The following is a 227,298-nucleotide window of genomic DNA, read 5'->3' on the forward strand; positions in this document are numbered from 1 at the left end:
CACACATTAATACACGCACTCACACAAAATCCCAACCCCGCCCTCATATCCTCAGCCTTGTGGTGTCACATTCTGCAATGCAGAGCAAATCTATCAAGCATGGCCCCCGCCGGTGCAGAAACCAAAATGATTTGTAGAGGGAAGGATCAAAAGGAGGGTGAGAAATCTGCAGCAGCCATTGCTAGACTTACATCAGATTGTATTGTTTCGAAAAATGAACCGCTCGGGGTAAAGGTGAAAGTCGGTGATTGTGAAGTGTGAAAAGCAAACACATGCAGCCAAAAGAGATAAATGACTAAAACAGACCCATTCTAAAGGAAGAATAAAAGAGGGCAAGATGAAAACAGTAGTTTTTTTTTTTACATCAAATAATGTGCTGATGAAGGAAGGAAGGAAGTGAAGAAGGAAAGAAACAAGGGACAAAGGATGTTAATGTGGAAGGAAGGAATTAATGGATTGAAGGAGGAAAGAAGGGAGGATGGACAGGAGGGATGGAGGAAGCAAGGGGGTAGGAAGGAAGTGAAGAAGGAAAGAAACAAGGGACAAGGGATGTTAATGTGGAAGGAAGGAATGAATTGATTGAAGAATGAAAGAAGGAAGGATGGACAGGAGGGATGGAGGAAGCAAGGGGTGTAGGAAGGAAGTGAATAAGGAAAGAAACAAGGGACAAAGGATGTTAATGTGGAGGGAAACAGAGGGAAAGAAGGAACACGTGGAGTGGGGGGAAGGAAGGAATGAAGTAAGGCAGAAAGGGAGGGTGGATAGAAGGAAGGAGGAAAAGAAGGAACTAATGGATTGGGAGAGGAAGGAAGGAAAGAAGGAAGGATTGACAGAAAGAAGGGAGGGAGGAATAAGGGTAGTAGAAAAAGAAGGAACTGGTGGAGGGGAGGAGGAAGGGAAGAGGAGGAAGGAAGGGCGACATGAAGGAAGAAAAATAAAGGATGGTAGAAAAGAAGGAAGGGGGAGAAAGGAAGAAAGAAAAGCTGGAAGGGAGGACGTAAGCAAGAAATGAAAAAGGGGAGTAAAGGTAAGAAAGGACAGATGATAAGAGAGAAGGAAAGAGAGGGGTAGGAAAAAAGGAAGGAGGGAAGGTAAGTCATAAGAAAGGAATCAATTTGGTATGGAAAAAAGGAAAGAAGACAAAAAAGAAAGAAGAAAAAGCAAGGATAGGGGAGGAAGGAATAATGGAAGAAAAGCAGGAAGAAGGGAGGAAGAACAACAGGGAATAAGGAAAGAGGGAAAGAAAGAATGAACAAGGAAAGTTAAGTAGGAAGGAATAATGGAAGAAAAGAAACAATAAAGCAAGGGAGTGAGGGGGAGGAAGGAAGGAGGAAGAGAAGGAAGGCATGGAGTGAGGGGAAAGGAAGGAAGCAAAGAAGGTAGAATGTAAGAAGCAAGGAAGACAGGAAAGAAGAAAAGAAGAAAGATAAAAGGAAGAATGACTGAAAAGAAGGAAGGGAGAGAGGACGCAAGGGAGGCGGCGCAGTGGTTAGCGCTTGTGCACAGTTCATGTCATGGGAACCTGTCGTGGGTTCAAATCCAGCTCCAGACTTCCTGTGCGGAGTTTGTAGGTTCTCCCCGGTTTCTCCCACATTCCAAAAACATGCATTTCAGGTGAATTGGCAGGTCCAAATTGTCCCTAGGTGTGAATGAGCGAATGAGTTGTCTGTCCCTGTGTGCCCTGTGATTGTCTTTCAACCAGTTCAGGGTGTCCCCTGCCCACTGCCCAAAGATTGCTGGGATGGGCTCCAGCACTCCCGCGACCCTACTGAGGACAAGCGGGCAAATAATGGATGATTGAATAGACTCATTCAACCACAAAAAAAATAATTTTACTAAAAAAAATAAAAACGCTATTACCCATAACAGGTGGGTCTGCGGGCACCTCAGCTGTCCTTGGGGGGGTCACCCTGGGCACCACGTCGAAGACCCCTGATCCAAACCCTTCCATTAATGAATATCTTCTCAGGTGGCACAATGGCTTTTCGAATTTGTGCCAGCATATTGGACATTGAACTTGTGAATTCTACTTAGTGGAGTGTCTGCTCTCTAGTAAAACATCCGATGAATATTTGTTGAAATTTGATGCTAAATTGCTTTGTTGTTTGCTTGTTTGATTGCAAAAATAGTTAAATAACGATTACATAATTCAACCTAAGGCAAGATTAAGGAAATGTACAGTATATGAAAGTTTCTTTGTCAAATATATCTCGTTTTTTTCTAATGTTTGGAGTCTAGCACTAGCCAAACAGAAGACTCATATACTGTGAACCCTACCCCTGAATAAGCAACATTTGTTGTTGTTTTTCCACAATTATTATACAATTAATAACCCATTATATATTGAAATAAAATACAAACCCTTTTAAAAAACCCAAAAATTCATTAAATGTACTGTATTCTGTGATACTGTACCTGTAAACATTTTTTAAACCAATACCTACTCTCTTTGGAACTGTTTATGCATTTGGAATGCAGAACACAATGCACGATAGAAATCCGTGAAGCAGCGAGACAGTGAAAGGTGAACCGCGTTATAGCGAGGGATTACTGGACCTCTATCCTAAGGATCCTCCCGTAGAGTGCAGAACCGGTTGTGTAACTGGACATCCTTGTATCAACTACCTTTCTCTAAAGGTGATGAATGCAACAAAAACATGTAAAATAATACTTAAATGTATTTTGAATATGAGTAAAGTAATAAAACAAACAAATTAAAACTCGTTCAACGGCCACGTTGTAGTGTCTACAATGGCCACTGGGTGTAAGTGTTGCTCTTTTGAATAAAAGTCCGTGAAACAAATACTTCCGGTAGTCAACCAAAGAAGAAGAATGCACAAATGGCCACAATCGAAGAAAACGGACCTTCTCCTCATGTATGATACTTTACGCTTATGTTTACACTGTCATTGATTTAAGAAGGGTTGAATTTGGTGTATGAACCCTTTCCAATCATTTGTATAAGAACGAAATAATTGGCTCACCGATGATTTTTTTTTTTTAAAAAACGTAATTAATAACATACTAAACGCTTACATCAGGGGTGTTCAACTCATTTGAGCTCGGGGGCCAAATGGTGAAAAGAACATCACCACGAGGGCCGGACTTGTCAATTAGTGGCATAAAAAATTAATTATTGAGGTGTTTTTTTTCCTCACCCACAGTATGTATTTTCTTTTCTAAGATTATATCTTTTGTAGTGTTTCAACCGTGGCTTTATAAAACAAAAAACAATTGAATTAATTCCCTTTATAATCTATTTAACTCGGGGAAACAAATGCAGACGGAAAGTGACTAAATTAGCATACAAACACTAATTTGAATGATTGATATAATGATTTGAAGTCGCTCTGCTTTTTCTAACGAAATTATTACATGAATGTGGTAACTTCACTAATTATATAATCAAATGGAAAGGAGCTAAATCTTCTTTATACTTATGCAAAGACATCCAGGTGCCGTTTTTTAAATTTTGAATTTTTAATATTGTCTTAAACAGCATGTCAGGGGAAAAACACTGCGATGGGTTTTCTCAATGTTCTCTGTTTGATTAATCCAGCCATCCATTATCTGCACCGCTTATCCTCAGTAGGGTCGCAGGGGTGCTGGAGCCCATCCCAGCTATCTTCGGGCAGTGGGCAGGGGGTACCCTGAACTGGTTGCCAGCCAGTCGTAGATACTCACTCGTTCAATCCTGGGGACAATTTGGACCGGCCAATTAACCGGACATGCATGTTATTGAGATGTGGGAGGAAACTGGAGTGCTTGGGAGAAACCCATGCAAGCACTGGGAGAAAATGCAAACTCCACACATGAAAGTCCAATCTCATGACCTCAGAACTAACCACTGCGCTGCCGTGCTGCCCATTGATTAATCATAGTCAGCAAATACAGCTACAGTGGGTGGCACGGCAGCTGTATGGTGAGCGCGTCAGCGGCACAGTTTGAGGTCATGGGTTCAAATCCAGCTACAGAGTTTGCATGTTCTCCCTGTGCTTGCGTGGGTTTCCTCCCACATTTCAAAAACATCCATATTAGGTTAATTGGCCGGTCCTAATTGTCCCTAAGTGTGAATAAGCAAGTGAGTTGTCTGTCTCTGTGCCCCCTGCGACTGGCTGGCAACCAGTTCAGGGTGTACCCTGAACCACTGTGTGAAGACAACTGGGATGGACTCCAGCCCCCCTGCGACTCAATTGAGAAAGAGCAGTGCAGATAATAGATGGGTGGCTTGGTGAGTAGTGCCCAGTTTTGGAGACATCCAATGGACATGTTTAAAACTGCAGGTCATATCCGCAATTTTTTTTCTCTCGTGCTTCTCTCAGCATTGTTCGGCGGGCCACATAAAATGATGTGGCAGACCACATTTGTCCCGCAGACGATGAGTCGGACACATGTGGCTTGAATGAAATCACGAAAGGAAAATGCAACCAAAAACAATTTGACTTTTCGCATAACATCGCCAATAAAAACATTGAGTATGGTTTTCATTTTAAACAGTGTAATTAAAACCTAAACACAACCGAACTGTGCACAGCTGTGCCGTATCGGGTAAAGGAGATAAATAACCACATGAATGTCCCCAGGGACGTGACCCGTCATCGTCCCAGCCAAGGCAGAAACTGCAGGGCCTCTTAAACAAGAACATGAGGATCCGCATGACTGACGGTCGGACCTTGGTGGGCCTTTTTCTCTGCACTGACCGGGACTGTAACATCATTCTCGGATCCGCTCAAGAGTTTCTCAAATCCAAAGGTGAATTACCACGCAGCTATGTTTACAACAAAATTGCCTCACAACTTTCTAATTCCCATGTTTTCCTTTTTCATTTTCTAGACACTTTTTCCCAGGGGGAACCCAGAGTTCTAGGCCTGGCCATGATCCCCGGTCACCATGTCGTGTCCATCGAGGTGGAAGAAGAGATTCTGGACGATACACAAGCTTTTGGCATCAATCACTAAAAAGGGAATGGACCTAAAAAGATTGGACTTGTGCTTCTTTGTTGTTGTTTAACCCATGAACATCACAGTGGATGAATAATTGGTTGGATTTCTCAGGGTCTCAAAGTTTGGAAGAAAACAAGATGGAGCTTTATTTTCTCCTGTCTTCTTCCTGTAGCAAAGGGGTCCTGAACAGATACGGCTCTTTTCATGAGTACATGATTGTCATCGAGGAGATAAAATACAAACTTTCGAAATTTGTCTGAAATATTCAAATTCTGGTATATCCGAAACACTATGGTCATTGTGTGGTTTGGTCCAGAATATATAAGGGGGAGTCACAACTACAGGTTACAGTCAAAGTGTTACATCAACAGACCCTGTACATATTCATGGAATCCTAAATATGAAATCTCTTTAAACCATGTTCACTGTTGAAACGCTGATGAAAACCCATCGAACAAACTAACAGCCAAGCACCCAGAGCAATTTGATCAAGTGGGCAGATATCACCCCCCCCAAAGCCCACTCTCTGAAATACATGATTCTCGTTTGCAGTATTTCGTGAGATTTTCACAAACGAACTGCTTGCACCTTGTTTTGAAACCATTTATGACAAAAAATGACGCTATAAATGAGCCTCAATGACTGCACGGGAGTAACAATTTGAAGTGGTGTTTGGTTGATATGGGACACATGCTCCGGAATTATCATTTCATAGATTTTATCTTGAAACGTCACAAGGTGAAATAAAATGTGCTGAAGAATTTAGCTTTTCACTGGAGAGCGGGTTTAGCGTTTTTGTCGAACTTTGTCTTTATGACTCAAAAAGTTTGTCTCTTATATTGTACAGGGGTGTGATCTGAAACCCTACTGAAAGCCTTCTTAGTTAAGTTCCCCCCCAAAATATTTTTAAATATATGTTGCACACACATCAGCGAGGTTTCATTTAAATAGTTACAATCTGCATATGTTTGACACCAGAGAATGCAAAAAAAAACCAAACTTTATAAATAAGTTTTTTATAGGGTCAAAAGTGTTTGTAAGAATACAGTAGTTTTCCACATCTTACTGTACAGTCCAATTCATGAGACACTTATGCCTGGGTGATAGTTGCCATTTAAGAGCCTTTGTTCCGAAAGAAAAAAATGAAGAAAAGTGCCAATTCTTAAATGGGAACACTTTAACAAATTGCATTTGTTCTTCCATTTTGAACCTTTTAATGATCAGTCTTTGAACAAATAGGTACAAGAAAAAAACGATGGCACGTAAAACGAGAAAAACGTCAAAAGAAAGTGACCGTGGCAGTTTCTAAGTCCCTCAGACATTTTTATTGCTTTGAAGTCCTCAGTGAGCAATCGTCTACTGGAACTTGAAGTGGAAGCCGCCCCCTGACTCAAAAGGGTTGAAAGGGAAAGGCCAGGCGTGGCCATTTTGGCCGCCACCGCCCTGCTGCCGGTTCTCCGGATCCAACGGATCCTCGCCCGCGTCAAATTTCTGCCTCATTTCTGAAAATGAAGAAAATACTGCTTTTAAGAGTTTGTACTTATAGTTATACAGTGGAACCTCTACTTACAAATGTCTCTACAAAGTTTCAGATTACGGAGTAAAATACTGCCTCTTGTTCACAAAGGCGTTTTAAGATGCGAAGTCAAAAATACAGTACGAGCTCCTATTAGCTGTCCCAGATTCCCGACCGTAAACAAACGAGCTGGCAATCCCAGCATGCTCTTCGTGTCACCGTCAGAGGTCCGAGAAGGGGATTAGGAGGGGTTCCGGCAAGATGGCGGGGAGGGTGACGCAGCCATCATTCAAATCAGCCCAAATTAAAGACATTTTAGCAAAATTCAATAAAGTCTCAGAATTTGTGGAAAGGAATCACCTGGAAAAACTGTTAAGTCGGGCATCGCTAGGTTTGTCCTGCGCATTTCTGACAGATTGGCAAAAGCAGACGTCATTGCATCAGTTTTTCAAGAAACGACAGCCAAAAAACACTGCTGAAGACCAGTGAACACAGAGGCCCGTTAAAAAGTAAATGAATATTTTTATTATTTGCTTTATTCTTTGTTTTTTTTACATGATGTGCCTCTCGTTTAATGTTTATTCTGCAATAATCGTCTTCTAACATGTAAAAAGATCTATTTGTTTCATGTTCTGATGCTCTTTTATGATTTATTAAAAAAAATACACTGTACTTTTGCGTGGTCAGAAACAGATTGAGGCATTTACATTCAAATTGCGTCTCTACTTTCGAAGTTTTCAGCTTATGAAGTTACTCCCAGAACGAATTAAATTCGTAAGTAGAGGTACCACTGTATCTGAATCAGCTTCACAAAGAGTGATATTTTTTTAGCAATGTAAATGTTCTGACCCGGGTCGGTGAGGACCTCCTTGGCCGAGGCGATGTCGATGAACTTCTTCTCGGCTTCCTTCTTCTCGGATTCTGACTGGAAGTTGTCCGGGTGCCACTGCTGCGCTAACTTCCTGTAGGCCTTGATAATTTCCTGTTTGTTGGCCACCCTGAGAAGAGCAAAGGATAGATAATAAGCAAGACTTATTATAATGGCGAAAAATGTTTGTCAGACAGCCACTTCATTAAATTTACATTTTCACATGGTCCAAAGTAAATGTCTGTCGGAAGTTGCTGTGTATTGTGGGTAGACCTAAGACATGCTCTGCTCTGAAAGGCCCGACTGAAACCACATCACCGTTTTGATTGTTCTGTTTTTGTGGTCACACAATGTTGCCACGAAAGGAAATCGGTGAATATTTAAGAAGACAATTCATAATCTTTTTAGTCCAAATATCAATCTTATTGTGTTCACATTTTTAAGACTTTCGAAAATTGGATTTAAGACATTTTCATGCCAATTTAGGTCTTGTTTTTAGAATAATGAAACCAATGCCTTTTAAGACTTTAAGGATCAGCGGGAACCTTGTTCACAGGTGTACAACATGCAGGCCGGATCAGGCCCACCAATGCTTTTAATCTGGCCCGCGAGACAACGCTGATAGAAACGAGGGGAAAATGAGCTGCAGTTTTGAATATATCCACTTGATGTCGCCAAAGCCTGGCACCACTTGCAAAGAAACTGGAGCTGTATTTTTCTCTATCTCTTTTTTCTCGCCCTCCATCTCACATTACCTAGTGTATTTCTTTCTCTCTTTTTTTCTTTCTTTTCTCCCTCTACATTTCATGCTCACTCTCCTCATACTTTTTCTCTTATTATATTTCCTTCTTTGTCTCTGTTTCTTTCCCTCCTTATATTTTTCCATCTCTTTCTCTTCTTTTTCCTCCCCTTTTCAATCTATTGTGCTCGCTCTCTTTTTCTCTAGTGTTCTACCTTTTTCTATATTTTACTCTTTCTCTCTTACTGTCTCCCCTGTTCTTTTTTTCTCTCTTTCGCTTAAATCTACTAATCCGGCCCACAGAGATTTTCTTTCTAGCATGTGGCCCCAAGCTATAATTAGATAAGTTGACACCCCTATGATGGCAACAAAATACCATCTGATGTAAAAAAGTGGTGTCCAGAAACAGTTCCACCCCTTTTCAAAGTAAGTACATCAAGATAAAAGCAAGATTGTTATAAAAATGATAATTTGACATTATATAGGTTATTTGTAAAAAAAAAAAAAAAAAAAAAAAAAACCTTCATAGAGAGCAGTACTTAAGTCTGTAAATAGGGTTTGTTATTTGGTTTCAAAGTATAATAAGAGTATTTGATAAGTAAAAATAGGTTTCTACTTTAAGGATTTGGACCCGCTGGTCCTCTCTGAAATGCAATCCCCGAGAAAAACGAGGGATGAATGTAATTATGTTGGATCGATCGAATGGGAAGGTTGGTTTGTGCGCGCAGCGGCAATACCGGCTGACTCCGAGGATCTTGTAGTAGTCTCTCTTGCGGGAAATCTTGAGCAGTTTGTGTGCACGCTCCAGCCCTTCTCGGATTTCGTTGCTCTCGCCGTCGAACTCCAGCGCCTCCTGGTAGTCGTCCACGGCTGCGGTGGCGAGAAAGCAGAGTTCGCCATTCGTGTGTGTGTGTGTTTTGGGGGCCGGACAGCCGCTTTCAACTGACCTTTCTCGTATTCCTGGATGAGGATGAAGGCCTCGGCACGGTCACGCAGGATTTTGGCATTGCGGGGGTCCCTCTGGTGCGCCTCCGAGCACACGTCGATGGCTTCGATGGCGGACTTGAGCTGAAAACAAAGCGTTGCAGTAATCCCTTGCTGTATCGCGGTTGTCTTTTCATCATGTGTTGAGTTCTGTGTTCTGATTGGCTGAACAGTCACCCCGCACCCTTTCCTCCCTGTGCATCAATTATGTAGCGGTCTTAGTTGTACACGTACGTAAAATAGGGCGATGAACCATTCCCCCCCCAAGTTTCTCTAAACACCACGATCATGTTAACAAACCAGAGGGAGAGGAAGATGCTTTCTATCACCAACAAAGTGGGACTTCCTCAACCCAGAATATTGCTCTGGAGCCGAATGCAGTACTTTAGCGCTCCCTAGTGACTCCCTTGCGCAATGAATATTTGGTTTCTGTAGTCCACATTCTTTTCCAATGATTATAGATGGACACATTATGTGTTTCCTTCTTATAAATGCCTATATAAGGCTTTGACATTTTTTGCAGCTTCAGATACATTTTTGAGGGTTCGTTTTTATGGCCCAATATTGCGCTTTCAACACTTTGGGCCGTTGATTCCTGCCTAAAGAAAGTAAATGCAATTTTTCATAAGGTCCACATGATGGGGATAAAGTGTCATGTGAAGTACAAACGGAAGTGTCCTGAAATTATAAGATTATTTTTAAAATTATAACTTGACAGTAGTCAAGTCAAGTCACATTTATTTGTATAGCCCTTAATCACAATAAATCTCGAAGGACTGTAAACAATAAAAAAAAGAAAAAGAAAAAAAAGAAAGAGGAGAGATGAAGACATCGAGGGATAGAGAAAAAAATAATCACAGAAGAAAGAAGGAAAGACAAAGGAAGAGCAACAAATAGAGAGAGGAAAGCAAAAGAAAAAAAGAAAAAGAATTACAGATGTTGTTAAAAAAAGTTTATAATGGACAGTACTTTTATTTTTTAAATTCTTCACCCTGTAAACTGGCTTTATTCTTGTTTTTTAATTTCAATGTGTAATAGCGTTTAATTAATACAAAAACATAGAAATAAATGGTTTCTACTTCGCAAGTTTTGACTATCGCAAGACCTTTTTTGGAATGCAAGACCAGAAAAATATTTGACCATCAGATGGCACAGTACTGTCTAATGCGAACAAAAACCAGTAATCTGACCACAGCATGCAGCAAGATGCCAGACAAACATGGCGGTGACTAGTAGGTATGGATTCCGCTATGTAGAGGAAATACAAATTTCTCAACATATGTTATGTATCTTTGCCTACTGTTAAAAAAAATCTACCTGTGAATGAAGGTTTTTTTTCTATACCACCAGGACACACTAAATATTACACACTGTCCTTTTAAGAGTGTTGTGTTAGCCTTATTACAACTGTTGGTGACCAATGGAGGGATAGAGTACTTGAGCACAGCAAAGTTTATACCTCAATCAAACATGAATTGAATAAGAATAATCACATTAATCATTGAAATGACTACAGAGGACTATACTGTTTAATGTAACGTATTTTGTATGATCTATTTAATATATTAAAACAGTGTTTCTCAACTGGTGGGTCGCGACCCGCTTCAGACTTGTTTTCAGTGGGTCTACGAAAAAACTGAAAGGTGAAATACACTCCTTAGTAGATGGTAACGCACACACCGTTTCACATCACAGAAAAGAACCGGTAACGTTTGTTTATATATATGGCCAAACACCAATACAGTGGAAAATGGATTTTATGATATCGAAGCCATTATTTGCATTCCACTGCCTGTTTAGGAGGACAGTATCTCACCTTGAGGAGACAGAAGCAAATCCTTTCTTTGGCCAGGTTGGTGTAGAACAGCACTTGTGGCTCAGTCTTGATAACTCCTTCGTACTTCTCAATGGCGTCGCGGTACCTAGGAACCAGAGGATGGTCAGAGTCAAGCGGGCTCCAAAAGTCGAATACACAGCGCCTTCTTTCGTGTCCCACCTTCCCGCCTGGATGAGTTCCTCAGCAGAGTCTAACTGCTTGCTGATTTTCTTCACTTGCCTGTAGTGACCCAGGCAATCTTTGTCGTCCTGATCTAGTTTAAGGCACTCTCGAACTTGGCTGCATACAAGGTGAAAAGAGTGTGAGGGGGGAGGAAGACAGAGCAGAGAAAGGCTAAATCCAGATACTCCCCGTTACCCTGCATTTTACTTCTTACTCTAGCAATGTACGTTCATGGGGGGATAAAGACTGTCCCATTTCTCTGCAGAGTGTAGGTAGAAGTGTAAAGAACACTATCTTTCATGAAAATACGTCAAAAGTACCCAAACTTCTCCCTAGCCAAACTCCCTCTGCATTACTTTTTAGCTGAACAAGATGAACCAATTGAAATCTTTCAATGTGTTTATGTTCGGTTGTGTTATAAAACTTATATTTCTACAGAGGACACTGCATGAGAAGGAAAAATATTAAGTCAATAGTGAGATGGTGTTTTGGGGAAGAGGAGGAAGTATAAACTAAAGTGAAGCGCAGTTCTTGTCCAACGACAGACGATTTTTTGAAAGTTAAAGGCACACTTTGTAATATTTGACCACTTGACGCTGTATTGTGGAGTTCACGGGTTGGCAACCCAAAATGTTGAAAGAGCCATACGAGCCAAAAACCCCACATGTTTGGAGCTTCAAAAACTGCAAGCTTTATAAACGCTTTATAAGGAAAACAACACATTCTGTATATCTATAGAATGTATGCGTGTATTTTTATTGGAAAAAGGTAAGAATGTTTGAGTCATGTTTGTCGTAAACGAACAATAAAATTTTTCATTATCAACAATTGAAAAAAAACTCTTGGGAGCCACTAGGGAGCACCAAAGAACCACATGTAGCTCCACGGTTGCTTGTTGCTGACCCCCACTGTTGTAAAACCAAAAACAAGTGCAACAAATGACAAGTAAGAATACAAACTACCAAACCGCACCATTATTCTTCTCCTTTTTTTGCCCAGCCTTTTTGGGGATACCGCTAGCAGCAAGATGGCAGACGATCAAGTCTGTTCCCTCGAGATGACCCTCATATTATGTAAAAGTATTACAAATTTACACAAAAATGCAAGTTTAGGTGAGTTTTTTTTTACCACTAAGAGGCACTTAATAATACGCAATGTTTCTTCAAACGTTAAGTTTAATGTTGAAGAAAAAAAAAAAAAAAAGAATTGTTGCGTATGTCATGTCTCAAATAGCCTGTATCAAATGAATGACATGGTAAGAATGAAGTACATTTCCTATTCAGAGAAATAATTCCTTTGCCCTTGTAAGAAGTGAAAGGAGGTAGATAAATAAAACCAAGTAGGTAGGGAAAAAAGGAAGTAATGGGATTAAGCCAAAGTACGAAGGCCCTGACTCACTTAAGAGAATTGTGGTGCTCCCCCAGGCTGTAATGGAGAAGGCTGAGTTTCAGGAAAGCGGCGCGGTTGTCATTTCGGAGTCGGGAGGCGGGTCCCAAATCCTGGATGGCCTTTTGCCGTTCACCGGTGCGAAGGTAGCAGTCGGCACGAAGCTCTCGCATTTCGGGGTCCCACGGCGAGATCTAGTACAGTGTCATTCACAGTGTTCGTACGCCTTTTGCATGGGCAAATTCAAGCACTTTTCAGGGACTGCCGAGCCAATTTTCCAATTTCTGCAGTACCATTAAAAGGAGGAATTTTGCAGATTCACATATATATTTGAAATTTACATGTGCGATTTTTAATCTTGCATGTGCATTTAGACATATAACTGAGATTTTGAGTAGATTGTGATTATGTTTGTTTTCAAGACAAATCCACACCTTTAGGTGTTGGGTAAAATAACAGTAAAATATAGCGTACATTTTCAGTTGAATTAAGTTTTTTCCATTACAATTTACCACTAGCAAATTATTTTCGTTTTTTTTGCATGGCCGATAATAAATGTCCATAAATGATACGTAATACACATTCCATAGTGCTCAGTTTAGATTTAGTATGCACCACCCATAACAGGCTATTACACTTCATAGGACAATGCCATACAAGCCAATGCCAGCTTCCGTTAATCACGAGGGAATAAGAAAGGTAATGGCAAAGTGTAGCCACCAAAAAGCAATGTTGACATCATTTTTAAGCAGACTTGTTAAGAAACATGGCAACAATTATCCAAAATTACACTTATTTATCCTTGAAAACACTACATCAAAATTCAAGCATTTTTAAGAACTTCAAGCACCCGTGCGAAACCTACGCGTTTAAGCCATTGTTTATATTTTCCGTTTTCTAACTATCGTTCTTTAAAACGGTACTGCATGAATTATGATCGCACGATTTCAGGAAACCTTGGCAATCACGTTCCTGCAGACGTGCACAAAGCATCATCCCTCTCTGCCCTAACGATGATGAAAAGACTTAATCATCTTTTTGTAGAAAGAAAAAAATCTCTGTACATATTTATATATATTCACTTTTCTAACCATGAGACTTCACTACGCCTGGTCGCCATGTAGGCTGTCTGCACACTCTCAATCACTGGATACAGGAAGCAACACTATGAAGTTGGGCTTCCTCGGTGTGTGGACAAAGATCGGTTCAAAGCCCCGCATTTAATATTGATTTTCATACTGAACTCATTCCCAGAGGCTTGATAACTAGCAACAAGCAGCGGCAAACCCTTTTAACGTTTTAGCATTGAATGAGTTGAGGTTTACGAGCACATGCGCAAACCCTGCATTCAAACAAATCCAGGACTCCGGTTTTAAAGCACCTCAATGACTCGTTCCAGGGCCGAAATAGCGCCTCCGTAGTTGCCCCAATGGTACGCCGCCCGGGCGTCCTCCCGCTGCTGCTCCAGGTCGTCGAGTCTCGCCAACTGCTCCTGAGCGTCCTTGTGTTCCGGAGATGACGGTCTCTGTGGGATGCGAACCGAGTATGAGCTAGAAAACAGTAGTACAAGTCTGGAATAGGTCAGATGCTCACCACTGCTTGAAAGTCATCACGGGCTTCCTGCGCGTTGCCTTGTTTCAGAAGGATATTCCCCCTTTGCAACCGGGCCTTGAAAAAACAACATTGTCATGTAAATAAAAACAACAGATGTAAGATTGGTAAAGCTTTAGTAACACTTACAGCCAGGAAGTCAGGCTTCAGCTGAATAGCCCTGGTCAGATCAGGGAGGGCCGATCGGGACTTGCCCATGGCCAGGAACACCGCGGCGCGTTTGTAGTACGTCAGGTAGTTTTTGGAGTCCAGTTCTGAACAAACCATACCACAATTTAAAGTCACACATACTTTGTTTATGGAATACGGTGTTCCCTTGCCATACCACGGTTTGATGTCGCTGTTCTGTGTAGTGCAGGGTTTGGCAACCCAAAATGTCAAAAGAGCCATACTAGACAAAAAAGTCCTTGGGGCATTGCGTCTTTTTTTTCTATTACCGTATTTATTCGTGTATAAATCACAATGAAGTATAACGCGCACCCCTGATTTTTTTTATTAAAAATCAGTAAGAACTTTGTTTCACCTTTTCTCAGCTCACTCTAAAAATTGTCAGTGGCAAACGTTGTTGAATATGTGCAGCCATGATTGAAATTTTTAATTAAAAACGTAAACTATGAACACAGTACCAACATAAAATTGACAATGTATTCATTGAATGTCCTTCAAAGTCCGTTTAATCATCAGATACACCAATGAGTTGTTTCCCTTGTCGTGCTTTTATATCTCTCAGGACGACTCTCCATTTTCTCTATTTCCTAACATTTGTCTCTGGTACCGTGAACAGTGTGGTCATGATAATGTGATGATGTAATACCTTTTTGAATGCCAGCTGCATCACTAGTGGTTTAGTGATTAGGATTCAGTGCTCTCACCGCCGTAACCCAGGTCCAATTCCCATTGCATCCAATGTTTTGCAATTGTAGTCAGCGATATTTTTCGACTGATCCAATCATAGTACAAATACTGTAATTTACTACTGTAAAACCTTGTTTATAACGCGCACCCAAACTACACTAGATATGCATATGGACAGAACTGTTGCAGCCACTATATATGAAAAGTAGCATTTTTGCCATGGACACAGGCAATAACACAGAAATGTCACGAAGAAATCAACCAATACCCATGAGGCTTTTTTTAGCTAGTACGCCGGATGCAGTTGTTAAGTGTATTATTTGCCTCTGTACTAGGAGTCCCACAGTGCCTTGCAGCATTAAAAATATCCTAACTGAGGGAAACTACTATGCAGAAATTTACTTAATAAGGGTGACTGGAAAAGATTAACAGCGAAAATCAAGGGAATACTGCATTTCATTCACTACGCAAACTCGTGCCAAATTCCAAACTTCCCACTCAATTCAACCCACTAAAATATTCACTTTTCAGGTTTTTCCCCATGAATGAGTGAGTAAATGCTTACCCACAGCAGAGTGGTAATGTGACAAGGCTTCAGCCAGCTGACCAGCTGCCAAAAGTTTGCGGCCCATCTCCAAGTGATGCTCGATCTCGCCGCTAGTTCCCCCTAAAACCACTGGAACAAAACATGGTGGACTTTAACCACTTCAAACAGGGACTTGCATAGTGAGGGTTGTGTCTGGTGAGGCACAGTCAGATTTACAAATAAATTAACCTTCATCTTATTAATCATTTGATTGGCAGAGCAAAAAAAACAACACAGTTTAGCAAAAAACATAGTTTTTTTTTGTTAGTCTCAATTTATAAACAGTATTGAGACTATCGCCATTTCAGGGAACGTGTTCATGGAGCAGAATTTTGTTTCCAATTCGTTATTTAAAAACAAAAGTGTAACTACTCTTGTTACTACAAGGTGCTTTCCTGCGTTAATCCGTAATTATTAAATGCAGATTACGAATTACATTGTCCTCGGTTCCTGAACATTCCTACTTCAATCTGCAAACAAGGGCATATAATAATAATAATAATAATAATAATCTGGTCTGTGCAACCATTTAGGACTCTTTGTGATTAAGGGCTATACAAATAAACATGACATGACTTGACATATTCATATTTACTTACAAAGTACAACTAAATGCAGTTATGGTACCAGTGTCTTAAGCACCGAATAAGAGGTCTCTGAATTTCTACTTATGGAGATATTCCCCCTGACTGTACATATTTACATTCAAACTAAATTTACAACTTCATAATAAATTACTGAGATTAGTAGATCGGTTTAAATGTGTATAGTTGGTTGTGTGCCACCAGTAACAAAATGTAGGCACTAGGCAGCGTGTGGTGGATGGGGGCGCGGGTTATACAAGAGTAATACACCAATGGGAAATCAAAGGGGCAAAAGTGAGCAACTTTTACGGTAAAAGTGTGCTGATTTTTGGTCTTTTCATTTGTAAAATTATTTCTGCAATACACCGTGCCTGGAGTAAAAAAACAACTTCTTGGACAGTTACTAGTTATGGATAAGGAGTACCTTGAGTGGTTTGAAGCTAAGAGACAAAATAGATATGTAGTGTCTCTGCTAAGTGTTCATTTGCAAGATCTAAAGCACAGGTGTCCAACAGGCAGCCCACGGGCCAGATCAGGCCCACTAAGGGATTGAATACGGCCCGCGAGACAACACTCAGAGAAGCGCAAGAGAAAAAAAAGCTGCAGGTTGAAATATGTCAACTTTATGTTGCCAAAGCCAGGTGCCTCTCACAAAGACACCGTATTTGTATTTATTTCTCTCTCTCTCTCTTTCTTTTCCACCCCTTTTCTCCCACTCTGTCTCTGTGTCTTTTAACCTCTTTTGCTCTAACTTCCTTTTCTCTCTTTTCTCTTTCTCTTTTCATACCCTTTACACTCTTTTCGCCCCTGTCTTTCTATTTCTCTTTGGATTTATTTCTTCCTCTCCCTTTCTTTTCCCCCTCTCTCATGACTTTTTATCTTTTGTTTCTCACACTCTCTTTGTCCCACCCTCTCTCATTTGCCCTCCCTCTTTCACTTATTTCTTTATCCCTCTTTTTCTTTCTCTTTAATCTACTGGTCCGGCCCCTGACAGAATGTTTGTTCTATCGTGTGGCCCTCGAGTTAAAATGAGTTTGACACCCCCGATCTAAAGAATGCATAATCCAATAAATACGAATGATTCACTGCTTCAAATGGTTGGTGTACACCTTTTCTTCCACTTCTTTTAAATAACTTTTAGGAAGTTGTCTTTTTTGAGCATATATACGATAATTTGTAACTAACTACTTTTCTGTATCAGTAGGTCCGGCTCATCTCAAAAGAAACAGTAGGACGCTTTACAACTACAACAATGGCGATGACAACAACGGCAACCAGATGATGAGTGAGCTGTATCCCGGTATCAGGAAGCTTCTTCTGCAACTAGAATCCTTGAAAACAACTAATATCTGTTTCACGTGATGGAGCAAACACTTAACCCTAAGAAAGGCTCGGAGAGGGATGGGCGCCACCAGGCTGTACTTGCCCAAGACACACCACAGAAAGTAGTGCCTCTAAGACCCAGGTGGTTAAGGGATCCATCAACCGTAACTAATTACGGTTTTTCGGTAAAGCATTCAGCACTGCTTGTAAACAAATAAGACCATCAATAGATAGGTAATCTTCCATTATGAAAAAAACTCCATGCGACACTAAAAACAGCCTGGATGCTGGACTTGCTGTCAGCCTGCCAATACTATCTTTAACTACATTATTTGGGGATGATTTAAGCTTATTTTAAGAATCCCTGAACTCACCATCACCCTCTGGCATGAGGCAAGAGAACTTCATGCCTCACTCTGCATGTGCAGACGCTTAGCATTATCAAATTTCATGACATGTGAAAATTCTGCGATTTTGAAAAATACATTCCAAAAATTATGAAGTTGAATGAGAAAGAACTATATGAATATAACCTTTTCATATACTTTCAATTTGATATTTCAGTGATGACAGGTGAGGCTAAGCCTCACCTGCCTCCCCTGACAGCACGTCACTGGTTTGTAGTACCTTACCGTCCAGTTGTAGGTCCAGGATGACACAGAGCAGAGACAAGGAGCAAAAGACCCCGCTGTACCTCGTCAGGCGTCCAAAGTCCATAACCACGGTCTTTTTTAGCACACGAACCCTAAAGTGGAACTCATTTTAACGCCATATCGCAGTAAAACAGTCCTCACTGTCGGGCTATAGAAGCAGCCGAGTAGTGTATTTATGGTCCGCCTGTGCTGATGATCCGTGTGGAAAACAAAACTGTAAGAAGAAATAGCCCCCCACGAAATATGACACCATCACGTCCCGTTTATTTGTTTCTTTAATGACTGGAAATAACAATGAAGTCTATGTTTTTTTAAGTTAAACCAATAATGAGGTTATTCATATTGCAAGGAAAACATTATATTTTGAGTGTCATTTAGCGGCGAAAGGATGTAAGCTGACCCACAACGTGATTGGTCCACGTAGCAGCTCACCCGCTTCCAGATAAGGGAGGCGGCCAATTCTCTTGAATTAACGGTAGGAGTGACCGATACCGGAAATTTTGGTATCGATTCGCTAAACGCACGGTAAATAAAGTGTAATATCGATTGATATGGATCCAATACGATACTTTTTTACTAGTATGCAGGATTATTGAATAATTGACCCCCAATTAGTTACTTTAGAATTATGATAAACAGCACAGAGATCTTAAATCTATCTATCTATCTATCTATCTATCTATCTATCTAATAGAGCCTTATCCCCCTAGTGGGGGGTGGTTAGATTCAAGGACACACTCACATTCACCTTTCCCCTTCGCTCTTCCCAACCTGACTCCGAATATTAAGCCCACTGCACAACAAGGGTTGAGTCTCTGTGCTAGGCAACCCTTCATAAGCAGAGAGACCCGACAGCATACGCCGGTTTACCCCCTCCACATCATATGCGTCGATATCAGTCATTCGTATTTATCTTTCGCCATTGACATCTATATTAAGCACACACTCTTGCATCTATTAAATTAAGCGACTTAACATTCAGAGCACGTTTCACCCCGTCCATCCAACCATATTCAGGCGTTCCTCTCATTCTATTTCCCATCTCTTCTACAGTACATACTCTTTTAGTCAATAATAATAATAATTTCCTTTGTATTGTTATTCTGTGTAACAATGTACACAGAACGAAATGTCGATACACCTGACCCATTGTAGCGAGCCGATGCAGCCGCAGCCAACAGAGGGCGCCGCCATTTTACCAATGTTATAAGTCTTAGGTATGACTCGGCCGAGGCGCGAACCAGCGACCTCCCAGTCTCAAAGCGGGCGCCTTACCATCTAGGCTGCTGAGCTGGTAACAGCCTTCATTAGTTTTTTCCATACATCCAAACCATCTCAGAACACTTTCACCAGTTCTTCTTCTTACTTTCTCATTCTTTAACCCATCCAGTCATGTCACTCATCGCATACTACGCAAGCATTTCGAATAAACCAAAGAAGCAGCAATGTAACAAAAAGCTGATTGGCTGGCGCTAAGCTATGTGCAAGGAAACTCCTATGTAGGCCCTCAAGGTTTCTCCATTTGCCTCATGCTGAGGTTTTTGAGTTTTTCCTTGCCCTCATGTAAGTTTTAGATCAGGAGATGGTGTAATTATTGTCTGTAGTTTGCAATAATCTGTGGTCTGTGCAGCCCTTCGAGACTCCTTGTGATTAAGGGTGTCACAAATAAACATGACTTCACTGATTATAATCACGGATGACAGGTCATATTTTCTAAAAACAACACGCTTGATGGATTTGATACATTTGACTATGAAGGATTTGATACAATTGAATACAAGTTACATTTGTTGAGTTTAATGCTGTAGTTATTTACTGACTTTATTCAATGAGCAGTGAAAGTTCAGAGCACCCTATATATATATATATATATATATATATATATATGGTTAGGACATGTGCAGCACAGTTCATGTCTTGGAAACCTCCTGCGTGGGTTCAAATCTAGCTCCAGACTTCCTGTGCGGAGTTTGTATGTTCTCCCCGTGCTTGCGTGGGCTTCCTCCAGGCACTCCAGTTTCCTCCTAATTTCCAAAAACATGCATTTCAGGTGAATTGGCCGGTCCAAATTGTCCCTAGGTGTGAATGAGCGAGCGAGTTGTCTGTCCCCGTGTGCCCTGCGATTGGCTGGCAACCAGTTCAGGGTGTCCCCTGCCCACTGCCCGATGATTGCTGGGATGGGCTCCAGCACCCCCGCGACCCTACTGAGGATAAGCGGTGTAGCTAATGAGATGAGATGAGATATATATATAGAAATATAATAAGGCTGATAAGATAATCAGCACATCCAACAACGCAGAAAGGCCCTGATGACGGAGGACGGCAGGCATTGTTTTGAGAAACGCTCGGAGCTGTTTTGAGTTTTCCAGACATCGCTGGGAGGTGGTGGAGCTCACGTTGGGCTTCATTGGCACGCCCATGGGAGGAGCCGGCACACCATCTTGTAGAAAGACGTGGGCCGAGAGGAGAAGCGAGAGAACTTGAGAGAAAAGGCTTCACAGATACTCAAGCGACGCTAATTCGGCCATATTCGATGGAGTTCACTTAGGTAAATTGTGAAATTAAATCTACCCCCTGTGTGGAAAGGTCGGTTTCTTGTTCATCTTTTCCATCAAGAAACGAGCGCGCATTGTCGGGTGAATGTAGGTTGTGTTTGGTTAATGGAGTCAGATAACTAATTCGAACAATTTGGTAAACGGTACAATTTAATATTTCATTCCTAACACACTTAAACCTGCCAACATGAAGCCAAGGCCGTGAAAAAGAGTGGAAGAGAGGCATATGCGCGCCTAGGCTTTTAAATGCTGCTGATGTCATCGTTCCCCGGAGGCGTGTCTTGTGACCAGTTGGAGTTCCTGTTATGCTTATCAAAATAAAGTTCTCCAATTAAAAGAGGCGTAATAGGCGACATTTCATTCGGGCATACAACACAATAAATCTCTGGAATGAAACATGACACATATATGTAAATCATTCATCTTTTGATTATAGTTGAACATGTTGGGGGTTAAAATCTTTATTTACAGCTGGAGAGTCTGGTCACTTCCTGCGAATAAATACAATGTCTGTCCATTGGCTCTGCTGTGCGTGCTTTTGAGTGAATGAATTGTGGGTCTTTCGTTATGTTGGCAGTCAGTGCTTGGAAAAGTTTGGGGGAAAATGGATTTGTGGCAGTGTAGTTCCTCTGTATAAGTTAAACTCTGCCTTTTTGTATGTGGCCTTTATTACTGGTGGACCAGTGGTTAGAATTCTGTGCGCTCACAGCCACGATCCAGGTTCGATTCCTGTTGCAAACCTTGTGTCCCGCAAACAATTTTCAACTGATTATTCATTGCACAAATACAGTAAAACTTTGTGTATAATGCTCACCCAAACTATGAGTTATTTTTGGATAAAAAGTCAAATCAAGTTTATTTGTAAGCCCTTTATCACAAGAACTAACCACTAGGGTTGTAGGGGCACCGTTTCCTGTGGTGTGCCTTGGGCAAGTACAGCCTGGTGGCGCCCAAAAATGGAAATGTCGCACCCAAATGCATTGCAGGGACCTTTACCAGGTACCAGACAACACTTTGAGTAAACCGATAAATAAAAAAAAAAAAATATATATATATATATATATATATATATATATATATATATTATATATAATTGTTTCAGAAAACAAGACTGTATATTGTTTTCAAATATTTAAAATATACATGAAAAATTTGAATCAACCCTTAGAATAATCATTTGAAGAAGTTGGTACATAGAAAATTCATGGTTCGCGGCATAGCTAACGGTTCAAGTAACGAACTACTACAACAAAATAAAGTCGTAGGAAAAAAAAAAAGATGTACCAAATTACGACTCCATACGGAATACTTAGAGACTGTGTAATATCTAGTGCCTCCAAGTGGTACCAAAAAAAACCTTAAGGAAAAAAAAAACATAAAACATTTTTGAATAATTAAGAAAAAAATCAAATATCATGACAATTTTAATATTCATAGGTTTAAAATTTTGTTTTATGTTTCATAGGGAGAACATGCAAACTCCACACAGGAGGTTCTATCTCATGACCTCAGAACTGTTAACCACTGCTCCATGCTGCCTTATTACATATTATAAATTGTAAAATCTCTTAATTGATGGAAATACTAATTTGCGGTTTACTCATGGAATAAAATGACTCAAAACAAAGTTCAACATGTACTTTAATTGAGATCAATCGTAAAAAAAAACATGTACAAAAACACAAATCAACAATCGCTAAAAGACTCAATAATGACTAAATTACAATGGCATAATACATGTCAATATTTGATATAAATAACATTGCAGACAATTGAGTACAAAATGTGACAACAAAATAATGCATGCATACCACAGAAAAGAGCAATTATTTCACAATATAGAAAAACTCATTCCATTCAGACGTATGCATTTCGGCCATAAGTGCTTGCCGCCAGACTTCTGGTCCGCGCCGGTCCAGAATAAGCAGTACCCTTGCTTTGATGCGGAAAAGGGCTGCGGATAAAAATAACAAACGTATCAAAATAAAATTTAAAAAAAACTTGGGGTTTAAGGCAGGATGGCGGCACTTACTACTTTTCTTCCGTGGCCATCTTGCAGGAACACGTCAGGCACGCTCCCCCGGCGATGGCGAGCACCCCCGAGCACCACCCGATGTAAAGCCCCTCGCCGATTTCGTACCTGTTCAGAAGAAAAACAAAACCCTAAGTGGTGCGTTTGTGCTGGCGTTTTCCTGAAAAACCACATCATCCGTACCTGGTTCCGGGGTAGAACTTGTCGAAAAATTCTTGGGTGATGTTGAAAGCGTACCAGGACACTGCCACCATTGTGCAAAGACCTATACGTTTTCAAAACAAATGAACAGAACGCATTAGTTTCTATAGCACTTTATAGGCAAAGAGTTGTAACTCAAAGTGCTGTATAAAAGAATTCAATGTAAAATAAATAATAAAATACCCTTCCCCACTCAACAACCTAGAATTCCAAAGACACAGACACCCACAATAGATAAAATAGAATGAAAACAAATTAAAAAAAACTTAGAAGCTTTTTACAGACTTGTGGTCAAAAGTACATACACCTGTGAAGAACATAGTGTCATGGCTCTCTTGAGTTTCCAGTTATTTCTACAACTCTGATTTGTCTCTGCTTTACAGAGAGTAAGTAGGATAAAAGGAATGAGTGGAGAGGTGTTGTAAAAGGATAGTGGGATGTTTGGACGCATTCTAAGGGATGGGCAGGGCACCTGTATGATGCGGCATGGGTAAACCAGTGAAAGCTGTCGGGCCCTGCTGTTGAACAGAAGAGTGTGTTGTGTCACACTGACCCGAGTGACATGGCCGCTTTCTGGTGTCCCGTTTCATCTGGAGGGACGAAAGCATGACCAACTTGAGTGCCGAGGTGCCTAACTTATTTGGGTGTTGGGGCATTTGGGTGGCCATGGACCAAACATTTTTGTGTGTGTTTTTTTGCAATTTTTTCCCTTTTTATTTTCTGTTATTGTATGTGTTTGTCTTACTGTCGGTCACCCCTCTTGAGGGATATGACCAAGGTAGGTAGGTGGATAGATATAGAGATAGAGAGAGATAGAGAGAGATAGAGAGAGATAGAGGGAGATAGAGAGAGATAGAGAGAGATAGAGCGATAGATAGTTAGATAGAAATAGGATAATAAAGAAGGTGAATTACCTTCAATTTCTTCACGATAACCTAAAGTCTTCAGCCCAAAGATTGGGTCTTGGGGGCAGTTGGGTGTACCAACAGGACCATGACCCCAAACGCACATCAAAAGAGGTAATGGAATGGCTTAATTTAGGCTAGAATTAAGGTTTTAGAATGGCCTGACTTAAACCCCATTGAGAACTTGTGGACAATGCTGAAGAAACAAGTCCATGTCAGAAAGCCATCAAATTGAACTGAACTGCACCAATTCTGGGAAGAGGAGTGGTCAAAGATTCAACCAGAAGCTCGTGGATGGCTACCAAAAACGCCTAATTGAAGTGAAAATAGCCAGGGGACATGTTACCAAATATTAGCGCTGTTTTATGTATATTTTTGACCCAGCAGATGTGATCACTTTTTCTGTTAACCCTAATAAAGTCATAAAAAAAAACTCATTCATGTTTTTTGTGACAAAGAACTATCTGTTCCTATAACTCCATCAGAGAAAAATCAGAGGTGTAGAAATAACTAGAAACTCAAGAGAGCTATGATATTATGTTCTTCAACTTTTGACCACAATTGTACATATAATATCTATTATGTTTAGAGCTGCAAAAATTAAAAGCTACTGGATATATATGCACCGAATTTATTTATATCCATTGGAAAACGTTAAGAATGTTTGTGCCATGTTTGTCTTACTTGTCCAGTCACATTTTTTTCCCTAATCACAAAAAGGCTGCGCAATTGCAAAAAAAAACATATAATTTTCCATTATCAAACATTGTTAAGATGCGTTAGGGAGCACCAAAGAGCCGCATGCGGCTCCAGAGGCGCATGTTGCCGACCCCTGGTGTAAGGTCACAGGTGATTGGTTAACCCTCGTCACATGGCACCCTTATTCGGGTAGTGCTAGCCAAAAAAGTGCCAGTATTATCTATGGCTTTATTGCTAACGTTTCCTGAATATGTTAAACCAAAAAATACTAACTTTTTAAAATTTGCTTTTCAGAAGATCACCAAAAAACTATATTTTTCAGCTCTTGAACATTTAATAAAACTTAAAAGTTATATCCAAAGTTATATTTAGTAGAAGTTGACTATGAAGCATAGGATTAACAGACAGATGCTAAAAGGTCCTACATCAGGCTGATTGTTACTTAAAACTGCCAAGAGAAAAAGATAAAAATAATGACACATTTGAACAAATTCTAATGTATAAAAAAGGATGAAATTGTATATCATTCTTCGAAAATTCAACTAAATGACGCACTAGTTATTCGAAAACCTCCAAACATGTACCTCTTAGTAGATTCTCTTTACTTAAATTTCCAATCGAGTTTGCAGAAGTTCTGTATTAGCTTTCCAGTATTCAATTTCAACAAGACAATGTCAGCATTGTGCGAAAAGCAATTTTTCTTCGAATTAATCATTAAGGAGAAAAGGACAGCCGAGCAAGTCCAAAGTCTGAGAGGACGAATTGATTTTTATAAGTCATAAAAGCTCATCTTTATTATCTTTAAGGTGTTTTATAGCAGTTCAATTATGTCGTTTGATTTTTATTCTCGCTGCCTTTGAAGACGAGATAACAAATCGTGCCGTTTTTCCCATTTTAAGATTATATGTCCCGACTCCGAATGCATGTTCGTTTATCACCTTCAACACCGTACATACGTCGATGTAGTTCCAAGGAGAAGGTGCAGTTGACTCGTCTTCTACAATTACCTTGCACATAACAATTTAAAGACATATTATTGTGATTTAATAGCATGGATAAGGGCAAGGGTGCCGAAAATGCGGCTTGCGGGCCGGATCAGGCCCGCTAAGGGATTGAATCCGGCCCGCGAGAAGACGCTCAGGGAAGCGCACGAGAAAAACGAGCTGCAAAATGAAATTTGTCCATTTGATGTTGCCACAAAGACGCTGTAGTCGTTTTACTTTCTCTCTCTCCATCGCTCTCTCTATCTTCCTCCCTTTTTCTCTCACACTATCTCTCTTTCACTCTCTGTGTCTCTTTTTCTGTGTCTTTTTATCTTCTTTTGCTCTTTCTTTTCTGTCTTTCTCTCCTCTCTTGCGTTACCATTCTCTCTTTCTCTCCTCTTTTTTCTCCTTCTTTCTTTCTCTCTTTCAATTATTCTTTGGATTTCTCTCCTTCTTTCCTTTCCCCTCTCCCACTCTTTTTATCTCTTTTGTTTCTCACATTCTCTCTCTCACTGTTTATCCATTTCTTTCTTTTCTTGTCCCACACTCTCTTTTTCGTTCCCTTCCTTTCCCCTTCTCTTCTTTCTTTCTTTTTTCTTCCTCCTCAATCTACTAGTCCGGTCCCCGAGAGAATGTTCTATCAAGTGGCCCCCCGAGTTAAAATAAGTTTGACACCCCTGGATAAGGGCATCAAAAACTTGTGAAACCCATACAAACTATTTAGGCATTGTAGTGGAGGCTAAGGATATGGCCCCGCCCAAAAGGTAAAGTAACCACCACACGCTAACAGGAAATTGTATTTTTTTTTTTTTTTTTTTTTATTAAAAAAATAAGTTTGCAGCGAGATTAGGTATTAACTATCCGTGCATTTCTGTCTTTCGAGGCTAACAAAAACATAAATGTTAAAAAGGACCGTGTGTATTATTTGACCAATAGATGTCGCTGTAAGAAGTTGTGCAACCAAAACTGAGTGTTAAAAAGCACAAGGAAGAATACAAACTACGTAGACTTAAACAGGCTAAAACACACCATTTCATTTTTAAGTTTTTGAGTGACTGAAGCAGAAAGATGGTGGACAATTATCTCCTTTTAGGTGAGGCTCATGTTATGTAAAAGAAATGGTAATTTCTTGACCTATGAGTAATTTAAAAAAATGCACTTTTATATGATACTTCATGTATTTTTTGCTTATTTAAATCATGGGTCACCAACCCTTTTAAAGTTGAGAGATACTTTTTTGTTAATGATTAGCACGTAGCGTTACCGGTTTGAGATGCATTTCTGAAATAACGTGTTACTGCTATGTTGTTACCATGTTATAACTATGTTATTACTATGTTACCAGGTTGGACTTTTTAGAGGTTAAAAGAGGCTCAGTCAAATACTAAACATCATGCCATTCATTAATCAAATTTCCTAGAAAATCACACTAAATAATACACACAGTCCCCTTTAATACAGGGATCAGCAACCTACGGGTCTAGAGCCACAGGCAACTCCATAGCGCCACCCTAGTGGCTCCTCCAGTTGATTTTTTATAAATTCTTGAGAACGAAAAAACAAATGGGATGGAAATATGTATTTTAAATATGGTTTCTTTCGGAGGGCAAACAAAAAACAAAAATGAAAGGTGCTGTACAGAATTTGAAAATAATCTACTTGCTGACGCAATGTTCTGGCTGAAATTATCATTGCAGCCTCTGTCAAACTTCTTGTGTGGCATGTGCAAGTACGTGACTTTCTTAGATGCGCTAAAGTAACCACTTCTATTTTTCATCTTCTTTGGGGTTTGAGTAGGCATTTGGATTGTATTTGAAACAGCCATTTTCTTTCTTCCACCATTTTCATAATACACTAACCCAAAAACGCGAGCACGAGCGTTAAATACCACTGCACCCCTCTTTTCTGCTTCCCAATGTGTTGCGAGTACTGAACAGCTCTGATAAAAGTACAAAAAAGAAGATAGGCGCGGTGAAGAAAAAACTATAAAGGCTCTTTGAACTCATTTGGGAATTGTTAACAGAGACTTAATAGAGAAAATATTGAACTTTATAAGAACACTTTAAACGTAAATGTATTTCAATGGTGTAAAAATGTTTACAATGAATATTAAATGAGTAACTTTTTTTGATTAAGACAGGCCTTATATTATTTTAAATTTTGGCGGCTCCAGGCATGTTTTATTTGTTTTATGATTGCTATGGCTCTTTCAACATTTTGGGTTGCCGACTCCAGCTTTAATAGAAACAGTGTAGTTGGTGGTTTGCACTGTAAGGTAACTTCAGCAAATTCAATGCACTGCTGCTCTGTTTGGATTCTGACTTATACTTAACAGGCTTTTTATTCTAAAACTCATATTTTCATTTTTACGCTTACTTTTAAAAATCTAGTTCTTATTTGTATTTTGTATCTTATCTATTGCATGTTCGCATACGGGGTAAGAGAGGAAGTCATTGTCTGTGGTGCATATAGCCAGGGTTGGGTAGGGTTACTTTGACTGGATTACTTTCAATTACTTTTGGATTACTCCAATACCAAATACGCTAATAAAAGACAAAAGAAACTAAATGTGAATAAAATGACTCAATTTTGTGCAGGCTTGGGGAGTAACGGAACACATGGAACGGCAAAAATGATGTTGGCAAGCTGTTTGGATTTAATTTCATTTTGTTTCTGTCGCATTTTTTGTTAGTTTTGCCGGAGATCAAAGCCAGGAGAGAAAGCCTACCACGTGTTGTGAGTCATCATTTTATTCATATTTAGTTTCTTTAGTGGGTTGGGTTTCCTCCGGGCACTCCGGTTTCCTCCCACATTCCAAAGACATGCATTTCAGGTGAATTGGCCGGTCCAAATTGTCCCTAGGTGTGACTGAGCGAGTGAGTTGTCTGTCCCCGTGTGCCCTGCGATTGGCTGGCAACCAGTTCAGGGTGTCCCCTGCCCACTGATTGCTGGGATCGGCTCCAGCGCCCCCGTGACCTTACTGAGGATAAGCGGTGCAGCTGATGAGATGAGAGATGAGTTTCTTTTGTCTTTTATTAGCATATTTGGTATTGGAGTAATCCAAAAGTAATTGAAAGTAATCAAGTTAAAGTAACCCTACCCAACCCTGCATATAGCATATCTGACCATAAAATGATAAAGGGTATAGAACGTGAAGCAATAGATTTAAGGGCGGCAGTAGCTCAGGAGGTAGAGTGCTCGTCTTGGGATCAAGGGATCCCAGTTCGAATCCCGGCTCGTCCGCGTTACATGTCGAAGTGTCCTTGGGTAAGACACTGAACCCCTAACACCCCCAATAAGCTGGTTAGCGCCTTACATGGCTGCAAGGCCGCTATTGGGAAATGTGGAGCATATTGTAAAGCGCTTTGGGAAGTCATTGACTTAAAAAGCGCTATATATATATGCAGATTTCATTTCATTTCATTTCTCAGAGACAGGCTTAAATACCCGATCGAAAGGTAAAACCAGAGTATTTTCGTCTGTTTTGGCAACTTGGCCCTTGATTACCTTGAAGGATGAAAAGCACGCCAGCGGCACCAGCGATCCGACCCTTGAGCATGTAGTTTTCACCCGCGGCCTTGGAGCACTGCACACCGACCAGGGCCGCCAGCAGGCCGAAGGCGCCCAAAACCACCGACGTAATCATGAGCGCACGGGAAGCCTGGATGTAACCTGGAGGACCACAACATCATCAGCTTCAGATATTATACAGTATGTACTGTATGTACACTACCATTCAACTATTTGGGGTGACCATAACAATTTTGTAAGTCACACTTTAATTCATCAAATGAGTTGTGCAATGTCGGTGTTCTTTGCCTATATTATTCTCTTCCTTTAGTCCAGTTTCAGATCTGGCTTTTTCTTTGCCACTCTGCCTTGAAGGCCAGCATCTGTAAGTCTCCGCTTCATTGTAGATGTTGACAGTGTTCGGTGGGTACAATTTAACAAAGCTGCTAGTTGAGGACCTGTAAGGAGTCCATTTCTCAAACTTAAGATTCTAATGCAGTGGTTCTCAACTGGTCTGACTTGAAGAGCCACTATTCGGCCTTAATAACAAGCTACAACCCAAATCAAGGGAAAAATTCCACCTGTCCAAATTATTGGATGAAAGCATTGTGCACTTTGAGGCAGAGATAGCATATATTAAAGTTTTATTTTTATTTTTTTCAAAAAACAAAATGATCAGTAAAAGCTACACCACTTCAGGTATATGAAATGAAATGATCTGCATTTATATAGCCTTTTTCAAGTCAATGAAGACTTCCCAAAGCGCTTTACAATGTGCTTCACATTTACCAATAGCGCAAACCTGCTTATTGGGGGCATTAGGGGTTCAGTGTCTTACCCAAGGACACTTCGACATGTAACACGGATTAGCCGGCATTCGAACTGCGATCTCTTGATCCCAAGACGAGCGCTCCACCTCTTGAGCTACTACCGCCCAAAGGTACCTTACATATACTATAAGTGACCCCCCTAACACTGCCTTTAAATAGCCACATACTAAATTCAAAATATTAATTAAAACGTGTAGCTAAACAATAATGAAAAAATTACAGCTAGTAAAAAAATCTGGCAAAGGTACAAATATAAAAATATCAAACTATTTACTGTACCTTCTTGCAGAGCTTCAATGGCACTCACACAACATTTTCGTATTTTGCAATAATTTCCTTTTTCGAATCAATAGTCACTTTTTTCCCCTTTTACTTCCCCTTATCGTTAATTTTCTTGAAGAAAAAGGAAATAAAACCAACAAAATCGCAATAAAATGAGATGTTGTCTCTCTAAACCACAAACGAGACGGTACCTCCATCTCCTGTTAAGGAGCCTTATTGTGTTGTTTTTTTTCTTCTTAGCATTTTGTTTTGCCAAGAAAAAGGACTGCGACCCACTTTTAGGCCCCAACTCACTAGTTGAGAAAAACTGCTCTAATGTACTCGCCCTCTTGCTTGGCTGTGCCGATCATAGTGAAATCGCTGACGTTTCCCGACACCTGCTAACTTGAACTCTTATTGGCCAAACCAACAGCTTCATCATCTTTTATTTTTCTTACCTCAAGGCCAGCAGAACTGATTGTGAAGGCCTCCGGGTTGAAATATATAATATAATCAATATTACGTGATTGAGATAATTTTGAAGCCAGCAGAGAAGGCTTTGCAGGCCCTGACAGCCCACCCCTGATTGCTAATAAGTTTTGGGTAATTTTCATTGAATGAAATAGTGGTTTTCTTTTTTTAAAAAAAAGGACATTTCTAAGCAACCTCAAACTTTTGAATGGTAGTGTATTCAAATAAGAAAATTCACTAACCATTCAAAGCCAACAAGGAAGGAAATTCCCTGCAGTTGTGGACGCCAGTAGAGTCGGTGGCGCAGGACATCCAAAGGTTCTCGTAGATGGTGGACGTCGTGATAACATTGCCGTCCACAGTGGACGTCTTCCAGTAGCGGTTGGGTAGTGCCACCCCAACCATAATCCAGCCCACGAACCCCAGAAACAAAGCCACTACTTCCACAATTGGATCCATAATGTAATACTATAAACCCCCCTCCCACACCCTATAGATCCAACATCCACCAGAAGCAAAAGATGGGGTCAATCAAAGCATCAACGCCGAAAAGGCTCAAAGACAAAGTGAACACCGGCCGAATACGAGCGCACGGCAAAGACACGCGTTTATATCGCTTGTTGTTCCCGCCCACGTGGATGCACATGCAAAAAATGCACGCCTATCCGTTTCCATTCAACACCTCCCGAAAAGGAACAGGTGTTTATCGGCTCATGAAGGGTCCAATGGTCACGGGAGCAACAGCCCACACCGTGGCCTCAAAACCCAAGATTTATCATTTTAATCTGACACAATAATTCATATCCAGGTCCGAGACTTATCCAAATAGAACTTATTAAGGTCAATTTACAATTGACTGCACTTTTCACCATTTTTGTACTTGGCAATTATTTTCCTCTCCGACTCGGTTGTTGTCAGTTTTCCGCTTTTCCTTCCCCTTACCTTCTTGGGGCACATTATTATTGGCAGAAAAGGGTCTTTAGTTTTTCTACACAAATTTAGCGCGTAACATACTGTATTTGTCAATTGTGGAACAGCAGCCGAGTGGATAGCGCGTCTGTGGCACAGTTCTGAAGTCCAGCTAACAGCCTTCCTGTGCGGAGTTTGCATGTTCTCCTCGTATCTGCATGGGTTTCCTCCCACATTCCAAAAACATGCGTGGCAGGTTAATTGGCGACTCTGAATTGTCCCAAAGTATGAATGGTTGTCCGTCTCTGTGTTCCTTGCGACTGGCTGGCAACCAGAGTGTACCCTTCCCACTGCTCGAAGATAGCTGGGATGGGTTCCAGCGCCCCCGTGACCCAACTGGGGATAAGCGGTGCAGATAATGAATACTGTAGTAAGTTTAATTGAGCGATGTCAAAAACAATTTGATTAAATTATTCTATTCAAATACAAGACATAAATTGTGCACATGAAAATGTCTGTAGGTATATTTATTCATAAACGCATTTCAGGAAAATTCTGGCCCAGCTCCTTGACCAATTTTTTTGCTAACCCAATGCAGCCCGTGACTCAAAGTTTGCCCAACCCTGCGCTAGAAGTATAAATATCGTTCCTTTTTTTGTTAAACAAAACAAAAAAATAACACTTTTAAATTTGTCAATTTAGCATTCATAAGGTTTTCCAACACCAGTGATAGTGCTGTGGAGATTAGGCAATAAACTGCAAAAATGACCTCCACAAGGCAAGTGACATCCAGTTTGCCTCAACTACCCCCCACCCCCTTTTTGTTACTTTTTTAGTTTAAAACAAAGTGAGCATCTCAAAATCGTATGCAGCGTAATTTACTACAAATCAAGCAAAGGCATAAAGCAATAGATTTGGAATTGCTTAGACCAGGAGTCTCAAACTCAATTGAGCCGCTGAAGCTAGGGTCTGGGTGAGGTTGGGCCACACAAGGTTACCACAAAAACAGCGCTGATTGGGGAAAAAAAAATAAAAAAAAATTCTGATGATCTTAAAGGGACAGTGTTTTATATTTGTCACTAGATGTCACTTTAATGTGTGGTGCAACCAAGGGAGACTAAATATACGGAGACTGAAAGTGAGCAAAAAGCACCCTTTTTCTTCCAATTTTTTCCTAGCCTTTTACAAAGAAAGACAGAACGAAAGTAAAAAGATTTTTAATGAATAAAATAAAGGGAAGAAATAAGAAAAAGAGGAAAAAAAATAAAACAGGAAAACAAGAAAATAATTAACAAAAATCATTTTTTTTTTAGTCAGAATATTTTCTCTTCTGATTTTTTGTCCTTTTTCCCCTTTCTTATTTCTGTTCTTTTCTAAAGTAATAAGGTTCCTTTTTGCTCACTGAGTTTGTGTACTTTGTCCTATTTTGTTGGCACGTCTAGTGGGCAATTGATACACACTTTCCTTCCCTTTAACCTCCTCATAAAGGCAGAGGCCTCCAACCATCATCCTGGGGTCCGCAATTGGCTCCCGGGCCGTGATTTTAAGGCCCTTGGCTAAGCCCATAAATAGTTACAACCAGGCAGTAGACACTGGTCATGTGTTTTTAAAAGATCAACACGAATCCAATAAATAAATTCTCTGCCATTGTGTTATTCTAGTAGCAACTGCAGCAGGCTCTTTTAAAACAGGTTTTACAGTGCCCAGCAAAAATATTATCATCCTTATATACCTCCCAAAAAACTCATGTTACCACATTTCAGGCTTGGAAAATAAGCTAAAAATAAAAAATAAAAAATGAAAATATTTTCAAAGAAATCAAAATCTTATGATATTAATCATGAAGTTGAACCAAAATGTTTCAGCATTTTATATTTACAAGGAAAATACTGAAAAGTAGGTAATGCAAAAATATTGGCAACCATGTTCTCTCAGCTCAGCCAACTGTTTCCAGAAGACTTCTGAATGATCCAATGTCGACCTAAATGACTAACAATAACACAGTGTCATTAAGTCTCAGTTTAAATGCACCTTCTCTGTGATGGCTCTGAGGACTGTGAAAGGACTCACTGGAGAACAGATAGCATTATAAAGACCAACGAACACACCAGGAAGGTCTGGGATAAAGTTGAGAAAAAGTTCAAAGCAGGAATGGGATACAAAAGGATTTTGCAACATTTACACATCTCCTGGAGCACTGTTTTATTATAGGGAGAAAGCATAAAACCACTGCAAAGTGCAAACCTAGCAAAACCTAGCCATCCCTCTAAATTTTCGGCCCAAACAAGGAGAAAAATTAAAGAAGCAATCAAGAGGGAATGATCACATTGGATGACATGCAGGAATACACAGCTGAGGTGGGACAATCTGTGCATACTGCAACCATTAGTCGTACTGTGCATAAATCTGCCCTTTATGGAAAAGTGGCATGAATAAAGCCCTTTCTGAAAGAATACCGTGAAAAAGCCTGTTTGGCGTTTGCAAAAAAAAAAAAAAAACACATGGGAGACACAAATAACATGTGAAAATAAGTGCTCTGGTCAGAAGCGATCGAAATTAAACTTTTTGGGAAGAAAGCAAAGCACGTTTGGCATAAGAGTAACATTGCACATCACCCTGAAAACACCATCCAAACTGTCAAACATCAAAGTGGCAGTATAATGCTCTGGGGTTCCTTTACTTCACCAAAGACTGGGAAGATTGTTATAGTTAATGGGAAGCTGGATGAAGCCAAATACAGAGTGATTCTGGCAGTAAATCTTTTGGAGTCTGCAAGAGATCTGAGAATGTGGCGCAGGTTTACCTTCCAAAAGAACAATGACCCTAAACATAAATGTACAATAGAATAGGTTAAAACCAACAATATTAAGATGTAAGAATGGCAAAGCCAAAGTCCAGCCCTTAATTCTATAGAGCATTTGTGGAAATATCTGTAAAATGCTATGCACAAACGATCACCGTCAAACCTTAAGGAACTCGAGCTGTTTTGAAAAGAAGAATGGGCAAACATTTCTGTTTCAAGATGTGCAAAACTTATAAAGACATCCCCAAAAAGACTGGCTGTGACCGCAGAAAAAGCAGGCATTAACTCACATTTTTTTGCACCGCCTACGTTTCAATCTTTTATACGTTATCACAATATAAAACGATAAAGACATTGGGTTTCTTTTCACAATTGTGTCTCAGATGTTGTTGGTTCTTAGAAAATATTTTGAGTTTTTTTTTTATCGACAAGTTTGAAGCCTGAAATACGAAAATCTGTCAAAAAGTTCTTGGGGGGGTCAATACTTTTGCAAGGCACTGTACTTGATTTGCTGGCGGCAAATTGTGAGATTTGTTTGTGTTTGTATCAGAATTGTGTCACTTTGGTGAACTGTTCCTGCCCTTCCTCCCATTATCAGCCGACTAATTCATCGTGACACACAAACACAGAGGGCATATTGGGTAAGCGCAGAGCTTTGTGATTTCAACCCACTCCATCAATTTAAACAGCTTAGACTAATTTGAACTAAACATTTAGGGTCAATATTGCAAAACCCTGAGTATGACCCACACCAACCTCAAACAGCCAAAACAATCGAGATGAAAAAAATGATGTTGCTGATTTACTAAATGAACAACACACAAAATTATCAAATAGATCAAAGGTCCGAAAATCACTATTTTAAGTGAAAATTTATATGACAAAAAGATCATTTACAACAAAACAGTTGAGAAATTGTGCAATATGGTTTTCAAAATACTGTATTTTGCACACTATATAAGGCGCACCGTTAAAACTTTCATATATAAGGCGCATTGAATTAAAACCACAATAAGTGCTACCGTATTTATTACTCAATTTAATTTACTTAGTGTATATATCAGTGCAATGATTGATCAGTTGACAAATGTCACTGACCAAAACAGGTATGGAATGGGAGTCGAACCTGGGTCGCATCGAGTCATGTCATTTTTATTTGTATAGCTCTAAATCGGACTGTACAGAACGCAGACTATTATTACACCATCCCCTGATCTGAAACCTACATTAGGGAAAGGAAAAACTCAAACCTCCGCATGAGGAAAATGGAGAAACCTTGAGAAGGGACCTCACATGAGGCAACTGTAATAGTGAATGTATAGGTGCGGTTACCATTCATCTGTTTGTCAAAGAGAGAACAGTTGGTTCTTTCTGGAGGATGAATGAAATAAAACAAAAACAAAAACAAACAAAAAAGAAAAGGCAAATACTACATTGAGAGTCCCATAACCTTTTCCAAAGCTAAATAATGCGATAAGGAACAATAGTAGATGCCCCTGCTCAAGCTCTTCTACTTGATTAGGCAATCTACACGCTTGAGGGACAAAATATAATTTCATTGTGATTTTGTTGGTTTCATTTCTTTTTGTCTGCCTATAATAATGGATCCAAAACGGTTAGTGATAAGCAGAAAACAGTGACGATAACGATCGAGTCAAAGGAAAGAATTGGGAAATAAGAAAATGGTGTCCGAGTGTCTGTTATTGAAGCGCTGCTGCAAGGTAAATGATATAAAAATGTTATAATTTAAGCCTTTGACCTGTGAATCAATCTTATTTATTTAATTAAATTATTATTGGTGTACAAGTACATGCTTTGCTGTATTATCATTTTGAATATTTCTTATAACGTGGCTTTTTAATAGCAGTTTTAGAGAGTCGCCTAGATGCGATCTAGGCTTATGTGGGAGGATATACGGTACTTGAAGGCTATACAGTTTTGCAGTTAATTTTCATTTTTGAAAAAAAGAGGGTGGCTATATTCTACTATCTCTACAGAATCCTTTCATTGGCTACATTTAAGAAGTGTTTTTATTTTCTTGAATTGGGTCGCAACTTGTTATTAGGCTACTTTGGTGGATCCTGAAGTCACACCTGTTGAACCACTGATCTAGTGGTAAGTGTCAGTAGTCTTATCCCAGTGTTCGATTCCCGTTGCATACAATGTTTTGCAATTCAGGTCGGCGATGTGTTTCGATTGATTAATCATTGCACAAATACGGTACGTTACAGTTCAGATGCCCATGCACAGGGAATGATTTATCTTGCGGAAAAAAAATAATCAACACAGCAAATCACTCTTGTTTATCACTTGGGAGTTTCGGTGCTGCTGTCAGGTGAGTTAATGAATAACCCACCACGAGGCTGATAACGCGCACACGCACATGCGAATACGCGACGGCGTCGTAAAACAACATTGGCAAATTTGATTTTACCGTCGGGGTCAAGATCATTAGTGGGCAAGTAAATTAGGGCACGTCGCTTTTTTTTTTTTTTTTTACATTTCTTTCCTGTTGATGTCAACACTTGACCGTTAAGATCTCGATGTACTCAGCAGCAACTTCCTGCGGCCATTCCGATAAGGTTGGAATTGTTTGGTGAGATCAGGTGACTCAAGCCGACGTTTTTCAATCTCTCTTTATTTTATTGACGGTAAGGGAAAAATAAGCCGTTACAGAACATTCCCTTTCTAGTAGATTAGCATGAGAAAAAAACGCTGGATTAAAGTCAAAGCTGTGCGGCTTGATACATTGTTTCTGTTATGTACACAGGTGGGAGCTGGCGATGAATGGTCAAGGTCAATGCAAAAAAAAAAAAAAAAAAAAAAAAATGCAGGAATCAAAGCTGCAGTCCAGATCCGGAAAAAAACACCCATCTTGTTAAAATTTGGACCCTCTCTTGGAGACGGCCAGCCCGATGAGCCCGGCTAAACCAGCAACGCCAAGACCGATTCCCCCCACGATCGCCATACCGACCAAGCCATCTAGAAGAAAAGCACGGGTTCAGGGAGAAATTGCGCACACTTGTAAACACTCACTTTCTCTATCTCACACAGAGCTTGGCCTAATTAATAGGGCTGCAACAAACAATTATTTTCAAAGTCCACTAGTCACAGACTATTGAAACGATTACAGTAATCCCTCGTTTTTTGCGGAGGTTGCCTTTCAGAAACATCCTGCAAGAGTCAAAACCTGCTAAGCAGAAACCTTAATTTATTTATTACTCAAGAACAAAACTGATTAAAATTTACAAGCTCATGTATCTGTTTAACAAATATAAGTATCAAATGTGGGTTTTTTTAAATAAATAATTTGTGTCTGGTAACGTCACAAGATCCTCAGGAATGACCAAGATACTTCGCCAGGACACGGTCCAAGGGGCCAGGAGAGAAAGACTGAACAAGAACTGAGCCGACAACCTTAAGGAATGGACTGGTGCCAACTTTGCCAAGACCCAAGAACAGACCAGGGACCATCAACAGTGGAGAAGAAGTCCAGAGTTGCGTCTTCATTGGTGCCCCGACCACCCATGCGGTTAAGCGATCCACGAACCGTCAGAACATAACTGATTGAAAAACTGAATGGATTAAGAAAACTATCCACTTCACATGATACCTTGCCCCCAGCTTGTAGTTCTGTCCTACAAACACATATTTTTCCATTATCAAACTTTTTGAAAAAGCACAAAGGTGCCAATAGGGGGTGCAAAAGACCCGTATTGGTGCCACTAGGGAGTGTCAAAGACCCGCATGTCGCTCCAGAGCAAATTAAGTGGGTGGACAGGTCCAAGTTTGTTGGCAACAGGAAGCATCTTCCTCTTTTTAGCCAATCAGAACGCACAACACAATACAAAATTAAAATACACTAAGTAGCGAAAACGCGATAAGTAAACGGCAATAAGTCATTGGGATAATTGTTTTCATAAATTTAGCACATAGTTGATTTAATCATGTGGTAAATGATAAGCACTTAAAAAACGGGTACCATGAAAAATACATCTCGTATTGAACATACTGGAAAATTATACAAGAACTAGATCAAAATGCCCTATCTAAGACAAGTCAGGCACAGGGTTTAATCAGAATAAACATAAATCAATAAATAAACCTCTGTCTATTTTTAGGTAGGGGAAAATACATGCAAATCAAAAACATTTTTTACAAGAACAAGCTCATTAGCAGCAGTAGAACAGTAAAGAAATGTTCATTTTGTGAAGTACATTCAGGGGTCCAATGCAAAGTCTAACAGATAACAGTTTTAATAGCTGAAATGTGTTCTTCGTGTGCATGCATTTAATTTCTAGTACGTTTGTCAGGCAGTCTGGAATAATGCTCGAGCTCTTTTATAGCAAAAGACAGGCGTGTAAATTAACAATGCGGGTACATTAAAAGAGTATTGGCTTGAATCCAACCGGGCTGAGTCATACTCCTTTTCATTCAACTGTCCGACTCTTCTCTTTAAATGTTGGTGCATCACTGAGTTACTGCCATGATACGAAAAGTCTCACTGTAACCAGGCTAAAATGCTGCAGACCTTTAGAAGTTTTGGTATATGTATTGGATGATGATGCAATCACTTCTGTATGTTTCTGCTCAAGACAGATATGCAATTGCGCATGAATGATTCTTAGCAGAAATTCTATTAATATAGAGATGCTTCACTCTGTTGGAAAGAAGTGTCTGGCGACAATAATGGACAATGGACTTAATTGTCAACTATTTCTATGATTGATTTTGGTGTCAAATTGTTGCAGCCCTACTAATTAATAATCACTTTATTTTCAATAGTCATTAATTTACAAAGCTCAAATAAGCATTGCTTATATATACAAATCTCCTTTCAAACTCACATGCATTCTCACTCACACACATTGACTGAAAAACTCGCAACTCATACTGGCACATGCACTCAGACCTCTGTAAATCAATGGAACTGCTCAAAACTCACACTTAGTCTTAGCTCTCTCACACTCTTTTGCATACTCACATGCAAACACTCGCAACAAGCTTACCTTTTTTCAAAGCCTTGTCAATGAGCGCCCGCAGCTCCAGGGCCTGCTTGTTGCCGGGCTCGTTATTCAGAAGGATGCGGATGTGCTTTAGTGCTTCTTCATATTCCTGCCGGATGAATTCTGTTACAATTGGGTCCTTGACTAATTGTGTTCACTCCAAAATGTATTGCTTTGGTAATATTTAAATGTGTCATTGCATATATAGTCATTGTTGTATGAGTTTTTAGCTATACGCTTTTTATTATGTCAGTCGTTTATGTCGTGTTTACCTTAGTGGTCGTAGTTAATGCACCGTATGATTATCCATGGATTTCAATGTAGCAATTTATATACTTCTTGTTCTATTCCCTTAATGTCTCAATGCGTCCATGCATCTGTTCTCTTTACAGTTGGTGTTCTAATGTAACGTTTGAGGAGAAACCTAGAGTCTTTTGAAACCAAATCCAGAATTTAGTCTGGACAAAAGACAAACGGGAAGCTGGGATTTAGTAAATTTTCCACTGACTTTTGTTTCGTTTTCATCAAAAAATTGTTTTAAAAATCCGCAAAAAAACATCTCAGTGTCGATGGACGTTGCTAATTGCTAGATGTGTGTTAACCCCTATGATTTCGGTTTACGAATACAGACAAGTAATATATTTTCTCGACGCCATAGAATAAACTAACTTGTACTTCACATCTTTTTCGGCCAATTGCAGGCTTTGTTTTACCCCACTTTAGCCAATACGAGCCTGTTTATGCTAATAAGGACCAGGCTCCTTTACCGCCGAATAACTTTAGCCAATAGTGACCGATTCAAATGATGATTGGCACATTGGTTAGGATATGCTATGCCGCTAAATATATCCCAGTATGCACCGTGCACTACTTCTTCGAATCAGCGGCTGCTTGCTGTAGTTGCGAGACCTGTTGCGACTCAATATTGATCCATACATGACCACACAGTACAATAAAGCGCATGGTCAGCTTTTGAAAAAAATAAAGGCTTTTAGGGGTGCCTTATAGTGCATAGAATATGTCAAATGATTATCAGCTCTTTTGAAAGCGCACTTGTGAAACCATTACAGGATGTGTTCTATACTCACTGGCCCAGAATATTCTGTTTTATTTTACTTGTTTTGTTCCAATAGAAACCTCAACAAAACTGTTCAACTCCAGTACTTGTTTTGCCTGCCGCGTCCCACATCCCTGATGTTAAACAACGCATATGAAAAGCGTTATCCTCCTTCGATGTGCACGGTCCAAAATAACCTGCGTGAAATGTGGCTGACATTCTGACCTTCAGTCGGTAGTTGGCCACAGCAAGGTAGAAGTAAAAGTCCCGCGTGTCATCCTTTGAGGATTTTTGGACGAGTTCTTTTGGACAGGAAGAGCATTTGAAATGAATAAACGAATAAGAAAACAAACACAGCAGCCAAACGGATTTACAACACTCACCCTCCAACAAAGCGATTCCTTTCTTGATGTCGTCAGTGTATTTGCTCCTGATCAAACACCAAGCATATTCAAACTTGGTCTCCTTGGAAACAGCTCCCTTCGCCAGCTCAGTGTTGTATTTCTTCTCAAATTTCTACAACAAAACATTTTTTGCAAAGCTTAAAATAAAAACTTTTAAAATTAACTTTTAATGTATGACAGGGTACATAAGCTTTTTTCATTGCCAAATTGGAGCACTTTTTTAGGACTTTCAAAGCCAATTTTCTAATTTCTCCACTAGGATTAAAAAAATCAGGTGGAAATCATGTTTTTTGCAAATCCACAAATATATCTGCAATTTAAATATGCAATGTTACATGTTGCGTGTGCATTTATTTTTTATTGTCTGAGAAGTGCTCTACATATAAAATTTTTATAAAGACATGACTTTTAGATTTTGAGTAAATCACAAATATGTTTGTTTATTTGAACAATGGTGGGTTGGTGGGTGGGTTCCCTTAACCACTAAGGTCATAGGGGCACCATTTTCTATGGTGCGTGTTGGGCAAGTACAGTCTGGTGGCGCCCATCCCTCTCCAGGCCAACATATGTTTCCAAATCAGGGACCTTTCCCATGTTAGGCAAATGTGCTAACCACTAAACTACGGAAAAATACATGCGTTGATATCTTTGAGACAAATCTCCCTCTGTAATAGATGTTGGGTCATATGTAGCTTACATTTTCAGTTGCGGGAAGTTCTTCACATTACAATTTTCCGGTGGGAAACGTAACTTCCATTTTTTACATAGCCCATAAAAAATGCTCATCATAGATACGTGATCCTTGCAATAATACACACTTAAAAATGAACTGTTTAGGAGTAGCATGTAACAAACAACAAAATAACAGTAAAGCTAGTAATTTCCATGAACTAACTTTCATATGAGTGAAGCGAATTCACCCTCGTACAAAGAAGAGTTGGATCTCTTTATACCTTACAGCATGCTGTGCGTGGATTTGATCCACAACTAAGCCACTGTTATTTGCCATATTCTAGCAATTGTTCACATCGGTAGCCTCCTGGCAGCTCAAACTTTTCACCAGTCCTCTCGAGCGCGGCAGTAGGAGGCGATGACGCTTCAAATAACAACACCACACAAACTAATGCCAGCTACCGTTAATTACGAGAGAAGAAGGAATGCAATGGCAAAAGGAAACCACCATAGCAGGCATGTCCTTTTTAACCAGACTTTTTTTTAATTTTTCTTCATTTGAAGCGTGTTCTATTCATCACGACTATTTCACGCATTTACAAGCACTTCACCCAAAATTCAAGCTATTTTTATACCTTGAAAACGCTTTAAAATTCAAGCATTTTTCAAGGATTTCAAGCAACCTTACCATCCATGGTATGATGGGAAATACAATGACAGAAAATCATCAATTATAGTGCGTTTGGATATTAAAATAACAAACTCAATAAAAAATAAATAAGACAGATATAAATACAGACACTATTAAAGTTTGAATAGTTTGGAGTTTAGTTGAAAGACTTATGACGATGATGTCGCCCAAGTCAAGGAACATTAGCATTAGCTACTTATGTGACTGGACAAATTCTACACCGTTAATTTGAAATAATTCGCTTGTGGCATGGTGGAAGGGGGTTTACATGCACTCCTGTCAGTCGTACTATAAACTGTAGAACGACAAAAAGTTGGCCTAAAAGCGTACTTAGAACTTACTAGCAGGTCTTCGGGAGCCACAACATCGCTAAGGACAGCCTCCATGTTTGAGGAAATAGGAAGTCACGGTACCGCCTATTTTTAAAACGTCAATAGTGACGTCACGAGACAAGAAACAGATTAAAAATATAAATATATATATTTCTTATTTTTACCGTGTTCTAAAAACAATCTTATATTATAGAGTTATTAAATAGTATTTCAAAATATTTTAACCTACTTGATTTCAGAAAGGTTACTTAACCCTCGTGTGGTCCTGATTCCAAGGACCGTTTTTGTACATCTTTTAAGCAGCTTACATGAAAATGTAAATTAAAGATATTTTAATTTTGTTCTACTGTTAAGACCAATAGAAGACAGTTCACAACACATAAAGGTGAATAAAATATAATGCCGGGGATTTTCTACTGTGTTTTAACCACGCAGTAATGATTAATTTTGACCCGAGGAAAAGAGCGTTAAAATAACGTAATGAATATTTCATAAAACAGGACATTTCATAAACACATGTCCCTGTGGTAATACATTTAAAAGTATAAAGATATATCTGTAATATCCATCTATCATCTGCACCGCTTATCCTTAGTAGGGTCGCGAGGGTGCTGGAGCCCATCCCAGCTGTCTTCGGGCAGCGGGCAGGGGACACCTTGAACTGGTAGCCAGTCAGTCACAGTGCACAGAGAGACAGACAACTCACTTGCTCATTGACACTTAGGGACAATTCGGGACCAGCCAATTAACCTGACATGCATGTTTTTAGAATGTGGGAGAAAACCGGAGTGCCCGGAGGAAACCCACGCAAGCACGGGGAGAACATGCAAACTCTGTGCAGGAAGCATGGTAGCTTGATTTAAACCCATGACCTCAGAAATGCGCCACGGATGCGCTAAACTCTCAGCTACCGTACTACTAATTATCTACAATATATTACTCACATGTGTTTTTTTTCCTTATGACCAGCCTTTACTTATTTGAACTCAAAGCAAGCAAAAATCCAATTTCACAACATGACGTAGTTTGTAAATATTTTGGAAAATACATTTAGTTTTGCTATCACAGGAAATGCAGATTTCTACGAGAACAGGTACAATTTCTGTTTTCCTATCCTCTTCAGCACCTGTATAAAAGTCATGGCCTGCGAGCTAAATGTGGCCCGCTAGAGCTTAAACTCATCTCATTAGCTGCACCGCTTATCCTCAGTAGGGTCGCGGGGGTGCAGGAGCCCATCCCAGCAATCATCGGGGAGTGGGCAGGGGACACCCTGAACTGGTTGCCAGCCAATCGCAGGGCACACAGGGACAGACAACTCGCTCGCTCATTCACACCTAGGGACAATTTGGACCAGCCAATCCACCTGAAATGCATGTCTTTGGAATGTGGGAGGAAACCCACGCAAGCACGGGGAGAACATACAAACTCCGCACAGTAAGTCCGGTATTTGAACCCACACAGGAGGTTCCCAAGACCTTAGAACTGTGCCGCACACGCGCTAACCACTGTGCCGCCGTGCTGCCAGAGCTTAAACTGTCAAGAATAATTTGACCAAAAACACTTTTTCTCATGCCTGTCTACTACAACATAATAGTGACGGCTCAGCACCACAGTGTTTCCATATAAATTGATTTTGTAACGCTGATGTATTTATATTATATATAAGTGTAGCGACGTTTTTTTAATGCAAATGTCATGAGTGTGATGAGTTTTTTATAACAGTAAAGAGTAGTGGTTAACTTATTCAGTTTTTAATATTAAACACCAGCAAAGGAGATTTCATAGGATGCCAGTTCCTTATTTTGGCTATTATTGTATTATTACCGCACCCCTTAGCGCTGATCTGATTTTGTAACCTTGAAGATTTAATAAAAACAGAGGGCTCCCAGGGGAGGTTCCTAAAATGGGGATGGAAATTCCTTATCTGAAGGCTTCTCTCCCTCTCCTCCTTGCAAGTTCAAAATCTATTGATGTCTCCCCTCACTATTTAGGGTGTCTATTAAAGTTTAAACTTAAAAAGTAGTTCCATTTATTTTATATATCATTCAATTATTAACTTACATTTATAAGGTAGATTAGACCCTTTGAGGACAGCCATTACGCTGCTGTGGCCCTCTGTGATAACTCGTTCGACACCCCTGCCATACACCAATCCATTCAGCAAGAGAGCAGCTGGTATGCACATAAAAATAGTATTAAATCAACAAAACAAAGCCTTATTTTAACTCTAAATCAAGGAGCAAAAACATTATGCACATTACAAGAAAAAGCAATACTGTATAGTAGTGATGAATGTATTCGGAAAGAATGCAAAAAGATGCAGACTATCTTTGTTGTCATTCAATTCAGTAAAAGAAAAAAAAAAGCAAGTTAGTCTTTTTAAAGATGCCGTGTGTTGTTTCCTTAAAAAGTTGAAGTTAAATATTTTCTCTGTTAAGTATGTGTTAACAATACCCAACTGAGTACAAGGAGCCTGTATGGTTTATTATCCACTGTGCCCATCTGCTTCTATCTTACTTTTAGCAGAGCTGTTCGGGTCGAAACACATTAGGTTAAAGAGATGGAGGCTGGGGAGTGTGGGTGAGGGACGTCATGCTCGTCCTGCGTTTTTTTTTTTTTAATTGTTTTGAGTTAAGTCAAGTCAAGTCATATTTATTTGTATAGCCCTTAATCCCAAAGAGTCTCAGAGAGCACAAACCAGACTATTTTTACACCATCCCCTGATCTAAAACCTACATGAGGGCAAGGAAAAACTCAAAAACTCAAAAACCTCATCACGGGGAAAATGAAGAAACCCTGAGAAGGGACAGCACATGAGGTAATCCCCCTTCTAGGATGACAAGGCTGAAATGAATATTGAATTACAAATAATAAACAGATATTGTCAACATAAATATAGGTTATTCATATGCTATAGAATAGAAGTGTGTTTTAAGCCTGGATTTTAACATTTCCACTAAGGTTGCGGATCAAGTCTCAGGGGGAAGAGCATTCCAAATACCGGGTCCTGAATAGAAAACGCTCTCGAACCTGCGGATCTCTTCTTGGCTCATGGGATCACTAGTAGACCAGCATTTTCAGAGTGAAGGCTCTGGACCGGGACATAGGGGGAAATTAAGTCTTAAGTTTCCATCTGTCAGTGTACCATTAAAATAGTAAAAGAAAGAAAAGGCCTATTTCAAGAACAGTACAAACACCAACCCGAAACCTAAAAGATGGAAAAAAGAGTTTATTCAAGCTTTTATTTATTTATTCTATTAAGTATGTGGTAACAATGCCCAAGTGAGTTTAAAGAGCTCTGATGCTTTATTTTCCAAACTGCTATGTAGTGATGTAATGTTCGTCCGCTTAGGTTTTTTTGAATTTGCATTTGTCAGTGTAGCATGAAAACCGTGAATGTAAGAAAAGGGATGCCTCAAGAAGAGTCCATACGGCAAACAAAACCCCAATAAAGATGAAAATAAAGAAGTTTATTCAAGCACGTCTACAAAACGCATGCACTTACACGTGCATCATGAATGGGCTGACTGAGGCTGTAATTATGACACAAGACAGGCGATGGCGGAAGAAAGAAACAAAGTTCCAAATTCTGTACAGCTCCTTTTACAATAAAACTGAAAATACAGTCTATAAGGGAATAACTTAAAAAAAAGCTGTGTGCTAAAGGGGAAGGTGAAGGGAATAATGAGATTGCGCCCAACGGCGGACGGGTTTTCCCACCCGCCCAATGACGGGCAGTTTGTGGGCGTAGGCGCGAGGCTGAACGGCGGCCGGGGCCGGAGTGAGGGCGAAGGTGGTCTGGAAAGGTCGGCGGCCCCGGCAATTACGGCCCATTTGTCTCCCGCCGATGAGGAAGGAGAAGACCAAGGGCCCCGCCTGAGGCGAGGTGAAGCGAGATTTGGGGAAAACGTCACGAGATGGAGCCGCCTGCCGCTGACCCGGCCGTGACGAAGACGATCGCGAGCGCTGAACGGAGGAAGACGAGGAACGGGCCACAACCCTGCAGCGGACAAAGATAATGCAGGTTTTGATTGAAATCATATTTTCTTCCCCTCAAACGTAACATTTCTATTTTAATTGTCTTTGTCACTGATATGTCATAATTGGTATAACATTGAATGCAACGTTATTAGACATGGCGCTACTGGGTAGACATGTACGAAAGAAGAAAAAATAAGAAAAAAAATCAGTACATCGGTATATATAGGCAAACATATTTACGACGTTGTGCTTCGAGATTGGCCCAAATTATAAGAGTACAGTAATGCAATAAACATTTATTCCCCCCCCCAAAAAAAAAAATCAAAAATCGAAAGGTTTATATTTTCAGTTCGCGCTTGTTTAGGGTGGTGATGGCCCTGGGTTAGAAACAGTTTCTGATTCTGTTAGTTATTGTTTTAAGGGACCTGTAGCGCCTACCAACTAAAATATGGATCTTCTGTCTTTTTGTCATGATTACTGATGTCACTCAGCTGTGCTGGCTCATTTGGCGCCAACTGCTGTGGGTTCTGATTGTCTCCCTGTCAGTATTTGAACCTAGTCCTGTCTGTCCCCTGTTGTTATTCCGTCTGCGAACCTCAGTGAATACTAGGCAAGCCTTTTTCGACCCTGAATCCCACCTGTCCTGTTTTTTGCTCCCGTCTGTCTCCAGCTACGACCTGTCTTGCTCCTGACCACGCCTGTTCTCTGTCCTGGCTTACGATCTCTTTTGTCCCCCGACTACGTCTACTCTCCCGTTCTGGCTTGCGACGCACATCCGACCCCGACCACGCCTTGCTTTCCCAGTACCGGCTAACGACCCGTTTTTTCCGTCCCTGACACCGCCATCGCTCGCTATGGAAGATCCACTTCCGCATTTGGAGCGCAATCTGATTACGAGAGCGACTTGCTTCCCGCGTCCAGCGAACACTGGATTGTGGGAACAGCCCTTTCTTCTTTCCTTCAATAAAACTTCTGCGAAACGTAACACAAGTGGGTCCCGTTTCCGGTCTGGTCCTGACACTTTTGAAATACAACGATACGTTCAGTTTCATTTACAATTTAGGAAATTACAGACATTTTTATACATCTGAAAATTACAACATTGATAAAAGTGTGTTATGTCTAAATATGAATGTATGTGACCAAAACTAGATTTAAAAATTGCGTGATGCTAAAATGCAACATATAAATTACATTTTGAATTAAATCAAAAAAATTTCAAGAAGTTGGATCGATATATTATGCAATGGGTATAATTTTACATAAGTAGTAGTGTGGTAAATTATTTTAAACTTGAAAATTTTGAGAATTTGGAAAAATGACAAGGAAAATATGAAAATGTATTTCAAATTTTACACAAAGAGCAAAAATGTGTTTTTTGACTCATATTTTTTAATAAAACCAAATTATAAAATCTAAATAAAATATTACCAGTATTTAATTTGTTTTACAGAAATTACATTTTTCAGTTACTTTTCTTTTAGTTTGGATGACAATTTCCGTACTAAAACTTTCACACGAAATATATTTGTATTTGCTTTAATATAAATATTATAATTTTAATGTTCCTAGGTCATGATGACTCTAATATAAATTATTCAGTAAACCCCCTCACCCTCTAATAATAAATATAACACACCTCCCTCATTATAATTCCGTTTTTTTGTACCTTGAGGACCCAGTAACGGCGAGGCTCGGCGGCGGTGGGTCGGTCCGAGGACTACCATCGTGCCTTGGGCTGATATTGAGGTTAGCTGTGAGCTGGGGCATCTTCCGGGTGGTGTCGTGATTGGTTGCGGGCCCGGGGGGTTCTTTCCTGGATCCGCTAGACTGCGCCAGGTCGCTGCTGAATCCGGGCCCGGTGCTGAATCGCACGGCCAGGCTGTCCCCGAAGAAAGAGTAGAGCTCCGAGTACATGGCCGGGAGCGAGACTGGGGTCCAGTCCTCCCATGGGCAACCGGCACCGCTTGTTTGTAAGTGGCTGGCGATGCCCAGGGCGGCCTCGGAAAGAGGTTCAGGCGGTGGGCTGAGGCCGGGTGAGCTCACCCTGTATCCCAAAACGGCTGCCCCAGAGCCTGAGTCAGCACTGGGGCCTCCATCTGTCGCCTGCTGGGACAGGGCGAGTTCCTTCATCTTCAGCAAGCGCTCTACTGCCACCTAAAGGATAACAACAAAAAATGTAAAGAATCATTTCCTGCCTTGATGGATTGATGACGGATCGCTTGGACTAACCAAGATGGCACCGTAGACCTTGTGTCCATCCGCTTTCACTTGAGCGTTGGACACTGAGTAGTCGTCCAGCACTGCCTGGAGGTTGGCCCAGTAGGCAGGAAGATGCGGAAACAGAACTCTTTCCACGGCCTGCAGGAGAAGGTTCATGACTAAGAGACACCTGCTTCTTCGTTTTCAAACGTTCAACCTGTTACCCTAAATTCAGAACTACAGAGCGAAACTGGGTAAAAGCAGTATGCGCCAATTTAAGGAAGAACTCAACTGGTTCAACAAGCCGCACCAGATTTTAAGCAGTAAGCTTATAGCGCCAATGTGTAATATTTGACCACTAGATGGCACTGAGTTGTCTGGTAAGAGCAAAGGCCAGTGATACATGGCACAGCGTAGCAGCAGGATGGTAGACAAACATGACACCAATATAAGAGGGGGTTCAACGGTGTATAAGAAATTTCTTGACCTACAATTTTCTGGTTTCGGCATGTATCATGATATAATAATGTAGTAGTACCAACACTTGGTCTCCCCTCTATCACTTTGTCAAGTGCGCAAGGGATGGAAGAGCTTAAGATCAGTCACATGGCTCTGAATGTATACAGACTGTTGTGATTGTACGTGCGAAAGGAATAACATTAAAACGAAAAAGCCACATCATGCTGTAGGCCGCAGCGTTTTAAATGTAGAAAAAAGGTAACAGCTTGCAGTCTGGAATTTACAGTATTCAATAGCACTTTTTTTATATCCATTATTTTGTCATTCACACAAAATAATAAGTGTGAGTACACAAAATCCTCAATGCAAAACCAAAATCAAACACAATTTTTATAGGAATAGGAAAGAAAAGCCGACTGCACTATGACATACCTTCCATCCCAGAGCATGAAGCCCAACAACTGCGCCGTAATGGGAGCACAGTGGTCGGACAGGATCTGACAGAACTTTCTGAAGAGACAAGAGAATCTGGTGGTACAGCCCGCTCACCAGATCGCCGTGAATTCTGTAACCCAAATAGCAAATCAAGTTATTTTTATTAACATCAATTAAAATATTGTCTATGAGAACAGACCAAAATGTCCTGATCTTTGTAACCACACCACTATTTATGGATGCAAATAAAATCATATTCGTATTCACCCCCAAAATAACGATTTCATTTCAATCTCATGCAAAACTATAGCACAGTTCTGAAAAGAATGTGCAAAGTAGAAATCTTTTACTTTTCTACAATTATTTTACAATTAAATGGTCTCTTAGACATTGAAACCAAAGAACTAACCCTATTTGCAGTCTCAAGCATTTGTTTAACAAATAAAACTACTGTACTGAATATTTTTTTCCCAAATAACTTATAATTTTAATCATCAAGGTTAATTAGCGAGATAATTTGATGAAAGGAAAGAAAATGAAGTGTTTTATCCACCGGAAGACTGCAGTGCAGGCGTCTTTTTTCCAGAGAAGAATATAGTGTTAGGCGGTAGTTGTAGCTGTTTTCTTCTTGGCAAAAAGATCCTTATACACAGACATGCAAGGACATTGGTTTTGGGTTGGCATTGGTGAGGACCAAAACAGAACCAAACATAAGTCTCACATGATATAGTGAAAAGGCAGAAACAATACATTAGTTTTATGCATCAGCACATCAGCAGAGAGGGTGATTATAACCATTCTGCACTGCTAGGTTAACACGATGTTGATCAATTGATCTTTTATTGGGGTTTGTGATCAATTAATTAAGTGAGGACAAAACAATGATTGCTAGGCTATGTGGGAACACGTCACCTCCGTCCATGCAAAATTTACGCCCTTATCGACATGTCACCATCAGTTTTGTCGGAAGCCTGTAATGAATGGCTCAAAGGTTCCCATTCTTGAGCTACTCACTGAATTTCACGAAACACAAAATTGCAAAATAATTTGCACGTACGTAATGTAATTGCAAGCGGTTTTATGTACATGCACAAACTAAACCACAATGTTATCGACGCAGTGATAGAGAAGCGGCAGAGTAATTGTTTAGCCGATCAAAATGCATAAACACAAAACAAGATGAGAATCCGCAAAGTACCGAAAATGGAAAAAATAATCCGTGATATAGCAAAGGATTACTGTATTACTGAAAAAAGGGCTTGCCGTGGTGTGAATAGAAGACATTTAAAATGCAGTGTCTGCTATCCACAAGAAACAAAAAAAGACGATAATCCAAAATGACAAAAACAAGAGTTTTTTTGGCATTAGGATAGGGATTCCTCTTGTTACCATGTCTCCCCATGTGGTCGCTTGACGCCTCACCTACCGAAGAATGTGGCTAAGGAGCAGGGCGGCATAGTCCCTCAGAGTCCAGTGGTCGTTGAGCGGGTTGATAGAGGCTGCCAGTGGCTCCAGGATGCAATACATGACGCTGGAAACAAGACTGCGCACGTACGAGCCCAAGTACAAGTACGGGTTCTGGACCAGACTCTTCACCATGTGCAGGAGCCGGTTAAGCTGCTCCAGGTCGTGGCTCACTGATTTCACCTGCGAGGGCAAAAACGACTGCCATTCCAGTTCGAGAACATAAAATCATTAGGTTGATGTCTTACCCCGCTGATGACGTAAACAAAGTAAGGGAGCAAGGCGGCAATCTTGGAGTTGGACTGCAGATCCAGCAGAGCCACCTTAAAAAAATCAAGATTAGGGTTGGAGCTCTCAGTGTCTAAAGGTTTTTTTTCTGTTTTAATGTTGGGACACCAGAAAAGGAGATCTAATAGGATGCCAGTTCCTTATTTTGACTACCATTGCGCACTGTTGTCGTTGTTTTGACTATTACGTCATTCTCGCAGTCAGCCCATCATGTTGCCCCATCTTCAAAGTTACCAAAAACCAAAAGGTGTAGCTATCAAAGATCAGTGACATGATTGGCCGAAAACGAAAACGACAGTGATGTAATAGTCAAAACAACGAACCCCAGTGCGTGATAATCGAGTAAACTTATCAAGTGGAAACGTGGCACAGGGTTTACCTTCATTAGATGCGAGTCGTCTCCTAGAATGGCTCGCGTGATTTGCTGGTAGTACTTCAGCAAGTCCTCTGAAAGGGACTGGACCGCTGTGGGAACTTTGAGAACAAGGTGTTTAGTTGCAAAGGCGTCCGCAATACCGGTCGCCATAGTCTTACCCGTTCCTTGGGGCTCTACGTTCCCTTTCCCATCAAGGTAGGACACGCTTACTGGCAAGACAAGAACAGCAACAAATCCAGACTATTTAGAGGGCTTTTGAAAGCAGGCTTTGCTTCCATTTATTACACGAGAACTTTAAAGAGGACTGACTGAATTGCATAGCTTTATAAAAGTCTGCTAATGCTAAATCTAAGCACTGAAATTAAGTATGGCTGCAAAATATTGAAATTGATTTGATTTATAAGGTTACCTCGAACCATTGTCTCCGCGCAGCCCTTAGGAATGTTAGTGGCCAGGGCCAATTCCACCAGGTTGACGTCCCGCTCCTCTGTGAAGAAGAGCTCTCCTTCTTTTGCAGTGCGGAAAGGGAGTACATCTTGGGATCCGTAGCCGCAGACGGCCTTGGGGAAGATGCATTTCAGGCTCAATGTAGGCAATACAAACACACACTGTTTTACATTTATCAGTGCGGGCCCAGCGCAGTTTCCACCGAGGCCTTCAGCTCCAGTCTAAATTGGTGATGAGTCATTCACAAACGAACTAGCTCTATGAGCGGGCTTTTGGAAGTGAAATGTCTAATTTTATTTGCGGTCCGCTTGGGGCGAAGGTACCTGTGTTGTGCAGATGCGAGACACGTAAATCCTGTCTTTTGTAACGAAATCTAAGGTAACCAAGACTGTATAAACAGAGACAAATGAGAACAATCACAAGTGGATAATAAAAACACCCCTAAAAAAAAACAAAAAAGTCCGAGAGAAAACCTTGGCTCGACCCAGAACATAGTGGTTTGCATTTTAGGCACACCCGGCCCAAAATTTTGATCAGGTCAAGCTTGTGCTCGGGCTTAAGATCTTACCCTCTAGGCTGAAAGTGGCAAACAAAATAATTTCCTGCTTGTGAAAAGCTTGTTCGCTTCAGAGTTGTCCAACCTATTCGCTATTGGGATGAATAAAGTATCTATCTATCTATCTATTAAATCAGAACAACAATATATTTCCTTGTGCAACTTATCTGTTCAAAGTTAACAGCTGTTGGCGTAATTGCTTTTGTTGATTGCAGCCCCCTAGTCAATCATAGTTTGCTTAACCGGTGACGTTTCCAAAGCCCGCTAGCAGACACTCAGACGACAACTCGTAATCAGTTAGGCTAAACCACAATCTTTCTCGAAGACTGATATTGTAGAACACTGCATTCAGGATATTTATTGAAGGCCTATAGGTAGATATCTGACCCTGGCAACAACTAATGGCTGAAATGTGATTGGTTCAATGTATTAATATGAAAGCACACATCTGGATACAGCGCAACCAGGGAGATGCGATGGAAAGAAGCTGAGAAGTATTGATGGACAAAATATAATTAACATCACGTGCTTCAGAGAAGGCTCAAGACCCACTTTCCAAATATGGCTTTTATTTTATCATTTTTATTCAGCTTGGATTGGTTTAACTTCTTGTGATCTTTAACTGTATCATACTTACTTTTACTTTACATTTGTTGGTTTTGTTCTGCAGTTGTTCTAATATTTTAGTGTCTCCTCATTTAAGACACCCACGTTGGTAGGGGTGTGGTTCATTAGCTGAAATCCTGAGGTCATCTGCTGACATCCCTATCAGTGTGGATAACCCTCCCTCAGGTCCCTTTCCTCACATAGTTAGTCTGTGCTTTGTCATAATCACATTTTAGTTATCTCATCTCATCTCATTAGCTACACCGCTTATCCTCAGTAGGGTCGCGGGGGTGCTGGAGCCCATCCCAGTAATCATCGGGCAGTGGGCAGGGGACACCCTGAACTGGTTGCCAGCCAATCACAGGGCACACAGGGATAGACAACCATTTATTATATTACTGTTTATTCTTTTTTGTTGTATTTGAACCATTGTGTGTCTGTATTACATGTTTGTGGGTGTTGGGCTGAGATAAAGGAGATTTTATTCCCTCATTGTACACAGCATGTTTTTATACAGAACTTTGAATGGCAATTTATTGCCTTAAAAGTGCTCTACAAATGAATTTGATTTAAATGTTATTAGGCTAGCGTAGAAACCTTGCAGAGTGTGACGGCCCACCAGTGATATTTATACATACCTCAACATTACTCCAGCGCAGAGCTCTGTTAAAGTCTTCCACAGTCAGTTTTCTTCTCTTAGCGTGTCTCATGAAATGAGAGCTCCCCTGTTGAGTTGGGTTTAACAAATATATTCAGTACTTGCATGTTTCATTTTGTTCAATAGGTCTGGATAACAAAGCTGTGACTTTATTCACTAACCTGCGTCACCTCCCTAAGCCGATAGCAAATGTCCTCTGCCAGAAGAGCGGAAACATCATCGGCGAGCTCCACACCAACGCTTTCCGCCATGAGTTTGACAGAGTCCCGCGACACTTCAGCAAAGCGTCGCTCCTCTCGCTCCGCCATCTGTTTCACTTTTTCACGTGCAGCAGCTGAAAAAGATATTGATAGCAAAAACGGTGAGGGGAAATAAGAAGGAAAACGTGTCACAAATCCCCAAAGTTAAATTCAGATTCAGATTCAGAACTACTTTATTGTCATTCTAGTACACCATGAACACCAGAATATTAATTTTGTGTGGATTTAACGTTTAAAAATGTGGCGTTTTTTTGTACGGAGAAGTAAAGATATTCTATACCAGATCGGTGCAAAATAAACAAATAAAAGACAAGTTAACAAATTGGACACAGTTAAGTGTTGTTTTTTTTTTCAAATTTATAATGATTTATCATATATAACATAACAGCAAATGTTGCTATGCACACAACCATTTAACTTCTTAATAAACATCTATCTATCTACCTTGGTCATATCCCTCAAGAGGGGTGATCGACAGCTAGACAAACACATAAAATAACAAAGAAAATAAAAAAGGGAAAAAAATGTGCAAAAACACACACAAACATTTTTAGACCATGGACAACCCAAATACCCAAACAAGTTAGGCACCTTGGCACCTAAGTTGGTCATGCTTTCGTCCCCCCCAGATGAAACGGGACACAAGAAAGCGGCCATGTCACTCGGGTCAGGGCGACACAACACACTCTTTCGTTCAACAGCAGGGCCCGACAGCTTTCACTGGTTTACCCCTGCTGCATCATACAGGTGCCCTGCCCATCCCTTAGAACGCGTCCAAACATCCCACTATCCTTTTACAACACCACTTTCTGATCTCCTCTTTCTTCCACTTATTCGCTTTACTTCCACATCCTCTCACATTTAGTGACCCTGTAACTAGGGTTTGCGAGACCTTTCGGTCTCCCGCCCCCCTTTCTTTGCCTTGCTGTCTCTTAATTTGTTGGTTGAATCCCTTAACCACTGGGGTCGTATGGGCACCATTTACTGTGGTGTGTCTTGGGCAAGTACAGCCAGTAAACTAAATTCTAAGGGTCTGTAAAAATAAAGCAGATCAGCTAATGTCGCCTAAAAATGATAAACTATCAACGTAACAGAACTTTCTCAAAAAAAATCTCCGTCCTTCAAAAACAAAAACATTTGAGAACAGCTTTTGTAAATAAAGGGACGTAAACGTCTTATTAATTCCTGAAATGTTTTCTTATAAGGAGTCTGGTGGACATACAGCTAGCGCTCGAAAGCTAGCCGCCTAACAACAAGCAACACAATACAAAAACTGCTGCATTTAACAGTCTGCAAGTTATTTACACTGCTATTTACATCACGAGAATAAATGTAAAACAATATTTACATATCACGAAGAAGGGTTCTCGGACGAAGTAGAATCTTCCATCATAGTGTCCATATTAGTATAAAGTTTTAATGTCAATTGTAATTGAACCGGAAGTAAATCCATCTGAGCTTCAAAATCGGTTAAATCCAATTTATTTTAATTCAGCAAATGACCTCCTTTGGGAATTTTCTATACTAAGTGAAAGCCACCAAAGTAACAAGTTTATGTAATTGCAGGGTCGTGTATTTGTGTGTGGAATTTGATAATGTTACAAAGGCATGACATCCGGTTACGAACTATAGCGACGCACACAAAAAAAAAAAATCAAGGGACAGTCTGTGTAACATCTTAGAGGTAATAACTTTATTTAAAAAACCGTATTTAATAAGCATAAATTATAAACCTTTGATTAAAAACAAAAACTTGTGGAGAAATGTTTGTATATGAAGACGCTTCTTCGTCATGTTGCCGTTACAAGTATCCCCAAAAAAACCTGAAACCTTGCAAGAGGATGGGGGGAAAAAAATAAAACCGAGTCTCGAGTTTGTATTATTTGTGTTTAAACAAGCCCTCCAAAAAAAATTCTAGACAACTTTTCCGTTAAAATGTACCAGAAAACTCTGTTGGACTTAGAATTTGGGAAAATTATATTGAGTTATCCTAGTAAAGAGCCAGTAGCAGTCATTATTCACATTGTAAACTAACCATTAATATATTATACAGAAAAAAGGAATAGCAGTCTTTACAAGCAGTTGTGCCCCAGATTCACCTTTAAGACTGTTTATCAACAGTGTTAAAGCCCAAATTGAATAAAATGAAAATTTTAGTTCATCCCCAGGTATGTTGAATAAGGGAAAATCCATTACATTGAAGTAGGGATCGAGAAAATCTAACTTCATTCCCTGTCCCCTCATGCAATCCAGATTAATGTATTTGACATTAAAAAAAAATAATTGTTCTATACACACTAAGTCACTCAAAATGTACAATGGTAACATGATTACCCATTAGACAACATTTGGTCGCTTCGAGTAAGTACAACAGTGTAGAACACAAGTTCTAAAGACACTTAATAAAAAGTGCACAACCATAACGATGTATGACAAAAAATAAAATCTTGGCATTTAAAACTAATATTGTTCCCACACATCACTGGCATTCTTGTTCTCCATCTGCTGCAGTTGCAAGGCCAAAGGTATCAACAGGTTGCCAAGCTGCTGGCTGGAGAAATTGAAGACACTGTGGGCCTGCGGAGAAGTGGACGGCGATGGCATCGGGGACTCGAACGCGGGAGACACGGGGCCGGCGCTGCTCACGCCGCGTTCTCCGGTTTTCATCGCTAAGGGGACCACGTGCTGGAAACGGCACCTGGTGCCGAAAACGCAGAAACCGAAGGCGCCGAAAGAGCGGCAGACGACTTTCTCCGTGTGCAGGAAGTTGCAGCGCGCTCCGTACGGGCAGAAGCCGAAGTTGCTGTAGCTGCGGCAGGGTACGGCGCGGCTGGGGATGGGGCGGCGGGTGCGGCGGGGAGCCTGACGCAGCTCGGCGGCGGCATGCACGAAAAGGCAGCGGCTGCCGTAGTGGCATTGGCCCGTTTCGTGGTAGCTGCGGCACAGCTCCGTCTTGTACTTGGGATGGCGGGACGGCATGTGCATGTCGCGAAGGCCGTGAGCGAAATTGCAACGTTCTGCGTACTTGCAGGAGCCGGTGGAGGCGTAGCTGACGCAAAGCTCCGTTTTGTAGCGGGTGGAGAACACCCAAGGGTGTTGGGGCACGGGCGGATCCAAAACGGGTAGCAGGGCATCCACGAGAGAGAGGGTTCCATCGTCGCCGCTCTTTTTGCTGGAGAACATGTTGCGGAGCGGACCTTCATCGTGACAATCGGGAAGGAACAAGTCGCTGCTTGCCTGCGAAAGACACAGGCTGTCAGATGTGTGAGTCATGTGTGAACATTGATCGTTTAATTGCAGGCAATGATCCGATTTATATCCAGTTTCCAGATTTCTGGAGAAACCGAATGAATTGTTGGGAGGTGAAGAAAGAATCTTGTATACAGTAATCAGTCATAAAGGTTGATACTCTTTCCATTTGGGCCCCAGGGCTTTGTAATGCCCGTCCCCCTGAGATTCCATCTGCAACCTCAGTGGAACTGTTTAAATCTAGGATTAAAACACTTCTATTCCATAGCATATGAATAAGCTATATTTTATGTTGACACTATCTGTATATTTGCTATTGCAACATCCATTGCAGCCTAGTCATCCTGGAAGGGGGATTACCTCATGTGCGGTCCCCTTCAAGGTTTCTTCATTTTCCTCATGTTGAGGTTTTTGAGTTTTTCCTTGCCCTCATCTAGGTTTTAGATCAGGGGATGGTGTAAAAATAGCCAGTGGTTTGCAATAATCAGGTCTGTGCAGCCATTTGAGACTTAGTAATTAAGGACTATACAAATAAACATGACTTATTGTGCTCCGGATTCTGATTGGCAAAAAAAGTTACCGTGTCCCCTATTCTGCCTGTGTGTCATAACCTTCTTGTAGATGTACCTAAAACAGCTTGACCAACTTTCGCACAAATATTTTGTAATCTCGAGTTTCTCCAAGACACCGTGTCAACCAAACGCTCTGGACTCCAATAGGCAGCAAATGGAAAGTTGGCACTTAGGGCTGCAACGATTGGTCGACGTTGGACAAAAATCGATACAAGTATCAGTCAACAATGATTTCCATTGTCCAATATTGTCACAAGACACATATTTCCAACAGAGTGAGGCATCTTTACTGATGCTAGGAGTTGATGTGCAATAGCATACAGAAATAACAAACAGAGGATAGCCCTAAATATGATGAGAAACGCGAGATAAATGGTAAAAAAAAAAAAAAAAAAGGAACAAAGCAGTGTTGGAAATGCTCCAGGACCTTGAAATGGTTCAGTCCATTTCATTACTAGCACCGCTCTCCCACCTCCTTCGTGTCACTTGCGGCACAGCAGCGGAGTCTGGAGGCTGCAATGTTTAACAGTCAGAGTGCTGAAACATATGTAACATCCTACATGCAGTCATTTCTTTGTGTAAATAACTATAACCTCATCCTCCTTGATTTATAACCTTATCTTCTCTGTTCCTTATCGTCTTGGTTTCTTTACCTCACTGTGAATGTGTGAGACTGGAGTGTAATGCCCAATTTTGTTGTCACAATATGTTAACCCATTTTGTAACAATGACAATAAAGGTATATTATATTCTATTCTATTCTGGAAGCCAAAAAGTGCCAGAATTCAATTAAAAAAAATATAGCATTTTAAAATAAAAAGCCTTTTGCCAAATATATAACATCTGCAATTATAATATTTTGATATAACCAAGTGAAATGAAAATAAAAGTTTTTAACCAGCCAGACACTCTAGGTCAGGGGTCGGGAACCTTTTTGACTCAAAGAGCCATAAAAGCAAAAAATATTAATTTTATTTTGGGAAAGAGCCACACCATATATTATGAGACAAATTTACTAAATTGCTAAACCCGCGCCCCAGACAAAAGCTTAGTCTTCAGCACATTTATTTTTGATGATTTGATAAAAGAATATGAAAAGTGAATAATGCCAGAGCCCCTGTCCCAAAATCAACAAACATACCACTTTAAACTTGTCTCTTTCTTGCAATTACTCAAGATCGGTTAAACTCCTTTTGACCCTTTTTTTCATACATATTGGTTTCAAAACCAGATGCAAGCAGTTATAGAGTGCTTCGAGGTCCTAAGATTACCCACAATGCATTGCTGGCGCCCATTTTGGAAGTCCACAAAGCTTTTCACTTCATTGTTATTGTTCAGCGAACCAGTTAGATTCTACATTGTAAAGCCGAATACCTGCGTTATTGTTGGCTGTTGTAGCCGAGGGGAAAAGGGTGGGAAGGGCTTCTTTAGACTTCCGAAGTGTGTTTACGATCAGGGGATTGAAGCTCAGGAGAAAAGTGAACGGCGAAGACGAATGTGGCTGGCAGCTATCAACCGGTCGAATTTGCTAAAGCTTGACTGTGTTCGTTCTGACCACTTTCTGACAGGTACATTGAATTATTTATGATGTAGAAATAAATTTTAAAAAGGTTATGGGACATGTGTACTTCATGACAACAGCTCGACGACCCCAAACTACTTTTATAACATATGTGAGGTATTTCGCCGAAAACGACATTTAAAAACCGAACAAAACTCCGTTTCTCATTCGTACACTATTTTGGTGGAGAAATTCAACGCAGTTTCAGGGAAAGAGTCTCCTTTCCTCAGTCAACTCGCGTCAATAGAGGATTTAAAGCCCCCGAAAGCTAAGCTAACTTAGCCACCGGTGCGCCGTTCGGAGAAGCGTTGCCTTTCCCGGGTTGTTCAACATAGAACAAAAGGGAAGCAACATGAGAACAACATTCCCCTAAACCTGCAACACAGTTGCAATGGGCACACAGAATCGATGATGACTTGTCAACAATGATCCATGGTTGTAAACTTGGCTGAGACAAACTGAGAATGTAGAACTTTCCCTTTCACAATCTTGTTTTCATCACCTTCGCTTGTGTGCACAGACACATCCCAAACCCAACCAGACACAAATCTGTCGTAGGCTTCCATACTTTTGTAATTTTGAAAATCCTTCAGTTCACAAAAGGGACTTGGGTGGAAAATAAGATAGTTAACAAGTTCGATGTAAGTCACACACGGCAACAAATCGGGATCAGACTTCCAGTCCTTGTTTTTAATTTTGTAGGAATCCAATTTTCCAATAAAATGCAACTTCGCAGCGTATCGCTCGCGTGCTTGCTTGTCTAAACTCTCCACGTAGTTTTCCATAGTTTTGATGGACAAAATCCGTACACAAAAGAAGCTAGTTGAGTAAATAAATAGACAAACTGAGTAAATATTAGCTCCTCTCGCTATCACCGCTTGTAATCGACAGACTTCCAAGATGGCGGCACGAAGCCGTGTTACTATTTTTAGCACAAAGCGCGGAGCCCTCTATTGTGTAAAAACGTCACAACATTCTGCAAATAGGGAGCCTGATGAGCTCACTTTTGGCGCAGACGGCGTAGGGCGAGAGATGGGAGGGAGTGCTTGCACTTTTTGCATAGCTCCACCCATCCCTCCCACTCACCCAATCAAATAACTAAGTTCTCTTCCGGTGTTTTGCCGTATTTACAGTTCTGTGGATTCATCATAAGGTATCTGAACACAGATTGAATAGTGAACTTTTATATAAAGGATTCTTTAGTGTTGTACAGCCAAAACGAGTTCCCCCCCCCCCTTTTTTTGTGTGACACCTTGACTGTAAATTGTAGTGGAAAACGTGCCCTATATATACTGCGAAGTAATTCCTTGTTATTTAGCTTTGGTTTGGCTTTGCGTGAACCTGAATAGGATAGACAGAACAAGTTTTGAACAAGATGGAGAAATTTTGCCTGCAATCAAATTTGTCTCTGAGCCACAGATACTCATAGAAAGAGCCATAGGTTCCCGACCCCTGCTCTAGGTGCTATGAATCTAAGGTCATCCCCGCTGCTCTGAGTCAAATACACTGGAATGGACCAATTTCAAAGATGATAAGTACAGAAATGCATAGGTTTAACATTTTCTGGTTTCCAGACTACTTGAGTCCTAAAGGACACGAAAACATGCAGGAATGGACAAAGTTTGTGGGAAAAAAAAACTGAAGAGTATACGTCTTTAACCTCTTTTGGTTTCCTGACTACTCGAGTCTGCTAGGTGTCGAAAACACGCGGGAATGGACAAAAATCATGAAGATAAATACTGAAGAGCATGAGTGCTGTAATAAAGTCTTAAAAGAATTGAAAAATAATGAGCAGGGTTGGGTTACTTTAACTTGATTACTTTCAATTACTTTTGGATTACTCCAATACCAAATGTACTAATAAAAGACAAAAGAAACTAAATATGAATAAAATTATGACTCACAAAACGTGGTAAGCTTTCTCTCCTGGCTTTGATCTCCGGCAAAACTAACATAAAATCCGACAGAAACAAAATGAAATTAAATCCAAACAGCTTGCCAACATCATTTTTGCCGTTCCATGTATTCTGTTACTCCCCAATCCTGCACAAAATGTAGTCATTTTATTCATATTTAGTTTCTTTTGTCTTTTATTAGCATATTTAGTATTGGAGTAATACAAAAGTAATTGAAAGTAATCAAGTAACCCTACCCAAACCTGATAATGAGAGAAAGGAGCAATGATGCTATGGATGACAGATTATAAACACAGAGCTCCTACCAAAAAAAGGCAATGAGGAAACCATTATTAACTCTTGATGACTTACCTCAATCATGGCTTGGATGCGTAGTTGCTACTTGCGACAATAGATTAAGTTAACCCCTAAACGACGATACCTCTTCAAAACAGAACAAAACGTGAAACAGTTTCGTCGACAGATGGTAATCAGCACGAACACGAAAACGTTCCCCGTCGTGAAACAGGAGAAAGCGAATTTCCTTGTTTTCTGGTGACCGAGGCAAAGTGCCCACTTAAGTCCCAATTAACAACCGGTGTGCGCAGGGGTCACGTGGGAGTTGTAGTTTTTTTTGTAGTTAAACGCTATCAAAAGTGTCACGTGGCAAAGGTGAGCCAAAAATTCTTGTTGATAACATAAGTATTGATAACATACTTTTATTCTTAAATGGCGATTAAAATTATCTCAATTTGGAAGTATCACGATGAATGTCACGTGATCTTGACGAAGCGCCTGTTACGAATAAAGACCTGCAAAAAGGTTAAAGGGACAGTGTGTATTATTTGACCACGAGATGTTGCTGTATAGTGCATTGCACCCGAAAAGGAATACTAAAAAGCAAAAGGGAGAATACAAACGACTGAGCCTCAAACTGACCAAACGGGAAAATGTATACCTGAACTTACATTTTATTTCAAATAACCTTTTGTAAGGTTTTAGCATACACATAGGAGCAAGATCGTGGACAATTTGTTAGTCCCTCTCGATGAGGCTCATCTTACGTCAAATAAATGTTAATTTCTCTAAATACATGTATACAAAGGTATGTGTAATATGTGACCACGAGATGTTGTTTTATTGTGACTGAAAATGAGTGCTAAAATACAAACCAGACTCGGTGACTAAAAGGCACCATTTTTCTTTTGTTTGCCAAGCCCTATGGGGAGGAAAAAAGGTAAAAGAAAACAAGAAATAAGAAGAAAAATAAAAATGAAAAGGGGGGGAAATTAAAAAATGGAAACAAGAAAAAACAGAAAACAAATCAGAGGAAAAAAGTAAAGAAAAAGTGATCGAAAACAAACGAGAAAAAGAAGGAAAAACAAATTAAAACGAGAAAAAAATTAAGGAAAAAAAGAAAGACAAGAGAAATGAAGGATGGAAAATGCAAGGAAAAACTCAAAAAACAAATTAAAAAGTTTTGGTAGTACCCATAGCTGCAAATAACTGACAATGAAAGCGCCCTCTAGGTGAGCTCCATCTTATGAAAAACATTTCTTGATCTATGTCTACATAAAAAAATGCACGTGTATGTAATTCTTGCATTTTCTTTTATTATTCAAATCAATATTTTTTTTACCACAAGCAGGCACTTAACAATACAAAGACCCTTTAAAAACACACGTTTGTCTTGTGTTTATTTTGTATCATGTATTTTGATATAGATCTTTCTTTCTTTTACCACTAAGAGGCGCTAGACAGTACACACTGTCCCTTTAAGGATTTGTGAAAGGATTCAGCAACCATGTTCAGGGTTTCCATGTGAACGCCTGTTGAAAAAAAAGGAATCAAAAGACAGGAATTGCTCAGTCACTAAGAAAAAAAAAAACGTTTATTTTTTTTCTCATCAGACAGAGGATACAGACACTGGACTAATATATAAAAAAAAAACATTTGAGAAAAAAGTTTGTCACATATTTCTCCTGCCATTCATATAAAAAGTCATTCCCAAACCCGCCACTTGTTTCGTAGAGCAATGTATCTATCCTCTGCATTTGCACGCATGGAGCTCAGTGATGTACTTCAATTTGTGGGAAATAAACATTTCCAACAACGCGGTGATCATCTTCTCTTCTTTAAACAGATTAGTATTTGCTACAAATACTTTGAATTTTTCTTTTTTGAAAGAAAGATGAAACACACTTTGGGACCAAACCAATGGAACATAATGTGCTGCTGTGAAACTCCAGTATTCAGTTTAGTCAATTTGTTTTCTTAAAAAGCTTTTGAGGGTGTCAAAACAACAAAAGTTGATGAAAGATAAAAGTCCCGAACGATAATTGTGGCAGCACTTGTTCACCCCAAAACAAGCTTGTGCTTGCATCGCACAAAACAGTGTTTATGTACTTGTTGGCTGGATTGGGGATCTTATTGAATGGTAAGCAAGTTTTTATGTGATTGCCTGTGTTCGTGACGTTATTAAAAATGTCGAGGTGTGGGTTTGCAGTAAAAGATTTGGGGCACATGCATCCAAAATGCACATGTGCTTTATTGTCGAAAAATGCTTCTAGTAGGAGGACTAAAAACATCTCAGACTAAAATTCCGTATTTTAAAAGCTGGCAGGGTTAACAAATAAATCAGGACCCAAAATAAAATTATACAAAGCCTGAGCTGTTATTATAAGAAAATCCTTGGCGGGGGACAACAAAGGAACTAAAGAGAAATGGGGAATGGGGGGCAAATAAAAGACCAACGTGATGGCGAAAGACCCATATACTGGTAAAAGAAGCCCCTCTTCCCTGACGCTTAGTCCTCAAGGACGATGGGTTCGCTGGTACTGGAGGGGAGCAGGGGCATGGCCAGGGGCCGAGGTGTTGGCGGCAGCTTAACTCGAACTGGAAGGTGAGGTTTCCGAGCGGCCCGCCGCATCTCTGATTGAGTCAGATGTTTTCTCAGTGCCCTGCAATAAAAAACAACAATCACGTGTTTATCATGCTTCACGCCAGAGGACTGCAAACTTTTTGAGTTGCAGGGGCCAGTTTGGGGTAGGGTCGGCAGATTGCTGTATTACATGTTTTGTATATGAAATGAAATGATCTGCATTTATATAGCGCTTTTCAAGTCAATGACTTCCCAAAGCGCTTTACATTGTGCTTCACATTTCCCAATAGCGGCCGTGATCTGTGCAGCCATGTAAGGCGCCAACCTGCTTATTGGGGGTATTGGGGTTTCAGTGTCTTACCCAAGGACACTTCGGCATGTAACACGGACAAGCCGGGATTTGAACTGGGATCCCTTAATCCTAAAACGATCGCTCTACCTCCTGAGCTACTGCCGCCCCGTATATGCTCAGAGAGAGTCTTAAATCCAATACCTCAGCAACAAATGAGGAAAATAGATAACATGCGGATTTCCCTGCACAAGTATTTGTTTATGAAGGGACCATATCATCCAATTGGTTTTGAAAAACACAAAATATGCAAATAAAAATATCAATTTACAGATAAACTTTAAGAGGAATAGCAAATTAATGTCTCCGTTTTTCAGGTGCTGTCGGGAATTTGACAAATGTCTACCAGCTGCTGCCATCTTCTGGCTTAAATCATCATTGCAGCCTCTGCCTAGCTCCTTTTGTGACACGAGCAAGTATGTGCGCTCCTTAAACGAGGTAGAATTAATTTTTTGAGGGGGAATGTTATCTGCTTGCTATTGTTGGATTATTTTGCTATGTTACACTGAGTTCTATTTGAAATCCATTAAAGGGATTTACATGTTATTTTTCGTGTTTTTTGATATTTATGGGTTTTGATCATATTGTATATTTTTCAAGTTGCTTTTCTTAAAGGTGCTGTGCAGAATTTTGAAGTTTTCTACCCGCTTTATTGCAGCATTAAATAAAAGTACAGTACTTTCTTCCCATATAACTTCAGTACTTTCAAACTATAATTTTAAAAATCATCTTGATTTCAGGGCACTCGGGTTTAACCTCACTTGATACTTTGTTGCCATTATGTGGGCGCAATTGAAAACTGCAATTACTTTCCTGGAGCCGGCACCCCAAAATGTTGACAAAGCCATATTGAAAAAAGAAATAAACAAAAAATATTTCCGGGGCTGAAAAAAATTAAATCCTTATAGAATAAAAACATACTGTGTTTTATCTATGTTCATTGGAACTGTGTTCAGTTTGTGTTCCTAATGAAACCATATATTTTCCCATTATCAAACATTTTTGAAAAAGCACCAGGAAACTTCTAGGGAGTGCCAAAGAGTTGCATGCGGCTCCAGATCTAGTCTAGCGGGTCAAAAGTCAATTTTTGTTGGCAATAAAAAGCATATTCCTCTGCTTTTTTCATACTTTAGTCAGCATGATGTCTTAGAGAAACCTGAAAATGAAAAAGATTTGCGAATACGTGATGAAGGTTCTTTAAGCTGTTTCACTATGAGTACAACTCAGTGTTTCTACAGCTTAAGGCAAGTTAAATTCAAGACTTTATTGAATGCCTTTTGAAAACAAATTCAAGACCAAGTCAACAAAAAATATAAAAACAGAAAAAAAACACAATTTAAAAAAAAAAAAAAAAAAAAAAAAAAAAAAAAAATAAATATATATATATATATATATATATATAATATATATATATATATATATAAATATATATATTTCTTGCTCACAAAACATCGTGCCTCTTACACATTACCTGACACAGCTTTCACCCATGACAAAAAACATTCGTCAGACAGCCAACTTCTCATTAAATTGACACTTTCCAGTCATGGTCCAAAGTAAACATTTTTGTCCAAAGTAGCTGTGTATTGTGGGTAGACCCAAGACTTGCATATGCTCAGAAAGGCCCGACTGAAACCACATCACTGTTTTGATGGTTCCATTATTGTGATGACATGATGTTGCCACAAGAGTGAATAGGGGAAATATTCAAAAAGACAATATATAAATTGACCAAATCTTTTAGTTGAAACAAATATCCATCTTATTTAAGACTTTCAAAAAATGGATTTAAGACATTTTAATGCCAAATAAGGCCATATTTTTAGAATAATGAATTAAATGCCTTTTAAGACTTTTCAAGGATCTGTGGGACCCCGTCAGACCTCAACGTCATTGCAACCAGGCAGTCACAGGCAGCAAAGGGGTGGGGCGGCATGAAAACCTGCCAAGTAGCAGATCATAAGTAAACCGCGATACAGCAAGGGATTACTGTACAGCTATAGTGGGTGGTTTGGAGTGGTACTTCTTAGGTGACATCCAAAACTGCAGGTCATTGTTTGCTTTTTTTTGCCTTGAACTTCCTCAGCATCGTTTTGCGGGCCAGATTAAATCCATTGTCTGTCTGTAGTTTGCTGACCCCTGCTTTAAACTTTCTCTGATGAACTTGTGAAAAAATGAAGGGCAGAAAATTTTATCAAGATCAACAGTACCTGGTGTCCTTGGTGGCCACGAACACAACAGGGTTGGGGGCTTCTCCTTGGCTGACCTTCTGACGCTTTATGACAGACTGCGAGGTGGTCCTCATTCCCGAAGTGTACGACCGCCCGTTGGCCGGGTAGGGCATTCCCATGCCCTGTCCAAAGCAAAGCGTCGTTTAGTTGAATTTTGGGAGCGTCGGCTGCGGCCGCGCCAGGACACTCACGCTGTCAAAACCCCTCTTCCCCAGCAGGCCCTGGCCCGCCCGAGGAAGGCTGGACTGGTTTCTGTTGATGGGTGTCGGGGGTCCTCTGGATGCCCTTAGCTTGAGAGGAGCAGAGATGGCTGCGAAGAACACACAAGATGTTTTGACAAATGTAATTTCTCTTTTAGGCAGAAGTGTCAAACTCATTTTAGTTAGGGGGCCACAGTGTAGAAAAAAAAACACTCTAATGGGAGCTGGACTAGGAAATAAATGGCATAAAAAGTGAGCCTTGGCTGGGTGTTTGGTGGTCTTCTTGGAGGCTAACAGTTTAATTATGATACGTGGTTGTAAGAATTGATAATAAAACGATGTTTTTTTTTTTCATCACTAACATCTTTTGTAGTGTATATCAACTGCGCCCAACCTGACCCGAAAGTGTTTCTTAGGTAAATAAACTTGCTTACACCAATGATCTTTGTTTAAATTCTACATTGTCTGTTCTGCGGCAAGTAAATAGCTGCCGTGTTGTGTCTGTGAGATTTATTATTGCTTAAGGGGAATTGCAACTAGTGTAAAGGGGAGCAGTTAGCTGAGGTTGACAGGTATGATGTTTAGATTGATAAAAGAACTTGGCTGTTAAATTTAATGTCTATTATAAAAAGGAGCTAAGGCCTTTTAAGACTTCTGCTAAGACACCAGTTTTGTTCATTTTCTATTTTTGTATCGCTTTAAACAGTACCCCCCATGAACTTTATCAAGCCAAATAACATCAGGATTTTTTTCCTCAATGCTTAGAAAACACAGCTACAAAGGGTGCTTTTCTAGTGGCACCTTGCTTGGCCAACATTCAGTGGACATTCTTAAAACTGCAGGTCATTGGACCTCACTTTTCTCTTGTGCTTCTCTAAGCATCACCAATGAGGTAAGGTATGTCAGATCGTCTTACCCAAGTCCTTTACAATGTTGGCTAATGATGGTCTGGGCACCAGCTTCGTCTTCAGTGGAGTTTTTGTTGCTTTGGGCAACCGGATAATACCTGAAGAGAGCAGGTTTAAAAGGGGGCCTGAAATAATACAAGAGATGGACTGGTGCGTTTACATACACTCGGCCTTGACGGCGTTGGCATTAATGGAGGCATACGGTCGGCGTGCCGCCCGCCGAGGCTGGAGGATATCCTGGCAGACCCGCCGGGCAACTCGGGTTAGCTTGGTTGTCTGCAGGATGAAGGTCTGGCGGTTTTTGGCCAGAAGTTTGGCGCGACCCTCGTTGCGGGTGAACGGTGATAGGCCTTGGACTTCCTGGCGGGTCATGTGGCCCCGGGGCCCCGATTCCTTTAAAAGGACAAAGTTTAGCCAAAGATTCAATAATGTTCTCCAAAAAATGAAATTTAAAAAGATTCAAGTGATGGGCCGTACGGAGCCAGTCCTTGTGGCGCCCTCGAGTTGTGTGGGAGTCTTTAGTCCGCCGTACTTTTTCCAGTAGATCCAGCAGGTGGCGCACAGTCTGCATTGCATATTAGGGGGGCCCCAGGCATACCACTGAGGCGATTGGGCCGCTGTGTTAAGAATGCACAGTAATTATTTCGAAATTTGCAAAAAAAAGTCACCAAGGAGACCTAATTTCTTATTCATTCAGTAATTTCACTTTCAAAGTATCTTATGGTGGGCCCGATTATAAGGCGCACCTTCAAAATTATTCCTTTGTGAAAGGGATTTCTATATAAGGCGCAGACTATAACGCATAGAAATATCAAACTACAGTAAGAGCAAGATTTGCAATTAAAAAAAACTGAATTAATGGAACATAAATATTAGGAAATCAACTAAAATTCATTCATTTATTCATAAATGGTTCCTGAATGTTAAAGCACTTAGTTGTAATGATGCATTTGTTTTCATTTACCCTATTTCCAGTCAATCAGGCGCACTGGATTTTATTGCGCATTTTAAAATTTCATTTAACCATAATGGCTTTCATGATATCCCAGCAGCATGTGTTGAAGGTGCCCTCTGGAATGTGAAAATATTCTAGTCGCTGACGCCATTTTCTGGCTTGAGTTCTCATTAAAACCTCTGTCAAGCTCCTTTTGTGGCACGTGAAAGTACGTGAATTTCTTAGACCTTCTTGAATAGACTATTTTTTTTTCATATTTTGGGGGGGTTGGGTTGGCATTAGGACTTTGATACAGGCCTTTATTTGACTCTCCAAATTTTCATGCTACACTAACAAAAACGCAGAGATGAGCATGAAATCTCCACCCCTCCTCTCACCCCCCCATTCTTGCTTTCAAATGTGCTGCATGTCCTGAACAGTGTTCATAAAAAAAAAAAAAGAAAAAAAAAAAAGATAGGTGTTGTGGAAAAAAATAACACAGCTTCTTTGAAGTCAGTCAGGCATTAGTAACACATTCTTAATAGAGAACATATTCATTCTAGATTCTTCATTCTAGGACAAGAGAACAAACGCACCCCAACTTCAAATATATGATTATTTTAACTTTTAACTTTATTACAGTCATCCTGCAATACATGACCAAGTTAATAAAAAAAAAACAATTAAAATAATTAAAACATGAAAACAAGATGATAGGATATTTAAAACTATTAACTTCAATATTCTTTCTTTAAAAAAGGGAAAGTTGAACCTTCTCTACTTACTGTGACAACTTTCGCAATTAAGTCCTTTCTGGAAGCCCGCGGCCCCATTCATGCCAGGCTTGCTGCCCGGCACCATGATTTGATTTGGGTTGGGTTTGGTGCTGTTTATAGCGCAGCACAAGTTAAATACATCTGAAAATATCTGCAGGGGTAATGTAGTAGTGACTTGTGATACTCACTAGGTGGGGATGTAGACTTGCTTCAGCTTGCTGTCTGCTTCAGCTGCCTTTAATCGTTTCTGACAGAGGATTTTTCAAACACAAAAATAAAATCATTGTGGACCAGGTATAGCTATATGGTTAGGTCAAAATTGTGCAAGGATGATAACCTGCTGAATGTAGCGGTCTGTAGTTTTCCACATGTAGTAGAACTGGACCACACTGGCTAAGGACTTCCAAGGGAGCTGCAATAAAAACAAGTAAAAATGCAAGTACATTAACCGCATTTCAGATTCCAGTTATTTTTAAGTTATCATAAGACAACTATTAAGATAGGTGTATCAAACTTATTTTAGCTCAGGGGCCAAGTAGTTAGAGAAACGTTCACACAGGGGCCGGACTACTCATGTAAATGGCAAAAAAAAAAAAATCTTATATCTTTAGTGAAATGTCATTGGGATTTGGTTTCCTCAATGTTCTCTGGTTGATTATTGGGAGTAAGCAAAAACAGCTACAAAGGGTGCTTTGAGAGTGGCATCTGGCTTTGGCAACATCTAGTGGACATGTTTGAAATTGCAAATCATTGTGTGACACGACGCAGCTCATTTTTCTCCTGTTCTTCTCTAAGCATTTTCTTGCGGGCCACATAAAATGATAAAAGAACAAAATATTGAAAAAAATAAATATATTGGTTATTTCAGTAGACTACCCTATTGATTGCATGAAAAAATAACATTGCCATTAATAATTATACATTGTACTGCAATCGCAAAATTAAGGGAATTGATTGCTTCTTTCCTTTGCCATTTGACTTACAAAGTCTTGGCGAATGTCATTAAAGTCTTTGCCGTATTTCTCCAACGCTTCTTCAAACAACATGGCCTCCGATGCACTCCATTCCTCCATTTCATCGCGACAGAGCACAGGACCACCCTGGGGCACCAGGGTGGACATGGCTTTGGCCAGGTCGTAATCGTTCTTTTGCAGTGTGTCCATGGCGTGAAACTGCACACACACAGCATTAGCAAGAGTGGGGCAGAAGGGCCTTATTTCATGTTTCAGAAACAAGGGCGGAAATCTCACCAGCGTGATGTCTCGGGAAGCTGCTGCTGCACTCATATGAAGACTCGGCTGGCGGATGGAGCTGCTGCAGTCCAAAGCTCGAGCAAAAGTCCCCACCGCTCTGGAGGAAGTGATTTGTACAGTTTGAATAAGGTGGGAAAAATTGGCAAAATATTTTCACCATATTTTCCTGCACTATGAGAGTATAAAGCACACAATAACACCCCCCGTTACACCTCTCACCCAAATAAAGTCTTTGGGATTCATAGATATATATGTGAATAAGGCGCACTGGACTATAAGGCGCGTGAAATTAATCAAAAGTACCATATTCGATCAGTCGGAATATTTATGTGATCACAATTGCATAACATTAAATGTAACAAGAATCAAACAGATTGCAGAAGATTCGGCCTGATCCTATCCACTACCCCAATAGGGATATATAAACGACACATGAAAAGGCATTAGGTTTCAACACAACATTTTTAGTCACAGAACCAAATTGTTGATGTTAATATTGGGTCGGGCTGTAAAAATATTGTCAGACATTAAACCGGTCTGCAGTACAACAGAATCGCAGTGTTTAAAATTTCTGGCCAATTTGGGTTTTTCAATAGTCCGGAAAATACGGCATGTTTGAATCTTGATCTAAGTAAAGAAAGTAGGTAAATAAATAAACAAACAAACAAAACTATTTGGGCAAAAGTAAACCTGCATGTGCTCTTGGGAACAAGGACAAGTGTGTTTTATTTTTTATACCTTGCGACTACAAGAAACTGATCAATCTGAGGGTCCTTGAGTTGGTTGTCAGGATCCCATACTTTGGTTTCCAACTTTTCTTGTATCCGATCGTCTTCCTCACCTGACACAAAGAGAAACTGGTGTCAGTCAAGGACACGGAGGACGGATTTAATTTGGACACACCCTCAATGAGCTTGTCTGGGACATCTGCCTGGAACTTGGAGCCAACCCGGATTTCTCCCTGGTCAGCCAACAGGGTCTTTTGGACCGGGTCAAACACCAACGAGTAAAAGAAACAATCCTGGCGGGAATAATATAAGAGGAATCGTACTGTATATCTTTTTTCTTATTCTATCTATGGGTTAACACAATTGAATCTATTAAAATAACAACAAAAGTTGCTATATTGTTGAAATAATTAAGCATATTTTCCGAATAACGGCAGCAGAAAAATATGTCTCAGCAAAAACAGAAATTCAAAGTAAGAAATAAAAAAGTGAAACTGACCTCTTTCTCCAAGTATCCAGCCAAGACATCAGTTTCATTGAGGAGGGTGACATTACATTTCCCCCTGAGGAAACAGTGATTAGTGCTAGTACTGAACACATGGAAACGATTGTACAACTTGGGCTATTGGCAGTGGGTCAAGGGAGGTTTCACTGGAAACATGGTTTGCTTGCGGCTGCAGCAGCTTCTGATACCTGATGTGCGTGGCGGGCAGCGATTCAAATTGTCGTGAGAGGAAGAGTTCTCTGTGTTTGAGTTGGTGCTTCTGTGGTTCCGCCAGTGCAGGCTGCTTGGATTCCTCCTCAAATTCTCCTGCAAATCGCGAAAATATGACATATGTAAGGGAGCGATAAACTTAAACATGCAACTGACAAAACTAAAATCCTGTTCTCCTTTTAAACAACCGCAAAGGGCAGAAACTCTACAATGGTGCAGAAATCCCTTGTTTTTGCGGGAGTTGTGTTCAAAAAGGAATTTTTACAGCTATTTTAGGCCCTGCGAGAAGGCAGATGGTGCGAGGGTGATGGTGGCAACTGTGGACGCACGCAATTACCCGCATTGACGTGTGCTCCTGAAATCCAGTGATCGCGGCAGTAGCTCAGGAGATAAAGTGCTCGTCCTGGGATCAAAAGGTCGCAGGTTCGATTCCATGTTACATGTCGAAGTGTCCTTGGGCAAGACACTGAATCCCTAATGCCCCCGATAAGCAGGTAGTTGCCTTGCATGGCTGGCGCTGCTTTTGGTGTGTGAATGGGTAAGTGTGAAGCACATTGTAAAGCGCTTTGGGAGGTCTTCATTGACTTGAAAAGCGCTATATAAATGCAGACCATTTACATTTAGATTTGATGACGTCACAGCTCAGGATAACAGACAAGGCAAGAGGTCTTCAAAATGCATCTCAGAAAATAATTTGAAGATACCAACAAAACATATATATATATATATATATATAGATTTTGCATGTTTAAGAATTTGGAACAACCATTAAATCAACTCTTACGAGTCCCCCTTATGTACACAAACGTACTTTTAATTAAGTGCCTGTACTTTTACGACTTTTGCCATTTCCAGAGATGGCTACAATCAATGACTTAGGAATAAGTACGATTACTTCTTGTCTTTATCGGGTGACATAATTGTGCATTCCTAATTTTCCGGCAGCCAAGCAATTTGTAGCGAAGGCGAAGGGGCAGCACCATTATCTCTCCATCTCTGGAAGGACTCCGCCCCTGCACTCTGCCACAGGAAACCCTGTCAGTAAGGGGCATGTAAGTGTGAGCGGGGCGCACTTTGGGGGAGGGATGCAACCTTGGGCTACACCCCTTTTCTGTAACCTCTCACCCCCCCCATCACCCCCCCCCCCCCCCATCACCCCCCCTGTCCGGCTAGTCCCTGCCAGACAATGTAGGAAACCCTGTGTACCAAACCTGAGGTGCCCATCCCCCTTCCCCCCCAAAGTGTATCCCAACTCGATCACGCACACATGCTGAGCGACACACTCCATCTTTGAAAAAAAAAAAAAAAACACCACCACAATACAGAATAACCTTAGGTTCCAAGCACACAAAAAGCAATAGTATAAATAGTTATTTGCTGTGGGAACCCCTTCCTCGCACAATGGATGGCAAAAAGAGTCCAATTTTGGAATTTTTGTTAGGATCTTGTGGGCAGTGTCCTCAAGCAACTGGCATAGAGTACAATGTGACAACTGAAGCGTCTCTATTTTTAAGGTGGGCACGTCTTTGTCTGAGGGGGTTTATCCAGGGAGGAGGGAGTGGGTCTCTTCCTAATGAGCGATTTTTGATCAGACTCCAGGGAGATGCATGTCATAAACGACACAAAGCCCGGGTCCTTCCGTCGCACATCAGACAAATGGAAGACAACGGCTCTCCTTTGGAAAACTCAAGGGAATAATCTTTTTTTTTTACTCGAGTTTGAAGTGTACTGGTCTAATCAGATTATTACATCCATCCATTATCTGCACCGCTTATCCTCAGCATGGCCGTGGGGGTGCTGAAGCCCATCCCAGCTATCTTTGGGCAGTGGGCAGGGGACACCCTGAACTGGTTGCCAGCCAATCACAGGGCACACAGGGACAGACAACTCGCTCGCTCATTCACACCTAGGGACAATTTGGACCGGCAAATTAACCTGACATGCATGATTTTGTAAAGTGGGAGGAAACTTGGGTGCCGAGAGAAAACCCACACAAGCACGGGGAGAACATGCAAACTGCGCACAGGAAGTCTGGTAGCTAGATGTAATCCCATGACCTCAGAAGTGTGCCGCGGACGCGCTAACCACTCAGCCGTTGTTTGCCCCAGATTACTACAACTGATTTCAATTGATCCGAAAGCCATTTTTTTTTTAAAGATCGGGGTGTTCTGTGGTATCCAAGTGGAAGTGGATATTGCAACCCAACATCGCAGTTGTATAATCCCAATTTTGAGGAATAATTGTCACCATGTTTTTTTCAGAAAACTAATAGATGTGTATTCAGAAAGCTTTGAATTATTTTATCAAATCAATATTTACCAACTCTCAGGGTCAGAAATATTTTTTTTAAACATTGCCATGATCATTTCAAAGGGTAGAAGTATATTTAGGGATTAGTTAAATGAATATAGACACAAAACTATACTAAATGCATGGTCCGTTACCTTACAAAGAGCCTTTAAGGCCTTTTATATTTAAGTAACAAAAGCAAAGGTTACTTATTTTTTCAACAAAAATATGAAAGCCACAAGTGATGTAATGCATATTGTACAATGTGATACTCCAAATTTTGGAAGAAAATAGTTTTTCCCAATGATTTACGATTTAGTATCAGGATTGTCACACGCCTCTGCTCGCCAATGCCGAGGTCAGGCTCATCTCTCATGAGCATGACGACGCTTTACACCCGAAATAACTGCAACCAGATGATGAAGGTGCTGTATCTGAGACAGACAGGGCAGCTTCTCCTGATACTGGTAAACCATGGAAATCAGCACTATCTGTTTCATGTGAGAGAGCAAACCTCTACCCAGAAAAACGAGGTATGGGCACAGCCAGGGTTTACATGCCCAAGACCCCACAGGAAGTGGTGCCCCAAAAACCCTGGATTTTAAAGGATCTCAGACCCTGACACACAGTAATAGTGATGGGTAGTACTTACTTGCATTGCTGTCAGCTAAAGTGTTGAGGTTGCCCGAGATGTCTCGTCTCCTGAAGAGACACACCACTTTGGCTTCTACATTGCCATTGGCAGTCTGGACAAAAAAAACGAACGTTGATTTTTAGCTTACATTAGACAAGAAAATATACTTTTTAGCCTTGGCTAATAAGAAAGATGTAATATATTGATTGAATATCTATGGTTCTTTCAGCAACATAAAAAGATTAGAATAGAATGAAATTAAAATCACATTTAACACAATAAGGTTTTAAAGTGTTTTGCCCACCTTTGCAGGAATAATACGCACCGCTATATTAATAGACAATGTTATTATACATAAACACAGTTAATTGTATAGGTGTTTGCTTTTATTTTGCTTTATTTTCCCACGGAAACATTACCTCCTATTTACTTTACTGAATGCTTTGTGCTTGTTTGGTGACGTGAAATAGATGGTGGCCTAATTCTGTAAAAAGCTTTCATTGGACACACCAATCTAAGGGTATTACATAAAGAATGCGCCTTCATCTTTGACTGGCTAAAAATCTGCTGCTGTGGCAGAGGTGTTACATAAGGAAGATTCTGTGCCAGTGTTGGGTCACTACGACACAAGAGATGGTACTCATTGTTCCAAGGTCAAACAAGGTGGGTGGAAATAGGGGTGGGGGGCACCTTGTTAAGTTCTTCTATCCTGCGGATCAGGTACGGGTTGCTGGACGAGTTCTCGAAGTACACATAATCTGCAAAAAGAAAAAGCAAACGGGAGATTTCATTGATGAGCCAGGAATTGCATCCCGTCGTTTCCATGGCAAGTTGGCAAGCATCCACACGGTCCATGCAAATGCACACAAAATTAAATAGCGCCACAAACGAGTTGGAGGTGTGGGATGCTTTTGAGACATTGCCATATCGTTCTGCCTAACAGCAAGAAGAGTTCTTATGAAGTGTGCCTTGTTTTCTCCATGTCTGAAGCGGTAGGATAATAATGTACACCCCCACCCGCTAACCCACTCTCTTCATAAATGCCTAGAAGGCACACTCGCAAATTTGCACAAGGTTGTCATATCTGCTAGAGGAAAATTGGAATACCAACAGACACTTCGAGTTGTAAAAGCAGAAACAATTAAACATTCGTAAAATTTCTTCATGTATTCTTCAATTAAGTGTTTTTTTTTACCTTGACACCTAAGAGAAAAACTACAATACTTGGCTTTTTGAGTGACTGTCTATTGCACTGTAAGCATGTATAGATTTGTTACACTTGAAACAATCTTTATGTACAGTAGATCGTTATCTCATTATCAACTGAATATATATATATATATATATATATATATATATATATATCAATTATCTGCACCGCTTATACTCAGTAGGGTCGCAGGGGTGCCGGAGCCCATCCGAGCCATCCTCGGGCAGTGGGCAAGGGGACACCCTGAACTGGCTGCCAGCCAGTCGCAGGGCACACAGGGACAGACTACTCACTCGCTCATTCGCACCGTGGGACAATTTGGACCGGCCAATTCACCTGACATGCATGTTTTTGGAATGTGAGAGGAAACCTGAGTGCCCGGAGGAAACCCACGCAAGCACGGGGAGAACATGCAAACTCCACACAGGAAGGTTTGATCTCATGACCTCAGAACTGTGCCGCACACGCACTAACCACTGCTCCACCGTACTAATATATATATATATATATATATATATATATATATATATATATATACACACACACACACACATGTATATATGTTTTGGGGCTTGATGTGATTTTTTTATATTTGTCAATTTACAATTCAGCTGCATTACTTCTTCTCAGGCCATTTGAGGTCAGTTTTGGTAAAATAATATCAGTGCACCCTGAATTAGGTTGACAAAACCCAAGATCTTAATATTAAAAATGTTGTGGCTCCATGTCATCCATTTTACAGCTAAGGAACCAGCCGTTTGCAAGATACAAGGTCAGCAGCATTGGCTTTGGAGAGTTATTAGCCTTGTCGTTAGCAGTAGGCCAGACCAAAAGCACCGCTCTTGCCTTCTCCTAGACGCCGTCCCGAGTTGCTTCTGGAACCCGATAATAATCCACAAAGCACCCGATGTTGATCATCATTACTTTGCGTTTTTATGACTTTCCTTAGAGTTCAAATTAATTGACGAATTTATTTTCAATGTAAAGAGCCACTAAAAGCTAGCTGTAGTCGCGCAATTTGTTTTGATTTGGAGACGTAGACCGCGCATGCTCACCCCGGCTGTTTGTCAGACAGCATACACAACCGTATAAGGGCCACACACGCAGTCACACATGGAAGTCAAACCCACCCAACACAGGGCGCCCTCCCCAAACTGTCAACTGTGAATACAATGCACGATACAATTATTTTCATGACAACGACAAAGTCAATTCATTTAAAAATCTGCAAAGGACTGAACCAGCAATAACTGAAGAGTGCTGTAGCAAGTGGTCTCTATATATATTTTGAATGAAAATTGGGGATATTATTCACGTTTTGTTGCTCAGACCCAATGAGTGTCAAAGGAGAGAGAGCACAAATGCTGCTGCTCTGTTTTACCCATTCACTGACTTGTTTGACATTTGCACTGAAATCAAACTTCAAACTGCATTAATGTGATTTTATGTTCTTGACCTTATCAAGAGGTTGCTGCTTTTTATTTTAAATACATTCTACATTTTGTTGCCCAAATAAGGCACACGTTATGCATGTTCGTTCCATTTTGTTTTGTTGAATCCTCAAAATGAAAAAGACAACAAACATTAGATTCCTTTTATCACATTTTTGAATTTTATCAGATAAATGAAACAAACTGTAATTAATATTATTATTTTAAACTTGAGAAGGCGTCTTACAATAATCTTGTGGCGCATCATCCTCCACAGAATGTGCTGCCTTATAAACTTTTTTTGAAAGTAGGCTCATTTAGATACGCACAGCATGTGTTGCATTCATTCTAAGGCTTATATAAGGCTTTCAATTATTTGAGGGTCCAGGCAAATGTGTTTTCTTGTCTAATATGGCTCTTACAACATTTTGGTTTACCGACCCCTCCATTAAACGTACAGATAAACAATAATTTATGCTTACAAGATATACTTTAAAATCGATTACATAACTAAAAGTTGGGTTGGCTACATGCATAGTCTCAGTTTGACATTCTGAAAATTACTGTCTTTTCCTCACTATAAGGCGTAACCCATAGTAGTATTTTGTTATATATTTTTCGTGTATAAAGCACACTGGACTATAAGGTGCATGAAATTAAAGCTACAATAAGAGCTATCGTAATTATTAGTGTATAAATGTTGTGTGTTATAAGGTATATATTAGTGCAATTATTTCTCGGTCAAAAAATGCCACCGACCATAGTCGCAAAACATTGTTTGCAACAGATCTAAAACCTGGGTCACGGGTGTGAGAGCGCTGAAACTACTAGAGTTACAGATTATTATCACACTATTTTTACTCACATTGGAAGAATAGAATGTAAGAGAATAGAGAAAAACAAAGGCTTCCTGAAAGATATAAATGAACGCAAAAAAGCACGACGAGGGAAAACACTCTTTAGTGTCTCTGATGAGAACTAGGACCTAGCTTTTATTTATATTGTTCAAAGTGACTTCTCATGTGGCTCATACAGGAAAAATTAAATTGATGGGGCAAACAGTATTTATGGTAAAGAGTGCTGAATTTTTGTCTTTTTATTTGTACAATTAATTTTGCATGCCTAAAAGGACAAAAATAAAACGTCTTGGACATTACCCAGGAACGGAGAAGGAAACCTTTAAGTGGTTTAAAGACAAAATGTATATGGCGTGTCTCGGCTATGTTAGTCTGCAAGCCAGGGCTCCTAAAGCTGAAAGCAAGTTAAACTCAAGGCTTTTTGAGACTTATTTAATGCGTTTTCAAATCAAATTAAGACAAAAGTCGACAAAAAAAAAAAAACAATTGAAACAAAATTCACCACATGAATTAGAGGCAATTTTTAGAGGCAAATTTTTTTTTGTCCGGTTGATATCTTTCCATCTGAAAAATATAGCACTCTCCAAAGTTTTAGACATGTAAAACAATAAAAGGGATGTTTACAGTGAATCATGCATCTTCAGTCAAAACTGGCAGATAATAAATTATGACCAATTCTGTAGAATTCTTATGATACATTGATTTCATTTAATTTAATCCTGAAAAAATGACTTTTAATCAATCTTTATAGTTCAAACAAATATAAATCCTATGTGTTCACATTCTTAGGACTTTTGAAAATTGGATGCAAGACATTTCAATGCCAATTAAGAGTCATGAATGTAATGTTTTTTAAGACTTTACAAGGATCCGCAGGAAGCTTTGAAGAGTGCTGAACCCCAAAATTATGAACTCTACACCAATTTCACACGTTTTCTTTTGTTTATTTTATCATATCTTGCTGTCTCTTAGTAGGGATGGTGTTATGAGTGCACTGCAGGAAAGGTCTAAATCTAGTGAAAGCTAGAGCTATTGTTGGTGATAGAAATGAGTGGAGAGGTGTTGTAAAAGGATAGTGGGATGTTTGGGCGCGTTCTAAGGGATGGGCAGGGCACCTGTATGATGCAGCAGGGGTAAACCAGTGAAAGCTGTCGGGCCCATCTGTTGAACAAAAGAGTGTGTTGTGTCACCCTGACCGGAGTGACGCGGCCGCTTTTTTGTGTCCCGTTTCATCTGGAGGGACGAAAGCGTGACCAACTTAGGTGCGGAAGTGCCTAACTTGTTTGGGTGTTTGGGCAATTGGGTTGGCCATCGTCCAAAAATGTTTGTGTGTGTTTTTTGCTACTTTTCCCTTTTATTTTCTTTGTTATTGTATGTTTTATCTTGCTGTTGGTTACCCTTTTTGAGGGATATGACCAAGGTAGATAGATAGCCACATGATAAAATCTTTTTTTAATCAGTTTTAGGAACTAGGTTTCGATGCAAGTAACTAGGTCGTTACATTTAGTGTTTTGTGTGTCAGTAATGTGGAGGTTAAATGTAATTCCTTTTGAATGAAGTAACTAGTAACTGTAACTAGTTTTACTTCCAGTAACGCCCCCGACACTGTTTAATACGGATATTGAAGCGGTAGCCACTAAAACCAAACTGTCAAAAACTAACACTCAGATCTTTTACCTTGCAGGCACTCTCAAAGCAAAGTTAATGCTAACAAGCTTCGTGTGTAATCTATAAATATATTCCATCAGTTCCGATATTGCTTTGAAGAAAAGAGACTCGCTGTTGTTTAACGACGCCAAATTCAATGTTACAAACTGAGGGAACAGGTTTACGAGCTTCTCAACAACTTTATTGGCGAAAAACCAACCAAATGTGAAAGTTAACCTTTTATCCGTAAAATGTTCACTTCCGGTATAAATCGTTCTCACAAAAGCGTGCTTTGATCTCGTGCTGGGCGATAAAATTTCAACAGTTAACCGAAATGCAAAGTAGACGCGCGCACTGTTAGCTTAGCATCAGCTAGCCCGGATTAGCGGCTAGCTAGCGCTAGCTAACGTGCAGCCCACAGGAACAACCACGCTTGACGGGAGGAGGTGGAGCGGGGGAGTTTGTGGGGGGAAATAAACGTCAAAATAAAGTCTACTCACCTCCCACTCGATACATATTGGCCGCCATTCTTTAGAAATGACACCCGAGCTAATGAGAAGAGGTCGACGGCGGTGCTTCTGTTTTTAGTCCATTTGTAGACGCCCGGGTCCGGGAGACAAAGCCGGCCGGCTTCGGGGCACAACAAGCGGCGGTTTAAGAAAAAAAGAGTTCAAAGTTTCCGTCGGGGAAAAAGTCCCCCTAAAACATTGATTTGCAATTTGCTCCCTGGCGACAATCTTCACCTCCTCCCCCTCCTCCTCCTCCTAACTCGCTGGCTGGGTTAATTCACACGTCGCTTCCTCCACTCAACCTCCATCCTCTACTTCATCCTTCTCTTCTTCGTCTTCTTCACCTCCGCTCGGTTACACGCGCCACTCGTCATCTTCGGAAACGCTCGGTCGCTTCCGGAAACGTCACCTCGACCGGGCTGTGACGACACCAGGAGTCTATTAAGATTTGGCGTTAACAACTATATTGCAAAAATGTTCACCAAAGATATTGAGGCGAAATGTTCATACTCTTTATCACAGGTGTCAAACGGGCGGCCCGCGGGCCAGATCAAGCCCGCTAAGGGATTGAATCCGGCCCGCGAGACAACACTCAGAGAAGCGCAAGAGAAAAACAAGCTGCAGGTTGAAATATGTCAACTTGATGTTGGCAAAGCCAGGTGCCTCTCACAAAGACACTGTACTTGTATTTATTTATTACCCCCCCTCTCTCTCTCTCTCTCTCTCTCTCTCTCTCAATATCTCTCTCTCTGTCTCTCTCACCCCTTTTCTCCCACTCTGTCTCTTTCACTCTCTGTGTCTCTCTTTTTCTCTTCCTTTGTTGCTCTTTGTCTCTTTCTCTCTCTGTGTCTTTTAGATAGATGATAGATAGATAGATACTTTATTCATCCCTGAAGGGAAATTCACATTTCCAGCAGCATCCCTGAGCTGAGAACAGTACAATAATAAAGCCAAAAGAATACAATATACAAATACCCAGTGTGACGTGCAAATGCCCACTGTAGCGTGTTATATAAAGTAACTAAATAGTGCTACACAGAATACATATTGCAGTAAGATTCGGTAATATCCAATGTAGGTGGTGTGGTTTAATGTGGGCCTTTACTCTGCCGGGTGGAGTTAAAGAGCCTCATGGCATGAGGAAGAAAAGATCTCTTCAGTCTATCTATCTATCTATCTATCTATCTATCTATCTATCTATCTATCTATCTACCTACCTACCTACCTACCTACCTACCTACCTACCTACCTACCTACCTACCTACCTACCCTGGGAATAACACAGTAACAACATAGTAGTAACATAGTAATAACACGATTAGTTGTTATTTTAGAAAAGCATATCAAATTGGGTGCTTTTTGCGATAATTAGTCCCAAAAAGTAGCTCTCGGTTTGAAAAGGGTTGGAGGACCCTGATTTACGCTTACATCAGGTCTGATCATTTTTATTTACCTTTTTATTTGTTTTACCTCTAATCTTTTACTGTATTATACTTAACTTTGACTTCACATTTTTATGTTTTGCTCCGCAGTTGTTTTTGTTTTTATTTTTATATTTTAGTGTTTCCTCATTTAGGAGGCCCACACTGGCAGGGTTCATTAGCTGAAATCCTTAGGCCATCTGCTGCCATTCCTATCAGTAGGGATAACCCTCCCTCAGGTCCCTTTCCTCACATGGTTAGTCTGTGCCTTGTCATAATCACACTTTACTTATATTACTGTTTATTCTTTTTTATTATATTTGGACCATTGTGTGTGTCTGTATTATGTGTTTGTGTTTGTTGGGTGGGGATAAAAGAGGGGATTTTATTGTCTTATTGTACACTGCATGTTTTCATACAGCACCAATTGCAGCCCCCAGGATGATAGTCTGAGGCACCTGTTTTGATATAAAAGTTAAAGGGACAGTGTTTATTATTTCCCACGAAATGTTGCTGTAGTCTGTCGTGCAACTGAAAATGAGTGCTAAAAGAACAAGAAGACAGTATACGGAGACTTAAAGTGACCAAAACGCACCTTAATACTTTTGAAAAAAGGAACAAGAAAATAAAAATAAATTAGAAATAATATATTAAAAAATGACAAAAACAAAAATAGAAACAAAAAGTAACACTCAAGAAAAAAGGAAAAGAAAAATGACAATAATAAAAAAGAGAAAAAGAAAATCATTCAAAAGAAAAACTGAGATTATTTTTTTTCGTTTTTGTCTTTTTTTCTCTTTAAATCACATTTGTCTTTCTTTTCTTTTTCTCAATTTTTTTGATTTCTTTTACCCTACTTTTCTTTTTATTCCCGTTTCCTTTTTTTGCCTCTTTTTCTCATTTCTTCTTCCCTATTTTTTGTCAATTTAAAAAAAAAAAATCTTTTTGTCTCTCTTTGAGAAAGGCTGGCTAAAAATGTGAAAAAAGGGTTGCTTTTTGCTCACTTTCAGTTTCCGGAGTTAGTAGTCTTCCTTGAACTCATTTTTGGTGGCACTACACATTACAGCGACATCTAGCAGACAAATATACACTGTGCGTTTCAGAACAGCTTAATGTTTTTATCAGCGCTGTTTTTGTGGAAAACCCCATTCGGCCCCACCTCACCAGGACCCTAGCTTCAGCGGCCTCCAACTCAGTTGAGTTTAAAATCCCTGATCCAGAACCTGCTGCATTGGTCAAGATTTTGGGGCTGGAAGCTGTAAACTACAAATTCAGTTATTACCTTTATTTCAGGTTGATGATGTCTGTGTATTGCCTTTTGATGCCCTTGCAACATCCATTGCAGCCTGGTCATCCTTGGACGAGGATTACCTCATGAGCGGTCTCTTCTCGGCGTATCTTATTTTTCATTAACCTGAGTGTTTCCTTGCCATAGTGTAGGTTTCAGATCAGGGGACGTTGTCTTGTTATCTTTGCAACCTTTTTGTGGTCTGTACAAATAAACATGACTTGAGTAACATTTAAAGTTTAACAATGCCCTCTACTGATGATCGGCGAAACGGTCCAACGTCGCTTTGGAATAAAAATAAAATTAAAATTAAATGAAAAAAATTAAAAATAAAATAAAATAAATAAAAATAAAATAAATAATAAAGCTAAAGATAAAATCAAAAACAAAATAAAATTTAAAATAAGATAAAATAGAATCAAATCGAATGAAATGAAATGAAATGAAATGAAATGAAATTGAATAGAATAGAATGGCAATATAGGCGTTCTATTTTATTCTATTCTATTCTATCCATGACCAGGGTAGGTAGGTAGGTAGATAGATAGAATAGAATAGGACACTTGTCTTATCATTACACATAGTGTCAATGAACAGAATTTAAAGTGACATTGAATTTAAAAAGTAACATTGAATTGACTTCAAGTCTTCAAGTTTGAAGTCAGCTGAGTCCAACTGTCCATATTCACGAATATTGGCAATGTGGAAGGTGGTTCAAGGGTTCCTTGTGACTGGCTGGCTACCAGTCCTAGTGTGCTACCAGTCTTTTGCTAAAAACAATTTGAAAACAAACAGTATAGAAGCTCAGAGCAAGGTAAATTGCAGTTTTGGAGGCCATACACCAAATAACAGTGACAAAAGTTTAAGTTGGTTGATTTCTAGGGAGGGCAGCACGGTGCCGCAGTGGTTAGCGCGTGTGCAGCACAGTTCAAAGGTCTTGGGAACCTCCTGTGTGGGTTCAAATCCAGCTACCGGACTTACTGTGCGGAGTTTGTATGTTCTCCCCGTGCTTGCGTGGGTTTCCTCCGGGCACTCCGGTTTCCTCCCACATTCCAAAGACATGCATTTCAGGTGAATTGGCCGGTCCAAATTGTCCCTAGGTGTGAATGAGCGAGCGAGTTGTCTGTCCTTGTGTGCCCTGCGATTGGCTGGCAACCAGTTCAGGGTGTCCCCTGCCCACTGCTCGATGATTGCTGGAATGGGCTCCAGCACCCCCGTGACCCTACTGAGGATAAGCGGTGCAGCTAATGAGATGAGATGAGATTTCTAGGGAACAAGTTTTGTTCTCGTGTTACCAGAAGCTGTATCATTCGCTTTAGGAGCTCTAGAGGTAAGATTTTAAGCCAAGCCCGAAACCAGGTCAGGTCCGGCCTAAAACGTCAGTCATTACTTTCGAGCTCGGGCCGAGCTTCTCTTTCGCCGAAATTGTTTTTTTACACACGTTTTTTGTGGAGGATCCGCAAAATTGATTCAGTACCCCCACTTGGACCAGCATCTGCGTGCACAATGGGTCAGCGCGCTCGGCAGGTCTGCACGATTTGCAACGGAGTCCTCACAAATAAAATATGAAAATTCAGATTTGCTTTGGGCTAAGCCCCTCAAATTAAGTTAATTTGCCGAGCTCGGTCTGGACTGGGCTTTAATTCAAGGGGGCTTGGGTGATGCTAGATTTGTTTTAGGCCCGATCTTACCTCTATGTAGCGCACTGATAAATCTTGAATAGGAATTTTTGCAGACATGATGGTACCTCAACCAATGTTTTTTTTTGTTTGCTGCAATACAAAATTTAAATTGCAATTTTTGGGAATATAAAAATTGAGATTTGTTTTTCAAGACTGGGTCATAATGTTCAATTTAAAGCATCACCGAAGGGTAGTTTTTGTACCTATCAACTTATACGTTTTCCAGTATTGATTACTTCAAATCGTGTAGGCCATAGAACCATTTTTTTAAGGGGAATACTCCGTTCTACTGTCCCGGGTACCCGTATCCTGATTCCGTTTTCTGTATTGATCACTGATCCAAGCTCCATTCTCCTGTCCCGGCTACCCGTATCCTGATTCAGTTTTCTGTATCGATCCCTGATGCAAGCTCCGTTCTCCTGTCCCGGCTACACGTATCCTGATTCTGTTTACTGTATCGATCCCCGATCCATGGCTTCCTGCTCGTCTCGGCTACCCGACTTGTTCCGATCTCCGACCACGCTCCGTCTCCCGTCCCGGCTGCCCGACTTGTTCCGATCTCCGACCACGCTTCGTTCGCGAGGGCTTCCCACTCCTCCTGCGCAGCGAGCACCAGATTGCTGTCTTTTTCCTGTCGTCCTGACTTCCTCGATCCCTTAATAAAGCATTGTGTGAAACAATAAGCATTTGGGTCACCTGCTTGTACCAGATGTGACAATGTATAAACAATTATGTCTTGTAATAGTTCAAACAGATGTAAAGTTTGTGCAATTTTGTTTCATGAACTTTTTGGTACAAGGTCTCAATGCATTGTAATGTACTTTTGCAGTTTTCACCATCCGGAGAAGGAATTAAAGCTTCAATTCCAGTCCCCGGTGGTCACAGTTCTTTTTTGGTGGATTAGCTTGATGTTATATCATGACATGCTCTAAGAATTGTTTGTGTTGTGTATTCGGTAAATAAACAAACTGGTTTACACAAATCATTGTTTTTATTTTACATAGTCTGTTTTGTTGTGAGTAAATAGGCGCTGCGTTGTGTTTTTCCAACATTTATTATCACTTTATAAGGGGAATTGCATTCATTAATAAAGAGGAAGACTACTGTAATTCAGCCGCTTGCCTGTCTTTCATATGGACTCTGTTCTTGTGGCGGCACTCTATTGGCCGGCGGGCTCCGGAGAACTGGCAGTGCCACTGCCACCTGGGCTAACCCTCCACTGGAGTATGCACGTGTCCTTGCCGCCCATGGAGAGCAGGTAGGAGTCGTTGTGGGTGAAGCGCACGTTGGTGACGTGGCTGCCGTGGCCCTCGTAACGCCTGCTTGGCGCCTGCAACGCCACAAATGCAGTTCAACTATGTTAAGCACAGAAACTGTTGTTTTGTTAATAGCAATTGCAGCTCTCACTCAGTGATTTACCTTATGTAGAATAGAATAGAATATACCTTTATTCTCATTGTTACAACATGGGTTGAATATATTGTGACAACGAAATTGGACGTGGCACTCCAGTTCCACATTTTACAGTGAGGATAAAGAAAACAAAGAGATAAAGGAACAAAGAAGATGTTTGTACTGTCCTTGCTGCATAGGCTTTGTTTTCCTCCGGAGGGGGGGGTTGTATGAGGGGGTGAGGGACAGACAGAGATGGCCGGATCCAACTAGATGTTTGATCTTACTGTACACACGGTCCAGTGTTTTCCCTAATTGCTCAGTGTAATCATGTATAATGCGCATTTTGTTTTTTACCTAAAGAGAACTCAGTTTGGGAGCGCGTTATACGCAAGAATTTAGGGTACAGTGATCTCTCGCTGTATCGCAGTTTATTTTTCGCAGTTTTGATACTTAGCCGATTTTTAATAGATTCTTTTTCTAAGATGTCATTTAAATCAACTGTATTCTGCAGCAGACAGCACCCATCAAATGCTATCACGGGTTCAAGTTTTGTGTGTTTGTGTTAATTAGGTGAGCGTGACTGTGTGCGCGACTGTCGTTTAGGTGGGCGCACAAATCAATGTGTGCACCCAAAACAAATTGCGAAGCACGGCAACAGCTAGGGTTAGTATTTTAGCAGCTCATTACATTAAGAAATAATTCATCGGTTAAATCGGACTCTGACCAAAGTCAGAAGAGCACAAAGTAATGGTGATTACCAGTACGTGCTCAGTTATCATGTCCGAAAAGTGTAGCAGGTCCAGCCTACTGTTGTGGCTATGTAACAAGCCCCTGTTAGCAGCCTGTATCTCACCAACCCCAGAACATTACCCATAAAACGGATGACCTGGAGCTACAATAGCTGGAAAACCGCAACATTCGGGACAGTTGTAGTTAAATCATTGCAGAGACCTGGCTCAATCAGAGCAAACCTGATGCTTATGTGCTGCTAGCCAGCCACTGTCTAAATCGCTTTTTTACACTCAAAGGAGAAGCGCTCCGATTTCATTGTTCTTTTGTACTACACTTCTGTTTTTATTGTTAGATCTATAGTTATTTTGTTAGTTGTATACAAAGGACGTTATCTCAAGGTGAGTTTGACCTTTGAGGGCTTTTATGAAAGGGCATCACTACTTTGTGGATTTTCACGTTTTGTGGGGGTTCCATTAACCCCCATCAACCGCAATAACCGATGTACCGTATTTGTGCAATAATTAATCCATCAAAAAAATCGCTGACTACAATTGCAAACTGTTGGATGCAACGGAAACAGAACCAGGGTCGCTGCGGTGAGAGCGCCAAATCGTAACCACAACCAGTGGTCGGAAACCAATGTGTCGCGGACCAGTACCAGGCCGTGGGTTGTTTGGTATCGGGGCAAACAGAAAGAAAAAGATTGCCTTATTTTTGGCTTATACCAAATTTATCCAAGAAAATGTTATTCAAAAGAGGAGGAGGCCCAGTTGCCTGACCTTCTCACCAATTGGTTGTTCAGTGGTGAAGGAATCTGCTACTTTCACCGATCAACCAATAGGTGAAAAGCTCAGGTTTCCACGGTTGCAATGGCGCCCAATTGGCCCGCCCATGTGGCACCAGCTGCGGCTCGTTGACAGATTGGCTTTCCTTCTATTTAAGTTCAGTGCTCTCACTCTCCGTTTGTCAGTCTGTCAACGACCCTCTGCCCCGCATGACTCGGTCCTGTTGCCTGTTGGTATTTCCAGTCGGGTATTGTTCCCGTTTATTTTCTCCTGTTTAATATCGAATTCCAGTTTTGTTCCCATCTATTTTTGTCCTGTTTATTATTCTCTCCAGTTTCATTCTAGTTTTTCCCCTCTTTCTATATCAATCCTGTCTGTCCCGTCCTGTCCGGTATTGACCCCATCCGTCCGATATCTGCTCGGGCAATTGGTGTCGATCTCGTCGGTCTCTGGCTTCCTGTCGTTCAATGCTAGACCGCTGCCTAACGTGCATGACTCCCCATTTCCCGTAAAATAAAAGGCTTGTGTGAGAACTTCACATGTTTGGGTCCTGATCCTGTTCTGGTTCTTGACATAGGTAGTTTGACCGGCCCATTCATTTGACGTTTTGCTGTGACAAAGTAAACGTTAAAATAGATAAATAAATATAAAATAAATAAAATGTACGTGTGCATTGTGTTCATAGTACATGGTCAATACATTGTTTTAATCATGAATGCACCTATTCAACAGCGTTTGTCTCTTAAAATTCTTAGTGTAAGCTGTGAGAAAGTTAAAGACATTTTTTAATTATAAATTAGGGGGTGCCAATCCACACGAGTGCGAATTATACACAAATAAATACTGCAGAGAAGGAAAGTGAGGTAAGTCACTCTCACGCGATGAAAAACAGGTTTCGCCTTCTACATTCAGAGGCGTGGATTAATATTTGCTTAAGCGGAACTTCAGTGGAGACGTTGGCAGCTTACCTTGGGTTTGGGACAGGGATAGCGAAAAAGATGCACTTTGCAGAAGTCGTCCGCCACCGCCACCACACTCTCGCTTTGGGAGCGGCAAAGTGCATTTATGTCCGTTCCGTCTGATCCCTCCAGCCACACGCCTGACCCAAACAAGGATCAAAAATGTACATTTGAAACTGTTATTTCAAAGGTGGAAACCCATTGTCAATATTCCTGTCATAGTTTTTCTTGTGGTTAAAAAAAAGAAAGAAAAAAAACACAGCAATCAACACAGCCCAGAAGATCATCGGCTGCTCTCTGCCTAGTCTAGAGGACATTGCTGGCAGCAGTGCCATCAACAATCTCTAAAAATCCGTACTAACAGGTTCAGAGACAGCTTCATCCACAGGGCCGTTACCACCCTAAACGAGAGCACAAAACTGCGTAAACATGCCTTGGCACTTTTTTGTTGCTGCTGATTGTTAATGCACTCCTTTTCATTGCACTATTGTTCCGATTCTTTTTCATTCACAAACATTGCACTATTAGAATTAGTTGGACCCATCACTAAGAACTACATTGTAAATATTGCTTTTTCCTGCCTTCAATCCAATTCAAAGTTTTTCTCTTTAAAGACTTTATTACATGTTTAGCTTGGAGTGCCATGTCTAATCTCGTTGCATACAATGTTTCACAACGTTGATATCAATGAAAATAAAAACATTTCAATTTAATCTAATTTAAAGTGAAATCAAATAAAAATAGTATTCTAGTAAAGAAATCTAAACTTCCTTTAAATAAGTGGTTCTCAAATAGTAGGCCCCTGGGGGGTTGCTAGGCTCTGTCAAGGAGGACGCGGGACGCTTTTGACACCGGGGAACCTTTTTCTTCTTTCTTTTTTTTTTTTTTTAATCAAGTGCAACTGCACCTTCACTTCAATAAGTAGCCGCATAAAGCTGATTATTGCAAAACGTGTTGATTCGTCCATGTAAAAAAACAGCACTAATTTTGTATATTTTTGTTTTGCAGTTTTTTAATGTTGTTCTTTTGAGTTGATTATGTTGTTCATCTGTTTGAATGAATTACTATGTACTGATTTTATTTAATTTAATTTTTTAGTATATGGATTGTGACGGGATAATTGCAAATCCATTTATTATTACTACAATGTTAGAATTAGAATTGCAATTAGAATTGTCTCAATTATATAGGGTTACTAAAGTTGAGTAAAATGTTTTCCCTGCTTCAAAGAATTTTTTCACCTTCTGAAACACTCAACCATTCACCTGAGAGGAGAAGCTGCTGCATTATCTTGTTTATTTTTGTCAGGTTAAATGGACGGTCCAAATTGTTTTTAAGTGTGAATGAGTGAGTGTCTCTCCGTGTGTTCTGCGATTGGCTGGCGACCTGTTCAGGGTGTCCCACTGCACAAATAGCTGGGATGGACTCCAGCATCCCCGCGACCCTCGTCAGGGTAAACGCTGCAGATAATGGATGAATGGATGCATGTACGAATGTCAGCCAACGAAGCGCTGCTGGAACGTCCAGTAAATAGTTTAAAAATGTTTTATTTTTAGATTTTACAAGTGTGATCATCTTACTTAACTACATAATTAATTAAAATAATTGATGTTTACGTACACTCTTTAAAATATTTAGAATTTATTTGAGTATGTGGGTATTTTAGAGCAGTTTTAGGGGGTGATATACTATATGTGATGCATATACGGTACTTGATGTCATTTGGTTTTGCTGTTTATTTTGTTTTGTTTAAAAAAAGGTTAATTCATTTTACTATCCGTGCTTTAAACGGCACTATCCTTTCATTGGATACATTTAAGAAGTGATTTTTATTCCTTGATTTGGGTGGCAGCTTGTGATTAGGGTGGAAAGGTGGGTCCTGAAGTCAGACCAGTTGAAAACCAGTGATGTAAACTATCATAAATCATTTTTTTGTTCCTTTACCCATGACATGGAAACCCAGCACGCATGTGTAGGAGGCCCACTCCCGATCTTTGCTCTCAAAGCGATTCCGTAGCAGTTTGCAGCCGGAAGCCACATCCCCTGAAACAATACAAACACAACATGTTTGTTTGGTTTTTCAAGAGTAAATGTCAGTCAGCATGTTGCCTATCCTCCATGTTATGTGAGACAAACTTATTTCCAACATTCATTTTTGATTGTTCGTTATTTAAACCGTCCATAAAGGAGCTGTACTTAATTTGGGCCTTTGTTACTCTCTGCTGCCATCTCCTGCCTCGAGTCATCATTGCAGCCTCTGTCAACACCATTTGAGCAAGTACGTGCATTTCTTTTGTTGCCCTGAAGTGAACTCATTTTTTTTCTTTCCTGGGGTTTGTGTTGGCGTTTGGACTCTATGCGAAGCAGGCCTTTTCTTACTTTCATAATTTTCAAGCTACACTGACAAATAGAAATAGAAATTAAAGAAAAACCTGCGCGGATGAGCCACTGACCTACTGTGTTCCACCCCGAACAGCTTTGCTAAAAATAAGATGAAAGCAAATGAGCAAAATGGAAACTCATAAAGGCTCTTTTGAACTCATTTGGGCATTTTTCACACATACTTAACAGAGAAAATATTCTACTTTGAACTGTTTTAGGATACCTCAAACAATGCACCCCACCTTTAAATATATTTCAGGGGAAGAAAATTACCGGTATACAAAATTCATATTTGGATAATAATAGTGTTTAAGCTTCCCTCTGAAAAAAATCGGGAGATAAATGTCTTTTAAATAAGAGCAACAATGTGTTAAAAGTGAGCATATAAACAATATGGTTCTAAGGTAAATAAATACACAAAAAATCAAATGAATAAATAAATAAACAAACAACACAAGTTAGAAACAAATGAGTAAATAAAGAAATACATGAATAAATACAAGAATAAAATACATTAATAAACAAAAGAAAAACTATTTAATAAATACAAGAATGACTAATAATACATGAAATAAAGTTTGCATAATAAATGAATAAACAACATAACTTGCAATTAAAAAATAAAGAAAAGCAAACAAAAATATAAAATATCTACATAAATACATGAATATAAAAATACAAATAAATAAATATTTGAACAATTAATTAATAAATACTTTGATGATGAAATGAAATAAAAAAAATACGTTCAACTCAAATCCAGTGTGTTAACTTACAATAAAGAATTTCATAGTCGCCCGAATTCGACATGATGTACTTCCCGTCTTTGGACCAGTCCAAGTGAGTTATGAAACTGGAATGGCCCTGTGAAGAAAGATGGAAACAAAACAAAACCCATAAAAGCCATAAAACTCGTGTGTCAATAATGTTCACGAATTTGAAACAATTGTGAAAGAGACAAACGAGACGACGAACGAACGAGATGACGAAGCTCACGTTGCATCTGGCAAAACGAGCGTAACGTCGTCCGTTTTCCGTCACGCTGTAGATGTAAATGACATTGTCGTGGGAGCCCACAGCCAGGCAGCTACCGTCTGAACAGACAGATTGCTTATAAGGCAGAACGACAAACCTCACCTCCTGAATTTTTTTTGTCTTGTGTGCCATACCTGGAGAGTATCTGATGACAGAATGCTGCTCGTTCCCGTCCACCGCTTCTGAGACCACCTCGGCACTCTGCAGGTCGAGGACTAACCACCTGTGGCAGAACCAGTGTTTGGATTAACACATTACAATGGAACAACTTTTCTCGGTATCAAGTACTGTAACGCGGCAGCTAGACTTTTGACTAAGACCAAAAAAATTTGAGCATATTACTCCTGTATTGGCCAACTTGCACTGGCTCCCAGTCCACTTAAGATGTGACTTTAAGGTTCTCCTATTAACATATAAATGTTTGCATGGGCTTTCACCCGCTTATCTCTCTGATTTGATTTCCCCCTATGTTCTTGCACGGAGTCTGCGCTCGGAAAATGCCGGTCTACTTGTGACTACGAGAGCCAAGAAGTCTGCAGGCTCGAGAGCGTTCTCCATCCGGAGATAAGATCTGCAACCTCAATGGAAGTTTTTAAATCGAGGCTTAAGACACACTTCTATTCCAAAGCTTATGATTGATGCCCACCTCATATTCTGTATTGTCCTGTCTTTTTCCGACTGTCTGCCAGGTGGTGATACGAAGGAGGACGATTTGAGATGAGTCAGCGGACCAGCGTCTGACCTGAAGCATGTCAACCCCCTGCATTTACCAGCGGCACAAATGGGAAGCTGCGTCGTGGCCGTCATAGACTTTCTGGACTAGTTTACAGCCTGGGGGCGTCGTTGCTGTCATGCACTTTCCGGACATTTTGAACATCTTACCTAGTGTTTACTATTCTGTGTACAGTAATGCTAATTGTAATTCACCCTGGTCAATCCTGGAAGGGGGATTACCACATGTGAGGTCCTTTCTCAAGGTTTCTCTTTTTTCCTCACACTGAGGTTTTTGAGTTGTTCCTTGCCCACATGCTGGTTTAAGATCAGGTAATTGTGCAATTGTGTAATTGTAATCCTGTGCAGTCCTTTGAGACATTTTGTGATTAAGAGCTATATAATTAAATCTGTATTGACTTGACTTGACTAACGCATTATTAAGAAGAATTGTCACTCAAACGTCTTTACAACTCTTGGCATGGATGGGTTCATGCATTCGTGAGAGCTTGGGCAACACACTAGCCCAAGAGAGACTTTAGTTAATGATTTGAAATCATGAAAGGGGGGAATATTATAGAAGGATATGAAAACCTTTTAAGAACTGTTATATATTGAAGTGTCCTTGGGCAAGGCACTGAATCCCAAATGCCCCCAATAAGCAGGTAGGCGCCTTGCATGGCTGACTCCCTATTGGTGTGTGAGAGTGGGTAAATGGGTAAATGTGAAGCACATTGTAAAGCGCTTTGAAAGGTCTTCATTGACTTGAAAAGCGCTATATAAATGCAGACCGTTTACCATTTAACTTTTAATGACAGCCTCTCAATGGAATGTGAACTTTATGTAAGAGACCAGAGGACGCTTGTATAAATGGAAGTTGGAGTAATCGGTCTTGAGGAGGAGGAGTCAGGGGATTATTTGGGAGAATAACCGTCTGGTGTCGATCAAATTGTTACTTAACCCCCGGGGGCTGATCAAATTGTTATATGACTGTTCAATGTTGATCACATTTTAATACAACCGTTTTGAAATGAAAGAGTATACAACATGGTGTTCTAAGATCTGGGCTCTGGTCAGATAAACTGCAGGCCATGTTCTGCTTCATCTTTTGAGCATCTCTTAAGGATCAAGAGTACTCGTTTTTGCCTCACTCAGGACAGATTAATGAACCTTCAGTCCAACAGCATCACACCGCTATTCAAGTCAAGTCATGTTTATTTGTGTAGCCACGTCGTTAAGAGTTGCCATCTTTATATGGCCCGAGAAAGTACAACTCTATACAATTTTGGTAGAACCATCTCAGCACAGAGTCAGTGTCTGAAACTCATGACAAAAAGTTACCGGACACCAGGGCCGACAAGTCTGAAAAGTTGCCTGCCCCATTTTTCACAACTTGAAACACAATAAGACGACTAATCGCAAAGCAAAAAAACCCATTGTTAAGTATTAAGGATTGATAATCAGAATATATAACAGAACAAAACTTTAAAATTAAGTTTATTATAATCTACTTATAACATTCATTGCATGTATATGACATTGCTGTTTTCTAACTGCCATCAGTCTGTACTTGTATTTACTCATCTTCATTCATGCAATGTTTGCATTATGTTGTCTGCTACAAGCCATGTGAACTCCTCTTTCCACGATGCTTTCAATGTACGTTTATGTTTTGGAGTGTCATAAATTTTGTTAGCTTCTTTTGAATTTTCATCCTGGGGCTGAGGTTATGGCTTGATTCCTAACCACTTCATTTTTCTTGTGTTCTATGACCGTCTACTTTGGAAATGCACGACCTTAGAACGCTTGGGAAAGTCCGGAAGCACGAAGTTATTCGATGCAGGCTTCTGAATGGCTGCCGAGTATGCAAATTGCCAAACTTACCGAAATTACGAAATTTCTAAACCGAACGTCGATTTCTAAATCGGAATAAAGCAAACGTTTGATTTGAAAAAAAATCTTTCGTATTTATTTTTTTTGTTCTTAAAAAAGTTGTCGGCCACCCGGGCGGAGACGTTTTGTAAGTTGTACGCCCGACGTAAAAGATGCACGCCCCGGACGTTATTTCAGACACTGACAGAGTGAAATAAATTCTCCCCACTCCCTATCATACATACGCAAATCTAAATTGTAAAAAAAATTACTGAAATCAGCGGGTCAATTTATATGCACAAGTATGGTTGTGTGTCACCGGTAGCAAATGGTAAGCAGTGCACGGGAAAGGGGCATGGCTTTTACAAGAAGCAACAGGAAAACAAAGGGGCAAACCTAAGCACAGAATTTATGGTAAACCTATTTCAAATTTTGGTCTTTATTTTTTGGGTAAAATTACATTTACGGTACACCATAACTAGAAAAAGAGAAAACCTCTTGGACAGTATTCAGCAAAGTGATTTGAAGCCCTTAGACAAAATGGATATGAAGTGTACTGGCAAAGTGTTTGTTTACAAGCACTCAAGATTACACAAGAAATATAAAAGATTCACCGCTTCCACAGGTTGGTGTATATGTTTTCCTCTATTTATTTTTTATGTGGCTATTTTTAAGCAGTCAGCTTCAATGTAAGTATTTACGGTTATCTGAAACTAGAAGAGAAGAAGAAGAAGAATTTACTTTTATTGTCATTCTTTGCAACCATGCACACAGAACGAAATGTCGATACACCTGACCCGCACAGTTAAACTGTAGCGAGCCGATGCAGCCGCAGCCAAACAGGGCGCCGCCATTTTAGACCTGCTGTGTTGGGAGTCATTAGGTGACCAAACCCCCCAATTCCAACCCTTAATGCCGAGCGCCAAGCAGGGAGGCAATGAGTACCAATGTTGTAAGTCTTAGGTATGACTCGGCCGAGGCTTGAACTGGAGACCTCCCAGTATCAGAGCGGGCGCCCTACCATCTAGGGTACTTTCACTGTAACACACTATTTTTGGGGGCCAGTAATTCGGGAGGTAACAGATTTATTTTTTGAATTAACTAGTAACAGTAACTATCTATCTATCTACCTTGGTTGTATCCCTCAAGAGGGGTGACCGACAGCAAGACAAACACATACAATAACAAAGAAAAGAAAAAGGAAAAAAATTGCAAAAAAAAAACACACACGAAGTTTTTTGGACTATGGCCAACCCAATCGCCCAAACACCCAAACAAGTTAGGCACCTCGGCACCTAAGTTGGTCATGCTTTTGTCCCTCCAGATGAAATGGGAAACCAGAAAGCAGCCATGTCACTCGGGTCAGGGTGACACAACACACTCTTTTGTTCAACAGCAGGGCCCGACAGCTTTCACTGGTTTACCTCTGCTGCATCATACAGGTGCCCTGCCCATCCCTTAGAACGCGCCCAAACATCCCACTATCCTTTTACAACACCTCTCCACTCCTTTCTATCACCAACAAGAGCTCTAGCTTCCATTATATTTAGACCTCTTTCCTGCAGTGCACTCATAACACCATCCATCCGCGTCAATCGTGGCCTTCCTCTTGGTCTCCTTCCATTGACTTCTGCTCTGTAGATCCTCTTCAACATTCGCTCCTCATCTGTCCTCTCCATGTGTCCAAACCAACCGAGTACTCTCTTATCAGTAACAGTAACTAGTAACTAATAAATACTTTTTTTATGCAATGCGCTCCACACTGGTCAAAACCCGACATTGCCGTTGTCAAAGCATGTGAAGCTGCAGTGCCTTACCTGCCTGTGCTGAGGCCGACTGCAACCACTGATCCGTTTGGGCAGAAATCAGCGCACAAGCCGTAATCCTTTGGAAACATGGCGTCAATCCCCACCTGACCAAAGTTCCCGATTGCTGGCATTATCAAACCTCCAGAGTGATGTTCCACTGTAGCGTGTGTTCCTCAGTGCTCCAAAGGCACACCTGCCGGTCATGGCCGCAGGAGAGGAATCTGTCAGCCGACGGGTGTGTGGCCAGGCCCCACATCTCATCCACGTGACCCTGAAGAAGCACGAGTCAGCACAGTCTTATAACAATAATAATAATAATAATGCTGTACAGTCCATTTAATCTCAAAGCGCCTATTGAGACACCCTTAGTTGCTCTACACAGAATAAAACCATTGCTGTTAATAAATAGATACAATAAATAAATACATATATAAAGTACAGTAAAAAAGGGTGGGACCATGTGATGCCATTTATGATGGGTAAGTAAGTCTGCAAAGGTGGGTTTTGTGTCTGTATTGGAAATGTCACGCACCAGGAACGGACACGGGACCCAATTGCGTTCGTTTTACTCAGTTTTATTTAGAAGGAGGAAAGGACTTGCACCCACGATCCGCGGATCGTCGAGCGCAGGCAATGTCGAGAGCGAGGAAAAACAGGTTGATGGCCGGGACGGGTACAGAAAAGAGGTCGGCAACGGGAATCGGACAAAACAAAAGGGCAGGATAGAGTCAGGAGTCACAAAAGTTTGCCTGGCCTGTAGCGTAGGTTCACAAACGATCTGACGGGATCCGACAAGAGTTTAAAAAGAGTCCAACAGCCAATCAGAGTCCGTGGCTGTTGGCGCCAAATGGGCAGCCACAGGTGCCCTGCATCAGTAATCATGACAGGAAAGTAGAAAGGGTTGCAGAGTTCCGGAGTTGTTGAAATGGGTAGGCAAGAAAGATAGGGGTTGTAGCCATGAAAAAATGTTACATTTATGGAAGATATGGCCAAAGAGGAGAAGTTAGGTTATGAGGAGCGGCTCTGGGGCACACCTGTGGTATGTGGAGAGCATTCAGATGAGTAGGACTTGAGTTGTATGAACTGAGTGCAGTCTGCGACGTAGGAGGAGGGGGGTGTGGGTGATGCCAATTGAGGAGAGTGTACTGAGGAGGATGGGGCGGGAATATGGTGCTGAGAGTCGCACGCAAATCAAGAAGGATGAGAATGGAAAGTGAACATGAGTCAGCTGCAGAAAGGAGATTTTCGGTGATTTTGATAAGTGCAGTTTCTGTGCTGTGAATTGGACGAAAACCAGACTGGAAGGGTTCAAACAAACAGTTCAAGGTGAGATGTGCATGGAGTTAGGAGGAGACTACCCTTTCAAGGATTTTGGAGATGAAAAGTAAGTTGGAGATACTTACTTGCACGATGGCCACAAAGCCGCTGGCGAAGGTGCCCCTGAGGATGGCGTTTCTGGTTGTCCCCACCAACATCTCCTCTCCGTCAATGTCGGCCACCGTGCGTACTGCCCCAAATTTTTCAGGGATCTAAACTCGGGAAATATAACATTGGTGAAGACACAAGAAAGTGTGATCGTATTTACCCCCAATGTTATCTGACTTGCACTGGCTCCCTTCCCGTTTTAGGTGACTTTAAGGATCTGTTAGTAACATACAAGTTTTCATGGTCTTGCCGCTTCCTATCTTTCTGATTTAGTTGTGCCCAATGTTTCTGCTCAGAGCCTTTACTCAGAAAATGCTAGTCTACTTGGGACTCCAAGAGCCAAGAAGAAATCCGCAGGTTAGAGAGTGTTCTTCATTCAGGCCCTGGTTATGTGGACCGCGCTGCCCTCTGAGATCTGCAACCGTGGTGGAGTTTAAATGCAGCCTTAAAACATACTCATATTCTATATCTTATGGTTGATAATGACCTCATATTATCGTTTTCTTGTCTTTTCCTACTTTCTGGTTGGTGGCTGAGCGAGAGGGAAAGACTAACCCGAATGAGTTAGGTGATCAGCACCTGGTCCTGAGACATGCCATCATCTACATTGACCAGCCTTTCTGTTTTGGTCACATATCAATTATTACTTATGTTTTTTGTCAATGTTGACTATGTTTTGTCTATTGCTGCCTGGTCATCAAGAAAGGGGTGACTTCTCGAGTTTTTTATTTTTCCTTATGCTGGTGTTTTTAAGGTTTTTTTTCTTGCCCTCATGCAGGTTTCTCATCAGAGGGTATAATATTTGTAGCTTGTACAGCCCTTTGAGACTGTCTGTGATTAAGGGGCTGTACAAATAAATGTAACATGACTTGAGGGTAAAGTCACGTTTTGTCAAAGCTGATCTTGCAGAGATTTTTTTGCTGCAAGTTTTATTTTCAGAGGCGCTCTCGGCGCTCACCTCACACTCATGCTCTGGGGCCAGGTCGGCGCTCCAACGGATAATCTTGCGGTCTTTGCTTCCTCCGCTTAGAAGCGCGCCTCCGTGCAGTGCGCAGAGAGTGAAGACGCTGCCCTCGTGTGCTCTGGTCTGCCGCATGATCTGTAAGGTCTCTGAAAAAAACGGAAAAAATATTCCATCCATCTTGAGACTTATGTAAAAATTAATGATGCAATAAAAAGGTGACATCAGCAGTTACGTATTTTTGCATAACTAGAGTTTACGTTATCAGAAATTTGGGATTATTTTGGGACGATTATGATAGCTGATCAGCAAATTCTAATCACCAGTTAGATTTCAATGTACAGGAAAAACACAATTGTTTTGTATCTTTAAGATATTTTAATACATTTTTTTCCTAGTAAAAGAAGAACATTTCTATTTAAAGCAACAATGTCTAATTAAACAAATACCGTAAATTCCGGACTATAAGCCGCTACTTTTTTCCTAAACTTTCAACCCTGCGGCGTATTCAGTGATGCGGCCAATTTATGTAATTTTTCTAACAGCCGCCAGCGGCGCTCGAGTTCAAGGCACATGACGCAGCTTACAAGCTAAACGCAATCGAGAAGTCGGATAAAGAAGGAAACAGAGCTACTGCACGCAAACTTTACCTTGCGATCGTGTTGCTAGCGTGTTTATGAATAAGGGAGCGTGGAACGTCGTCTATATGATAAAGTCTCTTGCCCATACTGGGGAAGACGACTTTGATGACGTCAGTTATAAGGAGGAAGATGAGGACGGTTTACCGTGGTTTCTGCAAGTATGGTGTGTTTTTTTTAACAGACCGGTTCACTGTGCTGCGAGCGTGTTGCTAGTAGCGTTTTGCTACCCTTCACAGGCACGGTTTGGGATGAAAGTTATGATATTATTATTAAAGCTTTGAAAACTCTCTCGGTGTACCGTCTTTGTAAATATGTGTAATCATGTATAATATGTATTTGCAACTGTATATTTTTGTAATGTATTTATTTGTATTTATTTTGGACACTTATTCTGATAAGTCTTGCACTGACCAATTAAAAAGAAGGGGCGTAACAGACACAGGGGATGACGGGAAGTGGGGACCGGTAAGGGTGGGTGTTTTTGGACGCGGCAGACAATAGTGGATATATATTTTTCCCACCCTTACCTTTGGAAATATATACTTTTTTTTTCCTTGGATTACTTTTAACGGGACCCGGACTCTGCAGTTCTGCAACCAATGTTAACTACCGGTATCATTTTCCGTTATTCTGCCAGCTGTGATTTTTGAACTGCGTACTTTATGTCCAGATAAAATCGCGGGACTCAAAGTAGGGTTTGGGTTAATTTTATGATTATGTTACATGTTTTAATGTGAGCGCATGCGGCTTATATGCAGGTGCGGCTTGTGTAAGTACAAAAGCAGCTATCCTCTCAAAATGTGGTGGGTGCGGCTTATAATCAGGTGCGCTCTATAGTCCGGAATTTACGGTAGTTCGTTTTACTTATCTGGAATCTGGAAGGGATAAATGCTATTATCTATCACCTGCTATATAAAATAGTTTTGCTTAGTATGAGGATTATGTTTCTTATGTTCCAGAGGGGCAGCACGGCGGCGCAGTGGTAAGCGCATGTGCGGCACAGTTCATGTCTTGGGAACCTCCTGCGTGGGTTCAAATCCAGCTCCAGACATCCTGTGCGGAGTTTGTATGTTCTCCCCGTGCTTGCGTGGGTTTCCTCGGGGCACTCCGGTTTCCTCCCACATTCCAAAAACGTGCATTTCAGGTGAATTGGCCGGTCCAAATTGTCCCTAGGTGTGAATGAGCGAGCGAGTTGTCTGTCCCTGTGTGCCCTGCGATTGGCTGGCAACCAGTTCAGGGTGTCCCCTGCCCACTGCCCGATGATTGCTGGGATGGGCTCCAGCACCCCCGCGACCCTACTGAGGATAAGCGGTGCAGCTAATGAGATGAGATGAGATGTTCCAGAGGAATATTATAATTTAAAATAAGAAAATTATCTTAAAAAGCACAATGGCCAATGTTGCCCAATCTCAAGCAGGCTCATCACGACAGGCCTCAGTGCGTCACCGTTCAACATCACAGTCATTTAGGCCTTTGCATAAACCTTAGAACACAGTGACGAAGAAACTGAGGACTTTTATGCCCAATGATAAGACATCATAGACAAAGCACCAAAGAAAGATATAATCATTCAGCAAGGTGTCAGGAACGCCTACATTGGTGTGAATTCTCATAGAGACTGGAAGAATAATGAAGCACAAAGGCTTCTTGAACTTGCTAACTACAACAACTTGGTCTGGCAAAGGGGCCGGAAGAGAGAAAGACAGAAAAACTGTGCTGAAGAAATGGATTGGTGACTATTTTGCAATTCCCCCCAAAACAGCCAAGAACAGTCAACAGTGGAGAATGCTGTCCAGCGTTGCGTTCTCAGACCTGATCAATGACGTCTTTGATCACTTGGAAAATCATCTGAGTAAAGTCAATTACCCATCTTGGATAAAAATCCAAACATCGTACGATCACTATCAAGTTCATAAAACGGGCTAAAGGTCTAGCTATAACGCCATTTGCCTAATTTGCGAAAGGCCCCCAATTCGAGACCGGTGGAAATATATGTTGGCCTGGACAAGATTGGCGCCACCAGGCTCTACTTGCCCAGGACACACCACAGAAAATGATGCCCCTACCATTGCCTCCCCTCTCCAGTGGCCGTCACTCACCTTTGGCTCCTTTGCCGAGAGTTTTGATGTCTGCGGCAGATTTGCCCCATGTCAGAATGTTTCCCTCCGAATCACCAGTTAAAACATCACCGGTCAGGCTGAACACAAAGCACTGGATAAACTTGGGCTTCTTGTATTTCTAGGAATTAAAGAAAGAAAAAGGAGAGAGACGCTCATATGATAATTTGCATGGACTGGAACGTAACTACCAAATGGTACAGTAAAAGGTAGTAAAATACTGGAGAAAGCCTTTTTTGGTTCGTTGAAACATTTCTTCCCGAGCCGCATTTCAGATTCAGATTCAGATTCAGATCTACTTTATTGTCATTCTAGTACACGTGTATACAGAACGAAATGTCGATGCATCTGACCCCCACAGTTTCCTTGAATGTACAGATATAAATAATGTTGTATTGTATTTTGGCTACGTATAGTATTTTACCATAGTGCCGATAGTGGAAGAAGAGTAGCTAACCAGATGTGCAAAATGGGCAGTCAGGTTAACAAGTCAGGTACACAGTAACATTAACACTGTAACAATAACGCTGTAATTACAATAGTGCAGAGAGCAATGTGCAAGGAGTGGCAAGCTATAAAAAAAACTGCCAGTAGTGCAAAAAGTCAGATTAGCAGCCGTTTAGATTTAAGTTAACTATATGTTAGATTGACCATTTAACAGTCTAATGGCCAGGGGGGCTAGACTATTGCGGAGCCTGGTGGTCCTGCACCGCACACTGCAGTACCTCTTCCCAGAGGCTAGCAGAGTGAACAGTCCATGATGGGGGTGAGAGGGGTCCCCGGTAATGTTTTTAGCATGGGATAGGCAGCGCTTCTGGCCAATGTCCTGAATGGAGGGAAGTGTAGTCCCGATTATTTTCTCTGCTGTCCTCGTTATCCTCCTCACACTACCCCAGTCGGTAGCGCTGCAGCCTCCACACCACACAGAGATACAGCTGGTCAGGATACTCTCTATGGTGCCCCTGTAGAATGTAATGAGGGAGGGTGGGGGCAGGTGGGCTCTCCTCATCCTCCGCAGGAAGTACAGGCGCTGCTGTGCCCTCTTAACCAGTGATGCAGTGTTCACGGACCAGGTGAGTTTGTTTGTAATGTGCACCCCTAGGAACTTGATACTGCTGACAACCTCCACAGCCTTGTTGTTGATGCAAAGTGGGGCATGGTTGGGCTGGTTTTTCCTAAAGTCGACAATGATCTCTTTAGTTTTGTCGACATTCAGGACCAGGCTGTTGTCCCTGCACCAGCCCACCAACTGCTCCACCTCCTCTCTGTAGGCCAGGTCGTTGTCATCCCTGATGAGGCCCACCACTGTTGTGTCGTCAGCATACTTCACGATGTGGTTTGTGGCGGACCTAGGGACGCAGTCGTGTGTCATCAAGGTGAACAGCAAGGGGCTTAGGACGCAGCCTTGGGGGGAGCCCGTGCTGAGGTAGATGACATCTGAACTGTTCTGACCTATCCGCACTGATTGGGGTCTGTCACAGAGGAAGTCCAGCAGCCAGTTCCGCAGGGGGGTGTTGAAACCCAGGAGTCTCATTTTGTCTACCAGATGTTGTGGGATGATGGTGTTGAATGCTGAACTGAAGTCCAGGAACAGCATCCGCACATGGGTGTTCTTCTCCTCTAGATGTGTCAATCAATTTTATTTCAGCAAAGTGCTGTACAGTGATACCTCTACATACGAGATTAATTTGTTCCCGGATTGCGCTCATGTTTTGAATTGCTCGTGCAATGAGTAAATTTTTCCGATACGAAATACTTGAAAACTAGATAATACGTTCCTGGCCTCCCAAAAGCATTACATAGCTATAGAGCATATCTCTCTGGATCACTAAAACACACGCAAAGAGGAATTGATCATCAAAAAATACAATAATAAGACAAATAAGATTATATTAATGGCGGGGGACAAAAGCGATGATAAGCATGGACCTTGGAAGAAGTCGCCGATTGCTAGCATAATAAAGGTGCATGTGTGTTGCGGGAGGAGAGACTGTTGATGACACGTAGGCTCATTGTACCCTTAAAATTAAAGTTACTGAAACTTTAAATTAAGGTACACGCAACATATTTTACATCTTTTTTCACAATCTCATTTTAATTAAGTAAAGCGCTGCATACTCTATTGTATGCCAGTTCTCTTGAATTTCTGAAACCTGCCATGGCTGGCCATAAAATCGATTCCAGTTGTACCTGACAATTAATCCCCCTCTGTTGACGCTGCCTCGAGTTGTAGGTCCTTATAGATCAGGGGTCGGAAACCTATGTCTCGCGAGCCATATGTGGCTCTTCTAATGAGTACGTATAGCTCGGAAATAGAACATGAAACATTGTTTCATGATGACAGTGTCACACGAGCAAAAGCTGAGACAATACAGATGTAGCTCAGGTTTGGTCCAGTATATAGGACACAATTTAAACTACAGTTTACGGTCAAGGTGTCACACCAATTAACTGTTTCTCTGTAAATCTGCAAATAATTATATGGAAGCTTATTAAACAATCTATGTTCATTGTTGAGACACTTCATGATGAAAAGCCACAAAACACACTATAACCCAAAACATCTAGCAAAGAACCTGGAGCAATTCGATTGGGTTAACGGTAGGAATGGGCATAGCTATACACAGGGCACGTGCACTCTTTCTCCTTTGCCCAGCGCATCTGCAATGAAGGTAAATATGTTGGTATCCTCCTTTGCAGTACTTTGTGACAGTTTTACAAAAGAACTTTGCTTGCACCTTTTTTGAAACCATTAATTAGGAAAAAAACAACTGGCAAAACGAGTTTCAACACTCTTAAGTAACTGCGTTAGAGGGTGAATTTAAGCTCTGGAATTATTATTATTATTAATATTGTTTATTATGATTTCATGGAAGTTTTCAAATCATCAAACGTCAAACAGTGAAAAAAGTGCGCTGAAGAATTAGCTTTAGTCTGAAGAGCGGTTTTGTCGAATTTTGTTTTAAAATATGTAGTGGCTCTCTCCCAAAAAATAAAATTAGTTTTGCTTTTATGGCTCTTTGGGTCAAAAAGGTTCCTGACCCCTGTTGTAGATGGACAGCGCCTTCTAGGGGTTGCTGCTCTCTGCCGCTAGCCCCTTTCCGAGCATCCACAACAACAGAAGTCTCTCTATATTGTCATGAACATTGGTTCCTAATTTGAAAAGAATAGTCATGCCCCTGGTCGGTGTTATTGCTTGGACAGCATGTTTCTGTTTCAATATCAAACAAATCGAAGATCATGACCGATCATAATGCTTTGCTAGGTCACCTACTCCACGCTCGTGCTTGTCTATTGTTTCTGGCTTCATTTACATACACATCTTCTCCGCCCCCCGCCCTGAAATTGCAATAACATTTCCTTTTATACAACTCATGGCTAGGGACACATAAACACACAAAGGAGATGTTATGCAATAAAAAACAAAACAGAGCGCGGGATCAATTGGCGGGAAACGCTAACTGGAACATGCTGAATCTGGCGTAGAGCGGGCTCTTTTAGTAGCGTCTGGACATTCTCCTAACTTGAATTTTCCTTCGCGTCGGGAAAGATTTTTGCCCAAAAGACATCTCGCATCTCAAATTCCTTGTATGTCGAACAACTCGTCTGTAGAGGTATCACTGTATTCGAACATCCATTATGCAAGACATTGAATGTTTTGATAAGGAGCAAAACAGCTAAATAGGACGTGACGTGTACTCGGATGGAGAGAGTCTTACCCCAAAGATGCCTTGCTTTTTGGTGAACTGCCCCATGCTAAGAGTCCAGAAGTAGACGTGCGATTTCCCGCAGGTGATGATGTTTCCGCTGTCGCTGGGGTGGAAGTCCACAGCCAGCACAGTCTCGTTGGTGGTCTGAAAAAAGGTGCTGAAATAGTACACATTGTCCAAACAATCCCCGATTTTAGCTAACCTGCATTGGCTCACTGTTAGCTTAAGATGGGATTTTAAGGTTCTGTTGGTAGTATACAAAATCGTGCATGGCCCTGCTCCCTTATATCTTTCAGATTTAATCTCCACCTATGTTCCGGTTCGGAGCCTCTGCTCTGAAAATGCTGGTCTACTAGAGATCCCAAGAGCCAAGAAGAGATCCGCAGGTTCGAGAGCATTCTTTATTTGAGCCCTGGTGCTTTGGAATGCTAGGCCACTGAGATTCCATTTGCAACTTCAGTGGAACTGTTTAAATCTAGGCTTAAAACACACTTCTATTCTATAGCATATGAATAACCTATATTTTATGTTGACAACATCTGTGTATTATTTGTTATTGCAACATCTGTTGCAACGTGGTCATCCTGGAAGGGGGATAACTTGATGTGCGGTCCCTTCTCAAGGTTTCTTCATTGTCCTTATCATGAGGTTTTTGAATTTTTCCTTGCCCTCATGTAGGTTTTAGATCAGGGGATAGTGTCATAATAGTCTGTAGTTTGCAATAGTTTGTGGTCCGTGCAGCCCTTTGAGACTCCTTGTGATTAATGGCGTCACAAATAAACATAACTTAACTTGACTTGACTAGTTGACAGACTGAGCACAAATGTCCGACCTTACCCAAAGCCAATCTCTGGTGGCCCAAAAGTAAATTGAGTTTGAGACAAACGAAATAAAAACATTTTTCCGTCACATATATTTTTATAATGTTATTTAAACATCTAAATGAATATGTATCATTTATTTATTTATATTTACCTTTGGTGTGACGAACTGGTATTGAATTGTCTTTTTTGTGATTGAAATTATTGTTGTGAAACATTGTATGCAACGAGCTTGGACATGGTACTCCAATGCAAACATGTAATAAAGACTTTAAAGAGGAAAAAAACTACAAGAATATCAAGATAAAAGACAAAATGTGTTATTTCATTATATATATCATTATGTCAATGGTATTGGTCTGATAAAAATATATGTATATTCATTTATAAATTGATCAAATAGTCTGGTCTGTGCAGCCCTTAGAGACTTCTTGTGATAAAGGGCTATACAGATAAACATACCTTGAATTGACTGGACCCTTGATTTAGAACAAGGCTGGAACTAAAATTGTCAAAATAATTTTCACGTAAACGTAAAATAAAGCTTTTAAACTGTCAAGTATGAGCTTGAAAAAAGAAAAATAGAAGATTGAGAGATAATATGCGGGCACAAAAAGCTCCATTCATGCAAGCTGTTATTCAGCCTTACCTTAACCTCTGCTTGCTTGCTCCCCCGGGCGCAGTCCCACACGGACAACATGTGCTCGTTGGAATCATCAATCACGCACAGGAAGACACCGGAGTCCTGAAAACAAATGGTGGTTTCCCAAAATATGAAGCATTGCGGTGGGTAAGAAAGGGAGGTAAGAACGGGACTAAAAAATATCGACTCAAGACGTACACATCACGGAAACATCAGTCTGAAAGAAGATACCCGAAAAACGATAAAGCTGGGATAACTCAACCAAAAGTGCTGTGCTATAACTGTTAAAATGAACACATTGTTAATACATTAAATGCCAAACATGTTATTTGTTAATTAAGGTTTTGTGCTTAATAAAGATCCCCATCTGTGATTATATTATGTAGAGTATGTCACGGTTGCTCATTGCCCTCACCTGGCCCAGCCCATTTGGCGCCAGCTGCGGCTCGTTGCCTGATTGGCTTCCCTCCTTTTTAAGCTCAGTGCTCTCACTCACCTCTTGTTAGTCCGTCAATGAACCTCTGCACCTGCAAGACGTGTGTTTTGACTCTGTCCGGTATTCTGCTTGTGTATCCTGTCCGGTATCGATCCCGTCTATCTCGTCCTGTCTGATATCTTGCTGCAGCCTCCGGTATCCGGTATCGATTCCGTCTGTCTCATCCTGTCCGATATCTTGGGCCAGTCTCCAGTATACGGTATCAATCCATCTGCCTCGTCCTGTTTGATATCTGACTCCAGTCTCCAGTGTCTGGTATCGGTCCCATCTGTCTCGTCCTGTCTGATATCTTGCTGCAGTCTCTGGTATTGATTCCGCCTGTCTCATCCTGTCCGATATCTTGCGCCAGTCTCCAGTATCAGGTATCGATCCCGTCTGTCTCGTCCTGTCTGATATCTGACTCCAGTCTCCGGCATCGATCCCGTCTGTCTTGTCCTGTCTGATATCCGACTCCAGTTTCCAGTATCTGGTATCGACCCTGTCTGTCCCGTTCTGTCCGGTATCGACCCCGTCTGTCCGGTACCTGTTTGTGTATCTGGTATCGATCTCGTCAGCCTCTGGCTTCCTGTTTTTCCATGCCGGACTTCTGTCTTACTTCTTCCGCCCAGCGATCGCCGAATCACTGGCGTGTGTGTTCACGCGCATGACTGCCACATTCCCGTAAAATAAAGCTTGTGGGAAAACGTTACGCATCTGGGTCCTCCTCCTGTTCTGGTTCTGACAGAGTAGGCTATCAAAGGAAGGTGAATGACAAATTATAATACTACTACAGCAAGTTAAATATTTTAAATTGACATTCTTTCATTGATTGGTTAAGCTGGAAGTCTGGATCCGGCTCCCAAGCCAAATTGAGTTATACATGCCCGGTAAACACCTTTTCATCTATTTTTTTCTTATGTGGCTAATTAAGTTCTTAGGGGGTCTGCTTCAATGTGTATGCGGTAATCTGGAACTCTATAGTTACTTCCAGAGTAACGTGCTAATTTTAAGTATCAGTAATCTGAGGTGGTAACTTAATTACTTTTTAAATAAAGTAACTACCGAGTAACTGTAATTAATTCCTTTTTTTTACTGTACCGCGTCCAAAACGGCGTGTAAGTACGTACTCACCGATGTGGAAAAGGCAAGCGAGCCCACTCCTCTCTGGAAAGTTCCCAGGCCCACCTGCTGCAGGGTGACTAAGGTGGCTGAATCCCAAATATGGACGCAAGGCTGGGAGGGCTGCCAAAACACACACAAGTCATTAATGGATGACAAGGAATATTTCAGATATGAAATAATCAGAGTTGTATTTGTTTCTTTATACAAATGGTCCCCCAAATGACTTCAAATTGTATTTGTTGTTCAAAAAAAACTTGGAAGGGACGCTAATTAATATTCGACCAGCCGATGTCACTGAATTGTGGAGCGCAATCAAAAACAAGTACCACGAAGCGCAGGTAAGAATACAAACTACAGAGATTCAAAGCGACAAAACCATACAATTTTTTGCACACCCTTTCACAAGTTTTTTGGGGGTTCCCCTAGCAGCAAGATGGCGGACAATCATGTCAGCTCCCTCGAGGTGAGCCTCATGTTGTGTAAAATAAATACAAATTTTTTGACCTATGAATAGTTAAAAAATACATGTTCAAATGATAGTTCATTTATTTTTGCTTATAATTTAAATTCATTTTTTTAATGAATTACTTTTTTTACCACTATGAGGTGCTAAATAATACAATATATCCCTTTAAATCAGTGGGCCGCCTCCACATTTGGTAGAGCCCCATGAACAATCCCAGGAAGCATTTTGACGCACATATTTTTGTACCTAACAAAGAAAGAAAAGTCTGGGTGGGATTTGAAGAGGGGTCAGAGCAGTCAGAGCTCTGACTTCTTACCATTGGACGACCAGTGATATAGATTACATATGAAAAGTCATTCGGTTTTATCTCATGATCACACTATCTTCAGTCAAAGTACCAGAGACCACAGATATCTGCAGTCTTTAGTCCAGTGCGACTTGTAAACCATTTTGTTTTGTTGAATAAATAGAATGAGTGATTATATAAAACTGTAAATTGCTCAAAGAGAATTTCTTCCCTACGGCCATCACCACCCTAAACAAGCACGCAAAACTGTGAAAATATATTTATTGTGACCTATTTTTGAGTTTTTGCACTACTACTCATTGCAATTTTGTTATAATGCACTAGTATTTCACCTTTAGGTTAGTCTTCAAGCACTGCTTTGTATTTGTATTTTACCTTGTTAACCTGACATGTCACGGTTGCCATGGCGCCCAATTGCCCCCACCCGTGTGGCGCCAGCTGCGGCTCATTCACAGATTGGCTTTCCGTTTTTTTAAGCTCAGTGCTCTCACTCTCCCTTTGTCAGTCCGTCAATGAACCTCTGCCCTGCAAGACGTGGGTTCTGACTTGGTCCTGTTTTCCTATTGTTCCAGTTTATTTTTGTCCTGTTTAATATCGGTTTCCAGTTTCGTTCCCGTCTATTTTTGTCCTGTTTATTATTCTCTCCAGTTTTCGTTCCCGTCTTGTTTGTCCTGTTTATTTTTGATATCCTGTTTCATTATCGATCCTGTCTGTCTGTCCTGTCCGGTATCGACCCCATTTGTCCGATATCAACTCGGGCAATTGGAATCAATCTCGTCGGTCTCTGGCTTCCTGTCTTTCCTCACCAGACCCCTGTCTAACGTGCATGACTCCCCATTTCCCGTAAAATAAAAGGCTTGTGTGAGAATGTCACGCGTTTGGGTTCTGATCCTGTTCTGGTTCATGACATGACAGTTTTTCTCTTATTATTCTCATTAAAGTCTTAATTACATGTTTAACTTGAAGTACCATGTCTAATCCCGTTCTATGTATCACAATGACATTAAAGATAATCCAACTCAATTCAATATTTCTCCTTTATAGTATTTTTCCTCATTTTTAATCACTATTTGTTAAGTTTGAAATCAAAAGAATCCACAGAAGCATTTTGTTTTTGTTTGCCAGTCGACCACGGCAACAAATAAACAGCTAAAACCTTTGTTGGGAGAGGTTAGCACCTTGCCGTCTTTATCCACACCCGAAGTTTGGCCGGATGCCACTCGCACTTTGTCAGGGTGCACCGCCAGACTGCGAGAGAAAACCACAAGCATTCTCAGAGATTGTTTCCGCGTTGCCATACAAAATAGATCGCCAAAAGTTGCCGCGGGCTTCCAACCATCGAACGCAGTCCGTGTGTTTGCGGTAGTGACGCTGGCTGCGCTCCTTGATATGATATAGGACCACCACGCAGGCGATGAAGTAGAGCGCCTCCCCGTTGGGAAGGAAGTACAGGTTGGCACGGCAGTCTCGCCCCCGGTAGCCGTAGCTGTCGTCCCTGAGTCAAGGTCCCAAACACCTTCAACCGATTCCGCGGCAGCCTCACGGTTTTAAAGGATACACCCAGTCCAGCTCCAGTTTCTCTGAAGGCGGCTCCATCTTCAGTTCGTCGTAATTTGGCATATTGGAGGGGACGTACATCGTGATTGGACGGCCCCGGATGAACATTTTGATGGATTGACCTAAGGGAAAAAAAGAACAGCGACACATACAAAGTTAACTGATATCCGACATAGATTTTAGATCTGGATTTGCCATTTAACCATTTGGCGCAACAGATAAATTGTAGTCTGGATGGTTTAAATGTTGTCCACCTACCTTGATTAGAAGTTGCTCGTCTGGAACCAGGGGAGCCTGGGAATAGAACATAAAATACATAAACATACATAAAAACACATAAAAATGTAAAAAAACAGTATCCAGAAACTGGATTTTTCTTAGAGGTGCAGCAACTACAGATATCGACCGCAAATGGATTATAATTTTACATGGACTGGAAATATTTAATTAATGTCCTAAATGACATGGGAAAAAACACTTATTTTCAATTTTCAACAACAATTATTCTCTGGAAAGGGATTTTTGGAAGATTGTTATTTGGAGTTGTATATATTTTATACTGACAGGTGTAGTAAACAATAACTCTTGTTATAACATTGAAATGTGTCACTGCATATATAGTCATGACTATGTGAGTTTTCCAGTTTTATCCATTTGATTATTTTAATTATCATATCCATATTTATGTATCTATTTATTTACCCTGGTCATATCCATCGAGAGGGGTGATAGACAGCAAGGCAAACATATACACAAAAACAAAGAAAAGAAACAAAGTAGCAAAAAACATAAAACATTTGACTATGGCCAACCCAAATGCCCAAACAAGTTAAGTACCTCGGCACCCAAGTCAGTCATGCTTTCGTCCCACCAGATGAAACAGGACACAAGAAAGCGGCCATGTCACTCGGGTCAGGGTGACACAAAACACTTCTGTTTAACAGAAGGGCCCGACAGCTTTCACTGGTTTACCCCTGCCGCATCATACGGGTGCCCTGCCCATCCCTTAGAACGCGTTTAAACATCCCACTATCCTTTTACAACACCTCTCCACTCATTCCTATCACCAACTAGAGATCTAGCTTCCACTAGATTTAGACCTTTTTCCTGCAGTGCACTCATAACAGACCTACAAATACCTGGGTGTGCAGCTGGACAACAAACTGGACTGGACTGCCAACACAGAAGCTCTATGTAGGAAATGCCAAAGCTGACTTTACTTCCTCAGAAGGCTGGCCTCCTTCAAAATCTGCAAAAAGCTCCTGAAAATTTTCTATGAGACAGTTGTGGCGAGCGCCCTCTTCTATGCGGCAGCGTGTTGGGGAGGCAGCGTCATGAAGAAGGATGCCTCTCGTCTCAATAAACTGGCAAGGAAAGCGAGCTCTGTTGTGGGCACAGAGCTGGACAGCCTGACAACAGTAGCTGAGAGACGGGCACTGGAAAAGCTGCGGTCAATCATGGACAATCCATCGCATCCACTACACAGCATTATCTCCAGACAGAAGAGCAGTTTCAGCGACAGACTGCTGTCACTGTCTTGTACCACGGACAGACTGAAGAGATCTTTTCTTCCTCATGCCATGAGGCTCTTTAACTCTACCCGGCAGAGTAAAAGCCCACATTAAATCACACCCCCTACATTGCATATTACCGAATGTTATTGCAATATGTATTCTGTGTAGCACTAATTAGATATTCTATATAACACGCTACAGTGGGCATTTGCACGTCACATTGGGTATTTGTATATTGTATTCTCTTTGCTTTATTATTGTATTGTTCTCAGCTCAGGGATGCTGCTGGAAATGTGAATTTCCCTGCGGGGATGAATAAAGTATCTATCTATCTATCTATAACACCAACCATCCACGTCAATTTACTTCTGCTCTGTAGATCCTCTTCATCATTCGTTCCTCCATGTGTCAGAACCAACCGAGTACTCTCTTATCCAGGCGCTTGCTCAGTTCCACTACTACTCCAGTTCTGTCTCTCACAATTTCATTTCCTAATCTATCCAATCTTGTCACTCCTAACATACTCCTTTCCTTCTTAAATCTGCATTCAGGCTCCAAGTCTCTGCACCATACAACACAGTCGGCACAATCACACTCCAGTACAGTCCCCTCTTAACATCCACACTCATACTCTTGTTGCTCATCACTCTCCTCAGAGCACCCAAAACCTTGATTCCTTGATTCACTCTGTGCAATACCTCGCACTCCATTCCACCAACTCCAGCCACAACTCCAGTTCTGTCCGGTATCGACCCCATCTTTCCGGTATCTGCTCGTGTATCTGGTATCGATCCTGTCTGTCCCGTCCTGTCCATTATTTCAACAACATCCATATTTAAATTAAGTTAATCATTTAGTGGTAATTAATGCACCTTCTCCTTGCACTTCTCATTGTATTCATTCATGTACTCACTATAACAGTCCCTACATTGTTTTAAGAAGTGTTCCAATTTACTTTTGGGAGGGAGGCCTCAAGTCTTATCAAGCTACCTGCAGGATTGAGTCTGGGCAAAGGACTGGTCTGAAGCTGGGATTTGGGAAATTTTCCACAGACTGTATGTTTCATTTTTGTCGTGTATAATTAGCCAGCCATTTTGAAAACGCACTTATAGAACCATCACAGCATTATTCTGTACTCACAAGCTCATGCGTCTGTTTTTTTGTTTTGTTTTGAAAGTTTATTGTAATAAAAAACATCAATGGAAATGCTTAACCCCAGCGCTTATTTTATCCATGTCCCACAGCCAAAATGTTAAATAAACATGCGAAGAAAGACAAATTGTGCTTTCTTCATTATTTAACATTAGTCTCTGGTACTGTGAGTAAAAATAGCCATCACTGACCACGACTCTTTCCTTCTCTCGATCTTCCTTTCCTCATCTCCATTCCCTTTTCTCTCATTGTATCTCTCTTCATTTTAATTCGTTCTTCCCTTCTTTCTCTTTTCCCTTTCTTCCTTTAGTTTTGACCTTTTTTCTCTTTCTTTCTCTGTCGTTATCTCCCTTTATTTCTACAGTTATCCATCTTTCTCGATCTCTATCTTTTTCTTGGTACAAATTCATTTTATACTTTGGTCAACATTACTGGCGAGCCACATATGATTCTTTTTATGACAGAGTCTGAGGGCCAGTAAAAATTTGATCACAGGCCGTAACTGGCCCGCGGGCCGGACCTTGGAGATGCCTGCTTTAATCACAAGGAGTCTCAAAGGGCTGCGCTATTATTATACCATCCCCCGATCTAAAACCTACATGAGGGCAAGGAAAAACCTCAACATGAATGAAATAACAGTTATTTTCTTACTCAATTTTTCAATTAATTGATGAAACCACTAGGTTAATCAAATACTTCCAAGTCGGAATTTTTTTTCCAAGTAATATCAAGTTCAATATTATGATATTAAAAGCACATATTCAAAAGGAAAAGCTTCACATACTCTAAGTCATTATATAAGTACATTTAAAAAATGTATGCATTTGAGGGTTTCCTCCCCCACGCAGGAGCTCTGGTCCTAAAATAAATCTTAACTGTAAGCTCCCATAAAAAGCAACTCCCAACCACAAATGATGGCTGGCTTCGAGAGCTCACAGTTGGAAGTCAACCGTGCATGGGGGTAAAATACTTTGCTCCTCTAAATGTTTTAGCAGTCTTTTTGGACATATTTAATTTTCTTTTTTTAAATCAAAGTCATTTTTTGGCAATATTTTGAACACCTGTGCTTAGATTTGAAGCACACTATTTCAGTTCTGAAGAAACAGGAAAAGAGACAGTGAAAGAAGGAAAGCAAGAGAGAAAGACAGAGTGAGAAAAAGAGAGAAAGAGAGGGAGGGAACGTAAGAATGAGAGAGAAAGTGGGGGAGAGAAAACAAAAGAGAGAGAAAGGAAGCGAAAAGCAAAAGAGAGGAAGAGAAAAAGAGAGAAAGAAAGAGATGGAAAAAGAGATAGAAAGAGAGAGAGAGAAAAAGACAGTATAGAAGTGACAGTATAAAAGTGAGAGAAGCGAAGATGACAGAGAGAGAGAAAGACAGATAAAAAGTAGGAGTGAGGAAAAAAAGAGACCAAGAGAAAAGCAAGAGAGAGAGAGAGAGAGAGAGAGAGAAGGAAAGAGATGGAAAAAGAGAGAGAAAAAGCAAGAGGGAGTCAAAAGTGGGAGAAGTGAAGGAGACAGAAAGAGCGAAAAACACACAGAGAGAAAGTAAGAGCGAGGAAAAAGCGTGTGAGAGAGAGAGAAAGTGAGATTGGGAAGCAGAAAGAGAAAGGTGAGATATAGCAAGACAATCAGGAGAAAAATAGAGAGAGCAAGAGATAGTAAGAAAGCAAGAGAAGGCGAGAGAGAAAGGGAGAATGAGAAAGCCAGCAATAGAGAAAAAGCGAGAGAGGTAAAGAGAGAGAGAAAGTGAGAGAGAAAACAAGAAAAAGCAAAAGAGAGAAAGCAAGAGAGAAAATGCAAGAGAGAGAAAGCAAGAGAGAGAGGCAAATTGTGGGAGAAAAATTGAGAAAAAAAAAAGAGAGAGAGAGAGAAAGTGAGAGTGACTGAGAGAGATAAAGCGACAGAGAGAGAACACGAGAGAAAGAGAGAAGGACAGAGAAAGCGAGAGAAAGAAAGTGAAAGTGAAAGAGAGGGAGATAGAGAGACAGAGAGAGAGAGAGAGGGAGATTTATCCATCCATCCATCAATTTTCTCTACCGCTTATCCTCAATAGGGTCGCGGGGGTGCTGGAGCCCATCCCAGCAGTCTTCGGGTAATGGGCAGGGGACACCTTGAACTGGTGGCCAGCCATTTACAAGGCACACCGGGACAGACACCTCACAGGCTCATTCACTATGGACAATTTGGACCGGCCAATTAACCATGTTTTTGGAATGTGGGAGGAAACCCATGCAAGCGCAGGGAGAACATGCAAACCCTGCACAGAAAGGTAGCTGGATTTCATCCCATGACCTCAGAATGGTGTTGCGGACGGGCCGTGTATATAGATATAGATAATAAAAAAATGAAGGAATAAAAAAGGCCTCACCTGCGCCAGCGACGAGGTCCCTGGCACGGCTGCAGGGGGAAAAAGACAAACAGGATGAACAAAGTGGACGAAGCGGTCGCGAGGCGTTCGAGCGTCGGAGCGAATATCTGACCTTTCCAAACTCTGCGAGTGTGTGAGGAGGGTGGCCGAGGACGCTGCTTTCTTGTCCAGCCGCTTCACCTGCCGTTTCAGGTTGGCCAGTTTCTCGCTGTTTGTCCGAACCCTTCAAAATAAAATACAATTTTGAAAAATCAAATAAAGTGCGGTCTATTAATATATTACACATTAATATTTTCAAGTTAGATAACTTTAATCCAGACAATGTTGAATACCATATTTATTGTGAGGACCCTAGCCTCATTTCTGTTTTCCCTTCATATAGGTTCACTCCCAAAACCTAGCATGAAATTAATTTAATAAAAATTTTAAAAAAGGCATTTCAGGACGAAACAAAATGGAAAAGTCGAAACCACTTTAAAACCTAACTGGAATAGTTTTTAAGGGGGCATTATATTATTTATGTCATGATTAACGATGTGAATCACCTGTGCCCGCTCATTTGGCGCCAATTGCTGCGGGTTCTGATTGGCTCCCGGTCCCTATTTTAACCCAGTCCTGTCAATCCCCTGTTCTCAGTCCGTCTGCGAACCTCTGTTGATACAATGCAAGCCTTTTTTTGACCCTGACTCCCGCTTGTCCCGTTTTTACACGTGTTTTTCCACCTGCCTGTTCCTGATCTCTCTGTTTGTCTCCAGCTACGACCTGTTTTGACCCAGACCATGTCCGCTCTCCCGTCCCGGCTGATGACCCGTTTTTGATCCCGACTACGTCTGCTCTCCCATCCCGGCTTACGATCCATTTCTGACCCGACCCCGTTTTTGCCCTCCTGTCCCGGCTACCGACCTGTTTTTCCATCCCTGACACCGCCATCGCCCTCTACGGAAGGTCCACTTCCGTATTCGGATCACAATCCGAGTGCGAGAGCGACTTGCTTCCCGCGTCTAGCGAGGACCGGATCTCTCTCCATCTCAATAAACTTGTGAGAAACGTTACGCGATAGGGTCTACTCTTTGTTCTGGATGTGACAATTTAGTTCATCGAGTGGTAAAAAACATAATTAGTTAAAACAAACAATATTTATTTAAAATCTAAGGAACACAACAGGAACTATCATATCAAAATGCATTTTTTCAAATATACATGAACATGAGCCTGATATAGAGGGAGCGGACACTTGCGCCATTTTGTTTCTGAGGGTTCCAAAAAACCTCCCCCCCCCAAAAAAGAGAAGGTGCATTTTGGTCACTTCAAGTCTCCGCCATTTGTTTTAATTCTTATGCTTTTCAAGCCAAAGAATACACACTGTCCCTTTAAAAAGTGTCACGTAGGCCTAAAACAAAAAAGTGAGGGTTTTTGGAATGATTCCGGCTGCACTGTAAAATAATCTGGCGCTAACTCCGCGACGACAATGTCAACGAGGAGGGAAGTGAAAATCAAACCACGGCGTAACGTCCACCACAAAAGCCAGGCGACATTTATTTTTTGAAAAACCGCAAAGAGGAAGTAGTTGCGCACGTCTCGGACTGCGTTCAAAAATGAAAGCTGCGCGGCTGCAGTTGCACGCTTCCAATGCAAACGAGCTGTCCCGGCTTGCAAAAAACTGGTTCTCAAACAGGAGCGGTAAGTTGGAGTTTAAGAGACAGAAAATTCAATAAATGACGTTTTCCCTGTCTCTGTGTTCAGCCGATTAAAAGCCACGTTGATACACGCTTCCTTTAGAAAACCCTCTTTGGTCTTCAGAAATTGGCTGTGCAATATATATAAAAATATAGTTGTGTTTCATTGGAAATTCATCTAGACCAGGGTTGTGAACCTTTTTGAAACTAAGAACTACTCTTTTGTTATTGATTTGCGCAAAGGGCTACCACTAAAATAATATGTTATTACTATGTTGTTACTATGTTATTACTGTTATTGTTAGGTTGGTTCCCTTAACCCAAGAGTCTCCAACATGGTGTCCCCTAAGGACAGTTGCTCGCAGACCTATTCTGAGAATAGCTCACCAGTGCTGGGTGTTTGAGATTTTCTAGTTTTTTCTGTGGTTGACTGAGTCTATTTAACCTTATTTTCATAATTAACCTAGTAATAACATAGTAATAACATAATGTGTGGTTACTTGAAATCAATTTCAGTTCATGGGCCTCATGGACAAAAAAAGGATTCCATTTTTGATAATTATCTTTAAGCAACTAATTAGGAGAATAGTCAGGTCAAAACTTGTTTATTTGTATAGCCTTTAATCACAAAGAGTCTCAAAGGGCTGCACAGATCAAAGACTATTGCAAACTATAGAATGAGAATCCATTCATCTATTAAACACATTTATATTTGTATCTTTTTATTTATTTTTTTACAGGAAATACAACAAACTAAAAACTAATTTATGAGCAAAAAGTGCTTATATTTTTAACTATCTATCTGGATACCTTTTTAGCTTTTTGGCTAGCTATCCTTCTACATCTTTAGCTATTTAGCAAGCTGTCTCTTTAGCGTTTTACATGTTTTGCAGGCTATCTAGCTAGCATTTTACTTTTATTGACAGCTATGAAGCCAAATGCTGACCTCCTTTCGAGCTAGCTGTCTAGCTTTGTTTTTAGCTTTACATCTGACTATTTAGATGGATTTTTACTTTTATATATCTATATCTATATATATATATCTATATACATCTATATACATCTATATATATATATATATATATATATATATACATATATATATATATATATTGCATGTGTTAGGGATCATGTTCATCCTGGTTCCTAGACAAAAACAATGATCCACAGATTGACCTAGAATAGAATTTATGTTGCGGCCCTAATCCTGGAAAAGTGAAGCCAAAAATTGTGAAGACTGCTTATTGTAAACTCTTGCCAAATGAGCCTGATGTCATTTTTCCACCAAAGTTGGACGTGTCACACGGATACGGCGGCAGTTTCCGCTTGCAGCTTTAAGGCTACATGATGGCTGTGAGCAAAACTGGCGTTCAGAGCAACTTCAGAGTAAAAAAGATCGATGACTCCCCCTTCGTTTCCCTGTTCCTATGTAAAAGACGGACAGGAAAACGGCATGCTTACGTACAGAGGTTTGGGCGTAGTTTCCTGGACCGAAGGCACGGCATCCCTCTGACCAGAATCTTCTGGGCAAGGATTTGCATCCTGGAGGTCCAAAATAGCCTGGACGGGCTCCTCCACCATAAGACTCATCTCATTTCCCCGCTGCGCCGCTCCTTCATCTTCATCCTGGTCTTCATCGTATTCCTCCTCCACGCTGGGACTGCGGTGCAGCTTGGCCCTCGGCGAGTCCCCTAAACTGACGTTCGGGGCGCCGGCTGGCGCCGCCATGGCATTTGGGTCCCAGTCCCTCTCGCTTAGCGTTGTTTGGGTGGAACGGTCCGCTGTCGCTGGTTTCTGCGGTGCTGGTGCCGGGTTTGCCGCGTGGCCATTTGTGTCAGCTGCAACAATCGGCGGCGAGAGGCTGGTGATGACATGAGACAGCAAATTTGGGATTTGAAGTTATGCATTTTTATCTGGTACAGGAGCTGCACTGAGGTGGACAGAGGGAGGTTGCAGAGGACAGTAAAAGCAGCAAAGCGCATCATTGCCAGCACTTTCCTCTCCCTGATGGATATCTACTCCACTTGGTACACTATCAGAGCCTAAACACAATGTCTAAAACTCGTGACAAAAAGTTAGCGGACACCAGGGCAGACAACTCTGAAAACGCTACAAGCCACGTGAACTCCTCTTTCCACGATGCTTTTAATGTACGTTTACGTTTTGTAGCGACGTCAATTTTGTTAGCTTCTTTTGAATATTCCTTCTAACACATATTTATTACAAATCATCAAAATATTGTTTTTTACATCTTTATCCTTTTGCACGTTTTTATCTTTTAAATCGGTTTTCATTGCACTGAAAGAAGCCCTCGAGATTCCTTATACTATTGTATAACGACAATTAAAGCCATTAATTTATTTATTCACATTTTTAAAAACCTAAATTAACTCTTTGAGTGCCATGGACAGTACACAACCGAGGAGCAGCGCCTGAGCAATGCGCGCCCTCATCGCCTTTATACGTCAGGTAACTTTTATGATCAGATAGGCTGTGCTAAGCTTTGGACATCTCTGCTGTGAAAATCAAACCATTCTGTTAGTGAACTGATAAACTGCAGCCACTAATTGACAGTGACACCTCTCTCTGAGAAAATCAAAGTGAGCAAAAAGTAGTGGACAAGGGAAAAAAATGGAATAAATAGCAATAAAAGAAGAAATTAGTAGCTTGAACGCAATAAATTGTTGTTACTAATGTTAAATATAAAGAGTACAAAAAGATACTTTTGATAACAACTAACTCCAGCCACTAGTTGGCAGTCTCTCTTATGTGTCTTTTACTAAGAAAATTACCCTGAGTCAAATAGAAGAAGAAATAGGTAACTTGAACGTTGTAAATTGTTACTATGGGACTACAATACATCGAGTACAAGCAGGTCAAATTTGAAAATAACTAACTCCAGCCACTAGATGTCAGTGATGCCGCTTTTGCTGAGAAAATCAAATTAAGCAAAAAGGAATGGAATTAATAGAATAAGAAATAGGTAGCGTGAACGTTTGCAGATGGTTCCCACATTATGCAAAATATACAAGTACATGTCACGGTTGCCATGGCGCCTAATTGGCCCCGCCCATGTGGCGCCGGCTGCGGCTCGTTGATAGATTGGCTTTTCCGTCTATCTAAGCTCAGTGCTCTCACTCTTCCTTTGTCAGTCCGTCAACGAACCTCTGCCCCGCCAGACGTGGGTTTTGACTCGGTCCTGTACGGTTTTGTTCCCGTCTATTTTTTGTCCGGTTTACCATTCTCCGAACATTTTTGTGTGTAATAGAACATTTTGCATAGTCTCATCTTCCTAGAATGAGGAGCCCTCCATATAGACCTTCAACCACATGAATGTGAAAGCTTGAACAGTTTTGGGACCTTATCCGTCCCCTAGAAACCAACAAAAGTAAGCGATAACAAAAGAAAACCACCCACAAAAATTAAATTCTTTTTTCTGATTTTTTTGTAATAGCCGTGTTGGTGTCTGCGGCTAGCAGTACTTGCTCTGTTGATCCCTTTAATTACAAACCAAACCTACTCAACCTGTGCAACAGTGCTTTATTAGCGCTAATTACGGAGTTAATTTGTCTTGGCAAAGCAAGTCATGAACAGAAAATATTCAATGCAACGTTTGTGTGGTGAGAATTCAAGTAGCCCACTCGGGTGTGTAATATTCGACCACTAGATGTCACTTGATTGTGTTGTGTTTTTAAGCACAAGGACGAATACAAACTATGGAGACGCAAAGTTACCAAACCACACAATTTTTCTTTTCATTTCTTGTTTTTTGGGGGGTATCTGGGGCAGCACGGTAGAGCAGTGGTTAGCGCATGTGCGATACAGTTCTGAAGTCATGAGATCGAACCTTCTTGTGTGGAGTTTGCATGTTCTCCACGTGCATGCGTGGGTTTCCTCCGGGCGCTGCGGTTTCCTCCCACATTCCAAAAACATGCATGTCAGGTTAATTCAAATTGTGCCTAGGTGTGAATGAGCGAGCAAATTGTCTGTCCCTGTGTGCCCTGCGAGTGGCTGGCAACCAGTTCAGTGTGTCCCCTTCCCACTGCCCGAGGATGGCTGGGATGGGCTCCAGCACCCCCGCGACCCTAATAAGGATAAGCGGTACAGAATAGATGGATGAGGGGTATCTGCAGCAGAAAGCTGTTGGGCAATCACGTCAGCTCCCTCTAGTTCAGCCACAAGTTAGGTAAAATAAGTAAAAATTTCTCGACCTGTGAGTATTTAAAAATGTTCATATGATAATTCTTGTATGTTTACTTATTACTCAAATCAATATTGGATTTGTGTTTTACTAAAGTTTTTTTTACATAGAAAATTGAATTTTCTTTTCTTTTTTATACATTTTTGACATTATTATACAATTACCACCGTTTTAAATGCAATTACGACATGAAATATTTTAAACAAGCATTTTTACAGCACATTTTTTTCAACATTTTCATTTTTTTTTTCATTTTTTGGTTGATCTCATCCCTTATCTAACTCCAATCCGTCGGATTTTCCGAAGCTTGGGTTGGGGATTGAAACCCTTCGACATTTCTTACAGCGATGCACTTTGTTTGCAGGTATATTGTCAAGTACAGTGGAACCTCGGTTCTCGACCATAATCCATTCCAGAACCCTGTTCGAAAACCGATTTGGTCGATCACCGAAAATCGTTTTTCCCATTTAAATTAATGTAAAATCGTTTTAATCCGTTCCAACACACTGAATGTTTACCATGAACGTAAACATGAAGCTAACCCAGGCTGATCGTACGTTCGCGTTAGCGTAATCTTCCGTACGAAAGATTACGCTAACATGAACGTGTAAAAATAAAAAAAGGATTATGAATAGGATTTCTTACCTTTGTGGCCGACAATGGGGAGAGAAAAATCATCAAAAGTTTCTCAACCTCTTCCAAAACTTGCGGCAGTTGCTTGCTTATATCGCTAACTTCCTTAGCCGCATCATTCGATTTCACAGCCTCCTTATTCTTTACTATCGTACCGATAGTAGATTTAGCCATCCTGTATTCACTAGCAAGATCGGAAATTCGTACACCTCTTTCATATTTAGCTATTATGTCTTTCTTAAAGGCAATAGTTGGACGAACTTGTTTTTTTTTTTCACCTGTCCTGCTTGCACCGACCTTCTTCGGAGGCATAATTAGGGGCTAAAACACCCGTACGCCGCTCAGCATCGCACCCTAGCGTTCGAACTCCGATTTTTTGACCGAACAGCGAAGCAAGAATTTCTCGAAATTTTTGGTCGAACACCGATTTGTCCGAACTGAGAGGCGTTCGAAAACAGAGGTTCCACTGCACGTGAGATCAGGTGTCTGATGCACACTTGTTAATTGAGACGAGTGGATGCCGGCGGTGAGCAGTATCGAGTATTGAGCGGTCTCTAGCGGTAGCCTCTGGGATTGCTTGTGACTTGGATTTTCTGTCGTATGTGATGCAAGATTTTTGTTCGAATGTGGAAATTCTTGTGTCTAAAGGTGCTCATATATAGAGTTCCAACTGTACTGTTTGAAATAACCAATCTCACTCTTAACTGGTTTGACGTACCTTCTGCCTTTTCGAACTCCATCGCCAAGGTTTCCACTTTCTTGGCAGCAGGCTTGGTTGATCAATCTGGCAGCGGCCGGGTTCACTGAAAACCGCAAATGGGTCATGTCGAGCGAGCCGAACCTCGAAAAAGAGGGCGGAGCCAACCTTCGAGGAGCTGCTGCTTGAGGACGGGCAGGAGCCGCTCATGCAGGTGGATCCGGCGCAGGGCGTCCGCTACCGAGGCCTTGAGAAGCATGATCTCATCCTCTTGAGCCTGCAGGCGAGTTTCCATCAGCGACGCCCGGTCAGCTGATCCTGCGCTTCCGTCTGCCGACCCGTCGTCTGAGGATAGAGCGTGCCATCTGTTTTAACGAGTGTTTACTTGGAGGAAAACAGAAACAAGACAACCTTTGATACGACCACACAGAAACACACAACTCGTGGCTCCTCACAACAAGTTTTACAACTTGGCGGAAAACTGGAAGGTTTAATGTCTTTTTCCTGTGGACCAGAAAGCAGGTCTTGGACTTTTTGGCCCTTATGGACCGCAGAGGTTACCAAAGTCCACACGCTGCATTTATCGAGGGTCGGGGGCACTGACGCTCGTGTCCAGGCCATCAAACAGATCCCAATAAACAAGTACATGCCAGCCTAGGGGGGACTTTGCCCTCCCCGGAAGAAGATTCCAGAATGATAACATACAATATTACTCATCAATGGAACAGTTGTTCTTCTTTTGGAAAAGTGTTGCAACAGGATGTTCCGCTTTCCTTCCACATTGCAAAAACATGCATGGAAGGATGATTGAGTGTGCAAATGTCATTAGCGCTTGCCTTTGAGATACAACTTTTGCAATCTGAGAATCGACACACAGAGAGTGGTGCTGCAACAGGGAAGACCTAATTCAGAACATAAATATAAGTTATTGGGTAAGTGAGTAAGTATGTGAGTGATTAAGTGAGTGAGTGAGTAGGTGAGTGAGTAAATGAACAGATTAATAAATAAGTATCGGTACTGTTGGGAATTAAATATCAAAATGTATCGTTTACCAAATTATTCGAATTAGTTATCTGACTCCATTAACCAAACACAACCAACATTCACCCAACAATGCGCGCTCCTTTCTTGATGGAAAAGATGAAGAATAGCCGACATTTTCACACGGGGGCAGATTTAATTCCATAAACAATTTATCTAAGTGAACTCCAGCAAATATTAGCCGAATTAGTGTCGCTCGAGTCTCAGGGAAGCTTTCTCTCCAAGTCCTCTAGCTTTCTCCTCTCGGCCCACGTCTCCCCGCAAGATGGCGTCCCGACTCCTCCCATGGGCGTGCCAAGGAAGCCCCCCCCCTGGGCGTCGCGATGTCTGGAAAACTCAAAACAACACCGAGCGTTTCTACATCATCAGGGCCTTGTTCTCAAAACATCGCCTGCAGTCCTCCGTCAGAGTCCTGTCATCAAAATTCCCTAGTCAAAATATTCTGCATTTGGAACGGCGCGACCCGTCATTAAACTATAGCCTACTCGGTGAAAATCTTCATTGCACTCAATAAATGTAACTTGCATTCAATCGTATAAAATCCTTTATAGTCAAATGTATAAAATCCTTCAGTACTCTAAAATGTACTTTCGAAAAACACTGTACAGAAACAGCATAATTCAGATTTAGATAATGGAATTGATTTTTGGGAGGGTAACTTTGGTAGGCACAACTCTTTAGAAACATACAGCAATATTGTTGATCGCAGAGAATAAACATTTTAATTCGAAGAACAGTGTTGTTACTTTTCTACACACCTGCACTTCCGCCTCAGTTTAAAAGTGCTGCCCGGAATTTGAAAATGTTCTAGCCGCTGACGCCATCTTTCGGATTGAATTATCATTGCAGCCTCTGTCAAGCTGCTTGTGTTGCACAAACAAGTAAGTGCATTTCTTACATGCTCTCAAATGCACTTTTCTTTTTTCATCTTGGTTTGGGTTTGAATTGTATTTCAAACAATCATTTACTTACTTTCACAATTTTCAGGCTACACTAAACAGAAAACCGCGAGCACAAGCATAAAATCACTCTCCACCCCCCTTACCCGTTTTCCTGCTTCCTAATGTGTCGAGTCCTGAACAGCTCTGATTAAAGTAAGATAAAAGCAGATAGGCGCAGTGGAAAAAATTATAAAGGCTCTTTAAACTCATACTTTATCGAGAAAATATTCTACTTTAACTTTTTAAGGACACCTCAAATGATGCGCTCTACCTTTAAATGTAACATACAGTAGTTGAAAGTGGTGGCACGGCTGATTGGTGGTTAGCGTGCAGCCCCACGGTGCGGAGGTATCGCAGCCTCCCCGTGTGGAGTTTGCATGTTCTCCCTGTGCCTGCATGGGTTTCCTCCGGGCACTCCGGCCACCTTCCACATTCCTCCAAAAACATGAGTGTCAGGTTAATTGGCGGGTCCAAATTGTCCCTAGGTGTGAATGAGCGAGTGAGTTGTCCGTCTCTGTGTGCCCTGCAACTGGCTGGTACCCAATTCAGGGTGTCCCCTGCCCACTACCCGAGGACAGCTAATATGGGCTCCAGCACCCCTGCGACCCTGCTGAGGATAAGCGGTCCAGAAGGCTTCAATACAAAAAAATGTGAACAGGCTATTTTTTCAGTCCGTCTACAGATTTGTTTTAATTTTCTGTAAGCAATAAGTGGTTTTCAACATAAACTTGTTCAAAATCCAGAATTTGTTTTACCATTCTCCGACGTGCTGATTAGATCATCTCATCAGCTGCACCGCTTATCCTCAGTAGGGTCGCGGGGGTGCTGGAGCCCATCCCAGCAATCATCGGGCAGTGGGCAGGGGACACCCTGAACTGGTTGCCAGCCAATCGCAGGGCACACGGGGACAGACAACTCACTTGCTCATTCACACCTAGGGACAATTTGGACCGGCCAATTCACCTGAAATGCATGTTTTTGGAATGTGGGAGGAAACCGGAGTGCCCGGAGGAAACCCACGCAAGCACGGGGAGAACATACAAACTCCGCACAGGAAGTCTGGAGCTGGATTTGAACCCACGCAGGAGGTTTCCAAGACATGAACTGTGCCGCACATGCGTTAACCACTGCGCCGCCGTGCTAACCACTGCGCCGCCGATTAGATCATCATAATTCTGAAAAAAAAAAAAAAAAATCCAAATCCTGCAAAGGTTGAAGTTTTGCCAACACATCGCCTTTTGGATGTTTGCCCATAAATCGCGACTTGGCAATGTGCAACGAAATCGGCGTGACTGAGCTTGCTTCCAACTTGAACACAGAACACGAGTTTCACAATGCGGCATGAGTTGATCCTTATTCATTGTCATCTATTTTGTGCGAAACAATGAGGTTAATCAACTATTTCCTTGATGCTCGTTTGATTCTGACTCGGTAGTGTTACCTGAATTACTAGTATCTAATTATTTTGATCAATTGGAATGCTTTAAATATATACCACTTATCTTTAAAAGGGTTTATTCTCAAATCTGCCAGAAATTTAGAATTGTACAGTGAAGAAAGTAAGTATTTGAACACCCTGCTATTTTGCTATTTCTCCCACTTAGAAATCATGGAGGGATCTGACATTGTTATCGTAGGTGAATGTCTACTGGGGGAGAGATAAACTAAAAAGAAAAATCCAGAAATCACAATGCATGATTTTTTAACGATTTATTTGTGTGATACAGCTGCAAATAAGTATTTGGACACTTGTGTATCATCTAGAATCCTGACCCTGAAAGACATGTTAGTCCCCCCATTAGAAGACCAACTGCACTCCATGTATCATCCTGAATCAGAAGCACCTGTTTGAGGTTGTTAGCTGAATAAAGACACCTGCCCACCCCATACAATAAGTAAGACTTGAACTTGTAAGATGGTGAAGACCAAAGAGCTGTCCAAAGACACCAGAGAAAAAAATTGTACACCTCCACAAGACTGGAAAGGGCTACGGAGCAATTGCCGAGCAGCTTGGTGAAAAAAGGTCCACTGTTGGAGCAATCATCTTTCTGACAATGGACATGCACCTATGATGAAAATTTCAGACCCCTCCATAATTTTTAAGTGGGAGAAATGGAGAAATAACAGAATAGCAGTGTGTTCAAATACCTATTTTCTTCAATGTATTTTGTTACTTCTGTGAAGCAAACAGTGTTAAAAAGGAACATATCCTCATTGTAATTAAGAGAAATTGTAAGAGAAATGCAATGATTGGCTCAAACAAAGGCACCCAAAAGTAAACACAGACACACACTCAAGGGCGATAGATAGTAAAGTTGTGGCTAGTGAATTACAGCGGTTCTACAGAAAATGAATGAAGCACCTCAAATCACTTCAACATATTTTACAAAAACAATGGGAGAGGTGAGTAAAGCACTACTTTTGTCAGAAATAATTTTGTCAACAAGGTTACCTCGCACCTGAATTCCTCTGCAGTGCATCAAACCTTTTTGACTACATTCCACCTAGCAACAGTTGTCTTTAGGATGCTTCAGTTTGGTTTGAAACTGGTTTAGTCTGTTTTTGATACTATCTAGTCCAAAAATAACATTGTGAACAGGTGTTATTCCTATTAAATTTTGTCCAAGAATAGTTGTCTTTCCAAAATCTTCAAAACGTTTTTCAAAATTTCACTTTTCAACCTAATGAAGAATTATTTGGGTTGGAAACTGTTGGCGTCGACGATCCGTGTCCCGCTGCATGTTCAGTTCAACATCTGGGATTGTGATCGAGTATGTGGATGAAAAAACAAGTGCTAAAGAGAGGAGTTCGGTCAAAGGGTTCTATCACAAGGAATAAACTGAATATTCTGGGCTTATAAGTCTTTCCAAGCAAGTATTGATAAAATGGCTGACCACTGTTGTTATAGAAAAGGGGCGGAGATTGACAAAAATGAAATTCAAATGAAAATGGGATTTTCCAGTCAAAGTAAGGAACTGCAAATATCACCACAAACCTTTGTTAAATCTGGATCTCACTGGATTTTGCAGATGGTATGATATGATTGTGGCAGTTCTATCAGAACACCACTAAGAAACACTGCAGGGAAAGTAAAAACTACCGAATGCAACATCAATTGAAAATTTTCCCTGCTGGCCTAAAATATATCAGAATCAAGTCATTTTAATTATATTTTGTTCATTAATACCTATTACGGTATATACTCTTTATTGTCCTTCAGCTTCCTTTTATTGCTTTTGTTTTAGTTGAGCCGCTTCCAGATGTGTGCTTTCACATTTCAGCCATTACTTGTTACCCGGTGGCCTTCAAAAACAATTCTGAAGGCCTGTTAGCATAACGGCAGTGTTCAATAAAGCTGTTGGTTAAGGGAATCGGATTCAGAGTTTGAGAATCAACTTCTGCTTGAAGGTAGGATTGATTTACATGTAACACCACTGAAGGTGTAGGTGTGAAATGCACAGCATGCCATTGATATTAATAGTGTATATGTGATGAATATTAAAGCAGGGAATGGGTCCAAACTACACGACCCACTTTTTAACAAGCTACAAATTACCAATATCCCCAAAATACTACAAAACTAAAAATAAAGTGTACTACAAAAATACAAGAGAAATATTCCAGCTATACAACAAATATTATTTTATGGGAACACTACAATATACAACAGAGATAGAACAAAAATACAAAAAAATATGACTACAGTCATACTACAAAATACTAAAATCATAAAACTCCTGAAATAATGCAAAAATACTACAGATATACAACAACAAAAAATCTACTTTCGAAATACAACAAAAGAATTGCAGAAATACTAAAAAAAACACTACTATGGAAATACTACATAAAATGTACTTCAGAAATGCTACAAAAATAAAAGTACAGTAACAAGAAAAGTTGAACCAAAAAGGAAAGAACGAACATGTGACTCCACGCCCACGCATTCATGTCAGTATCACTGTCACGCAAGCATGTTCACGAAAGGGAACAGAAATAAACACACTTTGCAAAAACGAATGGTAAAAAAAGCATACAAAGTACTCACCAAGGCTGTTGCTTGAGGACTCCATGTTGTGGCTTTTGGAGTTTGCTTTTGAGTTGTTTGTGTGTTTGTTTTCTTAAGATGCGCGTCGAGGCGGCTTGAAAGATGTGTTCTTCCTCTCCATTGCTGAAAGAAAGAAGCGTTCGTTTTCGCCAGGGAGGATTCAATTCCTAAAGTCTACAACGTATGTCAACTGCGCCGGCAGTATGTACACTCTTACTATTGCTTAACTCTAAATTGTCTTCAGTTTTAACTCTTGATTGTAAAGCACCAACCCCTCGTACGCTTCCGTTTTGGGTTTTTGTCGACATCGTGCGGACGTTTTTAAAACTACACTTGATCGTGAAACCATTCATGTGGTTTCTGTGAACGTTATCGTTTCGAGTAATCGTTTGGCAGTAACGTTTTGATACATGAATGTCTTTCTGTCTGTCTGTCCACTGTATATTTGATCCATACATGCGTACAACCATACATGCAGAACTACGTATATACACACACACACACAAACATACAAAGCTATGTACATACAAACATGCATATGTCCATCCATCCACAATTCCATATGTGTCAGAATCCAAACAGACGTTGGACCTAGACGCGTAACGTTTTCACACAAGCCTTAATTTACGAAAATGGGGCAGTCATGTGCGGGAACACAAACACCACCGATTCGGCGATCGCTGGGCAGAAGAGATCGAAACGGGACAGGACATACGGGATCGATACTGGATACACGAGCAGATACCGGACGGACGGGATCGATGCACGAGCAAGATACCTGACAAGACGGGACAGACGGGATCGATTTCGGATAATGGTTACACGAGCAGGATACCGGAAAGGACAAGACAGACGGGATCGATACCAGATACTAGATAGACGAGCAAGATACCAGACAGGACGGGACAGACAGGAATGATACTGGAAACACGAGCAAGATACCGGACAGGGCAGGACAGACAGAATCGATACTGGATACTAAAGCAAGATACAGGACAGGACGGGATGGACAGGATCGATAATGGATACTGGAGCAAGATACCGGACAGAACGAGACAGGCGGGATCAATACCGGATACTGGAGACTGGAGCAAGATACCGCACAGAATGAGCCAGGCGGGATCGATACCGGATACTGGAGACTGGAGACTGGAGCAAGATACTGGACAGGACAAGACAGGCTGGATCGATACCGGATACTGGAGACATGAGCAAGATACCAGACAGGACGAGACAGGCGGGATCGATACCGGATACACGAGCAGGATACCGGAAAGAGTCAAAATAGCAAGTGCAGAGGTTTGTTGACGGACTGGCGAGGAGTGAATGAGAGCACTGAGTTTAAATAGGAGGGAAGCCAATCAGGCAACGGGCAGCAGCTGGCGCTAAAGGGGCGGTCCCAAGTGAGGGCAATGGGCATGACAATATGTCCATCCATCCATCCATATGTCCATACATACATACATAGATACATACTTTTTACGTATTTATTGACTTAGAAATAACATTTGATACCATTAATCATAATATACTATTAAAAAAAACTGGAAAGATAAGGCATCAGGGGCGTGGCTTTGAAATTGATTCAAAGTTATTTGACGGACAGGAAGCAATATGTGAAATAGGGAGGGTTATCATCTGAATACTTGGACATCTGTTGTGGAGTACCACAGGGTTCTATCCTGGGTCCAAAGTTATTTAATTTATATATTAACAATATTTTTAATGTTCCAATACTATGAAAATCAGTCATATTTGCCGATGACACTTACATTTTCTATTCAAATCATAATTACATTGATTTAGTAACCTGTATTAATCATGAATTAATTAACCTAAAAGTATGGATGGATATAAATAGATTCTTTAAATTTAAATAAAACCAAAGTGTTAAATGCAATGAATGAGGAAGATGAATGAGTAGGGAAAATAAGCGTCTGCTTCTTACTACCCCTTTTTAAACAAGTTTTATTAACAATAATTTGGTTGTTGAGTCATTGTTTTTGTCCTTTTTTTACTTTATAATGTTTGAAATAAAGTTTTCATTCATCCATTCATACTTGCCTACAAAGCTTTTTTTTCAATGGTTTTAGATCACCCCGCGACCCAACTGAGGATAAGCGGTGCAGATAATGGATGGGTTTTAGTTATTCTGGCCTATTAATAGGAAACGGAACCTTCTCGCTCTTGCCTTTGCCAAGGCCGGCGGAATTTAAAAGTAAAGCCGGATATCAGTCAGTGTTTGCGCTCAGGTGACGCTCGTGAAGAGCAACTTGAAGGAGAAGGTGAGAGAGATAACTTTTTTGTATTTTTCTAGTAACATTTACACTCGAATAATGATCTAAATGAGAATCAAAGAGTCGTCATATATTTCAGTATGTATATAAAAAATTTTTTAAAAACAGACCATGACATAAGAGTGGTATGTGTCCATTACGTGTTCATTTAAAATGACTAAAATACAATTAATACAACTTAAACGTGTATTTGCTATTATTGAGACGCAATAACCATGAGCTCTAAAGACTATCAGCTTTCATAGAATGCGTTGCCATTGTTTTTAAAGTAAAACGAAACGTATAAGTATTTAATCGCTATTCATTTAAACACTGATACTTGAATAAACATTTATGAGCAAACATCAGAATTTTATTTAAAAGAACAAAATGATTTTGCCTCCACAATCATCCTTCCCCTTAATAAGTAGCTAAATGTATCAAGATGTTTAAATAGGTGCAACTGAATGCTTTTGTAAACAAACTGAAAATGTGTTTTAATAATCAAATGCAATCGCAATCTGCAGTCCTGTTGTAATAACCCCCCGTTATTTTTCCCATTGCAGTTCCGCTATGAGGTGCACCCGCTGCCTGCTGCGGCTGCTGTCCCAGTCCGCCCGTCCCATTTCCCAGTCCGCTCGACCCAGTTTGCTACCCAGTTTACAGCACGACCAGGTTAAAGAGTTGTTTCCTGGAATTATTTGCATTCAATCTTGGGGTGCACAGCATATTTATTTTTCTCTTAAAGGGACATTGTCTAAAATTTGATCACTAAATATTACTGTATTGTTTAATCCATCCATCCATTATCTGCACCGCTTATCCTCAGTAGGGTTGCGGGGGAGCTGGAGCCCATCCCAGCTATCTTCGGGCAGGGGACACCCTGAACTGGTTGCCAGTCAGTTGCAGGACACACAGGGACAACTCACTTCCTCATTCGCACCTAGGGACAATTTGGACATGCCAATTAACCTGACATGCATGTTTTTGGAATGTGGGAGAAAACCGAAGTGCCCGGAGTAAACCCACGCAAGCACGGGGAGAACATGCAAACTCCACACAGGAAGGTTTGATCCCATGACCTCAGAACTGTGTCGTGCTAACCACTGCGCTGCCGTGCTGCTTGTATGGTTTAATGCAACTGAAAATTTTACTAAGTACTTCGGAGACTAATAGGGACCAAACTGCATTGTTTTACTACTCATTTACTTGCCCAGCCTTGTCAGACTTTTCCAGCATACAATCATAAGGTTTTTGGGTCTCTGGGAACACATAGCAGCAAGATGTAAAATAAATTCCCATTTTTCAACCTTTTGAGTATTTAAAAAAATGCTCGTTTATATGATAGTATTGGTAAGAACGGGCCTAAGAGAAATTCAGCCCGACCCGACTCTGGTATAGAAACAAGAACCTGCTCAAACCCGAAGGATTAACGTGATTTGATAAACTAGCCCTAAATAAACCGGAAGCTTTAATATGCCGCCAAAGTAAAGACCGTACGCACTTCATTCAGCGCAGAACTGTGCATTTTGGCTGAACTACACGGCTTCGGGTTTACTTGGAGACGAGGCCCTTAAATGAAGTGTGCACTGCTAGTGCGGCGCCTAAATGAACGGTTCAGGGCCAAAGTGCGCATCTCAGCGACGTGCAGCTAACGAAAGTGAAACTGAACAAAATGATACCGAAAAAAAAATCAAAATCTGCAGATTACAAGCTGAAAGTTTGTAAAGCTTGTAAGCTATTGGCAAGAAGCAGAAATGACGTCTGACGTGAGGGAGGTGGAAGGAGGAAGTTGCACTTTTTACCCCAGAGGAAAATTTCTTTGGAATTAGTGATTTTGAGTTCAACTGGTATTTTGGTCAGCATTTTCTTTATCTAAATACTTACTTGAGTAAAGGAATTGCATGCTGTGTAGATCCTCCACGAAGGGAAGCGGAATAAAAACATGGCGGGAGAGAAGCCCGACCGGCCCGACTCGTTGATTGACATTTTGAGCCCGAACCCGGTCCGAATTTCGGGTCGGGTCCAGGATCTTACCTCTATATCATAGTTCATGCATTTGTGCTTATTATTCAAGTAAACATATATATTTTTTAATTAATTAGGGGTTTTGTTTTATTTACAACTAGGGGCGCTAACAGACAGTGTCCCTTTTAAAAAAACATTTTTTTTTGCTAAAGGACATGTTTTTTGCTAGTTATTTAATCTTGAAGAGAAAAAAAAGACTGTCAGAAGTTTTTAATAGCTACTACTAACCTTTTGAACATTTTTGACTCATATGATATTACACTAAATCAGGGTTTTTCTTCCTATTTGCCCTGAGAAGTTGTCTAGTGTGTCGCAGAAAAATGCCCAATTTTATTTTTGCAAAAAAAAAAACACAAGTCATTACTTTCTAACTGTAACATTCACCCATACAAGTAGGTGGCAGTAGATTACCCTGGTCCAAAATGGCTCTTTCAACAATTTGCGCCGCCAACTCCTGCACAAGATGACAATTTTTTGCTCATTTTAAGTACGATTGCTATTTTTCCAAGAAAAATAACAAATAAAAAAATATATAGTAAAAACTGGTCAAAAATTAGTCGAATATAAAATCACAGCAAATTAACCAAAATAAATATCCTGTATTACTTCCAGAGCCGGAGTGACCAAGATTGATAAGAAAAACTTTATTCCGCCAATTGTGTGAATATGATCATTAAATAAAATAAAAACATGAAACCGGTGCTAGCTTTTCATTTTTAAATATTTTCATTGGACGGTGTACATTTTTTCAAAAAAAAAAAAAAAAAAGGTTAAAAAGTTTGAAAAAAAACTGCAGTAAATTATTTACATTACCTTTGTCAAATTCATGGCTCGCATGCCAAATGTTGCCTGCCACATAATTCTATGTGCCCTGCGAGATGACGCTGAGAAGCACAAGGAAAAAAAAGCCGAGCAATACCTGCAGTTTTATAAAATGCTCACCAGATGTCGCCAAAGCTGGGCACTACTCGCAAAGCACCCACTGTAGCTTTTCATGCCGACTTCCTTTATTGAACCTGAGAACATTAACGTTATTTGACTTGAAATAAGTCACAGATACACTGTGTAGGCAATACGAAAAATAACAAATTATAAAAAATAGGACAAGTAGCTTCTTTGTATAATGAAAATGAAATCCAACAGCGAAGTTCCCTTATTAAGGTAAACATTTTCATAAAAACTAACCAGAAAGACCTTAAAATCATTATTATCAAGCTTTTAAATGAGTGTTTGTATGCTATTTTGTCTCACTTTCGAGTCGTCATTAGTTTCCTTAAGTTAAATAAACCTTAGTGGAAATTGATTCAATTTTGTTCTGTTCTTTACAGAATAATACCACATAATTTTACAAATACACTGTTGATAAACACTAAAAGAGCTTGAATCTTGGTGAAGAAAAAGCATTTTGAGGAAATCCCCTCAATAATGGTTTTATAATAAAATCTTACATCCCTGAATCCAGTTTTAATAGTGAGCCTCTGAAAAGACCCCCAGCCCTCCAGCTAAGCCACACTTTTTACGCCATCAATGATGTGGCCCCCCGAGCGAAATGGAGTTTGACACCCCTGTCCTAGACATGCTTCTATCTTTTCTTTGTGCAGTTCGCAAGGCATTTCCGCAGTAAAAAAGGCGGCTCCGTGCCCGAGATCATGAGCGAGCACTCCGTGGTGGGATACAATCCCTTTGCCACGGAGGAGAAAACCAAGGCCACCTTCGCCGAGGCCCTGCAAACCTTCACCAAGGCGGACGTGAGAAGGCGGGGACACGTGGAGTTCATCTACGCGGCGCTCAAGAAGATGCCCGAGTTTGGCGTGGAGCGGGACCTGGCCATCTACAACCAGCTACTGGATGTTTTTCCCAAGGAAGTTTTTGTGCCCGTCAACTTCATCCAGCGCATGTTCAACCACTATCCCCGGCAGCAGGAGTGTGCCGTGCAAGTACTGGAACAAATGGAAAACTACGGTGTGTGTCTGAATTTCACTGTGCCTGGGAATGGGAAGTAGAGCCGCAACTAAAGACTAGTTTAGTCGTAGACTATCGGAAAAATGAGTTAGTTTTTTTTCTAATTTAACATGGAGTTGATTTAATTATATGGCAAATGGTACTAAACACGAGAGAATTGGTGAAACGAAAACTACCTACAACTGTTGTTATTGCTATTGTTGTTATTATCACTAAATCTTTTAGTGAACATACTGCAAATTTGTACAGACATTAAATAGAATAGCCCTATCAAAAATCATTTAGCCAAAGTGCTCGGTCAGTATACTTACATAAATCCATAAATAGAACTGTCCATTTTTTTAGGGACAGGCAAATAATTCTAATCTTTGTATCCCTGTAAACCGAGAACAGGTTCATTAGCAGCAGTAGAACAGTAAAATAAAACCAATATGTGCATTGTGTGAAGTACATTCAGTGGTCAACTGCAAAGTAAATTGTCTGCATTTATATAGCTTTTTTGAAGTCACTGAAGACTTCCCAAAGCACTTTACAATGTGCTTCACACTTACCCACTCACACACCGATAGCAGCGCCAACCACGCAAGGCAACTAACTGCTTATCGGGGGTATCGGGGATTCAGTGTCTTGCCCAAGGACACCTCGACATACAACACAATGGAGCTGAATCGAACCTGCGACCTCTTGATCCCAAGACGAGCGCTTTACCTCCTGAGCTACTGCCGCCCCTTAACAAAGTACTTAATGTTTCTCGTTTGAAATCAAACGGTTTTAACAACTGACATTTATCGTTTTTAACGCTTGAACCACTGACGTTTGTTCTCCGGACTGCGTGCATTTTATTTCAAATGTGTTTTTCAGGCAAAGAATGCTCAAGCTGTCTTTTATAGTAAAATCTGCGCGTATAAAACGCACAATGCATGCCTTCTAAACCATATAGGCTCAAATGTTACTAGACTACTACCGAGGCGAGTCAGACTCAGTTTCCTTCAACCGTCTGACTGTTACTTTTTAAATGTCTGTGCATTACCGAGATACTGCCATGATACGCAAGGTCTGCTTTGCAAACTTTGCAAGGAGTCGTTTCATCGAGGTTATCCAGGCTAAAATGCTCTCAAATTTACGAAGTTTTGGTACGTGTGCTTGATAACGCTCTCATTTCTGTATGTTGCTGCTCGAGACAACAAAGCTATTGCACTTGATTTACTCCGCAGAGAGTACAGACGAGTTACGAAAAATGGTACATACGAACATTTTTTCGGGATGTCGAAAAATATCCGGACTTTTCTGTAAGTTACATTATGTATTTTGTGCACCTTTTTCCGAGTACAGGACAGTACTGTGGTGCTTCTTTCCGCCGCTACCGGTGTGTGGTGGCGCTGTGAGAGCTCACCCAGCATCCACCCCGAAGAAGAAATCCGTCTTCCTCTTCCTAGTTCGTGTGTAAACATACTATACTGTAGCTCTTTGACATTTTTTATTGTTTAATATCTCGTGCATCCATTCAATATGGTTGGTGTGAAGTGTAAAGAGGCGAGCCGTTTTTTTTTTTAAATGAAAGTGGAATAAGAAAGCTTGATGCGGTTGAGAAAATGTTTGGATCACTTTTTTTTGGCCACTTTCTACCACAGCGGAGGAAGTTGCCCAACTCTTGAAGCTCATATTCCAAAAGTAAATTGAACTTTATTTATCTTTATAGAGCATATTATTTTATTAAATGTTTACTTTTTAGTACAAAACAATACAGGTCACTTATACAAGACTTAAACATTCGTATAGAAACCTTAAGCATACAAAATATAGCTCTGAAGCAACTTACGAGCAAATACAACTTACGAACAATCATCTGGAACCGATCTCGTTCATGTTGAGATGCTTCACTCTGTTGGAAAAACATGTCTGGGGATAATAGTCTACAATGAAATTAACTCCCATTTGTTTCTTTTTGCAGGTGTCATGCCCAACGTGGAAACTAAAGTACTGCTGGTACGCATTTTCGGCGAGAAGGCCCACCCCATGAGGAAGTACCAGCGCATCATGTACTGGTTTCCTAAATTCAAACACGCCAACCCGTACCCGGTCCCGCGTCAGCTGCCCAAAGATCCGGTGGAATTGGCTTGCTTCAGCCTGAAACGGATCGCAGACGACCTGAGCGCCAAAGTCACTGTTTACCAGGTGACATTTCAAATATTTCAGATCCGAAATTTTTTAAGCGGCAAAGCGCACAGGGAAAACCTTTGTCCCTACAGTAGGCTGAAAAGGTCTGCACATCCTTGTTCAAATGTTAGGTTTTAGCAATTCAAACCAATTCAGCTCAAGCTTAATCATTTGAAAATATTCCTGGTTAATCATATGATCTATTGCAGTGTTTTTCAGCTAGTGTGCTGTGAGGGATTGTCTAGTTTGCCACGGAAAAGTTCCCAATTTTATCTTTGCCATTGTTCAGCTGAGGAACAAACAGTCATCCATATCATTAGGTGGCAGCAGATTCCCCTTTTTTTCTCTATTAATTATCTCACAAGATAGTACGGGGAAATATATCTAATAACTTGTTTAAGAATGACCTGCCAAAATACTAAAAATGTTTTTTTACTTTCGCACATTAATTTCAATATATATAATATAATTTTACAAAGAAACATGTTACAAAGTGAGGGCCTGGTAAAAAAAAAAGGTTTTGTTCCAACCTGATGATATATTTTGCTGATTAAGTTATTATGTATACATATATTAAATATTTATTTTCTATTTTCCTTTTTTTCATGAGACATTAATATCAGAAACCATTCCAAATAATACTCTAGGGTTCTGCAAAATTGGTGCATATATTTGAAAGCACTGAGAAATTTTGCAGGTTTTGTGTACTCCCTGCTATGCCATTTTTGAGTGATCTAGAATGGGATTGATCGCACTGTCCCCCTTGCTTTCAGAGGTTTGTAAAATAGATTCTTTTGGCTTGAAAGGGGACTTGAGAATCTAGTTCAGCATTGTTTCCAACCAAATTTTCTGCAAGTTTACACATTTCCTCGATATTTTTGAGAGGAGGATCTAGACCTACTTTTTTAATATGGCTTAGAAGTGATCATTTTGTTTAACTTCTAATCTTTTACGGTACCATACTTTTACTTCACGTTTTTATGTTTTGTTCTGCAGTTGTTTTCATTTATGTTTTTATATTTCCTCATTTTGGGGGCCCACACTGGTAGGGTGTTGTTAGGGTTAAGTGGTACGCTGTAATCTTGAGGCTATCTGCTGCCATCCCTATCAGTGTGGATAACTCTTCCTCAGTTCCCTTTCCTCACATGGTTAGTCAGTGCCTTGTCATCATCCTATTTTATTTCTATTATGATGTATTTTTGTTTTTATTGTATTTCAACCATTCTGTGTGTGTCTGTATAATATGTTTCAGGTTGTTGGGCTGTCTTATTGTACACTGAATGTTCAATGTTTTTCAAATCAAGTAACGGTCATCCACTTATCCAATGGCTTTACCAGATGCCACACACGGACGTCACGGAGAACGGCGCGGAGATAGCGCTCCCCCACATCGTCGGGATCCAAACCCCCGACCAGATGGAGCTCCTCGGCCAGCACGACCCAAGCAAGCCCGTGTTCGTGGAGGGCCCCTTCCCATTGTGGCTAAGGAGCACGTGCGTCCAATACTACATCCTCCGGGCCGAACCGGTGCCGCCTGACGAGAAGGTATGCGAGTCCAGTCCTGATACATGTACAGAAAACTCAAAAAGGCAATCGAAGACTCTGAAATGAAACTATTGAAATTGATGACCATTATTTTGAAAAATACCTGCGTTGTTTAATTTTTGAATGCAATTCAAATATTCCCTCGAATTAGGCCAAGTTAAAAAAAATGACCAGGTTAGGGGTTTAAAGTGCGTCGTCTCTCAAACACAGATCATTCTTTCTGACAGTTTATCCTGGCCACAAGACAATTCAAAAAGAAGCACAAGAGATAAAATAGCCACATCATGTCAAATAATGGCTGCAGTTTTAAATCTGTCGCCAGAGCCAGGCACCATTTTTAAAGGAGACCACAAACTGGAGCTGTATATTCTGACTACCATTTATCAAGTAGAACATTTAAGGAAAAACTCATCTTGATGTATTTAGTTTTTTTACTTAGCATTAAAGTTAATGACCCGCTGTTTAAGGCAATACAATTGCACTCACTTGTTGTGCGTAGATGTCTCTCTTAAACACAAGATTTGCTTTAAAAACTATGCTCTTCATCCCCAGTGATTGTACATGATTGGTTAGCAACTGGATTACAAATTTAAAAACAGCACACAAGCTATACCTCCAATCTGGAATACATATGAAATCTAACAGTAAAGTTCCCAAATTCAGGTAAACATTTAAATCAGAGAAATAAAAAGCCAAAAAAGACTTATAAATCATGAAATCATTTGCACTTAAATTGGTGTTTGTGTGCCATATTTGTCAGTTTCCAGTTTTAATGAGATTCTTTCATTCAAATAAACTGTAGTGAAAATAAATTCAACTGTTTTGCTTTTTTTTTTTTAATTACAAATGCACAGTTGCTAAACACTACAAGAAATTATATCTTGGTAAAGGAAAAAAATATTGTAAAAAAAAATCTCAAGTTATCGTTTTATAATTTAATTCTGCACCCCTGAATCAAAATTGTAATTTTATTGTGAGCCTCTAAAAGATCTCCAACCCTCTAGCTAAGGCACTCATTTTAGGCCATTGGTTTTTTTTAGTCCTGGCCCCATAAGAGTGGTTTTACTACTAAATGGCCCCTGAGCTAAAGGGAGTTTGACACTTCTGGTGTATACATTTTCCATATACTCAGCTTGTGTTCATTTGGATGTATTGTTCATTTCCCAGGTTGAGGAACCCTACGATCCAGAGCGGAGTTTTGCCTACCCTCTACAACTAGACCTCGACTATGGTCGTGACCTTCAGGAAATGGAAACCTTTGATGTAGAAGACTGTAAGGTGATATTGTGAACAGGAATTTAAAAGCACAAACTTGACAGTGTGTGTTCTTTAACAGTGGATGAAGGTCCAGTTTTTGCCATGTGCATGACCGGCCAGGGGGATCAGGTCACCCTCAACCAGTGGATCTCCGGTCTACAGGAGAGCAACCCTATCCTGGGTCAGATCCCTACTCTCTTCCGCCTGCAAGCCGGCCCCAGGGAGGTCAGAGTGGAATCACAGCCGGAGCAGGCACAGAGAGATGAGTCCCCCCCTGAAACATCAGAGTTCATAGAAGAGGAGAGGAGGAGGAGCAGCAACTGACCAAGAATCATCGCTTCTTCCGTTTTGGAAGAACCTTTTAGACTTAACCTTCTAAGACCTGGGGTCCACATGCATGGACATTAAGCAAGAAGCTCGGGTCTTGGGAAGTTAAACGATAGGTCCATCATCTGACAAACAGGTTATCACTCACCCAATACACCAATACTTGATCTCACTACTGTCAGGCTGCAGATACAGGACAATAAGATTTAGGAAGGCACTCTTTAGGAAAAGCCTGATCCCCTCTGCTATCACCCTTCTAAACAACAGTTCTGCTGCCCTCATTGTCCCAGTCATATGTTTGACATTCTGCCGTTTTTTTTTTTTTTTTTATGTAATGCCCGTTATTTGCCCCTTGGTACATTCGGAAGTGAATTATCTTATGGGGATCAATAAATTAAATCTAGTATAATCTAAATTGTTTCCCTTGAGTTGGGTCCACCCAACGATTGGAGTCCAAGAACCAAGTTTGCCTTCAACGAAACCATATTTCGAGGACATGGTTTACCGCAGGGGTTACCGAACTACGGTCCGGTAATAGATTTAGTCTGGCCTGCGAAACGATGCTGAGAGAAGTATGAAAAGAAAAAAAGATGCGCTTCTAGTCAATCATCTGCAGTTAATAATATGTCCACTGGATGCCGCCAGGAATTCAGCTCTAATTGTGTGTGCTGACTACCATTCATCAAATAGAACATTTGTGCGAACGCCCATCCCAATGTTATTTAATTCAAAATAAAAGTCTAAGGAAATACAATTGCACTCACTGTGTTCCTTTGGGTACCCTCATAAACACTATTTTTTTGTTGCGTCGTGACTCACGTTCAAAAAGCTGGCTACATGTTTCTGTATGTGCTTTTAAAAAAAAAAATCAATTTTACTTATCAAGTTATTCAATTAAATGCATTAAAACACTTCTGAGGTAACTCTATAGCCATTGAGTTTTTAATGCAAATGATCAAATTTAGTGCTTAAAAAGAGAGATTACTTTGCTATTCTTATTTGTAAAGGAATACATTTATTTGTATTTTGTGTATTTCAAAACCAATTGGATGAAATGGTCCCTTAATATATGTGTTTCCCTTACACTGTATTTCTTTAATAAACAAGTTACTGTGTTTAAAATACCATACAAAGCTAAAAAAAGATGAAGGTTCAGTAGGAAGTGTTCTACCTCTTTTTTTTCCTTTAGTTAATTTGGACTTAAAGTGGAAAATGGAAGGAGACCAAGAGAAAGCCCGCGATTGACATGGATTGATGGTGTCATGAGTGCACTGCAGAAAAGAGGTCTAAATATAGTGAAAGCTAAAGCTCTTGTTGGTGATAGGATAGGAATGAGTGGAGAGGTGTGAAAGTATGCTGGGGTGTTTGGACGTGTTCTAAGGGATGGGCAGGGCACCTGTATGATGCGGCAGGGGTAAACCAGTGAAAGCTGTCGGGGCCTGCTGTTGAACAGAAAGTGTGTTGTGTCACCCTGACCTGAGTGACATGGCCGCTTTCTTGTGTCCTGTTTTATCTGGAGGGACGAAAGCATGAACAACTTAGGTGCCGAGGTGCCTAACTTGTTTGGGTGTTTTGGCATTTGGGTTGGCCATGGTTGTGTGTTTTTTGCAATTTTTTCCCTTTTTTATTTTCTTTGTTATTGCATGCATTTGTCTTGCTGTTGGTCACCCTTCTTGAGGGATATGACCATGGTAGAGAGATAGGACTTAAAGTTGAGTAAAATAACACTACTTTTTGGGTTCCCCCATGTCATCTCCAGTTCAAAACAATGGCTGACAGGCAATGGCATTTCCTCAAGTGTTCACATGATGTGTAAACAAGTATATCTTATAATAGTTCGGACAAATGTAAAGTTTGTTATTTTCGCAAGGTTTTTGGCATGTATCAATGCATTGTATTCTACTGTTGCAGTTTTCACCATCTGTAGAAATTAAAGCTTAGGTTACACGTCCCTTGGTGTTAGGGTCCTTTGATGCTTTACCTATGTGTCATATTGATGATGCTAAAATAGACAATAAAAACCCAACTTGTGCAGGTGAATGCAAACAAGAAATAATGGATTCACTCACGTTATCTATTTTCCTCGACTATCGACATGCTGTATACAAAATTTAACACGTGAATCGGCTATTTTTTTCCTCATGTGCAAGTAATTTTTTAAAACCACGTATCCTACAACTCAAAATGTTTGTCAAGCCTTGATTAACGGGTTCAACTATATAAAAAAAACAATAGTCCAATGCCGAGACTTGATCCCTAAACATCAACCGAGAAAACCAGTTGCCTACAATGCAACCTCGAAAGTAAATCCATTTCCTCATGCAAATGAAGACCAAACTATCTTAAAAGTACAAAAAACATTTAATTGCACGAAAAAAGGCATTTAAAAAGTAGTAAACGATTTCCAAATCTTGCCACAAGGAGTAGTTGAGTGTGCTATTATCATTGATTGCAGGGAAAAAATTGTGAGGGAAAACCTTTGGCCTGTGGTCCAACTTAGTTGCCAGGCTCGGATTGATTGCATCAGCAGATCCAACAACATCTTCAAGGGCTGTTCAATATTCCAGAGAAGGCTTTTGTTATCCCACACTTCAGTTCCTCTGCATTTCTATCAAAACAAAAATGAGGATATAATGAATTACTTATGCGGCAAATTCATTAGTCATGAAAACAAAGATGGGCGGGTACTAAGTGCATATCGTAAACCATGTGAAACTGTTTCAAATTATGATCTGTTTTTATGTTCTTCATCACATATGCGTTTTATAACATAATAATCATGAAATATGAGTCAACAGGCAGTTCTCTTAAAGAGACATTGTGCAAAACCTTGGCTAGGCAAGTACACAAGAGGAAAAATGGTGCAGGTTTTGGTCACTGAGTCTTCGTAGAATGTATTCCTCACTCTTCTTTGTAGCACTTGTTTTCAATTTCACTAGCGGTCAAGATTTATACAGTGTCCCTTTAACTTATTTCAACTTTACCGGGGGGAAAAGAGCAGTTAATACTTTCTGATTGTCATAAACATTAGTTAAACTTTTTTATTCTTAAATAAAAAAATATCTGATTTGGGGGCAGCACAGCGGCACAGTTCTGAGGTCATGAGATCGAACTTCCTGTGTGGAGTTTGCATGTTCTCCCCGTGCTTGCGTGGGTTTCCTCCGGGCACTCCGGTTTCCTCCCACATTCCAAAAACATGCATGTCAGGTTAATTGGCCGGTCCAAATTGTCCCTAGGTGTGAAATAGTGAGTGAGTTGTCTGTCTCTGTGTGCCTTACGACTGGCTGGTGTCCTCTGCCCACTGCCCGAAGATAGCTGGGATGGGCTCCAGCACCCCCGTGACCCTACTGAGGATAAGCGGTGCAGATAATGGATGGATGGATGTCTGATTTGAATACTGGCACTTGACAGATGTCCTCAAACGGATATGATGGAAACTTCTCAATAATCTTCTTTTAGAACATAAACATGTTTGCCCTTTGAAACCTCTTAAATTATCAAAGCGAGGGTTTCATCTAAAAACAAAAACTCAAAACATTCAAAAAAATTATTTCAGGGAACAAATACAAGTGATATCTGGTTTTACAAGTAAATGAATTAGATTAATTAATAGATGGTAAACCTATGTAGACGTATTTCATTGTAATAATACATTTCCAATTTTATTCACTGTATTTTCGAGCAATAAAGTGCACCGGATTATAAACCCGTTTTCAGCCTATGTGCGCACTGTTGACCCAAAAGAGTGGGAGTAGAAGTACGAGCTGAAAAGGAGCGAGAAAAGTTTTGTATGTCGAGCAATTTACAAGAAGAACTTGCCCACCTGTTGTGTAGACGGGGGCATAAAGCGCAGTTTTTGCAATTCCCAGAGGAAACATAGGTTTTCAAAACCATCCTAGGGGCCTGTGGCTGCAAGCCATAAAATAACTTACTGGACCGAGGACATCTTTATGAATTCCTGCGTTTGCTGTGCCAATTTCAGAGTTGGTAAGTAATCATGGTGATCTGGTTTGTTTTACTTGAACGCAGAATGCCTAAGTAAGTGAAAGTTGGAAAATGCCTACTACTGGTGCTAGTTAGTTGATAATAAAACAACAGTATTGAAAATTATTAATGTATATTTTCTATAATTTATCAAATATATAAATGCATATTTATGTTTTATATTTCCGCAACACACATTTTGCTCCGAGTACCACACAAATTAAAAATAAATACCTTCATAAGGACTACTTTGATGGAATGTTGCCCTATTAGTATGACAAAACGTCAACAAAGAAACTGCGTGTCCTCACCTGACGGAGTGGCGTGGCGCTGTTGTAGCTGCCTGGTAAAGAAGCGCTCTCGCCGGGAAACCTGTTCGTCCCAAACGTCCAGGATGCGGTGGCGCTCGTCGGGCTGCAGGGCGCGTGTGTGCGGGTGCGCCTCATCGATGTGCGCTAGCACCCCCTCCAGGCTGTGCGAATGCTGCAGCTGGCCACACGCCATGCACACAAGGAGCTGGTTGAGGGGGTCGAAGTCCATGAGGTAGAAGTTCCTCCAAGTGCTCTCTGAGATGTGACTTTCTTCACCGGCTGACAAAAACTCCTCTGGTGACGAGGTGCGGAAGTATAGTTTATATTCATTTATCATTTCATTGCTTGTTTCGAAAAGCGTATCTGTTACCTTCAGTTTTTTGTGCTGTGGAGTTGCAGTGGTCGTCTATGTCCACCGAGCTGCTAAGAATCAAAAGAATACTCAGTAAAAGGGATATTGATCTTTATGATCAAGGGGTCCCAAACTTTTGCCTGTGAAGGCCACATAACTCTTCATTTCTCTGAGTTTGTAATAGAAAAAGTCTGCAGGAGTGGATAAATGTAAAAATTGATTTTTTTTTTTCCAGAAATCCACAATCAAATAACCCTTCTGTAATCTTTACAGAACAAAAGTCAGAAAATTAATAATAACACTATTTATGAAATAATTAATATCAAAATAACACCCTGTTGGTTCCCCAAGGACAAAAAAAAGTCAATTTAAAAAAAAAAATCTAATGTCCCATGCTTAATTGTCAGAGCACAGTGGTGTAGATTAACTGTGAAAAGGCAGTAGATTTTCTCTCATTATCACAATATTAAATCACATTACCAGAGATGAATCTATTCTATACTAAACATAGTAACTAAAACAATTATTTGTCATTGTAACATGTGAAATGCACAATAAAATGAGCATTTGCCTCTGGTACATTGACTATAAATAGTTCAATAATGAGATAAAACAATGCCTCCTCATATGTAATTTTCACCACTGGCAGTCCTGTGGTAATATTTCGGTTAGAACCCTGATGCAAACAAACATTTTCACCCAGACTTTAAGTTCGTTTTTAGGGTAAAGAATCGTGCTTTATACACATTTTCAGTATACCCCCAAAAAATCTAACTGTTTTGGTATTGTTCAGGGGGGCAGCCCAAATGTGGAGACGGGCTGTATCCGACCCTTGAGCTGTAGCTTGGGGACCAGTGCTCATGCTAAATGGAGATGTATTTTTCAAATATTCCACATCTTCTCTCAACAGACTTAGAGCTCTTTCTTATGAACAAATGGTGCCTGGACATTTTATGGTGTCACTCAATATCTGAGCTCTTCTTGGAATATTTTAGCATTGAATTGGCAAAACTGTGACCCGCTCTAATTATAGTGGACAGAGATTTTATCTGCTGAAAAAAACAGACAACCAACTAATCAGTGGGTCAGAAGGTTTGATAGCATCTGTCAAAAAAACTAGCTTGTGTATCGGCTGTAGTTGGGAGAGCATTGGTAACCATTAGGGAAGCGGATGATTTCCTGAATTTTCATTCATCCATCCATCCTTTATCTGCACCGCTTATCCTCAGTAGGGTCGCGGGGGTGATGGAGCCCATCCCAGCCATCTTCGGGCAGTGGGCAGGGGACACCCAGTACTGGTTGCCAGCCAGTAGCAGGGCACACAGGGACTTAAGATTCACTCGCTCATTCACACCTATGGACAATCTGGACTGGTCAATTAACCAGACATGCATGTTTTTGGAATGTGAGAGGAAACCCACACAAGCACGGGGAGAACAAGTAAATTCCTAACGGGAGGTTTGCAGTAGCTGGACTTGAACCCTGAACATCTGCACCATAGGGCTGCGCGCTAACCACCCATCTGCCGTGCCGACCCCCTGAATTTTCATCTATTCATCCATGATCTGCACAGCTTATCCTCAGTAGGGTCGTGGGGGTGCTGAATCCCATCCCAGCTATCCTCGGGCAGTGGGCAGGGGACACCCTGAACTGGTTGCCAGCCAGTTGCAGAGCAAACAGAGACACACAACTTATTCGCTCATTCACACCTAGGGACAATTCAGACCGGCCAATTAACCTGACATTCATGTTTTTGGAAAGTGGGAGGAAACGGGAGTGCCCGGAGGAAACCCACGCAAGCATGGGCAGAACATGCAAACTCCACACGGGGAGGTTGGACTTGAACCCTGACCCGCTGCACGCTAACCAGCCGCCGTGCTGCAATCCCTTATAAAATAAAGCACTCTTTTCCACCAATCTCTTCTCGCTCCTCATAGGTCTGGAAATGTTAGCCAAAGCTAAGAGGATTAATAAGCTTTACATTTATATTTGGGATGACGACCTCATGTTCCCTCGAAACAATTGTTTAACTGCTTCTGAGATACCATTCGATCTTGTACGATAAAATAAAATGAGAAGGATGAAAGTATGCGGTGGTAGTTAATAAAAACAGGATCCGCAAGTCTGCCTTCTTACAAGATCGGGGCTTGGCTGGAAAATTGTGATCAAATAAAAACGGCAAACAAATGTTGATGTTGTACCTGTTTGCATGCTCGGTTACTTCACTTAGAGGGTCGGGCATCGTCGGCTCCTGACAAAGATCCTATATCAAAACGGAGAAGAACAAAAGTGAATGTTTTGAATTTGAAAACTCTTCCCATTGCTACATTCTGAAATAATTTGATCTGTATGTTATGGGACAGCGGTTGAGAATCACTGGACACCATAAGGAGATTAGTGCTCTGTTGCTATGGTGACTTCAAATGGCCTACTTTAGCAGCCTATGGAGCAGTGTTATTCAACTGGTTAGTTGGGACCCAAAATGGGTGGCGGACCCGTTTTCAGAGGGTCACAGGCCTTTGCCTTGACAAAGTAATGCTGAGAAGAAGAGAAAACAAAAGGTCAATTACATTTCTTAACAGTAGATGGCAAAAATTCCCAGCTCAATCTCTTCTTTCTGATCTGTCACGTTTAAGAGGGACCAAATCTCATTTTATTGTGATTTTATTTGTTTTATTTCCTTTTGCTGGTAATAATAATGGGTCCTAAGAAAGTTGGTGATAAGGAGAAAAAAGTGGAAACCAGTGACAACAATGATCGAGTAGTAGGAGAAAATAATTGCAAAAGATGAAACCGGTGTATGAGTGTCTGCCATTGTAGCGCTGCTGGAAAGTACAGTGAATTGCTTAAAAAAGCCATTAATTTTAGCTTTAATTCTGTATTTTTAAAATACATTATTAAAAAATTATTGATGTTTATGTGGACAGTTCATTAATATTATGAATTTCTTTTCATATGTAGCTTCTGTATATTAAAGCAGTTTTAGGGGGTCGCTTCTACGTGATGTAGGCTTATATGCAACTATATGCGATACTTGAAGTTGTTTCGGTTCTGCTGGTCACTTTCTTTTTGTGAAATAAAGGATAATATATTCTACTATATGTACTTTAAACTTCACAATTCTTTCATTTGATAAATCGGAGAAGTGGAATTGTTTTGTTGTTTGGGTCGGGGCTTGTCTTTAGGGTGAAATGTTGGGTTCTGAAGTCAGACCAGTTGAGGACCAATGCTGTAGAGGACATTCTAAGCTAAAATGCTCTCAATTTGTCACTACAATTTTTTTTGTACCTGCAAATTGTAAGGAGGAGGCACGCAGGAGTTGCTCCTCTGAGATGTTCCCTTCTCCCTTAAAGACTTCTTGCGTCTCTGCTCCTTCTTTTTGATCCTCCAGTACTCGCGCTTCCGCTTGAGGAAGTCCTCCTCAGACTCCTCAAGGCGCCGTTTGGGGGGCCTAAAAGGGTCCGGTGGCGATGGGTTCGACCAGAATTGTTTAATCTCAGTTGAGGGCTCGACCCGGGTGGGGGACACCTCAGGGTGCAGGACGATGCTGGAAAGCGGGTTTTCTGGGGGATTCAGTGTGGGGAGTCCCGGGTCCAAGTCCGGAACGCTGCTCGCTGGTGGCAAGGACGGCTTGGGTAGGATCTTTACTGGAGTCTTCGTCTCTTTAAATGAGGGGACTTCCGGAGCAGGAGACTGGGAGACCAACACAATCAGATATGGCATGAAAAAAAACAATGATAAATATGACTTTCCAAATGAAAAACCTCAATGAATGACTGTTAATCCGCCAATTTATGGGTAAAAATGGTAGAAAATGTGTAAATGATAAGGAAAAATCAACCTGTGTTTATGGTTGTGATGATGAAAAAGCTGCTAAGGTTATGTTCAGTGTATCCCATAGCTAGATGAAAAAGCTATGACGAGTGTGTGCTCTTGTAAACTATTGAATCATAAGTACACCAATGATGAAAGACAATAACACAGCAAACAAGTTACAGTCATGACGCAAAGATCTTGCTTGTCATGTAATTAGACTATGAATAACCAGTGTTGTTCCAATGCCGAGACTGTACTATTTTAAGGCATTGTATCGGCGGCTAAACAGACCAAATCACAGGCAACAATTTTTTGCACCTCTTTATAGGTTCTTCCCACTCCAATCAACTTTTTAATCAAAAACGCCGTTCTTCGGAGCAGTGTCTTGAACGACCCATTTTCCTCAAATGCATGTTCAACCTGTACTGGCTTCATCATGCTTAAATAGCCGCCACCTGATTCACACCTGTTTTGGGTTTTTTTTTCTTCCCCAAAATTGATGAACTCAGAGATTGGTTGTCACACTGTTACTTTTTTGAACACACCCCTTTGAACTATTTGCCCAATTGCACAGCCTTTGTAGCATGCCTTTTATGTATGCTTGGTCTTGTTTTTCTTCTGAGAATCGACTGCACCTACTGGTAACTTGTATGGCATGTAACAATAAAAAATAAACTGAAAAAAACGGATATACTGGTTAGTCACAATGCACTTTATTTTCCACATGTTGAGGTTTTTGAGTTTTTCCTTGCCCTCATGTAGGTTTTAGATCAATAGTCTGTAGCTCGCAATAATCTGATTAAGGGCGTCACTAATGAACATGACTTCGCTTGACTTGACACTATATGACCCTAGAAGAACAGTATGAATGAGCAGATGAGACTTTTGGAGGGGCCCAGCTCGACAAATGCTATTTTTCTTTCCGCCACAGGTTGAAACAAGCCCAAATCCCAAGATGCTGTCTCGCAAAGGTGTGTTCAATCAAAGTGTCACCTGGTTTTACTGAGCTGAAGATGGCTAGCCTTTACCTGCTTCTCCCTCTGCCGGGCCCTCTGCTGCCTCTTCATCATCTTCCAGTATTCTCGCTGCTTCTGCAGGCGTGTGGCACCACTGAGGCGATGCCGGGGGGTTTCTCGGGGCTCTTGAGCGATGACGACGGAGATCGCCTCATGTCCATCAAGTTCCTCTTTCAACCTAGTTCTAACGTCAGGCGTTTGCTGGTCTTTGTCATCATTTACTGTGCTGAGAGACTCCTCCAGGAGCCTTTTCATAGAGGCCACCGCCAGCAGACTGTTGGGCGGAGAAGGGTCAGGCTCGGCTTTAGGTATCAGAAGCAGAGGCCTATGCTCCGGACAGACGTCTTGTTGCGGGATAGGGTTTAAATCAGGCTTCTCTTTGATAAAATTGGTCAGCTCGCTAGTTTTGGAGGGAGCAGCTTGACTCAGAGACGTCTGGGCCCTTTGCAGCACCAGGACGGGTTTTGTCTCAACGCACCTTAGGGACAGGCCATCTGTACAGATGTCTTGTTCCAGAAGGGTGTTTAGATCAGGTTCTTGTTTGATGGCTCGGGTCAGTTTGGTAGTTTGGGGGGGAGGAGCAAAGACGTCTTGTTCCAGGGTGGGGTTTAAACCGGGCTCCTGTTTGATGGCCTCAGTTAGCTCGCATCTCTTCGAGAGAGGTGCCCTGCACGCAGGTCTTGAGGCCCGGTTCCTCCGACCGGACGAGCGAAATTTGGCCTCCGCAGTAACTCGCCTGAGGAGAGCCGCCTGCGCAGCCCGTTGCTGCCGCTTGGACTCCCTCCAGTACTCACGCCTTTTGGAGATCCGGTCTTCCTTGGTTAGGACTTTGTCTGACACAAGCATTTTCATGACGCATCCAGCGCGCCCCCCCTGAGCGTTAGGAATGGCAGGCTTGCGCTGGCCCGAAGGACAAGTGAGTTTCAGGTGACTGAAAGACTGGACCGGCGTTGCTTTAAAACTTCTGCTGAGGACTTTGCTTTGACAAATCCCAAGTCTACCTTTCCTTGCCATGCCATTGAAGGACTGCGCGTGGGGAACGCTGGCAGACAGCGTGCCGTCCTCCTTGATGAAGCCCCCGATGGTGTCCAGGTCGAGGACTGACGCCCGTGCCCTCCTCATGTTCTCCAGGATTTCCTGGTAGCGTCGGACTCGCCGATTCAGTGAGTCCTTCTCTCTAAGGCGAGCCTTGGCCTCTTTTGACAGCTTAGCGCGCTGTTCCTGCTTTTTTAGCCGCCAGTACTCTCTTTGCTTGGCCAGGGTCTGCTCTGGCATGTCCTGGGTGTCCATTAGAGGAGTGTTTCTCATCTTTAATGGCAGGGGCGTGGAGGGGCATTTAACTTTTAGAGGCTTTTGTGGTTCCAATGATTTAGGCCTAATTGGTCTGTATCGGGAGATGCTTGACGGTGATTCTCGCGGCGTTTGTGCAGATTTGAGCAACATCTTTGTTTGGCCAACCGGGTTGGCTTCAAGGATAAAGTGAACAGAAGCTGTTACCACTGGCACCACTTTCTTTTGGGTTTTGCCGAGCTTGGCTGCCTTCTTGGCCCGCTGCTCTCGCTTTTTTAGCCTCCAGTGCTCCCGCCGACGGGCGATCCTGTCCGCCTCCGACTCGGCATTCACATTTGCCGACGCACGTTCGCTTTTTACTCCCGTGGAGGCCCGCGTTCGACGACCGTTGGCCATCGTCCTGACAGTCTGCGCGCTCTTGAGCGAGGAACCCGATGAAGCCAGATGATTGGCAACATCCAAGTCGGAAGTTGAGCAGCTTCCGTCCTTGAGCGCCAGTAGGCTGCTGCCGGTCTGAAATCGCTCATTCCCTGGAGTCCTTCATTACTGCGCCTTTTGGCGTAAAGGTTTTCCACTTTGTGCACATGCGCTTGTAGGATTGTCAACCACTTACATATCCTGTGTGATAGAGATCAGAACAGACATAGGTTTATGGGAGAACTTCAAACAAAAATAACAAAATTATAAATCCCGTAAGTAAGATTAATTACAAGAACAAAATAGTTTGATGAGTTTGTACTAGTTAAATTGTACCCGGCATTGGTCATTACTTGAAACAAGAGTACCGTATTTTCACGCATAAAAGTCTCGGATTTTCTTGAAATTGTGCGTCGCCATTATTTTTGTTTGGACGCCATAAGCTTCCAACTTGTGCAGGAGAGAACACATGATGTTACTCTCAATGCATCGTTGGCGGAAGTAGTCATGAATGCTAATGAGTTTATTAAGACATATGCTAATGTTATCAACACTGTAGATTTTAGAAGCACAGCTCACTATCGTGCAGTGCGCCTTGTGTATGTGGTAAATAAATAGAACCAGCTACGGACACTGCGCATTTTAACACGGTGCACCCTATGGTCATGAAATTACGGTCGTCTTACTAGTATTGGGATGAATAGTAGGAAAAATAACAAGATGGCAGCGTGCGTGGCTGCAGTGGCTATATGCTCTCCAGCTGTTTTTTTTATTACTTCCCGTTCTCTTATCTTTCTTACTTTCCATGGATAGAAAAATGCCTGCGTGTCAACCTATACGTTTTCTACGCACTTCCAACGTTTTTGATAATTTCCAATTGTGTAGATCGTGAAACAACTTTTGCATGGGAAAACAAAATAAAATACACAGTCTGCTATGTATAATAAGCAACACAAAATTTGCTGCAAGAGTGTAAGAACTAAAAGATGCTGAAAGAATTGTTTGTGTTTTTTTAAATAAAATAAACTTGTTTACAAAAATTAGCTTTGTTTTTATTCTACATAGTCTTTTTTTCTAAAAGTATATATGTGCTGCATTGTGTTTATAAAATGTATTATTGCTTAGTAAGGGGAATTGCAATAATTAATAAGGGGAGCTTAGGTTGACAGGTATGAACATGGGTATTCATGTCTTATTTATGATCTTATTTTGAAATTATGTTGCTGCAAAATTTCATTACACTATTATTACGATACACTTGCAATTTAAACCTTTTAAACAGTTTCACCTATTTATCCTAACATTATTTTTAGTTTGTTTTTCTCTTTATTACGTCTTTTTTACGTGTTGATCATTGAGAGCCAGGTCTAATCACGTTTTCAACAATGCTATCAATGACAATTCTATTGAAAAAGTTATTTTCCAAACAATTGAGTTAGACATGCAAGTAGGGCACAAAATATATATATAATTGAAAATATATTGTACAAAATCGACCTCTCTCCGTGTTTGTAAACCATTGTGATGTGGCCTAACTGCACGTGCATTGTTTGGGCAAAAAGACCTTGGATAGCAACAACTTAAATGAGCGCAAAGTAGGTGCAAGCAGCAAGATATCGACTTTATTTAAGTGATCAAAGTCAACAAATAAAAACTGTTTCTTTGATGGATGTTACACATAGATTGTGCAAGCCCCTTTGTGGAGCTTTTGTGTGCGACTTTTTCGCTTCCTATACAACGACGTCCAAATCCTATAAGTACTGTAACGACTAAATTATATTTTTATGCCAGCAAGTTAAATGGACAAAAATAGTGGCTCAGATCAGATGAACAGTTCATATTTACATTAGCTTAGTCTATACATAAGTCAAACTTTAGAAGAATTGACTTTCCTTGGCTTGAACCCACCTTGAAAACATCTTTAGAGTTGGTAACACCAATAATAATAACAACGATAATCACTTATTATCACCTCATTCAATGCCATAATGTATGAATACTTTGGCAAGATGTCCCTTAGTGCCAAAACGTAAAAACACGTTTATATTGTTTTATTTAAAAAAACAACTATTGTAAAGGGTTTGGTGCTGTTCAACAGTAAGTGTCAAGCCTCTGGGAATGGTTTCAATCTGATTAATCCCCAGTAAATGAAAGAAGTGGCTTTGATCTAATTTTTGTCCACACATCAATGAAGCCATCATGGCTCCATGTGGCGAGTAGGCACAATGAAGCAGTTGAGTGAGAGTTGCGTGTCATGGAAAAGTACCAGCAGTTATCTCTTCAACAGAGCTTTTTCTATTCAAAAAAGGATGATGAAGTCCCATCATCATCGTCGGGTCAGAGGAGTATGTCTTTATATGCACATCCGCAGGAATGCGGGCCTCCAAGGGAACACAATCAAAAGTCGCGTGATCAAGTCACCGGAAACATGAGGACCGAAAAGTTCTTGCAAAGTTTATGCATCAGTTTAGTGTTTTTGCAATAAACTGTTTTTTGTAATCAAAACGTCATTGTGTTTTTTATGGAAAACATTGTTTGTGTTTTGAAGGTATCACAAATGCAAAAAAAAAAAAAAGGCACTGAAGTTCAAGTTCTGGTTAAAATCCATCATTTCACAGAAAACTTCTCAGGTTTTTTTTTTTTTTTTTTTTTTTTTTAAAGAGTATTTTCAATAAACTTAATGTTAAACTGTTTTTTTTTTTCAAATGAAAGATGAGGGTTCAAGCTTTCTTTTGATATGTCTTATCATTCCTAAATAGCTACAGAACTACATTTTCTGTAGGCCTTCAAAAATGAGTAAAAATGGCAAAATTTGGCTGTTACCGCTGTCTCAATTTGAGGAAATGTCTGGCATTTAATGATTTAGATATATATTATATAAAATATACATTCTAATAATTTTAATAATATCATTATTAAAAATTTCATTATTATAACAAAATGTCTAAAAGCCAGCACGACTAGTAGCAAGCGTACAGTATATAGTTGGCATTTGTAAAATTCCCCCAACACTTATCCAACCCTACACTAAGGCATTCGACATTCAAGTAAATCTAAACCAGATCGCAGGGCTGCTCAAGCCTTCATGGGGCCTTAAGCAAAATTAGATTTGGGGGGCCCCTATTACTTAATCATTTGCATACCTATAATAACTCATTCTATGTTCTACTCCAGGGGTGGGAAACTGTTTAGAGTCAGGGGCCGCATTGGGTTCAAAAATTTAGCCAAGGGTCCGTTCTAGGAAACCGATCCAATTTTTTAAATTACCGTATTAATAAATATACATGCAGACATTTACACGTTATATTTCTTTTGAAATAGATTATCCTCATCAAATTGGTTTTGAAAGAATCGCAATTAGGGAAAAATAATATATTAGGTCCCTGTTTTTAGAACTCAATTTTTACATTTAGTTTTGAAGTACAAGTTGTAGTGTTTCTGTTGTAATACTTTACCAGTAGTAGTGATAGTTATCTAGTAGTCTTTTATATTTTAGTATTATGTTGTGGTAACTTTTTAGTATTTCTGTAGATCTTTGCAGTATTTCCATAGAAGAATGTTTGTCATATATCTGTAGTATTTTTGTAATTGTACTGTAGTTTTATTTTTGTAGTACATCTGGGTACATATTCCTGTAGTAAAATTTTGTATTTTAGTATAACTGTAGTAGTATCTTTGTAGTATTTCTATACTTATCAGAATGCAAAATAATATGAGGTTGCTGTTTTTAAGCACTATAGATGATATTTAGTTTTGTAGTTATTTTGTAGTATTTTTGTTGTATTTCTGTAGAAGTACTTTTTTGTAGACACACAAGGGGACAATGTGAACAAAGTTGGCACCAAAATACACGTTTTATTGGTTGCACTTTATTTACTATTTTCATGATATTTTAACCAGTTTTGTTTGGAGGGCAGGATTCAAAAGCCTGCCGGAACGTAGTTTGCTTACCCCTGTTCTAGTCTGTCATTACGAATGAATTTAAAATACTAGATATAAGATGTTTCTGATGTCGTTACATTTGAATCAATAATGAATAGGACCACGGGAGCAGACAAAAGATTTGCAATTTTGCAGAAAAATTATTTCAAATTAATATTTGGCAAAGTGAGCAACTTTCCTTACTGGCCACTCGGGTACATAAAACCTCAAAGAGCAGTTTTACCTACGGTTTATATTCTGAAATGTTATGAAATTCAACCACAAGAGCAGCTTTGGGTTGATTTACACAAAGTATTCAAGGTGATATCGTATAAACTGGCATACTAAAAGTCATCAAGGCCATTTTAAGGTAATAAAATGGACCGATTGTTTACCTCAAACACAATCTGCTTTAATATTTGTTCTAAATTAACTGCAACAACCAATGTACAAAAACTGAACTCACATAAGCCTACTTAAGGTCCAGTTGTGCAATATTTGACCACTGGATGGCACTGGTATCTCATGCCAACGAAAACCGGTGCCACAGAAAGCGGGCAAGCAGCAAGACGGCAGTCAAACATGCAAGGGACTTTAGGTATGGATTCCACTATGTAAAAGAAATACAAATGTTGCCACCTATGATTTTTTTATAACATTGATATGATAGTTCATGTATTTTTGCCTAGTATTCTAATCAATGTTCTGATTTTTTTTTTACTGAATGAAAGATTTTTTGTACCACTAGAAGGCACATATTACACACTGTCCCTTTGAATAATTACATAAATACATAAAGGTACATGTAACAAAGTAAAATAAATAATTTTTGTTTTAAATGAACCGCAACTACAAAAGTACAAAAACGGAATATAAAGTCAAAAAAACACTTCTTAAATGAATATATAAATGCACAGAGGTACCTGAAACACCAACTTGGATTCGAAATGCACAGATTTAGAGCCGAGAGGCTGTTGGAAACTACTTTCTGTTAACATAACTAACATGGGAGGTTCGGGTTCGCGCCCCGGCCGAGTCATTCCTAAGACTTAAAAAGTGGTCGGCGGCGCCCTCTGTTGGCTGCGGCTGCATCGGGTCAGGTGCAATCGACATTTCGTTCTGTGTACATTGTTACACAGAATGACAATACAAGGAAATTATTATTATTATTATTATTATTTAATAGTATAAATCAATAATCATCACTCACACACACGAAAATATAAATAAATAAATATATATATATATATATTATATATATATATATATATATATATACACACAGGACCGGCCCAAGCTTTCATGGGGCCCTAAGCAAAATTAGATTTGAGGCCCCCTATTACTTGATAATTTGCATCCATACTAGAACTCTTTCCATGTTCTACTCCAGGGGTGGGCAACTATTTGGAGTCAGGGGCTGCATGTGATATATATTAGGTCCCTGTTTTAAGCACTTAATTTTTTATTTTAGTTTTGAAGTTTTAAAGTTTTTTTCCGAAGTTATATTTTTATCGAAGTTCTGTAGCTTTTGTAGTGTTATTAGTAGTTTTATTTTTGTCCTTTTTTTTTACTATTTTTGTCGTATATCTGAAGTAATTTTCATGAAGTATTAAAAGAGTAGTCCATTCCTCCATTATCTACACTGCTTATCCTCAGTAGGATCGCGGGGGGGCTGGAGCCCATCCCAACAATCATGGGCAGGGGACACCCTGAACTGGTTGCCAGCCAGTCACAGGGCACACAGGGACAATTTGCTTGCTCATTCACACCTAGGGACAATTTGGACCAGTCAATTAACCTGACATGCATATTTTTGGAATGTGGGAGGAAAACCAGAGTGCCCGGAGGAAACCCACGCAAGCACGGGGAGAACATGCAAACTCCAAACAGGAAGGTTTGATCTCACGACCTCAGAACTGTACCGCACATATTCGCTAACCACTGCGCTGTGCTGCCCTATTAACAGATTTTTTTTTTTTTTTTACAATATTTCTGTACAACGTTTGTTGTATTTTGAAAGTAGCTTTTTTTCGGTTTATCTGTAGTATTTTTGTAGTATTGTTTATTGTTACAGTAGTAACAATGATTATAGAATTTTTGTAGCATTATTGTAGTATTATCTTTTTAGTATTTTGGTACTATCTTTGTTGTTTTTTACAATAGTTTTTTTAGTATTTACATATAAGAATGTTCGTATTTTACTAGTATGATGTTACTGTAGTTTCATCTCATCTCATCTCATCAGCTGCACCGCTTATCCTCAGTAGGGTCGCGGGGATGCTGGAGCCCATCCCAGCAATCATCGGGCAGTGGGCAGGGGACAGGGGACACCCTGGACTGGTTGCCAGCCAATCGCAGGGCACACGGGGACAGACAACTCACTCGCTCAGTCTCACCTAGGGACAATTTGGACCGGCCAATTCACCTGAAATGCATGTTTTTGGAATGTGGGAGGAAACCGGAGTGCCCGGAGGAAACCCACGCAAGCACGGGGAGAACATACAAACTCCGAACAGTAAGGCCGGGAGCTGGATTTGAACCCACTCAGGAGGTTCCCACGACCTCAGAACTCTGCCGCACACGCGCTAACCACTGCGCCGCCGTGCTGCCCCTGTAGTTTCATTTTTGTAGTATTTTTGTCATATTTCCATAGAACTTTTGTAGTATTGCTATAGGTGTAATTTGCAGTATTACTGTTGTAAACCTCTTGTAGTAGTAGTTTTGTAGTAATATTTCCCTAGTAGATTTTTATCTATAGTATTATGTATTCATGTTTTGTTTAATATTTCAGCAGAAGTATAATTGATGTTTTTCCAAAACAGTATTTTAGTAGTATTTTTTTAGAATCGTTGTAGTATTTCCATAGTAGTAATTTTTTCATATTTCTTAATATTTTTGTTAACCACTCTTGGGGGCCCCAAGCAGCCGATAAGCTCGATTATGCCGGCTGTGTGTGTATATATATATATATATATATATATATATATATATATATATATATATATATATGGTTTGTTGGGTCCCTTAACTACTAGGGTCGTAGGGGCACCATTTCCTGTGGTGTGTCTTGGGCAAATACCGCCCAGTGGCGCCCATCCCTCTCCACCCGGTCTCGAACCAGAAACCTTTCCTGTGCAAGGCAAATGTGCTAACCACTGCACTGCACCTCAAACAACAACTTTCTTGATAATGTCCTTGATCCTGTCAATTATTTCAACGGCAACCACAGGCTACTTTGATGCGTATGAAAAGGCTTGTTTTCTCTTATAATTGTGGAAAAAATAATGCGTTCCTTAAAATTCCGTTTTGTGCACTCGTACACACAATAAATTGAAACTCTTAAAACTCAACTCCAACAAATTTTCAGATCGACCACTGTGTATCAAGTTTGCTTTGGAGTTACAATCAGGAACCATTATAGAAAGTCTGGGGGGGGCAACACTCAAATGTCCCTTAGGTGTGTTGTCATGGTGACACTAGCCCTTTAAATCCGTCCACCCGCCGAACGTTCAGTTGTCCCATTTAAGCAACGTTTTTCTCCATTCTAACATAAATTAGCTCTTGTTCAGGAGAATACACGAGCGAACATAAAGCAGTACAGCCGGGCGGAGACCGTCGACGGCGAGGCCACAGAGAGTGTCTCACAATGGACATCTTGTCCCCTTCTCTCGCTCATTCGTTCGTCTACGGCGTCTGTGAGGTTTCGAACGATACACAGTGGTGATAAAGCATGCAGGGTTGTTTACCTTGTCCCAGAGCAACTTTGGTGTCTTTTAAGGGGATGGAGCTTTATATTTTTCGATGTCTACGAAAGGACAGCTGAACGAGGACTCCGCTATTAGCCTCCGCAGCTAACTAGCCGGGGACTGGCTGCCTTGACAACACTCGGAGGGACCCGGATGTTGGCCCCGCTGACGCATGGCTGCCATATGTCTCTCCTTGTGTTTGGAGACAAATACGTACCTGTCAGAATTACGTTTCTCTTGTATTGTATACGTCTTTTGTTCTTACCGAATCGTTTACTACGTACAACATTTTTAAAACAAATTTGAAAAACTCGTTTTGTTGTTAGACCTATCTCCTCTTGGCCCAGTGGCGCCTCCAGAAATTTTATCGGGGTGCCCACTTCAAATCTTGGGATGGCACTACAAAATTAAAACCCATGATTTAAGCAGGGTTGGGTAGGGTTACTTTAACTGGATTACTTTCAATTACTTTTGGATTACTCCAATACCAAATATGCTAATAAAAGACAAAAAGAAACTAAATATGAATAAAATTACAAAATTTTATGCAGGCCTGGGGAATAACGGAATACGTGGAACAGCAAAAATGATGTTGGCAAGCTGTTTGGATTTATTTTCATTTTGTTTCTGTCGCATTTTATGTTAGTTTTGCCGGAGATCAAAGAGATCAAAGCCAGGAGAGAAAGATTACCACGTGTTGTGAGTCTATAATTTTATTCATATTTAGTTTCTTTTGATTTAAGTATATTGACGCAAGAAGGTCAGGGGAAAACTATCAGAAAGACTTAAGGACACGGCTACTGGTATACTTTGGGGTATTGTGTAATATTTGCTGCTAATAATTATTTAATGTGTTAATGACTTTAAGTGTGCAGGCCACATTGCTTTCCAGGTGAGGAGGAATGGCTTGCCTGGCTGTGTATTTGGGATGAAATGCACAAATTCTGCCACAACAATCTGAGCATATACTGGCAAGCAGGGTGGACAGTGGCGTGGCCAACACATTTATAGGGGGATGGGGGAGTGTCCATCTTTGGCCACTCCTGATGGCACCACTCCAGGGGTCTTCGATCTTTTTCAAGCTAATTATCACAAAGGTCACCTAATTTTATATGCATTTTTAAGAAAACCTATGTTATTACTAGTGTCATGATTATTGATGTGTCATGATTATTGATGTGATGCACCTGTGCCCGCTTCTTTGGCGCAAACTGCCTCGGACTCTGATTGGCTCCCTGTCACAATTTAAACCCACTCCTTTCTGTCACCTGTTGTCAGTCCGTCTGCGAACCTCAGTTTTGCTCCTATCTGTTCCCCGGCTTTCGACCTTTTTTGTCCTCGACCACGTCTACTCTCTTTTACTGGCTTACGACTCGCTTACGACCCAGACCACGTTTTTGCTCTCCTGTCCCGGCTACTGACCCGTTTTTCCATTCCCGACACCGCCATTGCTCGCCACGGATGTCCCACTTCCGCGTTCAGAGCGACCTGCTTCCCGCGCCTAGCGATCACCGGATCGTGGGGGCAACCCTTCCCTTTCTTCCAATAAAACTGAGACAAACATAACGCAAGTGTGTCCTGTCTCTGTTCTGGTCCTGACAACTAGTGGTGTCCCCAGATATGATTCTCAGGGGAGGCATGTAAAATGCATGGGGCGGGGGCAATAACCCCCAATAAATCTTCACTGATGCACGTTAAACATAACCAATAACATCCACAACATCTTACAACAGGCTCCATTATTTGACACAATTGACAGCCGGCTTCCCTCTAGAGCACAGGTGTCAAACAGGCGGCCCGCGGGCCAGATCAGGCCCGCTAAGGGATTGAATCCGGCCCGCGAGACAAAGCTGAGGGAAGCGCAAGAGAAAAACGAGCTGCAGGTTGAAATATGTCCACTTGATGTTGCCAAAGCCAGGCGCCTCTCACAAAGGCTGTACTTGTATTGCTTTCTTTCTCTCTCTCTCTCTCTCTTTCACTCTAACTCTCATCCTCCCTTTTTCTCTCATCTTCTATCTCTCTCTCTCTTTCACTCTCCCTGTCTCTCTTTTTCTTTCTTTGTTCCTCTTCTTCTCTTTCTCTATCTGTGTCTTTTTACCTTCTTTGGCTCTCCCTTCCTTTTATTCCTTTTCTCTCTCTCTCTTGCATCAACCTCCTCTTTTTCCTCTACTGTTTCTCTCCTTCTCTCTTTCTATTTTTGTCTCTTTTGTTTAACATTCTCTGTCTCTCTATCTCTCTCCTTTATCTCTCTGTCATTTTCTCCCTTTCTCTCTTTCTTTGTCCCACCCTTTCTCTTGTTCTCTCCCTCTCTTTTTCTTTCTCCTCAATCTACTAGTCTTTCTTTCTTTCTCTTTTTCTTTCTTTCGTTGTTTCTTTTTTCTTTCTGTCTCTTTCTTTTTTTCTCTCTCCATCTTTTCTTTTCATTCTTCCTTTCTTTCTTTTTTTCTTTCCATCTATCCTCTTGTGATAGGTCAAAATGCATTTTTGCATGGATTCTGTTATGCTGACTTTAAATTTGTTGGGTATATAAAAGGTTAAAATTGTATCGTATATTTTTTCCTTTTTTCTTATATTTCGTAGTTTATTTGTCATTGCAATGAAGAGTCAATATTTAAAATTGAAATGTTTTTGTGTCTGGCAGGGATTCCAGTGGTTTGGCTTGTAGGATTCTCGGTATAAAAAGGTTCAAAGTTTAAATAAGTGTATGGATATTTTAAATTAGTTGAATAATAGATTTATAAAAAGAAAAAGATATCAATTAATTTTGTGCATAATATTACATGAATATTGGTAATATACTGATCAAGGGACCCCCCCCCCAAAAAAGATGGGTTTTTTTCTTCTTTATTTCTTGCATTTTTGTCTTCTTTTTCCTCCCTTTGTCTTGCTTTTTTTCTTCTCTGTACATTTTCCTCTTTTCTTTTTTCAGTTTCTTTCCTGCAAGCTTTTTGCTCTTTTTTATACCCTCTTTTTTTTCTTTTGTTCTCTATTTCCCTTTACTTTTTTCTTCTTCTTTTGTTTCATTTTTCTTAGCTTTTTCTTCCTTTTTTCTCAGTTTTTCCTATTTTTCTTATTTTTTTTCCTGCTTTTTTCCTTTCTTGTTTCTGATTTTATTTGAGGAGTTGAAAGAGCCAGTTCTTTTTCGTGGGCTGAGACAAAAGAGCCGCTTTCTAAAAAGAAAACAGAATTTTTAAGGACTACAACAGGCAACACCTACTCTGGAATGTAGGCAGCCCTGTGCTTTGGTTTGGACTCTGTTCTTCCTTCTCTTGTTCCACTGACAATATCTGGGCTGGTAATCGAGTCAGATGGTGTTTTTTTAAGCTACTTAAGTGTTACCATTGTTTCAAATAAATGGAAGCTAGCAAAAGCACTCACTCTCGCTCACAGGTCCATTCATGTAGCATATGCGCTGCCCAGACTCCCCTCATTACTACATCCAATTTTATTTGGAGGGGGCGGAGCCTGCCCGTGGGTGGGTACTGCACAACAGCCCACCCCCAGTAACGCCCCCCGGTGGTTACTATGTTGTTACTATGTTATTACCAGGTTAATTATTGGAACGAGGGTTAAATAAACCCAGCCAACATCTAAAACAAATCATTTTACTAGAAAATCACAATGACCCCGCAATGATTAGCTATTTTCAAAACAGGTCCGCAGGCATCCTAGCTATCCTTTGGAGGCACTACGTTTGAGACCCCACGTTGGAGACCCCTGGTCTAAATTAACTCATGTCAATAGAACACTCCCCGTCGAACATTCTCTTAAAGTAGAAGGTATCAGTTAAGTTAAAATTAAATTAGACAGGCCCTGATGAGAATTGAACTCATGACTCCTGATTTACGAGACCAGTGCTCTAACCACTGAGCTACAGGGCCCAAGTTTGTAGTCAAAAGGCTCTCATCCAAAATGGAGAAGTTCAAGACTTGACTAAAATAACCAGACCAACTACAAGAAAATTAACTTTAAAATTACTCTGGTATCATCATGTTAATTATTGGAAGTAAGGTTAAATAGATAAATCACAAAAACACATTTTACTAGAAAATCACAATAACCCAGCACTGGTGAGCGAGTTTCATAACAAGTTCCCAGGCACTTCAGCTGTCCCTTAGGGGACCCCACCTTGGAGACCCCTCTTTTAGGTTACTTCTATCAAAAGTTTTACTTTTTTTTAATCGATGACCACCAAATTCTCACTCTGGCCGCTAGAGGGCAGTAGGCCCAGCCTAGTAGTTTGATCGTGCAAACTCTAATCTTATTGTCCATGCACTGCTAAAACTATTGTTCTAAAAAGAAAAACTAAAAAATGTTTAATACATGAATAAATTCTAACTCTAGTCTCAATTAGTTGCTCGAAAATAATCATCGATATTAAAAAAAAAATGAAGCCCATGTACTGGAATTTATTCATTGAATTTCTAAAATAACAACTTATCATGTTGTTTCTATGTGGCTACTATGTTATTACCAGTTTAATAATTAAGATTAGGGTGGTGCAAAAAAATAATCATAATCATTTTACTAGAAAATCACAATGACCCAGCACGGGTGAGCTATTTTCAGTACATGTCTGCGAGCATCTTAACTGTCCTTAGGGGGCTCTCTGGTGCCCGCGGGAACCACATTGGAGACCCCTGGTTTAGCCAATCAGATACCGATACTGAGCGCCTGCTAGCAGGCCTTGGGAAAAGTCAACGGTTTCACAAATTTCGACTGGCTAGGGGGCAGTAATGGGGGTTTCACAACAAAAATGCAAAGAGAAAATTCTTGTGTACACCGTTTGTGGATAATCGAGTTATTGAAATCTTCATGAAGAAAGAAAGGATGATGCAGGACTGGCCCAAGCCCTCATGGGGCCCTAAGCAAAATTAGATTTGGGGCCCACTATTACTTGATAATTTGCATCCATACTAGAACTCATTCCATGTTCTACTCCAGGGGTGGGCAACTATTTGGAGTCAGGGGCGGCATGTGACATGTTATACTTCTTTTGAAATTTATTAGTTCAATCAAATTGGTTTTGGAACAATTACAGCAGAATAGTAAATGATGTCCCTGTTTTAAACACTTTATTTGTCAAGTCAAGTCAAGTCAAGTCAAATTTATTTATATAGCCCTTAATCACAAAAATGTCTCAAAGGACTGCACAGGATTACAGTTACAAAATTACACAATTACCTGATCTTAAACTAGCAAACCAGCATGCGGGCAAGGAAAAACTCAAAAACCTCAGTGTGAGGAGAAAAGAGAAACCTTGAGAAAGGACCTCACATGTGGTAATCCCCCTTCCAGGATTGAACAGGGTGAATTACAATTAGCATTACTGTACACAGAATAGTAAACACTAGGTAAGATGTTGAAAATGTCCGGAAAGAGCATGACATCAACGATGACGCCAGCTGGTAAATGCAGGGGATGACATGCTGCAGGTCAGACCCCGGTCCGCTGACCCATCCCAAATCATCCTTCTCCTTCGTATCAGCCAGGCAGGCCTCAGAAAAAGACAGGACAAAACAGAATACGAGGTGGGCATCAATCATATGCTTTGGAATAGAAGTGTGTCTTAAGCCTCAATTTAAAAACTTCCGTTGAGGTTGCAGATCTTATCTCCAGAGGCAGGGCATTCCACAACACCGGGGCCCGGATGGAGAACGCTCTCGAGCCCGCAGACTTCTTGGCTCTCGGAATCACAAGTACACCGGCATTTTCCGAGCGCAGACTCCGTGCAGGAACATAGGGGGAAATCAAATCAGAGAGATAAGAGGGTGCAAGCCCATGCAAACATTTATATGTTAATAAGAGAACCTTAAAGTCACATCTTAAGTGGACAGGGAGCCAGTGCAAGTTGGCCAATACAGGTGTAATATGCTCAAACTTTTTAGTCTTAGTCAAAAGTCTAGCTGCCGCATTCTGAACCAGCTGCAAACTTTTAATGCTAGACATCGGGAGACCAGAAAGCAATACATTACAGTAATCAAGCCGAGAAGTAATAAACGCATGAATTAAAATCTCTGCATCTGATTGGGACAGCATTGAACGAATCTTCGCAATATTACGGAGGTGGTAGAAAGCTATTCTAGTAATATTTTTCACGTGTAACTGAAACGACAGATTAGGATCAAATATAACACCTAGATTTTTGACCGAGTCACTATGGGTGATATTACATTTGTCTAGGTTCAGGGTAATGTTTGAAAACAAATGACGACAGTGAGCTGGACCAATAATCAACATTTCAGTTTTTTCTGGGTTAAGGCGTAAAAAATTATTTGACATCCATCTTTGAATCTCAGTAAGGCAATCCTCCAGATTTCTAAAACTTAAATGTCCAGTTTTTTCCAGTGGCACATACAGTTGAGTGTCATCTGCATAGCAATGGAAACTAATATTATACTTGCGGATAATGTCACCAAGCGGGATCATATAAATACTAAAAAGAAGGGGGCCAAGTACAGAGCCTTGAGGAACACCACAAGGGACATTAGATTGTTTAGAGGTCATATTGCCATAGTTAACACATTGCATCCTGTCTGACAGGTAGGACCTAAACCACGAGAGTACAGTTCCTGAGATACCAATGCGTTCTAGACGAATCAATAATATGTTGTGGTCGACCGTATCAAAAGCAGCGCTGAGATCCAGCAGCAGTAACATTGATGAGGCACCAGAATCTATTGTTAAAAGGAGATCATTGGTTACTTTTGCAAGGGCTGTCTCAGTAGAATGATTTGCTCTAAATGCTGACTGGACAGTTTCAAAAAGGTTATTTTCTGACATGAAGTCATTTAGCTGCTGTGCAACGACCTTTTCAAGTAATTTCGCAAGAAATGGCAGATTTGACACTGGCCTATAATTACCTAGGCTTTCTGGGTCAAAGTTAGGTCGCTTAAGCGTGGGTTTAATGACGGCAGACTTGAAGGCTACAATAACAACATTTGTTATTTATTTTTGAAGTATAACTGTTTTTTTTAGTTTTTTTTTTTTTATTATTTCTTAAGTCGGATTTTTATTGAAGTGATGCATTTTTTGTAGTGTTACTGTAGTTTTATTTTTGTACATTTTTTGTAGTATTTCTGAAGTAATTTTTATGTAGTATTTCCGTAGTAGTATTTTTTTAGTATTTCTGTAGTAATTTTGTTTCGAAAGTTGATTTTTTGTTGAATATCTGTAGTATTTTCGTAGTATTTTTGTATTATTACTGTCGTTTTATTATTATAGTATTTTTGTAGTATTAATGTAGTATTATTTCTTTTTAGTATTTGTGTACTATATTTTTTGTATTTTGTAGTATTTCCATATGACAATGTTTGTTGTATATCCGTAGTACCGGTATTTTTGTAGTACAATGTTACTGTACTTTTGTTTTTGTAATATTTTTGTGATATTTCCAAATGAGAATTTTTGTACCATCGCGATAGGTGTAATTTGCAGTATTTCCGTTGTAAATCTCTTGTAGTACTACTTTTGTAGTAATATTTCTCTAGAAGTTTTTTGTAGAGCGCTGGTCTTGGGATCAAGAGATTGCAGGTTCAATTCCCGGCTCCTCCGGTTATATGTCGAAGTGTCCTTGGGCAAGACATTGAATCCTTAATGCCCCCAAATAAGCAGGTTGGCACCTTGCATGGCTGCATGGCCGCTATTGGTGTGTGAGTGTGTGTGTAAATGGGTAACTGTGAAGCACATTGTAAAGCCTTTGGGAGGTCTTCTTTGACTTGAAAAGCGCTATATAAATGCAGACCATTTACCATTTACCATATTATAGTATTATGTATTGGTATTTTTCTTGTATTTCAGTAGGAGTGTAATTGATGTATTTCCTGAGCAGTAGTCTAGCAGTATTTTTGTAGAATTTATGTAGTATTTCCATAGTTTTGTCATATTTCTTTAGTATTTTTGTAATATTACTGTAGGTGTCTTTTGTAGTATTTTTGGAGTAAATCATTCTGTAGTAGTATTTTGTAATAGAGTATTACTGTAGTGGTATTTTTGGAATATTTCTATACAATTTTTTTATTTTCAGATTAAAAGCAAAATTATATATATTAGGCCCCTGTTTTTAAGCACTATATTTTATATTTAGTTTTGTAGATATCATGTAGTCTTTTTGTTGTATTTGTGTAGAAGTATTTTTGAGCGGACACCCAAAGTGACAATGGGACCAAAAAAGTTCACCCATCTTGGGGGCCCCCTAGTGGTAGCGGGGCCGTAAGCAAGCTGCTTAGCTCTCTTATGCCTTGGGCTGGATGATGTATTCGTGCACAAATTGGTGAGTAAAATGTGACTGTATTCCTCTAATACTAGTGGAATTTTCCGAGGTTATTATTGATGTGTTTTATGTGAGCGGCCTGATGAGGGCCTAGGTGTGAAATGCACGGCCCGCCACTGAGTAATAAGTGACACTCGTTGTCAAGCAACGAACTTTGGTTGACGCAACAGCGGCGCCGGCCTCTCGCGGAGGCGGTACTGTCTCTTTAAATTTACCCAGGAGCCCCTTAAGGAGCCCCAGGGGCCCCTCGTTCGGCTCCCCACCCTGAAGACAAGCAATAGTCTTCAAAATACGCGACTGGAGCCCCTCGCTCTTGCATTTAGTGTGTCTTTTCCCCCACTCCGCGGGATAGCCGATGAAAAGTTAACTTGTCAGGAGGTTCTGGTTCAGATTGACGGGATCGCGCACGCACGCGCCTCCTCGAGCACGCGCTTTGCGATGCTCGCCGCGGACGTGCTCGTGCGCGCGTGACACGTCCAGGAAGCGGAGCCACCGCGCGGGATGGACGCCGACGCCGCCGAACCGCGGTGTCCTGAACGGGCTCCCTCGGAGCCGCTCTCATTAACCGTACGCGGGGAAGAGCAGAAGGAAGAGGCGGCCTGCGGCAACGGCGACTCGGGAGGTGAGCTGACTTGGCTTCTAAAAGGCCGTTAAATGTTGTGTTTTTGACGCGAGCGTGCCTGTCAAATCCACGGCCATTGTCAGCGGGATGGCCCCAATTTACAGCTTGGCCCCTCAGTCTGTGTGGGCTCCTGTAAACAAAGGCTTAACTGCAAAGAGGGACCCTCGGACGCCATCGTGTGGATATTTGCGGCACTGCAGCTAACCGGTTAGCTTTAGCATTAAAGCATCAGAAAAAAACAACCTGTCAACCATGGTTGGGAGGGTTGCTTTAAAAATATAATCTGTTACAGTTTACTATCTTATCACTAAAGTAATCCAAATACCATAATATTCCAGTAATGTAAATTAAATACTCTGAATTACTTTTGGACGACTTCAAACCAAATACGTTATTAAAATACCAAACAAACAGATTTTCAATAAAATTACTACATTTTGTTTATGATAAATGAACAATGTAACCAGGAAAATAAATGGAGGAAACCAAGGTCAAGTAAGTGGCTTGCATTCCTACAAAAATGTTTCAGGAGTCGGGGAACATATGGTTGGCGAGCCATGCATGGCTCTTTTCATGAGTACATATGACTAGGAGATAAAATAGAACTTGTGCAATTATTTGATGCAATGTTCCATGTGGCTCCAGTTCCCCCGCGACCCTAGTGAGGATAAGCGGAGCAGAAAATGGATGGATGGCTGTTGCATTAAGAGCAGATTGTCGTAAATGTGATATGTGCTCATATAGTTTGGTCTAGTGCGTATATAATATATATATATATATATATATATATATATTATTATTATACAGACGCTCCCCTACTTACAACCAATAGTCTTACGTAAAACGGGAGGTATAAACAGTTTTCTCGGGATGCCAAAAAATAACCGGACGTTCCTTTAAGCAGGGATGTCAAACTCATTTGCACAAGGGGCCAAAATTCAAAACACACTTAAGGTCGCGGGGCAACCAGGATAAACATTTATTGAACACACTTAAACTGAATTTTTTTGGAACACACATATGAATAAAAACAGACAAGAATATTAAATTTAAACCTTAAATTACTTATACAGTATTTATTATTTTGCTGTAAATAAAAATATCTTGTTAACTTAAACAACTTAACATTAAAATAACATTCAAATTCCTTTGCTCCTATGTCAATGTATATATTTAAAAAAAACTTAAATATCCTAAAAGATTTTGCTCTCCTTAATATATCTCCTGTCAAAAGTAGAAATATGAAAATGCTACAAAACCTGGAAATATTCATAAAACATGTATTTTTCAGAAATAACGATTCTAATCATTACGTTTTCTTTGCTCTTATGACTCAAAAGCTTAGTCTTCACCACACTTATTTTTGATGATTTGATAAAAATTATGAAAAGAGAATAATGCCAGAGCCCGTGTCCCAAAATCAACAAAAATTCCACTTTAAACTTGTCTCTTTCTTGCAATTACTCAAGACCGGTTAAACTAATTTTGACCCCTTTTTTTTCATACATATTGGTTTCAAAACCAGATGCAAGCAGTAAACAGCAGTAACGTTTTGTAAAAACGTCACAACATTCTGAGAACAAGGAGCCTGATGTACTTACCTTTGGCGCAGACGGAGTAAGAAATGGGAGGGAGTGCTTGCACTTTTTGCACCCATCCCTCCTACTCACCCAATCAAATAACTTTGTTATCTTTCCAGTGTTTTGGTGTATTTACAATTTGTTCCATGGATTTATCAAAAAGTATCTCAACACAGATTATATCTCATCTCATCTCATCTCATCAGCCGTACCGCTTATCCTCATTAGGGTCGCAGGGGGCTGGAGCCCATCCCAGCCATCTCCGGGCAGTGGGCAGGGGATACCCTGAACTGGTTGCCAGCCAATCGCAGGGCACACGGGGACAGACAACTCGCTCGCTCATTCACACCTAGGGACAATTTGGACCGGCCAATTCACCTGAAATGCATGTTTTTTGGAATGTGGGAGGAAACCGGAGTGCCCGGAGGAAACCCACGCAAGCACGGGGAGAACATACAAACTCCGCACAGAAAGTCTGGAGCTGGATTTGAACCCACGGAGTAGGTTCCCATGACATGAACTGTGCCGCACAAGCGCTAACCACTGCGTCGCCGTGCTGCCACACAGATTATATAGTGAGCTTTCATATAAAGGATTCTTTAGCGTTGTACAGCCAAAATAAGTTTTTTGTGTGACACCTTGACTGTAAATCGTAGTGAAAATTCTAATTCTAAACCCTATCAGTGTAGATAAACGTAAATTTTGCTACTAAAAATAAATTAACAACAAAATTAGAGTAGATGACCGGCTATCAAACTGAAAAATAAATAAAACATCTATCCATCCATCTATTATCTGCACCGCTTATCTTCAGTAATGTCGCGAGGGTGCTGGAGCCCATCCCAGCTGTCTTCGGGCAGTGGGCAGGGGACACCCTGAACTGGTGGCCAGCCAATCGCAGGGCACACAAGGACAGACAATTCGCTCGCTCATTCACACCTAGGGACAATTTGGACCAGCCAATTGACCTGACATGCATGTTTTGGGAATGTGGGAGGAAGCCGAAGTGCCCGGAGGAACCCACGCAACCCACGGGGAGAACATGCAAACTCCACAGAGGAATGTTTGATCTCATGACCTCAGAACTGTGCCGCACACGCGCTAACCACTGCCTCGCCATGCTGCTCGATATTGAACATATTTAACTAAATAAATATTACCACTCCTCAAACCCAGAACAAGTCCAGTAGCTTTTCTTTCCTCTGTCTAACAGCATAGGAGCTACACTCCGGTATTGCTGAGGTTTGTATTCGAGACTGTATTGCTATATACAAAAAATTGAATCAATATTTTTTTTCTCCTCCTGGCCCCTTCAAAAAATGTTTAAGCCAATGCGGCCCGCGTCTCAAAAAGTTTGCCCACCCCTGGTGTAAAGTGTAAAGAAGAGGCGAGCCGTTTCTTTTGAAAGAAAAGTGGAATAAGAAAGCTTGATGCGGTTGAGAATATGGTCTGAATGTCTTTTTTGGCCACTTTTTACCACAGAGGAGGACCTCTTGAAGCGCATCTTCCAAAATTAAGTTAAACTCAAATTTATTTATCCTTTATAGAACATATTATTTTATGAAACATTTATTTTTTTGTACAAAGCAATACAGGTTACTTATCCAAGCCTTAAACGTACAAAATATAGCACTGAATTTAACTTACGAACGATCTCATTCGTAAATGGGGCAGCCAGCGTCTGTAGACACAATTATAACTACAGTTTATAGTCAAAGTATCACACCAACAGGCCCCATTTAATCGCTAAATTATCTTTTATATGAAAGCCCATTCTATGTTCATTGTTGGGACACCTCATAATGAAAACCACAGAACAAACTTCAAAAACCCAAAAGTTCTAGCAAAGCTCTTTTGATTTGATTGGGTGAGCTGTAAGAATGGGCGAAGGCGTGCACACCTTGTCACTCCTCCCCGGTCTGTACTGAAGGTGAATATGTCTGTAATTTTGTGTCATTTTTACAAAATAACTTTGCTTGCACCTTGTTTTGAAACCATTGAAAATAACGGTCGAAATAAGCTTCAACACTTTCAAGTAACTGCAGGAATCATTTCATAGATTTTATCAAATCGTCAAACATCACACAGTGACATAAAATGTGCTGACGAATTTGGAAATCTTGTTGAGGTTTGTCATAAAATACATAGTGTGGCTCTCTCAAAAAAATAAACAATACAAATATTTTTGCTTCGATGGTTCTTTGGGTGGGGCAGCACGGCGGCGCAGTGGTTAGCGCGTGTGCGGCACAGTTCTAAGGTCATGGGTTAAATTCCAGCTACCAGACTTCCTGTGCGGAGTTTGTATGTTCTCCCCGTGCTTGTGTGGGTTTCCTCCGGGCACTCCGATTTCCTCCCACATTCCAAAAACATGCATTTCAGGTGAATTGGCTGGTCCAAATTGTCCCTAGGTGTGAATGAGCAAGTGAGTTGTCTGTCCATGTGTGCCCTGCGACTGGCTGGCAACCAGTTCAGGTTGTCCCCTGCCCACTGCCGGGAGATAGCTGGGATGGGCTCCAGCACCCCCGCGACCCTACTGAGGATAAGTGGTGCAGATAATGGATGGATGGTTCTTTGGGTCAGTAACCTTAAAACAATCTACTTGCTGACGCCACCTTCTGGCTGAAATCATCATCGCACCTACAGGTCTATCTATAAGGCAGGAGAACCTTTTAGCAAAATATATATTTTATTTTTTTTTTTTTGAGAGAGAGGGCGATACCATATATTTTCAGACACATTTCAGAAAACCACGAAACTTGCTCTCCATAAAAAATCCAAGTTTTCAATGCATTTTATTCCACTGTGTGACGAAATACGATTTGATAAACTTTATGAAATAAGAGTAATGCCAAAGCTTGTGTCCCATATCAACAAACATATCATTTCAAAGTTGTTTCCCTACCGCAACATAAATAATTGTTTCAAAACAAGATGCAAGCAGAGTTCTTTTGTTAAAAATGTCTCAAAGTACTGCAATTAAAGAAACCAAACCCTTGGTGCAGAAAGCACTGGGCAGACTGGCTCTGCGCATAGCTCCGCCCACCCCTACTGCTCACCCAATCAGATTGCTCTGAGTGCTTGGCGGGCGTTTCTGGCTGTTTACAGTTTGTTTGTGGATTTTCACCATAAAGTGTCTCAACAGTGAACTGAAATTGTTTAATAAGCTTCCATATAAAGGATTCCTCAGCGATGTACAGCCAAAACGACGTCTGTTGATGTAAAACTGTGAACTGTAGTGAAGAGTATCCTCTTTAAATACTGGACTGAACCATTTACTTCAATAGCGCAGCCTCAGCCTCTGTGCACTAGATTTGATTATCCTCTTATCAGAAATGAAATGCTACAGTAGAGTTTTACATCAGTTCAATTTTATCACCGAGCCATATGTACCGGTACTCATTAAAAGAGCCATATATGAGGTTCCCGACACCTTTTATACACTCTCAAATAAAGTATTTTTCCTTCTTTTGGGAGGTTAGGTTGGCATTTGGACTATGTTTTAACCAGTCCTTTTGTTAATTTTCATTTTCATCTGGGAATAAAAGAAAACCCCAACACTCGCGTGAAATCATCCCCTCCCCACCGTCTTTCATCTGATGTAATGCACTTAGATGCGCTCAAATAAACTCTTCTTTTTCATCTTTTTGGGGGTTTGTGTTGGCATTTGACTGTATTTGAAACAGCCTTTTTCTTACTTTCACCATTTTCATCCTAGAGTCAGAGAGAACTGCAACCCCACGTGTGAAATCACTCCCCCCACCTTCTTTACTCCAATGTAACTCACTTAGATGCGCTCAAATAAACTATTTCATCTTTTTAGGGGTTTGGGTTGGCATTTGGACTTTATTTGAAACTTTCCTTTTCTTACTTTCACCATTTTCATCCCAGAGTAAAATAAAACTGCATCCACACGTGTGAAATCATTCCCCCCACCTTCTTTCCTCCAATGAAATGCACTGCGTGGCCAGAACACCGATGATAAAAGTAGGATATAAGCAGATAGGCGCGGTGGGCTCTCCAACAAACTCTGGGATGTCTTGTGTCCATTTTTTAAGTTTTACTTGTTTGAAGTGTGGATGTTAAACTTCTTGACAATAATAAGATTTACTAGCCATGGATGCTGGAACCTATGCCAAAACGGCCGTCCAATGAACCGGATGGTGGTGATATTCCAAAAACACGTTTACAACTACCCATTCCAAGAAATTAAAAACCTTAAAATACACTTACAATACCAGTCCCAAAAAGAAAGATCTAAAAGTACGTTTTGATCAAATAATCCATTTAAGAGGAGATATTAAACGTCAAATCTGCAGTGATTTTTAACATCATAGATATTGCTCTGATGAATCCGATTGCAGTTATATTACGTAAAATGATCTGGAAGTGAAGGAGAAAATAAAACGAAGCGTGCTTTTTAACAAGAAAAGTGATCATTCTCATCCAATTGTTTGTGGACCCAGTGAGTTATTTGTTGTGTCTTACGTCACTTTTCCTATGTAAGGGAAATTATAGTTTGATTATAGTTTGAATGTGCCTTTGTATTATGTTATCCTCAAAAGTACCTTAAAGAAGCCAGAGATTATATGCAGGTGCTGTTTGTATTTTTACAACAATTGTATCATCTTAGGCCCCGCTATTTATTGAGATGTCCTTCACTTAAGTGCCAGGAAGTCTGGTCACAAGCTTGCCTCCCCTTCCAAACTAGGTTTACAGTAAGTCATTGTTCTTTTATGTTAAAAAAGTTTCACTTTTCTTCATGTTAAATTATTGTGCTTGCACGCCATCTAGCGACAAGCATTATAACGCTCCAATTAATTATGCGATTTTGTTGAAGCCAATCAGGTCAGTTTCATGTATCCATGTGATCTTGTTTTAGCCAATCAGGTGTGCTGTTTTACGCCTGTGTTTTGAATAAACGGGCTAGTAGTTATCGGATGGGTGTCTATTCTCTCTGAGCCGATCTTGGAAGCAGATCTAGGGGAAAGTTCAGGTGGGATGCATTTCTGATCAAAGGGCTACCCAAAATCAATCTTCGACTCAGAGTGTGTTTCTTACTTTCTTTAGTTTAATACATCTCAAGTTTTAACCTTGGCACCCACTTTAAATTTGTCTCCTTCCCACAGGTATTTAGGATAATAGAGATTCATTTTGACTCATTTTTGTGATGAATAATGATTTCAAAACAAGGTGCGAGTAGAGGGCTTTCGTAAAAATGTCATTAATTACTGCAAACGAGGATATGAAAGCAGTGGTCTCCAACGCTGTGCCAGCTGGCACCTCAGCTGAGGTACCTGCGGACAAGTTGGCTGGGTCATTATGATTTTCTAGCAAAATTATAGTTTCAATGTTTGACTTAGTCTATTTAACCCTACTTGAAATAATTACCTCGTAATAACATAGTAACAACATAGTAACAACATAGTAAAGAGTAGTTATTTTAGAAATGCATGTCAAACTGGGTGCCAGTTGCGCTAATTAGTAATAATAAGTAGCTCTCAGCTTTGAAGGAGTTTATACATTTTACTATAAAGGATTTTATACGATTAAATACAAGTTACATTTATCGAGTGCAATGAAGATTTTCACCGCGTAGGCTGAAGTTCAATGACAGGTCACGCTGATCCGAATGCGGAATGTTTTGGCTGAGGAATTTTGATATCTGGACCCTGACGTGGGACGGCAGGCGATGTTTGGAGATCAAGGCCCTGATGACGTAGAAACGCTCTCCTGTTTTGAGTTTTTCCAGACATTGAGGCGAGGGGGTGGACCCCACATGGGGGCTTCATTGGCACGCCCATGGGAGGAGCCGGCACACCATCTTGCGGAGAGACGTGGGTCGAGAGAAGGAAGAAGGAGATCGAGAGAGGAGACTTGACGGGGACTCGAGCGACACTAATTCGGCCATATATTCGATGGAGGTCACTTAGTTAAATTGTTTAAGAAATTAAATCTGCCCTGTGTGGAAATGCCGGTCTCTTGTTCATTTTTCTATCAAGAAACGAGCGCGCATTGTTAGGAGAATGTAGGATGTGTTTGGTTAATGGAGTCAGATAACTAATTCGAACAATTTGGTAAACAGTACATTTTAATATTAAATTCCTAACAGCTTTAAAAAGGTTAGAGGCCCTGGTATATAGTAATACAAGTTTATGAGAATATGGCAGGACCAATTCAACCCGCGAGAATCTTCCTATGGGAAACACTAAATCCGGGGTGCCCTGCCAAAAATCAGGACTTGACTTACAGTTGCTGTCTTTCCAGCAGATGACACCTTCGCCAACGGCTACGCCGGCCAAAGCGAGTCCGAGGCCGGCCCGGCGCAATACCTGGGCACCAGCTACTGGAGCATCAGCGAGAGCCCGGACCGGCCCCCGATCCTGTCCTTGGCGCCCGCCCCGGAGGGCCGCAGGGCTCGCCGGGCATCGCGGCCGGGCATGAGCCGCATCCCGGGCCGAGACCATCGGCGCTACTACCACGAGTACTGGCGCAACGAGTACCTGATGGACTTCGACCCCCTGCGGCACGGCATGATCTGCATGGTGTGCGGCAGCTCGCTCGCCACGCTCAAGCTGAGCACCATCAAGCGCCACATCCGCCAAAAACATCCCGACTCCATTTTGTGGAGCGCCGCCGACAAGGAGGTCATCCGCACCGGCTGGGAGAGCCACCTCAGCCTAGGCGCGACGCTCGTGCCGCTCTCGCCGCAGGGGGAGACCGACCCCGACGAGTCCCGACACCCTGACGGTGAGGCACCTCGCAGTGACAAACGCACAAAAATCGGAGAATTGGTTGATAAAAAACGATAATAGAAATAGTCGACAATGAATGAATGAACTTTATTCGAACATCAAAATAAAAACAGAACACAAACAGTAACTCAACAACAAAATAACGTTACATAATATGTTCGAAAAGGGGTAGTAAGAAGCAAATGCTTATATTACCTACTCCTTTATCTTGCCCACCAAATACAACAATTGTAATGATATTAATAATAACAGTTATGATAGAAGAATAGCAACAATAACACAAAGTTAACTAGACTCACTATTCCCAATCTCTCGTATCACTCATACCCCACCCTCCTCATCTCTGTATTCCGCCAGGAATGTTCCTTTGTATCTAAACCTGAACAAGTGAATAGTTGGACACCGTTTGATCTTGTCTTGTAAATTGTTCCAAAGCTTGACTCCACACACAGACACACACATACTTTTCCTGGTGGTTCTCACCTTTGGGATTATGAATTCACCCCAGCCCCTTAAATTATAATTTCCCTCTTTCCGAATGAATAATTTATGGATGTTTTCTGGCACTATGTTTTTGTTGACCTTAAATAGTAGTTTACTAAATCATCTAATTTCAATAATTTGGACTGCAGGAATAAAATATTAGTATGATCTCGATATGCTACCCTGTGTATGGTTCTAATTGCACGTTTTTGAACAATAATCCTATTGTCGATTATTGTCGCCAAACATGTTTTTCCAATGGCGCGAGAAATCTCTGCCTGAATATACAGGGTTCGTACTGGTTCTTGAAATCCTTGGAAATGCTTGAATTTCTCATCTCATCTCCTTAGCTGCACCGCTTATCCTCAGTAGGGTCGAGGGGGTGGTGGAGCCCATCCCAGCAATCATCGGGCAGTGGGCAGGGGGACTGGTTGCCAGCCAATCGCAGGGCACACAGGGACAGACAACTCGCTCGCTCATTCACACCTAGGGACAATTTGGACCAGCAATCTACCTGTAATGCATGTCTTTGGAATGTGGGAGGAAACCGGAGTGCCCGGAGGAAACCCACGCAAGCACGGGGAGAACATACAAACTCCGCACAGGAAGTCCGGTAGCTGGATTTGAACCCACAAAGGAGGTTCCCAAGACCTTAGAACTGTGCCGCTTAGCGCTAACCACTGCGCCGCAGCGCTGCCTGCTTGAATTTCAATATTATGTTTTCAAGGATCAAAAAGTGCTTTAATTTTTGGGGAAGTGCCAGTAAATGCTTTAAATGGTTGCCATGTTTCACAACAATGAGGCAAACACTGCTCTCTGGAGGCTTCGCTGTATTTCTTTTCTTGTGAATAATGACAGCTGGCATTAGTTTGTATGGCATTTTTTTTTCACCGCGCCTATCTGCTTTTAACTTACCTTTATCATCTGTCTTCCGGCCAATGGAGCGCATTAGGTTGGAGGGAAGAAAGCAATGTCACATACCAGAAACGGAGACAAGACCCAATAGCGTTCGTTTTACTCAGTTTTTATTAAGAAAGAGAGCAGTGCTTGCATCCACGATCCTATGATCGTTGGTCACGGGTAGCAGATGGCAGGAACGCGGAAGTGGAACTTCCGTGTCGAGCGAGGGTAATCGTTGACAGCGACAAAACCAGTCGATGGCCAGGACGGGGGAGCAAAACAGAAACGGGTCCAGAAAAGAGGTCGGCAACTGGTATCAGGCAGGAAAACAGGGCAGGATAATGTCGGAGAGTACAAATGCTTGCCTAGCTGAGAGTATAGGTCTGCAGACGGTCTGACGGCTTCCTTTCGGAAGACGGGAGTTTAAAAAGAGTCCAACAGCCAATGAAATGATCTGCATTTATATAGCGCTTTTCAAGTCAATGACTTCCCAAAGCGCTTTACATTGTGCTTCACATTTCCCAATAGCGGCCGTGATCTGTGCAGCCATGTAAGGCACCAACCTGCTTATTGGGGGTGTAGGGGATTCAGTGTCTTACCCAAGGACACTTCGGCATGTAACACGGACAAGCCGGGATTCGAACTGAGATCCCTTAATCCTAAAACGATCGCTCTACCTCCTGAGCTACTGCCGCCCCAGTAGCTCAGGACCAATCAGGTATCGTGGCTGTTGGCGCCAACGGGGCAGCCGCAGGTGCCCCGAATCAGTAATCATGACACGCGAAGTGGAGAATGATGTCCCTGTTTTATTTTACTCCAGGATGAAAATGGTGAAAGTAAGAAAATTACTGTTTCAAATACAGTCCAAATATATAAAAAAGAAGAGTTTATGTGAGGGCATCTAAGAGAGTGACGCACTTGAAAGAGGTTGACTGAGCTTGACTGAGGCTACAATGATGATTCCAATCGGAAGATGGCCTCAGGAAGTAGAATATTTAGAATACTACCTTGAGCACGTGCATTTTAGATTTTAAAAAAATGAAACTGGTGCCAGGAATTAAGTTTTAACCATTTTTTAAGGGGAATGCAGATTTTTTTTTTTTTATGAAAAAAGTTTGCCTTTGCTCAAAGAAGGTTAAAAAACGATGGTTTCATCAAACCGCTTCATTTGTGTGATAAGTGGCAGGGCCTGACTGGGAGGAGGTCCACACAGAATAAAGGTTTGGGCCACATCCATTTGATCCCTTTAGGTCTTGGTGCCCTGGCCATACGGAGCTCCTGTACTTAACTTTGTCTTGTTTATTTTAAGCTCTTGATTTGTGCACCAACTCAGTGCTTTTGCCTGACACGCAAAGGGCGAACACACACACTGTCCCTTTAAGGTGCTGGCGGCACGCTCCAGCAGCCTTGTTTTTTGTCTTCATCTCGCTGTGCCGAAGCTCACTTATCACAAGCATGCTAGCCTGCTCAGCAACAAACCAGACACCCGCGTCTCCAAGCCAAACCTTTCGTAAGTCGCAATTTTGAAAATCACTCTGTGTAAATTGAAGCTCAAATTGGGTTCGAATTCTTTGGGTTAAATGGCGTCTCCGTTCCGCACTGCTCGTTTTGAAGCGTCGAACGGCTCCGTGATTTGTAAAAAGATTTTTTTATCATGCGTTTATCCTGACATAAATTTTGCCTTATTCAAACGACAGTGCGAGCATTTTGTGAGCTTGAAAACGCTGATATATATAAAATAACTTGTCAGAGTCGTCACATTGGTAAAGATAAAAAAATCAAGCCTGCTCATGACGTCGCTTACGTAATGACGTCATCCGTGTATAAATGCTGGTACGCGGAAGCAAAATTGTCGGACTTTATATATCAATCACCCCTTCAACATCATTTTTAATACACAAAATAGTACATTAAGCCCTTCTATGTATCGCGTGGCTCCTAGAATTACTACTACTAATATATGATGATTTCGTGCGCACCGTGAAGGCTGTTTCATTATAGCACCCTCTAGCGTCTGGTAATGCATGCGTGCAAAATAATTGCCACAATTGGCTGATATACACTCACTTTTTCACTTTAGAGACCGTTTTTTTTTTTTACAAGGACCATCAACACCCTAAACAAACATGCCAGACTGCGATAAATTTATTTTTATATCTAATTTATTGATTCATCTGGGAATTTTGTTCCTGCTCAATGTGCATTGGACTATTATTACAATGGCCAGTCTCCAAGCACTACCACGTCATCTTCTGCTGGTTTATCCTGATATTCTTTTTATCCTATATAGTCTTTTTTTACTTGTTTATCCTGGAGTCGAGTGCCATGCATAATTTCTTGTTATCGATGGCATAAAAGGCTACTCTATTCTGTTTTTATTCAACGTATGCACGTTTAATTTATGACCCAATCCATTAATTACACAATTAATTGACTCACTAATCGCTAGCCAAAGTCTAATTTCATTACATATACAGAAATAGCAGAATAATCATTAGTAAACCGTGTAACTAAATTGATTTGGATTAGAGGTTCAAATATTTAAATGCAGAAAAATTGGACATGGATTAATCTCATGAGTAAACGGTTACATGCCAACGAGTAATGCTAACAGCTACATATTAACGGCTACATGCAAACAATTCATGCTAACAGCTACAAGCTAACAATTCATGCCAATGGCTACATGCTAACGAATTATGCTCACGAGTTATGCTAACTGCTGCATTTATTCCACTAGAAGGACACTATGTTTTTAGTCGGGGTGGCACGGCAGCTGGGTGTTTATCGCTTCGCAGCACAGTTCTAAAGTCATGGGTTCAAATCCAGCTACCAGCCTTCCAGGGGGGAGTTTGCATGTTCTCCCCGTGATTGCGGGCACTCCGGTTTCCTCCCACATTCCAAAAACATGCACGTTAGGTTAATTGGCCGGTCAAAATTGTCCCTAGGTGTGAATGAGTGAGTGAGTTGTCTCTGTGTGCTCTGCAACTGGCTGGCTACTGGCAGGGTGTCCCCCTGCCCAGTGCCCGAAGATAGCTGGGATGGGCTCCAGCACCCCCTCAACCCTACTGAGGATAAGCCGTACGGATAGATGGGTGGATGGACATTTTTTTAACATCATGTGGAGGTTTTGGAAATTACTTTTACACTCTTTTAAGCAAAGATCAGCCACCCAAAATGTTGAACGAGCCATATTGGACTAAAAACCCTACCAAATATATATCTGGAGCAGCACACAATTAAAAGCCCTACCCTAAGCCTTACAGGGAGGGAAACACATATTGTATCCATCTATATTTGTGCGAAAACAATAAGATTGTTGGTGTCTGGTTGTCCTACAGAAAACATGTATGTTTCCATTATCAAACATTTTTGAACAAGTGCCAGGGAGCCACTAGGGAGCGCCAAAAAGCCACATGCGTCTCCAGAGCAGGTTTAGCGGGTGGAGAAGTCTAACTTTGTTGGCGTTAGAAGGCATCATAACCTGCATTTTAGCCCTGGTTACTGAGGCATTTTTCGGCCCGAGGGCTTTGTTAACGTGATGGCTTTCAAAGAAACTCGAAATTATAATATATTCACGGGTACATAGGTTTATCCAGCCATATTACGTATGTGTACAACTCCGATGGCACCATCATTGCATCTCAGGCAAACACAGGCAGAAAAGGGGCAGGGCGATTGTTTTGCCAAACTGAATGCAAAAGATAATGCACAATAGCAAGGGATTACTGTATATGCCTCTCATGCTCACCCGCTGCAGGGACGGTCAGCCCCGAGGGGATGCCGCAGCAAGGGGAGAGTCTCTCTCCCGGTTCGGAGGCGGGTGACGCCGACGCGGGGTCAAAGGTGTCGGCGGAGGAAGCCCGCACGCTGGAGTGTTACCTGAACGCGTCGCTGCACGCATGGTTCCGCCAGGAATTCCTGATGGAGTACGAGGCGGAGGAGGGCCGACTGCTGTGCATGTTGTGCGGCAGCGAGCTTCCCTCGCTGCATTTGGACCACATCAAGGGCCACGTGCTTCAGCACCACCCCGAGTCGCTCGTTTACACCTCCGAAGAGAAGCACTGCGTCCTGCAGTTCTGGGCTCGAACCCATGGTGAGCCACAATTACCTTTTTCACGGCATGAAGTGTAAATTCCAGACTACAATTCCCTTCTTTTTATTCTACATTTCAAACACTGCCGGTGTGTGCGGCAACATCAGAGTCACGACGGGCCCTTCTTGCAGATTTTTCAAAGTGCAGTGCCCTTTGAATGGTCTGGGAGGTGCCTAGCAGCTGGCTTAAAATGGTGCCGACCAGGGAATTGAACTGTTTATTCTAAACAATGTATCGCAAGGACCCGCAGAGGGTGATGACACAACGTGATTTCTGCCTAGTGCTCTGAATTTCAAAGTTAAAAAATTCAACATATTCCCCTTGGTAGTTCCTCATCAGCTAATTAGTAACTTGCATGAAAGGATGACAGAGTATGCAAATCCACCGTCTAGTAAAATCACAGCCAAGTGAACGGGCTTGGCAGAATCAGTGGGGAAATGTTGATTACAGAAAGCTAACCCATGTGCCACAATTTAGACACTCGTGTACAAACAGTGTCCGCAGCATTTATTCTTCATCAACTAGCGCAGCAGACAATATTTATTAAATTGCCATTAACATTGTTAGGAATTAATTATTAAAATGTACCGTTTACCAAATTGTTTGAATTAGTTATCTGACTCCATTAACCCAAACACAACCTACATTCTCCTAACAATGCACGCTCGTTTATTGATGGGAAAATATGGACAAGAGAGCGGCATTTCCACACGGGAGCAGATTTAATTTCTTGAACAATTTAACTAAGTGAACTCCATCGAATTAGCCGAATTAGTGTCGCTCGAGTCTCCGTCAAGCCTCCTCTCTCGATCTTCTGCTTCTCACCTCGGCCCACGTTTTTTCCGCAAGCTGGTGTGCAGGCTCTTCCCATGGGCGTGCCAGGAAAGCCCCCTCGCCTCGATGTCTAGAGAAACTCAAACCAGCAGAGCGTTTATCAAAACAATGCCTGACGTCCTTCGTCAGAGTCCTGTTATCAAAATTCCCCGGCCAAAACATTCCGAATTCGGAACAGCGTGACCTGAAGCCCACTCAGTGAAAATTTTCATTGCACTCGATAAATGTAACTTGTATTTAATCGTATAAAATCCTTTATAGTAAAATGTATACAATCCTTCAACATATACACAGAAATGCGACAAAAGCGACAATCTCAATCTCATTGTACTGACTAAAATTCAGAGGCCCGTACAATTACAACACCCTCTATACATGCAGAGGCAAGTAACTGGTATTAAGTTCTCCCATCCCTTGCACTCATGAGAAAGTGATAATGAGAATACCAAGTATTGATAGTACTACATAAAAACGTTATACTGTACATGCCGACTTTAGTTACGAACTAAGGACGGGTTAACGTTTTGGCCTGATAAGAAAAATATACCCAGTGACGCTAAAATATAAAATCAGCCAACACTACATGTGAGAAAGATTCCAAGCATTTATGTACAATGATTTTGTTATGTAGTAGTATTATTACCTGGTCTCCCCTCTAGCACTTTGTCATGTGCGCAAGGGATGGGATAGCTTAAGATCAGTCTCTGCATGTATACAGGCTGTTGTGATTGTACGGGCTTCTGAATTTTAGTCAGTACAGTACATTCGATTTGTTTTATTTTATTGCAAATTAGATTATCATTAACTGCTACACTCGTTGATTAAGATTGAGAGCTGCAGAATATCTCAATTGCAGTGCAATGTGTTACTTTTCTTAACTTGTCATTTCTCCACTGTTATTCTTATTAAAACGTAAGAAATGGACGTGAACGAGTTCCTTTTTACGACGCTTTTAAGCCTGTGGCTTAAAATCCGGTGCTGCTTGAACAAAATCAAAGTTGAGTTTCTTCCTTAAATTTGTGCCCTTATCTTTAAATCCGGTGGACTCTGTAGTCTGGAAATTACGGTAATTGTTGGACTAAGTGGTTTGTCAGAAGGTTTTTGAGAACTGTTTACTCCACGGTTTGAAGCAGACAAGTCTGAGACCTCCAGCGTATCGGACCCCAAAGATGACAGCAACGGCAGCGACCCTTTTCGGGACGAGGGGACGGACGCGGCAGAGCCGGGACCCGCCCGGCCCAAAATCCATCTCGGCGCTTGCGGCGAGACGTGGCAGTTGCGACTGGACTACTTGGTGGCGTACGGGCCCCAGGGACGCCGCATCTACTGCATGGTGTGCTCGCAGTTGCTGGAGGGAAGCCAAGCGCGAAGCTTCAGAGCTCACATCAACAAATGTCATCCAGAGACCCTCAACCTGAGCCAAGAAGAACGCAAAGCAATGGCCGCCGCCTGGACCAAAGAGTATTGTGCCGACGGCATCCTCGCGCAAGACGGTCAGAGCAACACTCTCGCGGGGGGAAGGAAGCCAATTGCGAAATAAGCACTTTTGTTGTGTAATACAGTTATTTTTACGGGATATTGTGTATTGTTTGCCCGTTCGATCTCGCTGTATTATGTCGTGCAACCGAAAATGGGTGAGCAAAAGCACAAGGGACAATACAAACTACAGAGACTCAAACCGTACCATTATTCATATTTTTTAGCCAAGCCTTTTTTTGTGTGCCCATAGCAGCAAGATGGCGTACAATAATGTCAGCTAAAAGGTGGGGTTCATTGTTTGGGGTGTCCTTAAAAATCTGCAAGTATAATATTTTCTTTAAGTATGTTTTAACAATTTTGAACTGAGTTCAAAGAGCCCTTGTGCTTATTTTTTTTTTCAAGCAAAGCTGTTTGGTGCAGAACACACTAGGTAGGAGGAATGGGGGAGTGCTGAAAGAGTGACGTCATCCTCTTTCCCTCATTGTTTGCGGTTTGTTTTTGTTAGTGTAGCATGAAAATGCTGTTGGTAAGACTGTTTCAAGTAGAGTCCAAACGCCTAAAAAGAGCACGACGAGCACATCTAAGAAATGCACGTACTTGCATACGCATTATGAGGAGCTTCACAGAGGCTGCAATGTTGACACAAGCCAGAGATTACTGTCACCTGTAAAAAAAATTGTGCAGATCAGGGGGCGGAGAAACTATAATTTGGAAAAATGCTATAATCAAATAACAAAATGTGAAAAAGTTAAAACATTAGCATTTTAACTTTTTTATTTAAAGAAGCCGTTTCCTCTCTTCTTACGTCATCTTCTTGCTTGTGTCATCATTCGAGTTTTCGTCAAGCTCCTTATGACGCACGTGCGAGTACGTGCATTTCTTAGACGCGCCCAAATACTTTTCTCGTCTTTCGGGTGAGCGTTTGAATTCTACTTGACACTGGGCTTTTTCATGCTTTCACCATTTTCATGTTACTGTAGCAAATATAAACAAAATAAAAACCTGGAGGGATGAGCAAGAAGACTTTCTCCATTCCACCTACCTAATGTGTTCCGCCCTGGACAGCTCTGATAAAAGTGAGCTAAAGGCAGATAAATGCGGTGGAAAAAAAGTATAAGGGCTCTTTGAGGTCAGTTAGGCTTTGTGAACATATCTTTTTGAAAGGAAATATTTAACTTTTAACTTTTTAAGGACATCTTAAACGGCGCTCCCCCACCTTTAGCATTTGAGAGCAAAGAAAAGGACTTGTGAATGCCATATTTAATGTAAAATATCAAATATTTAGTAAGCAAACGTGTCAAAATACAGGGTGTTTCAGCAAATTGGATATCCTTGGTGGTGTAAACTCAAGAGATTCAAGATTGTCTTTGTCATAAACCTAAAATGTCGATGACATTTTATTTGCAACCTTGGTGTACAGTAGTAACGTGTGTTGTGCTGCGGCTCACAGCCTATAAGTTATTGTCCTTAAGTTGGGGTGAGGAGCTGATAGATTCGACAGCTCTTGTTAAGAAATAGCATCTGTCTTTTAGTGATGTTCCCATACTGCTTTCCTGAAGGAAGTAGCACAAATAGTCTGTGGGTCGGGTGGCTGGGATCCGTGGCGATGGCCTTTGCTCTCCTCTTGACTCACTCTGCATATATGAATTCCAAGTCTGGGAGGGGGTGGCCCAAGATGCCCTATGCAGTCCTAACCACCTGCACCAGTTGTTTCATGTGCCTCTTCACAGGAAAGCACAGGATTAAAGCAAATGAAATGCAAAAGTATTAATGTTGAAGATTTATTCTTCCAAATTTGAATGGGAAATTCTAAAGCATGTGGATTATCGGAACAATTTCACAAATAAGACAATCGGTAATCTAGCTCCTGCTAAACACATTGAAGCAAATATTGGGTAACAGTCTCTAGCAGATTACTGTTTTATTTTACTTTTTTTTTCTTTTTGTAAACACATTTTCTGCTTGTGAGTTGGTAAAGAAAAATACATGTATTCATTATATTTATTTTCAAAGGATATGAAAATCCAGGGTTTGTACATATTTGTCATTGCCAAAATCAAGAACGTTTTTAAAGATGTTCAAAGCCAATTTTCCAATTTTTCCAGTACCATTAAAAGAAAATTTCCAGTGTGAATAATATATTTTGCAGATCCACAAATATAGCTGTGATTTACATATTTTAATGAAGAAGTGATTTTAAGAATTTAAGTACATTTTGGATATATTTGTTTTTTAAACAAACCTGGCAGTAATCTGTAGCTTACATTTTCAGTTGCAGGAAGTTCTTCCTGTTACAATTTACCAATGGGAAAAACTACCCTGATATCTCGCATGGCACATGATAAATGTCCACAATTGCTACGTAATTCTTGCGCTAATACACATTTCTTAGTGTCTGTTAAGATGTAGCATGCAAGTTTGCTGTTGGGCGATGAGGCTTTAATGGATTTCTGTCCAAGAATTCTGTCCAAACTAATGCCAGCTGCTGTTAATCACAAGAGGAGAAATGCAATGGCAAAGCGAAGCCACCAAAGAGCAGTGGTGGCTGAATTTTTAAGTGAGAAACATGGCAACAATTTCAAGCACTTTTCAATCCTTGAAAAAAACATTCAAAATCCAGGCGTTTTCAAGCACCAGTACAAACCCTGCAAATGTTTTGAAACACCCTGTATATTGACTAACATCGAGAAAGGATCGGGGGGCACGTCCTTCTGTTGTTTGCAAGCAAAAACGCCTTCTTCTTCCCTTTCGTCCGACTTTTCAATTTGCCGGTCTTGCAGAAATCGGCACAAGTGACGCCGGTGCCCCAAATAGCAGCGAATCCCCGATGGAGGACGAGCTCCCTGACGACAAGGAAGAGGACGAAGAAGAGGGCGCTGTAGTCGAGGAAGAGGCCGCGGATGACTCCGCCCTTCGCCACAACCCGGGCAAGGACCAGCGGCGCAACTACCAGATGCGTTGGCGTTGGGACTTCCTGATGGATTACGACTGCCGGCGTCACGGCCTGGTCTGCATGGTGTGCGGCGCGGGGCTCGCCACCATGAAGGTGAGCACCATCAAGCGCCACATTCAGCAAGTGCACGCGCAATCGCTGCTGCTCAGCGCCGAAGAGCGCCAACGCGCCGTGCGAGCTTACGAGCGAGACACCAAGTGCTCGGTTCACGCCGACGACTGCTTCCTGGCCGGGGACCACGGGCGCACCGACATCGTGCTCTTCGCCACATAGGGACGCCGCCACCCTGTGCCGGGTTTTTGCCAAATACCCAATGGACTGCTTTCCTTTTTCAAAGGAAGGAAAAGTGTATTTATTTGTGTCAAATGTTCACTTGTGTGCAACACGCGCTCGTAATCCTCGATTGGAAATCGGTATCGAAATGTTCCCAGCTTAAATTTTGCGTTTGGATGCGACAGGTAAAACCGGGTCGCCCCGCTGAAAGCGTCAAACTCTAACCACCGTAATACCGGTGGTATAGGTAACATATGAAAAGGCAGTAGATGCGATTTCATTTGCACGGTTTGAGAGATGATTTTTCATTTGGTTGTGTGTTTCACATGTTACAATGATAATGTAATTTATTCATATAATTGTAACATATAAAACCCGATGCTTTTTCGAAACGCCATCCATATGGTTCTCAACTGGTCTGATTTGAGGAGCCACCATTTTACCCTAATGACAAGCTGCGACCCAAATCAAGAAAAAATTCCATTTCTACAATTCATTTCATGAAAAGATTGCACAGTTTGAAGCAGAGATCGAAAATATTCACCTTTTTAATTTGAAAGAACAAAATGACCAGCACTTCAAGTTGCGTGTATACTGGCATATAAGCTTACATTTCATATAGCCCCTTAAAATTGCCTTGAAATAGCGAAAAAAAAATCAAAATATTCATAAAACGTGTACTTATAGATTATTAAATGATGTAGGTATGCTGGTACAAAGCTAAAAATCAAATTTTTAAACCATTTACTGAACTCTCCAGCAGCGCTTCAATGCCACTCGTATACCATTTTCCTATTTCGCAATCATTTCCTTCTTTGACTCAGTCATTGTCACTTTTCCTTCCCCCATTATTTTTAGGATATAAGAGAATATATCTTTATTGCCATTGTTACAAAATGAATTGAACTTATTGTGCCAACGAAATTGGACGTGGCACTCCAGGTTCACATTTAACAATGAGGATAAAGGAAAACAAAGATAAAGGAACCAAGAAGATAAGGTTATAATTTACACAATATAAAGAAACAAGAAGATAAAGGTTATAATTTACACAATATTTACACAAGAAATGTGGATCGAAAGGGGAAATAAAACCAACCAAAATCACAGTAAAACGAGATGTGGTCCCCCTCAAACACAATTGAAACGGTGCCGATTGACCGAACAGGAAGAAGAACTCGAGCAAGGCATTATCGCCATCTACTGCTGAAGAGTGAAATTGACCCCTTGTTTTTTCTTCTTAGCAATATTTTGCTGAAAACGGGTCCGCGACCCAATTTTAGATCCCGACCCACCAGTTGAGAAACAATGATGTGTAACACCGGTAACCCAGTGGTTAGAGTAGGGTGGTCTGGCTGTCGCAACTAGGTTTTACGACCAGAGTTTGGATCCGGTTTAAACAAAGACCTCGTGTTTATGGCGCACTCTCACTTTGAGGGTTCATTTTAGGTTGAAAAAATGTGTTTTATACTAATATGGTATGTGCAACACATCCCCTTTCTCATCTTATAATTATATTATGAAATCCAAAACCTAGGCCAATTCAAATACCAATATTTGAAAACTCTGAAGTTTTACACCCAGGCCACAATCACAAAATTACTGTAAATTCTGGACTCCAGTGCACACCTGATTAAAAGCCATATAGAATAGAATATACCTTTATTGTCATTGTTACAAAATGGGTTGAACATATTGTGACAACAAAATTGGACGTGGCACTTCAGTTTCACATACAACAGTAAGGATAAAAGAAAAAGAAGATAAAGGTTAAAATTTACACAATATTTACACAAGAAGTATGGGCATGTAGGATTTTAAGGCGTAGGTTCAAACAGCCATAAAAATGAACTCATTCACATTTTACCTTTTTAAAAAAATCAGCGGGGTAATGCCCACAACAGAAAAATGACAAATTGTGACGCGATTAAGACGCTTGTTTGCGGACTTTGCAGCTGTAACCCTTAACTAATGCATGAACATATGTGCAGCAGTGAGACAAAAAATATTCTCAAAACAAAAAATGTACTGCACTGACTAAAATTCAGAAGTCACTACCATCACAACATCCATGCTGAGTCATGAGACTAATTTTAAGCTCTCCCATCCCTTGCACAGGTATAGAATTAAGAGGGGAGGCATATATTGCTCCATATAAACCTCATTATACATGCTGACACTAGTTACTCACTAAGGAGGGGTACAAAATAATGATCAGAGTAACAGTTAAGGGACTGATCACAGCTTAATATGACGTCACAGTTTTTAGCTCAATTGGAAAAATATACCCGATAATTCACCTGCTGCCATATTCAATCAGCCGATACTAGTTAGAAAGATTCCAAGCGTATTATGATTTTGTTCATGTAGCAGTAGCAATACAGTCTCCTCTCTATCACTTTGTCATGCGTGCAAGGGATGAGAGAGCTTAAGATCAGTCACCGAGCTGAGCATGTGTACTTACTGTTGTTTTAGTCCTTTTATATTTTAGTTAATACAATTTTTGTTTCAAGAATGTTAATGCAAATGTATTTAGGATTGACTGCCGTGCTCGTGTCTTAATCGTGGCACAATTTGTTACCTTACTTTACTAGACATTTCCCCGTTGATTTTTAAAAGTATAAAAAAAGTGAGTTTTTATGCAACCAGTTCAGGGTCTCCCCTGCCAGCTGCCTTGAAATGGCTGGGATGGGCTCCAGCACCCCCGCGACCCTACTGAGGATAGGCGGTGCAGATAATGGAGTTTTTATGGCTGCACGGTTTAGTTTCTTCGTTTTAATTTGCGTATGCTGCTTTTAGTCAGATCCCCTCTGTGGTCCAGAATTTACGGTATCTATTTTTGAAGGCTTTGTAATTTTAAGTCTTTAAGTAGCCTAATCAGTATTCAAGTTTAACACTCAGTCCACCTTTTTTGAATTTGTATTTATAAATATATATGAAATCGGGATCAGATCTAGAAAATAATGCTGTATATGTTAAGTCCCAATCTATATTTTAATTTAGATATTTTTTAAGTTATTCTAATTAATCATGTTTGCCATATCATAACTACTTGTAACTAATTTTGTGTCATATGTCAGTCTTGAAAGCAAAACAATCCAAAAAGTCCAGATTTCACAAAAAAATTGTTTAGTTTGAAACACTATCTGGATGCACCGTTATTTGTAATTGACCAATCCAGGGTTTCTCCCCCACCTCTGCTTGCACTAATCAACCCATGAGTCGCACTTACAAGATGGCGTGCCGAATTTCTCATTCTCAGGGATTGCTTTCGATTCAATCGACTGCTAATGATTACGCGATCACTTTGGGAATGTTTTCAATGAAGTGTAAATGATTTCAAACAAATGCCATCAACTACCAGTTGAGGATGACACGTCATCGATTTTCTTACCTGTGCTCGGCCTCCATGATTAAATCATACCACCAATTCCCGTCTGGTCTCGAGTTGTATTGAAGGAGAAACTAAGTATTTGAGTGTCATCTGCATAGCAATGGAATCTAATATTATACTTGCAGATTATATCACCGAGCGGAAGCATATAGATACTGAAAAGATGGGGACCAAGTACTAAGCCCTGTGGAGCGCCACAGGTAACACCAAAAAGCTCAGAGGTCATATTACTGTAAATCTTGCACAATGCATCCTGAGAGGTAGGATCGAAACAATGAGTAACCAATCCATTTTTCCAGCCCCTACTCAAGTCTTCAATTTTCTCAAGCTGAGGTTTTTTTAGTTTTTCCTTGCCCCGTTGTAGGTTAAGACTAGGGAATGTTGAAACTGGATTAGCTCCCTTTACCTTAAAGCGAAGTAGCATGTGAAATGCCGTTCCTAGTTGCTGCTCAAGATTTGGTCTTGTGCATTGAGGTTAGTGTCTGGTGAAGCAGTCAGATTTAGAAATAAATTCATCTTATTCATTTGAATGGCAGAGCATGAAAGAAATATTTCATCTACCATAGGAAAAAAACGATGCGTGTGTAAATATTTTTGAGACAAATACAGTATCATCCCATATAGGTCTTGGGTAAAAACGACTGTACTATGTAGCTTACATTTTCAGGTGCAGGAAGTTCTTCCCATGACAATTTACCATTAGGAAATGGTACCTTCATTTTTTTAAATGTCCATTTCATAGTGCCCTGTTTAGGTGTAGCGTGCATCATGTCCTCTTAGACACAACCCGTAGGGGGGGTTATGACACTTTATAGAACAATGTCATATGAACTAATGCCAGCTGACGTCAATCACGAGAGAAGGTAAAATGCAGTGGAAAAGCGAAGCCACCAGAGAGCAGTGTTTGCATTTGAGTGACATCGTACGGACACCGCATCCGCACGTGTCTACGACACGTATTTGCTTCTTTGCAAGCTTTCTGAATGTTAGGGGGGTAATAAGTTGGACTGAACTATCTGACTGTTTTGTCGACATTCCCATTGTAGCGCCTTATAATCCGGTGCGCCTTATGTATGGAAAATATAGGACCAAAAACTATTTTGGGGGGGTGCGCCCTATAACCCGGTGCGCCTTATAGTCGTGAAAATACGGTATTATGAAAAATGTCCACGCTACAGAAAAAATAATGACTTACTGTTCGCTTGCTTGCTAAAATCACCAATTGTATTGTTTGGGGTTGAGATGTGCACCAAATCAGAATACTCACCTTTGCCATGAGCCAAGATGTTGCGCGTTTCACTCTGGATCTTCGTAATGTAAAAATTCCGCCATTTCAAAAAGGAAAATCCCCAAAATTGTGAAGTTTAACGTGAAGACATTAACCATTTTAGGGCTTAATAGGTGTTGGGTACTAATAGAGTCCAATACAAACGACAAAAAAAGTATTGTATGTATAAAAAGCAGAAGAAATGAGCCAAATTTGGATTCATTTTAATGATTTTGATAGCTCTGAAGCAGAGTGCATTCAATCTTTCATTCTTAGAGACAGTTGGTCCTTTGCTGTTCTAATTATCTCAATTTATAGTTTGTGCGGGTTTTGAGATCTGTGTCTAAATTGGTTGGAATAGAATTGTAATTTATTTTTTGCATTATATCATATATAACACCGAAGAGTACTTTTATTTTTTTTAGTTTGTACTGCATTTTTAGGGATTTTGTGATGTTCGACTTTAAGTTTGTTCAGTGTGTAGAAAGTTACATTTGTTTTGGATTTTACACATTTTATTTTGTAGCTCTGTAAAAATGTTGATTTATACTTAATGTGTTTTTCAGGAATCTCTTGCAAAGCATACGAAATTACAAAATCATTTCCTTAGTATTGATATCATAGACAAAAATCTCTCTCCTTGGGAGCCATGCCAAACGATCCAGTTCTCTAAATAGAGCTGTTATTTTGGATGTGACCAGTAGGGGTCAATGACGCGTCCCATGATAATGCCACCAGAGCAGGCATGTCCCCATATTTTTCCCATTTATTGCGCGGACTATAGAGTCAGACTGCTGAGAAACATGGCAAGGGCAACAATTTCAACCATTTTCAAGCACTTCACCCAAAATTCAAGCATTTTCCTGACCTTGAAAACAAGCACCGACGAACCCAGAAATTTACTTTCTAAACACTCGTGTACAGATGCTACCCTACTTACGACCATTCGACTAACATAAACCGGTAGATAAGAACATTTTTTTCGGGATGTGGAAAAATATCCGGACATTGCTGTAAGTTAGATTTTGTATTGTGTGCACCTTTTTACGAGTAGAGGACATCACTGTAGTGCTTCTTTCCGCCGCTACTGGCGTGTGGTGGCGCTGTGAGGGGTCACCCAGCTTCCACCCCGAAGAAGGAATCCGGCTTCTACTTCCTGGTTCGTGTGTAATCATAACAACGTGTACTGTATTGCTAGCACGCTAAGAACTTTGACGTTTTAATTGTTTAATATCTCGTGCAGCCATTCAATATGGTTGGTGTACAATGTAAAGAATAGGAGAGCCGTTTCTTTTGAAATAAAAGTAGAATAAGAAAGATTGATGCGGTTGAGAAAATGGTTGGATCGCTTTTTTTCAGCCACTTTTTACCACAGAGGAGGAAGTTGCCTAACTCTTGAAGCTCATTTTCCAAAAGTAAGTTGAACTTCACTTTATCATTATAGAACATATTAACTTATTAAATGTTTAATACAAAACAGGTGGGCAGCACGGCGGGGCAGTAGTTAGCGCTTGTGCGGCACAGATCTGAGGTCGTGGGAACCTCCTGCGTGGAATCAAATCCAGCTCCCGGCCTTACTGTGCGGAGTTTGTATGTTCTCCCCGTGCTTGTGTGGGTTTCCTCCGGGCACTCCGGTTTCCTCCCACATTCCAAAGACATGCATTTCAGGTGAATCGGCCGGTCCAAATTGTCCCTAGGTGTGACTGAGCGAGTGAGTTGTCTGTCCCCGTGTGCCCTGCGACTGGCTGGCAACCAATTAAGGGTGTCCCCTGCCCAATGCCCGATGATTGCTGGGACGGGCTCCAGCACCCCCGCGACCCTACTGAAGATGAGCGGTGCAGCTGATGAGATGAGATGAGACAAAACAGGTTACTTTAACAAGCCTTAAACATTCAAAATATAGCACTGAAGCGACTTAGGAACAAATTCTCGTTCCTAAGTAGCGTCTGTACTCGTATTCGAATGAGAAAAACGGGCAAAAAAGTAACAACTTTTAAAAAATAAACAAGAAGCCTAAATTCCTTTGTGTTTTTTTATTCATTTCACTTAAACATGAGTACAGAGACCACGTCATGTTTCCCCAATTCATTTTCTCTCTCTCCTGTGACATCATTCGCAAAAGAAAAAAAAAGGTAGAACCATAATAGCTAACAAAACATGTTAAGAGAACAACATCAAGAGCAACAAAAGAAGAAACACTCCCGTCTGGCGCACACTCCCAACCCCCGATGAAAATCAGCATGTTTTGCGCTAAGCGGCTAGCTTAAGGACATCGTACACAAAGGAAGAACGGAAAGGTTACGCCTTTTCGGGGACTAGCGCTCCAATCGAGCCAAATGACGAGCTAAGCGGGCCTGACAAGACTCCGGCGGGCATGCATAGCGGGGAATGTCGGACCGGTCGATGTCGAGAAAAATGGCGGGCGGCCCATTCCGAACGCGTCTCGTTTTTCAAACGCATGACGATACGAACACCACTGGTCATACAAAAATCACAATAGAACTTGTCATGAGGGTGAGAACTATGCAAAACGGAAAATACCTCCGAAAGCTACACTCTATTATCGCATCTTAAAACTGCAAAAGGCTCAAACTGCCGCGTCGTCGCAATGACCGAAGTAGTAAGTTTATATACATGCACAAGAGTACGGCAAAGCGTTTATTGGACTAGTACACTCTTTGCCCTCGCTCGCCAGAAAAAGAAATCCGTGACGGTATGACTACGTGCACTAGAGCAAGTAGCACGGGTAGTGAGAACTTAATACTCGTGCACTAGATCGAAAATGTCGTTAAGAGTAGGTTGAAAAGAGATTTTTAGTGCATGGACATTTCTGTACAGGATATCGAACACGTTTTCTGCTATACCCGCGTACGCGCTAATCGTGATAACCAAGCGCGTTTTGAATCAGTAGATTTCAGTGAAGCCCGTGTGAAGTAGAATATGTGCACTAGTGCGATAAGCAAAACTGTTGTTCTATCAGTAGGTTGAAAAGAGCATTTGTCCTAGTGCATGGACATTTCTGCACAGGATATCAAACACATTTTCTGCTATACCTGCGTACGCGCTAGTCGTAATAACCAAGCGCGTTGTGAATCAGTAGATTTGAGTGAAGCCTGTGTGAACTAAATATGTGCGCTAGTGCAAAAACCAAAAATGTCATTCTATGAGTAGGTTGAAAGAGCATCCGTTATAGTGCTTGTACATTTCTGCACACTGGTAGGACATCAAAAACGTTTTCTGCTATACCTGCGTACGCACTAGTCGTAATAACCAAGCACGTTTTGAATCAGTAGATTTAAGTGAAGCCCATGTGAACCACAATATGTGCACTAGTGAAAGAAGCAAAAATATCGTTTGAGTATGCTGAAAAGTGCATGTTTTGGTAGTATATTGAACAAATGTTCTGCTATCATTCTGCATAAGCAAAATGTGAACCAGTAAGATTTGATGGCGTTACAAGTAGTCCTCATCGCACAGTATTCTTCTCTATCGACATGTTTCTCTACTAATGCGCCTAACCTGTGAAATGTCCTAAATCGAAGAAAAAAAAAATCCCGACAGGAATAAGTTCTGCTGCGATCTAGTGCGACCTGCGAGCGAGGCTCGTGTGAACTAGACTAAATCGCTGGTGGCAAAAGCTTTCGTGAATTCGTACGCAGCAGGAAATATCCGAGCGGAAAAACACACTTTTTCTCAAAAGGGGGAAAAAAAAAAAAAAAAAAAAGAGGACAATCTCTGCTAAGCGCTCGGAATAGCCAAGATGGCGCCCGACGACAGGGTTCGTAATAATAGATTCGTAGCAAAGGGGCGTGGCTTTTCGGAGAGACATTTTGCTGGCGTGCGCCCTGAAAGTAAGCCAGAGATTCAGTCTAGTTCACGTACAATAGCGCAGTAGTTCCGACATGAGATAAGAGATTCTTTTTCTAGAGTAAAGTTTCAGTGTAGACGGGCGGTGCTCGAAGGGGTCTACGATGAAGATGATGGGGAGGCTTTTTTTTCTTCTTCTCGTCTGCCCGCTTCGCAAACGGATCATTCGGTTTTGGTGCGCTTGACGGCGCCAGGGAGTTTCTCCTGCAACCTGGGGGGGACGAGACAGTTGAGGTCAGACCGAAACGACGGCGCTCCGACTGAAACGACGGCACTTACTTGGCCACGGTGTTGTTGATTTGAGTGCGAGCCAGGTCCACGTACTGGTCGATCTGCGTCTGTGGACCAGAACAAGGAGTCTTTTTTTCGCGCGGACAACAAACAATTCACCCGGCTTCGAGTGAGCTCAACGTTGACGTAGACCAGTGGTAGGCAACCACTGGTCTGCCGGAGCAGTACTGGGCTGTAGGGAGTTTGGGGATGGGTCTCTCAGGAAGAAAAATAAGTAGTGGTAGCCAATAGGAAGCCCTATAAAGCAATCCAGCCCTGCAGGAAAATACCTCACACACACGAAGCCCTTCAAGGTGCTTCGTTTCCTTGACGACGCCATCGTGCGGACGGAAAAATGGATCACATGCTTGGTGCGTGCAGTAAAATGGTGGGTTTAAATCAGGCTCCAATTACAAAACACAATAGGGCTGCAACAACAAATTGATAAAATCATTTAGAATCAATTATTGAAAGGGTCGGAAACTAATCTATTCATCGATTGTGTGATTTATGAGCCCCTAAGGACGTTAAATCAATGCAAATAAGCGCATTGCATTTCCTTGTAAAGTTGGTGTAAGTTGTAATACCACTTCAATCAGGCACAAGGCGCCTTGAGACAATTTGATTTAAAAAAAGGAAATCATTTTTTATGTTAAGCATTGATTGTTTAAAACCAGTTTTATTTGCAAACACTACAAGTTTAACAAATTTCAAGAAAGTGCTGCAGAAAGAGAAATCCGAAAATAAATTAACTAAATAAGGTAAAATACTAAAATAATCTTTATCATGTTCTAAGATTTAACCACAAAAAAACAATTTTGTTGACAAAGTTTTGAAAAGTAATTTAAACGTTTGATATTTTTTTTTTGTGGATAAAAGATGACTAACCATAGAACGAAATTAATTGCGCTTTATAATGAAATCTCCAAATGTAAGTTGGTAGGAAAAGAGTATCTTACATATTTGCAGGTGTATTGCATACATTTGTGAGTACTTTAGTTTAGATTTTCTTTGTTTTATATCATGGGACAATTTTGTTGTTTTGTGCACTATTGTATCCGTCCAAAATTCCAACACCCAAATAAAAAAGAGGAAATTAAAATAGGTTTTTAAAAAATCCGATTAATTGATTAATCAAAAGAATACTCTTTGTTAGTGACAGCCCTAAAAGATGTAGAGACCCCTCGCTACTTAGCGCTTTGGTTATCGCTGGTTCACTGCTTTGTGGATTTTGAATCGTCTTTATTGTCATTGACTTTAATGAAACATGCAATGCTTTCGGAGAACACGAGACAGATCGCATGTGTTTGTGTGTATTGGGTGGGCGTGACTGCGTGCGCAATAGGCTGGTGATAAGCTGTCAGTCAAACAGCCCTGGTGGGCGGGGATACAAGTCAATGTCTCTGAAGCCGAAAGACTGGGAAGCATGGCGACCCGCTACATTGAAAAGCGGATTTTGAGAAAAGTCAAGAGTGCAAGAGATGGCGATCACCCGAGGTGCTCTGTGGATTACAATCGGGTTCGAGAAGCGAACCACAGCGTCTGGTGTGAAGGCAATAGAGAGGCTGCAGGTCTGGCCTACTGTTAACTCCTATGTAACGATTCTCACAAGCCACCCCTGCCGAGCCTGTATCTCACCAATCCCAGATCCATTACCCATTAAACATGACCTGAAGCTACAAAATCGTAGCACTCGGGACCGTTGTGTTGTAATCATCGCAGGGACCTAGCTTAACACAGGGATCCCAGCTGCACTCTAGAATTGCTTTCTTACAACTGAATGAGTTGCCAATCAATTTCGTTGTACTTTAGTATAACAATAAAGAGCACTTATTCAACTGTATTTCTGTGTTGTCTTTTATTAGTAGGTCTATAGTTGTTATTTAGTAACAGTCATATACTCTCAATTGGTAAGTTTAACCCTTGGGGGCTTTTATAAGGGGATATCACCATTTTCATGTTTCATGGGGGATTTTAACCGAGATAACGAGAGGTTGCTATATATATATATATATATATATATATATATATATTGGAAAATGTTAAATGTTTGTCATGTTTGCCCTACAGAAACCATATTATTTTCCATTATCATACATTGTTGAGAAAGTGTCAGGGAGACACTAGGGTGCGCCAAAGAGACGAATGCAGTTCCAGAGCTGCTGGTTGCTGACCCCTGCATTAAACGTTACGATAGCGCCCAGAGCGTGTTGTTATTAGCACGTCTGCCTGACACTTCAGAGGTGCCGGGTTCAATTCCAGCTAAAGGCCTCCTTGTATGGGGTTTGCATGTTCTTCTTGTGCCCCCGGGCTTTCCGGTTTCCGCCCACATCCCAAAAACATTGCTGGGCGAAGCACCTCGGAAAATAAATAAGTGTGTTTTTGGTGTGATGTTACGAGGACATGTTTTTTTTTATTATGAAAGGTTCTAATAGTTGTTATTAATATCGTTATTATTTTAGAAAAAGCACAAACATGTTTAATACCTCAAAAATACGGTCAGACAATAAACCATGGTACAGAAAAGTTTTCCGTCCACTGATGTAGAGGACTTCCTTTTGGCAGTTTTGAAGGAGAATCCTGCAACTGTTTTTGTCCCATGTATTTAACAAGCTCAATCAATGAATTAATCCGTTTAAATGTATCTGCTTCAATTACAGTTAACTTCATTTGACATTAAGACTTATCCATTAATTATATTCTGCATGTGGCATTAACCAAACACTCCTTGCTTTTTCCCCACAAATGTTCTCGTCTCAAAAAGAAAACACTTTTCTTGAGTAGTTCATTTGCTATCAATTATGGTTTTTGTACATATTTTGACTGTAAATCTGAATCCAAGTTATTCCCAATAAGCCTCCCCGTCCCATACAAGTTTCCATGATTGCTGAGCGGGCATGAAACTACATACCTGGCTACTTTCCCCACCCCCCGTATTTTATTTTAATGAAGAGTATGCATCCATGTCAACATATATGTTATCCCTGTATTTTATACGTTTTTGATCATTTCAAATTAGGTATATCTTTTTGACGGAATTATTTTTTATCTCAACTAGAGGAAGTGGACATTGTTGTCTGCATTTTTCACTTAGAATTCAGTTTAGTATTGTTAACACATAATTAAAAGACAATGTTCTAATTTGAACTTTCAAAGTAAGACTCATCCCACCTTTACAATTTTAATGCTGGCCCATGAACAGCTATTATTGACAATGCAAAGAAAGTATTATTTTTGACTGATGATGAAGGCACTGGGAGAATAACTATAGACCAGGAGTCGGGAACCTTTTTGGCCCAAAGAGGCAACGTCTGCATCGACCAGCGGGCAGAGATGGGAATCTGTATTGGTGCAGTCATGGAACTTTTGGACAACTTTCACATATTACTTATGTTTTTTATTATTGATGTTCATTATGTTTTGTGTATTGTGACCCAATGGAAAATCCATTGCATCCTTGTCATCCTGGATGGGGGAGTACAAATTGTGAGGCCCCTTGTGAGGGTTTTCTTATTTTCCTTAAATTCTGGTTTTGAGTTTTCCCTTGCTCCATGTTGGATTCAGATCAGGGGATGGTGTAATTGTGGCCTGTGCAGTCCTTTGAAAAGTTTTGTGATTAAGGGCTATAAAAATAAATGTGCCTTGACTGAATATCAAAATATAGATTAAAATATAGACAGGGCCATGCCAAGATTTTAAGACAAATTTCAGCAAATCCGCCAAATTTACTCTCCAGACAAAATCTAATTTTTCAGCACATTTTATTCCACTGTGTGACCTTTGATGACTTGATACAACTTATAAATTAATTCTAACGCGAGAGCCTGTGTCCCATATCAACAAATATACCACTTTAAACTTGTCTCCCTCCCGCAATTACTTAAAGATTGTTGATGTTTATATTTTGACCTTCATTTTATCACAAATAATGGTTTCAAAATAAAGCACACGAAGTTATTTTGTGAAAATGTCACAAAATATTGAAAACGAAGATACTGAGGCATTTACTTTCGGTGCAGACGGCCCTGGGCAGACAGAAGTGTGTACAGAGATCCGCCCACCCCTACCCGTCACCCAATAAAATTGCTCTGTGAGCTCGGCTGGCGTTTCTGTCTGATTACAGTTTTTCTGTTGGTTTTTATTATTAAGTGTCTCAACAGTGAACCAAAATTGTTTAATGAGCTTCCAAATAAACAAATCCTTAGTGACGTACAGACAAATCGGGGTCTGTTGGTGTTACACCACGACTAGTAACTGTAGTGCATATGCTTTTTTCATATTGTACCGAACAGTTCTAAAAACTAGCGCTGTGTCAGCTATGCACGCAATAAATGTAGATTTGGGACGCACTTGTTTCTCAGAGCTATATTTACTCGTTAAAAGAGCTACATATGGCTCCCGAGCCACAGGCTCCCGACCCCTGCTATATACTGACAATAGAGGAAGGTGGATTGGCATAAATTCACCAAGTCAACTCTCTCGGAATTTCATAAGCGCAATGAAAAACATTTGCCGATGCTTACCTTGTTCTTTTCGTAGATGGGTGGCACAGCAAAGAGCAAGATGTCCGCTGCAGACAAGGACAAACAAGTTGGGAAACCAAATTTTTCCAATCCAACAGCAAAAATCTGATTAGCGCCGGTCACTAAAGTGATCATCATGTTTAATATTTCTGGGTTTAACTCTTTGTTTACAGTTGTTCGTGTGAATAAACTTGGATAGTACTCTTTAGTTTCAAATAAACACTTTCCAAAAACGGCAGGTTAAAGGCAATACAGTGGTACCTCTTCTTAAGAGCTTAATTCAGGAGCATGCTCGTAGCTGCAATTGCTCGTGAAATGAGCAAAATCTTTAGATAAATATTAAAAAGTTAATTAGCCTGTTCCTACCCTCCCAAGAGCATCTAAGTGAACCCTAGCTAGTTATAAAACATCTTCCTGATCACCAAAAACAAATACAAATACTTATTAAACATAAAAAATACAGTAATGCGATAAATAAGATGACATAAACAAAATAAAATGCGGGATCAATTTCAGTGCCATAAATGTGTGCACGTATTGCAAAGGGCGGTTGCAAGGAGGAGTCACAGACATCACATACCTGTTAATTTATATGTTTCCTTTGTATTTTGTACATTTCTTGATCATTTCAACAGTGTACACTGTATAACGATTTTTATACGGGATTTTCTTGTTAAAACTGATGACGTCTTGTCCGTTTTGGCTTTAGAGAAGGTGAAGCTTTGCGTTTGTAACGATTGGGATCACTTAATAAGGACGATTGCAATCATTAATGAGGGGAGCAATTGGCTGAGGTTGAAATGTATGAGATTGAGAGACTGTTGATATTCAAGAACTTACTCTACACTCACAATTAAAGTTACTGTAAATTTAAATAAACTTACACACTCAGATAATTTTACAGCACAATTTTGTTTGCATGCGCAAACTGAAGCTGTTGAAAAGCAGTCATGAGCGGTCAGCAGTCTCTAGTGGTAGCCTCGGACTGCTCGTGAACTGGATTTTCTTTCGTACGGCAAGCAAGTTTTGTTAAAGAATAAAACTCGTATACCAAGATTCTCATGTTCAGAGGTGACAGTATAAAAAGGTACCACTGTATTACACAGTCCCCATTACAAACTGCAGTCGTTCCTGCTTACGTTAATCAGATGGCGCATGATGAGGCCTAAACTTGTTTGAGATAATTGTATTTGTAATGAAAAAGCAGAGCCAAGAAATTAGCTAATTTGATCATTCAATGATACAGTTGAAATCTTGCTGTTGGTCTTACCGAGAATGAGGATGGTTATGCCATTGAAGACGGCGCCCACGTAGGTCAAAAGCCACATGACGACGGCCAACTACAAAAGGAAAAAAAACAAAGCAAGTTGGAGTCATCTTCGAAATCAGCGCCAATTCAACGAGTTGCCCACATTTTAAATAGATTTAGGGAACCTTATGGCATTCAATTAATTGGTGCTAATCTAACGTAGCCAAGTTAGAGAGTCACGGGCAAGTTAATCTAAATCATTCATCAAATTGTTTATTCAAAAAAAAAATCGAAATGGCATTAGTCATTCATTGCCCTGGACAATTTTCAAGTTCCTGGCTGTGAGAGGATATGAGTCAAGCCAGGTTGTCGGAGCACTCAAGAACATTCCATTCACAGTCTTTGTATTTAAGGGTTTTTTTGTAGTTAGGCACAGAATATTTAGTGTTCCTCCCCACAGTTACGCAAATGTATTGCAAAATAGTCCACGTGCCGGAAGACTCGGGAAATGTAGTCTCAAAGTTGACCGATCCAGCTTATTTGCAGTTGAGCTGTGACATCACTGAAGAAACACTTTGCTTTTAAAATAACAAAACCCACTAACACAGCGCTTCTATAGTTGTCTGTCATACATTGGAAGAAAAAACCTCCCGGAAAAAGAAATCTTCTCACGTAACCCTCCATATCCCCTCATACTCTCTGCTATATGCACTGTGTGGAAACTAAATGTAAACAAAACACTCCACTGCTACCTAGCTTTGTGGAGGAGAAATTGCACTTAATTCTGGTAAAATAGAAAAAAAAATCCCAAAGTTGAAGGCACCCGTGCCCCAGAGCGGAGCACACCCCACTATTTGAGAAACACTGCAATAACACAACGTGTAAGGCCGGCTCCAAAACAGACAATTGCTCAAGCCTCCATTTAGGTAAGCGATTGTGTCTTTTTATTTGCGTTTTTCGCTGCTGGTATAATCCTACCTGGCTCGCTCCCCTTTAGCATTGGGGCTGCCGAGGGATTTCTTGTTTTGTTTGCTCCTGGTTGGTGCTTGTTGGCAGCCCACCGTGGGTCGTTTAGCCCACTGGCCTGGCGTTAGTGCTGGTTTTGCAGAGTCTCGTTTTTTTTTTTTTTTTTATTCCTGGCCAGCTTGGTGTTTATCGCCTTTTGTTGTTCCCCGTTAGCCTGTCTGATTACCGCGTGTTTTCTGGTTTGTTTATTACTGGCCGGCTTCGCATTCGTTTTCACTATTCTTTGTTAGTTCTCTGTTAGCCTGGCTGCTCACAGAGTCTTCTTTGCTCAGCCAAACTCGCATTTTTTCTGCCGAGGCTACAGCCGCCTTTCAATGATTGGTCCCGGTTAGCCCCAGTTAGCGGGTCTCAGTGTGTTATTTTTGCAAGTTAGCCCTTTTTGGCTGCTCGCTCTTTGTTGTACCATTACTGCATCCACCTTCAATACCCCTTAGTAAAAACTACCAAAACCTTGCTTAAAACACTTCAACTAACACATCAAACAAAAGGGCGACTGGCTTGCTAGGGTGCTTATGTTCCTCCAATGACGTCACAGCTCAAGATGACAAAGACAAGACAAGCTGTCTTCAAAATGCATTGTCAAAATGATTGGAATATATCGATAAAATATATAAGGATTTAATGCAGAAACCATGTACCATTTCTTCACAATACGAATGTTTACGAATTTGGGATTACCTTTAAAGTTGAAAATGCAAAATTACCAAATTTGACAGGGTCTTTGCAGGTCATGGTTGAGGACAAGGTTCAAGTCCCCTGACTATTCGGTTTGGGGTGGGGAACATGTTCCTCCACTTGAACTCACCTTGAGGGAGTCGACGAGGTCCTCGACCAGAAAGAGGCGGCTCAACTGCTTCAGGGCTCGGTTAATGTAGGTCAGGCTGGTGTCCACGTGCTTGCGGAAGGTCTCTGGAGCGATGCTGACATCCTTATCCATCAGCGATCTGCAGGGAGCAGGAATAGATGAGATTTTTTAAATTGGGCTTTTAAGTCTGCCAAGAGTAGCTCTCCACGTCAGTGATCTCCAACCAGTACTGGTCTGTTGCTATTTTTATTCAGTTTAGTTTTTATAAGTGTTTAGGGTCCTCAAATAAAGTGTGGATTAGGCCAAACTGAACCGTGTTAGGCTATTTTCGGGTGATATTACATTTTGAGTTTGGAGGTGGCAACAACAATATTGGACCACAACAGCCTTTAGAGCAGGGGGCTTGAACTCTTTTACTTTGGGGTCGCCTGAGCTTAATAAAATAATCTTATTTTTGACTTAAAAAATCTGCAAAAATACTTGAAATATCATAAGCATGCAATTTTTTTTAAGACATTTCTATTTAGTGGACATAACACAAGGCTCACCTAAAGGGAATTGACATAATTGTCCTCCATTTTGCTGGTACCCCAAAATACATGATCTTTTCATCCCGTTTTACTTTTCTTCTTTTTTAAAAACTTTTTTAGTCCGGTCTTTCCCTTTTAGCCTTTAATCTACATTTCTTCTTTTTTCCTTCTTGTTTTCTTAGTTTTTTCCCTTTCCTTTGCTTTTTCTCTTGTTTTTGCCATTTTCTTTTTTGTTTTTACCTTATTCTTTTCATTTCTTTTAGTTCCTTTTTTTCTTCCCTTTTTGTATTTCATTTTTCTTTCTTTACTTTTATTCCTTTCTTTTTTACCTTTGTTCGTTTTTTCTGTAATTTCCCTTCCTGTATTTGCTTTTCCTTTTTTCTTTTTACCTTTTTCTTTTCCATTTTGATTCCTTATCTATTTGATTTTCCTTGTTCACGCTTTGTCTTTTTCTTTTTTGTTTACTTTTTTCTTCTTTATTACTTCCTTTTTTCCATTATTCCATTTTTCTTTGTTTTGACCTTTGTGTCATTTTTTTTTACCCCTTTTTGTATTTCCTCACTTTTCCTTTCTTTGCAAAAGGCTAGGCAAAAAAAAAGAAAGAAAAAAGCTGTGCTTTATGGTCAATTTTCAGTCTCCAGTTTGTACTCATGTGCTTTGCAGCGCTTATTTTTAGTTGCACTACACAATACAGCACGTGTAGTTGTGAAATAATACACACTGTCTCTTTAACTTTTATAGTAAGGCGGGGGCCTCAGAATATAATCTGCAGGACGCAAGAGCAGGGGTCTCCAACGTTGTGCACGCCGGCACCAGGGTGCCCCCTAAAGACAGCGAAGGTGCCCACAGACATGTTCTAAAAATAGCTCACCAGTGCTCAGTCATTGAGATTTTCGGGTAAAATGGTGGGAACAACACTTACTTGAAAGGGTGTCCGTCACTGGACTTCTGCACTGCTTGGACGACCGACTTGTAGATGCGGAAGGTGATGGTGACGCAGAGCAGCGCCAGGAGCAGGTAGGACACCACGCTAATGACACTGAAGGCGGCCAGAGACAGCAGGACCAACATGGACAAGCCAAACACCAAGCCTGACTTCTTGGGGTCCCGCCAGTGAATCAAATCCTTGACTGTGGACAAAAAAAGGGCCGTTATCGAGCAAGTCAAATGACACGACGATGCCGATTTATATTAAACACGCGCAGTTTGTCAGCGGCATAGTCGCAGTGGATGCCCTGTCCATGTTTGTTGAGAGTCATGCATGCAGAAACGATTTCCCTCTCTAAAAGAATTACATAACGCCTCAAATCACCGGAGGGAAATAAAGGTGTGTGTGTGTAATGAAAAAGTCTCATGAGAAGCACTGACGACATCATGTGACTCTCTGCTTGTGTCTGGTGGTTACGTTTGTGTGGTCAATGATGGGTTGTAAGGGTGGTCCCGACGCACTTTGTTTTTCTCTCGAAACAAAAGAAAAAAATTAGACATTTGGGTATAAGGAATTTATCTTACAAGAAGACATTTTTAAAGGAGCTGTACAGAATTTGAGACTTTTACTCGCATCCGCCATCTCCTGGCTTAAGTCACCATTGCAGAATCATTCAAGCTTTTTATGATGCGCCTGCAAGTATGTGCTTTCTTTAGACACGCTCGCATAATCTATTCTTCTTTCATTTTTCTAGGGGTTTGTACTGATCTTGAAACGGGCTTATTCTTACGTTTACCATTTTTATGCTACACCAACAAACAAAACAAAAACCCCAAAAAATTTTAAGAGCATGGCCACTCTCCTTCCATTCCTCCCCCCGAATGTGTTCTGCTCCAAACAGCTTTGCTAAGAGGGATCTAAAACCAGACATGCGCAATAGGAAACAAAATTATAAGGCTCTTTGAACTTAGTTGGGCATTGTTAATACATACTTAATACAGAAAATGTTGTACTTTAGACTATTTGAAGGACAACTCGAACGCACCCCCACCTTATGTACAATTAGTTTATGAAAAAGGCTCACATTCTATCAGTTAAAGACCCAAGAAATTGTGATCATTTGATCAGTCATTACAAGATTCTATTATTTGTATCATTCTAAAGCTAAGGAGAGATGAGTAAGCAGCTTGTTATTTGTATTGTTGCTGCTCCAGTACACTTTCTAAAACAAACAACTGAGGGCGAACCAAAATGGACAATCTTGACTTAAACCTAAAAGTGCCCATAAGGTGAGCCAGTAAATAATTCAAATCATGCAAAAAAGATTACGTGTTGAGAAGCAGTAGCTAGCACTTGCGCTGTTGACAGGCCTCAGGGGCGAACAAAGAGGGCTTTATTGTTCCTGACTCACACCACTTTAAGCCAGCAGTGAGATTGTGTCAATAGCGCAGCCGCATACCACATGGGGATAATTTTCCCTGCACCGTAACAGGGGAAATGGCCAAAATTGGGAATAGATAGGTATTGAAGAGAAAAAAAAGGCAGTTCCTACATTACTCAGTGGTGGCTGTAGCCTGAATGCCTTTTGCTAATTCTCCTTCGCCCTGATCTTTTTTAGTCTGTGTTGTGGTGCTGTGGCCTTCTTAGCTTGTGACACAGCTCTTAAAGCTGCTCACTGCAACCACTGGGCACTTCAGTGTACAGAAAACAAGACGGATAAAACAAAATGTTTTAAATAAAAAATAAATCATAAGCTATTGAAGGGAAAAAAGCCAAAAGCCGAAGGTAAAATCGCTCATCAGTCCATAACTTGATCAATATAATATAAACCTTACAAATGTGTGTTGAGCATTGCAACTGAAGTTGTGCGGTTCCAAAGTGCAGAACTAACATGTCCTATCAAGCATAGAAACAGGTGTATGTACTACTACACAGACTGATTTTCAACTCTGTACTTTGAACTGTTGAACAATTTGCTTACTGTCCATGTGTTGTCATCGAGTATTTTGACAGAACAGTGGAGATTAGAATAAAGCTACAGTAAACCCACTGACAACCTTTTGTCACACATCCAGAAAGCCTCCAAGGACACCGGCCAAAAAGAATCAGCTTTACCTGATACGTGGTTTAGTATTGCCGTCAAGACATGCTCTGCAAGATGATAGGCCTCCGCAACCCATATGTCGACAGCATCTACCTCTTCAGAGTATGCGCAGTCAGTGCCAAGTATGTTGCTCTGGGTACATGCCACACCCGTGCCAGTTAGTGGGGTAACTGAAGGCAGCTCGAAACACTGGAAACTAGAATTTTCCAGAGTCCCGGAACCAGGAGGTGGAATCTCTTCTTCTTGACTATTGCACGCCTGTTTTAGAGCACTGATCGTAAGTTCCTCTTGTTCCACATCATTCAGTGGAGTTGCAACGGGCTGCCGATCATGCTCTTCCTCAGAGTGGCCACTTTGAGTGACATACACTTCACACGCTCTAGATTTGAGGCATTCTTTCATGAACTCTACAAAACTGTCAACAGGCTCAGTCACAAAGCCCTTGGCTGAGCCATTTGAATCTAAGAAGTCAGGTGGGTCTTCAGAAAAAGTACGGCAGACAGACACAGTGGAGTTATGAGACGGAAGTGCATCCTGTGTTTCGGTGTCAACCTGAGAAGTTTCTGAAAGAAACGTTTTTTTGTCTTCTTCCGTTATCTCATTCTCACAGAAGGGAGACAACTGCTCGCTCTCAAACGACTGACCCTCATAAGTGTCATTTCGCATGAAACTATTTCTCGTGCAGGCAGCATAGTCGCCATGGTGTTGATTCCGAGCAACAATTCCAGTGCACTCCTCTGACACATTAATTTGTTGCGCTTCATTAGAACATTCGTCATTGCTCGGTGGGCTAATGTCTTTGTATGAATCTGTCAAACCAGGGCTGTCAGACTTTAACAATTCAGGTGTTTCTGGGGATACATCAAATCCAGAGTCGACCAGTTCGGATTTTCCGAAGACTGGACCTTGTGGACTGAGGTCCTTTTCGGGAGAGCTGAATTCCTTATCAGACTGGATAGGAGAGGAAGGCGGAGAGTAGCCTTCCATGATTTCAGTTTCTATGGGCCTTTTAATAGGTTCATCATAATCTGACATTTCAACTGGCTTATTTCCTTCATCGTCAACCTCGTAGGCTTCTTCTTCATATTCCATTTCCATCTCAGCATCACTGCAGTTTGGTTCTTCGGTTTCAATTACGTTAATTGTGGGAACCTGCATTAGCTTTCTTTCTGACTTTACTGGTGGAGTCACCGTTTCTGAGTCAAGAATAGAATTTATAGAAGAGGTAATGTCACAAGACGGAAGCCAATCTGAATTTGTCGAGGGGGCCTCAGTAGTCAAACCATCTTCAACAACCGTTTCATCAGACTCTGAACTATCTAATTCGCTAGCTTCAACAGCCTCCAGATTTCTAGTGAAATCTGTTCTTTCGTCATCGTTAGCATCCAGGATAAAATCGTCCAGTTGGGGGACAGTGGAAGAATAGGCCTCAAAGCTTAAAACAGCCGGTGATACGGCTGAATGCTGCGTATCAAGCTGTGATGTAGCTTGGATGGCAGTGTTGCCTTGACTTGCACACATGAAGGCTGTTGGCAGAAAGTTAGCATCAAAGTCTGCCTCTTCGCTACTGGCCTCTTTCAGTGCATCCGTTTGTTTTGGAGAATCACAAGATGGATCCATGAAATCATTGGGGACGCCACCAAGCGTAGGAAATTCAGGACTTTCCTGTGTCAAATTATATTCAGAAGAATTTGTGTCTTGAACAAAACCTGCGGCCTGCAAGTCTGGCACTGGTGGTAGATGGACATTCATCCACGCTTCGGTTTCTTCAAAGTCATTCATTTGTTGCAGCTCTACCTCAAGGGGCGATTCAGTAGAATCCTGATCATGGGAGCCATTTTTGGTTTGAACTGTTGTATTTTTTTCCATGCAATGCTTGGCAGGTTTCAGGATGTCAGAGGGAGATTTCTCATGGTTGCGGTCTCTAAAGTATGAGGAACAGTCACTTCTAAAATAGGCTTCCTTTTTGGCGGCAAGGGCTTCCAGAGCCTTTATGCGTTCAGAAACTGGACATGTCTTTATTGGTGACTCAGGCTGTGGTTCATTTCCATTACCATCAGGCGAAAAAGAGCCTGGTTGAGAAGAAAAGCCAAGTGACGTCGCAACCCCCTCATTGGGTTTTCTGGTACCGAGCACCATCTTTGCGTCTGTGTTGACACGCATGTAGAACAACACCAAGAGAGAAAAAAAGCAGGGAAGGTCATACAGATCATATCCCATTCAATTCTGATGTTCTTAACTCTAAATGACCTTACTGCTATTGCAGCCCAAGCATCATGCATTGGATCATGGGAATGTGCACTCCAACATACTGTTCAAGTTTTACAGTCCTGTTGGTTCAATGAAGGGCGATATGCATAGGACTCAAGTCATAATGGTAGCATGGAGCACCAGACCGAAATACATCTGCAACTTGTCTAGTAAAACTAAGTTCCCCAACTAGTCAAGGGGTGAGGGTTAGGTGTATTTAATTTTCAATCTTCTTTCTGCCAGAAACCACATTGTATGTTTTACAGTTGCCCAACCGAAAACAGTAAGGGTACTAGCTGAAGAGCAGCACAACGTTGTTAAAAATGACTGTTAAATGCGTATAATACTTAGTCACTGGCCATTTTTTAACCTTGGAACTGAAGCTGGGAACTTCACTCAAACGCTCACCTGTTTGTGGTTAAGTAAATATGAGCTCTTTCGATGAAAGTCAAGACAAAGTGCATACCCAACGACGTCATGTTAGCAGCAGTCCACCTAGGGTTGGCAACCTACTAGCTGAAGAGAGCATAACATAATTCCAGTAGAGGTCCGACAAAAAAGGCAAGGTGAAAAAATGAAGGAATAGAGGTACCCATAAAAAAATAAAGAATTCTTTGTGGTACATTAATTACAGATAATGTACGAGGTCTTTGAATCACAGAGTCAAAATTGTAATAAAAAGTCAAGTAAGAAAGAAATCATTTGTATAAATGGTAATTAATTGGTATTTTCTAAGCGTTGCAAAATTCTTTAAACTACTTCCTTTTAATGGTACATTAAAATAAAAGTAAAACTATTTTAAGTGATTATACTTTTGTTGTTGACCAAGGTCACTGCAGTGTTTTAATATTGCTGTTATGTTGACTTGGAAAACATTAAAATCCATAAAATTGAAAATTAATACCGCATACTTACCGTGAAGTAATAACATTTTACTTCAGTATCAGAATATAAAGAAGAAAAACTACTACAAACTACTACATCAATATGGATTTCAGCCTCCATTTCGGCTCATTTCACTACTTGCTACGCATCACTATTGATAGCATCCAAATGTAAAAATCAAATATGGTCGATAAAAGCAAAGGCTGAAGTCTCAAACAAAGAAGCGTGATATGTGCAAAGCCAGAAGCAGATAGTGAGCGTTGTGGTGGCCAAGTGGAAACCAGGAGGGGGGCCCATGCACCCACTGTTCCGTGGATCTACTCTTCAGTGCCACTCTTCCTCCCTTGGGCCTCTTGGTGCGAGGTCAGATGGGGGCAGGGCTGTGAGGAGGGGCGCTTGGACATGGGTAAGGTGGGACAGGCTCTCTCTGGACTCCAACCGGATCCATTTTTAGGTTCCTACCCCGACCTATACAGTATGAACTTCTCTTGCCGTCTTAAAATAAGGGTGGCAATCTGGGGATTATCTCAAACCTGCAGTCGGTCCCGTTGACCTCAATAATGTTCACTCGCAGGCGATAAAGACTGAAACAGATCTGACTAGTGGCAGCTGCAGAAGCCCACATCTTGTTTGTAAAGAGAAGCACCAAAATGCTGATCCATGTGATCAAAATAAGGCACTTTGTTTTTTTTTCCTCCCATGCGTCATAAGATCTATGACTTGTGACTTTGGCAAAATTTGCAAGACAAAAAGAGCTACGGTCTAAGGCCAGAGCACAGACATTTCGGGAGCAAGAAGTGTACACTAGAAAGAGGGATGGAAAAGCAGAGGAGCAGCATCTAAAGAAGCATACACTTGCCTTGTGACGACTGAATGAGAGATACGGGCGTGGAGGAAAGAAAGGAATCTGAAACAAAATTAAAACAACAACAAAAAAGGACAGGAAAGTGATGAAGGCAGCTGAATAAAATAGACAGATAAAAAGGTCCACAGCACTGTACAAGTGCATAATCACGTAAATTAAATCTATGCTCGACAACAAAAGTAGTTAACATGCATGACAAATATTCAATCAGCCACACCTTAAGTACTTTAAAATTCACTTTAAGTCAGGACTTTCTTTCATGGGGGTCATCCAAGGAAATTAAAAACTACATCAAAAGTGGAGTTTTCCTCATTCTGGCTTCTGTCGCAATGCAAAAATTGAGCATGACACAAAAATGTCATGCAAGCTGCTCCCCCCATGATGCCATTTTATGAATCTTTTAAAAGAATGACTATTACCCTCTCTGAGTCTGAACACTAACTTCACATTGTTCCATTGATCATGTGGGTGACAAGGACACGAATAGGCTGACTGCCGTAGTGCGTGAGCCGCATTCTTGTTTGTGAAGGACTAGGACTACGTATTTATGGTGAACTTCCGGTTGGGGGGTGTGGCACATGGATTTGGTACAGGCTTTGCAGGTTGGGGTTGGTGCACCCTTGCGCTGCGGCATTCCATTTCTTGGGCTTGCTTGAGGCCCTTTGCCCTCTTGTGCCACACCTTCCATGTGTAAGCTCTCAGATTTCCCACAATAGTATGTACTCAAGGATATAATGGATATAAAGCTTTTCATCTATATTTTATGTTGTGTTTTGGGCCTATATGGTCCTGGCGGAGGTTCATCTTCCATCACGACTAACGCCGACCTAGCTCGTGGTGTCTCCCCCCCCGAGGGCTCTTTGATTGCTTCTTTGACCTCTGCCAAATGATTCAAGCCGGATCAGGAGGAAGAGCAGGAGGTAGTAGCAAAGTATAAAGAGCAGTCAGCCAAAATGACTCTGCGTTCTGCACCCTTCTCCTAGCCCTGCCCATATTGATCAAGTGAGCTTTTGAGGCGGCTGTGGATTGGAAATCGTTGCAAAAGTGAAGCCAAAATGGCAGACATATGCACCTAAATAGGAATACAGTAGGACCAATTTATATGAGCTTAAAATTGTTCCAGGATCATGCTCATAGCTAAATTGCTCGAGTAACGGGCAAATGTTCCCAATATGGAATTAGGGGTAGGAAAAAAGCAATATATCTTGATTTTATTTTGGTGATTTGTAAATTCGATGGGCTCCAGCACCCCCCGCGCCCCTTCTGAGGATAGGGCAGTGCATATAATGGATGGATGTTTCTACTCGGAACCGATTTTTGTGATGTCATCGCCGGCACGTAAAAAGGATAATGGAAGTGTTTGAAGATAGTATCACTATAGTCGTATTTCTGTAGTATTGTTTTAGCATTTATGTAGTATTTTATAGTAGTATTTTTGTAATATGATTGTAGCTGTATTAAGTAGTATTTCTGTTGTAATATTAGTAGTATTTTTGTATTACGGTAGTGGTGTGTCAGTTGTATTTATGTAAAAGTATTTCAATAGTAGTATTTTTTTTAGTATTTCAGTAGTATTTTTGTATCGTTTACATAGTAGTATTTTATGGTATTATTTTTGGATTTGTTATTTTATTCTCAGAGAAATTAAGTTGCTTTTATTTTTTAGGAAAGAAAATTAAAATCACAATCAACAATTATATCAAATCGCAATACTTGTGGAATCGCAATTATCAAGAATCGTGATATAAATCAAATCAGCACCTTTGTGTTGTGATACAATCCAATCGTGACCAAAGCATATCGTTCCATTCCTAAATGGATTTATTAAAAACGAATTGGTCTGTTCCCGTCCTCTAATCCGGATCGTCTCGTTCATTGGTACGTCGTCGTAGATTGCCAATATAGTTGTAGCATTCAACATAGTCTATCTTGGTGCGAGTGAATAGTTGGCTTGTTGTGTTTATTATTGCTTAATAAGGACAAATTCAACCATTAATAATTGGCTGAGGTTGACAGGTATGAGCTCGAAATATTTAATACGTAAGCACTTACTGTACACTTAAAATTAAAGGTTACTATAACTTTGAGTTAACCGACACAAAGAATTTTCACAGCCCTTTTTTTTCTGCCTCTTGTAGTATGCATGCACAAAAATCTATTAGCTGATTATGGCAATGAGTGGTCTCTAGTGGTAGCCTCTGGGACAGCTCGTAACCTGTATTTTCCTTTGTATAGCGAGCAAGATTTTTGTTGCAAATAAAATTGTAGATCAAAATTCTCATGTTTAGAGTTGCTTGTATAAAGAGGTCCCACTGTATTTAAAAAACAAAGTGTGCTACGAGAAAGCCAAGTTCTTGTGTCATCAACGAATCATGTAATTAAAATTATTTATCGTTTTAAATTGTAAATGCTTCGATTAATTCAATCGAAATCAGTCCTTTTTTAAGTCCTCTAATTTGATGCAATTGCAAAATGAAAGAAACATAATTAATTGCAGCCATTAATAAAAATCTTAGAAACACTGCGAAAAAAGCAATAAGCATGAAATATTATTACCCAGGTCTGCAGGGTGAATAAAAAAATGGCAGCCACTGAGAAAATGTAAAATTCCCATTTCACAAATAATTGTGTATTGTAAAAACTACGGTACCGCACATTCTTACTTAATCATACCAAGATGGCGGCACGTGGTATCAAATATGGGTCAATTGCAAATAAGTGCATGGAAGTATGTTCATGTGGACGGCAATTAATGAGATACGGGTACTAAAATAGACAGCAGGGTGAAGAGACTCTGTGGGCACATTTCCTCTGATGCAACGCAGTTGGAGAAACCAGGTCCTCGTTTTAAGTGTGTCACTTCCTCTGCGACTGACCGGCCGGCCTGTTGTCAATTGGAACACGGTTCATCTACGGCTGCCTCACCCTATCTTCCACAGAAAAGAAAATTTTTTCATCTCTAAAATCTAAAACAAAAACGTTTTGGATGAATGATTGCTGGAAATGTTAATGCACAGGTATACCTATAAAATAATGGATGGACAGGAACCTTAATAACGGGTTTTTGCATTTTAAAATCACAAGTTTATATGACGTTCGTGAGCATGGTAATTTATAGACTTCACATATTTCCAAACAATCTGATTGTGTTAATCAACAATCTGTATTTAATGCAAATTTTCAGTGATGTCTTCTATAGATCTCTCGTTATCATTGATAGTCTCCGTGAAAGAAAACAATACAGCTGTAGCTTTTCCCAAATTTACATTTACATGCAGAGGGCCATAACAAAAGAATCGGGCTCAATCTTAAGAAGGTTATTGAACCACAAGTGCATTAGGGTTTTAGTTCATCAAAATGACTTTTTTTTATAGTCACAAATGCAAGCATGTCTAATCAAAGCCCGTTTTCTTTAACAGAAAGATATATATTGCCCTTTAACTTTCTAGTGCTAGAAATAAAGCTTGAAAGTCCTATTACGCCTCAGTATTGTAAAATAGTATTACTCCAATACCTTTAAGTATAAATTGTTATGCGAAAAAAAGTCTGTAAGGATCATAAGTCCTAATTGTAACATATGGCAACGATAGTAACACCATGTACAGCCCTTTTGGCCTCAACGAAACGGTTAAGTGTTGTGTTGCAGAAATAAACATAAAATTTACACGACTCACTTAATTATATATTAGAGTCTAAAAATGGAAATCGCCTGTACACGAAAACAAGATAAGCCTTTAACATAATTGCATTCATCCTGCATTACACATTTCGAACCGATTAAACTCCCTTGAAAAGGAATGCAACATTGAAACCAAGTTCATTTATAAGAAAGTAGTAAGAATAAATAAAAAGTAAACAATTAAAGCACTGCGTTTTTATGTTGCATGATTTGGATCCAGCTTGTTATTTTAACACGAAATGTATTGTGCTTGCTTTATTTTCTAACTGATTTTTGGGGGGAATTTAAATATTGCAAAGCATTTGCAAAGTACTTGTTAGTGCTGAGAAAGGAGTAGTGGTACACAGTTCTACCTACCTGGTTATATCAGTATCAGAAATTATTTTCCCCCCATTTTATTAACACTCCACTTATTGAAACATGAATATTTTGTTTGTTTGTTTGTTTGTTTGTACATGATTCAATTGTTTGTTTGTTTGTACATGATTCAAATTGAATCTTTTCTTCCGGCGCCGTCACGAATGGCAGCCACTCCAGCAGCTCCCGTGTTATTTTCGATTGTTCTCGATTGTTCTCAGCTCAGGGATGCTGCTGGAAATGTGAATTTCCCTTCGGGGATGAACAAAGTATCTATCTATCTATCTATCTATCTATCTAAAAAATATCAAGGCATTACAGACAAAGCCTATTGATCCCTCATGTGACGGGTTAAGTCAACAATGATTTTAAACTCATGAGTGATCGGCGGACAAAAAAGTCAACGGATTGTCTGTCTTTAGTGCTTTTGTATTTTGTATTTTTGAGGGGTTATCTATAGAAAATGTGAGGGCCCGAAAGCCAAGTTGTATAGTGGGTGACTGACCGTTTTAAAGGGCAGTCACTGGGAATTTTAAAGACACATTTATGAAAAAAAAAAAAATCAACTTTTTTTGAGGGCAGCTAAATTGATGAAGGAAAGGTTGGTACAACGGGGTTTAATACACGCGTGTGAATCATTCGAGAGGTAAAACATGACAGCTGCTTGCTTGTAGTGGGGATCACGTTACACCAGGCGACAGGATCACTTCAGCAATGATCGCTATAATATTATATATTATAACCGTGCTTCCATTTGGTCACATTTATGAACTTAAAGGGTATCAAAGTGCATCCATTATCATGCTTTATCTTTATTACTGTGATCAAAAATGTCAAGTTTCAGAGGAATCAGTTACGCCACACCCAAGTATGAACACAAAATATTGCATTTATGATGTAATAGACGGATTTATCTCCAATGGAAAAATAATGGCAAAAGATAGTTTAAATTGCCACTCCCTTAAAATACAAATACATTAAAAAGCCTAAAAATGCCAATAGGCTACAGCACTGGTAGCTTGTTTGACTCCTTTGGAACAACATTAAAACAATAGCTATTCTAAAATGACAATTAATATTGAATATCAAGATTTTTTTAATGTATAGAATTAGTCTATGTAAACGGAAGGTATGGCGCCTTTAAGGGGTGCTGCCTTCAGGGACACTTGCCTGTAATTCCCATGCAGTGTACAACAAACATTTTAGACTACGCCGTAGTATCAAAGTATTAAATATATGCTCAAGTTTAATTACATTAAAACACAGAATAGTAAACCACCGAGGGTTCTCTTATTGTTATTGAAATGTGACCGCAGGTGTATCCCATTAGACAGCTCGTACAGTACAATGGCCATAGACAATAGACAGAAAAAATATGGGCGAAATGGCGGAAACGGGCGCTGGCGAAGCGTAACAATTGACATATAAATAACGGTATTTTCAAAGCAAATGTCGGGTTTTAAGTAGAAGCTTTACATTTTATCAATTCTTACCGGACGGCTTGGCTTCTTTCGATGCGGAATTTTGTCCATCGGCGCGTCCCTGCGACGAGGAGATGTGAGCAGACTGAGTCATTGGATCCATACTGCGTGTTCGACGACGGGGGGGCGGAAGAGCCACAAAATGTCTCGTTTCGCTCGAAATTGCTATCTAATGTCGTCGGCCTTCCCTTCCCAGCCCCGAGGAGCGTTGCACCGTCGCGTCCGTGAAATGAGCAAAAGGAGCGAGCGCCGAGGATGGTCTGGAACTAGGAGGTAGGAGGAGGGCTAATGGAGGAGGAGAAAAACACGTCGGGGCGTTGCTGATACGTTCAGGGACACCACTTGCGAGTCGTAGATTTGAACATCGACATATTAACGGACTGCAAGAGGGATTGTTAATTCTGGACAACAAATGCAATGACAACTTTATAAGATCATATCATACCTGTCAACCTGTACGTTTTTACTTTACAGAGTAAGTTTATTATGTATTTTATGACGTGTACGACGTACAAGAAAATCTTTACGGAAAAACGCAAATTTGTCAATTATTGGTTTACAGTAATGCCTCGGTTATCGCGGTGAATGGGGACCAAAACCACACACGAAAAGTGAAAATCTGCGAAGTAGCGACATCCCTTCAAAAATGCTTAAAAAAAACATTTAAAAAAAAAATATTATTTTTTGGACCTGCGAAGCTCTGAACCCGCGAACATGGAACCACAAAGTAGCGACGCCCCTTCAAAAATGCTTAAAAAAAACATTTTTTTTTTTTTTTTTTTTTAAATTTGTATTTATTTTTTTATTATTTTTTGGACCTGCGAAGCTGTAAACCCGTGAACGTCGAACCACGAAGTAGCGACGCCCCTTCAACAATACTTAAAAAAAAAAATATATACATATATATATATGTAACCGCGTTGTACGTGTCCCACCAAAGATCCACATTCACGCTGGACTGGATGATGAGGTTTTTATTATTACAGTTTCTGCAAATGGATGAGTCACAACATTAGCTTTTTCTGCTGGGTTTGATCTCTTTGATCTCTTTGTAGTACTCTGGTTAAACTGACAAAACCCCGCCTCCTGGTCACATGTTAGAAGCCAAAACCAAACCCCACCCCATACCAGCAGATGGCACTGTTGGACTCAGCATTGCAGGACATTTACCAAAAACTATACACATATTTTAGCAGGAATTTCAATAAAATAAAAGTTATTATTACACCCGTTACATACACCCCCCTGAAATTCTGCTAAATATGGGAGTGCTACACTAAAAAGAAAAAAAATCACATGCCAAAAAGGCAAATACTGATGAAAAAGAGGACACGAAAACTGGTACAGTATTACAAGGAACAAACTGAAGTGCATGTCAGTTCTAAAACTCTCCCAAAAAGGAGTGTGAAAAGAAAGGAGGCGAGCAAACTCCTAACTAAGCACAGACTCAAAGATGCCTGTTACATCTCTGAAATATCAAACATTGTTCCTGTAGTTGTAAGTGCTCACATAGGCACAATTCTTGTTTCTTACTCAAGCTTTGTTACTCAAACTGAAAGTGCATCTCTACTGAACTTAAACTAGGAACTTGCAGATATTGCGGACAGATGATTGTCACCTACCACATGGTCATTCATCTGACAAATAAGACGACTAGGAGGCCTGATGGACTGGCGGACCCTAAGACCATAACGGTTAGGTTGAGCACAAATAACCTGAGCTTGAAGGTCTGGGGCAGTCAAGTCTAAACAGTCAGTATCAGGGGAGTCTGCGTCCAGATGGTCAGTGTTCAATGGGGTCTCGTCTGGGAGACCCATACCCAAAGGGATCATGTTTTCAGAGCACTGTGATGGGCTTTCCGTACTGTCACTTGAAGTATGGTCAACATCTTGTTCGGGGATGTGCTGACTTCCTCGACTGGATGTATCATCTGTGAGAGAGTCGGACTGGGCATCAGATCTGCTGTCTAGTGAGTTATCCTTCACTTCTGGATGAACTTGCTCTTCACCTGCCTGTATCACCCAGTTTACTGTACGGACATCACTGTCTTCAACCGCGTCAGGTAAATCAGGGCATACATCACTTCCATGCATAGCAGCGTCAGACTCTGAGTGTTCAGATTCGCTGGCCAGATCATCCTCACAGGGCAAGAAGCTAACAGAGAGCAGCAAATTCCTGTGAACTACCTTCTCTTTGCCCGTCAGACAATCCTTGACTCTGTAGACATTGAGATCAGGCTTGACTGATATGACTTCATACGGGGTTGACTCCCACTTGTCTGCAACTTTGCGTTTCCCCGGGACACCTCTGTTGGCGATCAACACCCGGTCTCCCACGACGAGAGGTGATCCTTTGGCCCTACGGTTGTACAGCTTGGCATGACGAGTCTGTTCTCTGAGAGTATTCCTCTGTACAATCTGAGCAGCTTCATGTAGATCTTTCTTCAGATGGCGTACAAAGTCAGAGTAGCTGACAACAGCATCATTGGTATTAGCATGTTGAAACATGACATCGACAGGGAGACGAGGGATCCTACCAAACACTAGGTAAAACGGTGCAAACCCTGTTGTCTCATGCTCTGTGCAGTTATAGCAGAATGTGAGCTGCTGCAGCATTTGTGGCCACTTTGCTTTGGGCTGAGGGGGAAGGGTTCTGATCATATCTCCCAATGTTCGGTTGAATCGTTCTGCGATGCCATTTCCCATGGGGTGGTACGGAGTGGTATGGGATTTCTGCACCCTTGCCATCTCTAGAAGCTCTTTGATCAGTTTGCTCTCAAAATTAGCTCCCTGATCAGAGTGGATACGCCGTGGGAAACCATAGACAAGGAAGAAATCCTGCCACAGACGGCGAGCAACTTGTTTGGCGGTTTGATTTCTGCAAGGGAAGGCGTGCGCCATCTTGGAGAAATGATCAGTTACGACCAGGACATCTACAGACTTGTTCTCTTGCTCAGCAGTCCAAAAGTCTATACAGACCAACTCCATAGGCTCAGAGGTGACTATGTTCTTGAGTGGTGCACGGTTGTGTGGTTCCGGTGTTTTCCCTACTACACAGCGCTGACAGGATTTGACATAATTCACAACATCACGTTCCATGCCATTCCAGAAGAATCGTTGCCGGCTTTATGAAATGATGTGGCAGGTAGGACAGTCCTCGGTTCGGAGAGCTTGATAGAAGTCACGGGTCACGGCACCAATGTAACCGCGTTGTACGTGTCCCACCAAAGATCCACATTCACGCTGGACTGGATGATGAGGTTTTTATTATTACAGTTTCTGCAAATGGATGAGTCACAACATTAGCTTTTTCTGCTGGGTTTGATCTCTTTGATCTCTTTGTAGTACTCTGGTTAAACTGACAAAACCCCGCCTCCTGGTCACATGTTAGAAGCCAAAACCAAACCCCACCCCATACCAGCAGATGGCACTGTTGGACTCAGCATTGCAGGACATTTACCAAAAACTATACACATATTTTAGCAGGAATTTCAATAAAATAAAAGTTATTATTACACCCGTTACATATATATATATATATATATATATATATATATATATATATATATATATATATATATGTAACCGCGGTGTAACACTCCACTTATTGAAACATGAATATTTTGTTTGTTTGTTTGTTTGTACATGATTCAATTGTTTGTTTGTTTGTACATGATTCAAATTGAATCTTTTCTTCCGGCGCCGTCACGAATGGCAGCCACTCCAGCAGCTCCCGTGTTATTTTCGATTGTTCTCGATTGTTCTCAGCTCAGGGATGCTGCTGGAAATGTGAATTTCCCTTCGGGGATGAACAAAGTATCTATCTATCTATCTATCTATCTATCTATCTACTTGTCCCATCAAAGATCCACATTCACGCTGGACTGGATGATGAGGTTTTTATTACAGTTACTGCAAATGGATGAGTCACAACATTAGCTTTTCTGTTGTCTTTGATCTCTTTGCAGTTCTCTCTGGTAAGACTGCCAACAAAGCATATCAAAGAGCTTTCTTTTCACTTTACAGAAAATACATTTTAGAATATCACAATACATTTTTACATCTTTACATTTTAACAAGATACTTTTAACAAGAGATCGTATAGTGGATTTTTAACGTTTACAAAGGATTCAACATATTTTTCGTCTGAATTTTAACCAACATTATCCTTTTTTAATGTATATGAAAAAATAGAAATAAAAACAATAATGAATACAAAAACGGGTACAAGTTACCTGCAAATGGATGAGTCACAACATTAGCTTTTCTGTTGGCTTTGATCTCTTTGATATCTACAAGGGGAATTCATAATTTAGTAAAACAGAAACAAAACGAAAATAAACCTAAACAGCTTGACAATATCAATCACATTACTGTGCATGTTGAGAGATTTGTCAGCTGGGGTTATAATGTTTAAAATTAACTTCTTTTGTGGAGCACCAAAAGATGTGTCTTACCATTGCAGTTCTCTCTGGTAAGACTGCCAACAAACCCCGCCTCCCGGTCACATGTCACATGTCAGAAGCCAAAACCAAACCCCACCCCATACCAGCAGATAGCACTGTTGGACTCATCATTGCAGGACATTTACCAAAAACTATACACATATTTCAGCAGGAATTTCAATAAAACAAAAGTTATTATTACACCCGTTACATATATATATTTTTTATTATTTTATATTATTATTATCAGACATGGGACCAAGTCACACATGTGCAAGTCTCAAGTAAGTCTCAAGTCTTCACCTTCAAGTCCCAAGTAAGTCCCAAGTATTTTTTTCTTGGGCAAGTCAAGTCACAAGTCAAGTCCCGAGTCTTAGATTGCCAAGTCCAAGTCAAGTCACAAGTCATAAAAACAGCGACTCGAGTCGACTCGAGTCCAAGTCACTAAGTCTCAAGTCCCCATGTCTGATTATTATTATTTAGACCCGCGAAGTTCTGAACCCGCGAACGTGGAACCGCGAAGTAGCGAGGTCCCACTGTACACCGACTATCACGAAACGGCAAATCAATCAGGCCAAAAGAGTTCGCCGCGGTAGCCTGTATCTCGGTACCGTTTTTTTCGTTGCAAAGGAAGCGAGCGTTTGTTGCTACTGTGCGCATGCGTCTGCCGCTGTAGTGCCTAATTTCGACTCCCCTGCAAAGTCCTCCCACCCTTGCGTGAACGCGCATTCTGCTGCGCTTCCGACAATAGCGATCGTATTCTATATAATAAGCTTATTAAAACAATAAAGCTATTGTTTTGTTAATGGTATTTGAAATTTGTTTTACAAAATAGAAATGCCAACCAATTTTTTTCCTCCAAAAATATCTTTATTTACAAATTTAAATTTAAAGTGTTATTGATGGATATCTTGGTTACGCTGATTTTTTTTACTTTGTTATTAAGAATATTTACAGAATGATATAATGAAACACATGTACAATATAACATGTTAAACTACATAAATAAACACGTATGAAAAAAAGTATGGTGTAAGGTTATTTTGTATTTTGTAAGGGAAAAAAAAGACAGTTTGTAAGGGCATGGAGCCCTGGAGCTTGACAGGTATGCAATATCTTGCAATCATCAAAAATCTTGAAAAACAAAAGGTTCATAATAAAATTGATGATACCGTGATAGAGAACAGTGTATTTAGATACAAACTGTGAAATATCAATCTTGGAAGGTTTTAAATGTCTCATCTCATCTCATCTCATTAGCTGCACCGCTTATCCTCAGTGGGGTCGCGGGGGTGCTGGAGCCCATCCCAGCAATCATCGGGCATTGGGCAGGGGACACCCTGAACTGGTTGCCAGCCAATCGCAGGATTTTAAATGTGTTTCCTTGAAAAAAATGTTAAAATTTAGGTTAAAATATATTTTTGGATCATGACTTACGGTAGTTCACTAACAATTGTTGAAATGATAACCAAAGTATACAAATCAATAATTAATTTAATACAAAAACATAGAAATGAATGTGTTTTTTGAAAAATGTCATGTACAATTTGATTAATTGATGACACATATATTTAACTTTAGATCTAATTATTTAAATGTTATTGTTTGCTAATGCAACATCCATTGCAGCCTGGTAATGGATGTAGTAAACAGCAGCTTGCACACCCCAACGGAGCTTTATCGTCGACGGTGACTTTAATCGGGCATGTTTATGGACTGTACTCCCAAATCCATTCAATTGTGGACTGAGCAATTCGGAAAAACACTGAACTATGTGTAATGTAAGATCAAACATTCCGGTTGTATCCGGCAACTCTGTTTGACCCTCACCCCCCCGGAGGAAAACAAAGCCTACTTACAACAAAGTCAGTTAGTTCTTTGTTCCTTTGTCTCTTTGTTTCCTTATCCTCACTGTAAATGTGGACCTGGAGTCGTCCAATTTCGTTGTCACAGCATATCCCATGTTGTAACAATGACAATAAAGGCATATTCTATTCTATTCTATTCTAATCCTAGAAGGGGAATGACCTCATGTGCAGTCCCTTCCAAGGTTTCTTCATTTTCCTCATGTTGAGGTTCTTGAGTCTTTCCTTGCCCTCATGTAGGTTTTAGATCAGGGGATGGTGTCATAATAGTCTGTAGTTTGCAATAATCTGTGGTCTGTGCAGCCCTTTGAGACACCTTGTGATAAAGGGCTATACAAATAAACATGACTTGACCTAAATGACCCATTGCTCCCAAAGTTAAATATGGGGTACGTCATTTGAGGTACCCTTAAAATGTAAACACGCAGCCCCTGTTGTTGCACATGCGATTATGTGATATTCTTAGAAGCGCTTGAACAAACTCATCCTTTTTCATCTTTTTGGGGGGTTGGGTTTGAAATTGGACGGTGTTTGAAACACTCCTTTTCTCATTTTCACCATTTTCATCCTGGAATAAAAGAAAACTGTGAGCACGTGTGTGAAATCACTTTCCATCCCCAACCTCCTTACCACCAGTGTAATGAGGCTCCGTGGCCGGAACAACGAGGGTAAAGGTAAAAGCAGATCGGGTGTGGTGGAAAAAAAACATATAAAGGCTCTTTGAACTCAGTTGGGCATTTTTAACACATACTTAAGAGACAATTTGTTTTGTAATGATATTAATATATTTTCGAGCGAAGGGATGACTTTTTTTTTTTTACCCCAACCAGAATCTAACGCCTCTGCATTCTCAGTGCATTGCTTCACAGTTGTCTCTTTCCGTTTGTTTTCTTCCACACATGATGTTGAATAGAAGCAGCATGGCGGCGCAGTGGTTAGCGCGTGTGCGGCACAGTTCTGAGGTCATGAGATCGAACCCCATGTGTGGAGTTTGCATGTTCTCCCCGTGCTTGCGTGGGTTTCCTCCCGGCATTCCGGTTTCCTCCCACATTCCAAAAACATGCGTGTCAGGTTAATTGGCCGGTTCAAATTATCCCTAGGTGTGAATGAGTGAGTTGTCCGTCTGTGTGTGCCCTGCGACTGGCTGGCAACCAGTTCAGGGTGTCCCCTGCCCCCTGCCCGAAGATAGCTGGGATGGGCTCCAGCACCCCCGCGACCCTACTGAGGATAAGCGGTACAGATAATGGATGGATGGATGTTGAATAGCTCTTTTTCTGTCTGCTTTGAGTTTGTTTGTGGTGGGAATTTATTTTAGTTTTGTATAGAAAATTGTTGAAAACTCAAAACTGTAAAGTAAAAAAACCTAGTTGTTAAAAACATTAAGATTAGAATAATAAGCAAAAATTAATGAATAAAATAAAATGCAACAAACAACCGTGCTCAAGGCTTTTCATTTCAAAAGGCGTTTTTTATCAGTTTAATTTTTGTTTTAAGGCCGTTTTTGATAATTGAATGTTCCTTTTTTTAATTGAATTATGGCCCTCTTGAGCTTCCATAATAGATAGATAGATAGGGGATGAATAAAGTATCTATCTATCTAAGGGAAATTCACATACTGCATGCATAATAACATACTCTCACTGTAATACACCAGTGCCTCCACAGTAGAGGTAAGATCTTGGGTCTGGACCGGAACCCGACGCGAATTTCGGGCCGAGTGTGTGTGAGAAAGATCGGGTAACTGTGAAGCACGTTGTAAAGCGCTCTGGGAGGTCTGCAGTGACTTGGAAAGCGCTATATAAATGCAGACCATTTACTATTTACCTATCCCATAAACGTATATTTGTTTTAAGACTCATAGGTCGTGGAATGTGAATTTATTTTACATTGAATGAGGCTGTCCTAGAAAAGCTGACAAGGTTGCCTAACATCTTGCTAATTTTTGTATTCCCTATAATCAAAACCCTTGGAGAGGCTGGGCAAAAAACCGAGAAGGAAAATGGCGCGGTTTGGTCACTTTGAGTCTCTGTAGTTTGTAGTCTTCCTTGTGCTATGTAGCACACATTTTCAGTTGCACAAAACAGCAACTGTCAGGTTCAAAACAATGTCAGGATGAAATAAGAGACTTTTGAGTTACAAACTCATTTATTAAAGAAAAGTAAGCAAAACAGACAAAGCAGAAGCACTCTTAGATTGGCATGTATTTCACGGACTGAAGCGTGAGCACCTTTCTTATACCATTTCATGGATTCTGATTAGAAGATAGAATGAACCACATGCACGTAAGAGTATTCTGGTTGGTTTAGACAGAAAATCACATATTTAAATGCAGTGTATAATGTTGGTCGCTAGATGGTGTGTGAGTATAATAAATGTGCAAGAGAGATGGTGAAACTTAGATAGATAGATATACTTTATTCATCCCCGCAGGGAAATTCACGTTTCCAGCAGCATCCCTACGCTGAGAACAATACAATAATAAAGCAAAAGAAATACAATATACAAATACCCAATGTGACGTGCTAATACCCACTGTAGCGTGTTGTATACAGTATTTAAATAGTGCTACATAAAATGCACACTGCAATAAAAGTACGGTAATATGCAATGTAGGGGGTGTGGTTTAATGTGGGCCTTTTCTCCGCCGGGTGGAGTTAAAGAGCCTCATGGCATGAGGAAGAAAAGATCTCTTCAGTCTGTCCGTGGTACAAGACAGTGACAGCAGTCTGTCGCTGAAGCTGCTCTTCTGTCTGGATATAATGCTGTGAAGTGGATGTGATGAATTGTCCATGATTGACCGCAGCTTTTTCAGTGCCCGTCTCTCAGCTACTGTTGTCAGGCTGTCGAGCTCTGTGCCCACAACAGAGCTCGCTTTCCTCGCCAGTTTATTGGGACGAGAGGCATCCTTCTGCATGACGCTGCCTCCTCAACACGCTGCCGCATAGAAGAGGGCGCTTGCCACAACTGTCTCATAGAATATTTTCAGGAGCTTTTTGCAGATTTTGAAAGAGGCCAGCCTTCTGAGGAAGTAAAGTCGGCTTTGCCCTTTTCATACATAGAGCTTCTGTGTTGGCAGTCCAGTCCAGTTTGTTGTCCAGCTGCACACCCAGGTATTTGTAGGTCAGGACAAATTCTACACCTTCTCCTTTGATGGTTACAAGAACCGGGTGAGTTTTAGTTCTCCTTAAGTCCACCACCATCTCCCTGGTCTTGGTGGTGTTCAGGTGCAGGTGGTTTGCGTTGCTCCATTGGACAAAGTCCTGAATCCATTTCCTGTACTCCTCCTCCTGCCCACTTCTGATACATCCCACGATCGCAGTGTCATCGGCAAACTTTTGCACGTGGCAG

The 227,298-nt window shown here is 40.8% G+C and overlaps 12 protein-coding genes and 1 non-coding gene across 20 annotated transcripts; 3 read left to right on the forward strand and 10 right to left on the reverse strand.

Moving 5' to 3' along the window:
- Positions 1-2,773: 2,773 nt before the first annotated feature.
- Positions 2,774-5,721, forward strand: naa38 (N-alpha-acetyltransferase 38, NatC auxiliary subunit). Its single transcript, XM_088347888.1, has 3 exons — positions 2,774-2,876; positions 4,584-4,752; positions 4,834-5,721. Exons 1-3 carry the CDS (start codon positions 2,841-2,843, stop codon positions 4,956-4,958), a joined length of 330 nt encoding a protein of 109 aa, XP_088204014.1. The 5' UTR covers positions 2,774-2,840; the 3' UTR covers positions 4,959-5,721.
- A 222-nt stretch (positions 5,722-5,943) lies between these two features.
- Positions 5,944-18,426, reverse strand: dnajc3b (DnaJ (Hsp40) homolog, subfamily C, member 3b). The gene is made up of 12 exons (XM_088347887.1): positions 18,027-18,426; positions 15,467-15,577; positions 14,176-14,300; positions 14,029-14,103; positions 13,817-13,960; positions 12,448-12,629; positions 11,047-11,166; positions 10,867-10,972; positions 9,014-9,134; positions 8,804-8,936; positions 7,309-7,457; positions 5,944-6,445 (listed from the first exon to the last, which is right to left on the reverse strand). Exons 1-12 carry the CDS (start codon positions 18,109-18,111, stop codon positions 6,300-6,302), a joined length of 1,497 nt encoding a protein of 498 aa, XP_088204013.1. The 5' UTR covers positions 18,112-18,426; the 3' UTR covers positions 5,944-6,299.
- Positions 18,427-22,225: 3,799 nt separating this feature from the next.
- Positions 22,226-31,420, reverse strand: cldn15a (claudin 15a). The gene is made up of 5 exons (XM_088347192.1): positions 30,737-31,420; positions 28,930-29,094; positions 22,818-22,899; positions 22,635-22,742; positions 22,226-22,556 (listed from the first exon to the last, which is right to left on the reverse strand). Exons 1-5 carry the CDS (start codon positions 30,951-30,953, stop codon positions 22,460-22,462), a joined length of 669 nt encoding a protein of 222 aa, XP_088203318.1. The 5' UTR covers positions 30,954-31,420; the 3' UTR covers positions 22,226-22,459.
- A 5,404-nt stretch (positions 31,421-36,824) lies between these two features.
- On the reverse strand, positions 36,825-42,439 carry fis1 (fission, mitochondrial 1). The gene is made up of 5 exons (XM_088348235.1): positions 42,378-42,439; positions 40,653-40,785; positions 40,495-40,571; positions 39,216-39,321; positions 36,825-37,188 (listed from the first exon to the last, which is right to left on the reverse strand). Exons 1-5 carry the CDS (start codon positions 42,420-42,422, stop codon positions 37,085-37,087), a joined length of 465 nt encoding a protein of 154 aa, XP_088204361.1. The 5' UTR covers positions 42,423-42,439; the 3' UTR covers positions 36,825-37,084.
- Positions 42,440-45,823: 3,384 nt separating this feature from the next.
- On the reverse strand, positions 45,824-54,170 carry taf6l (TAF6-like RNA polymerase II, p300/CBP-associated factor (PCAF)-associated factor). Its single transcript, XM_088347353.1, has 11 exons — positions 54,002-54,170; positions 53,821-53,907; positions 51,983-52,133; positions 51,732-51,782; positions 51,577-51,671; positions 51,158-51,232; positions 50,872-51,092; positions 49,443-49,575; positions 48,582-48,710; positions 48,019-48,506; positions 45,824-46,368 (listed from the first exon to the last, which is right to left on the reverse strand). The coding sequence occupies exons 1-11, from the start codon at positions 54,146-54,148 to the stop codon at positions 46,029-46,031; spliced, it is 1,917 nt and encodes a 638-aa protein (XP_088203479.1). The 5' UTR covers positions 54,149-54,170; the 3' UTR covers positions 45,824-46,028.
- A 2,190-nt stretch (positions 54,171-56,360) lies between these two features.
- Positions 56,361-61,975, reverse strand: cth1 (cysteine three histidine 1). Its single transcript, XM_088347779.1, has 2 exons — positions 61,750-61,975; positions 56,361-57,337 (listed from the first exon to the last, which is right to left on the reverse strand). The coding sequence occupies exons 1-2, from the start codon at positions 61,756-61,758 to the stop codon at positions 56,561-56,563; spliced, it is 786 nt and encodes a 261-aa protein (XP_088203905.1). The 5' UTR covers positions 61,759-61,975; the 3' UTR covers positions 56,361-56,560.
- Positions 61,976-63,238: 1,263 nt separating this feature from the next.
- mta2 (metastasis associated 1 family, member 2) lies at positions 63,239-81,289 on the reverse strand. Its single transcript, XM_088347200.1, has 18 exons — positions 80,920-81,289; positions 75,966-76,033; positions 75,294-75,387; positions 72,331-72,448; positions 72,137-72,200; positions 71,813-71,930; positions 71,648-71,750; positions 70,907-71,006; positions 70,640-70,828; positions 69,994-70,068; positions 69,845-69,903; positions 69,666-69,766; positions 68,424-68,563; positions 68,111-68,339; positions 67,955-68,044; positions 67,030-67,148; positions 66,818-66,960; positions 63,239-64,337 (listed from the first exon to the last, which is right to left on the reverse strand). The coding sequence occupies exons 1-18, from the start codon at positions 80,945-80,947 to the stop codon at positions 64,184-64,186; spliced, it is 1,992 nt and encodes a 663-aa protein (XP_088203326.1). The 5' UTR covers positions 80,948-81,289; the 3' UTR covers positions 63,239-64,183.
- A 5,002-nt stretch (positions 81,290-86,291) lies between these two features.
- On the reverse strand, positions 86,292-129,733 carry eml3 (EMAP like 3). Of its 2 annotated transcripts, XM_088346632.1 has the most exons (24): positions 129,513-129,733; positions 123,651-123,827; positions 123,504-123,588; positions 119,417-119,812; positions 116,388-116,498; positions 116,276-116,304; positions 111,502-111,537; positions 111,245-111,365; positions 111,023-111,172; positions 110,865-110,934; positions 108,923-109,033; positions 107,323-107,418; positions 105,862-105,996; positions 102,125-102,263; positions 99,382-99,533; positions 98,402-98,527; positions 97,138-97,269; positions 97,008-97,075; positions 92,742-92,830; positions 92,569-92,666; positions 92,349-92,436; positions 91,135-91,233; positions 89,200-89,330; positions 86,292-86,649 (listed from the first exon to the last, which is right to left on the reverse strand). In XM_088346632.1, the coding sequence occupies exons 1-24, from the start codon at positions 129,535-129,537 to the stop codon at positions 86,479-86,481; spliced, it is 2,835 nt and encodes a 944-aa protein (XP_088202758.1). In that variant the 5' UTR covers positions 129,538-129,733; the 3' UTR covers positions 86,292-86,478. The 2 variants fall into 2 exon arrangements, with proteins under 2 accessions (XP_088202758.1, XP_088202759.1); XM_088346633.1 differs by lacking the exon at positions 129,513-129,733 and having other exon boundaries at positions 119,417-119,789; positions 123,651-123,800.
- On the forward strand, positions 129,607-141,818 carry ecsit (ECSIT signaling integrator). 2 transcript variants are annotated; one of them, XM_088346636.1, is made up of 7 exons: positions 129,607-129,693; positions 132,355-132,463; positions 135,418-135,778; positions 137,730-137,953; positions 139,274-139,480; positions 140,648-140,753; positions 140,817-141,818. In XM_088346636.1, the coding sequence occupies exons 2-7, from the start codon at positions 132,362-132,364 to the stop codon at positions 141,059-141,061; spliced, it is 1,245 nt and encodes a 414-aa protein (XP_088202762.1). In that variant the 5' UTR covers positions 129,607-129,693; positions 132,355-132,361; the 3' UTR covers positions 141,062-141,818. The 2 variants fall into 2 exon arrangements, with proteins under 2 accessions (XP_088202762.1, XP_088202761.1); XM_088346635.1 differs by lacking the exon at positions 129,607-129,693 and adding an exon at positions 131,714-131,797.
- Positions 141,819-143,408: 1,590 nt separating this feature from the next.
- On the reverse strand, positions 143,409-160,113 carry LOC148356508 (uncharacterized). Its single transcript, XM_088346634.1, has 7 exons — positions 159,918-160,113; positions 150,556-152,451; positions 149,000-149,404; positions 147,913-147,974; positions 145,730-145,782; positions 145,360-145,653; positions 143,409-143,672 (listed from the first exon to the last, which is right to left on the reverse strand). Exons 2-7 carry the CDS (start codon positions 152,227-152,229, stop codon positions 143,656-143,658), a joined length of 2,505 nt encoding a protein of 834 aa, XP_088202760.1. The 5' UTR covers positions 152,230-152,451; positions 159,918-160,113; the 3' UTR covers positions 143,409-143,655.
- A 3,612-nt stretch (positions 160,114-163,725) lies between these two features.
- trnat-cgu (transfer RNA threonine (anticodon CGU)) lies at positions 163,726-163,798 on the reverse strand. Its single transcript has one exon. It is a non-coding gene; the product is annotated as a tRNA-Thr (tRNA).
- Positions 163,799-168,477: 4,679 nt separating this feature from the next.
- Positions 168,478-188,553, forward strand: zfta (zinc finger translocation associated). 4 transcript variants are annotated; one of them, XM_088347578.1, is made up of 5 exons: positions 168,478-168,811; positions 176,656-177,138; positions 182,287-182,622; positions 184,587-184,949; positions 187,716-188,553. In XM_088347578.1, the coding sequence occupies exons 1-5, from the start codon at positions 168,691-168,693 to the stop codon at positions 188,159-188,161; spliced, it is 1,749 nt and encodes a 582-aa protein (XP_088203704.1). In that variant the 5' UTR covers positions 168,478-168,690; the 3' UTR covers positions 188,162-188,553. The 4 variants fall into 4 exon arrangements, with proteins under 4 accessions (XP_088203704.1, XP_088203705.1, XP_088203707.1 ...); XM_088347579.1 differs by having other exon boundaries at positions 184,590-184,949; XM_088347581.1 differs by having other exon boundaries at positions 176,659-177,138.
- Positions 188,554-194,840: 6,287 nt separating this feature from the next.
- Positions 194,841-217,969, reverse strand: rtn3 (reticulon 3). Of its 3 annotated transcripts, XM_088347576.1 has the most exons (8): positions 217,654-217,961; positions 212,119-212,166; positions 206,015-206,222; positions 204,563-204,701; positions 202,753-202,822; positions 201,483-201,529; positions 196,969-197,027; positions 194,841-196,900 (listed from the first exon to the last, which is right to left on the reverse strand). In XM_088347576.1, exons 1-8 carry the CDS (start codon positions 217,742-217,744, stop codon positions 196,852-196,854), a joined length of 711 nt encoding a protein of 236 aa, XP_088203702.1. In that variant the 5' UTR covers positions 217,745-217,961; the 3' UTR covers positions 194,841-196,851. The 3 variants fall into 3 exon arrangements, with proteins under 3 accessions (XP_088203702.1, XP_088203703.1, XP_088203701.1); XM_088347577.1 differs by lacking the exon at positions 212,119-212,166 and having other exon boundaries at positions 217,654-217,957; XM_088347575.1 differs by lacking the exons at positions 194,841-196,900; positions 196,969-197,027; positions 201,483-201,529; ... (1 more) ...; positions 204,563-204,701; positions 206,015-206,222 and adding an exon at positions 206,242-210,271 and having other exon boundaries at positions 217,654-217,969.
- Positions 217,970-227,298: the final 9,329 nt, after the last annotated feature.

Source organism: Urocampus carinirostris, chromosome 11 (assembly GCF_059441175.1).
Source record: "Urocampus carinirostris isolate Australia breed hairy pipefish chromosome 11, RoL_Ucar_1.0, whole genome shotgun sequence".
NCBI classification, from domain to species: domain Eukaryota; kingdom Metazoa; phylum Chordata; class Actinopteri; order Syngnathiformes; family Syngnathidae; genus Urocampus; species Urocampus carinirostris.

Bases quoted from the DNA above. Each gene is read 5' to 3' on its own strand.
- naa38 (XM_088347888.1), top strand. From the start codon at position 2,841: ATGGCCACAATCGAAGAAAACGGACCTTCTCCTCAT. The intron at 2,877-4,583 runs GTATGATACTTT...GAATGTCCCCAG, and splicing joins AAAACGGACCTTCTCCTCAT to GGACGTGACCCGTCATCGTC. The intron at 4,753-4,833 runs GTGAATTACCAC...TTCATTTTCTAG, and splicing joins AGAGTTTCTCAAATCCAAAG to ACACTTTTTCCCAGGGGGAA.
- dnajc3b (XM_088347887.1), bottom strand. From the start codon at position 18,111: ATGGACTTTGGACGCCTGACGAGGTACAGCGGGGTCTTTTGCTCCTTG. The intron at 14,301-15,466 runs GTAAGCATTTAC...TGGTTTGTTCAG, and splicing joins ACATTACCACTCTGCTGTGG to AACTGGACTCCAAAAACTAC. The intron at 14,104-14,175 runs GTAAGTGTTACT...TGTTTTTTCAAG, and splicing joins TGAAGCCTGACTTCCTGGCT to GCCCGGTTGCAAAGGGGGAA.
- cldn15a (XM_088347192.1), bottom strand. From the start codon at position 30,953: ATGGATCCAATTGTGGAAGTAGTGGCTTTGTTTCTGGGGTTCGTGGGC. The intron at 22,743-22,817 runs GTACGGATGATG...TCTTCTGAACAG, and splicing joins AAGTTCTACCCCGGAACCAG to GTACGAAATCGGCGAGGGGC. The intron at 22,557-22,634 runs GTAAGTGCCGCC...TTTTATCCGCAG, and splicing joins ATGGCCACGGAAGAAAAGTA to CCCTTTTCCGCATCAAAGCA.
- fis1 (XM_088348235.1), bottom strand. From the start codon at position 42,422: ATGGAGGCTGTCCTTAGCGATGTTGTGGCTCCCGAAGACCTGCTA. The intron at 40,786-42,377 runs GTAAGTTCTAAG...GTTTTGTTGTAG, and splicing joins TGGCTCCCGAAGACCTGCTA to AAATTTGAGAAGAAATACAA. The intron at 39,322-40,494 runs GTCAGAATGTCA...TTCATCCGGCAG, and splicing joins TGGCCAACTACCGACTGAAG to GAATATGAAGAAGCACTAAA.
- taf6l (XM_088347353.1), bottom strand. From the start codon at position 54,148: ATGGCGGAGCGAGAGGAGCGACGCTTTGCTGAAGTGTCGCGGGACTCT. The intron at 51,783-51,982 runs GTAACCTTATAA...TTGTCTTGCCAG, and splicing joins CGCGGAGACAATGGTTCGAG to TAAGCGTGTCCTACCTTGAT. The intron at 49,576-50,871 runs GTAGGTGAGGCG...TTTGGGTTACAG, and splicing joins CTCCTTAGCCACATTCTTCG to AATTCACGGCGATCTGGTGA.
- mta2 (XM_088347200.1), bottom strand. From the start codon at position 80,947: ATGGCGGCCAATATGTATCGAGTGGGAG. The intron at 70,829-70,906 runs GTGAGATTTCCG...GTGTGTGTGCAG, and splicing joins CTTCCCGAGACATCACGCTG to TTTCACGCCATGGACACACT. The intron at 69,904-69,993 runs GTTATCATCCTT...ATCCTCTGTCAG, and splicing joins CAGACCGCTACATTCAGCAG to AAACGATTAAAGGCAGCTGA.
- eml3 (XM_088346632.1), bottom strand. From the start codon at position 129,537: ATGGAGTCCTCAAGCAACAGCCTTG. The intron at 92,831-97,007 runs GTAAGGCACTGC...GTTCTGCCACAG, and splicing joins GTCGGCCTCAGCACAGGCAG to GTGGTTAGTCCTCGACCTGC. The intron at 92,437-92,568 runs GTGAGCTTCGTC...CTTTCTTCACAG, and splicing joins CTCGTTTTGCCAGATGCAAC to GGCCATTCCAGTTTCATAAC.
- ecsit (XM_088346636.1), top strand. From the start codon at position 132,362: ATGAGGTGCACCCGCTGCCTGCTGCGGCTGCTGTCCCAGTCCGCCCGT. The intron at 137,954-139,273 runs GTGACATTTCAA...TGGCTTTACCAG, and splicing joins CCAAAGTCACTGTTTACCAG to ATGCCACACACGGACGTCAC. The intron at 139,481-140,647 runs GTATGCGAGTCC...TTCATTTCCCAG, and splicing joins CGGTGCCGCCTGACGAGAAG to GTTGAGGAACCCTACGATCC.
- LOC148356508 (XM_088346634.1), bottom strand. From the start codon at position 152,229: ATGGCCAACGGTCGTCGAACGCGGGCCTCCACGGGAGTAAAAAGCGAA. The intron at 145,783-147,912 runs GTACAACATCAA...TTTGATTCTTAG, and splicing joins GTAACCGAGCATGCAAACAG to CAGCTCGGTGGACATAGACG. The intron at 145,654-145,729 runs GTAACAGATACG...CCTCGTCACCAG, and splicing joins CACAGCACAAAAAACTGAAG to AGGAGTTTTTGTCAGCCGGT.
- zfta (XM_088347582.1), top strand. From the start codon at position 168,691: ATGGACGCCGACGCCGCCGAACCGCGGTGTCCTGAACGGGCTCCCTCG. The intron at 168,812-176,658 runs GTGAGCTGACTT...TCTTTCCAGCAG, and splicing joins CGGCAACGGCGACTCGGGAG to ATGACACCTTCGCCAACGGC. The intron at 177,122-182,248 runs GTCCCGACACCC...CACAATAGCAAG, and splicing joins GGGGAGACCGACCCCGACGA to GGATTACTGTATATGCCTCT.
- rtn3 (XM_088347575.1), bottom strand. From the start codon at position 217,744: ATGGATCCAATGACTCAGTCTGCTCACATCTCCTCGTCGCAGGGACGC. The intron at 212,167-217,653 runs GTAAGAATTGAT...ATTTTGTTTCAG, and splicing joins GAAAGAAGCCAAGCCGTCCG to ATTCCTTTCTTTCCTCCACG. The intron at 210,272-212,118 runs GCAAGTGTATGC...GTGTCAACACAG, and splicing joins TCTCATTCAGTCGTCACAAG to ACGCAAAGATGGTGCTCGGT.